At 39.2% G+C, this 259,569-nt stretch overlaps 2 protein-coding genes across 9 annotated transcripts; one reads left to right on the top strand and one right to left on the bottom strand.

Annotated features, from left to right (window-relative positions):
* Positions 1-20,016: 20,016 nt before the first annotated feature.
* TUBGCP3 (tubulin gamma complex component 3) lies at positions 20,017-77,794 on the bottom strand. Its single transcript, XM_060769614.2, has 22 exons — positions 77,505-77,794; positions 61,082-61,189; positions 58,284-58,351; positions 56,339-56,416; positions 55,151-55,368; positions 52,912-53,084; positions 50,006-50,124; positions 48,618-48,743; positions 45,035-45,103; positions 43,811-43,943; positions 42,287-42,453; positions 40,396-40,506; positions 39,659-39,767; positions 38,731-38,920; positions 36,973-37,108; positions 35,060-35,128; positions 30,505-30,640; positions 26,292-26,380; positions 26,027-26,158; positions 23,734-23,874; positions 22,936-23,052; positions 20,017-21,066 (listed from the first exon to the last, which is right to left on the bottom strand). Exons 1-22 carry the CDS (start codon positions 77,578-77,580, stop codon positions 20,908-20,910), a joined length of 2,724 nt encoding a protein of 907 aa, XP_060625597.2. The 5' UTR covers positions 77,581-77,794; the 3' UTR covers positions 20,017-20,907.
* Positions 77,795-116,400: 38,606 nt separating this feature from the next.
* On the top strand, positions 116,401-253,511 carry ATP11A (ATPase phospholipid transporting 11A). Of its 8 annotated transcripts, XM_060769618.2 has the most exons (32): positions 116,401-116,657; positions 188,864-188,986; positions 195,512-195,601; positions 196,836-196,916; positions 199,149-199,256; positions 203,942-204,070; positions 205,539-205,642; positions 209,274-209,324; positions 213,787-213,851; positions 214,838-214,919; positions 215,633-215,783; positions 216,444-216,641; positions 217,489-217,662; positions 217,925-218,088; positions 219,291-219,362; positions 219,958-220,031; positions 220,307-220,410; positions 221,252-221,433; positions 224,948-225,199; positions 226,495-226,669; positions 228,013-228,115; positions 229,832-229,977; positions 231,274-231,333; positions 232,978-233,105; positions 234,492-234,627; positions 235,776-235,799; positions 239,318-239,383; positions 240,438-240,541; positions 241,843-242,008; positions 247,840-247,946; positions 248,561-248,625; positions 250,666-253,511. In XM_060769618.2, exons 1-31 carry the CDS (start codon positions 116,481-116,483, stop codon positions 248,610-248,612), a joined length of 3,648 nt encoding a protein of 1,215 aa, XP_060625601.2. In that variant the 5' UTR covers positions 116,401-116,480; the 3' UTR covers positions 248,613-248,625; positions 250,666-253,511. The 8 variants fall into 8 exon arrangements, with proteins under 8 accessions (XP_060625601.2, XP_060625602.2, XP_060625603.2 ...); XM_060769619.2 differs by lacking the exons at positions 248,561-248,625; positions 250,666-253,511 and adding an exon at positions 246,745-246,849 and having other exon boundaries at positions 247,840-247,929; XM_060769620.2 differs by lacking the exons at positions 248,561-248,625; positions 250,666-253,511 and adding an exon at positions 244,617-244,705 and having other exon boundaries at positions 247,840-247,925.
* Positions 253,512-259,569: the final 6,058 nt, after the last annotated feature.

Raw genomic sequence — 259,569 nt, 5'->3', positions numbered from 1 at the left:
GGTGATTAGATGTCCCTGCCTGTTTTTCTCTCTGCTGTTTTAATTTTAGAATTTTTTAATACTGGTAGCCAGATTTTGTTCATTTTCATGGTTTCTTCCTTTCTGTTGAAATTGTCCACATGTTTGTGGATTTCAATGGCTTCTCTGTGTAGTCTGACATGGTGGTTGTGAGAGTGGTCCAGCATTTTTGTGTTCTCAAATAAAATGCTGTGTCCAGGTTGGTTCATCAGGTGCTCTGCTATGGCTGATTTCTCTGGTTGGAGTAGTCTGCAGTGCCTTTCATGTTCCTGGATTCTTGTTTGGGCGCTGCGTTTGGTGGTCCCTATGTAGACTTGTCCACAGCTGCATGGTACCGTATACCATATAGCCCGAAAAAACCCACAAGAACTGAGAAATACAGGGTTATTGCAAAATAATGTCCCGATCTCAAAAATTCATGGTAAATATTTTAGTGAATGTACACATATAAAACCTACATCATTGTGAAGGGGAAGTCTTCAAGTTTTTTTCCACACTCATAAGTCCCGCCTGGATGGGATAATTGCATGAGCAGCCACAAGGCAGCATTTGCACGTCCGACGGTGCAAAATGGTTGCAACCCAGCAGGAGAAGGCAGTCTGTGTCTTACAGTTTCAAAGCACAAAGTCCATAATTACTGTGCAACGGGCATTTAGAACGTGCTATTGGAAAGTGGGTATAAAATAAAGTTGTTATTGTTGTTGTTGTTGTTAGTATATAATCAAACTCCTGGAAACTGGGATGTATGATGAATATGTCTTGGAGCTCATGGTTCAAGGCTCTATTTACCACATTCTGATTGGGATTCCTTTTGAGATGAAGCTATTCATATCCTACCTGACTCAGGCCCCTTCTGATTTTAAATGGATTATCTTAGTCTACACTGCCATGTAATCCAGTTCAAAGCAGATAATGTGAATTTTTTCAGCTGTGTAGAAAGGACCTCAGAGATTCCTTTATGGGCCACTTGTTTGACTCACCCATTCTGATTATTTTTTTCCAGGATTTGTTGATAATTTCATCATTTTTAACTTCACTTCAGTCTCTTGTAACTTTACTAGATAACCAATTCCATTCCATTAAGCTTTTCAGATCTTTCATTGTGAAATATTTAGGAAAGAAATATTTCAGAAACAGTGTTTGAAACACAAAAAAGGAGGAAGATAACTAGAGATGCATCTACACTGTAGAAGTAATATAGTTTAAGACCACTCTAACTGCCATGGCTCAATACTATGGAATCATGGAAGTTGTAGTTTTATAAATTCTTTAGCCTTCTGTGCCAAAAGGCCTCTTCACAAGGGCTTTTTTTTTTTTTGCAATGGTGGTTTTTTTCTACTTTTGACACAGACCCTGCCAGCTCCCATCATACACATTAAAAGTACTGCTGGGCAGCTCCATGGCAAAGTGGGGGGGGGAGGACCCTGTCGCCGCTGAAAAATTGCCGTGGGCACACAGTGTGAGGCTTCCCATCTTTCCATAAGAAAATATGAGTTTAGCCAGCTTAAAGAGGTTTCCCCTCATGTGATGAGTTAGTGGGGAAGTTGGGATGGCACAGGACATAGGGCAATAGGTCCCCATGCCCCCTGGATGGGCACTGCTGGAAACACCATGATTCATGGTGATACTCAGCAATTCCAGTGGCATGTATGAAGAGGTCCAAAGAGTGGTGGTTCCTCATCAAATTGCAAACTATCCATGATTCTTTAGTATTGAACCATGGTAGTTAAAATGGTCTTGAACTGCATTAATTCTAAAGTATAGAGTTGGCGGCCCCTCTTCCGTTTCCCTTCCATTTTCCCCAGCATAATTGTCTTCTCTAACCTTTCCTTTCTTCTCAACTAATATTAAGCCCAAAGAAAATGTCACAAAATAATATGCTAGGCTTTGGGTTACACAACATTTATCATCAGGCTGAAGATGAAGCATCTACTGAGGTACTCAAAAGACATGGAGGTCAGGTGAAGATATAGTGATCTTTTGTACTTTGTGTTACGCTGTTATTTGCTTGACTTAGATCTTTTCTATCTGTTAGCAATTGATAATTTTGGATTATTTATTATCATAAACCTAGGGGTTACTCATGGAGAGAGGATTTAGTTGAGACCTATTCTTTTTCAATAGAAGTGCCTCCTCTGGTTCAGCATACACTCATCCTTCTTCTACAGTCAAGTATTTGATCTTCTGAATGCATTAGTTTACTGTTCAAATTGTGTCTTCAATAAAGATAAGGACTGATTTACATGAAAATGTGAACTAGATATGAATGTAGCTGCCTAGAAAGAAAAACAGGCCGACATATACTATAACAGACTAATTCAGAACAGAACCTATAAGAACCATAACCAGTCTTAAGATGGAGATTGAATGAGTTAGTCTCAACTCTATTTTCTGTCTTTTCTTCACCAAACCCCACTCCAAACATCACAAGGTAGAAGTGGTTAGTGTAAACTACTCATCTCAAGGCAAAAGTTGTTCCCAGATCAGTTCATTTTGACTAACATAAGACAATATCACAATATATCCCTGACAATATCACAATATATCCTTTCCCAGAACCTCAAAGGTCTTAAAGGCACAGACGGAATTTCTGGTTAATCCTAGTTGTTACTCTTGTCTCTTTAACACAGTTTTTTTTAAAAAAAAAAAAAACGCTTCAATTCCTATCAGTTCTACAGTTTTGTGGTATGGTGAGACATCAAAATTCTCCAAGGTAAATTTTTGAAAACTCCACAAGACTACAGATCTCAGCATGAAGACGGAGCCATCAAAGTGGTAACATTGTATTGTGCGAATGCCATTTAACAACAATGGTGCAATCCAGTTTATTTTATTTTAATGTCTTGAAGTAATTTCCAACATATGGTAAGCAGGGTCTTCAAAGCAAGATTGTTCAGAGTAGGTTTATCTTTGTCCTTTTCTTCTTTGAGGATCTGAGAGTATTTACTGATTAATAGTTCCCATTGTGATTGATGTGGCGTACTCCCTCAGATATGTACTTTCTAGGGTTAAATAAATATAGATCAGAACTGTAATCCTCAACACACACACTACAGAGTAATTCCTATTGAACATAATGGGCTTTATTCAGAGAGCAAGAGAGAGCAAGACCTTACTCAGAAATGAGCAAACATGCATAAGATTATGTTCTGTGTTACTTGCACTTAGTTTTTACTAAAATCAGTAGAAGCAACTGTAACATATGTCTAATTGATTTCAGTGGTACATATATGCAACTTATTAACACAAGGTGTGGTGATAGTTATTAGATTGAATCATTGCTGTTGTTTTCATTTTCATAAGGATTAGACTTCATAAGGATTAGACTTCACATTGTCCAAGCTGCTATCTTTCAAATATGTTAGACTACAGTTCCCATGGTCTCACAAACAGTTGTTAATTCAGGACATCTAGAGAGCATCATGCTAGGGAAGACTAGATAAGGTCATTTCAGTGAGAAAGATCAGTATAAGGTTATTATCAGTACAAGGAAAATAGAAAATCAGTCCATAGGCATATACATATGGATACAAATAAAAGGGATAAGCAAAGGTGTCAATAAACTTGGTATGTTAAAAAATATTACCCAGTAAATTGAAGCCTCTGGAAGTACTAATTTTATGGGACAAGAACAGGTACAGCATTATATTAAATTTCTTACAAAATGAACTGTATCTGTTGGTATAAAGCAGTGGTTCTTAACCAGTGGGCTGTGGCCCAGGGGTGGGCCATGAGAACAAAAATCTGGTCTGTAAACCTCCTTCCTCTTTATTTTATTTTATTTTATTTTATTTTATTTCTGCTCCTTTCTGAAGAGCTAACCAGCCCTGCCCCTTTTGGTACTAATATTGGAAAGTGGTCCCTGGATAAATGATCCCTGGTTAAGCAGGACCTGGTTTAAATGGGCCCTGGTCAAAAAAAGGTAGGGAACCACTGGTATAAAGAGAGAAAAACAAATTGTGCATAAAATGTTCGTATGTCCATATGCACTGATATTCATGGAAGAACACAGAAAAACATATTCAGGTACAATATAATTTTTAAAAAGAATGGAAACAAAGAGGTTCGGTCTGTTAATCCTATGTACCGCACAGATTGTTACATATAAAAAACAAGGAACATAAACTATTCTGGACAATATAATAAAGTTCAATATTTCATCTCTTTGTTTAAACTGGTCAGTGTAGAATAAACTCAGAGGTTGCTTTTTGATGGAATTATGATCGATTTCCCAGAGCTCTGCCTTCGTATCTATTAAAAATATCACGAGAGGGGGGAAATGGAAGAAATTACAGCATATTCTATGCTTACCTCTTGTTAACCTTATACCTTAAGCTCCTTTGACTCAAAATTACCTTTAACAGTATGATAATATTTAATGTGTTCCAATTAGTGTTAATTCTTTACATGCTGTTTATAGAGCTCTACTTTCATTAATGAAGCGTTGTCTCATTAGCTATGAACTCTGTTTTCTTCCTGTATGTTTTTAAAGTCCCTTTAAAAAAAAAGAAATAAGTCCTTAAAAGTTCTTAGCAGTCAGTCAGGAATATTCTTTTTCTAGCTATGAGATTCCACTTTTTAAAGAAGCCTGCGCTCTTTTTAGGGAGAAATATTTGCACTACTCATCATGTAGGGAAAAATTAAATAATAATAATATTATGAATATATGATGTTACGAAAGAAAGACGGCAGCAGAGAAGCATATACAAATGCATATACCTATGGTCAGATCCTGGGATATAGCACCTGTCTGGAAGAGCCCTTAGTCTATTTTCCCAGATATTTATTTACTATTTAATTACTATATTTCTATACTGCCATTCTCAGCCCGGGGGCAACTCATGGCGGTTTACAGAACGGCTACAAGAAGTCAGTTCTTTGCAGCTGTGATATTGGTGCTCTAATCTAATGTTGTGCAATGTGTACATATGTTTTTAATTTAAGAAAAGTAACTTAAATGATTCCATTTAAGTTATGCAACTTTGATGAAGTAGACTAAGGATGCATCTACACTGTAGAATTAATTCAGCTTGGCACCACTTAAACTGCCATGGCCCAGTGCTGTGGAATCCTTTGTAATTTGGTGCAGCATCCATGATTCCATCACATTGAGAGATGGCAGTTACAGTGGTGCCAAAATGTATTAATTTTACAATGTAGATGTACCTCAAAAGAGCATAATTGGCAAATTGCTGATTAGTGATAATCAACACTACTTTTTCGTAAAAAGAAATTATGATGGTCAGAACCACTACATGTATTACTGGAATAATCCTGACCCAACTTTATCTGGAGTTTTCAGCTCAATCATAACCCCACACAATTTATGGCTTGCCAGACTGAATGCAGCACACTGATGCCTATGGTATCAGACCTGCTGTTTTTGCTGCATGCAGTGAATGATACAAATGGGATGGGGAGTAGTCAAGCTCTTAGCAATCCAGGCTTGGGGAGATTGCCGTTTTGTAAAGAGATGTTATATTTAGAAGATACTACCTAAGGCACAGAACATTCACAGCCTTATTATCTTCTTGCATCACATGGAAGTTTCTCTGTGGTAGTTTGGTGATTGCATTATTAATGTAGTGAATCAGTTATGCTAGGGGAGTTCAATCAGTGCTTTCTTTCAACAAGTCACAAACCTCACACCATGTTAAAGCAGTAGTACTTAAATTATAGGGTTGAGGGAGGGTTGACTAGTTTTGGAGTAATGTAACATACTTGCAGTTTTCTATTGCAATGCGAGAAAAAAAGAGAAAATAATGCCTTAAAGAAATATCTTCTTCCAGACCAGACTGGAATTTTCTTTGTGGGTGGAAGGGAAATATAGCCTTGCTCATTTAGTTTGACTAGATCTACAGAACTGTTCAGTCTGGCATGGCCATCCATCATCAGGCCCATTCTGAATGCCACAACATATTCAAGAAATGTATGCATGAATCCAAACTTCCAACACTAAACCAATGACAAAGCTGATTTTCAGATGGTCTTAATGACAGACAATCTGCATACCAATTGACTCATTTGTGCACATGATAGCTTAGAACAATACAAGAAAAATATGTAAAAAGGTCTGTAATGGTGCTTGACAATTGCTTCCAAGTATGCTGACCTTTGGTAAATGAAACAAACAAAAAATACAGTATTTTTTGACAAAACATTAATGAGTCATTAAGAATGAGTACAGCTGCATCATATGAACACTCGGTTAAAAATATTCCTTTTGCATCCAGTGTCAGTCCCATAATTACGATGGAAAACATTGTGGAAGGAAGCAAGTAAGCCTGTGAAGTAAAATATTTATATATTTAACATGACTATATGGTTTTCAACGGCATTGTCAAATGCCAGCTCGTTTATTGCTTTTCCAACTGCTATTATTTATTTTCAGACCCTGTCATTATTATAAGCTGCTGTTTCAATAATATAGAAAGTTTTATTTAATGTACATATCTGCAGATTTTACATGTTTCCTATACATTCCAGAACACATTTCCAATTTATTTCTAGAATAGTTGCATAACAGTTTAAAACTAGTAATCTGCATTTTGAAAAACAAATTACTGTTTCCATTACTTTTTTAAAAAAAATCCACATGTTAAAAGCAGGGAAATAACATGTCTAAAGGCATGGAAGGGTCATATGTGTTTCCCGCACATCCTGTTGGGCTGCCACTCTTATCTGCTTAAGGTTTCACCTACACTGCACAATGAATGCAAATTGTTACCATGTAACTATAGTAACTCAATGCTATGGAATCATGGGGTTGTAGTTTCACAAGTTGCATTTTTTGCCAATGAGCGCTAGTTCTTCACCAAATTACCTTTAGCCAGTATTGCACCACCTATCTTTTGGGAAGTAGCAGCCTGTAAGGAAAGGACTGAAGCATTGACATCTCTGGCCCATCCTCTGTTCAGATATCAGCCAGAATGCCAATGCCTTAAATCAAGAAATAGCTTCCTAAGATCTACAGAAGCACTCGCAGGAGCACCTCAGCAAGTGAGAGTCCAAAAGTGGCAGGCTAAAACACGTAACTTCAATCAGTGGCTGATACCAGATGAGAAACTCCCTCCTGGGCACACAGAAGATTGGGCGGCTTGGAAGGCATTGAACAGGCTGCACTCTGGCACCACGAGATGCAGAGCCAACCTTAAGAAATGGGGCTACAAAATGGAGTCCATGACATGCAAGTGTGGAGAAGAGCAAACCACAGACTACCTACTACACTGCAACCTGACTCCTGCTACATGCACAATGGAGGACCTTCTCACAGCAATACCAGAGCCACTCCAAGTGGCCAGCTTCTGCTCAAAGGTCATTTAGCATAATGTCAAGTTTTCCGTTTCTTTGTTTTTTTAAATACATTAGAACTATACCCTCAATTCACTTCGATACGATAAATAAAATACCAAATCCTAGCAATCCATAATATCAAGCCTCTGCAGTTAAAATGGTGTCAAACTGTATTAATTCTACAATGTAAATGCTCTCTTGGGTAGCATAGCCAGTGGTAAAGATGGCATGTGCTGTGATCCAAATCTGTTTCCAGGATTTCCTATGTAATTATCTGTATAACAAAACCACTTTCTTCAATACTGGTTTGAAATATTATTAAATGCTTCATACAGATGGGTTTCTTGTTGCTGGATTTTGTGTTTACTAATGTCCTAATGGAAATGTCTATCACATCCTTTCTAACATGGACACCTTATCAGTCATTTGAATCTAAAACACATTAACTTAATTAGGAAAATAAAATTATCATATTTACATTTATGGTTTGGAAAATAAAATTATTGCATTTACATCTAGGGGGAATTTGTGTCTATGTAAATTTCTTGCAATCACCATATGAAAAGGATTTTGAGCACTAATGGTAATCCCTCCTTATCCACAAGTTTCACATCCACCAATTCAGCCAACAATGGTTCAGGAATATTTGACAGGAAAAATAAAACAGAAACATCTTAGTTTTTTACTATATGCCAAGGCACTATGCTGATGTGTAGGGATCCCCAGCTATAGCTTCCCATCATTTCATAGACCCTCAAGCTCTTTCTGACACTCCTCTGAGGGTTTTTTTAATGTAAGGGATGGCATTTTACCATGCCATTATATACAGTGGGGCTTGAGCATCCATAAATGTTAGTAACCACAGGGGGTTCTGGAACCAAACCCCAGTGGATAAGAGCCCTATATAATACTATATGAATATTGTATATCATATGCATGGGAAGTTGATAGTACAGAAAATCTTGCAAGGATTTTAACATATACAACTTCTGTATTTCTTCTATTCTAAGATAGAAGTACTAAAGACAATGAGTTGGAATTTATAGTAAACAGTTCAGTGGATAAGAAATTGAAGCATATTCCTTTTAAAAACAGAGAAGAAAAGGGTCTAATTAAAAGGAATATTGGAATTACAGTGGTAAATACAGATTTAAAACTCAAGACAATTTGATGGATGCAGAATTTCACCTACAGTGGTACAAATATAGGCAACTGGGCAAAAAATATATATGTCAGAGAGTAAAGAAATGGGTGTGGAAAAAAAAAATCAGAATTTGAAAAGGAATGACCGTATATACTAATGAAGAACATCTTATTGGAAAGATATATAATATATTAATGAAGATGGAAATGGAACCAGAATTGACCTCAAACAAACATATTGCATGTTTGTTTATCCTAGGACATGAGGGTTAACTAAATAGCAAGACAGGAAACCTGAGCTTAACCCAAATAGCAAACAAATGTTTTTAAAACTGGAGGCCACATTTACATGTGGCACTGTGAAGGAACAGCTTCATTGTGAAGGGAAACATTTAAAATGTAAATACATTTGGATGTAGTACCAGCTGTTATTGAAAGGATTAACTAGGCAAAGGAAGAAAGTGTGACTTTTACTGGAGGCTTAAGGCAGAGGAGAGATCCATTGTTTCTCTGCTGACTTTCAGCTGTAACTAATTGCCAGTGAGAACAATATTTAAAAAAGACCAGCTTCTAGTGTCTATATTGGTGACATTTGATGGGTGGGTTTTCTAAAATCCTAGAAAGGTTTGCTAGTCTGCAATTTCTAGCAAGGGAGTGTGATAGTGTAGGCCATGCTGGATTGCATTGGTTAGTGGTTTATCTGAACGGATTTGTATGTTGTGTGCATCTATTCCTTTAAGTTGGCTGTTGACTTAGGGCAACAGCATGAATTTCATTAGGTTTTCTAAGGCGAGAAATAATCTTGCTTGAGACAGTGAGGAGGAAGATATGGATGAAGAGTGAGAGCTTTGGCAGCTATTAGCTATATGCATGATAGCTGTAGGACTGAAACTGAGGGTTAAAGATGGGAAATTAGGTATAGAAAAAATGAGAAGCCGTGAAGAAAAGAGTAGAGATAACTTTCCATGGTAATCTTTGCAGGAGCAAATGCTTGAGTGTTAGAGACCCCAATTCAGGGTCCCTGCATTGAGTCCCATTGCAGGAGGCAGAAAAACAAACACCCAGTCTCAGAAGAAGTACAAAAGCAAGGTTTATTTTAATCAATAATATGAAGAGACAGCCAGTCATACCAAACACGCAGGTCTTGGTACTATCAAGAGACTGAATAGGAAGTGGAGCTATATCCCATTAGCTATTTTAAAAACTAGTTGTATTTTTTTATTTATTTACAGTATTTATACCCTGCCCTTCTCACCCCGAAGGGGACTCAGAGCAGCTTACAAAACACACATATGGCAAACATTCAATGCCAATTATACAATTAACAAGGATAGACAACACAAACAGAGGTAAAGGTACCACTACATAAGAATTACAATAGTAAAATCACAGTTAAATACAAATAGCAAACTTTAAAACAGTAAATACAGCATTAGTTAAAGCCATAAAACAATATCACATATCATCAGCCGTACCGTTAATCCAGTCCATATCCAGCTACCATGCTCCTTTTGTCTGTTGTCCAAAAACCTGGTCCCAAAACCACAATTTTAATTTCTTCCTGAAGGCCAGGAGAGATGGGGTTGACGTTTATCTCATTTGGGAGTGCATTCCATAGGCGGGGGGCCACAGCCGAGAAGGCCCTGTCCCTCGTCCCCACCAGACACATTTGCAATGTTGACGGAAGTGAGAGCAGGGCTCCCTAGATAATCTTAGATTACGAGGTGTGACGTAGTGGCAGATGCGTTCAGACAAGTAAGCTGGGCCAGAACCGTATTGATCTTTATAGGTCAAAACCAGCACTTTGAATTGAGCTCGGAGATGGACTGGCAGCCAGTGGAGCTCACATAACAGGGGGTGGTATGTTCCTTGTGTGTCCCTCCAGTTAGTAATCTGGCTGCCGCCTGTTGGACTAATTGGATTTTCCGAACCATCTTCAAAGGCAGCCCCATGTAGAGCGTGTTGCAGTAATCTATTCTGGATGTAACCAGAGTGTGGACAACCGTAGCCAGATCAGACTTCCCAAGGTATGGGCGCAGCTGGCACACAAGTCTTAACTGTGCAAAGGCTCCACTGGCCACTGCCGAAACCTGGGACTCAGCGATAAATCCAGGATCACTCCCAAGCTGCGAACCTGCATCTTCAGGGGGAGTGTAACACCATCCAACACAGGCTGTAACCCTTTGCCCTGTTCGGCCTTTCGACTGACCAGGAGGACCACTGTTTTGTTTGGATTCAGTTTCAATTTGTTAGCCCTCATCCAGTCTGACACAGCAGCCAAGCACCGGTTCAAGGTCTGAACAGCCTCCTTAGTAATAGGTGGGAAGGAGTGACAGATTTGGACATCATCTGCATACAGATAACACCTTACTCCGAAACTCCGGATGATCTCCCCCAGCAGCTTCATGTAGATGTTAAATAACATCAGGGACAGTATAGAACCCTGAGGGACTCCACAAGACAATGGTTGTTGAGTCGAACAGGAGTCACCAAGTAACACCCTCTGAGACCGACCCTCCAGGAAGGACTGAAGCCACTGCAGAGCAGTACCTCCAAGTCCCATTTCTGCGAGGCGTCCCAGAAGGATACCGTGGTCAACGGTATTGAAGGCCACTGAGAGGTCCAGCAGAACCAACAGAGACACAATCCCCCTGTCTAGCTCCCAGCGCAGATCATCTACTGAAGTGACCAAGCCTGTTTCTGTTCCATGTCTCAGCCTAAAGCCAGACTGCGCCAGATTTAGATAATCAGTGTCAACCAAGAACCCCTGGAGTTGTGAGGCCACCACACGTTCCATGACTTTGCCCAAGTAGGGGAGATTGGAAACTGGCCGATAGTTGACTAATTGAGTGGGGTCCAGTGATGGTTTTTTTCAACAGCAGTTTTATTACAGTCTGTTTTAGGCTGGCTGGAACATTGCCTTCCTGAAGGGAGGCATTAACCACCACCTTAACCTACTCTGCCAAACCTCCTCTGGCTTCTTTTACAAGCCAGGATGAACAGGGGTCTAGGATGCAAACTTTGTGTTTTGTCTGTTTGTTTGTTTCTTTGTTAAAATGTAATACAAATGTCTGGTTGCTCCTGACACAATAAATAAAAATAAATCTTATTTTGAACTATTGCTTTTCATTCAAATTTGGCAATGACTGAAAAAATAAAAAGCTTTCTTTTTTAAAGTAATGTATTAAATAGTTGTATCAGAATGAGCGAAAATCTTTGGGTGTATATATGTATAATATACAGTTCTTTGAAATAGTTTTCATGCTATTGCCTAAAAAGTCCCATTAAGTTAAGATTTTTAGGTGAGGTAGTTTTCCATAAAGTAAGCAGCCTGTTTTTCCCTGCTCGTCTTCCTATAATGTGGCATAGTTCAGTGAAAGCAGGCATTACCTAATACACCAGGGGTATAATTTCAGCTCTCTCGTCCTGTATTTATTGACTTAGCAAACTACTGCTATCCTCATTCTATTTTTAAACACTTGATTTGTGCCTTTCAGTTGGGTTTATTCTTCTAAACCACATTTTTTGTGTATTCAGCTGAAAGAGTGCAAACATATTTTTCTATGCCTATGGCAATTTGTTTGCCTAGACCTCAATTACAAAATTAACAGGGCAAATTTCTGTTGCCGTTGTCATTGGGTTCTTTAAACCACAATTTAAACCTCTCCTAGAGTCAAACATGTAAATCAAAGCTCTAGGTACTGGTTTATTTCATTTAATTTTGCAAACCAACTATAGGTTCAAAATGTATCACTAAAGGCAGAAGTGGATTGAAACTATTCAGTTTATGTCACTTTTATCTTTCAGCAGAATTTGATGCAAAAGATAAAGAAACAGTTAATAGACTCTTACCATACATCAGGGGAACCACTAATCACATAGGGAAGCTGATGAAGAAACACAACCTACAAACTATCTACAGACCCACTGAGAAAATCCAACAAATACTACATTCAGCAAAGGACAAGAGGGATCCTCTCACTCTGCAGGAGTCTACTGTATACCAGGCAGCTGTGGACAAGTCTTCATAGGGACCACCAAATGCAGCATCGCCCAAACACGAATTGAGGAACATGAAAGGCACTGCAGACTACTTCAACCAGAAAAGTCAACTATAGCAGAGCACTTGATGAACCAACCTAGACACAGCAGAACACAGAAATGCTGGATCACTCTAACAACTACCATGTCAGGCTACACAGAGAAGCTACTGAAATCCACAAGCATGTGGACAATTTCAACAGAAAGGAAGAAACCATGAAAATTAACAAAATCTGACTACCAGTATTTAAAAAAACTCTAAAATCATAACAGTAAATAAAGAACAACACTCAAAAACAAGGGAATTCCAGATAAGAAACAATCAGAGCCAGGTAATCACCTCCGAACAAAGTATTCCGCCAGGCAGCAAGAAGCCAGACCTTGAAACTGCCAGGCCATTAAATGCTAATCAAGGTGGCCAATTAAAACATTCACACCTACCTCGAACAGACAAGAATTCTTTCTCCCACCCCGGATATTCCACAGATATATAAATCCAGTTTTCCTAGTTTCCAACAGACCTCACAACCTCTGAGGATGCCTGCCATAGATGCAGGCAAAACATTAGGAGAGAATGCTTCTGGAATATGGCCATACAGCCCGGAAAACTCACAACAACCCAGTATAGCTAGCTGTACTAGATAATGAATATTAAAACAAGCAGCCCTGTCCACACTCGAGTTAAATGCTAAATATGTAGATTAAGATGACTTTGTCCCAGCAGAAACATTCGATCTTTGTAGTCAGCCTCTAGTGAAAATAGAGATTTTTAATAGCATTAGTGTGGGTTTTTTTAAAAAAAAATCATGAGGTAAAAGCTACAAACCCCAGTGTAAATGCTGTTTTTTGGATGCCAGAGCAATGCGGCTGTACCATTCAAAGGCTTAAGGGCTGGCTGGCTTGGGGACATTGGTTTTGCATGCCAAATTCAGTAGAATATATGCCCAGCTTTTGTGTGTGCTGATTTCTCCGGGCTTCTGTAGCTTGGGTCTGAAGCCAAGCACTGGCAGAATATCCAAATTCAAGATCAAGCTTGAGTCCCATGGCTCTGCGGCAGTCAGGCCTGGAAGGATGGTGGAGTCGGCACACAAAGCCCTTCGGGAACTGCGACGTATCTCCTAACTGCCTCCATCCTAAATACTAAGTTGGATCCCAATTGGTTTCTGGAAGAGAAAATGCCACTTTACTCAAGATAGATGGGATAAAAATGAACACAGAAAATTGGATTTGGGAAAACATTCCTTGTCCTCCTCCTTTTTGCCTCCAAACAGGAGGAAAGTGAAGAGGAAAACTGATGGATGGAAGCCTGGATTTGGATTTGGGAGACTGAAAACAAAACCCTTAAGAGATCATAAATTACACTTGTATCATCTCGTGACATTGCTGAAATAAAGCCCTTGCAGCAGAAGAACTCTTTGTGGAAGGAGCAAAAAGGTGACAAAGTACGACCCCCAACACATGATCGAAGTGATTTTAATAACTTTATCCATTAAGCGCTGGGATAAGCTTCTGCCATCATGGATGGGTGGGGAAGGATGTCATCCAGACAACTTACCTTGCTTGGTTTGCCACAGACTGTACCTGGTATAGCATTTGACTTAAGACTTTACTATCAGATAGCTCTTAACTCACTCCTTACAAACTTGAAAAAGTTCCTCAAGGGCAGCTCTTCAAAGCAGTCCCAAAACCTTTCACAGATTGATCGTGTCAGATGCCAATTAAGAATACAGTTCTAACGTACAAAAAACCACAAACTTAAAACTTCCAAGTTGCCCAGCCTTCTATGTGCCCAGGAGGGAGTATTTCATCTGGTCTCAGCCACTGATTGAGGTTCCGGGTTTGAGCCTGCCACTTTTGGACTCTCACTTGCTGAGGTATTCCTGTGAGTATCTCTGTAGATCTTAAGAAGCTGTTTCTTCATTTAAACTGTTGGCATCCTGGCTGATATTCGAACAGAGGATGGGCCAGAGACGTTACTGCCTTGGTTCTTTCATTGCTGCTGCTATATCCCAGCAGATATCAGGTGATGCAATACCGGCTAAACAGTATAATTTCTCCAACAGTGTTGGGAGAAAACATCCTGTGATAATGTGCCATGTCTCACTGTTTTAATGTGGTGAGATATATTCCACACTGGGCACGTGTACTCAGCGGCAGAGCAGCAAAGCACAAGGGCAGATGTCTTCACTGTGTCTGATTGTGATCTCCAGGTTGTGCCAGTCAGGTTTTGTATGCAATTTCTAGCACCCACTTTTTGCTTGATAGTCAAGCAGTTTTTCTTGTAAGCCAGGGTAACTCCCAGATATTTGGGTGTGCTGCAATGCTTCAGTGGGATGCCTTCCCAGGTAATCCTCAGAGCTCAAGATGCTTGTCTGTTCTTAAAAAGAAAAGCACACATTTGAGTTTTAGATGGATTAGGAATCAGCTGGTTTTTCCTGTAATAGGCAGTAAGAGCACCTAAAGCTTCAGAGAAAAAGTTTCACAAATGAAGGGTTTTAAAAAATAATAGTAATTTTATAAAGTAAAGAGAAAAAAATAAGAGGAGAGGAGAGGAGAAAAAGAGAAAGAAAAAAGATATAGAGAGATAAAAAGAAGAAAAAATGTTAATAATAATAATAATAATAATAATAATAATAATAATAATAAAGAACTTTTTGACTTCCATCTACTTCATGGTGTTGTGTAAATCTTCCATAGTTCTTACCAATTTAAAAATGTTGTCTATGCCACAGACTAAGGTTTATGTTGCTTTAGAGAGGAGGGGTATGTTCTCTAACACAAATTACTTTAGCAACAAACCAAACTGTGCACTGATTTTAAAGTGAATACTATTTTGAGCCAATCCACTGGGAGTTTAGGGGAGTTTGCCCAATTTAGTACTGATTTTAAGATCCCATTCTTTCTGATGAAGTTACTGGTAATTTGTGCAGAATCTCTGTATGTATGATTACATCTGCTGAACCAAAAAGAGATCTGGCTATGACAAAAGTTTGATGAACTTTACAAACTTTAAGGCCGTGCATTAACAGTAATGTGAAAAGCTATAGCTGTTTCATTACAAATGCCTTATAGTACACTGGTTTACACAATACGTGTGCCACTGGACTATGATATTAAAAGCTTAGTCAGAGCAACAAGATTTCCACAACAGTATTGCCATGAACTGCAGGAGCATTTAGTATGAGACTTCATTATGTTGTGAATAATATGACAGAGGTCTGTGTCACATCCATTTAGGAATTCAGGACAAGAAAAGAACAAAGGCTGCAGACCTGAAGGAAACACCAAAAACCACCATTATTTTCTATGCAACTGCCTTTAATGCTTCCTGGGCTGTAATAGTGCTTGTGCTGAAAAGCATTTAGTGTTTGGTAAGTCACTGTTTCTTTCTCTCTTCTCCTATCAATTTAGTATTGAAATTGCTTCCAAATAACTTTTAACCCATGGCATCTGGTATGAATACCACGGGCTAAGAGAAACAGCCGTAGCTAAAGCCAATCAAATGCAGTTTTTGTTAGCATAGCTGTGAAGGAAACCGGATATTTAAATTGAATAGCTGTCTTTAAATCTCAAATATACGTCATTAATTTGTAATAGCAAAAGCAATCAAAATCAGCAGCTCAATTCTAAAAAGACATTTCTTACTGTGTCTTCTACAACATCAATTAGAACATGTTACAGTTGTAGTAGTTTGTGATAAAGTAGCACCAGGTCTGCTGTGTTCTTCTGCATGTCCAGCTTTGCCAAATCTTTGAAACTGGGTCCATTTCCCATTGCCCTAGACTAGTGTTTCTCAAGCTGTGCTCCTCCAGGTGTTTTGCACTTCAGCTCCCAGAAATCCCAACCAGCTTACCAGCTATTAGAAATTGTGGGAGTTGAAATCGAAAACATCTTGAAGGAGCACAGTTTGAGAAACTCTGCTCTAGACTCAAAAAAATGAAAGGCAGAAATAATACTTGCCAAGATCAGGCAGTACATTCTGTTGATGAGGCAGCGTAACTGCATTCTCCAGAAATCCAGCAAGCACAAATGTTATATAGTGGGTTTGAATCTGCAAAGGGAGCAGCTCAAAATTGTACTTGGGACCATTTTCTCTTCTTCAGAGATTTTTAGGCTAACATTTTGCTCTAAAGTCCTCAAAGAGGAGAAAATATGTCTATGCAGTCTTGATCCATTTTAAGACTTTATTTGAATGCTTTTCTATAAAATATATGTTAGCCGTATACATATGATATAACCTTGGACATTTAGTTCATTTATCAAATACACTTTTTGAAAAAGCAAGGGAGACAAAGTTTTCTGTTAATTAAGATATGCCTTTAAGGTGCAACCAAAATACATAAAATTAATTCCTTGCTACTTTAGAGACCTGAGCCCTTCTACACTGCCATATAATCCAGATTATCAAAGCAGATAATCCACATTATCTGAACTGGATCATATGAGTCTACACTGCCATATAATCCAGTTCAAAGCAGATAATCTGGATTTTATTTGGCACTGTAGAAGGGGCCCCAGATGTAACAAGAAGAATGAAATCATGGGCGTTTCGAAAAAAGGGAATCAACTGCCAAAAGATGACACTGCAGATGTTGAAAATCAGAACAAATAACAACACCTTAAATTTGCCAGCCATTCTGGAAGAAACATGTTCATGTTGAAATCATGCTAATGAATCATGAATAGTAATTTTGGTATTAAGTTACATGAACTGTTTCCAGGATTTACCTAATGAACATATTTTTAAGTATAATGTGTGTTTACCAGGAAAAAACAAACACCCAGGCATTTAATTTTGAAGATTAACTAAAATAGGACGGTGCCCTGCAAGACATTCACTAAAATCCTGTGAAAATTTTCAACTGACAGAACTTCTTTTGCTAGAGTAGAGAAGGGAACAATTCCCTCTCCCCTATCTACCCACAAAATCTGCTTTAGACAATCGGAACTCTATTTTTCGAAGGTGTAGGTGGGATGAGTTTTAAAGAACATATGAAGTTTATTTATTATATTTTAATCTGTTTTTCCCCATACTGTTAGTATATAATTGGTTTTTAACTTTTGTGTTGCACTTTTAAAACTTGACTAAGTGTGGGATTGTTAGCCACCTTAAGTCCCCACTGGGAAAAAGATGAGGTATAAATATACTACTATTAATAATAGGACAGAGAAAAGGATAAAATCATTTTGCATGAACACACTTACCTTCAATGCTGTATGTTTATAGTGGGCCCTGTAAATCCAAGACTTAGCAATTGAGAGGTTGATACCATGAGGCTAAAGAACAATCCTCTACACATGAGTTAATAACCCCTCGTGCCAACCAGTTCAATGCAGGAGCCTCTGAATTCTGAAATTTTACTTCTGTTGCTCTGATCCCACTCTCCTAATTTTTGCTATATAACCTTGCTTACCGCTCTTACCATTCAGAAAGAGAGTTTATTTATTTTTCTGTTTATTCCCTGGATAGGAGTGGATTGCTCCTTCAGCTTCACTAGAATGATCCTTCATGCTATCAACCTTTCATTCTCAATGAGGCTCAAGGAGAAATCCACTACACATGGGATGTATCCAAGCCACCATCTCCAGGGCAGGCCTGACTACTGTGCTCATTAACTACCACCTGACTGACCTGTCGTTGTGAGTTTTCCGGGCTGTATGGCCATGTTCCAGAAGTATTCTCTCCTGATGTTTCATCTGGATCTATGGCAGGTATGCTCAGAGATTGTGAGGTCTGTTTGAAACTAGGAAAGTGGGGTTTAACCCTTTCCTTCTTGGCTGCAAAGTCTGGATCTTTTCTCTCCCTTAAGAGCTGTGACTCAATGCTATGGGATTCTGGGAATTTTGGACACCAGCACTCTTTGGCAGCAAAGGCTCTGGACATTGGGAAAGCACAGCTTCTAGGATTCCATAGCATTGAGCCATGGCAAGTAAAAGTGCATCAAAAAGTAAACCCCATTGAAATCTGAATGAAGTTTTTATTTCAGGGGAATTACTTCTGAGTTAAGTCTGCCTCCAGCTCCCAGTGCATCTACAGTTTGGAATACGTGCAGTTTGAAACCCCATATGTGTCATGGTTCAATACTGTGGAATACTGGGAATTGTCTTTGGTGAGACATCAGGATTCTAGGGGAGAGAAGGATAAAGGCCGTGGGAAACTATAATTGCCAGGATTCCTTAGCGTTGAGCCATGGTAGTTCAAGTGATGTCAAACTGCATGAGTACCAAAATGTAGCTGCATCAGGAACTGGAGGCAGACGTACTCAAGAGTAAATCGCATTGAGATCAAAATATCATTCAGATTTCCCATTTTGATGGCTCTTTAATTGCCATTCTATGCTTTAATTAATAATATCAATAAAATCAAGAATTTGAAATAGATTGAAAGGGAGAGAGAAAAATGCTCAGCTGCTTGGCAAAACAATAATTTAAAAATTGGGGAGGGAGGAAGCAGGAAGCAGTAGACATCTTTAATACCTGTGCAGCTTGTTTCTAAGGGCCCCCTGGTGCCGCAGCAGGTTAAATTGCTGAGCTGCAGAACTTGCTGACTCAAAGGTTGGCAGTTCGAATCCAGGGAGCAACATGAGCTCTCACTGTTAGGCCCAGCTTCTGCCAACCTAGCAATTTGAAAACATGCAAATGCGAGTAGATCAAGAGATATGCAAGAAGGTAACAGTGCTCCATGCAGTCATGCTGGCCACATGACCTTGGAGGTATTTATGGACAACGCCGGCTCTTCAGCTTAGAAATGGAGATGAGCACCACCCCCCAGAGTCGGTCACGACTAGACTTAATGTCAGGGAAAACCTTTACCTTACTATCTTGTTTATAAAGTTATTGTTCTTTTAACTCTATTGTATGCCTGTGAAATAATGACCATCTACAAACACCACTCAAGTTTTGGAAAGATTCCATTAGCATCGCCTTTGAAAAATCCTACAAATCTCTTGGGAAGACAGGAGGACAAGTGTCAGCGTTTTGAAAGAAGCAAAGACCACCAGCACTGAAGTGATGATTTTCCACCATCAACTTCACTGAACTAGCCATGTTATCTGAATGACCGACCATCATCTCTCAAAGCAGTTACTTTACTCTCAGCTCAAGGACCCCAAATGTATTGTTGGTTGGCAATAAAGATTTAAAGATGGGCTTAAAGCTAACCTTAAAAACGTGGTTGAAGCACAGAGAACTGGGAAGCCCTGGCACTTGAGAGTTGTAACTGGCAGTCAGCTGTTGCCAACAGTGCTATGGATTACACAAATTCAGGGTGAATGGAGGAAATGTGCCAAGAGGAAGACACATCAAGCAAACCCTTGTTGTGACCACATTCCCTATGGAAATCTATGTCCTCATTGTGAATAACCATGCAGATCCAGAATAAGTCCCTACTTATAGACCCATTGCCAAGATTCTACCCTTGGAAGACAATCACACTTGGCCACGAGGGATCGCCTGTGATAGTGGATTGTTTCTTAAGCCTCACTTATCAAGGACAGACTGTTAAGAAGAAACAGAGACATATTTTTGAAAGATAGTTGTGTTTATTTTCTAAGCCTTTACCTGTGAATATAACAAATGAATAATTGAATGACTTGATATATAGTGACTTCTTTACAAAAATGTTTTCCCCTAACATCTGGACAGCAATATATAAATATTTACAATGAAAAAATAGGCAAGGAAAGAGAAATAAGTAGTTTTCATTATCCAAATTAATTTCTAATACATAAGATTTGAACACAAAATACTTCATTCACATCTATTCAGTATTTACACGTTTCTTTACTTGATAGCACTGAGGTTTTAATTTTATTTTTAGAATCTGTTGTATGTTACTTCTGCTATGTTTTAATATGTGTTTCTGTATAGTAATTAAAAAATTTCTGAAAAAATAAATCATTGTTTTGAAAATGCTGAAAACACTTATGTGTGTATACTCTTAAGTGATTTTTCTCCCCGGCACAGTCAGATACATCACAACACTGGAAAAAAAAACTCATTTTTCAGGCCAAACATTAAACAAAAGTGGTTTCCAAGCTGAAAAAAAAATTACAGCCCTGCTTAGTATTAAAGAAAAGGTTACAGTCTGGAAGTGGATGAAATCTCTTAGGACAAATATAAAATTACTGTGAAATGTGCTTTAGGAGCCTCAAATAAAATACTGTGATTCGCTAATGAATTAACCAAACAAACTGGAAACAAAACCATTTAGCAATACCGATAGTTAAATACAGAAACTAAGTCTTGTTGCTTTCTGCACTAGTGTTGCACAAACACATGACTGGAAACAGGTCGCTTGCAATAATGACAAACATCCATTGCATGCCATTTGGTTTTAGTATGCCAACCTTGACGGCCACATCCAACAATGGTTAACTTCAGTGATCCTGATTACATTCTTTGCAGACAGGTTTATATACGTGAATTATGTCGCCCTCTAGTGCCCAAAGACATCCGGAGCCTGGGTTCCCGAGCTTTATAGTGTTCATTGAAATCCAATCTAAAGCTAAGAAATCGGAGGCTTTCATCAGAACTGGTGGTCAGTAACACTAAGAACTGCTGAACGATGCCCTGGGGGGGAAAGAGGAGAAATGCATAAATTCACAGGAATTCACATACTAACTAGTGAATGCAAAAGAAGAAATAGACAAATTGTATGTATTCCACAGCAGCCCTTGAAAATTCTCATAAAAGTAAAAAAAGCCAACAGACCAAAACTTCTTTTTATTCATACAGGTTTTTAGAAGTAAAAAGAGGCTGTAAGTGTTCTATTGCCACAATTGTATTGTTTACTGTTTTCAAAATCTTGGATAGAGTATATGCTTTTAATATGGTTTTAATTTAATTCAGTTTTAATACGATTCTGGATTTTGTGATTTTAATGCTATATTAAGATGTTTTTAATTCTATATTTTAATTTTAAATGTCTGTTTGCGTTCTATGTTTAATATGATTTTAAGGTTTAATTTATAGTTACATGTTACTGTTTTAGTTATTAACTCTTTGGTTTGTATATATATTGGCATTGAATTTTCCATTTCTTGTACAACCCTTTGAGCCCCCCTAGGGGTGAGAAAAGTGGTATATAAGTCGTAAATAAATAAAATAAATGCTAGATAAATAATACGGATTTTTATATGCTTTTAACTGTAATTGTTTCAATATGCAAGTTGCTTTGAGTGCCACTCTTTGGGAGAAAAACAGGATATAAAATAAAGATTATGATAACGACAATGACAGAAAATTGATCCATTGCAAAGCATGGCCAGCTCTTAAAATGCTCAACTACCTTATTCATTTAAAAGTAATACAAAATGGGAATGACTTGAAAGCAGAGTATAGCGTGAAGCCTTAAATAAATACAAGCAGTTAATAATCTAATGAAAATCGTAAGAAAACAGGAGCTGCCTAGTTTAGGCTTGCGTTTCCACAATGGCCAGTCAGAAAACTTCTTCAAATCACTGCTAAAGTATTACTGAATTTCACATTATGTTCATTCTCTGCCTACCAAAGAACCTATGTGGTCAACAAAAGATGAAGATATTCATGTCATTACATCAGTGGTTCCTAACCTTTTTTGACCAGGGACCACTTGATCAGTGACCATTCCCTAACATAGTACCAAAAGGGTTACGAATCTGTTTTTGGTCAATTTTAGATTCAGTTTGTTTATTTGGGGTGCTGATTCGAAAATTGTATTGGATAGACCACATCAGCTCTACTTTTTGATACAGAACATATGCCATCCAATAGTCACCATCTGTTCACCCACAGAAAATCATATTTAATAATCTAGAGCTGATGTGGTAGTAGTGGGTAGTCAGCCTCTCCCCTCCCAACATCCCCATTGATTTGGCACTATAAGAGGGTTTCGCAAGACCAGTCGCTCTCATTGCCGCATGGTTTCAAGGCAACGGTGTAGTAATGGTGCGGCTGCGGACCATATTTTTATTCTTGTGGACCTCTAGTGGTCCATGGACCACAGGTTGAGAACCACTGCATTACATTCACTAGCTACTGGATTCCGTTTTCAAAAACTGAAGGAAGAGAAAGACTAGTATGTGTTCTGTTACTAGCCGTAGTTATAGCCTGAAACCTTCATGAGACTTTCCAGAAGCTGAATCATTTAATATCACATCTCTTCCTCTATCCCAAGACTGTGATTAGGAAGATTTCATGACTTTAAATTAGCTTTTTCCCACTCCACACCCATCCTCACTCCTTTTTAACTTGGTGAAGAGATGGGAGTTGAAAACCTCCTCCAAAAGCTGTTTTGTTCCAGTTGGGCCTATTAAAGGTACAGGTTCAGTATACCTTATCCAGAAATCTGAAATGTTCCAGAATTTTCCACATGGGTAGCTGACATAGTGACACCTTTGCTTTCTGATAGTTTCTTGAGTAACATTATTGAAAATATTAGATAATGTGTGTAAATCATACCTGGTAGAAATGAGTAAGTAGCCGCAGCTGCGAACACATTTTTGGTATTGAGTCTTGAAATTCTTTAATCCTTTTCATCTCTTCCTCCTGTTCTAAGGCTGTCACTCCCCATTCACCCTGAAGTATACAGATTTTTAAATATGTCATGAGCTATGATCAAGTACATACTGTGATATCTTGAGTTAAGAGTTTAATTCATTCCATGACTGAGCTCTTAATTCAAATCATTCTTATGTCAAAATAAATTTCCCCACTGAAATGCTATTAATCCATTCCAGCCCCCCAACCCGGTCCCATTTTTGTTACACGTAAAACATGTAAGACAAGGTGATTTCTTAACCAGCCAGGCTAAAAAGTTAATCCTGGGAAATTATTTAATAAACAGTGTTGCAATAACAAAGTCAAAATTCAGTTTGCAAAATGTTTTCTTCATGTGAAAGCACCAAGAGGCCTCTAAATGGTTTTCACTCATTCTACATTAAACTTCCAGTAAACTGCTAACAGAGGTTTATTTCAGAAGAGCATGTGACTCCAAATATGATGGCATACTTTCCTAGGATTAAGCCACACTGGGGCCTACATTTCTAAACACATTTGCTTACGACAGCTCCCTATGTTTCTACTTTACACAGTTTTCAATGAGTAATGAAAAAAAACTATCTTCATTTCCTCCCAAATGACTCCAATCATTTGAAAGGAAAAAAATATTGTATTTTTTTCTCCTCACTGAAAATAGAAGCATCTTAATGCATTCCAACAACTATTTCTCTTTAAAGTGTTACTGAAAGCTTCTAGTACCTCATGTTCTCGTTCTTTTTTCCTTTCTTCAAACTGCAGTCGTAACTGTAATTCCTCCAAGGCAGCTCGGTACATTGAATCTTGGGTATTCTGAAACTCAAGAATCTGATCAAAGACAGCTCGAAGCTGGTTGAGAAGTGTCTACAAAAAGTTGGAAGACAAAAAGACAAAGTAAACCCTACAATTGAAGTACCGTATATACTTGAGTACAAGCCAACCTGAATATAAGACAAGGCACCTAATTTTACCACAAAAAAACTGGGAAAACTTATTGACTCAAGCGTAAGCCTAGGGTGGGAAATGCAGCCATTACTGGTAAATTTCTAAAATACGGGGGGGGGGGGGGAGATAGAGGAATGAGGAGAAGGAGAGGAAGAAAAAGGAAGAGGGAGAAAGAATAGGAGGAAAAGAAGGAAGAAAAAGGAGGAGCAGAGGAAGAAAGCAAAAGGAAGGAAAAGAAACAGGAGGAGTCCTCATGGACAATAAGTTAAACATGAGCCAAAAATGTCATGTGGCAGCTAAAGAACGCCAATGGGATTTTGGCCTGCATAAACAGGAGTCTAGTGTCTAGATCCATGTTACCCCTCTATTCTGCCTTGGTCAGACCACACCTGGAATACTGTGTCCAATTGTGGGCACTGCAATTTAAGGGAGATGTTGACTATAAGCTGGAATGTGTCCAGAGGAGGGCGACTCAAAGGATCAAGGGTCTAGAGAACAAGCGCTATGAGAAGCAGCTTTAAGAGCTGGGCATGTTTAGCCTTCAGAAGAGAAGGCTGACAGAAGACATGATGAGGTTCATGTATTAATGTGTGAGGGGAAGTTATAGGGAGGAGGGAGCAGGCTTGTTTTCTGCTGCCCTGGCGACTAGGACACGGAACAATGGCTTCAAACTGCAGGAAAAGAGATTCCACCTGAACATTAGGAAGAAGGGGGAAAAGAAGGAAGAAAAAGAAGCAGGAGGAGGAAGAATAGAAGAAAGATGAGAAGAAGAAAAAAGAGGAATAGATGAGGAAGAAGGAGAAGAGCAAAAAGGTGGCCCCGGGCTGGCTCTGGGTTGGAAGCGGAGAGGCATTCATCCCTCGAGGCATGGCTTAGGAGAAGTTGAGGCAGCAACCCCACAGAGGCCTGCCTGAAGCGGGAGCCCAAAGCAAGCCCCAAAGTTACTCCCCAAATGAATGTGTGGGCTGGGCAGTAGAGTGGGTTCAAAGGCCTCCACTTTTCCCCATGGAAACTCTTTTTTTTACTTTCCTTCCTTCCTTCCCTCTCTGATCATCGTGTTCCCTCCTCTTCCTCTTCCTCTTCCTCCTCCTCCTCCCCCCCTTTGACTGGGCCAGGGTCACAGCGGCGGTGAGGGCCAGGAGATTCCTTAATGCAACAAGGCCACACTTGAGGGAGAGCAAGGAAGAGGAGCTTATGCCTCACTGAGGGCAAAGCTGAGGGCAAAGTGCCCAACTCCCCCTCCTCACCAAACTCCTCCTCTTCATTTTTCTTCCTCTCCTCCTTTTTAGTTCCTTCTTTTCCCCCTCCTCTTTCTCCTTCCTCTATTCCTCCTCCTCCTGCTTCTTATTGTTCCTTCCTCTCTTTCTTGTTTTCTTTTTTCTTCCTCTCCTCCTTTTTCTTACTTCTTTTCCCCCTCCCAGCTCAGAGAGGGTCCTGGCCCTTGCTGCCACATTACGGCAGTGGCAAGGGCCTCCTAGGGGCAACATCTCCTTCTTCCAGCTCAGGGAAGCTCCTGGAACTCACTGCGGCCTACAAGGAGCAGTGCTTCTTTCCCCCGGCTAAATTGTGCTGCCAGATGGCAAGGAGGAAGCTAGCGAGTGGGGGGAACTGGACACATCTCCCTTAGTACATCTGCTGGTGGTGAAGCATCCTCAAATGCAACCTTGTTGCCTTGGGGAGATGCCCGCTTTCATTCAGCCACAACGATGAGGACTGCAAACAGCGATGGCGTTTGCAGCAACACCCACCTCCTTTTCTCCCTCCCTCACCCGTATATAAGCCGAGAGGGGCTTTTTCAGCCCCAGGAACGGGCTTATAAACTCAGCTTACACTCAAGTATATATGGTAAGATTTTCACAGTCAAGAAGGACACTCAGATATGCCAATTCAGAGCATGTATTCAAATCACCATCATCAGAGTTCAATTACTAAGACACTAATTCTATCATTCTGAGAACTGAGTAAGTTTTCCAAGTATTACACTACACATCAGGATGGGTATTACGATGCTAAGATAAATATAAATAAGTTGCTGCAAAGGTAATATTTCTTTGAAAAGGGAAATTCTTACCCTTGAGTCAGTGTCTAGCAAACAGCGGGATATAATTGTGTCTAAGAAAACTTCATGAGCAGCAATGATGTGATCCAAGTCCTGAGCTTGCTGAACTTTATTCCACAGTTCATCCCACGAACATTCAAGCACCTATGAAAAATGAAGATCGAGTTGTATGTGGCTTTAGGCAGCTCTTGCATGTCTATGACATAATTAATCACAGGTCATTCGAAAACAACCTTCCTTTTTAAACAAACAAATAAAACAGATGGTTAAAGAGTACCTCAAATGTAATGTAATACTGCATTTGATGAATGAAATGGACCATTTCTGATGCCAGAACGTGACACTGATGCAGTACCCCAGAAAGCTCTGTAAGAAAGCCAAAGAATATGTAGATTAAAAATTAGAAAGAAAATGACTGACCACTCAGAATTTTTTAAAATAACAACTACAGTATAACTGCTATCTTTCTCCCTTCTTTGAAAGGAGTTGGACATAATGAAAACAGATTAATGGAGTTATGAAGAAAGGAGAAAAGAAATACCGTATAACCTCGAGTATAAGCCAACCCAAATATAAGCCGAGTATATACAGTATAGTATTTGGGCAATTATCTTGTCAGTCCCTGACCACCTTCACAAATGTTTATGTATAGCTGGACAGGCCTAAACTCAATATATTCCTCTCATATAAATTCTATCTAATATAAACTAGGATGAAACAAAAACAAAATAATAATCCAAGGTTAGTAGTATGGGTTACTAGAAAGGCAGAAGCATTAGACCCAATAGGTAACAAATGGATCCTCAGGACACTTAAGTTTTCTATATAAAACACCATTGCTTGACATTATAGTAAAGGATCTCTTGTTTCTTCAGAAGCATTTGCAAAGCCCTGTGGAAAAATGGATTTCTCCCAGCTTTTGGGATAAGGCACACTGGCACTGCCTAATTTTTATTGGATTATAGGGGCAGATAGATTCAGAATAAATGAAGCCAAAAAAATGAACAAACTGAAAGAAATATCTGTATGAAACCAAATTACATAAAACCCGAATATCTAAGGAAGCTATGAAAAATGTTTCATTCCAATTGCTCACAAGAAACATTCAGAAAAAGTTATCAATGATTCCAATTTTCCAAGAGAAAGTTCTACAAAGTGAAGTTCATTAAATGAGTGGAATAAAACCAATTTCAGAGCATTTATCCTAGTTATTTCCTAATTATTAAAGATTATGTAGAACAAACCTAAATAAAATCTCTAGTCCTATACAATATGTTTTCAAATTAGGTTTAATTTGTTATAAAGTGCATTAAATACTGATTAAAACTTCTGGTTTCGGTTTAATGCAACTCTGGATAAAAGCTAGGCTTCAAATACTAACTATAAAAATTATGCAACCACTGGTACAATAGGCCTAGCACTGGACTGGGATCATATGGCCCTCCAAATGCTGCTGAACTGTAACTCTCAGCCTGTCTCCCTACTGGCTCCACCAGTTAGGGCTGATGTGATATTCAGTCCAATGAATCTGGAGAGCCACATAAATCCCACCCCTGTGTTAATGGGGATAGATCCCTAGCTCTGCATTTAGCACAGTGGGTTAAACTGCTAAGCTGCAGAAAATCCTGCCAATTGAAAGGTTGGCAGTTCAACCCAGGTCAGGGTGACGCCTGCCATCAGCCCCAGCTTCTGCCCACCTAGCAGATTGAAAACAGAAATGTGAGTAGATAAATAGGTACTGCTTTAAAAGCGGGGAAGTAGTAAAAGGTGCCCATAAGGACATGTTGGTGATTTGATTGGGAGGGCGACTATGGATGACAAAAGCTCCTCTGCATGGAAGATGGAGCGACAGCACACTCCTGATGCCGGAAATGGGAAAAGATGGGGAAGTCTTTATCTATGTTTATGTATTTTCTGTCCTTGTTAACTATGTAACGGCATTGAATGTTTGTTCTGTAATCCGCCCCGAGTCTCCTCGGGGAGATAAAGCAGAATATAAATAATAATAATTATTATTATTATATTTCAAAACTTGCTCCTTTAACCTGTCTTCTTGTCAAAAGGTTTGTATAACATATCTATCGTTTATTATCTTTTCAATCTTTCTCAACAAATCTAATACTTAAGCCCATGTTCAAGCAGGAATATTCATGGACATCTGAGACCACCATCCAAGCTCTGGAATACGTGACTACCATAACGGTGGTATCCCATCCAGTGGCGACTTATGTTCAGCACTACAAGGCAGAGCCTGACTTTCCAGTGCATGATCTGCAGATATTACAATGCTCTTTTGGGAGCGCTCCAGGAAAATGCTTAGGCCAAACTTAGTGGGAAAAGGAGATAAGGCACTGTTAGTCAAGGGTACTCAAGTGCGGAACAAGCTTCAGGAGGAGATAAGCCCATGCCAAGGCTCCTGTTTGTGCAGAATGCTACTAAACTCACCTGTTTATCACAACCTACCTGTGACAAACACAGGCCAAACATTTATTAATGGGTTGATAGGCCTGTAGTTTCATATTAACATATATAAAATCTGTCAGAAAGTCTTCCTAAATCTAGTATAAGTGGCATCATATAGGGCATAAAATACACTGAAAAGAATGCAGAGCAGTGTAGAAGCAGAACAAAGTAGTGAATCTGAATGCACTCAGCTCCAAATCCATTTCCTATTTTTCAATACTGAAGTTCCAGGTTAAAAGGCACTAGTCAAGGTTGAGAACTGAAATAAATTCCACTGACATGGCCAAAGATCACTGAAGTAAAAATTGCTTCAGAGCCATATTTGTATTTTTTAAAATGTTAAAGCTTGTGAAATCTTAGAGGGAAATTCTTAGTCACAACCCAAAATTTATCTTATTTTTTCATCATTTGCTAGTAAAGGGAGGAGCAGAGCAGGCCAGGTTAGAGGTAGCTACTTACAGATCAGGGAAGGCTGTGAAAGGAAGGCCAACAATGGAAAATATTTGATATATGGAAAAGATATAGGAGGTTCAACCAGAGGGGATGAACTGAGTAGGGTTTTGGGGGAGCTATGCATGATTAAATAGTTCAATGGTTAATGGGTGAACTAATTGTACATTACTATACTTTTACTTGTGTTATATTGTGTTATTGTGTTATAAAACTGTGTCTGGATGTTGCAGTTAAGTTTTCATCCAGAGTCTGGTCACACCAAGCACTGTGAATCTAGTGGACAACACAGCCATGGTCCCACAGAAGTGTCATCTTAAGGCCCAAGTACTCACACCAGGGAGAGATTTTGAGGGGAAAGGAGGCAAGTGACAATAGGCCAAGGATTGGAATTACAGGGCCATTGGTATGATGAAACCTAGAGAGGTTTCATCATACCAATAACATAAGGTTTACTAAGCGTCCTGCTAATACTATTGATTTCTGCAATTGAACATGCATATTGAAATGAGTGCCATCCAAAGGCACCCTGGACAATAATATTCCATATTAAAATTATAGGCTGTGGAAAGCAACCTTATTACAATGCACAAGATGATATTTTTCAAATATTGGAAGTACTTTCTATTTGAAAGAAAGTCTTACCACAGACCAGTCTCACCTCCATAACTGACAAAATTGGGCGACACTCCCACAGAGATTGCAGAGGCTTGTCTAATCCAGGGAGGTGGTATCTGTGTTCCAAGACTGTGCTTCAAATACTGCTTGACGCACTATAATTTGCCAAACTGGCTAAGAAAACTAGCTTTAGGCATCCCAGCTATACACATGAGATTCAGCACTTAGAAAATGTACTGGTCAATAACAAATGTAATGCTCTATTGCCCCCTCAAGGCGGTTTCAAAATGTTCTCTGATCCTAACTATGTACATTTTATATAACTCCTCTTACACTGAAAGAAGTATCCTCATCAAAACCTTTTATTAAATTTCAGGGGGGGGAGAGATAATCAATGCATAAATCCAGTTCTCAAATTCTTGTCTTGCCAGTGAGCTGAAATTCACCTATTGGTGATTTTCAGACATCTAAAAAATTCTACCAGCAAAGATGGAAGGATGAGCATCACAGAGAACAGCAACAGAATTACCAGAATTGTTGCTACCATCGCCATATTTATGATTCTCTAGCATGCTTTAAGTGTCCAATGTATTTCCAAATCATACAAAAGGTATTGCCATTCCCAATTATTCCCAATTTAAAAGGGGAGGAAAAGGTTCTGACATACAAGGCTTTCTCAAGTCCACTTAAGCTTTTCATTGTCAAGGGGCAAGTCTAACTGGGAACTTTTCAGCCTGAGCTATAATTCCAAACTACACCATTAGCAAAGAATAAGCATCATTCAATGTCATAGGATTTATGGCTGAATCAACATGAAAAAGAATTGTGATTTACTCAAGAACCACAACACACTAGCTCTAACAATGGCAAAAGGTTTCTCCAGCATAGAAAATCAACTATACAGATATGGGCTCGGAAACCACAGTGAATGTAAATACGTCTTGGGGGTACTCCCTTACCTGGCATATTTTTGAGAAGCTTTGCATTGCACATATGTCCTTTCCAAATATCTGTCAGTATATATTCCATTCGTTTTGCCCTCCACAGAAAGTTGAACACTCTCAGGTAATGGCTCATGCATTCTCTTGTAAAAACCTATACATAAGATCAACATACATATTTAACATACCAACATTTCCTTTAGGTATTGCTACTCTCATGGCTTTAAGTGCCTGTATTACTTACCATTCGGCTAGTAAAGGAAATGAAACGATTGGACTTAAGGAGTTTTCAGTTAAGAGATTTTTCAGAACAGGAGTTGAACTATTTGTTTGTTTACTGTATTTATACACCACTTTTCTCACCCCTGGGGGGACTCAAAGCGGTTTACAACATACTAACAGCAAAATTCAGTGCCAGATATACACGTAAAATTCATAATATCTAAACAATAACATATAACTATGAGTTAAAATCAACTAAGAACATTAAACATAAGACATAAGCAACATTAAAATATAGAATTAAAACATCCTAGTATAAACAGTAAAATCACATGATCCAAAATTGTAAACCGTAGCCATTCCAAACTGTCGATTGCACATATTCCCTAATTATACTGCATTACTTTACTGGCCAAAGGTTTGGTCCCACAACCATGTCTTTGTTTTCTTTCTGAAGGCCAAGAGGGAGGGGGCTGATCTAATCTCAGTGGGGAGAGAGTTCCAAGGAGCCACCACTGAGAAGTCCCTATCTTTCATCTGCACCAATCACACTTGCAAAGGAGGTGGGACCAAGAGCAGGGCCTCCCCAGAAGATCTTAACCTCAGTGATGGTTCATAGAGGGAGATATCTTCAGACAGGTGAGCTGGGCTGGAACCGTTTAGGTCTATAGAGGCTAAATCCAACACTTTGAATTTTGCTCGTTAGCAGACTGGCAGCCACAACTAGCTCTACATGAACATCAAACTTAACAGAATGTTTGCTGCAAGTGTCTATTTCATCTAGGAAAAAGAAGAGACACCAGGCAGAACAGAAACACTTGGCAAACCTGAGAAAGAGGATATCACTTACCCAGCAGATCCTATTCATTCTCCTTTTCCTGTGTGCCACATGTTCCTGTTTCTCAACTACCTCCCTTCTTTTGACCATGAGAAACAGACATTCACAGAACACAAGAAGAGAAAGATAAGCTAGAACTGAAGGGTAAGTAAAGTGGCATGTGGGGCCGGGCCCTTCCCTTCCTACAAGCCACAAGTTTCTATTTCACCTGGGCAAAAGAAGGGAGGTGCCAGGCAAAACAAACCTACAGCATTCCTGCCTCTTGAAAAGCCTCCTCGCTCACTTCTTGGGGATGGGGCCACCATTTGAATATTTAGACAGCAGTCCAAATTTTTGGAGACCAGGGTGGCATTTCTAACTTATGAATAATAAAAACAACGAGTATGAAACCCACAAAAGTAAAAGAATGACTGAAGGGCCTAAACCACGGATAGAAACTGTAGAGTGTGCAATTTTCATTTCCAACTGATTTACTGTTGTTTTTGTGGGGGGAGGTGATCTTTGTTTTTTTTGTCATGGAGCGACCTGATGAGAGTCTGCAAAAATGAGGACTCCTGTTTTCCTACCTCTGTTGTAAAATTTGTTTGCATGAAATCAGCAAAGCTGCAACTACACATTTAAGGATCTATATGTACAGAATTTTACTACAGATGTTTACTCTATGGAGAGGATAAATTCTGCTACTGCTGCAAATCATGATTACATTCACTTCTAAACAGTGATACTAATGTGAGAGTTGTGGGGAGGAGTAGAGAAGAGAAGATTAAAACATATGTTGTTTTAAAAATATTAAATCCGCCCTCCTGATGCTATCTTACTAGAAGAAACAATCACAGGTTTCAAAGCCTAACCCCAACTAGAGTTTACTCATTAGAAAAGCTATTATAATATGGGTGAGATGCAGCTGTCAGGGTAAAGCTCAAATGTAATGCTTTAAAACATCTTAAACTGAACTCCCTCCTCCTGCTATCCCATTAATGTCGCAGCCTCATCAATAAAGCGAACAAAAGCTACATTTTACTAAAAACTCATTAAGTTAAAGAGAAAAGTATATACTAAAAATAAGCACACATTCAGGATTTGTTTAACTTGGTTACCATGCTAAGAAAGGAAAATGTGCTGATTTCCTATATTTATGATTTAAAGTACTTTGTTATTGTCTTTTAGAGTTCTCACAGCCACCCACAGCAGATGAAAATATTCCAAAAAGTAGAGTAAAAAAATTAAAAAGCAAATCCTTATTTGATTAATACAAAAAAAACCAACAACCCTACAACTAAGGAACAAAGCTTGATGTGGAGTAATGCAGACTTAGCCATCTGTCAAAATTCTTCTAGAGATAGAGAAGTGTGATTTCCATTTGGGGCGGGGGGGGGGGGGAGTTCCAAAATCAAAGTGCTACTGCCCTTCTCCCATGTGCTCATCAACTCAGCCACTTTTTTCTTTCCATTTGCCGCACTGTTTAAGGCCAAGAACTACACAGCACCAAGGAACAGGGACACCTCCTATGACTTGCTCTTTATTAGTACTAGCTTTTATGCACTCCAATCACTCCAATCAAATGTTCTGCATTTTATTGATATCTTTAAAATACAATTCATTTAGATTAAGGGTCCTCAAATGTTTTAAACAGAGGGCCAGTTAATGGTTCCTCAGACTGCTGTGTGGCCTGATGACAGTTTGTTGTTGTTATCTGCCTTCAGACTTAGGATGACCCTAAGACAACCTTCTCACAGAGTTTTCTTGTCAAGATTTATTCAGAAGGGATTTGCCTTGTCTTTGTCTGAGGCTGAGGTAATGTGATTTGCCTAAAGTCATCCAATAGGTTCAGAGTCACAGCCCGAGATTCAAATAACTATAACACATTTTCTGAATTCTTTCCTTCTCGGTTTCCTAGCTTTCTTTCTTTCTTCCTTCCTTTTCTCCCTCCTTCCTTCCATTTGAGGTGCACCATCAAATGTAATGCGCACCTCAATTTTGAAAATGTCCATTGCAAAAAAAGAATCTGTTGTCTAATGTAATGTGAGGCAGGGGTAACCATGAAAAGGCTAGTGGGAAATCACATCCGTCCATCAAGCCTTCACACTAGCCTTTCGGAAGCCGCTGCTGCCTCTCCCTCCTCCATTCCAATCCAACAGCTCAGATGAGTTAATGTGCATGCTTCCAATGTACCATCAAATATAATATTCACCTCAATCGTAGCAATGTAATTTAGTAAAAAAAAAAAAAGATGCACATTAAATTTTGGTACCCTGCTGTCTAACATACTTCCTGGCCAAACTCATTGAACTGGTCTCAGAAGTGTTGTGGAATCACCCAGACTTTTGCTTCTGGGTGACTTCAACATACTACTGGAGGAAAGTTTGCAAAGTGCAACTGTGGAGTTCATGGTTTCCGTGACACACATGAGCCTATCCTAATTGGTTTCTGGACCTACGCACTCAACAGGTCATATCTTTGATGCAGTTTTCAGCTAGAAACACAATGGATCTGTTTTAACCATGTTGTACCCTACCTTGAGCCATAAGAAAAAGTAGTCAACAAATTATTATTATTATTATTATTATTGTTATTATTATTATTATTATTATTATTATTATTATGCTACACAGAGAACTGAGGCCAAGGAGTCAACTCAGTAAGTCAGTGAGAAAGATTATATTGAATGTGGGCATTGCTTGTCCATAATTCAACCACTAGGGCAACTTCAGTTCATATTTCCCAGCTTTTACCTCACATTTATATTCTACTGTGTACACTCTGTCGATTAATGTTTATTAAAGGAAATTGTACTACACACAACACATGTCAGCAACCCTTTATTTTAACAAAAGCCAGCATGAAATGGTCAAGAATACTCATCAGAGATTAAAGAAATCTGCTATACAGCTCTAAACCTACTTACAACTTACTAGAAGTGGTTGGAAACATGGGAAGTAGATTGACAAATTAAAAGACAATGATTTCATCTTCCTTTCACTCAACCATACTTAGCAATGCCCTGAGTCAAATTTCTCACTTCTTACATCTTGTTCAAAAAGCATTGCTATTCTTTATATAGCAAAAGTATTTTGAACAATGATGCCACTATTTTCTCATTCTTTAATGAATACTACACATCAGATTTTATTGAAGGAGAACAAATAGGTTCTTCAAAAATACATCTTACAGCTCTTGCAAATTATCCCAAATTAGTTGCTACAGTTTCAGAATAATAGATAAAAATGAAAATCCATTTATTAAGTACTTTCTAAAATCTTCGACAGTACAAATGAATTATTTATCTCAAATAATGAAAATCTTAAAACGTAGCATTTTAATACTCATTAATAATTTAGGAAAATTGAAATTCTTGCTGTACTCTTTATACAATGCGTACATCCACGATACGAAGCAGTCTCTATAACAGTGCACTTACAAAAGCACAAAGGCTATTTTAATAGCAAAGTATTTAGCAGACTAAGTGGTTAGCAGAAGGGGTGGCAATTGACAAACTGAAATAAATATCCTTACCGTTGCAATTGGCCCGTCAACATGATAGTCTAAGCTGAAAACGTCCCAACCCGTATCACCAGGAGACACCTTTAAATATACATAAAACCATTAGAACAAAACTAATTGGTATATATTGTTATTTCTCAATAGGTAGCTGTAATATATGAGCAACTAACTCATAGGAATTAACAATGATCTTGTTAAAATGTTGTTTAACCAACCCATAGATGACAACCTTACTCACCCTGCTTTCTTATTTGTCATAGAACGCAACTCTTAAACTAAGTAGAGCACAACACTTATTGACACAGTGTATAGGAGATATTGTGGAAACACTATTTCTGGCCAGGGGCAGTCAATATCTATGTTGTGAAACACAGGGAAGGGGTTACATGAACTAAGGCCCGTCGCAAACTAGGTTCCTGCTGGAGAAAACCTTGCTAGCAAGTCCCTGACGTCATGAGCCTGCGCCTCTCTCCCCGCCCCTTTCTCCGCCCCTTTCTCTTTGCGAGCGTGGTTTTTCCTTTGCTAGGGCAGCATTGCCCGCATTTTCTCTCAGTTGAATTCTGCCAACTGAGAGAAAATGCGGGCAATGCTGCCCTAGCAAAGGAAAAACCACGCTCGCATGGAGAAAGGGGCAGAGAAAGGGGCGGGGAGAGAGGCGGAGTCTCGTGACATCAGGGACATGCTAGCAAGGTTTTCTCTCGCAGGAACAGAGTTTGCGACGGGTCTAAGAAAGCTGAAACTTCTTAAATATTTTAAATATTTAATTAAATATTTTAATATTAAAATATTAAAATATTAAATATTAAAAATAAATTATAATATTTAAATATTATATTCTTAAATATTTTAAATATTTAATTAAATATTTTAAATATTTAATTAAATATTTTAATATTTAAATATTAAAATATTAAATATTAAAAATAAATTATAATATTTAAATATTATATTCTTAAATATTTTAAATATTTAAAACTTCTTAAATATTGTATAACATGTTGCCAGCCCCCCCCCCCGCCCCCCTTCAAATAAATCTAATGTATGGGGTTGACTAATATGGAAGCTGTGGAAGTCATCTTTCCCTACCCCTGGACACTATCAAAACTTGAACTAATATTAGTGTTTTCAAAACCTTTAAAGAAGATGCAGGGCCTCCTGTAACTTATTTTAGAGGACAATCACATCTCTAGAAGCAAACATTGTAGGGAGGCACAATTCTCTGGGAAGAAGGGGGCACTGTGGGCTGTATGACTCTCAACACTACCTTTGGTCCACTGGCAATCAGGAGGACTAACTATATGTAAACCTTTTCAGATTTTCAGTTTTTATTTTTTATCATCACACAAATACAGTAACCTATGCAGCTGTCTACTGGTAATTCAAAATCCAAAATCCACAAAAGAAGAGAGATGATGATTTCTTGAGAAATTTAATATTCTTTTCTTAATGGTCCTGTGGTTGTACAAATGGGTCCCAAGAGAATTTATTGTAATGCTGCCCACAGAGTTAATTTTTACTGGCCTTTGTCTTAGTCCCCACATGGATAAGGAGAGCAAACTCTACCTGCATTGCGATCCTTCCAAAACAACTGAATTAGAACCTAAACATCATCTGATGTAAAACATCGTCTAAGCCTGTACCACTAACATCATCACTCTACTTCTATATTTTTAAAGGTATTTTTGCTGATGAAGAAGCCAGTGACACTTTGAAAGCCTGCACGAAGTATTTTGTGTCCAATAAAGGTATTTGCTCTTTTGTGGGTTTTGTATCTTGTTATATTTTAATGACAGGGAAGACAATCCACAACTCAATATGAAATCTGATACTGTTTCTGGATGCTGACCTTGAAGCCAATATTAGCTACTTTTTAAAAATTAATACACACATTCCCATAAAGCACACCAAAAAAAGCTCAGAACTACCTCCAAAAGTCTGACGTCCAAGCGTTTGAGGATCTCAGGATTATCAAATTGTGCATTTGTTGCCCTGACAGCTAGTTCAAGGATTCCTGTCAAATTATGTTGATATAAAGTGGTTGCTGGCTTCGCAAGCTCTGGCCTGAAATGACAAATATAAAATAAATAATTGTATTCATATCAATTAGTGATTTACAATATTTACATGTTGTTTCCCATCTTCAAATCCTGAACTGGTTTGCAATAACTGCACACAATTGTCTAGTGTTTGTTCAGCTGCAAGAACAATAAATCAAAATAATATATTTTCAACCATATATTAATTATTTCTGAATCACAAACTATCAATATATTGTATATTATGTTCCGAAGTTGTCATGTGAAGGGAACTTCTTTAGTATTTTAAAATATCCATATTTACATATACATATATACTGAGGTATCTTGGAGACATAGCCAAGTGCAAACAGAAAATTCATTTATGTTTCATACACATCTTATACACATAGCCTGAAAGTAATTTTGTACACAATATTTTGAACAAAATGTGTGTACATCCAATTTACAGAAAGCAAAATTGTCACTGTGAACAATTCAGGAGATTCTGAAGTTCTAGATAAGAGATGTTTGTGTCTCCATGTCCAAGAAATGACTTTAATCAATAGAATACAGCAAATTTGAGGCAATAGTGGTGGTTAGTCCAGATTGAAGGAGTTTTGGGAAATCCAAGTTGAGTATACAAAAACAGTACCAAAAAGAACATAATTTTCTAACTCCTTGGACAGACAGAGTAATTTGCTAAAGGCTGGTTCATGATAGGAACTATTCAACATAGTCAGATTCTTAAATCTTTGGTAACATCGATGTTAAATCAGACTTTAAAATAAACTTTGTTGAAACATGATGAAAACAACAGCTTTTACTACATACGCAGTTCTATCTCCACAATTTTATCGGCTCTTTGCTTAGATTAGTAGAACCCATGGCCTGTTTTTATTCCACATCTATACCTAGTTAATGGATGGAAAAAAGGAAGCAGGAAAAAGTGCCTATATTTTTCAGGTGAAAGCAGAATTGGAATAAGGGGTAATTGGTAACAGGGGCTGAATCTTCACTAGTTCTCAACAAGATGCCTTTTCATAATCTACAATCATAACAATGATTCCACTTTCAAAATCACAGCCACATCCTAAGAAATTCTAAAGTATCTGCAGTAGTTTGATGAGGCATTTACAGTAAGTCCTCTGTTTGAGAAATCCTAATCCTTTCCCTTAACTGCAAAAACAAGGATCCCACACATTCATTGCCACAGCGGTTAAAATAGAATCAGAGCATTATAATGGCATAATGTCAAGTGGTGGTGAAATTAGCAGTACTATCCCCAACACCACAAATCTACATTAATAAACATGGCTGATTTACGGCAACACAGAGAAAGCACTTCCACACTGCCACCAATTATTGTTTTGGAGAAAGGGTATAACAATGATAAGAGACTACCCGTGCAATTGAAAGACACTGTTTAAACCAGGGGTGGAGCCTATAAAGCCCAAGACACCCCCCCCCCTTTACACTAATTAACCAGAGTAGTTAATCTGGTCTGAAATCAGTGACAGGATAACATAATAACAAATGTGCCAACACTACAGTTAAATCTGTATTATAATACAGCACGTCACAGTTGGATGAAAAGCTAAACACAATTCTGCTATGGATCTCGAGCTTCAGCTCCAGTAATAAATAAGACTAAATCAGGATACTTACTTAAGCAAGTCCATTAAATGCCTAATAAAATCTCCTTGACCGAGAAGTAAGTAGCGCCTCATGGCTTGCATGTGCTCTAGTAAATTGTATTTTTTATTGAGAACATCAAGCAAGTATTTGCTGGTCTCAAAATATGCCGCATCTATTTTTTCCTGAAATGCATTTTCCAAATCTGTGAACATTTCAACAGCTGTTATAAATAAAACAAAAAAACAAAAAATATCAACACCGGAAATGTGTGTTCCTCAATATTGTTCTGAAATGCAAAACACGAAAATTATCAAGATTCAACACTCAATCTGAGCTCTATAAAATCAACTCAGCACTTTCAAGTAATGTAATCATTGCTTGGTAAGGCAGTGAAGAGGATACCAATGTGACTTACATGCAGATTTTCTAATCTAAATATCATCCCCTTAAATGAATAAAATATTTGGCAACATATAGGCTTCAGTAACAATTTCATATTCTTGAACCATCTCCATAAATATTGCAATGACAAATTTCCTCTGTATAACTGGTGACAAGAAATCCCTAAGATAGGATCGCCTTTAGTTGGAATCAACTATAAAACACATCTAGACAATCTCTCTTGAAGATTTGGGATAGATTTGTGAACAACTATGGCCCTGGATGTGGCTGCACTCACTCTGAAAGACATTCTGTGTTCAGTGTAAACACCCGAGACCATATCCTGCAAAACCCAGATGCTTGGATTTTGTATTCCATGTAATGATTACAAACTACTACAATTTACAATTTACAAGATCATCAATTTAAGAAACAAAGCTGCAATGGGACTTTTATGTAGAGAGCTGAGCATCATGATTATTACCTTGATGGTCAGCTCTATATAACAAAAATATTGCATTGCATGAAACTTTTTTGTTCCGCACATTACTACATTAATCTTATTCTAACTTCATACCATCCTTTGGAGAGTCTGTTGATTTGGCCACAGCTATCATCTTTGATGATGGACTTTGGTCATGACAAACCTGATGCAAGAAGTTTATGGATTTCCCTATTAGCAGAACCTAAACATAAATTTAAGGCATTGTCAGAAGTTATTACAGAAAATAATTTAGAAGTAGAAAAAAAAATAAGCAAGTAGATATCAGTTACTACTGACAAAGCCTAAAATCAAATGAAGAAAAGAAAAAGAAAAAAAAAAAACACTTGCTGATGACTAATACTGCTTCCTGTAGCACACCCCAGGCAGACATTAAACTAACTTCATATCGAGATGAACTGCCATATACTTCTTCCATACTAAACCATACATTTGAAATATTCTGCACCACAAATGATGAAATAAGACTGACTGATAGGCTAGAAACTCATATAATTTAACACAGCTACGATGGGTGTCCATAGTAAACACAACACATGGAATATCAAACTCCAATTAATAGTGAGTTTCAGTCCTCATAAATTGCAAGTATCACCTAGTCATTTATTACAAGGAAAGGGATATTTGTGTGTGGTTTTTAAAAAACATCCCTGTGCTTTGTCTTTACAACATTACAGTACAAGCCAAAAGCCAAGTTTGTGTTGAATTTAACTGGCATAATTGAGAATACTCTGTAAACCTGTATGTTAATTATATAAATCACTATAAAACTCAAATTTACAATAATATGAAAAGGCAATTTTCCTCCGTACCTTTCTTGAGTGATCCATTGTAATAAAAGAAGGAATCATTGATTTTCGCAATGTGTATTTGTCATGCCATAACCGATCTGTTTTCACTGTGGGGTCAGAAGCTACAAAAAACTGAGGAAAATGTAAAATACTTACTTAAAAAAAGAAGGATATACATCATGCACATTTATACATACATTCTTACATAAAACAATATGCTATACCTGACAAACCTCCTCTGAATAAATGTTGCTTAGAAACCCCCTGACAAAACCTTAGGTTCACCGTAAGATGGAAACCACTTGAAGGCACATAAGACTTTAATATAAAATACACAATTTGTGTTCGTTTCCAAATTTCACATCTGACTTACTCTTTATGTTGATGTTTAGGCCCCACCCCCCATTTGGAAAAGCCAGCCAATATTTTTTATGGTTTTGGACTACCAGAGGTCTTAACCCTACTAAGAAAGCAATGGGTCTCCCCCGGTCATCCTAGTGGCATATTACAAAATGATTTGACAGAAGATTCTCACTAGGAATGTGTGAATTCTTTGAATATATCTCAGACTATGACAACTATAAACACTACATTTCTGCTATGGTAAGACAATTACATTTACCATAAATTCCATAAGCTCAGGTTTAAAAGTTTAAAAGTTACTAGTTCTAAGAGGATGGACAATAACATTTTTGAGACTATCTCAAATAATCAATAATGTTCATTTTAAAAAGACTATTGAAAACAGAGTAAAGAAGCAGACCTCTTCAAACAATATTCCCACTTTAAGCATCTATACACAGCGGGTTGAAACCGATTTGGTTATATTAGACTCGCTGAAATGCAATGAATTCTACACACCTTCTACACTGCCATATAATCCAGATTATCAAAGCAGATAATCTACGTTCTCATCTTTGAACTGGATTATATGAGTCTATACTGTCATATAATCCAATTCACACCAGATAATTTGGATTTTATATGGCAGTGTAGAAGGGGATTAAGTATACATTTTAAAAACATGGCAATCACACAGGAGTACAACATTATCTCTTTTCTTTCAAGTGTTATCCAGTCTTAATGTGTAGATATAATATACACATTTAAGCATCAGTCTCTAAAATTTATTAAAGAAAATCCCCTTAGTAACTGGCATACAGCCATTATTAGAGCACAGTATTAATATGAAAATATAATTTTAAAATCCATCAGACAATCCATTCATCTTTAGGAGTTATAAAAAGCCCTCATTTGGTAAAGAGGGCAAAGCAACATGCAATTAATGTGTTTAGAAAACATCTACTAGAAAACACAAAGAATGAGAAGAGCATTTTATAATTAATGCTATGAAAAAGAGATCCTGGGAAGGGTGAACGAAATCAAGGTCAAAACATAATTGCAATATAATTATTTTATTGATTCGCTTTACCTATTCAAGGTTCTTTGAGAGGTTTTTTAAAAAGATAGCCAATGCAGAAACAACCTCAAGAGAAATGGGAAATGATGGTACAATTTAACTGATGAATAAATGCCAAGGCCTTCCTTCCAAACAACAAATAAAAAGGTTGATTTTCTTAGGAAAAAATTAAGAACCTGTTTACAAAAATAATCAGTATCCCAGAAGAGAGCTTTTGCAGTTTGATTGGGAATAACACATTTTCATTTGCCCTAATGCAATTAACCCCTCTTTCCCCACAAAATCACAATACGGTAAGTCTAATGTAAGTATCGTATTTGCTGGAATAATTTCACTACCACACAGGGTTCTTGGGATGCTCACCTTATGGAATTTGGACACCTGATGGAAGTTTATTTTACTAATAAATGTTCCAAAGATGATTGGGAAAGAGATGCTCTCTTGGATGAAGCAGTAAAAATAAAGTGGAAAATAGCAGTTTATATAACTCACTTCATGGTATGTGTCCTCCAGTTCACCATCATAAATCCAACGATAAAGAAAATTCAAGATCGGATGTGATACTAGACCAAGAATATGCTGCACCAGGGATCGCCCATAGGGGTCACCTGCTTTACTGTAGGCATGAACAGCGGATGCGAGTTCACCACCTTTTCTTCCTGGAGATACAGCATACAAAGAAGAATTTCATCATACATTCACCCTCCCCTAGTTAAAAAACCAATACTTCATTTGTGAATTTGTCACAAGCCACAGTTCATCCTAAAGTAGCTGTTACTTGAAAAATGACATACATTTAGCATGCAGGGATGTTTTTTTCCTGTGTCAGGAGCAACTTGAGAAACTGTAACTGTAAGAGAACTGGGCATCTGCAAGGGTGTTGCCCAGGGGACATTCAAGTGTTTTACCATCCTGTGGGAAGCTTCTCTCATGTCCCCGCATGAGAAGTTGGAGCTGACAAATGGGCACTCAACCCACTCCCCAGATTCAAACTGCCAGCTGTTCAGTCAGCAGTCCTGCCGGCACAAGGATTTAACCCACTGCACCATCAGGGCCTCATTAGGAATTCCTAAGACTTTAATTATGACCACAAGACTCTAGTGATGTCTCTACGAGCAGAACTAGTTTTAGCCAAAGCAGCATTGTACTTACTGGACAAATGCTATCATTACAGATCTCAAAACCTAAGCACACTAATTTCCAGAAAGTCATATAAAGACCAGGATTAATTAACATTCCAGCCCCTTTTGACATTGATTCTATGTTGTGGAAGCAAGCCATTCCAGGTTTCAAAACAAACCAATGTCTCACTTCTCTCATCAGCAGTCATAATATATAGACATGTTACTGTGATTAAGACCAACAGGTGAAGGGCAGTAAACAGTCAGACCCACAACCTACTATCAATCTATTAAACCATATTAAGGAATCAAGAGCACTGTAATATTCATTCCTCAAGCATCCATCTTTACCATTTTAACCAAAAACTAAAATACCCGTCAATCAGTAATACAGACAAACACGTACAGTTTAACAAGGTAATCTCAGATTAAACACAGGTTCTCTTTAACATCAAAAAGGACTTGAACACACACAACAGCATTTCCAGCTACAAAGACAAATAGGATGTCCAAAAGGTACATCAGATTTCTTGAAAGCCACTGGAATCTGTACCCTCAATTTCATTTCTCCACAAAATATGTCGCCTCTAAGCATTTTGCAGGCCCTGAAGAATGACTCTGTGGTATTCTTGGGCTGAAGGTTCTTCATCTCAATAAAGTTCGATATTATCCACAATGTCACAAAACTACATGAAATCCAGAAACATATTCCCTGTAGATATCCGAGTCATACTGTATATCTGAGGGCAAATTTCATCCAGTTCAGATGTCCCCGCTCCCACACACTATTGCTTAGTGTTTGTCTAATGACGTAGTAAGCAATTCCTATAGTATCAGTACTATCTTAGCAAACATTTTCATCCCAGTTGTAGCTGTAAATATTCTGCTGTCAAACCTTGACAATGATCAACAAGTGCTGCAAGCATCTTCAATCTTATCTTAGGGTCATACGTCCAAACTAAGAGCCGGCGAAGTGTTAAACTGCTCTCAATCCCCAAATTTACACCTTGATCATCTTCTACTTGCAACTAAGAAGAAGAAAGAAGCAAAACAAAATTCAGGACAATCATATACAAGCCCATGAAGATATTCCACTGAACTATAGAAACATCTAGGAAAGCAGACTCTCAATTTTTTCCTCTAATATGAGCATTATAAATATATAAATGTCTAGTAAGTTTTAAGTTTTAGAGCAGTATTACCGATGAAATTCTGGAAAGCGTACAAATAAAAAAGAGTAATTTGAAGTACTTTATTTTTAAAAGAAATACATGAAATTGTATGCAAGAGAAATACTGTGTTATGAATTTTATGACAAAATGGCTTTAACAGTGTTTCTGTAAAATCGATTTCAAATTGTTCCCACATGCATCTCCTGTATGTTAGATTACATAGGAGGCTTGCACATGAATTGTATTAACTCACAGACATGCCTATCCAAATATGAATAATTTATCGTGCATACTTAGATGTTGGCATGGAAAACTGTGGAAAACTAAGGGTTGTGCTAGCAATGTAGGATAACTTGTGGAGGCTACACTTCCCAATGTGTCCATTCCATAAAAACTTCTCTAAATGATGCTTTGAGACTTTTCACACTTGTTTTACTTGCCTGGACCAATTAGGGATAGGAGAGACTTTTTAACAACAGGAAGTTAGCAGTATTCACTTCTTGTTCACTTCCTGTTTCAGAAAAGCTTGTTCCTAGGACTAAATTGTTCCAAGTAAGCAAAAACTGTGGCCAAAAAGCCTTCCACACCACTTTGGGGACATTTGTGGACATTTTGTGGACATAATCTTTTAAAATTGTTATTATGCATTGTCTTTATGTTCAAATGCACTTTAATGTTTTGCTTTATTAATGTATGTATTTTTATGGCATCGAATTGTGCCGACTGTGTATACCACCCCGAGTCGCCTCCGGGCTGATATGGGTGGGATAGAAATAAAATAAATAAATAAATTTTGGAATATTGTTTTAAAAAACCATGAGAGGCCCTATAGCCTGAAAGGGTAGGTGGGCAACAAATCCTGATACCACAAATGGGAGGCTATGAGGTTTGATGGCATATTTTATTAACTTAGCGGCATCATGCAAGAAAAAGAAATATGTGTTTACCTGTGAATGTAAAACAGATAATAACCTGTAGTATTCTTTGAGTTCCTGATTTAAGGCAGCACAAAAACTCTGTAAAACAAAAACAACAGGAATCAATGTAGTTCATATACACCAGCAACATTCCAGGAGACTTGGCTTGTAGACAAGCAACTGATTTCAAGTCTTTGAGCAACGTCACAGTAGGTAAGGTTTTGACATTCGGCAAGCTGACAAAAACACTCTGATCTGCAGGTTAGGCATCAGTTCAAAAGTGCAAACACTCATTGAACACAACTTGGATTGTCTCTAGTAAATAAAAGAATTGAAGATTTAGGATAACATTTGTCAGTTTTGTGAGTGATACCCAGACTTATGCATTAAAGACATGCAAGTCATGATAAACTCATATTTAGTTCACAAACAAAATTAAATGGCACAAAGTCATCAAGAACAAAATACTAGCAATTAGCAATAGTTTTATGTTGATTAAAATTGACTCATACTTTAAAAAATACTACAGTTTGACAGCTGCATCACAAAATCATAATATCAAATAATTAGAAAACGTAACAATTGAAATTTTCTAATTAAACCCACTGCCAAAGTACAATGTTTAGAAGATTTGGGGAGAGTCTGGGGTTGGATAAGGAGAAGAGGTATTAGAAAGATTTGGAAACAAAGACCCAAAATAGCTCTCCTTGACATTTCTCCTTCTCTCTGATGTATTGCTGCAAGATCAGCCATGAGTCTCACTTCACACGTTACCATAGAAGCAAAGGAACACCAAGGTACAAGCCACTTATTATTTCTCCTTTCTGCACTCCTCTGCAGCACATGAACTAGTCTCAGCACACTGCATTTAAAACTGTCCAGAGCATCTGCCGCCCACAACCAATATAAAGAAAATGAGATTCAAAGAGAACCCCTCACTGGGTAATAGTAAAGAATTTTAAAACTCTAGGTTGCAAACCCACACTGTTAAGTGGACAGGTCACTTTTCCAATTAGCATTACGTAAGTACACAGAATAGTTTGACAAAACTGATTTTTATGGTAGTTAGTTTTAGTTATTAAACCATTTATGCAACAACAAACTTTATTTATATCCCGCCTCATCTCCCCATGGAGACTCAGGGCAGCTATCATTATGCAGATAATGGCATTCCCATTTTGGGGGATGCAATAAAGGAGTTCAAGGAATGAGTGCCTCATCATACACAGGCTATTTTCTGTTTTTAAATCCAGTTTTTCCAGCCTGTCTATGATGAAATCTGGATGTCTGAAGAAGTCTAAATTTCCCCTGCAGGTATCAGAGGGGTAGAATGGATCTAAAGTTACATGGAAGTGACCTTCTTCTTTGTGGTCTCTGGGAATCATACAAATGGGAGACTAGCAAGCTACCATCCATAGGAGGTGGGTGTTGTGTCACACATGAAAAAAAATAGCCCTCCCAAACGTAGAGACCCTCTGAGACCAGTTTGTAATGTGATACAAAAATCAGTGATCTGGATCATGTAGTCTCCTTGCATACATCATGGACACCTTTGACAGGAGAAGAACTGGGGTAGAACTGGCAGTTTCAAGATGGTCAACAGAGCAACCATTTATCAGCTCCCTGGTCAACGATGGTCAAGAAACACTCAAGGCATGCTCACAGAGGAATATTTTGAGGCAAAACTTCCTGTTCTTCCAGGTGTGAGAAGTGAAGGAATGACAATGGTGACTCATGTGCTTTCTCCAGGCAGAAAAGACATTTGGCACAACCATCTTTCTCAGGGATCTTTCCCTATGCTCTTCAAACATTTCTTGAAGAAAAGTGGTGGAGACCATAACATCAATAAAAGCCATAACCAAAGAGTAAGCAAAGGTTGGGGATTCTAACACTGTCACTCCTTTCCACCTGCTACTAAGGAGGCTGTCGAGGTCCTGAACCGGTGCTTGGCCGCTGTGACGGTCTGGATGAGGGCGAACAAATTGAAATTGAATCCAGACAAGACAGAGGTACTCCTGGACAGTCGGAAGGCCGAACAGGGCATAGGGTTACAGCCTATGTTGGATGGGGCCACACTCCCCCTGAAGACACAGGTTCGCAGCTTGGGTGTGACCCTGGACTCATCGCTGAGCCTGGAACCCCAGGTTTCGGCGGTGACCAGGGGAGCATTTGCACAGCTAAAGCTTGTGCGCCAGCTGCGCCCGTACCTTGGGAAGTCTGACTTGGCCACGGTAGTCCACGCTCTGGTTACATCACGTTTAGACTACTGCAACGCTCTCTACGTGGGGTTGCCTTTGAAGACAGCTCGGAAGCTCCAACTAGTCCAACGCTCGGCAGCCATGATTTTAACAGGAGCGGAGCGCAGGGAGCATACGACCCCCCTGTTGCGCCAACTCCACTGGCTACTGATTTGCTACCGGGCTGAATTCAAAGTGCTGGCGTTGGCCTTTAAAGCCCTAAACGGTTCCGGCCCAAGCTACCTATCTGACCGCATCTCTGCCTATGAACCCACTAGGACTTTGAGATCTTCCAGGGAGACCCTGCTCTCGATCCCGCCTGCTTCTCAAGCTCGGCTGGCGGGGACGAGATATAGGGCCTTCTCGGTGGTGGCTCCTCGACTGTGGAACGCCCTTCCTACGGACATTAGACTAGCACCATCTCTAACGGTATTCCGCAAAAAGGTGAAGACCTGGATGTTTGTGCAGGCGTTTGAGTAATTTAGTGCAATCTGGTAATGGAACATAGGAATGGAACAATGGACAACGAACCTGGACTACGCTTGGATGATGAGAAGATTGGGTACGGTTGTTTTTTGTAATAATTGTGCATTGTAATTGCTTATTGGTAATTTATGGATAATGTGTTAAGTCAATTGTTATAAGTTGTATGGAACCACTGCTGTTTCTACTGTTTTTACTGTTTGTGAACCGCTGTGAGTTGCCTTCGGGCTTGAGATACAGCGGTATATAAGCAAAGTAAATAAATAAATAAATAATAACAAGAGACTAATCAAACAGATCGCCCCTGAAGGTAACAGAAGAATGGAGAAAGGTCAACGAACTGTGTCCAAAGATCATAAACAGAAATAAGAATGCAATGAAAAGAAGTTTTTAGGTGCTGCTTTTACAGCAGATGAAAAGAAACTGGGAATTTGGTGGCACACTCATATATTGACATCAAAAGTGAATGAGGTTATCGTCAAAATGCTTCATTTTTGAAATGCTTCAAAAGAGCTCTAGAAGGTTCCAAGTGGTCCTCTGCACATGCACAGGATAACCCATTTGTGTAATTCACAGAGACCATGAAGCTGCTCTAAATCACACAACATTATAAAATAACTATAAAGTTGAAACTTTACCAGACATAGTAACACATATGTCTTCCTATTCATACTATAATGTTATTAATGGAAATTTCTCTATATTTTAAAAAAGTATTGTTTCCAATTACAATGAAGGAAAAGAGACATAATTTAGCAAATTTAATCAGTGAGTATGCTGACCTCTCCTGTAGTTAAAACAACAGATTTCTTATCTTGTATTAAGGAAAATAGCCTACCAGTAACAGAATCAAGCAAAACAACCTGAAAGACATCTGGAATTTGCTCACATACCTGACCCACCAGCCCAAATGCACGATCCATGCTCCTCTGGTCTGTGTACTTTCTTATTTTATTATGCAGCCATCCTAATTCGGCAAGTCGGCTTGTAGTATCTCTCAGAGACTTGGATGGGCTCACCTGAAGTATAACAAGAAAAATGCTGAATAATATGTAACACTTGGACTAAAATGTACAGGCAGTCGTCAAGTTATGAACAAGATAAATTCTGCGTGTTTGTTCTCAAGTTGAATTTGTTTGTTAGTCAGAACAGGTACTTTTTAAGGTGTAATTCTAGCCATATATGTGTGTGTGTGTGTGTGTGTGTGTGTGTGTGTGGTATTTGTTTTGCTATCTATGCCCCTGTTCAGAAGATTTCACCTCACTTCTGTGAAAATTGGATTTTGGAAAAAAAAATGGCTTACTGTAGAAGCAAAGAATGGCATAAAAGCTTCAGTTGAGACACCTTTGCCCCATGATAACTCTTTCAGGAGTGAATTTCCCTTCCTGGGGATAGAGTTCTCTCACTTCCCGTTGTCTCAATCCTGTTCTTAACTATGAGTTGTTTGTAAATCGGTTGTTTGTAACTCAGTGACTTCCAGTATAGCGTATAAATAATCCTCAATAAGTAAGCTGATAATCCAATTTTCTCATGTGACCTGAAAAAGTGTTGGTTATTCAAGTTATTCAGTGTAATTCCAACAAAATTTATCTTATTTAGCAAGATCCTCTAAGTCTCTGTGTAGCAGTTCAAGTGGAAATGAAGAGCGCGGGGAAATCTGCTCCCCCAGATCAGTTGCGTATGCCTGAAGGTTAGTAAACTAGAACATTGGTGCACAACCTCATTTGACAGTGGAGGAGACTTATACCAACAATAGCAGAGGACACTGGGTCAGTACATCATCATTTCCACCTTTTCCCCAGAACACTGAAGGCGGTTTATTAATTAAAATCCCTGAATCTCACTTGATTTATGTGATGGGAAAACAGGAAGGGACGTGTCTTTACCTGCATGAATCTCAGAAACACTATGGACAGACAGAAGAAAGATGGATATAGGAAATCAAGCATTGAAGCCACGGAGGCTCAAAAAGAAGGGATGAAATGAGACATCATTCCTGTGCCTGCCTTTTATTCAACCAGGTGGAATTCCTTCTTACCTAGGGTGACTGTATAAATAATGAAATGAAATAGGATTTGTGAGTCTGTGTGTATGCTGACCTTTTTCTTTCTGATGTTATTCTCAGGAAGCATTTCCAAAAGGAACGTAACTCAGACTATAAAATTATAGCCTATAGTATAGACTACAAATGTATTCTTCACTAAATCCAGAATCAGAAAGATTATGGATTGTAGCTGCATGTTTCCAGCTATATAACCTAAAAAAAAACACTGCATAGTACCTTCCCATCCACTTTGTAACAATTTTCTGAATTGGACATTTTAATGGTTTTTCCATCTATTCCCTGGAAGACGTATAAAATGTCCCTCACAAGGTATGCTTCAGTTACTTCAACAGAGCCTGCAAAGAAAAAAAAGAATTAAGTTGCTTGCTGGATATTTAAGAGCCACATTTTTCACTTTAACAACATGAACCGTGAAAGCTTTCAACAATACATGAACCTAATCATTAGACATTTGCCATGCTGGGTTTAATGATGCTCACTCCATGACAGATATGCACAAGACTTCCGTTAGAAAGTCAGTTAGCAAAGCAGCATGACTCACATGAGAATAATTTACTATGTAAGTCTGAAACCAAATCAATCAGTTATATATAGTAGTATCTAAAGTTCTCAGATAATTCATATTGCTTGTAAGAAAATACACCACATGCTTATCTATACATACCAACTCTGTTTATTAATCACATGTAGTGTGCAAGTACTTGTGGTCCTCAAACTGGGATGCTTCCAAATACATATTGCTCAACTGGGACAACTCTCAACCCACCACAGCCAACATCCTCAAGAAAGAAAGTTCTTAGAGTGGTCTTCTCCTGAAGGTTTTTATGCCACTCATGGGGGATTTTACTGCATTTTCTAGGGCAGACTCCTTTTTTTCAGACAGATTCAGGGCAGTCTTCTCATTATTTTTCCCAACAAAAATTTGGGAAATTTTTTTGCCAAATTATTCTATACTGATTCTGACACGTTGATCAAAAATTTGCCAAATTATTCTATACTGACCCTGACATGTTGATCAAAGACAGTCCTTAATTTTTCTGTTTGTTGTTTGCTTTCTTTTCTTTTTAGGGCATAGCTAACATTGTTTAAACTTTACAAGTGATAGCTTGGATACTATGATAAACTAAGTTAAGGAATGTTTCTCATCTCCTCATCCCACAGTCCTGAAAAACTTCATTAGGATACTTTCTCAACTAGTATAAAAAAAATGAAATTGTTCAGCACCAAACTGAATCCAGCTCAATCTGAGGTTCCCTGCAGCTCCATAAAATAATGTACCATAAGACCATGGAAAACAAGGTTGCACACAACTCAGATTTCACTTGTTTTCATATTGTACCAATACTACAGCCATGAAGCAGGAGAGACACTTCATTACGGAACCACAATTCCAAATAACATAATCTCTATTGCAAAATAGCATTCCATTCTACAAAGCACTCTTCATTACATCATGAGCTCCAAATGCCTAAAACAAATTCTGTAATATCAAAGGAATTTGCATGGTTTAAATCCCAGCTCTTGATAGTGTGGATTTAAGAATCAAAATAACATCAGCTATTTGTTTCTATTTCCCTGAAGTCCCTGAAACAATCAATATTTATTAAATGCAAAAAGCCCATCTGTTTTCTTTATAAACAGTCTTTAATTTGCAATATGAATTTATTTAATAGAAGCTACATAATATGATGTCAAGATACATCTGCTCCTTCTCTTACATCTGCCAGCCAGAATGAGTAAGTGTTTTTTACTGGCACAACATAGAAACAATCAATTAAGAAACGGAGACGGGTTTTTTCTATAGGCAATTTCTGCTCAAGGTTTTCTCCACTTCAAAATATATCCGTAGCACCTTACCATCATCTGGGTTTTAATGATGATGATGATGCCTAAAAATAAAGGAATCTCATTACACTGTCAAACTATGGAAAGGCATCAAAATGTTTTATATATGACAGTTTCTCTTGAAGGTTATTGAGAAAACAGTATTTTATAGGGTTATTCACAAGAAGTTTTATGAGATAAACTTTGCTTCTAAATGAACAATGCATCAACAATACTATTTATGCAAGAATGGGCTATGACGGGAGTCTCCGTGGAGCAACACAGACATATGATCTATTCTGTCTGTCCACTTTTACTGCAGTTATTTTACACTAGGCACCTTCAACAGTTGCTCTTAAATCTCCTGAACCGTTTAACTGGCACAAATTCAAAGAAGTAGAATTCAAAGAAAACTCAGTGGAATTATGATTTCCTTTTAAGCTCATAATCACATGATTTATCAGAGTCAGTTTTTGAAAGGCCTCTCAACATTAACACCAAAAACTATTTCAGACTACGGAATGACCTGACGGAAGAGATCCGACAGCTAAATGAGCAGTCGGAATTTCTTCTGGCAGGCCTGCCCAGTCAGTTTCAACTATGACTTTTTAATCACATCATTGTATGTTAACATTTGTCTCAGATATTTCTATATCTTTATGTTTCAATATATGCTTTTATGGTTGCATTTTACCTATGTTTTAATATGTGATTTTATAGATGTATTTAACTGTGGGTGAAATGGGTTGTATGTATCTTTGAATTCACATTCACTGGTCTGCAAATGAATAACAGAAGCAAATTATGATCTGAGAAATTAAAACTATATTACACTTCAGACCTAAACTAGAGCTGACACCCTGTTATATGTACCTTCCAACTACTCCTACTCTTTTGGTAGGAAATGCTTCCATTGAGCTGGTTGTTACATTCACAAGGAAAAGGGATTCTTTGAAAGTGTCTCTCCTCCACTCAAGCCAGCACTTTAGGGCTCCAATTCTTAAACAGATTAATTGGGACTAAGCCTCATAAGACACAAGGAGACTTGCTTCCAAATCAATAGATATAACGTTGCACTCTTTTTCGAACAGGCAACACTGAAGTTAATAATCTGAATTGTCCATAGTTTGCCTATGTTACTCTCTCTGGTTATTATATCAGCTAATATCAAAATGAAAACTGAAAGTTCTGATTTCATGGTTTATTCCTATGAAAAGTAGACAGTCTTAATTTAAACTGTAATTCAGCAGGAAGCACTGTGATGAAAGATTGCAGGGTGCACTCAATGAAAAGCTCACCACTTATATCCCCTTCTCGCCTTGACCTTGGCAGATTACGTGAAACAGTGGTTGAAAGGCCTTTTGAGGTAGCATTCTGTAGCGTGGGCTGGCCTGCTGTTAAAGTCCAAGCAAGCCGTGCCCCCAACTGTTGTCGAAGACAATCTCCCACTCCTGGACGCTGATAGGATTGTCTTAAGAAAAGAAAAGCTACTATTAATATGATCAGGTGCTAAATTATCTCAGTTACGACAGATCAGTTTGATTACTGGAAAATGACCAAATTGCAGGGGACAAATAAGTGCCAGCTCTACAAATCAGTAGATGCAGAAAGTGTGGCTATAAATTTGAACGTGGAACATTACTTTTTTGGACTGCCTCTTCTGAAATTTTGAGCTATAGCTCCCATAACACCCCTATTTAGTCAAACCCATCCAGGTTGGAGGCATGCTGGGAGTTGTTGGTCTGAAAAACTAACTAATCCAAGGTCTTCACCTATTTTTAAAGAAATTGTTTAGAAGTCAAGTGTTTCTTAAACTCTCCATGGTTATAAACAAAAACCTAATAAAATTGTAACAAAGTATATGAAAGCACATTCCAATTTCCTGCCAGAATCCATCAACTCTAATTACTCTGTTCCTCATTCCTAGCACTAAATCTGGCTTGCAAACACAAGTCATTTATTAAGGGATAGTTGATATATAAGTATTTCATGAGCAAAAACTAACAAATTGTGTCAAAAATTTTTAAGCATTTCTCTTTGCAGAAGGGAGGCCATGACCACTAAATTCTAGGTGCAAGCCCTGAGAAAAAGCTGAGCAGACATTTCCTACAGTGTATTAAATGCAGTTACAACAGATTCTTCTCACTTCTTATATTCTTCAGCATCCTATTTTTATAAAACAAAAATTAAATGACATCACCGTCCTTTAATGACTGAGATTTCAGATGTCTTTTGAGAGACACCACACTTAATATTTTCACAAGCACACAGCACTAATAGATCTTCATTGAAATACAATTCCAGAAATGTCATTACAAAACAAGCAGTCCTGCTCGCACAAGCAGGGTTTTTACCCTTCCTGTAAATTCTCATAGGTTAGAACAGGGCTTCTTAACTTTTTCCAGTTCTGACCCCTTTCAGCCTGAGAAATTTTATATAAAATAGGCATAAAAATCAAACATTTACAGTTAACAAACAGCATTTGGAATGCTTGCTAAACAGGCTGATTTTCCCTTTTATGAAGTACAGATGAAACATATTCTGCAAAATCCACTGTAAACACTTATTGTTTTATTATGGTTTTATCTTTTTATGAGTTCCTGATTGAAAGATTTTATTGACTGGTATACTGTTACTGTAAGCCACCTTGGGTCCGTGCCGCGGAGAAATGCAGGGTAGAAATATCCCAAATAAATGAATAAATAACATGTTTAACTTCACTTATCCTCGGTAAAAAGTACTGAAACACACATTATTTAAAGAACACTATCAACTTCTAGTTCAGGAAGGCTGTAAGAAACTGTTATCTCATGTTCTCTTGAAAACAATTCTATTGTGGTTCAGCAAATAAAGAGGCTGGGTCCAGACTGTACGAGAGAAGAAAGGCACTTATGAGAATAATGGATAGAAGCACAAGGAAGGTCCTCTACCATAGTTCATTCCTTTTGGCGTATAGATATAGAGAGAAGGGAGAGAGTTTTTTAAGCAATGGTGCCATCTATGGCATGCTTTTCCTAGGCAGGTTAATCTGGCGCTTCATTTAATGTTTCCTCAGCTCTGAGCACAGATTGGGTTTCTTATGTTTTTTACTTAATTTTTAAATAATTCTAGCTCCTTCCTTCAAAGCTTTTAAACAGAGGCTGGATGGCCATCTGTTAGGGACACTTTTATTGTGCTATTCCTGCATAGCAGGGGGTTGGACTAGATGGCCCATGTGGTCTCTTCCAACTCTATTATTCTATGATTTTGTGAATTGTTTGAAAAGTTTTTACTGTCTTGCTGCTCTCACTTTTTACTTGTGTAACTGGTTTTATTTTAACTGACATCTCTGTAAAAGTTGAAACATGGGAGGGCAGAATATAAGTAATTGGAAACGATTACATCAAAGTGGCCAGTGGGTCCATGCTGTGATGACAGCTACATTCTATAATAGATTGGATTCTTTGGATAGCAACTCTTCACAGTTACTACAGTTGTTATTTGCTGAAGCAAATCTCTTTGAACAGTTATCGATCAAGATGAGCAAGTTTCACTTACCCTGGAAGAAATGACTGTGGCGTTGGTGTTGGCCCATTTGGGACATACATGCCTAGGCTGCTGATCCCACTGCTGCCCATACTGCCGCAATTTGGGCCTGGCTGGGCATTCCGGTCCTGGTAATTCAAAGGAAGGCTCTGAGGCCTGGCATAGTAATAAGGAGTTGAGTGAGCATCCCGAGGCAGTGCTTGAGCAAACAGGGTAGCAAAATTAGATACCTTGACAGGGAACGGGAAAAACAATAGTTAAAAAAAAATGTCCATCTCCATCAATTAACTCTAATTTATTCCTCTTCTGGCATTTGTTGCATTGTACTTACCCTGTATCTGTAATTATTTACAATTAGCAAAATATAGAATTCACATTAATTTTTTCAGGCCTGGCAAGCATATTGCCAAAGCCTGGAAGGGCTACTTTCTGCACTACAAATCCCAGAATCCCCCAGTTACAGGCCATAATTCTTCCAAACTCTGGGTATTTCAAACCCAGAGTTTGGAAGAATTTGGTACATAGTTCAATTTCCAATCTTCCAACTTCGTAGCAGAAAAAGACTGAAATATAATTCTTATTTTCATTTTGAATAGATGTACTGAATCAGTTTCTGAAGTCAGAAACTGTAAATCCCCCAATCTCTGCAATATATGTGGGAAAATGAGAAAGAACTGTCTTTCCTATAGCAATCTGCCTGCTAGCATAGATCATTACATTTTTCCTCTAGAATGCTCTCCTTAGAGGTACCAAGTGCTGAATTTACTGCCTTATTTATTTACCTTGTCGTTTAAAAAACATTTTCTCTAACTTAAGTATTTTAAATTTCCAACTTTTAATTTCAGTTTTGTCTCCTTGTTGCTGTGTGTTTAATTTTGTTTTAAGATTTAAGAGTGGCCCTAAAATCACTGATTATACTGATATTTCAAATGAATAGTAGCCAAAACCAAACATGCTTTCAGTGCTGCATAAAAACCATCCAAGCACCATTACACCGGATAACATAGTTGTGCAACTTAACTGGACAATAGATGTCAAGGCTATCGAACTGTTCTCTATCTAATACATCTGAAGTGAGAAAGGAGGCGGTATGTCTGGCTGCACTGCACTTACACTACTATCAAAAAGTGCTTCCACACATGAAATGATTTTTATGCCACCACACTGGCCCAAGGGGATTCCAGCCACAATATTACTTACCTTGTTTGACTGCTTACGTGGATCTTCACTGAGGCTGAGAAGGAGGTAGAGGATTGACCATCTGTTTTTCAAAACACCCTGATCAAAAAGAGATGAATATTAGAAATATCACCCAGGCTTGCAAATGAACTTTAGTCTTATTGATCTATGAACAAGCACCATTGATCTTACAACAGGGTAAACAGGAGACATACAAGGAAGAATAACCCAGCCCTGTGCTAATCAAAGTGTACTGGCTCAGGTCCATAAATCATTAGCTCATGGAGATTTTCCAAGAAAAGCATAAATGACTGTAGTAAATGGGCACAAGTATGGTATCCTGATACTTTTGGGAGGGTGCCTGTTGCAAAGCTGGGCAAGCCTAGCTAAAGGCAGCCAATCACAGTTCTAGGAATGATGGGAGGGGGTGTCACTCAGAGGCCAAATGGAGAAACACTGGCTTGGAGATTTATTTTTTTTTTCGTGTCAGGAGCAACTTGAGAAACTGCAAAAGGGAGGACCAGATTCTGATTTTGGAAGCTGTAAATGAATACAATGTTCAAGGGCTAAAGTGCAGTCTTAATAAACTTCCACTTTTTGGTTGTTTGGACTCTCGCTGTGTATATCAAACCTGCTAAAGTCAGGTAATGCTCACCAAAACAAATCTACCAAACCAACACCTCCAGTGATCCACACAGGGGTCACTCAGAAGCCCACATACTTAGCCCGGAAAGTGATAAAGTGGGGGGAAAGGTGACTGAAGAGAGAAGAGTGATTGGAACTGTATGGTCAGCAGGGAAAAAGAATATCATGCTGTCAGTTCCCACATCCGATAGCTTAAGAAGCACTGATTCAACCAACCGCAGGGGCCAGATGATGTTCAGCCTGCATCATTCTTGCAATAAAGGAAGCAATTCCTCAGCCAGCTGCATGATGCATAGCAGAGAGCTGTGGGCCCACATGAGTAACAACAGCATATACAGAATATTACCAGGTCAATTACTGTTTACCTCTCTTTTGTGCATAGGGCTCCCTTTATATTCTTGTGGAGTTTTTATATTCTTTTCCTTAAGGGAAGTACCCAGCCTGCCTCTTAAATTCTTTGAATCCCCTCAATAACCTGGTTGCCCCTGTTCTACTTGAGTGGAATTCAAGTGTACGGGTGGACTCCATTCATTGTGCTCTTTCAATAAAGAGCCCATCATAACCACATAAGTCAGCACTGCTACAAAGGAAAGAATGATTCCTACTCACTTAATGTATTCTTAAGAATATAGTTCTAGATTCCTTAAAGTCTCAAATACACTATTTCATCTACTAAGATCTGCAGATATGAGGCAAAACTGATTTGGAGCTTAACAAAAAGACTGATAATTTACCATATTATGGCACACTACTTGATTCTGAGCTGTGGTATTTAAGGAGCTATTCTAGTACTATTAAAGTTGGAAAGTTATTGACCTTACTTCTCTAGTGAAGGAGGGAGCAACACTACAATGGCAAAGATTAATTTGTTTTCTTGCAATACATGAAAGCATGAACTCTGAGAAACTTCACCCTCAAAAATCACTCATAATCTTTCGATTAACAAGTGTCTTGCCACAACCTTCAAGTACAAAAGAGAGACGAACAAGATCACTCAAGAGGCCCAAAGAGTGCTTCATCAATAAATCAATACACATTATCTTAAAAATAGATAGTGGTGAGGTAAGTTAAACATAAAAAATAAAGCACTTTTGTGCTGATCTGTGTCCTTCCTATAAAAAGTCATTTAAAAACAAAAATACTGTGTGTGTGTGTCACTGTGTGGCTGATACTATTCTGCAGGTCAGGAGACTGGCACTGTAGTAAACAAATCCTATTTCCAGAAACCAAGGATAACTAAACTACACAAAGGATAGTCACTAAACATTAACCAACACTGTACTACTTACTCATTGAGCTTATACAAAATTAATTTCTGTACCTGTGAATGCAGTTTTCTGTAGAGTTCTGAAAATACAGCAGCACTTTCTTCCCTTCCTTGCCGCACAACTAAAGAAAGAGACTTTATTAGGCCTATTATGTACAATAATAACATTTCAGTCAAGCTTTATTAAACTCAGTACAAATGTTTGATTCTATGAGTTTGTTGAAGGCAAGTGATATCAGTGCTTGTTCCATCACTACAAAAATTAATTTTAACATTCCCAGCTTCTTCCTTGCTTTAAAGCAGAGCTTTCCAAACTGTAGGCATCACATGAACATAACATGAAACCTCTGAGTTTATGTAAAAGAAGCAATACATTATATTTTTCTTAAAATATAAATGAAAGGTCTTCATGAAATATGTTGATTCTCCATACATTTTCTTATTACAATATACATATGTGTTCACATCTGTTATAAGGGGTTGGTTTAACTTCAACTTTGCTATGAACAATGAATTACTGTGTCACAAAAGGATGCATGTCTAAAAAGTGTCTTGCCAACATGAAATGTCTGAAAATGTTGGAAAGCTCTGATTTAAAGAAAGAACAATAGTATGTAACATTTGCAGGGGTAAGGAAAAGGCTTTACATGCCCCTTCATCATTTCTGCGCTCTCCCACATAATCCCCCAATTTTGTTTTTCCCAAAATGGCCCCAATGAAGTCTTCTGCCCAATTTTTGACATCTCCACACCTTCACACTTTAAATTTTCACACTGTAAAATTTAAATTAATTTTTAAAATAAAATAGTCAAATGGGTCTGAAACAGGCCAGATAGAAGAAATGGCATAAAATAGCAAATCATTTCACTTGAAGATTGGCACCTGGAACCCAAAAAAGCGGGAGTCAGGCGGCCACAGTTTGGTCCCTGAGAAGTACATAGTGTCCAAAATTTGCCCAGCTGAGCAGTATGAACCAATGTATTAAACATACATATTTAGCTGTTTCCACTGCAAGTACCAGCATGTTGCTCCTATCGTATAAACCCAAATACTTATGGATACTCTGATTTGTTTTGCTAAGACCATTAACTTTCTTTCAGCTTCCTGTGTCAAACAAATTTCCTGGAAACTTCAATTTTATGCAGAAAAAGTGTGGCATGGCAAACTTGCCTACAACTCTTATCACAAATACACACAAGAAGGAGATTTCGTCTACAGAACTAAGGTGTGCATTTGCAAAACAATAAGCAAGGATTGCTGAGAACCCGGCCTAGCAGCAATAAGAAAGTGTGCTCAGGCACACTGCATGATTCCACTCACTTGTCCCCTCTTAAAAGAAACAACAGTTAGAGCAGCCAATAGAAAATTTGGTGTTGTTTACAGACTCCTGACTAACTGCTCCTGTAACAAGTCAGAGTCTGAAGCCAGAATTTATAGGACCATACTAACATGTCAGGGTTGAAGGAAATACTGAGTTTCCAGTTACTGTTAAATTCCTGATTACTTTTGGGTGATCTTGCAGCAGATCTGGAAAACATCATTTTGTTTTAAAGTTCTCAACTATAAATATTCCCAGAGTAGTCCTAGATGCAGAAATACCGTTTTCTAATACACAGCTCATTTTTTACTACATTACATTTAAATTACATTTGAATAAATATGGTACTTGTCCATGTGCAATTCTAAGCACATAATAACAAATATTTGGGAAAATGTACTTGTTTTTGGATTATAGTAGCAAAACTCCTAACCTAAGAAATCCTGGGAGCCATTGTTCAGTGGTAACCTATGCAAACTATGCAGCATATCCATCCATGGGTTCTTTACTGGGCTTAACATCCTAATCCTATATATGTTTACAGGAAAGTAAACCCAGAATGACTTTTTAAAAGTAAATATGCACAACTTCAAAGTGTTAAGAGGTAAAACCAGAAAGTATATCAGCAACTACTGATTTTTGTATGTTTTCAACATACTCTTCAAAATCATATGACTTGATGTTTCCATGACTATCACCAGTATTTCCTTGTCTCCAGTGAATAAATAAATTCCCAAAATATGTGATGGCCCAAAGCCAACTGTTAGTCCTCACTAAAGTAGGACCATTGAATCAAGCATCAAATGGTAACTCAACAATTGCATCAATCACATTAGTTGGGACTCACGAAACAGATCTAATCCTGTGCCCAGAAGAATTTAACTACTTTTCCTTTCACAGTATTAAATGTCAGAGGAAAAATAAATTTCATATGTGTTAATATTTTTCACAGGAAGAGGTATCAAGAGCATGAACTGAAAACATTGCAAAAACCGATGCCTACCAAAACCTGTAATTTGCAGAAGCCAGTTCTAATGACAACTAAATGTCCACTTTCTGAAATTAAACTTCCATTACTCTGCACATATATTTTGCCAGTTTCCACAATGGATTCCATTTTGCTACCTGCCAAATCAGGTTCACAATGAAATGAAGTCAACCCTGTTGTACAAAAGGTTGTTGGGAAAAGATATTTTTAAAATGTTTGTGTATTATACATGTGTTGCACACACCTCTTCAATACAATTGACAACAACTCCTGTTCTTCCCATAGAGAAATACCAGATGAGGAGAAAGAGAAGAAATTCCAGTTCAGACCACATTGGATATGAAAATACATCCTTGCATCTTGTCTCTTATCACAAAACATATAACATTTCACATGGCGTACTGTAAAGGCAGATATTTTGAACTAATGAATACTAAAGCAGGTCTGCTGTGCCATAATGAGCACATTATTGCAAATATCAGCTATCATATAACCAGCATTTTAAAAAAGATTAGATGGAAATGTTGTTAAAAATAAGACACTTACGTTCTTTTTTTATTTTTTCAGCTACAAGAAATTCATCTCTTTCCACAGTAGGAGCAAAATTGCTTCCAATGACTCGCACTGCATACTGAAACTGCTGAGCAACATCAGCTGAAATAAAAATTAACATAAATTAACATTATTTGTAAGTCATTGCTAACATTACAGGATGACCCCCATATGTTCCAAAAAGCCCTCTGATACCTGAAACCATAGATAATATTGAATATATGTGTAAGTAAAAGGAACAAAGACATATGTACACCTCGAAAATCTGGTTAAATCCAAGCATGCAAAAATCTTTGATAGATTTTAGAAGTGTGTAAAATCTATCAAAGATTCATTGTTCCGAGGCCCTGCTCCAGCTCCAGGCCTTAACTTAGGAAGGGGAAACAAGTAACAGACTGGCAGCACAGGAGAAAGTAGGGACACAGTGTTGACTTCACTGAGACTTCTAAAATTTGAATAAAAGACAAAAATTCCCAGGTGCAAATGGCAGCGAACAGTGTAACCTCAAATTTAAGTTGGAGCTAGTTAAAAGGGGGATAAATCTACTTCATACTGCAGTTGCTCTAACTTTAGTGGAAGTGCTCACATTTTCAGGCCTCCCTCATTCAAATCATCACCTCATTTCTGGCACTATTCCTTGGGATGTCAAAATGTGCTGACAAGATGAAGCTGGATTAAACAAAACAAAAAACCAGTCCTTTTTATCTGCCAGCTAGAAAAACTCCAATTCATGTCTTGAGATAATCTCCTATAGAGATTCACAACATTTCACCAAGACACAAATATTACTGAGCTTTCCTAATCCCTGCCTCCTACCCTGATAAGAGTCCAAAGGTCTGTGAAGACATGCAGTCATCAACTACAGAATATTACCCCAAATTAATCAGTTTTCACATAGATTTGTTATTTTGCCAAGTATGTGCTTAGAAGCTAAGCAGGATCAGCCCTGGTTATACCTGGGTGGGAGGCTGCCAATGAATACCAGATTCTGTAGACTATATTTCAGAGGATGGAACTGGCAAAACCACCTCTGATGTTCTTTGTCTAAGTAAACCATCTGAAATTAATGATTTTTTATTTATTGTGTCAGAAGCAAATTGAGGGTACAGTTGTAATGAATTTAGAAACACAAATAAAGTTAAAAACTTGGCATATGAGAGACATGAGAGAAGCCTCCTTGCAGGATTGTTAACACATCCAGGCATCTCTTGGGCAACGTCTTTGTAGACAGCTGATTCTCTCACACCAGAAGCAACTTGAAGCATGCAACCAATTCACATAACCCAAGATAGCTAAAAGGTGCACATACATACACTCAAAGATGAACGATATGAGGTCCAGAAAACATATTCACTATTACGTTTGACCTCCATAATCACAACTTCCATCCCCTTTAACTTTTTCAAATTCATTTATTCAAAACCTCCTCCCACACCCTCTGAGGAAAACGTGTTCCACCGGTGTAGGTTTAGACCAAAGAGAAGTCCTTTTAAACCAGGAGGTCATCTCAAAGGGATCAGAGCAGTATTTTGAGTTTAAGAAATATCTGAACAGTGGGAGTCCCAAAAAATAGCCTTGCTCAAAAGCTCACATGCCTTTGAAGAGTGGTTTTAGGTTCGTATCTCCTCAAAATATCAGTACAAATATTTTAACTATAGGGTTCTTGATTTAAACTACATTTGTAATCTCTCACCATTGCAATGTTTCTATTCTAATATTTGGAGATATAAATGCACCATTACAAATGCTGCTGGGAAATACCTCTTTGACACCTTGGCCACTATCCTGTGGTGTCCCTCAAGACTCAGTTCTGTTAAATATTTACATGCAAATTCTGGGAGACATCATCCAGAATTTGAATTTCAATACAGATACAATTCTATCTCTCCTTTCTATCCAATTCCAAGGCAGCGGCTGCTGAATAAAACTAGTGTATGCTGTCAAAGACTACATGGGATTGAACAAATTGAGGCTTAATCTAAGCAAGACAGAGGTGCTGCTGGTCATCAAAAGTCAGACCATGGAACAGAAATTCAGCCTGTGTTGGATGGTATAATATTTCCCCTAAACTGTCAAATTTACAGCTTGGTTGTGTTCCTGGGCTCGGATCTGAGTTTGGATGCTCAGGTTTCAGCTATAGCCAGGAATGCACTTGCAAAGCTAAAACTAATGAAGCAGCTGGATGTGTTCCTTGAGAAGTCAGACGTGGTTTGGGTGACAAATCTCATTTGGACTACTGTAATGTGCTCTATACGTTCTCGATATACGTGTTCTATAGTTCTACATTTTTAACTAGATATCTTAACTATTTTTATCCTACCATGAGCTTTGAGGAGAGGCAGGTAAGAAATAAAATGGATGATGATGATATGGAGCTGTATTTGGAAATTGTTTGAAAATTTCAGTGGATCCAAAATGTTATGGCCAGATAGAAGGATCATGTGACTTCCCTGCTGAAAAAGCTCCACTGACCAACAGACTGACAAACTGCAAGGTAAATTCAGAGTATCTGAAACACCACATTTGCTAATGTAAGCCAGTGTGAGCTTTAAGATCTGCAAGGGAGGGCTTTATTTTCATTCCACCATCTTCACAGGTGCTACTGAAGAGGATTCAGAAGAAAGCCTTCTCATGGTTGCTCTCAGGAACTCTTTTCCATGGGAGATTCTTTTGGTCCTCTCCCTGCGTTCTTTCCACCAGCAGGTTAAGATGTTTTCATTCAGACAAGCTTTTGAATGTTAATTATGGAGGAGCAGTGTGCATGCAAAGAGCTGTGCTCTACATTTAGTTTGGTTTTTTTAAAAAAATGAAGCCATGATTTAAATATGTTTAAAAGATAAAGTATAAATTCAAAAGCTAACTAAATAAAATGAGATCAGCAAGAAAGAGTTGCAGCGCTGAGTTGGTTCTCTCCTGTATAGGATCCCAGCGGCTCCATTCCACCTCTCTGCCCTTGCTACTGAAATCACTCAGTATGATGTACTGCACTCAGTGAGCACATTCGCTCCCCCAGGGGCTGTTTGTTGGATTCCCCCACCCTCACCTTTTTTTAAAGTATCCTTCTATTACCTCCCTCTTCTGCATGTAAAGTACTACTTTGGTTATATAAACAACAGTATGCAGAAAAGTGAGAAAGCTTTTTAAATATATGATGTTCTGTTCTGGTAACTCTCTCAAGCATCTTCTGTACCCTCTCCTTGAGATAGAGTGAAGGGGACATAGCTCAACAAATGATATTCCTAAAGTATGGGTTTAAAAGGAAGAAAGAAGTAAATATTATTTGAGCCACTGCATCATTTTATCTTATATAAACACTGAGATGAGAACTTTTTCTCTTCACTCAACCACATCTGCTCTCTGTTTCTCCTCTAAACCTCATTCTACATTTAGCAGAACGAGGTCAGAAAAACAGAAGACTGCTGGGCAACTGTTTTTCCACCGAGATGAATGCCAAAATACTGTATTCATAGCTTTACCATTTCAGTCCCCCTGTGTGTGTGCGTCCTCCAAATAAATAAGACCAATCTCTTGTGTATTTAAACATGCACTTGTTATAACTACTGCAGTGGTGCATCAGATACAACTTCTGCTACATCAGTTATATTTTACAAAACAAGGATATTTTCCTAGAAAAACATGGACATGGGGGCATCGCTATGCAATTTGACTGCTTTTTGTTGGTTCATTCCAATAGCGCACAGAGGTAAAGAACATTTGGATATTTTCCTTGTTTCAGACAAGAAAGGGTTTCTTGACACATAGAGATGCCTTGTCAAGGACCAAGTCAACAGGAGTCTGGTTCATTCTGCTAAATCTATCACGTGATAAAGGCATATTCCTGGGAGGATGCACAGTTCTAAGTGGACTCTAATTTTGCAAAAAGCATAAAAGCTACAACAGTAAAAAAGGGAACTTGCTATCATAGCTGCAAAGTGTTACTCAAAAGCAGAAATATGTCAAAGCAATCAAAATAATATTTCAGTGCTTGTGTTTTCAAAGTTCAGCACGATGAAGGCTGTTTGCTTGAAATATGAGACATAGCATAGTGCTTCAAATGTTAGAACATAATTTTGAAGAACAGGATGCATATCTTCACTTGGGTTTCAAAACTCACTGTGCGGCCTTGGGCAAGTTACATTTTCTCAGAGGAAGGAAAGGACAAACACCGTCTGAACAAATATTTCCAAGAAAACCCCATGACAGGTTTTCCTATAGGGTCATCACTCCCATGGAAAGACTTTAAGACAAACCGCAATGGCAACATTCCTGCTTCTTGGCAGGGGGTTGGACTGGATGGCCCATGAAGTCTCTTCCAACTGTTTGATTCTATGATTCTATGATACTATGGTTAATGGCACACCATTTTTATTTTTATATTCCACGTCACTGTAGATACAGGCAAGAAATATAGTAGTTTTACAATTCCCATTATGAACAGAGCCGTTTCCAAAGACGAAGGAATATGTTAAGTTAGAATGCAATTCCATATACATTTGCATGAGTCTGAGTGTGCACATGTGAACCTTCAAGTCTCTTGTTGATTTAAGACAATCCAATTAATTTCACAAGGTTTTCTTAGGCAAGAGGGTGATTTTGTCGGTTCCTCCTAGGAATAATTCTCATACTATTCCATGAGTCTGATTTCTAAGTTGACATCCACAGGATGAACTACACAAGATAATAGTATATCATAGAAGATCAGAGGGCCTCTTCACTGCAAAAATATTCCATCCAAGAGGCAGGTCAGGATACCCGTTCCCTCAAAGCAGGAACAGACAAGAGGCAGCCCTCCAGTCGGAATTTCCAACATTTCTCACTGCTGGCAAGTGCTGACTGCTCCAACAACAGCTGAAGGACCACATTTCTATGCTTTTAAAGTAGTAATGACAACAATCAACCTATCATCCAAATTGCCAATGCTATCCACTATGCTCACCATACCACAGTAATATAAATTAACTTTTATGCCTTTTTATATTAAAATGTTTTCGAATACAAATGTGATATAGAGTAGATTGTTATAATCAGCAGACAACACAGTAGACCAGTGGACCATTTACAAACCGTAGGAAACCATATCATATTTATAAGAAGAAAAGATATGCATTGTAGCACTGTAAATACAAATCTCCTACAAGAGCAGTGATCAGTTTAAAATTCTCCAGCAGTTTAAGCATACCATGCAAGCAACATCTACTTTTATCAATCTCCCACCACATCCTGTTATTATTTTTAGGTGTTTACTTTACAGTATGGTGCCCCCCGTGGCACAGTGGGTTAAACCGAAAGGTTGCAGGTTCAAATTCGGGGGGCGCCATGACCTCCCGCCGTTAGCCACACCTTCTGCCAACCTAGCAGTTCAAAAACATGCAAATGTGAGTAGATCAATAAATGGCTTTGAAGCTGCAAAGCCATTAAATGCTAATCAAGGTGGCCAATTGCAACAGTCACACTTGCCTCAAGCAGACAAGAGTTGTTTCTTCCACCCTACACATTCCACAGATATATAAACTTTACTTGCCTAGTTTCCAACAGAACTCTCAACCTCTGAGGATGCCTGCCACAGATGTTGGTGAAACGTCGAGAGAAAATGCTTCTGGAACAAGGCTATATAGCCCAGAAAACACACAGCAACCCAGTATGGCTTTTATTCAGAGATAACATTTCCATAAAATGGTGAGGTAAAACAATGAGATGAAATAGCCCATAAAGTATTACAGCAAAGGAAGTATTTTATCTTCCTTCACCAATATGATATCACACAGAAACAAATAGGCAGCCCAACCTGGTCCACAATGTGTCAAACAAATGCTATGAAGCAATATCAAACAAATGATTTGTCATGTATTAGATGAAAGTGTATACCCTTGAAATCACAGCTTTATAATTTAAGGATACTTCTGATCTGGTCTTAAACTTGGATGCATAGCTAACTGACATAAGAAAATGTGTCCTAATCCCATTCAAACTGATATGCCAGAAGATAATTACACTCTAACTGCCATGGTTGCATCTTGTAAAGTCCTAGGGTTTGCTGTTTGGGAGGCACCTCAGTTCTCTGGGAACTACTCTTCCCTAAAGTGAAAATCCCAGTGTAAATTTGCCATAAGACAGAACCATGAGAACTGAAATGGATCAAGGTGCTATAATTGTGTAGTGTAAAAGATCTCACACCTAACTCTGCAGCACATGCTTTAGCTACTACTGGACTACTATAACATGTTATATGGATCTCCAATCTTCACTACTCCCCAATAAAACAGACAAGTTATTTAGTAGAATAGTAAATTAGAAACATGCAACCGTATTGTTGACATACCTGCACTTTCTACTCTGTTTCATGACTTATTCAATGTGCTGGTGATAACCCTAGAAGCCCTTCACAATTCAAGGAACTCCTCTTCCCAAACAAGCCAAACTAAAGTTACCACCAGCACACTGAAAAATGACATCTTCTTAATAGCCTTGTTGGCTTCATGAACGGTTGGGCCTAGGATGAGGGCTTTCTCAGAAACATATAGGTTTTAGAATTCTCTCTCAAGAGAAGTCCACCTTCACCTGAGTTTAATGCAAACATGGTACCTACAATTTCTACCTTCTACAGATCATTGCTGAATTGTGTGTCCTGACATTGGTAGGAATGGTAGTCAACTCTTTTTTGTGTGTACATGCTTTCAAGTCACCTGTTAACTTACGACAACCCCAAAAATTCTGCAGGCTAAGAATTTTCTGAGGCAAGGAATACTATGAGGTCTGTTTGTCAGTTCCTTCCTCTGAAATTTAGCACTGGGTATGTGTTGGCAGAAGTTTATGTTAAGCAGCTAGGAATCCAGACATGTCTCAAGTACAATAGATTTCCAGGCCTAGAAGTAAAAAATTGCTCTAAGACCTAAATACAATGATGCCTTGACTTAAGAGTTCAATTCAGTCCATGGCTGAGCACTTAACCCAAAACACTCTTATGTCAAAGTGAATTTTTCCTCTGAAATGCAATTAATCTGTTCTGGAACCCCGAATCCCCCCCCCTTTTTTGTTACATGTTTTAAATAAGAAAATGTACTTGATAAATAACAAATAATGTTTATATGCACATTTACATGGAACAAAATAAAGAAAGGTCAACTTTAAAAACAATAAAAAAGAAAAATCAACTTTAAAATGATAAAAGCATAAAGTTGTGGCAAGGAAGCACATTTGAGGCAACAAAATGTATGTTCACCAGCTTAAAAGCAAGGCAAATCCTGCACATTCACATGGAACAATAAAAAAGATCAACTTTAAATGGTAGAAGCACAAAGTTGAGGCAAGGAAGCACAAAATGAAGAGGGAGAAGCACCATTTTCTTCATACTGTGCTCACTCCCACCTCCCTCCCTCTCTTGCTATCTCTCCCTCTCTGTCTTCATGAAGCCAAACATACCAGGAATACAAACCACACAAAATCAACTAACCCAAAGTTCCTCAAGGCTGACAAGAGCAAAGCGGACAGCAATTTCCCAAAGCAGAGAAGAACATGAGGCATGTACTCTCACGCTAAAGCACCCTCTGGTGGTAGCTCTTAACTCAAAATGCTTGTCTTGTGTCAAAGCGAAACCTATTCCGAGGGACTGCTCTTAACTCAAAACACTATTAAGTTGGGATGCTCTTAAGTAGACGTTCTGGTGTACTTTTAAAGACACAGTATCCTGCCTGATCTTGGAAGCTAAATAGGTTCAGTCTTGGTTAGTACTTGGATGGGAGATCACCAATGTATAACAGCTGCTATAGGGTATATTTCAGAGGAAGGAACTGGCAAAAACACCTCTGAGTACTACTTGTTTATGAAACCCCTATGAAATTTATGGGGTTGCTATAAGTCCCCTGGTGACTTGAAGACACAAATATTTCAGAGGAAGGAACTGGCAAAACCACCTTTGAGTACTACTTGTTTAAGAAACCCCTATGAAATTTATGGTATTGCTATGAGTCCCCTGGTGACTTGAAGACACAAATATAAAAATAATGCACTGTGTTACAAGGAATATCTATATCTATCTATATAATAAAGGTGAAAGTTTGTATGCGGCGGACAAAAGTGTGGCGGTGCGACGGGAGGAGTATGTGCCAGCGTTTTGATTGGCCAGCATGAAAGTTCCAAGATTCCGATTGGCTGGGCAGCGGTGCTATTTGCATATGGTCTCTGATTGGCCAGCTTCAATAAGAGCCCCTGGTGGAGAAAAGAGTTCATGGCAGAAACGGGGACATGAGAAGGAAATTTGCATATGGTCTCTGATTGGCCAGCCTCAATTCCAAGATTCCGAGATGACAAAGAGAGGAAAGGAAAAGGTCAGAGGGGGCTGAGTCATACAATTACCAATACAGACCATACTTGGCACACAGAGCCCCCATGACCCACTCAACATCCTACTGCAGTTTGGAGGAGGATGAACCATGGATGATGGGACTTGCAGTACCATCACTCACATTCTGAGACCGCTGTTAACCTCATCCAATGACTGATCAGGACCAAACTTGGCACATAGACCTCTCATGACCCACTTTACGTCCTGGTGTGGTTTGGCCGGGGATGGACCATGGATTATGGGACTTGCAGTACCTTTGCTCAATTCTTGAGACCACTGCAACCCTCATCCAATTACTGATAAAGACCAAACTTGGCACACAGAGCCCCCATGACCTACTCTACATATTGCTGCAGTTTTGGAGGAGGGTTGACCATGGATGATGGGACTTTCAGTACCTTCACTCACATTCTGAGACCTCTGCGAACCTCATCCAATGACTGATCAAGACCAAACTTGGCACATAGACCTCTCATGACCCACTTTATGTCCTGGTGTCGTTTGGAAAAATTTGGAGATGGATGATGGGACTTGCAGTACCTTCACTCACTTACTGAAACCACTGCGACCCTCATCCAATGACTGATAAAGACCAAATTAGGCACACAGAGCCCCCATGACCCACTCTATATCCTGCTACCGTTTGGAGGAGGGTGGACCATGGATGATGGGACTTCAAGTTCCCTCACTCACTTCCTGAAAACAATGCAGCCGTTATCCAATGACCAAATTTGGCATACAGAACCGCCATTACCCACTTTCTCTAATAACCCGGGCAGCGCCGGGTACCTAAGCTAGTATATAATAAAAGTGAATGTTTGTATGTATGTATGTATGTATGCGGAGGGCAGAAGTGTATGTGGCAGCTTTCTGACTGGCTCTCACTTTCACAGGCCAGAGACTTGCACGAGCGACAGACCTGGACCAAACTTAGCACACATAACCCCCATGATGCATTTTACGTCCTGGCGCGGTTTGGGAGTGGACAGCCAACGGATGATGGGATTTGTAGTACTTTCAAACCCTTTGGTTCCCACAGGCCACTGTGGTCCCCAACAAAGACCGATAAAGACCAAACTTGGCACACAGAGCCCCCATGACCCACTCTACGTCCTGCTGGAGGGTAGACCATGGATGATGGGACTTGAAGTACCTCCACTCGTTTGTCGAGACTGCTGCGATCCTCATCCAATGACTGATCAAGACCAAACTTGGCAAACATAACCCCCATGACCCCCTTTCTTTGCCCCCAAGGTTTGTGGGAGGCTGGACAATGGATGGGATTTGTAGTACTTTCCAACCCTTTGATTCCCACAGACTACTGTGGCCCCCACCAAAGACCAATAAAGACCAAACTTGGCACACAGAGCACCCATGACCCATTCTACATCCTACTGCAGTTTGGTGGAGGATGGACCGTGAAAGATGGGACTTGGAGTACCTCCACTCATTTCCCGAGACCACTACGACCCTCATCCAATGACTGATCAAGACCAAACTTGGCACACATAGCCCCATGACCCACTCTACATCCTGGTGCAGTTTGGAGGAGGATGGAACATGGACGATGGGACTCGCAGTAGCTTCACTAACTCCCTGAGAGCACTGCGAGCCACCTAAATAACTGATAAAGACCAACCTTGGCACACAATACTTTTCTCAAATAACCCGGGCAGCGCCGGGTCCCCAAGCTAGTATAGAATAAACACTAGTTACCCTTGACAGTATCTACTATATTTTTTATCTTTTTCTTTCCCAATGTTTTTCACCTATCACTGTTTTTATCTTTTTTTTCCCCCTCACTACTGAGTGTACAATACTACAGTTTTTCTACAATTCAACTCTTAAGTGCCTTAGGAAGTAGGCTAATGAATTGAGTGACAAAAACATTTGCACTGGACAGAGATAATAATGGTGCCATTTTTGCATGATTCTGTTGGAAGACTCTGCATAATATTTTCTGCTTATTCTTTACCATATTTGGGCTATGTTTTATAGAGTTCTGACTCAAGAAACAAAAGCTCCTTTCAATACTTTTCTGTTTCAGATGTTTCTCAGTACTAATTAGCAGCAAGGTCAGTGCTGTACATTTTCTTCCTTTGCTTAAAAACATAAGTCCACAAAGAGCTGTTCATTGGCCTCACGATAACCACCAGATAGTTCTGAAGGTATACTTCACACAAATTTGGTGTCCAGTCATCAGGATTAAAACTGCCTTACATTCCTCTCATATTGCATTCTGCTCTTATCACCCTTGCATCTTATCCTTTCTTTGAGACACCCTATAAAATAAGCTAAGTTGAAACACAATGTGACAGCTTGCTTCAAATAATGACTGTTGAGCCTGGGGAAAACTTTTGTCTTTAAACTTACAAGAAAAGCCCTTACAATCTCCTCTTTCTTCAACACACAAAATAGAAGGTATCTCAAAAATGTACACAGTGAACCTTTGGGGTTTCATTCCAGGCACCGCAATGGATATAAAAATCTCAAATCCCCTTCTATACAAAATAAAATTATGTCCCTTATTGTCAAAGGCTTTCATGGTCAGAATCACTGGGTTGTTGTAGGTTTTTCAAGCTGTATGGCCATGTTCTAGAAGCATTCTCTTCTGAAGTTTTTCCTAATTCTGTGGCAAGCATCCTCAGAGGTTGTGAGATCTGAGGACATTTGCACAGATGCAGGCGAAACGTCAAGAGAGAATGCTTCTAGAACACGGCAATACAGCCCGAAAAACCTACAACAACCCTGTGACGTCCCTTACATAAAGCTACAAAAGTCAAGGTTTGACTTTTGGCTTTAACTTTTTAAAAATATATATTGTCAAACCACTGGTGGTTAATTCTATGGGCACAAAATCCATAGATATGGAGGGGTGATTGTGCACCTTTTAACAGTTAAAAATAGCTAGAAGGATTGTTGGAAGGCTAAATATATGGATTCATATTGAAGAATAAATGTTACTATAATGATTCAACCTAAAAATATAATTTTATGTAGGGTGTTCAAATTGTTTTCCCCATGTAGCAATAAACTCCTTCCATGGTCAAACAATGAGCACAAAGTTCACTTAAAGTTTCTCTTGAAATTTTGCAACACTTCTCTATTATTGGAATCCCATTAAAGGTATATACATGGAGGAGAGGATATTGCAAATGGATATATATTCAGCATTATATGCTGTTAAAGGGGCACCTTATATTTCTACAGGCATCACTGTTGACAGAATAGAAAGCTGGGATGAAGTGCTGTACATTGGGGGGGGGGGGGCACCCTCTTTTCCTAGGGATATCACTCTTGACAGGATGGAGAGATAGGAAGGAGAGCTGGGACTGGAAGCTGTACAGGGCATTTCAAAATAATGGACCGAATTTCAAGGCAGTATATTTCATGATGGAAATATTTTACAATAACACAAAAAGTTACAAAAAGTTTAATGAATTATCAAGTTTTACTAACCATTTTGAATAAGAACCCAATAAAAAACAACTCTGCAAATAGAGAATACCTCATTAGACCTTTCGTTTCTGGGTACCCATTTTGAAAATGACTGAGGCTAGGGGCTGTTTGTGCGCATCTAGTAGTAATCCTTGGGAACTCTAAGCCTTGCCCTTTCAAGAGGAAACATTTTCATTCATGGGTGGTTTATAGTTGCAGAGTTATAATAATTTCAAATTGGGCTCATCTTTTTGAAACACTCTGTACTTTCTTGGGAGACACCCTGTTTTCCTGCAGCATCACTTGTGATGGGATGGAGAACTGCACAATTTATTTATTGGGGGGATACCTTATATTCTGAAGGGTATCAAACTTGAAAGCTGGGACAGTGATTGTACTTTTTTAGTGGACACCCTATATTCCTGCAGGAATTACTTTTGATAGGACAGAGAGTTGTTCCTTTTGGAGGAACAACATGCATTCCTAGGGATAGCGCTCTTTGCAGAAAAGAGCTGGGAGAGAGTTGTCTACTGGGGCAGCTGTATACCTGCAGCCATTACTCTTGACAGAATGGAGAGTGTACATTTGGGGGGGGGGGCATTCTGTATTATTGCAGAAATTACTTTTAGATGGGATGGAGAGCTGTGTATTTGCGGGGGGGGGGGGCTCTATATTCCTATAGGAATAACTGGGCAGGATGAAGAGATATGTATTGGGGTAGACTGTAATCCCGGGGATATCATTCTTGACATGGCGATGAGCTGGGGTGGAGAGCTGCACCTTTTTGGGGAATACGCTGTATTCCTGCAGGACATGCTTCTGATGGGATGGAGAAATGTATATTTGAGGGGTGGGGCACACTTTGTGTCCCTTGGGATATCACATTTGACAGGATAGATAGCTGGGATGGAGAACTGTCCATTTGGGGGAGGGGGGCTATACATCTCACCACACTAAAACAGTGGATGTGACTCTAAATGAGACATGCCGCATTAACACAGAGTGTCTGCGCTCTACACCACTGGAGAAATTACACTGCTTAGCCGGTATTGCACCACCTGACATCCACCGGGAAGTTGCAGCCAATAGTGAAAGGCCCAAGGCAGAGACATCTCCAGCTCATCCATTGTTTGGGTATCAGCCAGCACGTCAACGACTTAAATCAAGAAATCGTTTTCTTAGATCGACAGAGACACTCGCTGGAACACCTCAGCAAGCGAGAGTTCAAAAGTGGCAGGCTCAAACCCAGCACCTCAATCCATGGGTGATACCAGATGAGAGACTCTCCCCTGGGCACACAGAAGACTGGGTGACTTGGAAGGCACTGAACAGACTGCGCTCTGGCACCATGAGATGCAGAGCCAATCTTAAGAAATGGGGCTTAAAATACTTAAAAGCATATGATATAAGAGAAAATTGGTGGAAAATCTTTTTTAGATGGTATCTGACACCTTGTAAATTAAACAAATATTACAAAAACCTAAATTCAAGATGTTGGAAATGCGGAACAGTAGAAGGGACGCTGTACCATATGTGGTGGCAGTGTAAGAAAACAAAAAACTACTGGAAAGAAATACAAATTATATTACAGAAAATTTTGAAAATTAAGATACCCCTGAAACCGGAAATATTCTTATTAGGCATTACAAAAATTAAGATAGATAAAAATACAGATAAACTGCTATTTCTTGTGACAACAGCGGCCAGGATCTGTCTGGCAAAAGTCTGGAGGAAAAAAGGAAATACCTAAGATCGAGGATTGGAAAAGGAAAATGATGGATGTCAGAAATATGGACAGTCTAAGTTACATAATTCAAAGGAGTAAAGGAGTTGAAGAGACAAGAACAGATTGGACAAAATTTAAAGAATACCTGAAACTATGCAATTAATAGCAAATATAGAAAGACAGGCAGAAAGGCCTGGATACAGAAGAGTAATTACATAATAAGATTCCCAGTCAATTAGAATTGGAAAAACGAGACGAAGAAAGGAAAATGAAAGAAAGAAGAGGAGGAGGCCTCCCCCCTCACGAATCCTGGAAGTCGTATCGAAGGAAGAAAGAACTTTTTTCTTGAATCTTTTCTTTTAACTTTTCACTTTTTCTGTTTCTCACTTAAACTATTTTCTTTCCTCCCCTCCTATCCCTACCACGACACTTAGATACCCAGGATATCCCCTCCCTCCCCCTACGCTCCCTGGAAGGTTATCTTCCTTCCAACCGTTACCTATCCCTTTTCTATTCCTTTTCTACTTCCTCCTATATTTTCATACATCTTTATCTGATTAACTATGCTATCTATACTACTCTATTTTAATGTTTGTATTTCTAGAAAACTTCAATAAAGATTATATTTTTTTAAAAAAGAAATGGGGCTACAAAATGGAATCCTCGACATGCGAGTGTGGAGAAGAGCAAACCACTGACCACCTGCTGCAATGCAACCTGAGCCCTGCCACATGCACGATGGAGGACCTTCTTGCGGCAACACCAGAGGCACTCTAAGTGGTCAGATACTGGTCAAAGGACATTTAATCAGCTACCAAGTTTGCAAAATGTGTGGGTTTTTATCTGTTTGTTTGTTTTGTTCTGTTAGAAATGTAATACAATGTTCTGGTTGCGGATGACACGACAAATAAATAAATAAATAAATGGGATTAACTCTTGCTAGAATGAAGGGAGGGGAGCTGTACTACCAGGGATATCATTCTTGGTATGGTGAAGAGCTGGGGTGGAGAGCTGTACTTTTTTGGGGAAATACCCTGTAGACCTGCAGGACATGCTCCTGATGGGAGAGATGTACATTTGGAAGGGAAAGTCCTTGTATTCCTTGGGATATCACTCTTGACAGGATAGAGAGCTGGGATGGAGAATCGGCGTTCCTTTTTGATGGGATGGAAGGAGTTATGTAGAGAGGGCACTCTATATCCCTATTATATAGAGGGACAGGGCCTTCTCGGTGGTGGCCCCTCGGCTGTGGAATGCCCTACCTGTAGACATCAGACAGGCCCCTTTGCTGTTGGCGTTCCGGAGGAAGGTTAAGACTTGGCTTTGCGAACAAGCGTTTGGCTAAACAGTGCAACTGAATACAGGAAGATGGTACAATCGAACATAGGAAAATGGTACAAAGGATTATGAGAACGGATTCTGATTTGCTATTGAGGCGTTATGATAATGATTGTTTTTTGATTTTGTCTGTTATGTATAATGTGTTTTATTGCCCATGATACTGTTGTGATAACCTTTATTATGTAAACCGCTCTGAGTCGCCTAACGGGCTGAGAAAAGCGGTATAGAAATAAAGCAAATAAATAAATAAATAAATATTATGGGTGCTGTATTCCTGAAGCCACTGCTCTTGACAGAATGAAAAGTTTTCCATTTGGGTGGGGGGAGCTTCCTGAATTCCTGCAGGACATGCTCCTGATGAGATGGAGAGATGTACATTTGGGAGGACAAGTCCTAGTATTCCTAGGGATATCACTCTTGACAGGATAGGGAGCCGGGATGTAGAATGGTCTATTTGGGGGAAAGGAGGGGGCTGCATTCCTGCAGGCATTCCTTTTTGATGGGATGGAGAGCTGTGTAGAGAGGGCACTCTATATCCCTATTAAAGGTGCTCTATTCCTGCAACCATCACTCTTGATGAAATGGAGAGTTGTCCATTGGGGGAGAGGCATCCTTAATTCCTGCAGGATATGCTCCTGATGGGGTGGAGAGATGTACATTTGGGAGGACAAGTCCTAGTATTCCTAGGAATATCACTCTTGACAGGATAGGGAGCTGGGATGGAGGATGGTCCATTTGGGGGAAAGGAGGGGGCTCTATTCCTGCAAGCATTCCTTTCTGATGGGATGGAGAGCTATGTATAGAGGGCACTCTATTTCCCTATTAAGGGTGCTGTATTCCTGCAGCCATCACTCTTGACGAAATGGAGAGTAGTCCATTGGGGGGGGGGGGGGATCTTCCTGAATTCATGCAGGACATGCTCCTGATGGGATGGAGAGATTTACATTTAGGAGGACAAGTCCTAGCATTCCTAGGGATATCACTCTTGACAGGATAGGGAGCTGGGATGGAGAATGGTCCATTTGGGGGAGAGGAGGGGGCTCTATTCCTGCAGGCATTCCTTTTTGATGGGATGGAGAGCTGTGTAGAGAGGGCACTCTACTTCCCTATTAAGGGTGCTGTATTCCTGCAGCCATCACTCTTGGCGGAATGGAGAGTTGTCAATTTGGGGGGATTGGAGGACTTCCTGACTTCCTGCAGGCCATGCTCCTGATGGGATGGAGAGATGCACCTTGGGGTTGGGGTCAGCTTGTATTCCTGGGCCTGTCACTCACTCTTGAGAGCTGAGGTGGGAAGTCGCCCATGTGGAAGGCGGGGGAGACACCCTGTGTTGGGACGGAAAGCGGTGTATTTTGTGGGGACTGCCTAGCTAGAGGATGGAGAGCTGCCCACTTTGGGCGAGACTTCTGACGGGATGGAGAGATGTGCATGTGAGCAGGGGGGCGAGCACACACCCCATGCCTCCCCTCTTTCTGCGCGGGAAGAGGCGGGAAGGCCGGCCAGACCTCGGGCCTGGGAAGAGGAGGAGGAGGAGAAGGGGAGGGAGAGGCGGGGAGGCCGAGCGCGGTTACCTTCGCCTTTGCCGAGGATGCGGCAGCACAGGTTCTGGAGGAGGACGTTGGGCGACTTCTGGTCGGGGCTGGCCATCCCGGCCTCGGCGCCCCCGCTCACGGGCCCTCCCCGCTCCCGAGGCCCTCTCCCCGCCACGCTCAGCCCCTCACTTAGGGCGCCATTTTAGTGGAATCCGCCGAAAGATAGCGGGGTGAGGGGGGGGGGGAGACACAGGGGGAACGGCAACGGTTTTCAAACGCGGGCCCCCAGAATGCCCCGCAGCCCGGACGGTGTCACACCGAACACCGTCCGTGGCGCAACACTGGAGCTGCGGCGGAGAGGTTCCGGGGTACACACACACACTCATAGGCACAGCGGGAAGCGGCGTTTCCCTCTCTCTCTCCCGCGTCTCTCTCAACAAGAGGACATCCACCGAGCCAGAGGTCTTCCACGGAAAAAAGCCAAGGAGGATTCCTTCTCGGTCATCGCGTAGCCGCTCCGTTGCGCCACTAGACCAGGCGTGACGCCATCGCGGTTTAAATTCCAGGCGCGGGAACCGTGAGGTGAAGGCGGGAACCTTGGGGCCCTTCCACACAGGCCTCAATCCCAGAATATCAAGGCAAAAAATCCCACTTTTTCTGCTTTGAACTGGGATATAGGGCAGTGTGGACTCAGCTAAACCAGTTCAAAGCAGGTATTGTGGGATTTTCTGCCTTGATGTAGACCTGTGTGGAAGGGCCCTTCTACACTGCCCTTATATCCCAGGATGTGATCCCAGGGTATCTGCTTTGGACTTGATTATATGAGGTCTTTTCAACACAGCTGTATAACATCCACATTGAACTAGATTATCTGGCAGTGTGGACTCAGATAACCCAGTTCAAATCAGATATGGTGGATTTTTTGCCTTGATATTGGCAGTGTGGAAGGGCCCTAAGGCCCCTTCCACATAGCTGAATAAAATTCCACATTATCTGCTTTGAACTGGTATATGTGGCAGTGTGGACTCAGATAACCCGGTTCAAAGCTAATATTGTGAGATTTTCTGCCTTGATCTTCTGGGTTATATGGCTGTGTGGAAGGACCCTGAGTCTCCACTGCCATTTAATCTGCAATAAACAGATAATCTGTTGGCCCTTTCACACAGCTACAGGGTGAGGCAGCATAACTTCCTTTTTTCAAAACTTAATAAAACCCATTGTATGAATCAGAATTTTTTTATATATATATATTGTAGGCGCATACCTAAAGTTTTGTTTTACGTAGTTTTGAAGATCAAATTAGGTAGGTGACGTCCCCCATTCTCCATACACTGAGTAAATCGATTTCTGGCATTTGTCATGACTCTTGCCAGCATAGCAGGCGTTATGTTGGCAATTTCTTCCTGGATGTTGGTCTTCAAATCTTGTAGGGTCCTTGGACGGTTCACATAAACACGGGATTTCAAAAAAAAAAACCCATAGAAAAAAATCACAAGGGGCCAAATCTGGAGAGCGGGCCGGCCACTCCAAATCCACTCGAAAAGTAGGCCTCAACGGCAAAAGCACACTCCTCACTGTTCCAATGCATGATGGCTGCTGAACTGTGTCAGGACAAAACTTTATACTCCCGCCTCTCGAACGAGACCACTAGCGCTCCGCTACATCTTCAACCAACTAAATGGCGCGCATTTTAAAAAAGGAAATTATGTGCCTCACCCTGTATATAAAATCCCACATTATTTGCTTTGAACTGGAATATATGGCCGTGCGGATTCAGATAACCCAGTTCAAAGCAGATACTGTGGATGATCTGCCTTGATATTCTAGGTTATATGGCTGATTGTTGTGGTTTTAAGCCATGGGAAAGTTTTCATGCAGTTTTACACAACTTGAACTGCTATAGCTCAAGCTAAGAAGTCATAGGAGTTGTCGTTTCACAGTGTGCCTCACCAGACCCAAGACCGAGCCCTTGCATAGAGCCCTGGCAGTTCAAATGCTGTCAAATTGCATTGATTCTACAGTGTCAGAAACCCAACTGGAATTTCTTGTGGATTGTACTCAACTAGGCTGGATCTACACTGCCCTATATCTCAGGATCTGATCCCAGATTATCTGCTTTGGACTGGATTATATGAGTCTACACTTCCAAATAATCTGAGATCTGATCCTGGAATATAGGGAAGTGTAGATCTAGCCACAGATGAATCTTACAGCCTGTGCAGTCAATATCAGTTCTTCCAGCCATTGATTAGCATTATTGCACTTAATTCTTTATTGGGAGCCTTTCCTCTGTTAGGCATAGTTTGTTTCTTTAATGATTAACAGTATTCTAGAGTCTTTTACCAATATCTAGAGTCTTTTACCAATATGACCAAATAAAATTCAACTACATATTGGATGAAGTAGAAATCAGTGGGCCCTTGTTATCCATTGAGGTCTGGCTCCAGGATTCTCCAAGATTTCTGAAAAATGATGTCAAGTGTTTCTATGACCATAAGACCCCTCCTACACTGTCATATAAAATCCAGATTATCAGCTTTGAACTGGATTATATGGCAGTATAGACTTAGATAATCCAGTTCAAAGCAGACAATGTGGGTTATCAGCTTTGATAATCTGGATTATATGACAGTGTAGAAGGGGCCTATCAAGCAGGGGATAGAAAGAGAGAGGTGGGCAGGCAGAGAAGCCAATGGGGGAAGGGCTTTTCCCTGCCAGGCAACTCATCTGAATGTTATCCAAGTCCTTAATGAGGACTGCAAACTTGTGGTTCAGTTCCAAAATCTACCTAGTGTTTCCTTAACCTTGGTGAAAACTAGCATTCCTGGATTCCAAGACTTCTGTGAAAACCCATATTCAAGGTTTCACTTACCCACATGCAGGGAATGTGCTTGGTCCTCCAGATGATCCTATGGCATCCTTTTCCCAGATATTACTACAGAGTCACTCAGGTGGACCTAGAAAATTCCTAAAATGTGCCTTTGTAGGAATATCTAGGGGGTCTTCCACACTGCCCTATATCCCAGAATATCAAGGCAGAAAATCCCACATTATCTGGGTGTGGACTCAGATAACCCAGTTCAATGCATACATTGTGGGATTTTTCCTTTATATTCTGGGATATAGGGCTGTATGGAAGAGCCCTAGTCTAAAACTGGAAGTCAGGTAATGTAATAGTGTTGAGTCATGCCTGTGGTTTTTGGTAACTGTGGTCTGGCCAGAAATGTATGCCACATGGATAAAGTTAGACCTACTGTTCTCTTCTTATATAGGCCTTTTATCAGCATCTGTTGCTCAAATCAATAATTAAAGACAACATTTGGATAGTGTTTCTGTTTAAACACTGCCAAATATATCTTTAAGCATTCAAAAGTGTGGGTGCTAGCAAAGAAGAACTGAAAATGGGATTTTTCTAATATTGGACCTTCATGGGAAATAGTTCTAATAAACTAACATAGTGCCTTGAAAATATAAGGTGTTTGAAGGATTTTGAGAAAACATGTTGCACCTTAAAACAGAGATGGAAACATTGTCCTGGAAAGAGATGAATCAGTTGCCCTTGTCAGCACTGCCAGGTTTGAAAGAGTCCAGGAAACAAGTGGGTCTTTTCTATTGCCCCCAGACTAATTGTATTATGAATATGTTATTATAAAATTTTATAAAATTATAAAAAATATAAAATTAATGCATCAATATTTTAATTGGATTGACTACAAATGCTTTTGTTATCACATAGTGTTTTAACTATTTTTTACTTATATTATAAGCCACTCTGAGCTCCATTTTGGATTCTAAGTGAAATATAAATAAAATAAAATTGAGCCCCCAAATCCAGCACTAATGTAATCACTGCCAAAACATATAAATGAGTTATTGACGATGCATCACGTGGCCTTCATTTGTGGAGCATTTGGGAAACTTGTAATGAGAAAAAAGCTAATGAGTATAGAAATTATAGCAATTTCTTTAGAATTCTCATAGCAATCTTCGTGGAGCTGCAATTCAATTAAAGAAATGGAAGAACAAAGAAGAGTGGATATGTGAATGCTTGCAAAGAACACTGACTGTACATGATGAGTGAAAGCACTGCTAAGTGTTTATGGGAAGAGTCTTCGGATTAGCTATATAAAGAGTAGAAACAGAGGTCAATAGCCATAGAGTATCAGAGGCCAGCATGTGCCATAGAATGAATGGAATGAATTATTCTGTATCTAGAGTAGAATTTCTTATATTTTTATGAATGAGATTCAAGGAAGAAAGGGTATACCTGTTACTGTCCCAGTTGCCAAATCTGCTCCCTGACATATTATTTTCTCCCCAGTATTTTTATCTACTCTCCAGGGGGTCTGATGCTTTCAAGCAATATATAAGAAATCTCAGTGTACAAGAAGGAGATGCATTGGTAGCGTCAATACATTCTTAAATAAAAGTGAGAAAAGCAGTCGAGATAAAAGATTCACTAGGAGGAAGGTGAGATGCTGTTACCTTGCTAGGTAAACTTCCTTAGGCCCCTTCTACACTGCCATATATAATACAGATTATCTGCTTTAAACTGGATTATATGGCAGTGTAGACTCATATAATCCTGTTCAAAGCAGATGGTGTGGAATAACTGATTTCATAATCTGGATTATATGGCAGTGTAGAAGGAGCCTTAATGGAAGTAACTCAGCTCATGAATAACTAGTCCATGACTACCCTAAAAGCTTGTATAGTGTAATGTATATGTTGGACAATATATGAAGCCACTTTTCCACAGCATTCATTCAATCAAGGATAGTGGCTACTTACTGGGATGATCCCTCCTGCTATCATAACTCTCCATCATGCAACTCCAACAATTCAGCAATCTGTGGTCCCATGGCCATACTTCCAGTTAATAGTATAACTCCACTTTTTTTGCAGTTCCACTGCTCCATAATTAAAAATAATATTTTTGCAAAAACAACTTCACAATTCCTGTGTAAGTTTGTAAAAATAAGTTACATTTTAAACTATGAATTACTGCAAGGTGGAGTGAGGAGAGTGGGAGAGCAGAGCCTCAAGCGAATTGGATTTATTGCATGTGATAAATGATGGGACCATGATATGATCAGTGGTTGTTGACGGGATAGGTTAGTCACCAAAAAACCGACCCTTTAAGAAGGGTCAGTTTTTGTAATCCTTTTAATCTCAGTATATGTTTTAACTGTCACATACCTCCTTGTCCATCAGTGATGTCCTTTTGAATTTTATTAATATGTTTATGTGGTTTTATGATTTAATTATTGTGTGATTTAAGTTTGATTTGGTTGTATGTTTATTATTACTATAGTGTGTTTTTTTCTGTTGTAAACCATCCTGAGTCCTTTTGGGGAGTGGGGGTGGGATATAAATAAAGTTTATTGTTTTTGTTGTTGTTTTTGTTGTTATTGTTGTTACTGTTATCACAGAGAGGTGAGAGGTGACAGTCCAGTAATGGCTGTGTGCAGAGTTGTACAATAGATCACTAGAGATGACAGTCATGCCTCAATGTCAGTTTGCCAGTTTCACACAATAAAGTCCTCTGAAACTGGGAGACAAGGCTTTGAATACCCACTCAACCATGGAGGGATTTCTCAATCAAAGAGGCAATTGCAAGTCTGAATAAACTTTGCAAAGAAAATCCTGTGATAGGGTCTCCGTAAGTCAGATTCCACTTGAAGACACAAAACACCAAACAATAAAGATAGACTCCAGACTAAGTATTGATTTATATGCTTTATACAAGGATTGTAATTGTAGCTCTCCAGATGATTCTGACCTATGACTCCTGTGTGTCTAGCAGTATAGCTAATGGGGGAGAATCATAAAAGTTATAGTACAAAACATCTTGGCACAGTAGTGGGCTAAACCTTTTTGGAGGTAGGAACTATGTTCTCTGTTATGACAAAACAAAGGAGACTGAAAATGGAATATCTAAATAATTTCACTGTGATACCTCACTGCTGTAATCATTGTGATATTAAGCTCAATAGAGACCGCACATGAGAGCTAGGCCCCTTCTACACTGCCATATATAATCCAGATTATCTGCTTTGAACTGGATAATATTGCAGTATACACTCATATAAACCAAAGCAGATAATGTAGATTATATGGCAATGTAGAAGGAGCGGTAGTCTTTCTTTCAAATACTGCTGGATTACAATTCCCAGCAAACCAAGACAGCATAATCAATGTAACGAATGTGGAGAACTACAATCAAATGACATCTGCAAGACTTGCCTTATTCTCAGCCCTGTACTAAAATGTGGTGAATATTGTGGAGCCAGGGTTCATAAAGCTGAAGACCCAGAATGCTTTGAATAGCAAGGTTGACATAATCTGTTGACATTGCCCATTGGCTCCAATTCACTCTGAGTTTAGCTGCTATCCCATAGTAGTTGGAGCAAAAATACCATATTTTAGCAATTCAAAGACACAATTGATTCTAAGGGTGCTTCCAGGTGGTGTCAAAATGCGGGACAAATAAGGGGCAAAAATTGTAGGACCTGAGAGCAAGTCCAAACAGACCTGTCAGAAATGGTTTCCTGCCATCCTGACACCTTCCTTTGTAGCGGATTTTATAAATTCGCAAGATGGACAGGACATCCAGCGGAAGATTTCTTTCTTTTTAATTGACTCTCTGCGATGCACTGGACCTCATATGTGCTCATGTGGATATCTAAATGTACACACAAGCAGATTTCTTATTATCTCTCCTCACCTTACTGTAAATTCAAGCTCTGTTTAATTTCATAAAGATCAGAACAAATGAATATTTGCAGAGAGTTCTTGTGGGAATTGGTTTCCATTTGAGCTTCATTTTAGCCACCTATGTGCTTGGGGCTCCTTTGTTTACAGTCCAGATCAACTGTTTCAGGATTTTAAAATGTGCACATGTGCTGAAGCAGTCCACACCAGGGTATAGAAACGAAATCACGTATTTTCCTTGAGTACAGGAGTGTTCAGTCTTACGAATATACACATTTTTCATTGAAATCAGGTTTAAAGTGAACCTTTAAAACATTTTTTCAACTTGTTATCCGGATCTGCACCCATTTTCGGGAAATGTCATTTAGCAGCCACCCCTCTTTTATCCTGGTTTCTTCATGTTTTAGGATATGTGTAGAAGGGCCCTAAAATGCACACTAATTTCAGCACCACCAACCGAAAAAAAAAAATCTAAGACATCCAATTTATCCAAATGTTTATATGGGAAAAATGCATCTTAGAATCAATGAACTATAATACTTATCAATCTATTCTAATCCAAAATATTTGGGCAACAGTTTGTTATTTGAGTAGACAAAATCCATTAAATTTACCCCCCCCCCCCAAAAAAAAAAGGCAGCTGGTAGGCATGCACATATTCTTACTATGGGAGCTGTAATAATAAGTACCTAAACCTCAACATTTACTCTTATGTCCTAGGGAGAGATTTTAGGTAGCAAAGAGTTTTCTTCCTTCTGGGCTATCGGTCAATGCAAAGTAGTTCTTCAATACAGAAATGTATGTAGCTGCTTCAGAGTTCACTTCAACAAGCAAGAGACCAGAGCCGTATTCATCCCACATTACCATAATTTGAGGGCCCTTCCATACAGCCCTATATCCCAGAATATCAAGACGGAAAATCCCAGAATATTTGCTTTGAACTGGGTTATCTAAGTCCACACTCAGATAATGTGGGATTTTCTGCCTTGATATTCTGGGATATAGAGTTGTGTGGAAGGGCCCTAAGAGAAAGAAAAAAGACTTGTCATTTGGCCCCACCATATCCTTATGACTTGCAGCTCTAAGAACATAGGGGCTGCATGTCTATGACAATACAGTTGTGCTCATATAGGAGAGGTTCTGCTCATCTGCACAGTTTTGACTCAGAATATCAAGACTAACTCATTTGGGAAGCCAATAGAATTGACTCCCCAATGCATTGAGGGTTGTGGGGGTAGGCAATAAAACTGCAGATCATATAGGGGCACTATCTGACTCTCCCTCTGTGAGATCCTAGGCTATGATGTTGAGCTATAGGTATTTCGTTTGAGAATCATGTCACATGAGTCATAAGTCATTTACAGTCACTCTCTTTCTCTGCTCTCTGTATAAGTATAGTGGTGATGAAATTGCAGGGCATTTAAGAGCAAGCTAATCTATGATAGCTCATTGTGGAAAGCAGAAGTACCTATAGGGAAGAAAGGGGATGCATGTGGCAGTGTGTATTCTATGAGGCATTTGCCACCAAAATAAGGAGTGTATGCTTGAGTCATAAATAATTACAGCTTTCCATTGGCATGGAGGCAGAGTAAGGCAGATCTCACTGTTCATCCTGGCAAAGTATTCCAGGAGATGAGAATGGGCTAAACATTTGCTTTCCTGTAAGAATATGTCCACCCAAATGGAAGAAGTGAGTATGAGTATTTTCACATCAATTTTCATTTCTGCATTTTCCAGGCTTCTAAAAAGTAGTTGGTTTGTATCTAGAAGAGCTGTATCTTCTCTATTCTCATGAACTGTTCAGTAAAAGCTTTTGCCTTTTCTCACCTTTTGGATCCAGCAGACATGCATAGACACTTTTAGTCTTGGGAACTTTATCTGAAATCTTGTGGGCATTGTTTATGCTAGTTTATTTGTGCTACAAAAACCTGTAGCTTCAATTAGCCATCAATGAAATCCTTTTTTACATATCAGTGGCTCGCACCAGACTTCGTATCAAATAAATCTCCTTGAGGGGCCTAAATTGTGTTTAGACCCAAGGGAAAACACTGCCAGGCCATACTCAAGATCAGATTGATCATCTGTCTTCCAAGATGATTATTCAAGTCACTTTTCTATCTATATGAATAGCATGTAGGGGATATCTTCCACTTTGGATCCCTTCTTTCAAGCCACCATCTTTACACTGCAAACATGAAGCAAGACCTTTCATAGAACCCCACAATGCCTTGTGAACAGAAAATGCAGTCCATATCATAAGTCTTGGGGTGGAATGTCAAAGAGTTTATACACTTAGTATAAGATTGATCACTGTATTACTACTCCTCTGGAGCTAATACATAATGAGTTACTCCAGCTGTAGGACACATTGGAAATAGTTTGTTGTGAAAGTCAGGGTATAAATCAATGCTTCAAGATTTAGTTGATCTTCCCCTTTTTACAAGATGAGCCCTGAATGAGCTGCCTCTTATCAATGCCACTTGGCTGTACCTTGAACATAGGATGTTGAGTGCATAGCTATGAAGACAGAGAGTATAAAAGAACCTTATTCTCTGTGCTGTAGCAAACAATAATGGTAATTTATTCTTTGTGAACTGTTATTAATTATTATTGGCCAACCCATACTTGAATATTGCTATATTTTCAGCAATTTCTTTTTCTGTAAGTGAAATTAAAAGAATACATTTGCAGGAGAAAGATGACTGTAAATGAGAGCAAACGGGGTCAGCATTTTACAGCTTGGTCAAAATGATAGCAGTCCTCCTGATTCATTGACAAGGGTAGCAGACTGAATTAAGTGGCACAGTGCAAGTGACATCTCGACTTTAAAAAGAGCATTGGATGGAAGTTTCATGAGAAACAACTGGAAGACTGTCACAGAGGTACCTTGTCTAGCTTCTGTTGTCTTAGGCATTTGCCTCACTGATCTTGTTGTTAACCTCAGCCCTAAGATTGAAGGCCCATCTTTTCATCCAACTCTTGAGAAAGAAGCATTATAATGGTCTGTGCTAGGGCTTTGAGAATCAGCAATGATGAAACTCTTCTCTTTTGGTGCATGGTATGTGCTTTAAATTGTGCAAAAGATATAAGTTTGTGAAATTATGTAACACAGTTTATGATAATCAGTACACTATTCTCAACAAAAAATCTTGAGAAACCTTTAAGATGAAGAGATTTATTTAGCATGAGTTTTGTCATTTATAACCCACCTCCTCAATGCAGCATGCTATATTGTGTTTCCATAACGTTACACCAGGTGGCAGTGTAGAAGTTGTATGGTAAGAAAAACAGCATTTCAAAGTCTCTTTTAAAAACCCTATGAAATTCATGGGGTTGTCATAAGTTGACAGGTGACTTGAAGGCATGTACACTTGCACAAATGGTGGCCTTACAAAGGTGTCCCTGACTTAAGCATAGTTCTATGGTAAAGTTCAATTCAGGAATTGTAGGATCTGAAGTCAGACTGGTGGAAATTGAGATGTGGCAATATGAAAACAACCAAATTAACTAAATGTATATATTACACATACACATATTAAAAAAAAACAGGACTGCCACATTCACATTAAGTAGAAACAACTGGTCTTATCTTGAAATATAAAACACATTCTTCGTGTGAATAAATGTCCTGTTCTTTATTCCATATGAGTAGACTCCAGTAGTCACATGAATTGACTCCAACCTACGACCGGTTTCAACTCGCAAGAGCCTTCGTCAGGTGGTTGGGTCTACAAACAACGCATATCATGAATACACACATACAATTGAACAATTTGTTATATCAAGTTTGTAAGAATATATACAGACACTCTACTTACTCAAATTATCACAAAAAGCTCAACCTTTGAGGTGAGCAATTCACCTAGTGTCTTCTGGAGGGGTGGATCCTAAGGGGACATAGATAGTGGCTAAAGGTAATATTACATTGCAACATGAATTATAAACTATAGAGAAATACAATATCTATGAAACAAAAATAATATAATACTTACAGCTAGTCTTTGTTAAGCAATATACCCTACAAGAAGTTTTATTCTGTGGCGAGTATAGGATCAAAATAACTCAACCCATTACTGATATAGCAAGTACATTGGTCAGGTGATAGTGACATCATTTGTAATTAAGAATACATTGGGGTAAAACGTACTCTGTTATAAAAAAAACAGTCATATAAATTGGTGTTGTTTAGCCCTTTTGGATGTTCTGTTTGCAGGGTAAAGATCCAGAAGGATTCACGTTGTAAAAGTTTAGTTTGGAAGTCAGTGTCTCTGGGTGGAGATGTACCGGGCTGTGTAAGAGTAACCACCTCTAAAATCTGTACTTGGAATGATTCAGGGCTGTGGTTCAGGTCCACAAAATGTTTATACAGAATAGAATCAGTAGAATGTTTCCTGATTTTACTTTTGTGCTCAATGATCCTGAGCCTGACTTCTCTGCTTGTTTGACCAATGTAAATAAGTGAGCAGGGACAGGTGATGGCATATACTACACCTTCAGTGGAGCAGGTAGCAAAGTGATTGATTCTATACTGAGTTTTGGTGTGCTGGTTCTGAAAGAACTTAGTTTGGACAAACTATGAACATACAGAACAATGATGACAAGCATAGTTCCACACTAGAATAGATTTAGAGGCCACTGACTTAGGGTCTGTATCTGAGTGAATCAAAATATCCTTGATGTTTTGTGTTCTCCTATGAGCAATGAGGGGAGGTCTCTCACAGCCCGGTACATCTCTCACCAAGTTCCAGTACTTTTTCACTGTTTTTATAGTGTGTTTAGATAGGTTGGTCAACGTGAGAGGTCATACTACTCTGTTATCCCTGGGTTTGATCTTATCCACTAGTATAGCAGATCTTGGAACACTGGAAGCTTTAGTACTAGCCTTATGAATAACATATGCAGGATAGCCTTTGTCTCTAAACTGATTTTGCAGTATTTCCATGTTATGCACAGATGCTAAGAATCAAACGTAACTGCACCTTACCACAGGACTTCAAACATAACATGGAAATGTGGCAGTCCTGTTTTTTTGATATGCGTATGTGTAATATATACATTTAGTTAATTTGGTTGTTTTCATATTGCCACAATCAGTGGATTTTGGTCTCCACAGTGTCAGGGGAACCCATTTTTCTTTACTGGAAATTGAGATGTGCCACAGCTGAAATACCAAGATAAGTAATACTCTGACAATCAAGCTATCCTGCCAGGAAAAAGGAGTGTTCTACAGAGAAGATATACTGACAGAAGAGCCAAAACAAGAAGTAATGAGTGGAATAAGGCCACACGGTTGAAGGACCTGCTTACTCATCTTATGCTGCTCTAGACCACGGCCATCTCCCTACCAATACCACATAGTTATGTTAGAACAGAATGAGAGGATTTAAAATAGCTTCCTCCATTTCAAACTCTTAAAATAGCATTTTCAAATGGAGGATTTAAAATAGCTACCTCCATATCAATAACTCTGCACTGAGTGACACAGCAAAGTCAACTCTATCATTAAGCAGGGTTAGATGGTTGCCTCTGAAGATGGATGTTCTTGGAAGAGAAACAGTTCTCTCTTCTTCTCCCTGTCTTTTTCTTTCATTCTCTCTGCCTCTGTCTCTCTTTTGTGTGACATACCTGCTATTTATCAATGAAGTGCCACTTTCAAATGTAATAGAGGATACTGGCCTATTCCCAGAGCTAAAGTAAGAACTGATACAAGCCATAAGGAAGGTGTTAAAATAAGCATGGGGTTGCACCTGCTGAAAGAGTTAAGATGCTTCTTTATACTAAATCAGACCATTGTTGAATATTGACCCATGTCAGTCAACCAAGTATTGCCATCTCTGACAGTGGTTTCAGGCAGGATTCTTTCCTCACTTCCTTGAAGACACTGGGGGCCCTTCCACACAACTCTATATCCCAGAATATCACGGCAAAAAATCCCACATCATCTTACTGTGAACTCAGATAACCCAGTTCAAAGCAGATATTGTGTGGAAGGGCCTTGGGGGTCATTTTGCAGTCTCCTATCCAGGTGTTAACCAGACCATACCCTGTTTAGCTTCCCAAAGCAGATGAAATCATGTGTATTCAGAGTGATATGGTAGCTGATGTAAATATTAGTTCCAACACCTTATCTCAAATGCATAACATCCATCCATTCATCTATCACTATATTTATACCCTGTCTTCCCTCCAGACCAAAAGTCATGGTGAGTTACAAGATATAACATTAACCAAAAAGATTACCATATACTTAAAACATACAGAAGTTGGGGTTAAACCAGTATTAAGCAACATAATTAAACAACGTGTGATCCTACTGTAAAACAAAGATTACAAGAAGTACAGTACCATAAAAATGCTTTCTCTTACTAATGATTTATTCCCAGAGCTTGCTGGAATAGAAATTTCATCGCCTGCCACAGAAAAGCTAGCAAAAAGGGAGCCATCCTAAACTCCCTACACAGGGAGTTCCAAAGTTTAAGCAAACCCTCTCCTGCGTTCCCACCATATATGATGTGAAGGTGGTGGGACAGAAAGACATGCCTCCCCTGAAGATCTTATTGCTCAGCCAGATTTGTTGGGAAGATACGGTCTGATTTTTTCCTCCCTAAGTTTTCCATGAGTCATATTTTTTTTCATTTCCAACATCACATCTGTTAGGTTTCCAACTGCACATTTCCCTCTGGCTAGATGTTTTGTATCCACTACATGCTAGAACGAATAATCCTAATGGCCCTGTAGATTTCCCTCCTCCTGCTGGCTCATTCTCTCACACTTTTTACACACGCACAAACAGAGAGAGAGACAGAAACCCACAGGGTAACTGCCAGGAACTTGAGCACATTGCTAACACTTCCCTGCCTAGGATTCTGACAGATATTTTGCCTTGGGACTTGAAGCAGACATAAACAATATTAGACTATACTCTAAAAACTGGGGAATCCCCAGACAAAAGAAGTGGGAAAAGATCGCATATTATGAAAGTATAAGTGCTCTAAAAACCATGTATCTCTCCCCAGCTCCCTTTGCTGCACATGAGATATTGAGCTGCTGAACTGTACTATAACACTATTTCCCCATTCTTCCCACGTGGGAAAGGCACTCTTTTGGTAATGGCAATGAACTCTATGCCAACCACTACAAGTAATGGCCAATGTTAGTTAAAACTTAACTAGCTTGAATTAACAAATATTTAATTGTCCTGTTGATTGTAGCCTGGGGTCCCATCTACACTGCCATATAATGCAATTTAACTGCATTATATAACTATACACTGCCATATAATGGAGTTCAATATAGTTAAACTGCATTATGAAACTGCATTGTAGATGGGGCCTGGGATGCATGGAAGAGAATAGGATTGATCGTCCTACTCATACTTCATTTTCTTTTACTTGATTTACTATGCAGCACCCTTATATTGCATTATGCAATGTACTGTTGCATTACACAGCTATAATACAACAATACAATAAGCTGATTTGGCTCCAAGTAGCTCCTTCTGCATATTATAAGTCTGAATATTTTACGATCCTTCCAGGTTCCATTTTAAGTCTAATGCTAAATGATCTTGGCCTAGCAACTACTCAAAGGGAGATAAGCTTACATTTACTAGAAGGCTTTGTTTCTGCCTCTCCATGAAAATGGTCAAGTAGTAAAACAATGCTTATTTCACACAAAAAAATCAGATACTTTATATAGGACTAGTTGTACCCGCCACACGTTGCTGTGGCTAACCTTCCCTCCTTCTTATTTATTTATTTACTTACTTACTTCCTTTATTTGTATACCGCAGTTTCTCAGCCCGTAGGCGACTCAACGCGGTTAACAACAAGAGCAAGAATTCAATACTAACAACATACACTATTTAAAAACAATTAACACCGTAATATATCTTTCTCTCCTTTCTTTCTCTCCTTCCTTCCCTTTTTTCTTTCTTTCTCTCCTTCCTTCCTTCTTTTCCTCTACCCTTCCTCCCCCCTTTTTCCCCTTCCTCTTTCTCCCTTTCTTCCTTCTCTACCTATTCTTGGACTACAATTCCCAGCAGTCCTTCTGATCAATCAATCAATCAATCTACCTACCTACCTATCTATCTCTATCTAATCTATCTAACTTATCTATCTGGAGGATTGCTGGGAGTTACAGTCCAGGAATAGGAAATTGGAAATATGCAGGGATCGGGATGCTCTCAAAGAAATCCAAGGAGAAGAAGGCTTGCAGCTTGGAAGCAATGCATTTAGATCATCCTCTCCTAAAGGGCCTGGTCTAGGAGATACTGGGAGCTGTAGTTCAGAAGAGAATGTGTGTTTTGTTTGCCAGGGAGCAGGCATGTAGCGGGGGGGGGGGACTTGAGGGGCTTCAGCCCCCCCCCCCCCCCCGAAATTCTCATGGTGGTTCACGAAAAGGCCTTACTGGTGCATTATTTAAACTGTTATGTTTATTCATATCATGATCTGATCATCATGCTCAATATATCCCATATGCTTGGAGGTATTGGGGTAACGATACAAAAGGTTTGCTAGGGTAGACTCTTTTTCATTCAGATTCAGCCCCCCCTCCCCCCGAAACAAACTCAGCCCCCCCCCCCCCCCCGAATCGAAATCTTGGCTACGGGCCTGCCAGGGAGAGTCATTTTGCGCATGCGCTGTAATGTCTTTTTGCTTTTTTGGCTTTTTTAAAGTCCTTTCCACTGTGTTTTTCAGAATGATGGTCATTCCTTGGCCTAATAGGTGTATTGTGTCCAAATTTTGTGTCAATTTGTCCAGTGGTTTTTGAGTTATGGTAATCCCACAAACAAACATTACATTGTATTGTCGAAGGCTTTCATGGCTGGAATCAATAAGTTCTTGTGGGTTTTTTCGGGCTATATGGCCATGTGGCCTCTAGAACATGGCCATATAGCCCGAAAAAACCCACAAGAACTTAAACATTACATTTTTATTTATATACAGTAGATTGTTTCCATTGATCTTTTAACTCTGTGAAATAGTGAAGCAGAGGAGACTGGCAGTATCCGTTCAACAATGCCATGTGTCATTTTATGAATTTGAATGAATAAAAACCTCTGTGCAAAGCTTCAGATAGGTGTGTGTGTTTTCTAATAAGTGTTCCTGATTCCAGTAAGTGTTGGCTAAAAAAAAGGCCAACAGGAGTGCTTTTTTTGGAAGTGGTAGAGATGGGGGTATATTTGATGAGGACACACAGAGTTCTGTTTTGGTGTCCACTTAAGACTAATGAATATGGATGGTGAGGAAGCAACCGCAGTCACCTTAAATAGCTGTGGCATATTTGTATTCTTGCCAGAGTATGTAGGTAGCTACCTACACCCACATCAAGTGCAAGTTGATAGCCTTGTTGGAAGAGAAAGTCCAGCAATTTGAAGCCCATTGATATACTTCACTTCAGCATATTAGGAAGCATGAGATTTTCTTGGACAGGGTGGAGCAAAGTGTTCTGGATGAGGAACATCATCATCATCATATTTAATTACTTATTAATCGCCCTCCATCTGAGAATGCTCTAGGCAACTTACAGCTAAATTGTAAAAGATAAATACATACATACAAAATTTTAAACTTAACAGAGATCGAATGCTCTAGTAAAAAGCCAGGTCTTAAGTGCTAGAGTAAAAGGCCCATGTAGGGGTTGTCTCTGAGGAGGATGCCATTTTTAAAAACTCTATGAATATTATATTAGTAAACAATTTAGAACTGAAAACAGAACTGCACGAATGGGGGGAATTAATATCAGAAAAAAGATAAACATAATGTATCATATTCTCTTTGATACATTGCCTAATATATACACAATGGGCAAAAGAGTTGATGTACATAACTCCTTACATAGCTATTTCTTAAGGAAAATAAGAGAGGGCAAGAACAAGAATCAATAAAAGAATAAAATACCAAGTTTGTCAGTATTCAAACAGCTATAATTTAACGTTGCTGCTGGTTGGTGTCCAAGGTACATAATCGACCATTGTATTGATGTAAGTAAGCATACATTCTAACAAAACTAAGGGTGCATCTAAATTGTAGAATGAATGCAGTTTGACACCACTTTTAACTGCTATGGCTCCATCCTCTAGAATCACAAGATTTGCAGCTTGGTGAGGCACCACCACTATTTGACAAAAAAAGCTAAAGACGTTATAAAACCACACCAGGATGCATCTACGCCGTAGAATTAATGTACTTCGACACCATTTTAATTGACAAGTCTCAGTACTATGGAATCATGGGAACTGTAGTTTTAGTTTTCTCTGCCCAGAAGTGCCAAACTACAACTCCCAACATTTCATAGCATTAAGGTATGGCAGTTGAAGTGGTGTCAAAGTGCATTATTTCTACAGTGTAGATGCACCCAACAAATGCATTATCATATTTTCAAATACAAAACCAAAATTCAATTAAATTTTGGTATGTGTCACTACTGCTCTTAGCCAAATGTTGTCTGTGATAAACTCATAACAACAAAAAAGAAAATCCAACATTCATATCATCTTCTCTGAGCTGTGAGGCAATAAGCAAGTGCTTTGAAGAAATATGATAGGTAAAGAGACTAATACATAAGAGATGGACAGTAGAAAGACGGTTATAGTAGGCATGATTTCTCCTGCCCCTGTATCTTTAAGAAGGATTGAAAGTTCTTTGCTTTATGCTTGTAATATTCCATTTGTCCTGAGATCATTAAAGTTCATCATTTTGGTCACCTGACCTCCCAGGGTGGTAAACAGTTTTGACTAATATGCATCTTAGCACAAGAAAATCTTAAGCCTTGGCATTTCTATTGCAGGAGAATAAACATGGAGTTTTAGATTTTTTTAAAAAAAAAATTACATTGGAGTACATTTTATTTTATTTAAATCAGAAAAAATACAAAAATACATGTAACATCATAACGTAGAAGAAGTAAATCAAAAACAACTTTAAGAAGATGGGTATATGACATTAAAATTCAGCACACATTTATCTTCCAACCATCAAGAAAAATCAAACTGTATGTGAGGGGGGGGGGGGGAGAAAAAGGGAGGGGAGAGAGAGAGGCAGGGGGATGAACTGTGGTTCCAGGAATCAAATCATGTTGACATACAGTGGGCCCTTGGTTTCTGTTACATTTTGATCCCAGGATCCCCCCCCCCCCCCCAGGACATTGAAACTGTGGATGCTAAAGTTCCCTTTTATACAGTGACACAGAAAAATTGTGTTCCTCATATAAATTAATAATTACAACTTAATTTTTGTATCTTGCCACCATCTCCCCAAAGGGACTCAGGGTGGCTTACATGGGGACCAAGGCCAGTCAGACAGAAATTAAAATATAGCACAGTAAAATTCAAATACAAGACATCATAAAAACATAACCATCAACAATCAAACCATCAAAACAACCAATAGCCTAACCTAGAGGCCATATACAGAGCTGCCATATATGGTTGAATCTATACAGAATCTGTGGATAAGGAGAGCTGACTGTGTATCTGTTTAAATTAACATGTGCCTACCAGGCTAGGAAGAGAGTCACCAAACACTGGTGTTTTTTTTCCCCACCAAGGAATGTTTGGCATCAGTGAAAAATGCTTTATATTGCATGATTTTTTAAAACAACTGTGCAACATGGGTGCAATTCCTTTTACTATCTCTGACCATCACATCTTGCTGCAAAGGAACAATCTCTTCTGTGAAATTTTTTGTCAGGAGATGACAGATGACAAACATGGCTGTTTCTGTGATGGGAGCCCTTTTTAAAAGGCAACAATGCCTGTCATTTTGAATCTGTCAAGGCTGCAAGAAGCCGCTTTACAGATTTGTGCTATCACTATTATAATGATGAGTTTACAATCTGCGGCATGTGGGTGACAGCTTTCACTAGGAAGGAAAGAAGTGGGGAGGAAAATTAGAAGAGGCAGTGACAATCATTTGAGATGCCTGATGGACAATTTGTCATATATCCACTCTTCAAAACATGCAAGTTCAAAATTATTTGGGGAATGATTGGAAAGTTTGTTTTATGATGAATGGTCATAAAGACGCGCTGAATTGTCCATAATTAGACATTGATAGAATGATGCTCTGGATCCCAGAGTGTCATCTTATCATTGCCTAAATATGAATGACTTCAGCATTATATTCATTTCAGAGAACCTTTCTATGCTTTACAAGGTGGAAACTTCCAACATAAGAATATCTATTAGCCAGTATTACTTCTTTCAAGTCAACTTTTATTTTGCTTTCATGAATTAAATGTTTGTCGTAGTTTGCTAATGCATATGGTTATGCAATCTGATTTTGTTTTCTTCCAAACTTTGCAAATAAAACAGAGATTGAACATTGCGCTATCAAGGTGTTTACAACTACACCAGCTACTATGGTCTTGTTATTGTTAATAGCATTATGTTTAATCTGAATGTCCCTATATACCCCCTAAGATTTAGCTAATGTATGGTAATTCTGCTTGTACAGTAAGTGTTTAAGCTCTGACAAGGAAAAAAGGAGTTATTTGGTGTTAAGAGATAAACACTGTATTGTAGCTTCTGTGAAATGTGGGACAAATATACTGGTTTTTATGGATAACAGCTTCTCCTGCTAAATTTTCGGAATGACTTTGGCCCCTGAATCTGAAAAATCTGCTTCATGTTCTCAATTTTAGTTCCTAGATTCCCTCAGACAGCTACCCATTCAGAATTATGGGAGTTGAGTTCACAATGTTAAGTTAGTCAGTGGTCTCCATCACAAGCAGTATGGCAGTTATCTATTTGTGGTCAACTAGCATGTTTCTGGAAAAGATGGCAGGGGACATGTGCACTTAAAGACTTCATTGCATGTATCACAACACACATTGAAATTGTCTGCGCTTCGTTTAGAGGTGCTAAAGCCCTGCCCTTGCTTTTATAATAATAATAATAATAATAATAATAATATATTATTATTATTATTATTATTATTATTATTATTATTATTAGGAGCAAAAATCTAAGTTTGATAGGAGCTGGACACTACTATTATAATTATTTGTTGTTATTAGCCACCAACTTATTATGAACATGTGAATGAAAAATTTCCAAGTGTGCCAATTATGCACAACCCTACCCAGGCTCTGCAAATTCAGGGCATAGTTCCCTTCATTGAATCATTCCATTTACTAGATATAAGAATCATTGCAAATTAAGCCAATGTGGAAGAATATGATGCAGGGTGAGAAACTAAGACTTGGGAGGCTCAAATTATCATCTTTATTCAGCTGTATAGTTCATAGGCAACACTGGAAAACTCATGATTTTTCATACTCGCAGGGTTACTTCAAAAGAAAATAAAGATGGGATAACAATCTAGCTAATAAAAGTTGTGATCTAGTACTGACTTAACTTGGAGTTAGGTTTATATAATTCAGAATGGTGTATTTTTATTAAATATGCATAAATCTCCTTTGGCAGAATAAAAACAGAGTATAAATACATGCCAGCAAGGTAATCCTCAAGATCCTGCAAGGTAGACTCCAGCAGTACATGGAGCAAGAGTTGCCAGATGTACAAGCTGGGTTTAGAAAAGGCAGGGAAACTAGAGACCAAATTGCCAATATCTGCTGGATAATGGAGAAAAGCAGGGAGTTTCAGATATACATCTATTTCTGTTTTGTAGACTATTCTAAAGCCTTTGACTATAAATTATGACAAGTTCTTGGCAGTATGGGAATACCAAGTCACCTTGTCTGTCTCCTGAGGAATCTGTATAACGACTAAGTAGCAACAGTAAGAACAGACCACAGAACAACAGACTGGTTCAAGATTGGGAAAGGAGTATGGCAGGGCTGTATACTCTCACCCAACCTATTCAACTTGTATGCAGACCACATCATGCAATGTGTGGGGCATGATGAATCCGAGGTGGAGATGAAAAGCCTTATAACCAAGGTGAAAAAAGGAAGTGCAAAAGCTGTGTTGCAGTTAAACATTTATAAAGCCAAGATTATGGCAACCAAACTGATTGATAACTGGCAAACAGAGAGAGAAAACATGGATGTAGTGACACACTTTGTATTTCTAGCCACGAAGATTACTGCAGATGCAGACTGCAGCCAGACCGGTTTCCAACCATAATATCACATACAATCAATAAAACATCATAATACATATTACAGTAAAACATTAAAACAGCAATTACAATCAATAACTATAATGGTCAGCTGTCACACTAAAATCGTTGCTCATCATCCTCCATCAATATCTCAGGGTGTTGGCTCACTCGTCAAATGCCTGTCTTCATAACCAAGTCTTCACCTGTTTCCTAAATGTCAGGATAGAAGGGTATCTTGGAGAAGACAATGATGCTGAGGAAAAATTGAAGGAAAGGGAAGAGGGGCCAACCAAGGGCAAGATGGATGAATGTTATCCTTGAAGTGACTGATTCGACCTTGAAGGAGCTGGGGGTGGCAAAGGCCAACAGGAAGCCCTGGCGTGGGCTGGTTCATGAAGTCACGAAGAGTTGGAAGCGACTGCGTAGGCTAAAAATGTGCAATAATAAAATAGGGTGCATCTACTGTAGAATTAATGTTCTTTAACACCATTTAAACTGCCATTGCTCAATGCTGTGGAAATAGTGTAAGAAGGGGACAATCGTTGTGATAGAAAGGTATGAAGTTTGGACAGACTGTGCGGGAAAAACAGATAGGAAGGAGAGGAAGAAATGGGGAACAGGGTAGTAGTGGTAAAGGGAGGTAGGGGGAGGGTGAAGGGTAGACATGTGTGTGTCTACCCCTTCTTTCACTGTAAAGGAAAATCTTATAAAAATGAATTTAAAAAATGCTGTGAAAATAGGTGTAGTTTGGTGAGGCACCCTCACTCTTTGACAGAGACCTTGTAAAACTACTACTCCCATGATTCTATAGCATAGAGCCATGGCAATGAAAGTCATGTCAAACAGTATTGATTCTACAGTGTAGATACAGCCTCGATGGTCTTTTGCAATAGGTCAAGTCAAGAGCTGTTAATGTTCCAGTTGAATCAAAGGGTCAGATGAGGGAGGTGGGAGGTGGGAACAAAGAAAGAAAGTGACAGCAGTCTTTTCTAGAATATATTCTAAAAATGCTGGAAGGGATCCAGCTTCATTCACTGAATGACATTTTACAGCACTATGGCAGAGATAGCTAACCTTTGGCCTTCCAGATATTTTGGATTATAGACCCCACAGTCACTTACTATGATATGGTTCTTTTGGAATTTGAAATCCAAAGCATCAAGAATGGCAAAACTCACTCATTTCTACACTATGGTTATCCATCAGGAATCTGGTGGGCAACAGAAATCTGTTGGAGTTTGAATTTCTGAAGCCCACCTTTTTGCTCCAAATATGTTATCAAACTTTATGTCGTACGGATATACCTGAAGCCTCCATCCATGGAAACTGAAGCCTGGGTAAGTTCTGGAATCCCTGAAACCTGGAAGTTGGGGGGGGGGGGGGGTAATAGGTTTGGGGAGAGTGGGGTATTGCCCCTTATAGTTTGTTTGGTAGTTCTACTTTTATCACAAAAAGACATTCACAAAAACTGGAATGGGGCCCCTGAGAAGCTGGGAAGGAGCTTACTGTTGACACTTTAAGAATTATTGGAGTTAATGTTTTCTATACAAAGTGTCAGTATCAGGGTGGTGATCAAGAGACTCTTCAGATGTGGTTAGACTGCAATATCCAGCAGCACTGATTAGCATAACTAATGGAAAGGAATGCTGGGGAGTACAATCCAAACTGCTACAGTTTTAAAAAATCAAACACACTAGAATTTGCCCCCTTAAATAGAAGAATTAACTTTTGCTGATTATGACTTGAAAAAATGAATGCAGCAAAGTGTAAAATTGGACTTCAAATCGAATGTTACCAAAGCAATTTAAGGGGTATTGAAAGCCTTTGCTCGTTCTTTGCTTTCCATCAACATATAAAATCTTAAGATGTTTGGTTTGTTTGTTTGATTTGAGGCTTCAGGGAGGACCAAACTGGTTATATAAAGATATTTTGACCAGTAGACCACAGTCATGCAGTACCAGAAGGATTGATTGGTTTTCAACTGTTTGGGGTTTTTTTCTTTACATCCCCAAGAAGATGATTTTAATTTCTGTTGACTTCTGGGAGAAATGGATAAAAAGCACTGCTGACAGCCTGGCTTTACTGTGAAAATACTTTAATCTCTGCCTGTCATCTTGGGGCACAATCCACAGAAGTATTTCAGCTTTTATACAGTTTCCATTAATTGAATGGGACTCACACAGAAGAAGCCTCTGGTGGGTTGTGCCCTTGGTAAGTGATTTACAGGGTTTGACCTGTTTCTAGTGAGGTGCTCAACTATGGTAGAGAGATGTGGAAACAGGGCAGGGCCTTGATGACTTTCATTGTATGGAGAAAGGGCATTTCAGCAGCTGATGGCCTAAATATCCTAAAGACAACAGATCCTGTTTGATCAGGGAAACTAAGAAGGGCCAGCCCTAGTTAGTGCTTGGTTAAGAAGTTGCTTGTAAAAACTAGGTGCTGCAGGCTATATTTTAGAGGAAAGAAGATAAACCACATGTGAATATTTCTTGCCTTAGAAAATCACATAAAATATATGAGGCCACTATTGTTTGAGCAAGAAATCAGTTAGTGTGTGTGTGTGTCAACTTAAAATAAGATGCACAAAGCTGATTGGTTGAGTTTTGTGTGGGGAGCAAGCTGAGCCTGGGACTTTTGAATACTGTTACATTTTTGTTCAGGCTTAAGGTAGTCCAACGCTCGGCAGCCAGGCTGCTCACCGGAGCTGGGTACAAGGACCGTACAACACCACTGCTACACCAGATCCCCTGACTGCCTATTAGCTTTGAGCATGATTCAAAGTGCTGGCTTTGGCCTATAAAGCCCTGAACGGTTCTGGCCCAGTTTACTTGTCTGAAAGTATCTCCTGCTATGATCCAACTGAGGAGTCCCTGCTCATTGACCCCCATTATCGCAACCATGGTTGGTAGGGACAAAGGACAGGGCCTTTTCTGTGGTGGCCCCTCGACTGTGGAATGCCCTCCCAAGTGAAATTAGATCTGCTTCATCCCTCCTGACCTTTCGGAAACAAGTTAAGTCCTGGCTATGGGATCAGGCCTTTGCAGATTAGGCTGACCTGCTGGCTCAACAGCTTTTACAGAACTGACTGACTGCCCCTAGGACAAGGATGACTTAAACCGGCGACTGTTGATTATTGAATGTTTACACTCTTTTTACACGGTTTTGTATTTTTCTATTGTTCTATTGTTATTTAAATTGCATAATTTATGTTTTTGGTTGTGGGCACCATGGGCTGACATTTTCTTAGCCACCCTGAGACCCTCTGCGGAGGTTGAGATAGGATGGGATACAAATGTCCGAAATAAATAAATATGCAGGTGCTTGAAGAGCTGAAAGAAGCAAAGAGAGAATCAGAGAGAGAGTTTGGAGTGTGCTCTCGCTTCATGAGCTGCTGAAGAAGTTTATCCACATGGACAAAGACAGACCATTTTAAATCTCTCATAAAAGGACATTATGTGAATCGGTGCAACTGATCACATGATTGCAAATAGAACTTTTGTTCTAGAACTTTTAAAATATGAAAAGTACTGATACATTTGCAATCAGAAATTGTATTAATTTATTTACTTTTAATTTAATATTGTGTTACTTTGCACATTTACATGGAAGTACATTCTTTTGAGTTCAGCTTCACTTTCTTCCAAATAAACATCTGATCAGGGATCATGCTTCACTGCAGATTCATACTTTTGTTGTTCATTCATTCAGTCGTCTCCGACTCTTCGTGACCTCATGGACCAGCGCACGCCAGAGCTCCCTGTCGGCCGTCACCACCCCCAGCTCCTTCAAGGTCAGTCCAGTCACTTCAAGGATGCCATCCATCCATCTTGCCCTTGGTCGGCCCCTCTTCCTTTTACCTTCCACTTTCCCCAGCATAATTGTTTTCTCTAGGCTTTGCTGTCTCCTCATGCTGTGGCCAAAGTACTTCAACTTTGTCTCTAGTATCTTTCCCTCCAATGAGCAGTCGGGCTTTATTTCCTGGAGGATGGACTGGTTGGATCTTCTCGCAGTCCAAGGCACTCTCAGAACTTTCCTCCAACATCACAGTTCAAAAGCATCGATCTTCCTTCGCTCAGCCTTCCCTAAGGTCCAGCTCTCACCTTCCGTAGGTGACTACAGGGAATACCATGGCTTTGACTAGGCGGATCTTTGTTGCCAGTCTGATGTCTCTACTCTTTACTATTTTATCGAGACTGGACATTGCTCTCCTCCCAAGAAGTAATCGCCTTCTGATTTCCTGGCTACAGTCTGCATCTGCAGTGATCTTTGCGCCTAGAAATACAAAGTCTGTCACGGCCTCCACGGTTTCTCCCTCTATTTCCCAGTTGTCAGTCATTCTTGTTGCCATAATCTTGGTTTTTTTTTATGTTTAGCTGCAACCCGACTTTTGCGCTTTCTTCTTTCACCTTGATTAGAAGGCTCCTCAGCTCCTCCTCGCTTTCGGCCATCAGAGTGGTGTCATCTGCATATCTCAGGTTGTTAATGTTTCTTCCAGCAATTTTTACCCCAGCTTTGCATTCATCAAGCCCCGCACATCGCATGATGTATTCTGCATACAAGTTAAAAAGGTTGGGTGAGAGTATGCAGCCTTGCCGTATGCCTTTCCCAATCTTGAACCAGTCTGTTGTTCCGTGGTCAGTTCTGACTGTTGCTACTTGGTCCCTGTACAGATTCCTCAGGAGAGAGACAAGGTGGCTTGGGATGCCCATCCCACCAAGAACTTGCCACAATTTATTATGATCCACACAGTCAAAGGCTTTAGAGTAGTCAATGAAGCAGAAATATATGTTTTTCTGAAACTCCCTGCCTTTATACTTTTCATACTTTTCATTCATACTTTATGGCCCACAAATTATCAGTTTTTCAAACCAGGCTTTCTGATAATCTATCAAAAACTACCAAAGAAAATTATAGAGGAAACAATGTTGTTCTCCATGATAAGAGATTGTATCAATGAATCTGATTTGTGTGAAAGGTATCAGCTGAGATTACAGTAGCACAGCAGAGAAGGATTGTGATCCTCTTGGTGAGAGAGACATTAACCCACACATTTTGATAATGGTTTCTGGACAAAGATATACCCAATTTCTGTTGCTTTATTTTTCAGCACTTTTCACTGGAAAATGAAAATTTGTGTTCATGTAGATGTGATTACCAGTTGTGTTTTGTTTTGTTTTTTTACTTAAAAAAACATGTTGACAAGGAAGAGGAAAAAATTTGCCTACAACTTCCAAAAAGTAAATCTGGACTTTTCAGTTCTATATGCAGTTCTGTTGTCCCTTCTGATGCTGATGTAATGAAGAGAGCAACCATCTAATGGGTGTTCTTCTATTCTCTTGAAATCTCCATGAAACATTATCAGAAGGGAAGGGAAGGTATCTGCAAGCATGTAATAATTTCTTCCAAGACAACCCATGGACAAAGTTGGATGAGGAGTGGAGAAAGAAGGAGAGGTTGTCTCACTACCAGGTAGTGAATTGTGACATTTCTCTCTGGTTAGATTATAACAAAGTTGTCAAAGTGCACCTATGGGACTGCACTTCCAAAGGATATTTTGTAGGCCCTTTTTTGTGTCAGGAGCGACTTGAGAAACTGCAAGACACTACTGGTGTGTGAAAGAATTGGCCGTTTGCAAGCATGTTGCCCAGGGGGCACCCAGATCTTTTACCACCCTATGGAAGGCTTCTCTCATGTCCCTGCATGAGAAGTTGGAGCTGATAGCTGGGAGCTCACCTGCTCCCTGGATTCAATCAGCAGTCCTGCCGGCACTGGGGGCTCCTGTAGGCCCTTAAACTCCTGAACTCTCAGACCAGACTTTTCCTGGCTAATAATAAAGAGAACCTCTGCTCGTGGAGGCTTTTAAAATATATTTCAAGGTGCCCATAGGTTATTTAACATTTACAGACATTTTGAACCCCAGAAGTGAACTTCTAGTCACTTTGGGTTTTCTTATTTTATTCTTGCTGATCTATGCAGCCCTCAGAGGATTCCATGGCATACAAGTAGCTTTCAGACCTGCTACAGTTCTACCCCACAGACTACAAGTCCCAGTGAATTTATGATTAGGTGTACAGGAATAGTTCCCAATGAGACTACAAGAATTGCACCATTAGTGACTGGTGGCTTTCATGTCGATGGGGCAGCAAATCTACTCCCAAGTTTTTTATTCAAAACTTTCAAGGTGCTAACCAAGTTGTTGAATCCAGTTCATAACATAGGTTCAGTACCCTGGACAGTTCCATCAAAGGCCACCGTTCTTTAGGTTTCTTTGGATGGCAGTCACCATCGCAAATATTAGTTGTTTGTATTTTGAGCTACTGCTAAATAAGCAAATTGCACTGATTTGGTTTATATCTGTTGAACTGCACTGAGTTTCTTATACGGGAGATACTGTGTTAGGTAAAAGTAAAGGTTTCCCCCTGACATTAAGTCCAGTCGTGTCCAACTCTGGGGGTTGGTGCTCATCTCCATTTCTAAGCCGAAGAGCTGACATTGTCCATAGACCCCTCCAAGGTCATGCACCCGGCAGGACTGCATGGAGTGCCGTTACTGTGTTCAAAGGTACTAAATCTCTTTGAACACAGTAGGACTTACTTCTGGGTAAGGACACGATAGTAGTATACTTCATACCTGCAAAATAGTTTTTAAAATACTGTCTGTAAACTAAAATCTGAATATCACCATAATTGTATCATCTTTCATCTGGAGTAAAAGCAATCAAACATTTGATGTATATTTGCATGGTAGTAGATCCCACCGATTCACAATGTTTTGCTCTTGAGTCAATATGTCAGAACCATGCTGTAAGCATTGGGATGAAAGTCTGTTTTAAATACTTTGGCTTTCTGTTTTCAACTAAGTGAACTTTGTGGCTGTGCTAATTAATTAGCTGCTAAATTATTGGTCACTGTACCAATTAATTGTTTTTGCCTTATAGAAAGGAAGCTCCTTTTATTTCAATATATGTGTATGTCTTCTCTTTTTAGGTGATCCACTGGGATGGAGAAATACAGAGGCCAGGCTGAACTTTATTGGGCTGGTAGGTTCTTTCCTTCTCAACTAGTAAAGCAAATGTAAGAAATTAGTTTTCCCCAGAACCAAGCACTTCAAGTCAAGTCAAGTCAAGTGCCTTTTTGATCTTGTTTGTATCTTCTACTGCCTGAAGGACAGCATTATTGGATGCTCTTGCATATGTCATTTTTCTCCTAGCTTAAGGTATTAGTCAAGATCAAACTACTTTGCGTGTGCTTGTTCTGGGGAGGGCAAGGGGATTCTTAGCTTATCGGTTGTGGTACATGAACAGTGAGATTAATTTAAGTATGTTACTGTAAGGGAAGAAATAAATTAAGCATGCTCATGACAGCAAACTGGGCTGACTGTTCTTTTCTTCTTTCATATACTTTCCTCCAATATAGAAATACAATTTAGGGCTGTCACCCAATGTAATGAGGCCTTGGCGGATTGATAAATTAGGCCTAAAGGGAACAAATCTGCAGGAATTAACATGGAACTGAAACAATTGATCTGTATGTGGCTGGAGAATAAATACTTTTTTCTGGTTTTAGCTAAGCCTCTTTTACGATTGTAGGAGCAATCTTAGAAGAGGTAGTCTGTGATTGTGATATGACAAAGAAGGATCTCCCTCCAGATTAGTGGTTCTCAACCTGTGGCCCCCCAGATGTTTTGGCCTTCAACTCCCAGAAACCTTAACAGCTAGTAAACTGGCTGGGATTTCTGGGAGTTGTAGGCCAAAACTCCTGAGGACCCACAGGCTGAGAACTACTGCTCTAGATGCAACTATCTGTATTAATTAAAAATAATTAGAAAACAAATATCTGCTTAATTGGTGATAATTTTGGTAAGTTTAAGACACAGTTGACCTTTCCATTTAATTGATTTCAAGCAGAAATGGGGAATTCATATCCCTCCAGATGTTGGACTATACCAATCACAGTCTCTAGACAGAATAGTCAATGGCGATGGATCATGGAGACTGTGGTTCAATAATACATGCTCCTTAGCTTAAAGGCTTCAAGAAGCCTTTGTAAAGTATTATCTCAGGCTTGTAGTTGTAGGGATTCAAACGATTGTTTCTTAACCTGGGAATGCTTAGTACTGTTTCAAACTTTGAAAATCTCAGCCGTGTAACCTGAATAAAGCCATTTTAGAGTCTGAGATAAATGTGTCATTTCATTTCATAAACTGCTTTGAGTCCCCTCAGGGGTGAGAAAGGTGGTATATAAATACTGTAAATAAAATAAAATAAAATAAATAAATAAATTTCACAAAATTGTCCAAGGAAGGGGATAGGGGGAGAAATATTGATTGTTTTTGAGAAAATATTCATAGTTATATTTGAAGTCCTTCCTAATGCTAGAACAGGTATTTACTAAAAAAAAAAAAAAGATAAGCAAATATCAGTATATCATGAATTACATGAGGGGCCAGGGAATGTGACTGTCCTTCCTTATGAATTCCTCTATCAAAACAATCTGTGACCTCTATAATTCCCTCCAGTGTCACGGGGACAAGTAGATGGTCATCTGTCAGGAATGCTTGAACTTTGCATACCTGCATGGCAGGGAATTGGACTGGATGACCCTTGAGGTCTCTTCCAACTCTATGATTCTAAGTTCAGCATTCAAACATAATGAAAATAATGTTCAACATCTTTAAGAATAAGCGTGTTGCACTCCTAGTTCTTCATATAAAATATTAAACATTTTCAAATAAAATAGTAGGAGGAAGCTGTTCTGAAAGCAGACTTGCTTCCAGTTGAATACATGAGAGGCAAGAGAGGCTCTCTCATCTCTTCAGTTTCAAGTTGTCATATTTGGGAATCTGTTGTTACTGACTGGCAAGCTGAAGGCATATGAGCTTGGGAGATGCATTTCTGAAAAGCATTGCATTACTCTGAATCAAGTCACTGTTTGACAAAAGAGGAATAATTGTTTTGAGAAGAATGAAGATGTCTTTCTCTTGCCCATAATTCAGTATAAGATTCTGGTTGAATTAAAATGATAAACCTCATAATATGTTAAAAAAGACCAAACTTTGTAAACAGATAAATAAATATTATCTTTTTGTTTGGCATGAAACATGTATAAAGAGCAGCCAATAGCAAGTCATACCATTTGCCCAACAAACTAGGTTTCACTACTAATCCAGAAGGATGCTAATCTCTTTAAGAGATGTACAAATTGCTTTTCACACCTAATAAAGCTAAAGGCAACACACCCAAATGAGAAATGAACTTGAATCTTCAGTGCAAAGCTTCGTATCTAACTGGGAATTATAAATATTGTTATGGTGAGACTAACTTGGCATCAGCATGACAATCTCCTTCTGGTTATGAGTTGCATAGGGAAGATTCCACTGAAGCATAAGAATGACATAACCTATCACTTCCAATATTTATTAAGATGGCAACAGTGATTAATTATTTCAAAAAGAGGAAGATAGTGCCTGTAATATTAATCTGGACAGGGTACCTTAGTTTCATTGTGAATCTTCCAGAAACTGGGTCCAGTCTATGCTATTCTTTTAAATATAACTATTGAAATTGCAATGTTAAATATCATTTGTATCTGAAGAGTTTGTACTATATCAACTTGTGGATTGCTTTTTTCTATGTATGTCCAACAAGGCCATTGACGCCATATTTCAGCTAAAAAATTGTTTGCTTCAGCCTAAGTACCGTATTAGGCTGCCATAATTCTCTTTTACTGCATGTGTTTTTTCTAACTCGTCACCCTTTGAAGGTGACTGCTAGAGTGTTACTTTTATCCATGTCACATTCTCCTGGACTTGCTGATCTTCGGTTTGTCCTCCACATAGTTGTGTATTCCACCGGGCACTTTTTTTCCCATTGGCAACTATGATTTCAGGGGCACTTCATAGCTTTCCACCTGCTAGCAGCTGACAGCTGCAGTCCTTTTGCTACAGCCTCCAGTCCCAATGGGGTTCTCATCACAAGAAAACTGCATTTATCTGGGAAAAAAGACCTTGAGAAATACTATCAACTCATATAATACTAACTGCAGGCTTGCATGCAGCGTTAGCTGGGACAGCTGTATTATATTCACAGAAATCAACTTATTTTGGACTGTAAGCTAAGCTTAACTGGAACAGTAAGTATAGGACTAGTTTTACATGCTGGCACAAATAGAAAAATAGGTATAATAGGTACACCACTTTAAATCCCAACTATGGGAAAAAGCGGCATAAAAATATAATAATAATAATAATAATAATAATAATAACTGGCAAAAGAAGGCTCTTCATGGACATTTCCTGGGAAAAATTGAGAGCCAAATTGACAAAGAAAATACATGGCTGTGGCTCACAAATGGAACTTTAAAAAAGGAGACGGAGGTCCTGATTCTGGCAGCCCAAGAACAAGCCATTAGAACAAATGCCATCAAAGCCAGAATTGAAAAGTTGACAACAGATCCCAAGTGTAAAGTCTGCAAGGAAGCAGATAAAACAATAGATCACATCTTCAGCTGCTGCAAGAAGATTGCGCAGACAGACTACAAGCAGAGGCATAACACCGTTTCTCAGATGATTCATTGGAACTTGTGCCACAAATACCATCTGCCTGTGACAAAGAACTGGTGGGATCACAAGCCTGAAAAAGTTACAGAGGATGAACACACCAAACTACCCTGGGACTTCCAAATTCAGACTTACAAAGTTTTGGAGCACAATACTCCTGACCTCACAATCATGTTAAAAAACAAAGTATGGATAGTCAATATTGCAATCCCAGGAAACAGCAGGATTGAAGAGAAACAACTGGAAAAGCTGACACAATATGAGGATTTAAAGATCGAACCTCAAAGACTCTGGCACAAGCCAGTAAAGGTAATCCCAGTAATGATCGGCACACTGGGTGCAATGCCTAAAGACCTTGGCCTGCACTTAAACACAATTGGCGCTAATAAAATTCCATCTGTTAGCTGCAAAAGGCCACCTTACAGGGATCTGCACACATTATTTGCTGATACATCACACAGTCCTAGACACTTGGGAAGGGCCTGACGTGTGATTCAATACAATAACCAGCAAAATGATCTTGTTGTGTTTCAAATAATAATGTATAAACAAAAGTAAGGTGGCAATGCACAAAAGCACTCCCTCTCAAAGCAATAATTCCAGTACCAATACATCTGATAGTCCAAATAAGACCTACAACGCCAGAAAAATTACCTTCCAGGCAGATTTGAATTCTGCTACAATGCAGTTTAGAATATACAGTATATTCTGGCGTATAAGACTACTTTTTAACCCAAGAAAATCTTCTCAAAAGTCAGGGGTTGTCTTATATGCGGGTGTAGTCTTATGCATGGGAGTCATCTTAACTCTATATTTTAACTGGAAAAGTTAGGGGTCGTCTTATACGCCCAGTCGTCTTATATGCCGGAATATACGGTAAGTTACAAATTGTGTTAACTGAATGTTTTCAACTCCAACAGACACAAACTTTTCCTGAAAATGCTGGAGGGGTGTTTCTAAATGGATAGCTCCTAACACTATCGACCAAGAGGCATTGCACAGCTTTCCCACTGTTCCCTTCCTTGGATGATTTGAATAATACAAAGGAAAAAGAAAGAAACAATAAGAGTGTATCTGGGAGCCCTGCTCCCAATCCTCTTCCATGTTTGTAGCAGAGTGGTTGCGTAATAAATCCTTGATTTGGAAGCACCCCAACATAAACAATCCCATTATAACTAGATGGATTGTGATGAGCACTTGGCTAGGAAACTGAAGAACAGTTCTCTCACTTTGTTTTGTGGTTTGATCTCATGGGGAATTGATAATATTTGTGCATAAACTTTTATTAGCTCTGTCAAGCGATTGAAGGTTTTCAAATAAATTAACTGCCTTGCATTTAACAAATTCATCCAATAAATGGTGGCTTCCTTAGAAGAAGGCATATTTTTAGAACCATTCAGATAGCTTCAAAGAAGTAAATAACAAAAGGAGGGAGAACGACTTTGGGGAAATATTGTTTTTGAGTTGTGAATAACACTTTCAGAGGAATAATTTTGATCTAAAATGCTAGGAACAAGTGAAAACTCAGAGCGCAAATCAGTCATTGCATCCAGGCATTTAATCATATGAGGGTCTCAGACTCTCACCATTTCATTCTGGCATGGCCAAGTCTTGAAACACCCCCACCACAAATGTTATTTATATTGGACTTGAAACTGCAGCTATGAAGAGGATAATGTCACCTGAAATGGCACGCACATGTAAAAGCAGTTGGGGAAGTGAAAGTAGGTCAGTAGCAGAGTACATGCTAGGATGTTTCATATCTGATTTTTCTTGTCAAAAAGAAGTTGAGATTCTCTTTCAAATCTAATAATAGAATTGCTACAATTAGAGCCGAAGTGTCTTCAAAGAGATTTAAAAAAAATGTTTGATGTCAGTGTTGTATAGTTTTAAGGATCTTGGGCTGGGAACTAGGAGATCTAGGTTCTAGTCCCCACTGAGCAATGAAAATTCACTGGGTGGCCTTTGGCCTGTCATATTCTCTTTCAGATAGAGCAGGACCAAAGAGGGGGGGAAAAAAGGAGAGGAGGAGAACTATGTATCTTGCCTTGAAATTACCAGCAGAAAAATGTGATAGAAATATATCACACACATAATAAAGAACGTGTCCCAGCTTCCATCAGTCTTCTCTCTTCACCTGCTGTGTTGAACTTTGATCTAACAGGTAAAGGAATAAACATAAAATATGTTGATCAGAGCCCCTGTGGAAGCCTGAGGTGCAAGGTGCTAAATCTCTTCAACTGCAAAGATGTTTGCACATGACTGAAGGTGAGGCAGCTCCAGACAAAACTGGTTTTCATCAGTGCTTTCCGTCATAAATCATACATTTTAAACTTGTGTCCTTTGTTTACTCTCTGTTATGTGTATTTAATATGTATCATATAGAAATACATTTTAAAGTATATCTTTTATAGAAATACATTTTAATATATGTATTTGTGATGTTTTTACAATGTTTATGTGTTTTTATTATTATGTAACCTGCCTCGAACCACGAGGAGAGGTATGTTGAAGATCAGCCAGAGGATGATGGTTTAACTGATGATTTAGAGAGGATTCTGAGCTTTCCTGTGGCACAAAGTGATGGGCCCTCAAGTCTGGGAAATTCAGGTTTGGGAATGATTGTTCTCTCTGTGAGAAAACTAGCTCGGAAAGTGCAGTCCCTCAAGGCCATTCAAGTGAGTCAGAAGTAGCAACAGCAGATAAGGAATAAGAAGGAGCTGAGTGATAAGGAGGGTTCACAGGAGAAACCACCTGTAGCTATGGAGCTCAACAAAACTCTTTGTTTACAAATCAGAGCTGAAAATAGATTCCGTTGTTCAGAGAGATTAAGTTGGAAAGTTGTGGAGAAAATTCACGGGATTGTAATGCTTTCATGGGTGTCTATTAAACAACAAGTTGTTTACCTTAAGTTCAGGCAATGCAGTGTTAGCGTGAGAAGCTAAGCCTGAGTTCTCTTGTTCCTGGTTCAGGTCAAGCCTTGGTTTTGGATTTAATATATCCTGGAAGTTTTCTATGTTCCTGTTAATGTACTCCTGTTCAAGTTTTTACTAGTTATACCTTTTTGCTTGTGAATGTATGCTGTATCTGTGATTTCTGGCTGTTCTTGGACTTTGCCACCTCTGGAACTTTATTATACATTTTGATTATTATTTGGTTACCACCTGTTGCTAAACCTTTCTTCCTTTTCTTATTCCTGCTTTTTAATATGCTTTTTATGTGTTTTACAATAAACTGTTGTCTTAAATTTCCAGAATATTGTGTGGTGCCGTGGTCATAGGTGTTTCCAGGCCTGGGGTGCAACAAGATAGGTAAGAAATATAATAGTAATAATAGTAATAATAATAATAATAATATAAATCTGGTGATCCCATTCCAATTTTAATTCCTTAAAACCTGGCATTCCTATTAAAAGATATCCAGTACAAGGTCTGATTAAGAACTCCACCTGAAGAAACTACAAAAATTATCTTCTTTTTCACTTTTTTTTAACTATGGAAGAAAATTGTTATAATATTATACTTGAAGTTTGATTGTGTGTGTTGATCCCTCCAGGCTGAAGCCCTTGTGGGCTGAAAAAAAATCAGTATTTCTATCTTCCAGTAAAGGCTGACCAGTTAAAAAATCTTTACTCCAACATGCTGAGTTCATGACAGAGGTTGCATGGTGTAATTCAAAACAATGTGTATGAAGCATGAAACATATACAGGCAGTCACTGAGTTACAAACATCTGACTTACAAGCAACTCCTAGTTAAGAATGGGGGTGAGACAACAGGAAGTGAGAGAAATCTACCACTAGGAATGGAAGCTCACTCCTAGAAGAGTTATTATGGGGAAATGGTCTCTCCACTGAAGCTGTAGCACCAATCTTCATTTTCGCAACAAGCCAAATTGGTCAAAATCCAATTATCACAAGGACAGAAAGTGAGGTGAAATCTTCACAGTGAGCAAAACAAATACCACAGGATGTTAACCCTTCCCTATGATACCCAAAGCTATATACTGGAGTTACACTGAAAAAAGGTACCTGTTCCAATTTACAAGCAAATTCAATTTAAGAACAAACCTACAGAAATTGTCTTGTTTGCAACTTGGGGACTACCTGTACTGTGATCGTGAATGTATTTTCTGTCTGATATTTTCAAGCAGTATATATTTGCAATTAGTAAATAACTTATTTTCATCTGAGAATTATACCCAGTTTGGGATTGTGGCAGTTCGTTTTGTATTCTGCAGCTATTGTTGCATTTTATTGGCGTTCATTGGGGCGGGGGGGGGGTGATGTTTATGTTGGTTGTTGCTGCTTTGTTTTGCTACCTTTGAACTTTTTGTATATTGCGTGTTTGCACCTTTGAGTTCTTTGTGAGCCACCCCGAGTCATTCCGGGAGATGGTGGCGGGGTATAAATAACGTTGTTATCATCATCATCATCATCATCATTACATGGCCGGAATCACTGTGTTGTTGTGAGTTTTCCAGGCTTTATGGCCATGTTCCAAAAGCATTCTCTCCTGACGTTTCGCCCACATCTATGGCAAGCATCTTCCTAGGTTGTGAGGCCTGCTGGAAACTAGGCAAGTGAGGTTTATATATCATTTATTATATCTGTCAAGCAGAGTTCAACAGGCATGACTTCTTCCAGGAAAATAGGTAGTGAGGATAACAACCTTCAGGTCCATTGAATGAATGCAGTTTGACACCACTTTAACCGCCATGACTTATGGAGCCATGGGAGTTGTGGCTTGGTGAGGCACCGGTACTTGTGGGCAGAGAAGGTTAAAGACCTTGCAAAATGCAGCTCCCTTGGTGCCATAGTGGTTTGAGTTGTGTGAAACTGCATTAATTCTTCAGTCTACATCAAGTATGGACAAATCCAGGCCTGGAGTCCTTCCTTCCCTCTTTCCTTCCTTCCCTCTTTTCTTCCTCCCACCTTCCTTCCCTTCCACCCTTTTGTCCTTCCTTCCTTCCTTCCCTCTTTCCTCCCTCCCTCCTTCCTTCCCTCTCCTTCCTTCCCTTTTGTCCTTCCTTCTCTTTTTCCTCATTCTCTTCCCTCTTTCTTCCTCCCTCCATTCTCTTCCAGCCTTTTGTCCTTCCTTCCCTCTTTGCTCTTTCCTTCCTTCCATCCTTCTCTTCCTCCCTCCTTCCCTTCCACCCTCCTTTCTTTCCTTCCCTTTTGTCCTTCTGGATGGCCATCTGTTGGGGGTGTTTGAATGCAATTTTCCTGCTTCTTGGTAGCGGGTTGGACTGGATGATTCTATTATTCTTTCCTTCCTTCTTCCCTCTCCTGCTTTCTCTCCCTCTTTCTCCTTCCATCCTTCTCTTCCTCCATTCCTTCCTTTTTTCCTTCCATCCTTTCCTTCCACCCTTTCATCCTTCCTTCCCTTTTGTCCTTCTTTTGTCTCTCCCTCTTCCTCCTTCCATTCTTCCCTTCTTCCCTTTCCTCCTTCCTTCCATTTCTCTTTCCTTCTTCCCTTCCTTCCATCACTGCGCAGCCAGTCTTCTTAAGCAGGGAGTGCTAGCATGTGCCCCCCAAGTTAGAAGGTTTGCCCACGCCTGGTCTAGATGGACCCCTAGTCTCTCCCTCTGCGGAGCCTTGCCCGTGGCTCTGAGTCTGCGGAGGGGCCAAGGCACCTGCTGCCAGGGAAGGGCCCCGGGCGAGGGGGGCTTTGCTCTGCCTCTGCCCGCCCCTCTGCCGCCTTCTTTGGCCCCGAGCGGCACACCTGCCCTTCCCCTGAAGCCTCGCCTTCCGGAGTTCTGCCTCCTCGAAGCTCTGCGGGCAAAACAGCGGCAAGGCTTTAGGCAGGCGATTTTTCCAGACCCGTCTTGCTCACGCGACTCTCCACTAGCGCTATCGTAACACTCCAGCTGCCATGGCAACATCGAACGGCATGCAGGGGTTGAGAGAGAGAGAGAGAGAGAGAGAGAGAGAGAGAGAGAGAGAGAGCGCAACACACAAAAGGCTCTTCTTGTCAGGTCTCCCTTCCAGGGCGCGCTTCCCGCCAAAGCGCCCTTCCCCTTCTGCTCGGCCCGACTTCGCCCCCAAGGCCTTGCCCGGGAGGGGCTCATGAGGGGGAGGGGGAGGGGGAGGAGGAGGAAGTGGGGTGGAGGAAGGAAGGAAGGAAAAGGAGGGAGGGAAGGAAGGAGGGAAGACGGAAAGGAGGGAGGAAACAGGAAAGGGGGAGAAGGAAAGGAAGGAAGAAAGGAAGGAGGGGAAGAAGGAAAGGAAGAAATATAGGAAGGAAGGAAGGAAAATGAGGGAGAGAGGAAGCAGGAAAGGAAGGAAGGAAGAAGAGAAGGAAAGGAAGAAATGAATATAGGAAGAAAGGAAAAGATGGGAGGAAGGAAACAGGAAAGGAAGGAAGGAGGGAGAGAAGGAAAGGAAGAAATGAATATAGGAATGAAGGAAAGGGAGGGAGGAAACGGGAAAGGAAGGAAGAAGGAAAATGAGGGACTGAGGAAGAAGGGAAGGAAGAAAGAAAGAAAAGAGGCAAGGAAGGGAGGGGGAAACAGGAAAAGCGGAGAAGGAAAGGAAAGAAGAAATTAAGGAAAGGAAGGAAGAAGGGGAAGAAAGAAATGATGGAATATAGGAAAGAAGTGTGAGTAGAAGCAGGAAAGGAAGGAAGGAGGAACCAGGAAAGGGGGGAAATGGAAGAAAAGAGGGAATGAAGGAAAGGAATTAAGGAATATAAAAAGGTCAGAAAGGAAGGGAGGGAGCAATCAGGAAAGAAAGGAGGGAGGGAGGGAGGAAAGAAAGAAAGAAAGGAAAGAAGAAATGAGGGGAAGGAAAGGAATGAAGGCATAGAGGAAAGAAGGAAAGAAAGGGGAAGGAAGGAAGGAGGGGAAAAGGAAAGGAAGGAATATATAGGAAAGAAGGCATATAGGAAGGAGGGAGGAAACAGGAAAGAAGGAAGGCATATAGGAAGGAAGGAGGGAGGAAACAGGAAAGAAGGAAGGAAAGGGGGAAAAGGGAAGAAAGGGAAAAGGAAAGGAAGGAATATAGGAAGAAAAGAAAAGGAGGTAGGAAACAGGAAAGGAAGGAAGGAGGGAAGGAGGAAAGAGGGGAAGAAGGAAAGTAAGGAAGGGATATAGGAAGGGAGGAAAAGGAGGGAGGAAGCAGGAAGGGGGGGGGGGAGAAGGTAAGGAAAGGAATGAAAGAAGGAAGAGAGCAAAGGGGGTGTGTTGTGGTGACTGGGGGAAGCGGAGTGCGCATGCTCGCCGGAGCGGCGTGACGTGAGCGGGGTGGCTGAGCAGGGGAGGATCAAAGGGAGACGAACCCGAGGGACAGGCGAGGCGAGGCGGCCGAGCGGGAGGAGGAGGAGGAGGAGGAGGAGAGTAGCAGCAGGAGCAGGAGCCGTGCGGAGCGCCTCTTCCCGGGCGGCGGCGGCGGGCGAAGTTTCCCGGAGGAGAGCGGCTCCCCTTCCCCGCCCGTGGTCCCTCCCTGCTCCTCCGCTTCCTTGCTACTCTTGGGGGCGCACATGGGGAGGCGAGCGGGGCGCCCGCTGGACTGAGTGGCGGGGCGCGAAGCGAGGCGAGGCGGCGGACTCCTCGGAGGCAGCTCGGGGTGCAGGCGAGAGCGAGCGAGGGAGGGAGGGAGGGAGGGCGATGCTGCTGCTGCTGCTGCTGCTGCTCTCGCCTCCTCCTCGGCCGGCTCCTCCGCTCCTCCGGGGGCTGCCATGAGGCAGGAGGAGCCCTGCGTGGAAGCCAGCCCGGGAGACCCCGAGCGGAGCCAGTGGCGGCGGCGAGGAGGAGAAGGAGACGGAGACCGGGGAGACGGAGAAGGAGCTGCCCGCCGCCGCCGCCGCCCCGCCGCCATGGACTGCAGCCGCCTCAGGGCACTCATCCACAGATACGTAAGCCGCCCCTTTCTTTCCGCTTTCCTTTCACCCCAACGCGGCTTCGTCCCGCCACATCCCGGCCGGGTGGAAGGGGAGGAGGGAGGGAGGGAGGGAGGGCAGGCCCAGAGGCTGCGCCTGATCCACAGTTGACATCCCCGAGGAGCGGAGCGCAGCCTGCCCTCCCGCTCTCGCCTTCCTTGGGCGCCCCAGGAACAGTCCCGTGGGAGAGGGAGAGAGAGAGAGAGAGAGAGAGAGATCCCGTGGGACTGCAGGCGGGGATGCCTTGGGATGCTTTCCTCTGAGGCTGAGAGAGAGTGCCTCGCGCATGGCTCCACCAGGATGCCAACCCTAAAATCCTAGAGTTGGGAGAGACCTCGTGGGGCCATCCAGTCCAACTCCATCCTGCCAAGAAACGGGAGCGCACAACCTCTGAGGATGCCTGCCATAGATGCAGGCGAAACGTCAGGAGAGAATGTTTCTAGAACATAGCCATACAGCCACAAAACCTACAACAACCCAGCAAGAAAACCCCATTTAAACCACCCCCAACTCTCCCTTTTTGTGTCTTCCTCCAACACTCAGAGCCCTACACGACCCGAACTTAGTAAAGGTAAAGGTTTCCCTTGATATTAAGTTTAGTCGTGTTGGATTCTGGGGGATGGTGCTCATCTCCATTTCTAAGCCAAAGATCCGGCGTTTTCTGTAGACGCCTCCAAGGTCATGCAGCCGGCATGACTGCATGGAGCGCCGAAGTGGTCTCCATGCATGTTTTCAAAATTATTTATTTATTTTGTATCAAAAGCATCCCATAAGTTAGTATAAAACCGATAAAAATAGAAGGAGCACAGGTGGCTAAATATCTTTTGACCAAAAACGGGCAACAGCAGTGGCATTGTCTGTAGCCTCCAAGAATTCTTCCTCTGTACATGAGGCAGGGCATAGTGGACAAGCATACAGATGTGGAGTTGTCTGGTCTGCTCCGCAGTTGCATAAGGTGTGAGATTCTTTTAGGTCTTGCCATTTTGCCAGGTTGTCTTTTGATCTGCCCACTCCACTTCTGAGTCTGTTCAGGGACTTCCAAATTGCCCATTCTTGGTTTGCCCCTGGAGGAAGACTCTCGTGGGGGGCCATCCAGTTGGAATTTCCTGGTTCAGCTGTCCAGAGGGATACTCTTGCTGTTGCTGGGTTTCCAAACTGATAGGTTGGCAGAAGCTGGTGCTAACAGCGGGATCTCACCCCACTCCCTGGATTTGAACTGCCAACCTTTCACTCAGCAAGTTCGACAGCTCAGAGGTTTAACCCGCTGTGCCATTGGGGGCTCCTACCCGAACATATGCCCATATCATTACCTCGAAGGCTCCAGATCCTTTCTGATCTTGGGAGTTAAGCAGGGTCAGCCTGGGTTGGTGCTGGGATGCGAGGCACTATTTCAGAGGAAAGAACAGCCAAAGTCACCGCTGTTTTCCTTCCTTAAGGCATATAACTAAGTGTTAACAGTGGGTTGCTGTGAAGTTTCCAGGCTGTATGGCCATGTTCCAGAAGCATTTCCTTCGGACGTTTCGTCTGCATCTATGGCAGGCATCCTCAGAGGTTGTGAGGTATATTTTAACAGTATTCGTTTAGGACTTTAGGCATATGAGCGACAAGGTCCTTCATTACTCCAGGCCGGTCATCAATGCTTAAGGCAATCCTCTGGAATGTATAGGATTGCCATAAGTCCACAGGCAATTCGAAGGCACAATGCCTTTGTAGGTTTACTTTCACCTAGATAGTTTCATGTCAGATTTTATTTTCAGTCCTTCCTTTTTAAAAAAAACCATCTCTTGCTCCTGTCAGCAGCGCTTCCTCTTGCGGTCCCTTCTGTACTTTTTGCAGAAGGATGAAAAACATTTGAAGCAAATTGCACAGGCATGGCTGAGGGTGTGAAATAAACAGTTCATCTCAGAATATGACTGAACTTGCTGGAGTTTGTGGATGGAAAAATAATAGGCTAGCCAGGCATGGGCAAATTTTGGGCCCTCCAAGTGTTTTGGACCTCAACTCCCACCATTCCTAACAGCTTCAGGCCCTTTCTTTTTCCCCCTCAGCCACTTAAGCAGCTGAGGGGGAAAAGGAAGAGGCCCGAGGCTGTTAGGAATGGTGAGAGTTGAGGTCCAAAACACCCGGAGGGCCCAAATTTGCCCATGCTTGCCTAGCAGCACTCGGAATTACACTTCATGTGTTGTTGCTGATGGTTTCTCCTGGTTGTTATTGTGTGCCTTCAAGTCATTTCTGGCTTAACATGATCCTTCTCAGGGTGTTTTGGGGGAACTAAAGAGTGTGACCCGCCCCGTGGTTTTCCATGGGCAAGCAGGGAATCAAGCCAGAGTCAAAGTAAACCACTACATCGTCCTGATTCAGTGGTTTCTTCAATCCCTGTAAATTGTGAATTAAGGAAACCATCTCAGTAGTTGTGGAAAATGTGCAGCAATACTAGGTGCACATCCTAGATTCAGGCTAGGTGGATAGCTTTCAAAGGCCATCGTTTTATCCTAAAAGCAGGTGCATGTCCCAGTGAAGCATAATTCTGAGAGAAAATATTTTTGAGTGACTACTTAAGGTAATGGATGCAGTTGTTGTTGTTTGCCTTAGATGAACCTGCCATGGAGTTTTCTTGGCAAGATCTATTCCGAGTGGGTTTGCCATTGCCTTCATAATGGAAGCTAGTCCAATTTAAAGATATTACGATGTGGGTTTAAGCCTCCCTCCCTAGACACACATAGCGGCAAATTAGTTTTATGGAAATCTGCTTGTAAGTCTTTTTGAACAGGGCTTTTAAAGCTTTTCCTACCCCCTTCTACCTGAGAAAGGTTTATGCGACTCCAGGTATATAGATATATAAAATGGGTATATAGATATATCTATGGGTATATAGATATATCTATCTCGGCTTTTGAACTCCCTCCCCAGGGAGATTTGACAGGCCCCACAAGTCCCTTTTGTAGGGACTTGAACACATGCCTCTTCAATCAAGCCTTTGAGAATATTTAGCCCCTAGTTGTCCTACGTAGTAGTTGCACATCCTGTATTTTACCCCATTACAGCAGCTGGCACTTATTTTATTCCAATGTTTACAGCCCAGCCATGGTGCCAGTAATTTACCGCCATGGTTAGAGGATCACAGGTTGATTGAGTCTGAATTGATGTTTTTATATGTGCATGTATTTTATATTGTGTCCACTTTTATGTTTGTTTTTAGGCACTTCGTGCCATCTGTAAGCTGCTCTGAGTCCCTTTGGGGAGATGTTGGTGGGATATAAGATTATTATTATTATTATTATTATTATTATTATTATTATTATGGCACTCCATTTGGGGTCGGGACCCATAGTTTAAGAAGCTGTGCTCTAGGAATGGAGTGCCAGTTTGCATTTTGTTTCTCACTTTATTAGAAACATTGAGAGAGAAATTTTGATATAGTAAGATTTAGAACAACCACATACTGTAAACAGATTGACAGATACACACATTTTATAATGCTTGTGCATGTAATAAGACTTTAGAGTCTGCCTGTTGAGATATACTTTACCAGCTCCCCTTCGTTCTTTAGCTTTCCAGTAAGTGATCAGTCATGAGTTTTATAGTCTCATGATTTGCGCCGAGGTCAGAACAAAAAACCCTTGAGGGATATTATACATTATTGTCTCCAGCAGACAGCCATTGCTTACTTGTCTACGTTGTCTGAGAAGCCTGGCAATATGTGCTTTCTTAACTAAAAAGTGATGGGGGGAGATATCCGTGCAATATATATATATATTCGATTACAGTGATTTGTAAAAGCTGAGCACTAATAAGAGATAATTCAATGTCAGATTATGTTTAGCATTATGGAAAGAATTCTGCACATTTTTTCTTTCCTTGAAGCTGTGTAGCCATTGCTACAATCTTTTCTGCCTATTTTACTGATAGAAAAGAAGAAGAAAACATAATGTAAGTATGAACAAGTGAGTGTGTACATTCTTTTAAAATAAAAGGAGCCCCCGGTTGTACAGTGGGTTAAACCACTGAGCTGCTGAACTTACTGACCGCAAGGTCACAGGTTCGAATCCAGGGAGCAGTGTGAGCTCCCATTGTTAGCCCCAGCTTCTGCCAACCTAGCAGTTCGAAGACATGCAAATGTGAGTAGAACAATAGGTATTGCTCTGGCTGGAAGGTAAGGGCACCATGCAGTCATGCTGGCCACATGACCTTGGAGGTGTCTATGGACAATGCCAGCTCTTCAGCTTAGAAATGGAGATGAGCACCATCCCCTTTGTTATGAACCCAAAGAGGTTCCTGTTCTTTTATGCAGAGTGTATAAGGAATGGTAAGGTAGCTTAGATCAATGAGACACTTTGGAGACCAAATTTGGTTTTGCCACTATTCATGTAACATTTATTGAAATACCAGCATTACAAAATCATATCGGAATCACATCAAGGAGAGCTCTCTTGCACACACACACTCGTTCATATTCACACACACAGGCCTCTTCTGGTGAAGGTGATCAGTCTCCTGATCCGCGGCACCGGGAGCGTCCGTCCCTCTTCGGAAAGACTGATCACCTTCACCAGAAGAGGCCTGTGTGTGTGAATATGAACGAGTGTGTGTGTGCAAGAGAGCTCTCCTTGATGTGATTCCGATATGATTTTGTAATGCTGGTATTTCAATAAATGTTACATGAATAGTGGCAAAACCAAATTTGGTCTCCAAAGTGTCTCATTGATCTAAGCTACCTTACCATTCCTTATACACTCTGCATAAAAGAACAGGAACCTCTTTGGGTTCATAACACCTAGAGTCGGACACGACTGGACTTAATGTCAGGGGAAAACCTTTACCTTTACCTTTAAAAGATCCTGAGGTGAGAAAAAGCTTCACTGTGTGACCTGTGTAGGCCATGGAAATGATGCACATTTGGTACATTTTTCTAATTTTGTCTACTTTTTTGCTACATTATTAATGTTGGTACTTTGAATAAGTTTATTTGTGTTTTAGTATGTCCAGGAGAGATATGGACTATATGGAATACATGCATATTAGCCTTGACCTCTGTGAGAACCTTAATCAAACACCCTTGTGACTACTAAACAGATGTTCACAGCACTGTTGCCACAATTTAATTTTGTAGACAATTGAGGCAGAGAGTACTAGCATTCAAGGGAAGCTGTGTTTTGCTTTCACTATCACACTCCACTTCTGTAGAATTAGATACAGAGAATGTCAAATACAGATTACGCTGTAGCACAGCGTATAGTATAGTAAGATTGTATAGTAAGATTGAAACCAAGTACACATCCTGCTTCTAAAAGTTTTCATATGCTCGACTGAAATGGCTTTCAGCATGATTCTCTACAGAAGGCTGCCCATTGAATTCACTAGGATTCATGCCCCAGTGCATGAACAAGTACAGTTGTCACATTTTGGGGTCTTGCACTGAGCCAGCAATTGGGACTCCTGAAGTAGGAATTTAGTGATGCAGAAGTCTAGGTTTGAGTTTCCCCAAAGCCAAGAAATAGAAACAGACCTAACACTAAGGCTGTGCATGCTGATCGGTTATATATATTTGGGAATAATCTGGAAAATGGAGTTAGCAAAACCAGAGTATCCTGGCTGCTACCTACCTCCTATGATGCCACTATACTATACTTTTCTTGGAGCTCATTTGCAAAAGTACCTTTGCCATATTTTTTCCACTTCTACCATTTGAAGATGGTGGCTTCATCTGTTACAACTAAATGAAATATTTACTGAGAAGCACTGCCGATGTAAATAACATGCACTGATGCCAAAACAATGAAGTGTTTTACTCCCCTTGTAAACTATCTCATCACACTAGGGAATGAATCCACTTTAAATCTGGTTGCTGCCTCCTGAAGAATTCTGGGATTTGTAGTTTAATAGCCTCACTAAACTACAACCCCCAGAATTCTGCAGGTGGCAGACCCTGGATTTAAAGTGGATTCATTCTCTAGTGTGATGAAGTTTAATTGGGGAATGTGACTAACAATTGTGTATAACAGGGTAGCAAAGGAGGTGGAGGTTTGCTGTTGGCCAAAGTAAAGGTTCCAGGCTGCTAAGGAATCTCCACCAAGAATATCAACCCCCACCCATTTTAATTAATCCACAAAATCCTTTGAACTGCCGCCCCTTCACACATGTTCTGTTTCTACAGCCAGCCTGCCATGTATTTCCCTGGCTTCAGTTTATAAGGGCAGCTTCAGAATAAAGCTGATGTGGAATTTAAAATGGGCAGCTGCTACCCTGTCAGGTGCCAGTTAGTTCAACCAGCCTCCACTGCACTATATGCTCAACTCCTTCGTAAAAGATGGGGTGTAGATGCCACCTTCCACTCTGCCTACCACCATAAAAGCAAGGAGAAATGAAAGGCAACAAGACCTCTCTTCTTTTTAACAATCATGTGTTATTATTTTTAAAAATCAAAAATATTTCATCCTCAAGAGAGGATGAAAAAGAAAGAAAGAAAAGTCACCCACTCCCATTAACATGGTACTTGAACTGGCTACATTACTGCCTGCCGGGCCCTTCCAGGACTATCCAAAGGCCCAGGGCTGAATGTTCAACTTATGTCCCTCAGCTGAAAGAAAAAAACCTATAAATATGCATAGGTTCAGTGTCAGAAGCAGTATGTTACAACTGAGTGTATTTAAACTGAAATAACCCAAAGACATATGTTTCCAGTGTACAACTTTCCTTCATGTGAATTTTCATTTTTTATCCAGTGGTAAAGTAAATGAAAATAAAGTTGAACACATAACGAAAAGCCATCTCCATTTTGCACTGTTAATCGTTTTCAGTTTATTTGTTTTTAATAAGCATAGTATTTACTTCTACCTAAGAATATTACCCACCCACCCCCCCGGTAGCGTAGCGGGTTAAACCACTGAGCTGCTGAATTTGCTGACAGAAAGGTTGGTGATTCAAATCCGAGGAGCGGGGTGAGCTCCCACTGTTAAGCCCAGCTTCTGCCAATGTAGCAGTTTGAAAACATGCAAATGTGAGTAGATCAATAGGTACTACTTCTGTGGAAAGGCACTCTATGCAGTCATGCTGTCCACATGACCCTGGAGGCGTCAGCGGACAACGCAGGCTCTACGGCTTAGAAATGGAAATGAGCACCACTCCCCAGAGTCAGTCATGACTAGACTTAATGTCAGGGGAAACTTTTAGGTTTACCTTAAGAATAATAAAGAATATTGATCATTTAGTTGTAACAATTTTGGAAATCCCCATTTCTATTACTAATTTAAATGGGTTTTGTAAAGGCAAAATTAAAAAAAAATCCTGTGATAGCTACTGCCTGTTGAGGTAGAAGATGTTTTATAAGGGATTGTGTAAAGTTTGGATTGTTTTGTATTGCTACTGCTTAAGGTCTCTTTGTCTTTCACTGTGGTATCTGCCATTGACCATTTGAGAAATGTAGTATCTACCAAATATGGTGGAATCAATGGAAAAAATTAAATCTACTATAATATCAAGCCTATTCAGGAGGTCAGTCTACTCCAGTCCAGTCACTCGGTTACTCTTCTGTTGTATCCCAGTCTAGATGTAGACTGATGGGAATAAGCTTGTAATCGATTGCTTGTCATCAGCTCCCGTAAAGCCAAATGAGTATGCAGAGGCAGCTGCGTCTCTCTAAGAAGAGCCAATGTGGGTTCAGAATTAGTCACAACAATTGATGCCAAATGCCAGATCTAGAATTATCTCTATTGGGCTTGTCCCCATAGAACCGCCCCAAGTCCCTTCAGGTAGATGGAGGCAGGATACAAAAATAAAGTTGTTGTTATTATTCTACTGACACAAAAACATAGTATGACACTGCAAACAAGAGATATATGCTGGATTTCATATCACAAAATCACAAGTCAAATACTTCTCAAGCATTTAGGAATGTTATTATTATTATTATTATTATTATTATTACTACTACCGTTGCTGCTGCTGCTGCTATTATTATGCTTCACTCCTTTTAGTAAAGGTGGAAAGGGGATAGCAAGAAAGAGTACAAATTGGTTTTGTACTCATGTGTCTGTGTGAGTTATAAGAATGCCATATATCCGCATGTATAAGTTGATATCATATATAAGGTCAAGAGCAGCTTTTGAGGTCAAAATTATGGATTTTGATATGACCTGCAGAGATGTCTGTGGCTACTAAAGTGGTGTCACAGCAAAGAGACACAGCCAAGAGGGCCGTGGCTATTTTTTAGTTTATCCTGAGTGGATTAAATCCTTGCCTTTCACCACTCCATGCAGAAAAGGGAATGGTCCTTTTTTGTGATAAAGGTTTTGGTACAGTACTCACATTGACCCATGGATTTGTCAACACAATTTATGGGGGTTGATTCTTTGAGTATTTTTTTTTTTACTAGGCATATTCGTGAGTACATAGGGTATATCTAAGTAACGTAGCACCAACCATTGATTTCTATTTGCATCTCCAAGTTCTGTTTATTTAGTTAATTCATGGCAAAAGGTCACTACTGCCCTCATTGTTTTTGTCATTTTTCCTGCTAACTTCTGTTAAGTTTTAAGTTTTCAATTGGTCTGTTTCCAGGGAAGGGGCAGTATTTGTAAATATGTGACAATGTCTATCCCTAAGACCGATCTGTTCTCCTCCATCTGTGAGCTCCAGAGTGTGATCTAATCAGATAGACTAAATACCTAAGCGGTTTAATTTCCAGGAGGACTTGTACACTGTTCAGCAACAACATACATTTGAATGAACTGAAATGGATTTATAAAATTGTACAAGCTGTTTAGAAAATTTGACAGATAACTACTTCTTTTTAAAAAAGAAATAAAGGACATGTTTCAGTCTGGCATTTGACATAATAGACACTTAGAAAGCACTCCAAGCAGAAACTGGAATAAGATAAATTGCATATTTTACTGTGCTGATCCATTATTAATGCAGTGTCTTCAGTGTACATGGCACCTTATAGAGTTACATAGGGTAAAGCAGAAATGTCCTTGTCCCCAAATATCTTGTTGTCTAAAATAGATATTGTGGAAGAAAATAGAGGAAGGGAAAAAAGATGAGAGGAGTGAGGGATCAATGTGGACCAATGTAACCTGTCACATTTGCATCCTGATATAGCTGCTTAGGGCAGAGTCATATGTTTATTCCCATTTTATTATAGAAAATAATTTTGGGAAGTAATTTTTGTGATTGGATAAAAGTTATCTGCATTTCTCGCCTTGGTGCGGGAGAAAAGCGGGGTAAATATTAACTCAAATAAATAAACCAATAAATTTCACTGCTGAAGAGACAGTGAAGGGAATCACAAACAGTAATTCCCAGGGTCACGAAAGTGAGCTTGGAGACCTGTTTCGGGGAGCGTCGGAGAAAGAAGACGAACAAACGGGGAAGGAGGAAAGGAGAAGACAACTGGGCCACCGCCATTGTTGGCCCCAAGCTCCCTACCTCCCAGCTACTGGACCCCTTCTGGACCCCCTTACACCCTCCAGTCTCCAGCTTCGATAATCTTAGCTTGGACGTTGTACCTGGACGGAGAAGTGGAGGCTTTGTTCGGCTGCTTGGCTGCCCAGCGGGTTGGCAGACTGACCTCCGAGAGGGCTGTTTTCACCCACGCTGCCCCCTCCTGCTCGGCCCAGCCGGTTTGCGTTCCAGCTGCAGCCTCGGACATCTGGCTGCTTCAGCCGTGCGAGTCGGCTCCCCAGAAGAGAAGAGTGGAGGTGGAGCGAGGCCCACCTCTAGTTGGGTCCGAGCACGCTCCCTCCCAAACCACAGATTAGTCGACCGGAGCTTTTGGGGCCGGGATAACTCGCAGTTTGCTGGCCTTGTCGGCGTGCGGCGCTAGGACCCCGGGGTGGCTTGAGTTGCCGCCCCAGGTCTTGACGCGGCCGCCATCTTGGTTCGTGGTGCGGTTATCGCACCCCTCCAGAGCATCACTGGGGCCAACCTGTGTATGCCATCGACGCTACCAACTTTAGGCCAACGCTGTGCTGACCGACTTTGGTTGTCCGACGTGTGCTGACTAACTATCTATTGTGCCGACTACCTGTGCTGTTCAACCTATTGTGCCGACCGCTGTGCTGTTCAATTTACTGTGCTGTCCACCTGCGTGTCCATCCTTTACCATCGGGCCGATTTCGGCCGTTGATCATCCTTGCGGACACTAGCTTTATCTCCGGAAGGACCAATATCAATCCACCTTTTGATCCATTTTCAGTCGTTCATTGCCTTGATTTTGTGTGTCTTAACATCTCTACCAACAGATTAGGTGGTGCTGTTATTTTGTACAATTCTAGCACTTTATATTATCAGCACCTTAATCCTTTAGCACTTTAAATTGTTATCCTGTACTGTATTGGTTACTATCCAGGTGCTAGTCCCTAGCTTCTGAAATTGGGGTTCCTCCATGACGCACCTTATTTTAGCACTTTAGAACAATCTCAATAACCTTTTGCACTTTAAGACCTGGGAGGTTGCTACAACCACTGGCTGCACTTTAAGAACTTTGGTAGCTTTAGTGTGAGCGTTACTATCCTCCTTTGCACTTTAAGAACTGTAAGATTTATACAACCACAAGCTGCACTTTACGAACTTTGGTAGCTTTATTGAGACTGCTAACATCTACCACCCATGCTAGTTCCGATCTCCTGGTATCTTGTAACACTGCTGTTAGCTGCCTGCGGGAGAGGTAAGGAGGGGAGTGAATTGGAGATCCCAGTGCGAGTTAAACCGGTGATAAATCATATAACCAGCAGTGAAGCATGGGGTGAAAATAGGAAGGTAGACTGCGTCATGGAGGAGGGAGGGTGTTCCATTGGTCGGGGAGCCCCCATAGAAGTCGTGGTGGGGATGGGGAGATACGGGAAAAGGAGACCTCGAATTCGGCCTAGGGATCGTACAACAACATTAGTAACTCCAACTCGGTCTCCTGATATGGTGAATTGGTGTAACCAGGTCGGCGGTCCCCCCGGATTGAAGGTGGTGCTGTTGAACGCCAGATCTGTCAATGGCAAAACAGCTTTCATCCAGGATTTAATCCTGGATGAACGGGCAGATCTGGCGTGCATCACGGAGACCTGGCTGGACGAAGCTGGAGGTGTGAATTTGACCCAGCTTTGCCCGCCAGGTTTCTCCGTGCAGCACCAACCAAGATCCGGGGGGCGGGGAGGCGGGGTTGCAGTGATCTATAGAGACTCCATTCTTCTGACCAGGGCCCCCATCCCGCAGTCAACAAATTTTGAATGCGTCCACCTGAGGGTGGGTGACCGGGACAGATTAGGGATTCTGTTAGTGTACCGTCCACCTCGCTGCACTACAGACTCCCTGACTGAGCTAGCGGGGGTGATCTCGGACCTGGCATTGGAGTCCCAGCGGCTGCTTGTGCTGGGGGACTTCAATGTCCACGCCGAGACCACCCTATCGGGAGCGGCTCAGGACTTCATGTCTACCATGGCAACCATGGGGCTGTCCCAACAGGTATCTGGCCCCACCCACAGTGCTGGACATACATTGGACTTGGTTTTCTGCCAGGGATGGGAGGAAGGTGGCGGTGTTGAGGAGTTATCCATCTCTCCGTTGCCATGGACCGACCACCACCTGGTCAGCTTTAGATTAACTGCACCCCCTAACCTCTGCAGAGGTGGAGGACCCATTAAGTTGGTCCGCCCCAGGAGGCTTATGGATCCGGATGGATTCCTGACGGCTCTTGGGGAATTTCCCGCCGCCTCGGTTGGTGATCCTGTTGATGCCCTGGTCGCTCTCTGGAATGGGGAGATGACTAGGGCAATAAACACGATCGCTCCAGAACGTCCCCTCTCAAGTAGCCGAGCTAAACCAGCTCCTTGGTTCACTGAGGAGCTGGCAGCGTTGAAGCGAAAGAAGAGGGAACTAGAGAGCGTGTGGCGTTTGAATCCGAGCGAGCCAAATCGAACACGGTTTATGTCCTTCTTAAGGGCATATGCCGCGGCAATAAAAGCCGCAAAGAAGACCTTCTTTGCGGCCACTATTGCGTCTGCAAAGAACCGTCCGGCCGAACTGTTCCGAGTTGTCAGAGGCCTGTTAAAACCCACCATTCAGGATGGGTGCCCTGATGACTCGGCAGCTCGCTGTGAAGTTCTTTGCAGACAAAGTCGCTTTGATCCGCTCTGGTCTGGACACCATATTAACGGCAGTCTCTGAGGATGTAACACGAGCATCTGCTTGTCCGGTTTTGATGGATTCATTTCAATTGGTTCAATCCGAGGATGTGGACAAGGTGCTTGGAGGAATGAGAGCTACCACATGCATCCTAGACCCCTGCCCATCCTGGCTTCTGAAGGAGGCCAGAGGGGGATTGGCCGAGTGGGTGAAGGTGGTGGTTAATGCCTCCCTCCGGGAAGGCATCTTTCCAGCCAGCTTAAAGCAAGCTGTAATAAAACCGCTGTTGAAGAAACCATCACTGGACCCCACTCAATTCGTCAACTTCCGGCCTGTTTCCAATCTCCCCTTTTTGGGCAAAGTCCTGGAACGTGTGGTGGCCTCACAACTCCAGGCATTCTTGGTAGACACGGATTATCTGGATCCGGCACAGTCTGGCTTCAGGCCGGGGCATGGTACTGAGACAGCCTTGGTCGCCTTAGTGGATGATCTGCGCCGGGAGCTTGACAGGGGGAGTGTGTCCCTGTTGGTGCTTCTGGACCTCTCAGCGGCCTTCGATACTGTCGACCACGGTATCCTTCTGAGACGCCTCGCGGGAATGGGTCTTGGAGGAACTGCTTTACAGTGGCTCCGCTCATTCCTCGAGGGTCGGTCTCAGAAGGTGTTACTGGGAGACTCCTGTTCAACCCCACAACCTTTGTCTTGTGGGGTTCCTCAGGGCTCAATATTGTCTCCCATGTTGTTTAACATCTACATGAAGCCGCTGGGTGAGATCATCCGGAGTTTCGGAGTGCGATGTCATCTGTACGCGGATGATGTCCAACTCTGTCACTCCTTTCCACCTGCTACTAAGGAGGCTGTCGAGGTCCTAAACCGGTGCTTGGCCGCTGTGACGGTCTGGATGGGGGCGAACAAATTGAAATTGAATCCAGACAAGACAGAGGTACTCCTGGTCAGTCGCAAGGCCGAACAGGGTATAGGGTTACAGCCTGTGTTGGATGGGGTCGCACTCCCCCTGAAGACGCAGGTTCGCAGTTTGGGTGTGATCCTGGACTCATCGCTGAGCCTGGAGCCCCAGGTTTCGGCGGTGACCAGGGGAGCATTTGCACAGTTAAAACTCGTGCGCCAACTGCGCCCGTACCTTGGGAAGTCTGACTTGGCCACGGTAGTCCACGCTCTGGTTACATCCCGTTTGGACTACTGCAACGCTCTCTACGTGGGGTTGCCTTTGAAGACGGCCCGGAAGCTCCAACTAGTCCAACGTTCGGCAGCAATGATACTAACGGGAGCGGAGCTCAGGGAGCATACAACTCCTCTGCTGCACCAGCTCCACTGGCTGCCGATCTGCTACCGGGCTCAATTCAAAGTGCTGGCGTTGGCCTTTAAAGCCCTAAACGGTTCTGGCCCAACTTACCTATCCGAACGTATCTCGGCCTATCAGCCCGCCAGGACCCTAAGATCTTCTGGGGAGGCCCTGCTCTCTATCCCGCCTGCTTCACAGGTGCGGCTGGCGGGTACGAGAGACAGGGCCTTTTCTGTGGTGGCCCCGCGGCTATGGAACGCCCTGCCCTTGGAGGTAAGATCAGCCCCTTCATTGATGATATTCCGAAGAAGATTGAAGACCTGGATGTTTAAGCAGGCATTTGGTTAACCCAATGCAACGAATGGTAACTGACTAAAGGACTGGCAACATGGATGACGAACTGGATCACGTTTTTAGTTAAGAGTCGAACTGGATTGGTATTGATGTATGAATTGTGTTTTTATGTTTTTTATGTTTTTTATGCTTTTAACTGTATACTGTTGATTGTTATATTATGTTGTAAACCGCGTTGAGTCGCCGGCTAGGCTGAGAAACGGCGGTATATAAATATAGCAAATAAATAAATAAATAAAATTTGAATCCAGCTTTCCCCAACTGCAGGTCAAGGAAAGATAACCTGATGTTTTGGACTTTAATTCCCAAGTCAACCCAAGTGGGCATAGCAGGGAGAATGGTAGCACCAGGTGAGAATATTGAGAGGGTGACTGTCCTTTATCATTGATATGTTTGCATGGAGTTGCAAACAACATTCAATATGTGACAATAACAAAATAATGGTGTTTGCGGTTTGCTTTTCCATTGGCTAGTGAAAATGAGCATGCTTATATATTCTAATAATAAATATAGTACTGAAATACATATAACCTCTGACATGCATGACTTCCACAATGGATCCAATAACAAAAATCAGACTTTTGGGTTTTTGTAATAAACAAGTCAATGTTACAAAAAAAAGTGACTGAGAGAAAGAAATTGTGAAAATGGAAAGTATAGTTCTTTAACAGATTTTGTGCATTAAAAAATATCCATGAGGTGTGCAAAAATGGTTGTGTAGTTTCAGAAATTGTACATATTTGAGGCTAATGCACACTTCCTCTTTCCTCGACAGAAGTGTTTCATGAGCACATAATTCACCACATGGTGTGGGACCTGGCGTGAACTGCGTTTGTACATGCAATAAGCTTGAAGCCTTTAATATGGTTGAACCATGCACAAGGAGGAATTCAATATTGTAATCTTAAAATGCCACATGCAGGACACTTTGTTTCTAAAATGATGTTTGCATAGTGCAGATTGCATTATAACTATAACTGGGCCAGAGCGAAGAGAGGGGAGGCCAGGGGACAGCACCATCTTGTCTCCTGCATTTGCCATCCGTTGGGGACCCCTCCCCCCAGCACCAACTGCCGCTCTGGGCCAGAGCGAAGAAAGAGGGGCCAGGGGACAGTTCCACCTTGTCTCCTGTGCTATTCTAATAATATGTTATAATATAATATATTGTATATACATATAATATTTAAAATATTGTAATGTAATGCAATATAATACTAGTAATTGTTTTTAAATGCGTAATGATTTTGTATTCTGTATATCTGAACTGTTGTAAACCGCTCTGAGTCGCCTAAGGGCTGAGAAGAGCGGTATACAAATAAAGTAAATAAATAATAAATAAATAAAGTCTGAAAATATACTGTAACTGTAAGGACCAACTTTCACACAACTCTTTTGATTTTGAGTACAGGTTGGGAAACTGGTGCCTGGCGTGCATACCTTAGTACAAGTGGAAAATGTTGCTCAACATTTACAGTGGGTGGTGTTTTGAATAAACTTGAAATGCAAGGTCAGATGTTTGAAATGGTTCATGGTTTCCCAAGAAGGAGAGCTTCGGCAATTATCATACCTGCTGGGTGTTGTTGAATGTTTGACTTCCCTTTCCCTTGCTCACATGGTCTGATTACAGATTAGGCAAGAACAACATTGCATAGTACTGTGTATAGGTTTGTGGCTGTGTGTTAACTGGTGGGCATGATATCTTAAAGTATATGCAAAGTGGTTTCCTGTATCCTTCCATTAGACATTATAAAAGTAGATAGTGGAGAATGCACATGTAATTGAGGTTTCTTTGACTATATTATAATTATGAAGAAATTAGTTCCTTTTTGTAGAAACACTCACCCAGAGATCAATAGAACATATATTCGAAAGATTGTTTGGGAAGAGTAACAAGGAAAGTGATTAGCAGATGCAGGCTATCTATCTATCTATCTATCTATCTATCTATCTATCTATCCACATAATAAAAGTGAAAATATGTATGTGTGTATGTGGCTAGGGTGCTCACTTGCACAGACAGACTCCCACTTCCACAAACAGCTATAGTTCTCACCGCTCAGGATATACCAAAGGCCCCTTCCCTCCAATGATATTGCAGATTGCTGGGCCTAGAGAGCATAGGTAGGTCTTCAGCCACAAGGTTTTTAGCTTCCCACAAAAGGAATATTCATTTAGAGCACTACCTAACTATTCCACTTCCTCTACCCTTAAGAAGAATATATACTAGGGCTAGGTTTGAACAACTCGGTACTATGGTGCAAACCGGGCGTTACTGTAACATCCCAAGAAGTGAGAGATTCTGCGTCTGGGGAGAACAAACAGTGGAAGACATTGAACATTTCTTAATTGACTGTCCAGCATACACCGAACTGCGAGACAGATATTTACATCCAATATTATCCAACTGCAGGTCCCCCAACAGAAATGATATTCTGACATCCCTCTTGCAAGGGCAGGAAAGATCCAACATAATCAGAGTAAGCCTTTTTATTCTGAAAGCTATTAAGAAAAGAGCAGATTTCCTGAAAGAAGAACCAGGAAAATAAGATTCTGACTTATCACCTTGTTGCCTTGTTTTTTACTCGTGTTTTATTTTGAAATGGTCATATGACTGATCAAATAAATAAATATTATTATTATTATGATATTGCAGATTATAGTGAGCACTGTGAACATGTACAAGAGCCATGTCAATGTTCTCCATAAACACCATATTGTCTACCACCAAGTGAAGGCTTTCATCCTAGATTTTCTGTTTTTCCTCCACCACAGATATCCCGGTGTTTCTTACTCTCTCCATTGGTGTGGAATTTGTGTGACTCCACCCACTGCCTCTCCTTTAACCCTTTCCTACTCTTCTCTATGGCACACAGCAAACAGAAAAAAATTGATCATCAGCTGAACATACTGGAAGGGTTGGGGGACTGATTCAACGTGATGGAAGTTGTAGTTCCTGTACAGACAATGGACCAGGGCCACATTTGGCACACAGAACCCCCATGACCAACAAAAAATACTGGAAAGGCTTGGTGGGGGTGTGTGGAATTGACCTTTATGTATAGAAATTGTAGGTACTGGGATGTGTAGTTCACCTGCAATCTAAAAGTATTCTGCACTCCAACAATGATGGATGTGGAACTAACTTGGCACACATAACCCTATGACCAACAAAAAATAATGGAGGGCTTTGGAAGGATATATAGGAGTTGTAGTTCACCTACATCCAGAGAGCACTGTGTACTGAATCTGGACCAAACTTGGCACACAGACCCAACGTGGCTAAGTTTGAATTTTTGGGAATTGCAGTTCACCCACACCCTTATGCATTTTCTGATGGGAGCATTCATAAAAAACAAAAGGAAAGACTGGCTTCTTCCCTAATAAATAGCATTACAAATTACCAAACTGATATTGCCTAACATACAAAAAAAACCCCAATGCCTTTTTCAAATAACCTGGGCATCACTGGCTCCCCAAGGCTAGTCTTTAATATTGAAAACCTAGTGAAAAAATATTGACTATGTTTGGTTGCAATGCAGCTGTCTTGTTTTTTTCTTGTTTGAAAAATGTTAATCTGTTATAGAAGGGAAAGGAATGCAAGAGAGAGCTAATGGGTCATGGAAGGGAGAGGAGTGTTGTCTCTCCTATAAAAAGTAGAAAGTATTCAATTAAATATTTAATCTAGTCAATTAGAGCGTTTCAGCCACTGGCCACAACAATATAGTCATAGAAAGATAACATAGAAAAGATCAGTAATTGCTCAAGTGTGTGACCAGCCAAGTTCAGTTCCAATTAAGCAGTTTCATTCTGTGTGTAACAGTAAGAACGAACTTTAAGAACAAAGGCTACTTTAAAAATTAAATAACAAGCAATAATTAATAACAGTTGAATATATAATTGGGGTTGCAGCTTTTCCTGGTGTTGGCAGAGAATTCAGTGTGAACTTAGTGTGTTGGCTTATTTACTCAGCTAGATGTTACAACTTCTGAAAGATCTGTTTGTTTTACAAAAAGCAACAGGGAGAATTACGTGAAGCAGGGTGTGGACAGGAGATACTGCAGTCTTCTCTTGTCTTTTGTTTTTCTGGTCTCAGTAACCACCTCAACTTGCTTCTCCCATACATTGTTCGCTTCTCAGTGTTTTTGGTTGTTAGTAATTTACCATATTTGCTTACCTAACCTATGCAGATGTCAATTTCAATCTAGAGCTGCCATGGGGGAAGGTAAACCCACTAGCAAAAATATTATCTCAGTAGGGAACAGATGGCAAATTTCTATGGAACTACAATTTAGTGAAGCCTTCCTATTACTGTTCATGCAAGTTTGAGATTTTGTAGAGTAGATATTAGAATAGGCTTTATATCTCTTATGTTAAAGCCTTGGTGCCAGAAGTGTTTTGGGTTTCAGGTTTTTTTCTTCAGATTTTTGGATACTTGCATTTCCATATACATACATAATGAGATACATTGAAGCTGGGACCCAAGTCTAAACACAAAAGACTAATACTTCCCAACAAAGGATTCCCCCAGGCAAGACCATTCAGTGCTAATAAAGATGACCATTTGCAATATTCACATTTGCCTCAAACAGACAAGAGTTCTTTCTCCCACCCTGGACATTCCACAGATATATAAACCTCACTTGCCTAGTTTCCAACAGTCCTTACAACCTCTGAGGATGCCTGCCTTCGACAACACACAAAACACAACATTCCAATTTTTGATGCAATCCAATGCACTGCTTGTAAAGTGGCTGGTGGTGTTATGTCCTGGTCCTCCAAGATGGTGCTGAAAAGTCAGGATTTCTTGTAAAACAAGGTAGTTATGCTATTTTTCCTAAGAGTATGATTTTAAATCTACATGCCATTCCTCTCATACCAACTGAGGAAGGATGTGTCACTCTAATACAGTCACTTCCACTTCCCCTCACTTCCTCTTGCAAGTTTTAAAACTTTTTTTGCTGGATGAAGAAATGTTGGGTTTGAAAGCCTACCCATTTTTTTGTCCCTCTTGTTTAATCGAAAAAATAGATCACTACAACATGGACTTTGGAATTAGTTGTGTTGTGGATGGCAAGAAATAAATGCCATTTCTTGACATTCTGTTGCACAATTGTGAAAGCGCTTTAAGGAAGTTCAATTTCATTGAACTTGCAAGAGTATAAATAATACATATCAGTTGGATTGATTTTCTTGAAGATGTATGGCCTGAGGTTTATCTAGAACTAGCTTGGGTACCTGGTGTTGCCTGGGTAATTAGAATTAAAATGCATAAAGTCGTGGGTGTACTATAATTCACATAATGCCAGGTTAACCCCCTGAAACTACATCAATACTTACATTTTGTCATGTTGGGCATGTTTGCTCTAAATGCATCATCAGTGGGGTTCAGTGTGGCTGCAGAATGAATTACAACTCTCACCATTGTGGATCAGTCCCGTCAAATCCCCCCCAGTACGTTCAGTTGGTCATGGGGGTTTTGTGTGCCAAGTTAGGTCCACGTCCATCATCAGTAGGGTGCAGAGTGCTCTATAAATCCCAGTACCTACAACTAACAAATGTCAAGACCGATTCCATCCAAAACCCACCAGTATTCAAATTTTGGCATATTGGTTATGCATGCCAAATTTGGTGCAGATTCATCGTTTGTGTTCACAGTATTCTCTGTATGTAGGTGAACTATAATTCCTATAAATCAAGGTGAATTTTCCCCAATGCCCTGTATTTTTTGTTGGTCATGGGGGTTCTGTGTGCCAAGTGCGGTCCAGAGCCATCATTAGTGGGGTCCATAGTGCTCTTTGATTCCAGGTGAACTAAAAATCCCAGTACTTACAAAGGCTATAAATCAAGGTGACCCCCCCCCCAAAAAAAAACCTCTCCAGTATTTTTCTTTGGTCATGGGGGTTCTGTGTGCCAAATGTGGTTCAGGTTCATTGTCATTGGGGGTCACAGTGCTCTGACTTGATACTGGGTGAACTACATCTTCCATCAGGTGGAGTCAATCCCCCAAACTCCTCCAATATATTTAATTGCTGATTAGTTCTGCTCTGTTTGTTGTGCAGACAGAGTTGAAAAGAGTAGGAAACGGTTAAGGGTGAGGCAGTGGGCAGGATCATGCAAATTCTACACCAATTGAGAGAGTAAGAAACACTGGGGTACCCGTGATGGAAGAAACATGTAAAATCTAGGATGAAATTGTCCCCAAATGAAAGCATCCCTTTGGTGGTGGGCAGTATGATGTTTGGGGACACTAGCAGGGGTTGGGCTAAACCTGGAATGTCACTGGAGGGAGAGCTTTTGGTGGCTCCTCAGCACTGTGGGTTTAAACTGTTTGTGGAAGCATGCCTGTCTGTTGAAGTGGGCACCCCAGCCACACAAATTCTTACACATCTTCACTTTTATTATAGATATAAATTTGGTTAGAAGTGTTGCATTTAACTATAAAAATAATTGTACATTGTAATTTTAATGCAGTGAACCTCTAAAACTATTCTGCTTTATTATGTTAACAAGGTGCTGCTTTAAAAATCCATGGCCTGAAGCAATATCTCTGCAATCTTTCTAAATTCACCAACTTTGTGTTTTTCCTACAGAAGCATTGTTTGCATTGTGGGAAACTTATGCTAACATTCTGTTCTTGAGAAGCAAGCTGAAATTCTTTGCAATTCTGGCTTATCTTTAAGTGCAAGTGTGGCCTTTTACTTCTCTGGTTGAAAGTGTAGATTATCACAAAACTAAATGGACAAACTGAACTTTCTGGCTTTAAGTTTGGCAATTTTTAGAGATATGGCATACATAAAAGTCAGCAAGTTTATTGTCCTGACTAAATATCCTAGACACCAGATGCTGACTAATCTGGGAAGCTATGAAGGGTCAGCTGAAGTTCATACTTGGGGGACCACCAATGGATGCCAGGTGATGTACGTAAGCTCTTTATGATTTGTGATTCTAGCACAAATGGCTTCGGAAAAAATGGGGGGGGGGGAGGGAGAAGAAATGTTCCCTCAAAGTTTGTTTTTCTGGGCCTTTACATCTTTGCTTGTGGATTTCCCATAAGCTATTGCCTGGCTACTATGTGTAACAAAATGCTGGACTAGATAAGCTTTTAAGCTGATCTGGCAGACCTCTTACATTCAATTGGCAACTGCATATTTTTGCAAGTTTGGTCCTGTAGAGAGAGGAAGTGATGTTCACTCATTTAACATCCAGTCCCAAGAACTGATTTGCTTATTGAGCCATAGATGAGCAGCACATTTTACATGTACTAGTCTGAGCACATGCCCTGCAGCTTCAGTGGAGCAGTTCATGGCTGACTATGGGAGAAGGGCTGGCACACCTGTGCCATTCTTTCATCTGGAGAGGGATAATTCTTTTCTTCGTGGATGTTGTAAGCATTGTATTCTGTTAATCCATGAGGAAATTATCAAAATGTGGATAACTGCACTATTGTTTTAAGGAAAAAATTATAATTGTAGTTTTACTGTATAATATTTGTATGCTAAATATAAAACAGATCAAGCCTCCATTGTAAAATAGGCTGAAAAGGGTATCTGGATTTTTTGGGTGTAGTAGAAAGATTTATTAAAGGGCATTTATATGTATTTATTTAAATACAGTATGACTCCAATGCCTATGAGACTGGTTCCCATGTTATCTGACAAAATATTATCTCTCTTGGAATTTTCTAGATATTCCAGGTGTTTCTATGTTATGCTTCCACTGAATCATAGACTTCTAGAGTTGAAAGAGGCCCCAAGTCCAACCCCCTGCCACACAGTCAAGGCACTCCCAACCAGCCTCTGCTTAAATTATGTTGGAGGACCTAGCAAATTAGGTTGGAAAACCTGTAGGAATTTTCTAGGTCCTCCAGGTGAACTTCCAACTCTGGTGGAAGTTGTTAATTTCTTGTTCCCACAGTAAGTTCAGGAACATATCCTCCACAAATACTGGGGTTGCACTGTGCATATGGAAGTGGTTTTTTTAATGAAGAACACTGTGAAGTGTTTTATTACTCTTGCTCAACTTTGTGGGATGTGAAAAGCAAGATTATTTACCTTTTTATTTTATTCTATGTATTTTGTATCATTTCCCAGCCCACAAGGGCTCCCAAGGTAATGAACAAATAAAACCAATTAAAACAATACCAAACATTTAAAAAATCAATTAAAATATTACTGTACTATTTCAAAACTCCTAAAATGGTCAGATAATAATTTTTAAAATCCAGTTTATAAAAGAGGTAAATGAACAATTTCAAATACTGAATGCCATGTGGAATAGCCCTGTTTTGGTTGTATCCCTGAAGTTTTACAAAGGATGAGATGGGCCTATCTTTTCCTTGGGTGGTGAGTTCCAGAGTCAAAGTGCTGCAAAAGAGAAAGCCTCGTTACATGTACCACAAGCCTAATTCACAGGTGTTGGGATACACAACAGGGCCTACTTTGAAGATCTCAAATTGCTGGCAGGTTAATATGAAAATTATTGTATTTCACATAACTTGGCATAACTAAGTCATTTAAGGTTTTCTATAAGTCAGAACCAGCACCTTGAAATTAAGCTTGGAAGCAAATTGGAAGCCAGTGCAATTCTTGCAGGATCTCTGTAATATGCTCTCTAAAATTCACACCTAACACGGTCTTGGCTGTTGCATATTGTACTAGTTACAGCTTCCAAACATTTTTTAAGGGCAGCCCCAAGTACAGTACATTACAGTAATCTAATGAAGAGGTAACTGAGGCATGAACCACAGTGACCAGATCTGCCTTCCCTAAAATGGGCACAGCTGAAACTGGGCAAAGGTACTTGTGGCCATGACAACAACCAGGCTTTCCAGGAATAGCTCAAGCTACAAACCTGATCGTTCAGAGGGAGAGCAACTCCATCCAGAACAGGCTGTTACCATAATGCCAGGTTGGTTTTCCTATCGAACAGCAGCATTTCCATCTTGTCTGGATTAAATCTCAGTCAATTCAGTTCATTACTCATCCCAACAATGATTCAGTACTTCCAGAGCCTCCATGGCACTGGTTGTAAAGGAGAGATTGGATATCATCAGCATACTGAGGGCAGCCAACCCCCAAATTCCTTTCCCAGCAGCTTCCTGTAGATGTTGAAAAGCATAGGTGACAATGTTGACCCAGAGACCAATGTATGCAAAGTGATGTCTAAAAATGAATTACTTTCACTAGGATCCTAGGACCCCAATGTTTCTCGGAATTGCAGAACTCTTCTGAATTTTTGTTACTCACTGTTTGTTTATCATTTTCCTTTTAGAAATTATTGCACAACTATGAAGTATGTACTTGTACTTCTGAAATGTGCCTCCACTTTAATTTGTGAACAGTGATCCATTGTTCAGCTTGAGAAACTCTACATTGGCTTCTGTTTGTTTTTCTAAAATTTAAGGGAAAGGCACACACCTTTCCTGTTTGTTGTGTTCTTTCATCAACAAATTTGAGAGCTTTTGAGACAAGAAAGGCACTTCAAAACACTCTAATACTTATATAAAGAATATTTAAATAATCTTTCCTATAAGAACAGCAAAGAAAACTATATGAGTCCACTGTGTTCCAGGAAATCATTAGGTGGTAAGAAAATAGATGGCCAGAATGCCTGTTCACATTACATAATTATTGTGCTATCACTACACTTTACCATAGTTGCATCTAATGGAATCCTGGGAATTGTAATTTGGTCAGGCCCCAGAGCTCTTGCGAATTGTCAGAGTTTCTCCCTGAACAGCCAATCTGTAAGACAGAAGTATAGCATTTAAGGTGGAATAATAATGCCACAATTCTGTAGTGTGAATGGGCTCAAAGACTGAGAAGGAGAGAAGAGGGAGAGCCAACATACTTATATTTGGCAATGGCTTTATCCGCTTTTGGCATGCATGTGCACATATTCACATGTGTACACATAATCAAACAAAATTATCTTGAAGGAATGCAGCCCTTGATTAAAAAAAAACAAAAACCTAATATTGACCCTAACACATCACAGATCAGCTTGAAATATGTAACCAGGAAGTTATTCGCCTGTGGTATTTAATAGCTTCTTTTCCTCAGATGACTGAATGGCTGGCATTTGGAAAAGGTACAAAATTGAATGTACCTTTGAAGGCAAGTAATGCTATTAGTCTGAATTTGAGGATATTGAATACAACTAATGGAGCTACTAATTGGTCTTCTCAGGAACAATTTTTGATTTTTAAAGCTTTTATTTTTATTTTGCTGCATGGGTTACTGTACAATATTCTGGAGTCTGCTCTGAATCTGTTTTGTATACACTTCTCTGGGAGTGTTTTAATTCCATTACGGTAGGGCAATATTGCATTGTGATTCTATGCCATGGATGTTAACCTTCAGATGAGTTTAAAACCGCACTTTCATTTTATTTTATGAAAGTTAAATTGATCCTTTTTGCCATAGTTGAATTTGAGCTTACTATATTTAGCATAATCTGCCAGTAAATACTGGATGTAGGGCAGCATAAATGTGAAATTGCTTGTTTCAAGCGACCTGGAGAATGTGTCCCTTGGAGCACCCAGTGCTAAATAGTCATTAAATGCTGTTGCAGCCAATGGCAATTGCCTGATCTGTCTGTTTTGGGCAGCTGGCTGTCTTCTGTTTGTAATTCAGTGCAGTAGAAAGCACAAGACCCCAGACTTGTTCATAGCTCTTGAAGGGCTTTGTTTCTTTTGGTTATGCATTTTTTTTAAAAAAACAATATCTTATTTTTACAAATTAAATAAAAATAAAATCTATAATAAACAATAATTACTTTATACTAAAACAGTTAGAATCATAGAATAATAAGTTTGGAAGAGACCCCATGGGCCCTGCAGTCCAACCCCCTGCCATGCAGGAAAAACACAATCAAAGCACCCTCCAACATCTGTTTAAAAGCCTCCAAAGAAGGAGCCGTCACTACACTCTGAGTCAGAGAGTTCCACTGTTGAATCTCCCTTCCTTTAATTTGAGCCCATTGCTCCGAGTCCTAATATCCAGGGTAGCAGCAAACAAGTCTGCTCCCTCTTCCTTATGACATTCTTTCAAATATTTAAACATGGCTATCATGTCTCATCTCTGCCTTCTCTTCTGCAGGCTAAACATACTGTGGAGTCTCATTTTGGGACACAAGTGGGGTGTAAATCAAATAAATAAATGCAGTAAACAAAAGCTTAGTAAGCAACTTGTTACAAATGTCTTTACTATAGAGTCCAATTCAGTCAAAGAAGATGACATTGTAACCTCTAGGGGCAAAGAATTCCACTATAGATAACAGAAAGTACTTTCTCTTGTTCTTATCAGTTATTCCTCTACTGTTGCTATGACACAGAAGAGAGTGCCTGTCAGATCTTAACGTCCAGTCACACAGATATTAAAGCAGTAGGAACTACATTAGCCTGCATCTCCCCAATGTATGACTTTAAAGATCAAAGCCAATACTTTGTATTATGCCCCAAAACAAGCCACCATTGATGAGATGCTGTTAAGATGGAGCTTTGAGGAGGAACTCTCTTGGCTGCTGTTATGAAGCTTGGGAAGGGTTCATTTCATGCGTAGATGCGGGATACCTTATCTGCAATATCCCTGAAAGAACATAAACTAGCAAAAGAAGGGTTAAGTTATCATACGTCTCTTATGGGATCCTGGCCACAGTTTTCAACAGTGTATTTAGGAATCTCTGCTACTTTGTGTTTGTTCTTCCCATTATTAAGAAAACAGGAATTTGATCTCTCTGACTTGTTTTTCTTAAGAATACTTGTAACACATTGACACTGCTAACTTGCTTGACAATCCTTTAAAAAAACAAAAAAAACCCCTACTTGCTTGAAAGTGGCTCTTTGGTTCCTTACTTTGAGATTAGCTACTCTTGCATGACAACCCATGGGTACTTAGGACATAACTACATTTTACTTTGGCCTGAAACATTAAACTGTACGTTCTTCTTTTCCTAGGATACTTCAGAACTCAGAGAGGGCTAATACTTTATGAAGGCATTTCAATTGTGCACTTTCAGCCCACTCAAGTCGAAGTGATTTAACAGAGCTATAAGTGGGAAAGAAGATAGAGATTGGTATAATGATTCAAAGTGGAAATATAAGCAAGGCTGCAAAGTGTATAAATTTGAAAATAATTGTTTTATGAATTAATTAAAGTAAATCAGAAACATGCAGAACTCAGCATTCTATGCGCTTTTAGTATTTAAGGAGGAATTTGGTATCTGGCATAGAATTGATATAGGTCTTCTCAGGATAATTGGGCAGAAAGGTTGCCAACTATGGAATTTCATATTACTTTGCTGTTCCTCAAATTAAAAATTAATCCTTGGCTAAAATAATTTCGAATTAAAGATAATCCCTGACTAACATTAATATTCTTATTGTTTTCAGCTTTATTATATTGCCTGACCAAGTTTTGTTGGCTGAAAGATTTTACTTCTTCTGATGTATATGTTCTTAGAAACTACAAGAACTTTGTAAAAGAAAGAATATTGTGGTGTGCATGTGTGAAATACATGTTCTGAGTTTTTGCCCAGTGATGAAAAGAAATAAATTGAAAAACTGTGTTTCTGCTTTACTGTACAACCTGCTTGAAACAGATGAGATTTGAACTCCTATCATATGTTATTCTGTCTGAAACCAATTGATATTTCTCAGTGTTGTGTTTTATCTGTTGCTCTAAATCATAACTTCAACTCTATCATCATGTTTCACAAATATGACATACTCACAGATATATATTTTTGCTTCAAGCATCTTATTTGACAAAAAAGAAAGGAAAGGAAATAAAAAATTGTTTCCTTTTTCTTATATGGAGTGATTTTCCATGCTCCATGCATCCTTCAATGGCCAAGAGTCTGGAGAAGATAGGGTAGCACAATAACATTTTCTTCTGTGAGTTTCCTTTTGTTAATGGATTTCAGGATCCAAGCTGTAAGAGGACTCCCTGGCCAAAAGGAAAAAAATGATCCAAAAAATATTTAGTGTAACAAATCCGAGATTCATGTTAGATCAGCAACTTTATTAGGGGCAAAGGGAATGTCACAAACTGGTGTGCAAAATTTCAAGTTCCCAACAACCTTTCATCAAGTGAAATGGTAAACAAATCAGGATAAACCAATTAATGTAGGTAAGTCAAGTGTATGTACATTTTATGTATTGTTTACACTGTGTTAAAGCCTTCTCAGTGTCATATGTGTGCTAATTGTCTTATTATACTAGAATATTCTTCTCATCTCCTGGCTACTGTTTGTTCAGTGATCCCAACTGCTGACATAATCACCAGTTTTTATACCTTTTGCATTTCTGTTCTCTGCCCATAATTCTTCCACCCAAATATGTGCATGGATATCTGCCAAATGAAGTAGGTGGCAGCACCTCTAACTGATTTTTATTTTTGCGTTAACTTTTGTGGCTATAAACCCACTTGTTTGAAAACTACTTTGCACTTGGAAAAAAAGCAGATTAGAGTATCACAAACCACAGGACTCTCGGGGCTAAAGCATTGCTTGTTGAACTGTGGGTCCCAATCCCACATGGGTCCCCTTAGGTCAATGTTAGGGTCACAAAAATTGGCAACAGTGAATCGTTTCTGAGTACCACCCATTCACACAAATTCATTAGCAACAGCATGTAGTGTTTACAGTGGACTCTGCAGAAAATGCTTCAGCTGTACCCACAAAAAGGAAAACCAGCCTGTTCAGCAAGCCTTGCAAATGCTGATGTATTACCAATACATGTTTGCTTTTTATACTTGCTTTATATTAGGAAAGAAGCCTTGTTGTTTGCAGAGATGTCATGCCTGTTCATAGTGAATTTTGATTTTCAGAAGCCTTACACTTTTCATTCACTTTTTTCCTAGTTATTGCTTTAAAGTTATACAAAAAAGTACTATTAGTGTAATTATCAAGCGACAGCTCATCTGAGTCTCAGCTTGAACTACGGAGGAGAATGACACTAGAATACTTTATCTCTCCAGTTTTAATTGCCATGGCAACAGCTCCATGAAGATAAGACAAATGATGGATTTTGCTCTTATTTTAATCTGAGTAATTATCTATGATTTGATCTTGCATTATTTTCTTGCAAGATTATTGATTAGTTAATCTATCAAGTGTGTGCTGTATTAAAAAACAAAAGAAGCATTTCATAATGTTTAAATAAAAATATTAATAATACTGAATTGAGAGAAAATTATATCCATTGGAAATGGAGCAAAACCTGTTTAAGCTGTATTTTTCACTTTCTGTCACAACATTCAAATGAAGTTATCTCACCCTGTTTTTGAAATATCCGAACTGTCCTGCAATTTCTCTCACTGCAACAGATACTGATTTTAAAAAGCTGTTTGTCCTTTCACTGAAGTTTAAATTATGATATCTTCTGAGTTTTTCCTTTTTTTACATCATTCAGAATCTGCCATGGATTAATTTTGTATTTTTCACATCTTCAGGAGTTAAATTCCAAACTAAACTACAAAGTAGTAGCAATTCTGTTTCCTGATGGCACTGAGTAATCTCCCTGCTTCATTCAAAAGAGGATTTAATCTAACCTATTTTAAATAGAGGATTAAGGACAATTAGGTTCTTCCACTGCATCATTGCTAAGATATGAGGTTTCGAAATCCTCTGAAATGCGCATCTGTTAAAGCTCTAAAGATGTGTTAGTAAAATCAATTAGTAGCCTTTAAATTTTATTTGGATGCTTCATAGTAACAAAATATATTAGTAACCAGTTTGTGTTGTTTTCTGTGCTACTTTTCATGCTGTATTTTTTAAAAAATAATAAAATAAAATAGGTGTGTATGATAAAAATGGATAATTCTTTGATTACAAGTGGGGTAAGCAATAATCTAAGCAGTTGTCAGTGATGTTGAACCTGAACTTCAGTACAAATGAAATACAGCGAGAAACTTTTCATTCACACTTAACTAAAGTCAATGTGTAAAGAAACAGAAAAATATTATATCTTCCCTAAGGAAATATTTCAGTGCTGTTTGGACATTCTGTTTTGAGCTCATCCTGAAATCATTAAAATTAATTAATTATTTCAAATTTATTTAAATTTTCATCAACAATTTCATTTTTTTTTTCATTTTCATCATTAGTTATTGACAATATTTTTTTCTGAGGTGTAATTAATATTTCACACTGTTCTTGTTATTCCTTTTGGTGGAATAATCAAGGCACAGTTGCAAACCATTTCAATGAGGAAAAAAGTGGACGTGTCTAGGATCCAGGGCAGAGGTAGAAAGGATTACTGAGATTTAAAGGAGAGGTCTAAAAAATAGAGGAGAGGGAAATCACCAAAGAGGAATACAGATAATTTACAGAGGGAAAGTCAGGAAAGCAAAAACTCAAAATAAGATCAAGCTCACTAAAATAATAATATATTTTTTTAAAAAAAATTGAACTCTTTGGAGGAAAGGAAGACTAAGGACATGGTAAGGCCTTTGTTTACAGAAAATGATGAAATGCTAATAAGGGGCAGAGAGAAGACATACCTGTTAATACCTTCTTTGGCTCAGCCTTCTCCCAAAAGAAAAATAAGTGTTCTAATGGATAAAAATAAAATAAATCTTGCAATAAGACTATAATCCATAATAGATAAACAGGCAATGAAGGAATACTTAGCTGTTGTAAATGAATTCAAATCTCCATTATTGGATGAACTGTATCATAGGACCTCATCACATTGATGAGCCCCAGCATTTCTCATCACGGAGGTGGCGAATCGACGAAACAGCAGGGCATTTCTGGCATCCTGACTTGCCCACAGTGACGCTTCCCCATCACATGTGGAGAAGCGTGCCATCCCCCCCCCCCCACGCTGGTCCCATTGTGCTTTATGGAACATGGGAAGCTTCCCGTGTTCTGGGTGCAGCATCATAGGAAACTTGTGCTGCAGTTGTTCTACAAAGCTTTGCTGGAAGTGGCCATGCATTGTGTGATGGGTGGCGTGGGGCTCCATAGATCAGCTGTACTGCAAGCATCTTACCCATGTGATGAAGTCGCAAGAGTACTAAAGAAGTACTAAAGGAACTTACAGGTATAATCTCAGAATCACTGTCTTTAAAAATTCTTGTAGAACAGGAGAAGTCCAGAAGATTAGAGGGAAGCAAATGACATGTCTAACTAGCCTAGCAGTTATGTCTTCTCTCTTTTCATTCAAACCAGCCTCAAGGTAAACTCGTTGCTTTACAGAACCTGTCATGTAGCAGCAGTGGTGACTTCTCTTCCTGTACCTCTTTTTCTTTATAGTGTATATAATGTCCTTCTGCTGTAGAACATATTTTAATGGCCAGAAAACAAGTATACATATATTGTTTACCAGGCATTTACTGGCAATTATGCTGAGCTCTAAAGATGGCATTTTACATTTTAAGAAATTCCCTATTAAAAATTCATCATCATTAATTGATGAATTCACTCAGATATCCTTTTAAGGCATCTATTTTCTTTCTTTTTTTGTAAGAACATTTTAATGCAAGCGTTCATTGGAAGAAGAAAAAGCAATGTATAAAGATTCACCATATATATTTATATGTAAATTGCCCCCTTGTATAGGTCGAGGGCAGGTTTAGGGGCCAAAATTATGAATTTTGATATGGTCCATGGATAACTGAAGGGGAAAGCACCAATGCTAACTCAAGGGGCCAGCTGCCCCTGGCTACCATCATTTCCCTGCTCAGACATTCAAAAAGGTCAGAAATGGTACTATAGTTGCCTTTTGTCACCATATGGTTCTCTCATATATATATAATTAATGAGAGAATTATGGCACAGTATTTATATTAACCCATGAATAAGTCAACTCAGATTTCTGTTAACTCTCTCAGAATTGCCAATCCTGTTCAAAATCTATGCTTTTATTTTCTGCTTTCTACTTCTCAGACTTGGTTTTATTTTATTATTTATTGAATGCTTTTTAGTCATTAGAACTCCTTAATATTTCCGATACAGATCTTACTCCGTTTTATTCACCATATATTCATGCTTTTCTCCCACCTATCTCTTTTACATTGTTAATAAGGCATATTTGTCTTATCTTACTTAACCTCCTTATCTTCACTATTTAATGTCCTCAGCTCTCTTCTTTAACCTTTATCTATTTCTTCTGACCAGTTTTTCTTTTATTTTCATAATTTATGCTAAATAGTTCTCTCTACTTTTTATTGTGTAATATGATAACTATTGGAACTTCTTTAATCACACCAAATCCTCTTGCCTTTCCCCCGTCATTTTTAGAATTTTCATATTTTCTCTCCTTTCTTCGGTTAAGCTCACTACTTCTAACCTTGATTTAATTCACCCTTCTTATTTATTATTCCATTTGTTCATTCCATTTTGAACATAGTTTTAATATCTCACTCCCTCTGCTACTGTTCTTTTCCCCCCTTTACAATCATGGTTCTTTATTATTTATTTTTAAAAGAAAACTTGGGATCCTCCCCCCAGTTATTACTTCATTGCTTTCTAAGACTGGCAAACTATATGAGCAATTTTCCATATATTGGTTTATGTGCTGTAATTTTTCTTTTGATTATTTTACTTGTCTTTTTTTAATCTCACAATTTTGCTGAGAGTACTGTGTGTAAAACCAGCAAGTGATTTGCTATACGCAAGGTCACAAGTGCAGCTTCTGTGTTAATCTCTTTGGTCTTTTATTATGGTTTGAAGCAGCTGATCACTCTGGTTCTTGTTTATCTTCAGTCTTTGGAATTTGGTAGTATTGTTTTCTTAGTTTCATTCCAATCTCACAAATCATTCTCAGTTTTCTGTCAGTGACTGTCTTTCTACCCAGTTTGCCTTTTTTTGGCAAGATCTTTCAGGCTGTAGTTCTTTGGTTGCTTTTACTTCATTTCTCATATGTTTCATTTGCAATCAGAATTATTCTATTGTTTTGAAATATCACTATCACAGCGATCTGCCTTTTCTGTCTACTACTGAAATGCCCAGTTGTCTTACAGCTAACTCTATATGGTTGTTGGACCATTTCCCATAAACGTAATGTTCTTGCCCCATACATTAGTGTTTGCTTTAGCTTATTTTGTCATTTGAGAACTTCATACTCCAGTCTTCAAAGAAATTTGAGAGCTGGAATTATGTTTTTGATTTCCCCCTTTCATCTTACATTATTGTTCTATTATTATTATTATTATTATTATTATTATTGAATCATAGAATTGGAAGAGACCTCGTGGGCCATCCAGTCCAACCCCCTGTCAAGAAGCAGGAAAACTGCATTCAAAGCATTTATTTATACCCCGCTTTCCTTCTCCATATGGAGACTCAAATTGGCTCTAAGATTAATTGATTCTCTAATTCCAAAAAGTGGTTTCTTTTATTCAATACAGTACAAACCTCATACCCATGGACAAGTATCAGCTGTTTTGCCTACCTACATCTGACGAAATATGTCCTGCCTAAAATCCTCCTGTTGATTTGTTTGTATACTTCTGCTAGAAGTTATCATAGAGTTCTCCTCAATAGGGTTTGCTGTCATCCTAGGTCTCCTGTTTTCACAGTAAGTTTGGATACATATCCATATCCCACATGGATACAGGGGTTGAACTATACTGAAACTCATAAGAGGCCTTCCAGCGTTTTGTCTGTTCTTGATTAATGTAATGTTTTGATTCAGTTCTTTTGGTTTTTAAAATTTTGTTTCCTTGCAACTGTAAAACTTGAGATTCTGTAATGCTTAGAAGTCAGTTTTATTTCATTTTCAGCACAAGCAAAGTGAACCAAAAAGGCTGCCATTCCTCGTTAGATTAAGAATAGATAGGCTGCCTCTCACTATGAGGAGAGGAAAGTAGTAGGGTAGGGTGAACTGAGTGAGCTGAGAAAGAGACCGAGAGAGCACAGAATTCTGGGAAATGTAGTTTGGGAAAGTGAGCAGCCCTAAGGCAGAGAATTCAAAAGGCTCTGCCCTAAACTACATTTCCCAGAATTCTGCTCAGCATAAAAAAGCCCAAATTAGGATAGGGGTGATATTTGTTCCCCCATAGCAGCAGTCAGCTAGAGTTCCAATAAATGTTTGAATCTACAGTGAGGAGGAGTGATTGATACTTCAATACTAGTAAGTAAATCTGTGGTGAGCTGGGAAGAAATCTCTAAATTGAAGTTCTGTTGGTTAAAGACATTAAATGAGATAGCTGTTGTGCCTTTCTTTAAAGTTAAAATGTTTTGGTCAAAGATTTTTAGAAATCCCCAAAATCAGTAAATGTATAAATATTTCTGAAACTTGGAGGAATGATCCCCTGTTATTTTGTGCCATTGTATAGAAAATTCAAGGAGATAGCTCTTGCAGTTTTTTAAAATGTTGTTTGTAAAAACTTGGAATTTTTTCCAAAAAGTCATGGATGAGTGAAACGTTCTGAAACTTGATGGGCTAACAGTGGTAAATGTGTTCTATGATTGTAGCAAGTTGCATGCCAATAGCTCTAACAATGAGGGAGAAAGGAGCCCCTCAAGTTTCCCCACAGCACAATTACTTAACAAAATGTAACGAAAAAGTAGTTAACTCGCTATAGTTATGTTCAATATGGGAAACATTTTAGAAATTATTTTGCCCCACCCCCCAATTTTGTACTGAAACATTTTTTTCAATTGATTGTGCAGGCCTAGTAGACATGCATGAGATTATGCTATGCATTATATGCCTAGTGAAGTTTTTTTTTTCTGGGGGCTATTCCTAGCCTTTTGTGCAGTATTGTTGTTCAGGTACAGGCAGTTCCTAGGTTATGAACAAGATAGGTTCTGTAGGTTTGGTCTTAACTTGAATTTGTATGTAAGTCAGAACAGGTACATTTTTAAATCCAATATGTATGTATGTATGTATGTATGTATGTATTGCAATAGCATAGGGAAGGGTTAACAGCTCTCTAATGTGTGGTTTGCTTTCTGTACCCCTGTTCAAAAGATTTCACTTCACTTTCTGTCCCTGTGATATTTGGATTTTGAAAAATTTGGGTTGTCATAGAAACAAGGATTGTTGATAATGCTTCAGTGGAGGCACCTTTTTCCCATGGTAACTATTACAGGAGTGAATTTCCCTTCCAAGGGATAGATTTCCTCTTACTTCCTATTGTCTCACTCTTGTTTGTAACTACAAGTCGAATGTAAGTCGGCTGTTTGTAACTCAGGGACTGCCTATAACCTCATAATCTAGTTTCTCAACTGTTTTCTCTCTCCTCCTCCTTTCAGGCACCATCAAATAGTCTCTCAGGCAAATATAGTGTTTCTTATAACCTTTTAACAATCAACATTTAAATCGTGTATTTTCATTTTCCAATTCTGTTTTTCTCTCTCTGAATGAACACTTTGTGTTCTTGCCATAATTATTGCATTTATTGTAATAATTGTCTGTTCTGGAAGATGTTTCCTTCTTCTGTTCTCTCTCCCAGATAGTATGAGCTGATATCATCTTGCCTCCCCCTCAATTTCCCCTTGCCTTTTGTGTCATGCAGGAAGGGATTTTGAGTGTGTGTTCTATTTTTGGAAAACATCTACTACATAATATTTTCGTATGTGCCTACTAAAAGATGATCAAAGTCCTGTGGATTAAATGTGTTGAACACACATTCCCAAGGAAAGCAATTTTTTTGAACTGATCCTTGGCAAAACAAGTCGTGAAACATTGTATGAAACATCAATGTGCAGTTCTGATTATGACAGCTACCCATACTCATGGTTTACTTTGTGTTTGGTAAAGAAAACAGAATATTTGTGTTAGAAACATTTCAAATACATTACTGTCTTACAATGTAATGTAGTTGCTTTTTTCTACTTCTGTCATGCTAGCTGAAGTAATGCTCATAAATACATTTTGTAACAAGCTTAAATTAGTAATGTAGAAATGGCATAGTATAGCATTTCCTGCAACCTTCAGCACAGTGACAATGTTATTTTTTAACTCTCAAATGTAGAATACCAGCCTATCATATTCCTAATTCTATTGCCCTTTGTTCTTGTAGCTGCAAGAGCCATTACTCTGAGTGGCGCAGGCCATGAAAACTATCATATGTCAAATTGCCATTCATTATCATTGTGAAATCAGTCTCCCTAGAAAAACACAGTTATTGTGGAACATACAATACATTAATGGGAAGGAGAAACTGCATATTTTGTGACTGAAGACATTTAACTTAATAATTCTTGTACCTGTGACATTTTTATATTATTATATTGCAATCTGCAGTCTTTGAATAAATTTAGACCAGTAATTTTGCTTTTCAGAAGAGAACATAGAGAGTACGATCAACCTAATGAGATAAAGGGCAAGGTGCCAGATATAGCATTTATATTCTATTTAATCATTTTATATACTACTTTATTGTATATAAAACAGTCTGCTCACAACCATTAAAGTAAAATAATCTCCTTGATAATATTCCTTGATGTTTTCACAAATTTGTTTTGCTGTAGTTCTTGAAATGCAGGACTTGTTGAGCTGGTAATATTAACATTTTGAGTGCTGCTACCAGTTATACCAATACAACTCTATCATGGCTTGAAATTTGTTTTCAGAATTGCATGTATATCAGTTCTCTTCTTTAATTCAGGGATGACCAATCAGAAGTCATGGAATGAAATACTCATCATTCCTTCATATTTTATAGGCTGCCTAAACTTTATGGGAGTTGCAATCCAAATGTATCTAGATCATTCTGATCCCTGTTTTCCTCTGGAAATTTGAAGTATGGTTCTCTCCAGTTTGAATAAGTTGAAATGTCTCTCATCTAACAGTCATCTGATGTCTTGAAAAATTCAAGCATGTCAAAATGTTATGTGCAATTATCTTGTTTTCACGAAAATAAGACAGGGTCTTGTATCAAATTTTGCTCCAGAATATTTTCCTTTTTTATATGTATAACTGCATGGACACTATTTACATTTATTTTTAATGAACTGTAACTCAGGCTTATTTTTAAAGTAAGGCTTATATTTTGAGCATCCCCAAAAACCCTTAAAAACATGCTAGGGCTTATTTTTGGGATAGGTCTTATTTTCAGGGAAATGGGCATGTGTAATGTTTCAAAAGCTCACTCAAGATTTCCTATGAAACAGATGGGCACTGCTTGTAAGTTCCTGACAATTTTCAAATAAGCCATTACATCACTTACTTATTCTCTTATTTACTTGACTGAAAAAAACAGCAAAAACCACTTTCCACCCCTTCTTCACTTCCATATAGAATTTTTCTGATGTGTGTAAATGGTTTTGGAATCTGTGTAGAAAGAAGGCACCGAAGATGTATAATATTGAGAAGAAAAAACGGCAGCAGAAAAAACTGTACTCCTTTGATACAGGTTTTCATTGAAATGAACAGAACATCAGGAATGCCGTGGCTTCTTATCAAGGCAGGAAAAGATGGTGCTCTATAGTGTGTAGCACTAAAATCTACTTATTATTTATCATATCAGGAGCAAACCAAACAGTTTCATTGTATTAAAAAACACAAAAACTTGGCATTCTATTAAATGTCCTTTGACCGTTAGCTGGCCACTGGGAGTGCTTCTGGTGTTGCTATAAGAAGGTCCTCCATTTTGCATGTGGCAGGGCTCAGACTGCATTGTAATAGGTGGTCTGTGGTTTGCTCTTCTCCAGACTCGCATGTCATAGCCCCATTTCTTAAGGTGGGCTCTGCATTTCATGATGCCAGAGTGCAGTCTGTTCAGTGTCTTCCACGTCGCCCAGTTTTCTGTGTGCCCAGGAGGAAGTCTCTCATTTGGTATCAGCCATCGAATGAGGTTCTGGGTTTTAGCCTGCCACTTTTGGACTCTTTCTTGCTGAGGTGTTCCACCGAGTGTCTCTGTAGATCTTAGAAAACGATTTCTTGATTTAAGTCGTTGGCGTGCTGGCTAATACTCAAACAGGGGATGGGCCAAAGATGTCATTGCCTTGGTCCTTTCACTATTGGTTGCTACTTCCCGGCAGATGTCAGGTGGTGCAATACCGGCTAAACAGTGTAATTTCTCCAGTGGTGTAGGGTGCAGACACCTCTTGATAATGTGGCATGTCTTATTAAGAGCTACATCCACTGTTTTCACATGGTGAGATGTGTTCCACACTGAGCATCCATACGTAGCAGCAGAGTAGCAAAGCTACTGCTATTCTTTTTGGATCACTAGGATGAAATAACTAGGACCTCATTATATTGATGTCCTCAAGCCAGGGGACAGTGGGGGCATCCATGGGGCAGTGAGGCAAATACAGCAGACAGCAGGGGAAACCATCATCCCATGCCCTTCATCGCTACCTTTCCCATCACATGGGGAAACACCTCGCCACCTGGCTTCTCCCCACACTGTCCCCGACTTACCTAATGAGAATATGGATAGCCACTGCCAGTACAGAGCCTGGATGGAGCCCGACTGGAAGTAGCCCTCTGTCATGTGATGGGCTGCAGTGGGCTCCATCCTGGAAACAACTAAGAACAGGGCCCAATCCTCATGTGATAAGGCCCCTAGACATGATCCTCAACTACAAAGATATATCACTGAATTCATAAGTCAGGATTGACCATACTGTCATATTCCCACTTTCTATGTACCATTATGAAAACTGGATGGTGAAGAAAGTTAATAGTAAGAGAATCATCTCATTTGACATGTGCTGGAAGAGAGTTCTTTTCATGTAATGAGCTGCCAAAAAAAACAAATAAATTGATTGAACTGGAAATTGGCCCTGAACTCTCCCTAGAAGGCAAAACAACTACATTGGGATTATTGTACTTCTGATATTTCTTGAGAAGACATGAATCACTAGAAAAAACAATAATGTTTGGTAAAGTGGAAGGAATAGGAAAAGAGGAAGACTACATTATAGATAGATAGATTCATCTATGACTGAATCTACAATATCTCTTTTGCATTTTATGTTTAAATATTTGCATGCTGTATTTTACCCAAGGAAGTCAGAACAGTCATATTGTAAATATTTAATAACAGTGGTAAAAACTTCGTGTTCTCTTCAGGCAAAGGGCTATATCTAGGGAAGAGGAAATAGTTTTTAAATTATTTATAAGCTTCACATAAAAAGATTTCTGACTTTGTGACATTCAACTTCATAAGAGAGTTTAATAATCTAAGTGTTCATTTGTAAGGGAGGCTCTTAATGGGACCATTTGTGGATAAGTACTTTACATAACGTTTGCATACCAGATTGGTATTGAGGTTTTTGTATGTGTGTGCAACTTTTTAAAAATAGCATTTTTATATTGAGGCTACTAAGTGTCATTTTGCATAACCATACACTGAAATGTAGGCATTGAGCAAATTAGTAAACAAAAAAAAGTGAATTTGCAGAGAAATGTGGCTGTCTTTAAACATAGCACAACAGACATTATTTTCAAATGTTTCAAATCATATGGCTAACGTTTCTTGGACCAGCTCCTCATTCAGGAAATACTAAATATTGCTCAAGTTCTAAAGCTTAAAGTGTAACTGACATACCTTCCAGCTATCCCATTTTGAGAAGGAAAGTCTTGATTTACCCTATTTCATTCTACATTTTGAGCTGCGTTTCAAATGTCCCAGGTTCTTTCTTCTCCTTCCACCTTCTATCTTTATCCTCAGCTTACTTCATGTCCTACAAAGTGAGTACAAAGTGCCCTCACTTAACTCAGCAGGAAACTAATGAGGAGATAATAGATAGCCCTTCTCTTCCCAAAAAATAAATTGTTGTAGCCATTCTTAGTGTGTGTGTTCTTCCTTTTTAATGATTTTAACGATCTTAACATTATGATATTGTTCAGCTACACATACCTCCGTTTTCATCAGTGAAATGCTTGAGATTATTAACTTTATCAATAGAGTTTAGCGGTTTTTATAGCATAGATCTCAACTTAGACATAACAGAACTCAAAGGGATATATTTTTAGGAGGTGAACAGGAACAAGTTTGCCCTCAATTTTTGTGAATTTTTAAAAATAAATTCTGATCAAAACTGAACTGAGAACTCTCAGCCATCTCAGGGCCCTTCCACGCAGCCCTATATCCCAGAATATCTGCTTTGAACTGGGTTATCTGCGTCCAGACTCAGATAAGGTGGGATTTTATGCCTTGATATTTCTGGGATATAGAGCTGTATGGAACAGCCCTCAGTCATGATGCTAATGTATCTATTTTGATATAGGCACCACTTAGATTTTTTTTAAAGTATGACCCACGGGGATACATTTCCAGACGTTGCCCAAAACTGTAAATAATATCAAAATCTAGGACTTCTTGCCCAATAGCACTATAGAGTCATACAGAAAGGAGTTATTTCATTGTACGTGGAATACATGAAACTGAGCATTCTGGTACCACATACATGAGGGTCATACTGTATATTATAAAGGAAGAAATAATAAACTGAAGTGTTAATGCTGTCTGCCTGGTATAATGGCCATGCATTAAAATATCCCAGCTGCTAATATTAGCTCATCTATCTTGTTGCTATGTTCATGTTCTGCTTGTTGGGAAGAAGATGTTTTGAGACTTCCACTGTTTTGAGCACCTGAATTTTACCCCGTAGGTTCATGCTAGTCCTGCCACTGGTCATATTTTCAGAGTAGCTAACTGTGAAAATCTCTCTTTATCCAGGAAAAAGCAATGGGGTTTAGCAGCATATGAAGGCAGAAATTGTAACCTACTGGGTAGACTAACCCTATCTATGACTTAATAATAATAATAATCATTATCATCATCATCATCATCATCTTTATTTATATTCTGCCCTATCTCCATAGGGGGACTCAGGGTGAATTCCAACATACAACAGCAAACATTCAGTGCCTCCGTAGAACAAACAAATACTGAAATAATAATCCCAGAAAACCCCCAAATATAAAAACAGCGTTAGAACCTAACATCAAAAAGTTAAATCAAACATAAATTGTATACTGACATAAAATTTTGGTTTAAATTCCCAGGTCACAAGCATTGAAATCAATTAATTTGCTAACATGCTGATGGCACATTGTCTATGCATTATTTTATGGAATGTAAACAGACAGATAATAATTGCATTGGAATTGTGAGCCCGGAACGGGCTATAATATCAGACTGTTAATTTTAAAGATAAGGATTAAGAATAATTCTGCTGCAGTGGTTGTTGTTCCATATCATTGGTTGCCTGCTTTTATTCCCATGGAAGTATATTTACCGTATTTGTTTTTGAAGCTAAACTGAAACTAATTAAACAATTTACTATAGTTTCACACATCACGAGAGCTTGTAAAAGGGGTTCTGGAAGCTGTAGTCCAAAATACCCCCAACCTCAAAGCTTCAGCATTTTTCAAGATTATAAATGCACAGTACTAAACAGCAGTACTAAGCTCATTGGGATTTGGCACTTTTTGAACACTTGAGTTTGAAGTTAAGAATGAATGGATAGCTTTAAATGCCAGTAGTTGAACAATAACTTTGGGCCCTGCCAGAGTATCTGGCAGTGGGAAGTCATATAATCCAGGTTAAAGCAGAAAACCTGGCATCAGATCCTGGAATATAGGGCCTAACTGGAAGGGCCTTCCTTTCAGCCATAGTTTTTAAACCAGTGAACCGCATAAGAACTTTGAAAACAGATAAATGGATGAACTGATTTTGGAATGTAGTTCTAGGTGACTTGACTTGCAAGGAAAGTCATCACTGTGAATAGTGGTACTATTGCACATTTAAGAGAGTTTCCAGTTACTAGTATGAGTGTTTTCGCACATGAAGGCTTCCCTCTCCTTTTCTCTGGATTTGGTATCTTTCTCTTTTTATTTTTATTTTTACCCTTTATACTCAATGTAATTTAATGGGTTTGCAATGTAATGTAATACAGGAGATCATAATCCAATACCACAGATCAAATTGTCTGTGTTGTGTCAATATTGAATCATTTATGTTATGTCCAGTGAAATGCTTGCGTGCATTTTTGCCTTTCCATTGCTCTTGTAAGCCAACTAAAAATGTTTCTTTAAAAAATCTGTAACCATCTTCAAACTAAATTGTTTGGGTTTTTTCAATATTTTTCTAAGGATTAGTTGCTGTGGGAAGCTGTAACTTTAAGTGTATTATGGAGCACTGTGTCCATCTCTAGGATACTAAAGCCATAATCTTTTTGACAATCCTGCTTAATCTTCTTGCCATTTATCAGTGGTATGTTGAAATGGAATAGCAAGTGAGTAAAAAAGGTTGTAGGAGTCTTTGGATGTTCATACAGTCTCAAGGTTGATGATAGCCTGTTGATTCTCACAGGTTCATGCTAAGTAATGATCATGTGGTTCCAAACATTTGTACTTGGAAAGCAGTTTGCAAAGAGTGTTAAGCTGCTGCTTATTTCAAGTGGATTTGTAATATACATATCTGTGCAGGTCTCCATGGCAGATTGAGGGATAAGGATAGGAGAAAAAGAGCTCCTACCCTAGGAGCAAATTCCACAATCCCTTCTCATTGCGCTTGTAGCAATGACTTTGATGGATCTGGGCTCAATGGGGACTTCATCCTAATTAAGCCCAGATCCGATGAGGGCACTGCTATAAGAACAGCCACCCCAACCCTGTCCTGCTGTCATTGCCCCACTGCCACTGCTAATACCAGCTTTCTCGCTCTCTCTGCATCTTGTGCCTGATTCCCCCCTCCCACAAATCTTTCCTGGAGTGCCACCTGTCCTCATACCTTCATCCCTTTCCCCACCTGCTTGTGAGTGAATGAGTGAGGGAACGTTAAATGTGGCCTAAACCGAATGAGATGTTTGTATTTTCTGATTGTTGCACGTTAGCACTGGAACACCTTTTCACTCAGCACCACACCAGGGTCCAGTGATCCAATATGAGAATGTTTATTAAAGAAAGAATATAAAAAGAGAAAAGGGGACAAATCCACCAAAGTCATTACAGATATAAAATTCAGTTCTCAAAAGAAGCTAGTGTTCAGTAGCAGTAATAATTAAAGAAAAGCCAGGATAGAACACAAAGTCAAGGAATCCCACAAACACAGAATTAATCCAAAGGTATATCCAGGAACATGAAAGCAGGAAGTTCTCCAAGGTAAATTCTTCAAAGAAACATAGACATAAACCAGGAACACGAAACAGGAATCTTGGCAATACAGGAACCATGAACTTGGAATCATAAACAGAAAAAATGAAAAACGAATCCTCTATAGCAATGTTGTCTCCTCGGAAAGGCCTGAAACCAAACCACTTAATTTAAGCCCTCTAAGACACCCATGCCATCATTCTTGACACATCTGGACTTAATGGTCTTATCTTGGATCCTCTGAGAATATCCAGTTTGCCGGCTTTTCACTCCTTGCATTCTTAGGTCTAATCTATTCTCCCTGGAAAACTCCCCATCTTCCCAAGGCCTTTTCTAAAGGAAACTGGAACTTTCAATTGCCCCTGTTGCCTGGGAATGAGCTGAAGAATCCAAAACATCAGCCTCAATTGCCTGCAATTCTCTTTAATCACTTACAGACTCCTCACTTTGAAATCCATCATCCCCCTCATCCTCTAAACATTCAGAAAAATCTTCTGATGCTTGCCAGACTACAACACTGACAAACACATTTATACACACACAGGAACAGGTAGTCTGGCAAGAGAACTATATGCAAGCCATCTAGTGGGTGGTAAGTTAGACAAGAAAAAGGTGGTAAGTTAGAGAAGAAAAGCTGTTGGCTGATATTGTTAGGTGAATATATGTCTATTCTCATGCATGCCAGGAAGGAGAAAAAATGGAGCTGCTGGCAGTCATATGATCCAAAATAATATAATACAGTGAACATGTGGACATAATAAAAATGCTGTTTGTACAGAGGCAACTTGAGAGTGTGGGAACTGTGTGGCCTTGAGAAAGTCACACTTTCTCAGACTCAGAGGAAAGTGGTGGCAAATGCCTTCTGAACAAATCTTGCCAAGAAAATTCTGAGGGTTCATCTTAGGGTCACCATAAGTCAGAAACAACCTGAAGGCACATAGCAAGGAAGTAAAATTGTTCTTGCTATTTAGACCAATGCCTGGCTCCCCAGGGTTTCTGTGCCCTCATTGTGAATTGCACTCAGTAAATGACCATCTGCGTTCATTCTTTGTGATGCTCATGTTAATCTTTGTATCAAAATGGCACAGCCCCAGTGTTGTGTATGTCAAGAGTCCTTTTTTAAATCACTCTAATCTGTTTGCTTTGGGACTGAAAAGCTGCTTCTGGCTGAGCAGCTATCGTTTACTTCAGTGACATCTAAGGATACTATCAATGTACATTTTAATCTATTAAACATAATGCTTATTTCAAGAGCATGTGTTGCATATGCTGACTTTACTTAAGAAATTGTAGTTTACTCACTTATCAAGAATTCTTTGCCCACATTGTCTATCACTAAGCTATTTCAGATAAAATTTTATATATAGAGGGAGAGGGGAGGGGAGGGGGGGGATCTTGCTTTATATTTTATATCACAGGATCTTAGGGCAGCGTATAGATAAAATCAATTCAAACCAATAAGGACTAATTGAAGCAGTCTAAAAACATATTAGGTAATTTATGAATTAGAATATTTTAAACGTTTACCGAACAGACTAAAACAATTGTCCTTCTCAGCCACATTGCTCATAAGTGGAGTTTGTAAATTTATTTTTAAAGATTGAATGCAGGCCTTGTCCAATTTCCATTAGAAATTCAGTTAGCTAAGAGATAGAAAAGGACCATATGGGTTGAAACACTAACACTTGGTGAATTCCTGATCTTGAGAGATAAAGGCCCCATTTGAACTGAGCATTTAATACAGTTTCAGACCAGTATGGAAGAAAGTGGTTTTACTGTGCAAACTCTTGCATACGAAATTCTGGAACCGGTTTGAGGCCTGAATTGTGATGATACAAACCATAGAGTACTGAGGCACATTAAGGGCCTTTGTGGGAGTTTGTTGTCTGGCCACCATTTTTTGAAGCTAGCTTCAAATGACATTAAATGGTCAATGTAGATTAGGTCATAAATGACTCCTTTGTCTTGGCTTTGCAGCACAGTGCCAAACTTCCTATCCTACAAGTGTGAGTAATGTTTTCTCTGGAATTACCCATATTTACTCGAGTCTAATGAGCCATCAAATCTAGTGTGTACTTCAATATCCAATGAAACCAAAAAAAGTATTTGCTGGCGAATGTGATGTGCTGTGGCAAAAAATACACTTTTTGCCATTTGGCCAAAAAAGGTGTGCATTGCAGTCGCTACCTGCTTAGGATTCCTTCTTTAAAAACAAAAGTGTTGGAGCACCAAAGCTTCCAGCAATGGAAAGGAAAATCTTGGGATGCATCAGTGCTGTAAAATGAATGCACTTTAACTGCCTTGGTTATGCTATGGAATCCTGGGGGCAGCAGTTTGACAAGGTCTTGAGCCTTCTCTGCCAAAGCATGCTGATCCCTCACAGATCCCAAGATTGACAGCATTGAGCCATGGCAATTACATGAGAGAAGGCTTCCCTCAAAGAGGAGCTCCAGTTGCAGCTCCTTTGAAGCAGCTTCCCCCCTGGCGCCCCCCCCCCCCCAGCTCAGCACTAACATTTCTATATGATGTGAATCTAATGCACACCCTAGGTTTGGAGAGGTCATTTAGCCAAAAAATGTGAGTGTTATATTCAAATAAATACAGTAGTCTTCACCCTGTTTCATTTTATTGCTCTGCTTTATATTGTGTTTAAACATGTGAGCGTGAACTGTCTTTGGTCTAAAATGTGGAATAGTAACATTCTATAAATATATATGTTAACATACACCAAAAGGCAGAAGAGATGAGTCACAGCATTTTACTGCAGGATGAACCTGTATAATCATCTTGTCAGATATTTCTGCTTTTAAAGATGTATTCATTTCAGATATTGCCAACGACAATTCCTAAAGTAAGAAAGGAAGATTTCAGAGAATGGCTAGTCTTTGCTAAAAATGGCTCTGATGCATTTAAAGCCAGTTGCAACCATGGTGAAATGATCATCTTGTAGTTTGTAGTGACTCATGGGGAGGGGAGAGAGAGGATGTCCACTTTACCATATTAAATAATGATCATTAACTGTCTCAAGTGAAATGCTTGTAGCCATACTGTTTTCACAACATGAATGTAGATCGATGAGATAAATTGTGCTGTTTCAACTAAAAATGTAGGGCTAAACATAAAAATGTAAGTATAAAAAGAATAGGAAATCTTTTTAAAAATTATAGGAACTGATTCTTGAGTGTCAATATCTAACATAAATGAAGAATAATTTAAAATCAAGAGAAATTTGTAATATATCCAAAAAATAAAAATAGTATTACTGGAGCAAAATATCTGTCATACCAAAACTATCCCTAAATCAGTTTATTTTTATAGGAACAAAACTATACATCCTCATGCTCAACCATTCATTTTATGTAACCGCAAGTCACTTTTGGTGTGAGAGAATTAGCCATCTGCAGAGACATTGCTCAGGGTATGCATGGATGTGTTACCACCCTGTGGGAGGCTTCACTCATGTCCCCACCTGGGAAGCTGGGGCTGACAGATGGGAGCTCACCCCATCTTGTGGATTCAAACCACCGACCTTCAGGTCAGCAATTCAGTTAGCACAAGAGTTCAACCCATTTTTCCACCTGAAACAAAGGTTTAACTTATTGTGCCACTGCGGCTCCATTGCCCTGTTGCTGTCTTTCCATTAGATGATACAATTGAGCTTTGGAGTTGGGGGCAGGGGTGGCTTCTGCAATGGTAAAGAGCCTTTCTCTTTGTTTTGGGGGAAAAATGGGGGTGGGTAGGGAAGATTGGATAGCACTGCTCTTTCCAGGTTGCATTTCAGCTTCCGGAATCATTTATTGTGGCCAGAACAGCTGATGCTTCTGGGAGTTGAAATGCAAAACCCCTGGAGGACAGGAGTTGAGACTCACAGATCACGAACAGTAATCTAGACAAATGTTTTTGGGAGACACTAATAGGTAGTCTAATGGCCTCATCACACTTGAGCATTTTTCCACATCAATCCACTTTAAATTCTGTGACTGCCTCCTGTAGAATTCTGGGGCTTGTAGTTTAGAGAGGCCCAGGGCTTCTCTGGATGAACAGTTTAAAGGCCCCTCCCTAAACTACAAAATCCAGAATTCTGCAGGAGGCAGTCAAAGCATTTAAAGTGGATGGATGTGGAAAAATGCTCAAGTGTGATGAGACTCTAACAATGCTTTATGGAACTGTGGGAATGCAAACAATGGATAAAGATCAGTATCAAGGATAAGAACAACACTTGCAAATTTCATCATCCTTTATAAGGAAGGGTATATTGATACATCAAGGCATGATTTTTTTTAATCCTATGCAAAATGAGCTCTTTTTTCCTGCCACAAGTAGCAGTAGCAAAAAAATTCTATATTTTTTGTTTTTAAAAAACCATTCATGAAATCAGCAAACACTTCTTCCAAAGAATTCAGAAATATGAAAAATCATTGGAAAATGAGTGCACTTTTGTAATGTCACTGAGCAACCAGAAGACATGACATTTTTCATCTTTGCATTTCTGAATCTTCTATCAGCCACAGTTAGCATATCTGATGGTGAGTTATACAATCTAAAGCAATAGTACTCCAAGTGTGTCCCTGGACCAGTGCCAGCGCCATAATCATCAGATACTGATCCTTGGAGAGTTTCTAAGAAAGAAAGAAATACTTGTTGCCAATGAACACAAATATAATACTGATTCTTGGCACACTGGGAAACATAATTGCTGGTCCCTCATCCTCATCAAATAGCCAGAGAAGTACTGGTATATGGATGCATGGAATCACATGATTCCCCTCCCTGATGGCACACGGAGGTGGGCTAGAGATGGCATTTATTCACTCCTAGAAGAGACTCTGTAAGGGAGGTGAAACCTCTAGAATGGCCACTTGCGAGCCTCATTTTAATAACTCACCCTCCAAAGGCAAAAATAGACACCAGAACAGCATGTTACCAATTGCTCAGCTATGGATGTCTTAAACATGTCATTCTAAAGTCCAATGTAACAGTATCTTTTGGAAGTAGCTTCACCTGAGTCTGGGAAAAACTACTTGAAGATATGCATGATCACATGTTTGCATCAGACTGAACTGTTAAAAGAAATTTCAGAAGTTGAAGAAAAAGTTATCTCAGGTCAATAATGTATATGTTGCAAAGTGCTTTGTTGAACATCTGTATTTATGCTGCTGCAGTTTGTTCTTCACATGCTGGATATATGACATTTTTCATCATTCTGTCCTTGCTTCTTAGATGCTATAATTTCAGCCTTGTGGTATAGTCTATTAAGTTATCAGTTTGACAAATTGTTCTTCAAATAGGGGAAGTATTTAAGGATTTATCCTTTTTGGGGGGCATCTTGTTCAAGGCATTCCTGGGAAGTTAGTCCATGTGTAAATGGAAAATAGGAAGTAACCTTAGAACGCATCAGTGCTGCAAACCATAGTTAAAATAAAGTTTAACTTATGACATATTTTTAATACAAAATTCACAACATGCTATCTCAACAGACCTATTGGCTGCTGTTTTCTATTTAATCACTGGGATTTAGAAAGCCAGCCATTTCCTCTTTGGCTTATATAGCAACTCCAGAACTGTCATGATTAGGATTTCCAAATTACTGTTAGGTAAAACCTGAGCTTCTGAATACATTTGGAATATGATATGTGGGAGGAAAATGAACAAATGTAAGACACACAAGCCTTAGCTTCACATATTGAGTACAAGGAGAAGTGGATGAAACAGCTAGCTTGATTCTTGACATTAAACATGCTGGCATGCTGGTTAGGGTACAGTGCAAACATCACAGGGAGGAACATTGCCATAGTCAATGCACAGAGTCCCTCTGGGTATTCATGCTCTAGACATTTGACATGAAAGAGAAGGGCAGGCCGATGTCAAATGTCTAGAGGGGCATAGCTAGTGAGCACAATCCTGCTCCAGGGATTAGAAACATTACTTTTTAGGTGTTAGCTCTGAGTTTTATACAGCCATGTGCTTTTTGAAGCTCTGCCCATCTTGATTGAATATACTTTTAAGACCATACTGTAAGTAAACACTGATATTGTCCAAAATCTGTTAACAAGTCACATTGAAAGGAAAGATTCTCTTGAATCAATTATTTGTTATAAATTATTAAGATACTCAATTTAAGAAAATCTTTGCCTTTCAATGTGACTTGTTATAAATTATTAAGATACTCATGCAAATGTAGAATTAATGTGTTCTTTATTATATGCTAAGGAAGCACATAACATATTTCATCAGCTGTATCTAGTAAACTACTGTTGAACCTTTAACTGTGCCTCTGCCATTACTCATGGCATTTCACTGGTATCATATTCTTTTGAATTTTTCTCTAAACATTGAGCCTTTGGAGGAAGTAATTATTTGAATCCTTCTCAAGTGTAGCTGGTTGTGCTTCCTTGGCCTCAAAAGTATTCCCTTTCTTTGAAGCCCTCATTATGCTGAGAGTCGCAGACCCTTGCAGAAATAGATTATGACAGGAGTAAGATTGCAGAAAGCAAGAACTGGTTTGCCTTTAGACAATATGACTTGCTGGAACTGAAATAGCTACAATAAGGGCCAGAGGAACATCTCTGCAAGTGATCTAAATGCTCACTACTGCATGCACCAATGTAGTTATCACATTTTCCAATATAATTACCCATAGTGTTAGTGCAGTAGCCATACATTTGCCTGGAAGCCATAGACAAAAGGATCAACTGAGAAGAGAAACCAAGGGTTGTACCCAGAGACTGAGATCAGGGCAAAATCAGATTAAAGGGTGATCAGGGAACCAATAAAGATGGCTTATGAATAAAGAAGTACAGCAAGAGAAAGGAATAAAGGATAGCAAAAAAAAGAGAAAAGAACTTATTGCTTAGATGAAGGGTTCAGCTGGAACAGAATATCGCCTTCTACTCCTTCTGTCCAGCTGGGGACCATAGAGTGCTGTGAATGTGCAGACCCATTTGGAGCCATACTTTTAAAATTCCCAAGTAGAAACTGGAGGCTGATATTCATCTCCCATTGATTGCCCTTCACATATGACTAATGATGACTGAAATCATAAAGACAGATTGTACCCTGCTGTGTGGTTCAGGGACTTCTGATACCTTTATGAATGCTTGTAAATTAATGTACTATGAAGTTTGAGACAGGCAGCTAAGGTTTTAGAAGTCCCCTAGTTAAAACCAAAGGTGAACTGCTAACTTACAAAATCTCAGATCCAGTTCTTCAGCTGCTCATGTAGAGGTAATAATGCCAAAACCTGTCAGCTGGTACAAAGTAACTGTAAGTATTATTGGTATCATGGTTATAATGGGTTAAACCTGGTGCTATTGTGATGACAGAGCAGCTTCAACCCCTTATGTGTTGGAACAATGGGAATAATTGACACTCATAGTACAGGACTGGCAGCAGGAAGAAGGGATACTAAACTGGTTTTGCTAGTTTTGACCCATAAAGTCCTATATGACTCAGGTCCAGGTTATTTGAAGGCCCATATTCTCCCCTGTGAACCAATCTGAGCTCTTTCTCTCTGTCTCACCACCTTCATAAGGACAACTGGTGGGAACATGGGAGAGAGCCTTCTCAGTGTTAGCCCAAGAGAAATTCGACTTGCACCCTCCTTGTTTTCTTTTCACAGACTTCTGTTTTTGTAGGCATTTAATGGGTGGCTTTATAAGACCTGATTCATCTAAAGAATGTGCTATATCTTGCTATTTTTTGTGCTGGGGTGTGTCTTCATATGTAACGATATGTGTTTTAATGTGGTTCTATTTTTTATTATTTAATCAGGTTTTAAATCTTGTATCATGTGAATTTTAACAATGTGTTCCTTAACTTATAAGATGCTTTGACTCCTGAATTGGGCAAAGGGCAGTATAGAAATACATGATTATGATAGCCATAATAGCAACTCTCATTCACTCTGTCAGCTACTTTTTACTAAGCTAGGCTCTCTTCCACTATTGAAGGTCAGCAAGTATGGTAATTGCAAATTATTTAGGGAGGTACTGCTGAGAAAGATTGGCAGGTGTTGGAGGGAGTTGTGCTCTTGTCCACTGGACTCATCTTCTCAAGTGGTTGCCAGGACTTGGAGCATTTTGAGATATTTTATTTCTTTTTAAACTAGGGGTGGAAATTGTGTGGCCCTCCAGATGTTGTTGAACTGCAACAACCAGTAGTCCTAGTCAGCATAGTCAAATGGTGAGGAATGCTGGTGCTGTAGTTCAACAAACTCAACCAGCAAAAAAAACAAAAACAAAAAAGAGCCAAAGAGGTAGTATGCCTATGAGGAGAGGAACCTGGAAGCAGCCTGTGTCTGAACAGTAAGCAACACCCACTCTACAGATCTGCACGCATGGCCAGACGTTCCCCACCACTGCTGGGAAATTCATGCCAAAATTGCCATGGCTAGAAATAATCCAACTTGTAGGATAAATGCTTGAGAGGTAAAGGCATAGTGATTAGAACTGTTATCTACTAGGACAGGGAAGGAGACGGCGCAAAGAGGAAAAGATCTAGTTCAGAAATAGCAACCAGTCTACCACTTACTGCAGTGCTTCCAGTTCACCAGTCCACCTTCATCCCTGTGCCTACCTTGCAACTGCAACAAACCAGGCAAAAATGATCCATACTAATCACAACAAGGTATCCTGTGTAGTGATGCTGTACTCCTAGTGATCTGGCCTCAAAAAGAGCAGAAAGAGGGCCAGAGGAGGGCAGCCAGGCTTAGAAATCTCTGGCCTCTCCCACCCCAGTTTATCTGTGGTCTCTATCCAGGGAGGTGATCAAAGGTGCTCCCTCACCCACAGCAGCCATGGCTGTGTGGTCTTGTGTACAAATTATTTTGCTTTGATCGTTCTTCCAGTTCTGCATCTTGGGTTTGGAACATACACAATGTTCATATCATTTAGAATTGAATTGTTCCTTACAGCATGACTTCAAGGAAGAGTTGGGAGGTTTTTGCTTCTCTTTTAGTTTAATTATAGTTGTAACATCAAAACCTGGGGAAACCGGTTACTCTTAACTATGGTGTGTTGAAGCAAATAAATTCCAAGCCACGAATTGTGGAAATTATTTGTTTCCATAAACCACAGTTAAGGTTAACCATAGTTTATGATTGGATGGTATGTTAAAATTTGATTAATCTATTACAAAAGTTTCTCCTTACTGGACAGTGAAATGCATGAGTCTGAGGGACATATACATTTCTTCTGGTATCTCTAAAGTCAAAATTGGTGTTTCTCTTCAAATGTACCGACTGCTATGATATTGCACTAGTTTAGTGCAATATAGATTGGATTATATGCAATGACTATGGAATCAGGCTTGGACCACATTCTTCTGATGGCGTGACTTTAATACTGGATGTAATTTTTAAAATGCTTAACTTGTATTAGTTTTAACTCAACCAATTTTAAGTTTTTAATACCTGGATGTATTGCAAGGCATTGAATAGTTGCCATATGTAAGCCACCTTTAGTCCCCTTCGAGTTAGAGAAAAGTAAGGTATAAATAGGGTAAATAAGGGTTGTACTTTTTAGACTAGTATCTTACTTCCAGCATTGGCTCCTAGTGAGCTTTCTATATTAACACTGGTATATCAGTTAAATTGCATCATGTATTTTCAGGCTATTCTGTATCAAGTGACCTCTATGAAGATTATTGTTTTATAGAAGAATGTTAATGACCATCATGGTCTTCCTTCCTTCCCGCATCACATGACCTCTGACAGTAAATCAGAAACCTGTAGTACAGGCCACCTTGTCTGCTGTGCTTGTTGCTGATTGAAAAGAAGTGGTTTGAAAATGTTAGATAACCTTTTCATCTATCACTGAATAACTTCCAGACACCTGGAAGTTGTGATTATACTTATCTGCTCTGCCAGACCTAAGGCACACAATCTCTCCTTGACATTTGCTATCCAAACCAGTACAATTCAGAATACATTCATGTGTTATAAACTATCACCACTTGCTTATTAATGTGAAAGAAAAATAATTCCAACAAAGGTATCAATGCTTACCTAGATTTAGAATCATTACACTGGCCTTTAGCTATTGAATGTAATTGAAATGTAGATCTGAATTCTCTTTATCTATAGGTCAATAATTTATGACCTCATCTATCACAATTTAATTTTGCTTCTTGTTCATCTAGGATGTGTCACTTTATCATCCAGCATAATGAAGGATTGGAGTAGTAGTAGAGGGTTTTTTTTAAAAAAAAACACCTTCCATCTGCTATAGTTCAGTGGAAAATCCTTCCCATTTTTATTGGGACAGAGACAGTGGCAGGTAGTGGTGAATCCAAATTTTCATCAATCTCTAAAGGAGACACCCAACTCACTGCCTCTGTTTTGGGGTCAAAACTAAGAAGTCAATGGCCGCCACTGGAGACAAGTCTCTGTTTGTGGCAATAACTTTCCTCTTGACACAAATAGCAGGTATAGTGTGTGCGTGGTCAATATTCTTGGAAGACAGGAATGGTAAATGTATTTATGTATTAATATGTTCAAAATGCCCCTGAAGTAAGCCATTTTCTTGCTTTCTCTTTCTCACTCTGCCTGCTTGTCTCAGTCATTGACTAGTAAGTAAGAATAATGTAACTAGGTAGAGTATGGTGAATATGTCAAGCAGGACAATTGCTTGGTGAAGAATACTGAAGCTGTATATGACAGAGGGTTGCCCAACATTCCCTAAGTTGGCTTGCTGTCCTCGGGTGGAGTGGAAGATGATGTCTAATGAACAATGTAAAGATAAGATTTTGCTCTAAATAGGAGAGTGATATTATTACAGGTGACAATATTACTTACCAAAGAGTACTATGATGCCATGAGTAATATTATTTTGTCTTTCAAGGCTCTGGGCATCACCACCCTATAGCTGTGAGTAGTGGGGATTTTGATTAGCTGTATATAGTCTTTCTTTAGCAAACCCCTCAACCTCCCAATTATGTCTTTTTCTCTGGTAGGGCAACCTGGCTCAAGATACATCTGATGCCTCCTATACTTACCTTCTGGTATATAGTTAGGTTTGGAACTATCATTGAAATTTCCCAGAAGACACCAAGAATGTGTTCTGGGACACAATAGGGGTTACTAATGATTTATGACTGCTCATTAGAACGTGGTTGCTGCCCAGCTTTTCCAATGTCTGGTAAACTCATTTGGTGTCAGAAGGTAAGCATGAAATAATGCTGGAGTGCCACCAAAGGATTCAATTTCCAATAATCCCTTCAAAACTGGAGCCACCACCCCCCCAACCTGTTGCATTCACCTTTGTATTCCAAGAATGATGCCACAGAAAACATGTCTCTAAATCTGGGAATCACATGTTATCAATGCTCCAAAGTGAACAAGTGCCCCATCTAGAAATGTTCTGAATGCAAGAAACTGTTCTTAGCTTATTGCTTCCTTGTCCTTTTTTGCTTCATGAGCATTTGCTCATGAAGCAAATCAGAACTTAATGGGGTTCTTGTCTCTTTCTGATGAAAAGTGATGATTCACAAAATCATAAGGTATAATTGGGAGGTACTTTAAAAAATAAACCTGCCCAGCCACCAACAATTGGTTTGTCTTAACTTAGCCTAAAGCAGATCAACCAGCTACTTAAGTAGTATTTTCAGAAGGTTCAGTCTTTTCTTTGTGTAAATATGATAAAACGAAAGGCAGAATGTCCAAATAAAATCCACTTTTCTAAATGTTTTAGCAACATTTTTTAAAAAACTATTTTTGATTTTAGGATGATCCCAGATGAGATTTTTTACTGTGTAATCACGTTGCCTGATTTCTGGAAGTTTACAGGAGGTCTAGACATGATAGAATGATAGAGCTGGAAGAGACCACGCAGGCCATCCAGTCCAACCCACCGCCATGCAGGAAAAGCACATTCAAAGCATCCCCAACAGATGGCCATGTAGCCTCTGTTTAAAAGCCTCCAAAAAAGGAGCCTGCACTGCACTCCAAAGTGGTGAGTTCCACTGTTGAACAGTTCTTACAGTCAGGAAGTTCTTCCTAATGTTCAAATGGAATCGCCTTTCCTGTAATTTGAACCCATTGTGCTGAGTCCTAGTCTCCAGTGCAGCAGGAAAAAAAACCCTTCTCCCTCTTGCTTATGATGTTCCCAAAATCAGCTATCTGCCACAAGGGGACAGTATAGGTCCGTTGCCCAGCATACCATGGTACCTTGGAAGCCAGGGAAAAAAGGTAACTGAGTTTGAAGGCAGAAGTAGAAGTTTTGCTCATCTGGTCAGATGGATGTCACAACAGTGTAATCACAAAAAGAACTGACATAACATATAATGATCCATTGCAAAGCATTGCATCCCCTTTGGCAGGCATTCAGAAGACCCGCTCCCTCCCCTAATTGCCTCGGGAATGGTCAGGCTAGGAGCTGAGCTGTCATTGGCTGGGTACCCCCTGTGATGTCAGAGGTGGGTGGGGGACTCCCTTGTGACTTGAAAAATTGAGAGCTGCTTTTTGTACATTTGAAGCTGGAGCCATTTGGAAGATCCTCCCAGGAGAAAAAGGGAAAGACTTAGGAAATGGTCTGAAATAGTCCAAGATGGGATTATGGGGATTTGCAATAGGTGCCAGCCCTAGAGACAAAAAACAATACTTATGCATATATACTGACAACTGAATAGGAATCAGATATACTACAGCCAACACCCGCAAATTGTGGCCCTCCAGCTGTTTGGGCCTTCAACTCCCAGAATTCCTGACAATTGAGCAAGCTTGTTAGGGCTTCTGGAAGTTGGAGGCCCAAACAGCTGGAGGGCTACAGTTTGATGATAACTACACTAAAGATTTCAGTGAGGTGCATCTCCTATCTGATACTTCTGAAACACCTGGATGGCTTTCTCGGAACCTGACTTTAATTTCTAAAGAGACATTGCTTTCCAGAGGGGATTTCCTCTCAGGGGGATATCAGGCTAGCTTCCTAGATGTTCAACCCCCTCCCACAAACAATATTACAACTACGTATATTATATAGCTCATTTGTTTGGATTCCTGGGAATGTCTATGACTGCACCCCAGTTTGTGTGTGTGTGTGTGTGTGTGTGTGTGAGAGAGAGAGAGAGAGAGAGAGAGTCCTCTCCCCCCTTTGTTCATTAATAAAGCATCTATCTACATCTAGATCCTAGACACGGGAGATACTAAAGTATTTTGTCAAGGTAGACCTCTATAAGGGGTGTGGGCCCATTGTCCCTTTGGATGGGCATTGCTTCTGGCCTGAGGGGAGTAACCTGCCAAACCGGTTTTCTGGTTGGTTTCTTAAGCTTGGTAAATTCTTAGTTTAATCTTCCCAGCAATGTTTGGAGCTGGAATGGGGCTGTCCGTCTGAAACCCAGCCAAGCTTTGTTTATAGGAGTCAGTAAAAATATGTTATAGATTTATAGTTATTATTAAAGAAGCGGGGTCAATTTCTTGATAACAATGACATCCTTTGAAATATTTAACTATGGCAGTCATGTCTCCTCTCAACTTCCTCTTCTTTAGCTTGCAGCCAACCCATATTTTCTCATTGTTTGTTTCATCTATTTTCTTACCAGAGGGGAAAAAACTAAGGGGTAGCTGCTCAGTGTGTCCTTTAATTATGAACAATAAGAGGCTTATGTATAGAATGCCCTTAGATCTGTAGCACTGACACGTTGAATTGTCACGTTGAATATATTGGGTGCTATTTGCAAGGTAATTTTTGTTCTTTGAATTGCTTTATGAGGAGTCCACTGCAATCCTCAAAAAAACAAAAAGAAAAAAACAGTTATATATGTAACTGTGGAATAGTTCCATAATTAGTTTATAGAAATAAGAGTTCATATATATCTAAGACATCAAAGGAATATTTTGAAATTAGGACCACAAAATGTGTGCTCTTGCTTTACAGGTGTAGTAGGGATGATTTTCAATTTTAAAAAATGTTATTGGCTGGAGATTTAAATGAGGAAGGTAGTTACTTGCTTCCTATTTTCTACATGGTTATTTATTTATTTATTTATTTATTATCTCGCCTTTCTCAGCTCAAAGGTGACTCAAGGCGGCGTACAAATTGGCAACAATTTCATGCCATAACATACATATATACCAATTAAAAACATTTAATATAACATAATAAAAATCCACATAAAACCATTAAAACTATAATCATCAATGTCTTCCAGTTAAACTCACTATCCATTAGCATTGTTTAAGCCATATCGTGTTCGTTATTTCATCATACCATGTTTATCTGTTATGCTGCATTTCCAAAAGCTTGTTCGAAGAGCCAGATTTTTACTCTTTTCCAAAAAGTCAGGAGGAAGGGGTCCGATCTAATATCCCTAGGAAGAGAGTTCCACAGCCGAGGGACACCCCTGTCTCTCGTCTCCACCAAACATGCCTGCGAGGAAGGCGGGATCGAGAGCAGGGCCTCCCCAGACAATCTTAAGTTCCTAGATGGTTCATATGTTTGGACAGGTAAGCTGGGCTGGAACCATTTATATGTTGGTTTATAAGACTTGGGTTTTTTTCTATAGAATTGCAAAGTGAGATGCCAGGTTCAGACACAGCAATCAGCTAGGGCTTTATGGTTAGTTTTACCAAGTCACAAGAAGGGAGAAGTGAAGAGTGAACATGCTGAATATACCAGGATAAGTCAGGTCTATCATTAATAACAAGGCCCCAAAATTGTTGTCATTATAAATGCAATTTTAGAAAAGGGTCTCTTTACATTTGTGTTATGCAAAGGTAACTATAACGTTGCTTAGATACTTAAAAGTAACACCAGAATACTATAAAGCTGTTGCCTATAATGAGGCGACACACACTCTGTAACTATAAAAGTAACCAAAACACAGTTACAGTTATGTAGCAAAAGAAGTGGTTTACATTGGTAATATAAAGAAAGTAATGTGACTTACAATTATTTGATTAATATGAAAAAAGGAATTAATCACACATAATGTGTTTTTGTAACTAGGTATTTTCAAACTCTAGTCTTGTCATGAATTTGAGTCAAACAGGATTTGGATGTGATTTTAGCTCTTCTGCTAAATGTTGCAACTGCTAGTGTGTTGAAACTGATGTGTGTTATGATCATCACAGGTGCCATTTAGCTTGTACCTACAACATTTGAACACATCACTTACTCAAGAGATAAAGAGGAGAAAGGCTGACGAAGAATACATCCGTACCTACTTGCCCACATGAGCATTCATTTATCTCTTTTCAAATTGTGTGCAGCTACTCCTCACACCAGTGGTTTGCCCTTTACAAGAACAATTTTTCTGATAGTGTTGGCTAAAATGAATTTGATCAGTATCTTGTTAAGTCTGTCAAGTCAATTTTACCCCTTCACTGGCTTCTGTGGAACTGGCTGTAAGTTGGAATTATGGATGAAAAGTGCACTGCCATTTTTACCAACAGCCAGCTACCCTTAGCTCCAGTTAATGTGTACTGGCATGCGATTACAATGGCTATGATAAAGAGCAAAGGGGAAATGAAGTTGCTCTCACTGTAATACAAAAATGGTTTTGTGTATGCACCCTGGTGGGGGCATTGTGTCTAGAAAGAATGATTACAATGTGTTGTCGAATACTTTCATGGCTGGAATCACTGGTTTGTTGCATGTTTTTCAGGATATATGGCCATATTCCAGAAGCATTCTCACAACCCCTGAGGATACCTGCCATAGATGCAGGCGAAATGTCAGGAGAGAATGCTTCTGGAACATGGCCATACAGCCTGAAAAACCTACAACAACCCAATAATTACAACTCTGATCCTCATATAAAAAATTTCTGGAAGCAAAACAAAAAAAAAATAATCTGGAAGCTTGGGGTGCTAAATCTATACTTATTCTTTTTTTTCTTTTTTTTCTTTTCTCCTTCTCCTCTTTCTTCTTCTTCTCCTCTCTTCACCTTTCTTCTCTCTCACACATCACTGTCTTTTTTTTCTCTCTTCTTCTTCTTTCGGGATAATATCAGCTATCTACACTCTATATTTCTTAGTAGCCTTGGCTACACATCTTTATTTTAAATGTAAACTGGAAATGTAATAAAGATTATTAAGAAAAAAAAATTTCTGGAAGCAAAACGACAAAAATAAACCACCATAGCTGAACTTTATTGATTTTTAGAGAGTTATTTATCTATTTCCTCTGTGGCACAGAAAGCTGTAAAAAATGTCTCCCGAGTCTTTTCTAAATAATCAAACTGTTCAAACACACACACACACACCAGGCATTGGTATAATTAGCCTTGAGGTAGAAGCCATTTAACTTTGGAGAAACATGAAGACTCCACTGTCCAGGTTTCCATGGTTATATGCATTTATAGGCTAATCAGCGACCCAGTTAAACTAAAGTGCTTAGATTTAAGCTTGTTTAGTTCCATGCAAGTCAGCAAACCAAAATCAAAGTACTTTGGCTCTACTTAGCTGGGGAATGTGTTGCTATCAACGAATTCTATTTAAATTTATCCTCACAAAGGAGGTTTCAGAATTTCTAAGAATAAAATGCTAAAGGGGAGGGAGAGGAGTTGGAAACTGAGAAGGCAACAGACCTGAGCTGTATAGGGCTTGTTTGTATAAGTTCAGCAGCACCTTATCAGCCCTAAGAGTGGGCAAAGAAAATATATTTAGAAATCTGTAGTATTGCTCATCACTCTCACAGCAAACACACAATTTCACCAATGCAATTTTGTTGATGCCTGTGGCATCTTACCCCAGAAAGAACCACTTGCTATGTAGGTATGTAGCACAGTGCACGATTGGCAAATATTTCCATTTCCTCCACTCTCCTGAAATTGTGGCCAATGATGTTTGCAGCATCAGGAAATATAAATCTCCTTTCTGTGACTTCGGTCAGTCCAATAATTATTGTTATATTCCAGCAAATGTGACTATCCAACGTCTCCATTAATACTTATATTAGTGAAATGATGTTAAGTATTAAGTGATACAAAGAAAGTGATTAGGACCCATTGAGTTTTGTTGCTGAGTGCAGAGGTGGTCAAAGTATAGCCATGGGACCACATATATCTATATATGTAGAGATTTTGCTAAGACTGCAGATAGAGAGGTCCATGCCTGGTGAGCCTTCACAAGACCAGATGAGCCAGGACAGAGTACAAGTACTCGAGGTTAAAGGCAAAGCTACAGAGGCCACATAGTATGCAAGTGCAAGTGAAGTACTTCACAAGGTACAAGCAAAAATTCATAAAGTACATAACATTGTATGCAATTCTGACAGCTTCAGACTCCTGATTGGTTGGGAACAAGAGGCTGGGGGTTTCCCTGATGTCACAGCCTGCAGGAGGAGATACCTGAGGCAGGAAGAAAGACAGCAGGTGGACTGACAGTTCAAAGGCCTAATCTGTTGCAGAGACACCCCCTGGAAGGGCTCAAACATGAAGTACTGACTTGGGAAAGCAGTTGTCCCCTGATTAAGTGTCCAAACAAAGGGTGTAAGCCTCAAAAGACAAAGCTGATAGTTTCAGATAAATAGGGGCTTGGCTGATTATTCAGAAAACTAATGTATTCATGGATTGCTGTGAGTTTTTCGGGTGGTATGACTATGTTCCAGTAGTATTTTCTCCTGACATTTCATCTGCATCTGTGGCTGGCATCTTCAGATGTTCATGTATTCATGTTTGCTGACCCTATTCTTCTGTGAGAGCGGCATACTCTCAGCCTCAGTTGAATGGATAAACATCCTGAGCTCATCTTTTGACAAAGGGGATTACCTGTTTGTCACATATACACAAAGGCCCTGATATTATCTGCCTTGGGAAATAACTAGAGGGACCCTGGCCATGATCCCTATTATCAAGAGATTATGCAAACTAAGGGCACAGGCTGGTACCTGGTAGCTGTCTTCAGGATGCATTTTGTATTATATCTTTTGCTTGGAGTTTCTTTATGGTCTATAAATCTTTGGAGAGGGGGGTGCTGTGGATTAATGCACAGACTAATTTTTGTGACTCCCATGGCTCTGAAAATGTCAAAAATCCTTCTAGATTTTTCTGCCCACAATGCTCAAAGCATTCTTGGGAGCATGGGGCATTTTTGCCAAGTGTTTATTTCTTAGACCATTTTAGAGGCAGGATAGTTAACTCTCAAGGATGTTATGGCTGCTTCTTGCTTTATAGCACCTGCATGGAACAACAGGGTAGATAAGGTGATTTCCAGAGCCTGTTTGAATTTCAGAATTGTTTCAGAATTGGAAAAGCACACAGCCCAAAATACATAATATGAAAGGGTGGTGCACTAAAACATGGAGGTCATAGCAAAAAAAACACCTCTGGTTTCCTTAGCTGTATGTTACCCATTAGAATTATAGGCAGTGTGTTAATATTTGTTGTTGTTTTTTTTTAAAAAAAAAAAAGCATAAAGGTAAATCTGATTTTTTTAAAAAAATGCACCTTAAATGCACATTACTCTTTAGATATTTAGCTCATCATCTGAATTGTGAAGTGAATGAATTGGTGTACATATTTTTGGTATGACATCATATGAAATCTGTGAAAATATGTGAGTCTCTGGTTATTCTGAACCATCTCCTCACTGAGCAAAAAGCCCAAGAAATGCATTTTACATGCTCTACTTTCAAAATCTGTTACACTCTAGATGCAAAAGAACCATACAGATAAAGTTATAATTAATTTAGAACACAGAGCTACTGAGTATTATGTGTCTTGTGTATGCTTACAGCTTTGGCCTGCCTGCTTCGTTCCATTCTGCAACCCACTTGAATTCTCATGTATCTTTGCCAGGCTGCAAGATGACAAATGGTCTCTTGTGGCAGTAAGCCTTTCTCTATTGCCAAGGGAGATAAGCACCAGTGCTTTTGTTGATTTTTAGCAATAGTTGAAATATAAGACAGGCAGAAGCATGATGTGATCCAAGAGGAATATGCTTGTAAAGGTGATGACAGTGTTGAAATTATGCAAGGTTATATTGTCTGGCTCTGCAGCCCTGTCCTAAAAGTCCTGACAAACTAATGTGATCGGGAGTTGGGTTAAAAATGTGAGAACAGATTTGTGTGCTTTCTTATGAAGGTAAGGGTAGCCTCGGGAAATTTATCCTCAGTCAGCAATAATAAAACTTGTTTACTTGGTGATAAGTTCTGCTGATAGCAGTTGGAGTTAGCCATGACCACAAAATGTCATGATGATGACAGTAGTGTGGTGATTTGGCTGTTCTGTTTACTTATCATAGTACTAGAAAATGTATTTGGCTTCATGTTGGATGACTACTCTGTAATCTGATGCATCAATGGCTCCAAGCGATGTTACACAGATATCCATATTGGACAGATGATGGCTGCTCCATAAATGTAAGCTATCTGGTGGTACACCAAGACACATGCCCTGCCACAGTTCATACAGCAAAAATACAGACAACTCATACTCAGTACAGTGACATACACAACTCTCTCTTACACAAAAACATATGTATTTATATGCACAGCGTTGCACAGACAGAGCCACTTAAAAAATTAGCCTTTCATTGCTTTGATTTCCCAGAAAGCTTGTTTTGACCTTTTCCCCTCAAAGGGGAAAGATCTTCTCTCCCTCACCCTCTATCCAAAATGTTCTAATTTCTGTCTACATTCTTCATCAACAAGGCGAAAGGGCTCACCATTTCCACATGTGTATGCACGCGCCTTCAAGTTCTCTGTTGAACCCATGAACATCATAGTAGTCTTAGGACAGGTATATTCAGAGATGGTTCTGCCAGTTTCTTCCTATAAAACATAACTTATAGTGTCTGATTTTCATTGGTGCTCTGCCATCCTAATACTATCCAAAGCTGACCCTGTTTACCTTCCAAGGTGGAACAGATGGCTACTTCCATGGCTAGAAAGTCAAGTACTTACTTCCTTTTTACTCTCCCTCACTCTATTTTTTCTTTCATTTTATTTATTTGTATATATTGTTGTGCATATCTTTGAAATAAAGACTCAACATAAAACAAAATACAAAACCAAACCAGTGTTTTACATCCTTGTGTTCCATTTCCTTCCCTTCCTACCCCTTGCCCATTTCCTTCACTCCCTTCCCTTTGACTCTGCCTTTTATAGCCTGCTGCATTCTTCCTCCTATATATTCCCCCATGCACTGTGGATGTGAGTGCTGATAAAATTCCAGCTAAAAGGCTATGGTTGGGCTGTGACTTGGGGGTTGGGGATCAGCTAGAAGCCCATCTGGGTCTAGATTCCACCTGAGAGTGGATTCCAGCCAATCATTTGAAAAATACTGCATTCTTCCAGTCAGAAGAGCAGCACCTTAGTAAATAAATGAGGCATCCTTTCTCAAAACAGTCAAATCAAAATAAATCTGCTTTGATGCTGTTACTATGCTATTTCTGCTTGCAAATTAGTGTCATGAGAGCAGCACAGATCTTATTGAAGAAGGCATACTGTAATGTTTATAATGAGGACAATATTTTAGACTTAGGTTAAACCTGAAGTTCCATTTCTGTGTGAGTAATACAGATTTAGATGTTTATGGATTAGGTGCTACCAAGCTATTATTGGCAGACAGAACAACACAGTCTCTTATGTGTTCTGTAAAGCAGTGCTAATTGATATATCAAGGTCAAAATCTGTTCAGCATTTCTCAGAACTGTCATTCCCATAACATAGTTTTGCATCTGAGATCAAATAGTAAAACCTAGTGCAGGAAATATTTGGTAGTAAACCAAGATTCAGTGGTTTATAACATGATGAATGTGTATAAAATAATACAAGGTGTGAGAAGAAAGTTGGGGGAGAGGAAGAGACTGTTTTACTCTTTCTCATAATTGTGGAACCCAGATCTTCCAGAAAAGCAAAATTCGTGATGATTCAAAACAAATAAAAGGAAAGCACACTGCACAGGTGCAAAGTGTATTTTTCTCAGCCATTGGTCCTTTGGATGTTTTGGGTTTCATTTCCCACAAGATTTGTCAGCTTTGCCAGTACTCAGGGATTCATGGAACAACAAAACACCAGAAAGACCAAAGATTGTGTACTACTATTCTATCAAAAGAGGTTATAATGGATGACTTTAAAATAAACTGGATAATGTTTAGAGGATAAAGATATTATTAGCTAACAGTCATAATTGATATATATTCCTTCCAACACAAAGACCATATGCTGCAAATTGAGGAATTCTCCTTAAACATACTGCAGGCAGCCTAATGATGCTGAGGAACATATGTAGAAGGACTTCTAAGCTTCCCACAGGCAATGAGTTAGACTCTGGGAATGAGACAGGCACAATGGTGGACTTACTTATAGCAACACCAGAGGCACTCCAAGTGGCCAGCGACTATCAAAGGACATTTAGTATAATGCCAGTTTTTTTTACTTTATGTTTTTTAAATACATTACAACTGTACCTTCAGTTCACTTCTAACACGATAAATAAATCGCATTGTTTTGTGGGATACGCCATGAATTATTCAGCTTAAAAGTATCACAAGACTCTGGACTTTTTTCCCCAACAGACTGCCTCTTGAAGTACCATAGGCAAATTGAATATATTGTCTGCGTAATGTATTCTATTTCCTTCCTTTATGTTTCAAAAAATCTAAAATTTAACCAAGCTGATCATGCCTTGCTGTTACTTGTCAATATTTCACATATTGTCATGCCTCAAAAGTTTTCTGTTCATTACTCTTTCATGTCCTTAAACTAAGACACAAAGTCATATACAAATCACTGTTCACTTTTGGAGATAAGATTCTTGAAGATGTCCTTTTATATCCGCATTGAAGACAGCTTAATGGATCTTTCACCAGTTTGGAGGTTTTGTATTTGCTGAGAGTGCTGAAGTGAGAAAAGAGCATTAGTAATGCTTTCTCATTGATGTGCCAATGAAACTGGGGTTTCGGTACATTGAGCTTTAGGTTAATATTAGAAACTCATAATGCTTAGGTTTATTTATGGTTTCTTAGAGGTACCTTTAATGGGCTTAAGTAATAGCATATAAAGCAATGGATACACTTCACTGCACTGACCACTGCATTTCTTTATTTTTCTCAATCTTTTTAGGGGATGGGGAGCAAGGGTGTGGAAAGAAAATCAAGGATGGTACAGTTATTGGAAAGAAAGTAATCCATGTTATTTAATAGTATTCTACAATCACTACTTAATTATGTATGCATTACACAAGTAATGTTTTCTGGCCCAACCACCTAAACTGACATTACAAAGTAGCATCATTAAGTGACGGAGGTATGTTCAACTGCAAATCAGGAAATGAAAAGGATGATATTTCTAGTCCTATCCCTCCAGTGGCCAAGGCTGTGACAATCAGGATTCCTGTTGCATGACTTCTTTAAAGCCTTGCTTGCTGGTGAGAGGAACCTGAAAACATCCTCTTTGCTCCCAGTCGACACCTGAACAGGTCTCTTGTTGATGTTGGCTGTGAAGTGACCTTATTTACAATTGTGACAATAGTAATCATGACTAGATAGAGTAGTTTACATATCTGTAACTCTGGGTTATAAATCCATAACTGGAATACAGAATATCAACCTACGTTGGTCATTTTCAACATATGAATCTACCATGGGAGGTTTTGGGGCTGAGAATGTGTGATCCGCCCAAGATCACTCAAAGGGTTTCTATGTCCAAGTAGGGAATCAAATCTTGATCTTCAAAGTTGTGGCCCAATACTCAAACCACTACACTACAGTGGCTCTATGTTATAATAAAATCTGCTAATTAGGTAATTATAAAATCATTACTTTTTTTGAACAAGGCTGTAATGTAAAATGTGTACTGTGTCTAGTTCATTGAATGTGGCTGCACACATACATGTTGAATGTTTTATTGAATTCTTTATATTATTAAATGTGGAGAATGTGGGGTTATTATTATTATTATTAAACTTTATTTGTACTCCGCTAGCATCTCCTGAAGGATTCGATGCGGCTTACACAGGCCGAGGCCTCAACACACAATACAACAATACAATCTAAGCAAATCAAACAATTAAAAACAGAATAAAGCAAAGTAAACAACAGGCACAATACACTAAAACACAATAAAACTGGGCCAGGCCAAAAGGTGGGTACAAGGATTAAAAGTGCTGATGTGACAGGAGGTGTAAAAAGGGCTTCTAGGGCAAGTGCGATGTGCGATGTGCAGCAGTCATTGGTTCTGGTAAAGTGATTATGGGACTTGGTAGTGGAGATCTCCTAATCTGGAAAGGCACATCGGAAAAGCCAGGTTTTCAAGTTCTGGTTGTGGGTGAACGTTTTAGAATGGACATGTATAATCCTCTTTATTATTTTCTTTGTAGCCACGCATGAAGGTTGGCTTCAGTTCTCACCCCTAGGCTCTAATCAGAATTGGACCTTGTTAATCAATGACATTTCTCTAAACAAGTTCCTTAACCAGAAGCTTCATTGCTTCTGAGCCCAGTTTTATGCCTTGTTCATATTCTGGTCTGCCCCTTTGACATTATTGGGAATTTGACAGGATCTGACTCCTTCCAATTCTCCACACAGCTCAAACACAGAGCTTTCTTCTGGCAGCAGCAGGAACCTACAGAGTAAGGCAGGCTGGTAGTTACAGACCCATGGAAAGTTCCAAGTGAAGAGCCAAGTCCAAGAAAAGCAAGCTTCAGACTGGCCCATCCAGACAGGCCCATATTCTGAGACCTGTCTCGGTTTTACCGGATGTGTCCAAATGATGCATCCATCTGAATTAATTAGATACCCTACGGGGTATTGGGTTTGTGGGGAATCACTACTGGGTAGTCCTGGGACTACCCGGGGGGTGAGTCCCCATTGCCATCTTGTAGCTTTTGGGCTCCTGGAGCCCAAAGGTTTGGGACAGAGCCCACCCCCTCCCCCAAGCCTGAAAATGTTCCCTCCTTGCGCCAGGAGGGCATGAGGAATGATATGCCAGGAGACAGAGGGAGAATGGATTTTCCTCCTCATCCCCCATTCCTGGCACATCATTTCCTCATGCCAGGAGGGCATGAGGAGGGAACTTATGGCTAGGTAGTTTTTACTTTTAGTGGTAAATTGGGGCTTTGGGCTGGCTGATTGTGTACAGGTCCTGAAAAGGTAGTTATGGCTACCTTTTCAGTCATAACTACGCATTATCACCCTTTAATATTCAAATAATAGGGTTTGGGTCTGTGGTAAGGCTGTATGTGCCTTTCAAACTTTCTTCCCTCATCATAATAACACTACTTGGATTCCCTCTGTCTGGAATCCAGGTGTCACCCCAGTCTCTTAAAAGGTGCAGCTCTAGAGAGATGGCCAGAAAAGTAACCAGGCATTTCTTGTTCTCAGAAAGAAAACTTTCGCTTGAAAACTAAAATGAGATAGAAAAATGCAGAGAAGTGGAGCTCTAGTGGTGCCCCAAAAATGGAGGGACCTTGAGCAGTGGCAGTGCATTTGCTTTTATAGTTTCACATTTCCCTGCCACCCTTTTGGGGTATTGCCCATTCATTGTCAGGCTGAATTGGTTAAAAGACAATCAGGCAATTTCACATTATGGTCTGTATCCTCTGCCTTACACATTTCCTTTATTTAGTTCTTATCAGTAGGAGCTCTTTGTCTCATACCCACCATGTACAAGGCAAGTGCTGTTACAGTATATGATTTTGTAAGTCTTGATAAGAATCAAGACAAGTATATGTGTGTTGAGGAAGAACCACTCCCTGATTAGGATGTATATCAGGTGAAGTTTTCTTGATGCAGGTAGTAGGTGAAATGAAGTAATCAGAGATGGAACTACTCCTCAAAGCTTGCTGGAAAGAAGCAAATTAATACATTGTGTTGTAAGTTTTCTTTCTCCTGCAATGGACAATGAGTTTTTCAATGCTGCTGTATTTTTCTTTATAAAGCTGCTTGTGTTGACTACTCAAGAGGAATGATTTTTTTCCTTTATACTCTGTGTATTTTCAACTTGGGGCCTGGAGCTGGGAAGGCTGCTGGGTAGCTTCCATATAAACTAACAAACCGCAAGAGGTTATGGGCCCAGCTTGCCCAGTCTGCCCAGCTTGCCCAGTCTGACCAGATTGCCCAGTTGGATATTATTTTTCTCCAGTTCCAGTTTTGAAGACATTTTTGATTTTGCATTGTGTGTTTTATTGGCAAATCAAGAAGATGGATACTGGAATGAATTTTGCTTTCCCTATTGCCAGGTTAAATGGCAATAACTATTCCATTTGGAAAGTCAGAATGGAATGTTATTTGAGGAGAGAATCCTTGTGGGAATGCACAGAGAACCCAGTGCAGCAGCCAGCTACAGCAGAGCAGCTGAGAGCTCTGGAAAGAGCAAGGTCTACTCTGATGTTAGGAGTTGACGATGACCAATTGGTTCATATAAGCAGCCTGCCAACTCCCAATGCAATTTGGGTGAGACTCAGAGAAGTATATGCTTCTAGTTCGGCAGCAACAGTGGCTGTACTGGCAAGGCGACTTTACAGGAAGAGATTGGAGAAGAATGAAAGTCTGAAAGACCATTTGCAGATATTGCAGAGTTTGTTTTTGCAATTGGAGGAGAGAGACTTTCATCTCACAGAGCCAAACAAGTGTTTTATTGTCCTGTCATCCTTGGATGATTCGTTTGATGGGATAGTAAATTCCTTGGAATCACTGCCACAAGCACAATTAAACCTCCAATATATTTGTGCTAGACTTCTTGCTGATTGCGAAAGGCGAAGAGATCGTTGCCTGGAGACTGGAAACACAGCAGGGCATTCTCAAGGAAAGCAGTCAGCTGGAGTTGCACTCGAGGAGGAGACGGAGAAAGTTTGTGTGGTGAGAAGGTGCTTTAATTGTGGGTCTCCAAAACATTTAAAGAGGAATTGTCCAAAGCAGCAGCAGAAGAAGCAAGGATGGAAGAAGGTGAACCAGAGGAGGAGTTCCTCGCATGTCAGCATTGTGAAGTCCCAAGGGAGTTCAACAGATGAAGACATATTTTATGTGGACTCTGGATGTTCACAGCATATAGTGAACAACAAAAGTTTGATTTGTAATCCTGTAAATCCTAAATGTTCAAATGTTACCCTTGCAGATGGAAAACAGTACAAAGTACAGGGGCAAGGGGAAGTTTATGTTAAGCATTTGGGTAAAACATTAAGGAATGTATTTTTAGTTCCAGAGATTGATTACAATTTATTATCAGTTGGAAAACTGGATAAAGAAGGTTATGAAGTTAATTTTTCTGGAGGAAAAGTCAGAATTTTGAAAGGGAATAAGTTATGTGGAACTGGTGTATTACAAGGGGATTTGTATGTGTTGACTTCAGGAGGTAACACAAGTGATGTAAATGTAGTAAGTAAGAATGCTCCATTACACCAGGGATGCATTCATGATTTACATAGAACATTAGGTCACCCAAGTTTCAAAGTGTTGTATAAAATGCCAGAGTTTAGTGAAGGCATAAAATTTAAAAATTGCACGAAGTTTCTAGATTGTAATGTATGTAAGAAAACTAAAGCACAGTCAGCTCCAATTAGTAAGAAAAGTTTAAGAAATTCAGAGGAAAAGTTTCAGTTAGTACATGCTGATTTAATCGGACCGTTTCAACCGAGTAAGGGTGGAGCCTGTTATATACTGTGTATATTAGATGACTATTCTTGTTTTTCTTGGTGTTTTTTGTTGAAACAAAAGAGTGAAGTTTTTGAGATTATTAAGAATTGGGTGGCATATGTGAAGAGACAATTTGGAGTAGGAGTAAAGGCTCTCCAAACTGACAGAGGAGGAGAGTTTACCTCACATAGTTTAGAAATTTTTTTGAAAAAGAGGGGATAAAGCACAGACTCACATGTGCTTATCAAAGTGCAGAAAATGGAAAGATAGAAAGACTAGTAAGAAAAGTTCAAACAGTGAAAGATTCTTTGTTAGAAGATTCGGGATTATCCCAAAATCTATGGGGAGAAGCAGTAATGACTGCATGTTATTTAATTAATAGACTATGGTGTGAGCCTATTCAGAACACTCCTTATTTTATGTTATATGGCAAGAAGCCTCCATTAGGGCATTTAAGGAATTTTGGGACACAGGCATGGGTGTTCATACCCAAACCATTGAGAAGGAAAGGCCAAGATAAAGCCAGGAGATTAACAATGGTTGGCTATGCATAGGGAGCCAAAGCTTGGAGATTTTTAGATAATGAAGGAAACATTGTTATATCAAGATCTGCTAACTTTGCCTGTAGCCAGAATTGGGATAAGATTCATGCTAATCAGGAAGTTTTCTTTCCTATTTCAAAAGAGGAAACTCATGAGCAAGGTAGACAAAACACAAAGCAAGAAAGTGCTGCTACACCTCAACTCATAAGTAAGCCTATAATTAGAAAATTTAAGAGGCCTAGGCCCTCAGATGAGGATGATGAGGTGAATGAAGATCCTGAAGAGGGAACTAGTCAGGAAATTTTACTCAGAAGAAGTGAGAGAACCAGAAAGAAACCTGACAGGTTCACAATACAAAATGTAAGAGTATGTTTAGTTAATTATGAGCCTCAAAGTTTTGAGGAAATAGAAAGTTTGCCACAAGAAGAGAAAGAAAAATGGTTAGAGGCTATAGATGAAGAGCTGAAAAGCATGAAAAGGTTAAATGTGTATGAACCTGCAGATTTACCAAGAGGGAGTAATCCTATTGACACAAAATGGATTTTTAAGCAAAAGATTGATGCTAATGGTCAAGTAAGGTACAAAGCGCGTCTTGTTGCTAGAGGGTTTACACAGGTTAAGGACATAGATTACACAGAGGTGTATTCGCCCACTGTTAGTCCTAATTCTGTAAGATTGATTTTAACTCTTGCAGCATGTTTGAATTTAAAGGTATATCATTTTGACATAAGTACAGCATATCTGAATGCTACTCTAAAGGAGAATATATATATTGTACCTCCACCAGGTTCAAAGTACAGAAATACCAATACATATTTTAAACTGAATCGAGCCTTATACGGATTGAAACAGGCCGGACTTGTCTGGAATGATTGTTTAAATGATGTTTTGACCAAAATGGGTTTCCAGAGAAGCAGAGCAGATCCATGCGTGTATTTAAGAAATGTACAACATGATTATCAAGTATTGTTTGTGTATGTTTATGATGTATCATTTTTGGCTGAAACTCAAGCAGAAATTGACAAATTTGCAGAAGAGTTAGGAAAACATTTTAAGTTAAGAAACCTTGGTCCAATTCAATATTTTCTTGGTGTACAAATTATGAAAACTGAACAAGGTTTTGTGTTAAGCCAAAAAGGGAAGATAATGCAGATTTTGGAAAAATTAAACATGAAAGAGTGTAAAGGAGTTAAATCACCCATGATTTTAGGTTTTCAAAACGAAGTAGAAAATGCTGAAATATTTAAAGAGAAAGCCTTATACAAAAGCATTATTGGTCAGTTATTGTACATATGTAATTACACCAGAGCAGACATTGCATTTGCTGTGAATTTTCTAAGCAGATATGCAAGCAACCCAACCATTGCTGCATGGAATGGACTTAAGAGGGTGGCAAGATATTTAAAGCAAACACAAGATTTTTGTTTGGCATTAAGTCCAGATGATTCACTATCCTTGCAGGTATACACAGCCAGTGATTTCGGCAACTGTACTGATAGGAAATCGACAACAGGGGTTTTAGTTAAGTTTTCTAATGCTGTAATTGACTGGAAGTCGAAGAAACAGAGTTATGTAGCTTTAAGTTCCAGTGAGGCTGAGTTTGGTGCACTTAGCTTAGCATATACAGAAGTTTGTGTAATCAAACAACTGCTTAAAGACTTGCAAATACCTGTTGAAGATCCAACAACAATATATGAGGATAATCAGACATGCATCACAATGGCAACACAGGCCAGAGTAAAACAAAGAAGCAAGCATGTAGATATTAAGTACAGTTGTGTAAGGGATGCAGTGAAAAATGGTGAAATTGATATAGTATATTGTAATACAAATCTAAATCTAGCTGATGTACTAACTAAGCCACTGAGTGAACAGAAACATCAGAATGTTTTGAATGATTTGGGATTTTTTGAGTGTACCATGTAATTGTATTATGTATTGTGTTTTCCTCTACACACAAGGAGGAGTGTTACAGTATATGATTTTGTAAGTCTTGATAAGAATCAAGACAAGTATATGTGTGTTGAGGAAGAACCACTCCCTGATTAGGATGTATATCAGGTGAAGTTTTCTTGATGCAGGTAGTAGGTGAAATGAAGTAATCAGAGATGGAACTACTCCTCAAAGCTTGCTGGAAAGAAGCAAATTAATACATTGTGTTGTAAGTTTTCTTTCTCCTGCAATGGACAATGTGTTTTTCAATGCTGCTGTATTTTTCTTTATAAACTGCTTGTGTTGACTACTCAAGAGGAATGATTTTTTTCCTTTATACTCTGTGTATTTTCAACTTGGGGCCTGGAGCTGGGAAGGCTGCTGGGTAGCTTCCATATAAACTAACAAACCGCAACAAATGCTGATGCCAATAGGGCAGGAGGGGGAGTGTGTCCGGTGAGTCTCCAACTTATCAAGTCCATCTGTGTCTAGCAGAGTGAATTACGGGATCCTCACACAGGAAAGATTTTGATCTAACTTCATTTCACCCTGTTATCAGAATGTACATCTAGAGATTTCAGCTGAACTCTCCAGGCTTCTTATGAGACACGTAATTCCTACATATTCTATATTCTGCTACTCTTTTGTAGGGAATTGTGTGTATAATGCTGTCTTAATATTGTTGTCAGTTTTCTCAGCATGCTATCACTAGACATGCTAACTGACATGTTTGGCAATTTATGTTACATATATTTTCAAGGTATCTGAATTCACGAAAGATTATGCATATTGTTCTAATTATTGCTTGTAACTTGCCTTAAGAGGAAACTTATACGTATTTTGAACAAATAAATAGATATGTTCACTACCCCCAAATGACCAAGGATTCTTGGTCATTTTCTTTTTAATACAATAGTCTAGTTCCTTCACATACCTCCAAAACTTGGAGAAACTTCAGAAGTGGACCCCAATTCCTGGCTGTGAAGAAGAAGAGGGAAACTCACACATGCAATTTTGGCAGGTTTTTTTACAGGGCTGTTTGGATTACACTCAGTATTCCGAGAGATGGTCTATGCGTTTCTTTTTCTTCCCCTTTTCCTAAAGTAATGTGAGGACAAAATGTAAATCCCATCTTTAAGAAGAGGAGATCTGAATTGTGTGAGCTCGCCTTTATTGCTGTAGGGGAAGGACTTATTGAAGGCAATTAGAGGCAGGATTTTGACAACTCATTCATATGTGTCATCTCAGTGTTCCTCAGGAGTAGATAGGCAGGGACTTGGGGGACAGGATTTTGACAGCTGTATGAGAATGAAGGATCAAGTAATGCTGAGAGACAGGGCTACCCAATTCACTGCATGACTCATTTCTATGCAGAACTACTGGTTGAACTAAAATGACACATTCTTTCTTTCACAGTGTACTGGAGAAGAGAATTGGGTGGACAATCGAACTATTTATGTTGGCCATCGCGAACCTCCCCCAGGTGCTGAGGCATACATTCCACAGCGTTATCCAGATAACAGAATAGTTTCCTCAAAGGTATTGTATGTTTGCGCTCTTTCTCTAGCTTTGTAGCACAATTCACCTAATACTGTCAACATCACTCTCTACTTTTTGTTTTTAGCAGTGGTTCTATTTATCCCCACCACTTCCTGAGCTACCTTGTTTAACAGCAGATGTGATTATAAAGAAATTATGATTTTAAAAACATTGCTTTCTGTAATTGTCAAATTGCTTCTGGTCTGTACAAAGGTAAACTAAGGGCCGTTCCAGACAGGCCCTTTATCCCAAGATCTGATCCCAGGTTTTCTGGTTTAAACAGGATTATATGAGTCTGCACTGCCAGATAATCTGGGATAAACAGAAAACCTGGGATCAGATCCTGTGATATAGGGCCTGCCTGGAAGGGCCCTATCATGTTGTTGCTATATAGCATAATAGATTTTATAAAAACAGATATGAACAGAACATTGCACTGTTCCTATAATAATATCGAAGGGACCAAAATAACAATTTTGACTGTCTATGGTGATTGTCACTAAAGGACAAGATGGATTGCTTCAGGTTAACATTCTTCTCCCATTGCTAAGGCCCTGAATGTCACTTAGTCTGAAGGTTCAGATTAAACCAAAATAAGTGAATTAGGATGAGAAGATATAGGCGGGTAGTCAAATAGACATGCATAAATCAAGATCCAGAGAAAGAAAGAGAAATCAGTGGGACTAGAGGCAATTTTGTAACCAAAAATTATAGATTAAAAATTATACGCAAGGGATAGCATAGAAGCAAATATATTTGCTCTTTAAAATATTGGTGGAATGAGCATCTAATCCTAAAAGCCATTTATATACAGCTAATTAGGACCCCATAGACTCCTCTAGTCATGTGGCCTGGCTGGAATGTTCTACCATCCCTTTCCTTTTCTAGCAGGCAATGATCTGATTAGTGCTGCACCATGGCAAAGGCCAGGCCCATAGCTCCCTCTGCTTCAGACCCGTCCTGCTGTGAAAATCCAACCTGAAAATTATGTGAAATTAGTTTTTACCGCCATTTAATTAAAATGTTCAACCATGTTTTCAAAATATATTATTTTGAATGATGTTTAACAATTATTATTCTCTGTTTTTATGCTATTTTTGATTCCCAAACTTCCAGAAGCAAAGCTATTAGATAGAGTAAAGACAGAAATTTCCAAGCCAATATAGACCATTAAGAATCAATAATGGTTTTTTCTTTCTGCATGGCCAATCCCCCTTCAAAATACTATTGGCCCATGAGTGCTCATTGCAATAAACTCAGTAATCTTTATTGTTTATTCATTTATCATTCCCAAATATAATATAAATCTGAAAGCACTTTGGGGTTTTCGCTAAGAAATTGATATCAGCACTTTTCTTTGCTTGCATGTGTCAGAGCATTATGCCAGAAGAGCTGTCTGATTGTGTTACTTGTTTTACATTTAGTGAAAATGTCACTTGCAGGTCGGATTATATCTCTCTTGCTTAGAGGCATGCCAGTGATGCCAACTAGCTTTAGATGGAATATTAATAACAGTTTTGGGGGATTTTGTTGCATGTGTTCCCTGTGATATTGACAGATGTCACTGCATTATAAACTCTTGAACTGCTGGTGAAGCAGCTTTTGTTGCTCCTGAAAACTGAATGCAGAGCCAGGGAGAAGGAAAACGCAGTGATGGAGGGTGAATGAAATGCCACCTTGAGCAGCAGATCTTCTCTGGGTGCTGAATATATTTTGGGAACAAGGTCCATTACTTGAACCACTCTTGTAAAATTTGGGTTAAAGCCCAAAGAGGATTCACTGACCAACTGGTATAAGAACCACCATCTTTCATTGGTGATGGCACAATATTTATGAAGGAATGTAATATCCCAGGCCAGTAACCTATTCTTTTACAGTTAGGACTGTATGTTATTATCTTACAAATCAAAGATTCTCATGAGATATATTGTGTCCCCATGGATTTCATTATTACAATTGATGTATGTGTCTGTATGTCTTATAAAGGATTGGTTTAGCCTCTGGTTTGTGAACAAAACTGAATTACTGTGTTGCAAAATGATGCATTTCTAAAAAGTGAAAGTGTGCCAACATGAAGTGTTTGGAAAGTTCTGTCATAGAGATACATTTCCACAAAGGAAAAGGAAAATGTGTGATGGATCCCCTTTGAATTGCCAGCCCACTCCTCCTGTTGTCTCAACTGAGCCAGTCTGACCATTACTACAGAAAACCTCCCTCAGGCAGAAGCTTTTGGTTTTCTGAAAGTGCAACGAACAGTTGCCTCTTTAGTTATTTTTAGGTTTGGAGATGGGAGAGATGCTTAAGGGATTTTCTGCCACCATTGGCTAAATAACTCTGGACTGACTTTGGAAACAATGAATTGCTCCTCTGCCTCAGGCCAGCCTTGCCTCACCGATAAGATAGTAGGGATCTTTTCTCAATTATGTGAAAGTTACAACATTCTTTTCTCCAAACACATGTCCTCCATCCAATTGTCAATTTGTGTCATTATTTGCCTGTTCCCAAGGCCAATGTGGTTAATTTTAGGTCCACAACAGGCCTTCTGTCACTTGAATGAGCTGTTCAAATTTGGTGAAGTTTACCTTTCAACACTTCTCCACAAAATTCTTCCCAGTTCCTTATCCCAAGTTCCTAAAATGATTGGCACAGCCTAACTCAGGAAAGGGAACACAATTCCTTGCAAAAAGCTGGTATTTGATATGCAGAGTTGCTCAGTAATGCCAACTACTTGCCTCAATATGTTAAATTTATATGTATTCATAATGTTTTTAATATTTATTGTGTGTTCATAGCCATAAACATGTCTGTTCATAGCCAAAAATAAGACATGTGTAAATTTAATCATGGAGCCCTTTGCAAATTAAAATAAGAGGCAGAATAACTTTGTGGCGGAATCACTGGATTGCTGTGAGTTTTCCAGGTTGTATATTTATTTATTTATTTACTTCTATACCACTGTTCTCAGCCCGGGGGCGACTCACAGCGGATCACAACACACGGAAACGGCAAAATTCAATGCATCAATATAAAAAACCATTAACAGCCTAATCTAATACACAGTTAGTACACAATTACTATAATAACCATTCACTAGAGTCTCATCACTAAAAACATGATCCAGATTCGTCATCCATTGTTCCATTCCTATGTCATTACCAATCATTGCACTAAAATTATTCGAACGCCTGCACAAATAACCAGGTCTTTACTTTCTTGCGGAATACCATTAGAGATGGTGCTAATCTGATGTCTGTGGGAAGGGCGTTCCACAGGCGGGGAGCCACCACCGAGAAGGCCCTATCTCTCGTCCCCGGCAGCCGTGCTTGTGAAGCTGGCGGGATCGAGAGCAGGGCCTCCCCAGAAGATCTCAAAGTCCTGGTGGGCTCATAGGCCGAGATGCGGTCGGATAGGTAGCTTGGGCCGGAACCGTTTAGGGCTTTAAAGGTCAACGCCAGCACTTTGAATTGAGCCCGGTAGCAAATCGGTAGCCAGTGGAGTTGGCACAACAGGGGGGTTGTATGCTCCCTGCGTTCCGCTCCTGTTAGAATCATGGCTGCCGAGTGTTGGACTAGTTGAAGCTTCCGAGCTGTCTTCAAAGGCAACCCCACGTAGAGAGCGTTGCAGTAGTCTAGGCGGGATGTAACCAGAGCGTAGACTACCGTGGCCAAGTCAGACTTCCCAAGTTACGGGCGCAGCTGGCGCACAAGTTTTAACTGTGCAAATGCTCCCCTGGTCACCGCCGAAACCTGGGGTTCCAGGCTCAGCGATGAGTCCAGGATCACACCCAAGCTGCGAACCTGCGTCTTCAGGGGGAGTGTGACCCCATCCAACACAGGCTGTAACCCTATATCCTGCTCGGCCTTGCGACTGACCAGGAGTACCTCTTTGGATTCAATTTCAATTTGTTCACCCTCATCCAGACCGTTACAGCGGCCAGGCACCGGTTCAGGACCTCGACAGCACCCTTAGTAGCAGGTGGAAAGGAGTGACAGAGTTGGACATCATCTGCGTACAGATGGCACCGTACCCCGAAATTCCAGATGATCTCTCCCAGCGGCTTCATGTAGATGTTAAACAACATGGGAGACAGAATTGAACCCTGTGGAACCCCACAAGACAACGGTTGTGGGGTTGAACAGGTGTCACCCAGCAACACCTTCTGGGATCGGCCCGCTAGGAATGACCGGAGCCACTGTAAAACAGTGCCTCCAAGTCCCATCCCCACAAGGCATTCCAGAAGGATACCGTGGTCGATGGTATTGAAGGCCGCTGAGAGGTCCAGCAGCACCAACAGGGACACACTCCCCCTGTCGAGCTCCCGGCGCAGGTCATCCACTAAGGCAACCAAGGCTGTCTCGGTACCATGTCCCGGTCTGAAACCAGACTGTGCCAAATCCAGATAATCCATGTCTACCAAGAATACCTGGAGTTGAGAGGCCACCACGCGTTCCAGGACTTTGCCCATAAAGGGGAGATTGGGCACTGGCCGAAAGTTGTCAAATTTAGTGGGGTCCAGTGATGGTTTTTTCAACAGCGGTTTTATTATAGCTTGTTTTAAGCTTGCTGGAATCTTGCCTTCCCGAAGAGAGGCATTCACCACCACCTCCACCCACTCAGCCAATCCCCTTCTGGCCTCCTTTAGAAGCCAGGATGGGCAGGGGTCTACGATGGACGTGGTAGGCCTCATTCCTCCAAGTATCTTGTCCACATCCTCGGGTTTCACCAATTGAAAAGAATCCATCAAAATAGGACAAGCAGGTGCTCGTGTTACATCCTCAGAGACTGCTTTTAACGTGGTATCCAGACCAGGGTGGATCAAAGCTTCACAGCAAAGGCTTCACAGCAAGAGGCCGAATTGTCAGGGTTCCCACCTTGAGTGGTGGGATTTAAAAGGCCTCTAACAATTCGGAACAACTCAGCCGGACGGTTCTTTGCAGACGCAATAGTGGCCGCGAAGAAGTCTTTCTTCGCGGCCTTTATTGCCGCGGCATATGCCCTTAAAAAGGACACAAACCGTGTTCGATTTGGCTCGTTTGGATCCAAACGCCACACGCTCTCTAGTTCCCTCTTCCTTCGCTTCATCGCTGCCAGTTCCTCGGTGAACCAAGGAGCTGGTTTAGCTCGGCTACTCGAGAGGGGACGTTCCGGAGTGATCGTGTCAATTGCCCCATTCCAGAAAGCGACCAGAGCATCGACAGGATCACCTACTGAGGCGGCGGGAAACTCCCCAAGAGCCGTCAGGAATCCATCCGGATCCATAAGCCTCCTGGGGCAGACCAGCTTAATGGGTCCTCCACCTCTGCAGAGGTTAGGGGGTGCAGTGAGCCTAAATCTGACCAGGAAGTGGTCGGTCCATGGCAACGGAGAGATGGTTAGCTCCTCAACACCGCCACCTTCCTCCCATCCCTGGCAGAAAACCAAGTCCAATGTATGTCCCGCACTGTGATGCACGCAGCACCGTGATGCACGCCAGATCTGCCCGTTCATCCAGGATTAGGTCCTGGATGAAAGTTGTTTTTCCATTGACAGATCTGGTGTTCAACAGCACCACCTTCAATCCGGAGGGACCGCCATCCTGGTTACACCAATTTACCATGTTAGGAGACCGGTTTGGAATTACTAATGTTGCTACACGATCCCTAGGCCGAATTAATGGTCTCCTTTTCTTGCATCTCCCCTTCCCCACCACCACTTCTATGGGGGCCCCTCGGCTGGTGGAACACCCTCCCCCCTCCATGCCGCATTCCATATCCATAACCTCAGTTTGCATTTCATTGTTGGTTTTTTGATTTGTTGAGGTCTCAGTTCGCCATACATTTCGGTTCCCTTTATCTCTCCCCCCCCCCCCCCCGTCCTGTTGTTTCCCGCAAACTCCAGCCCGCTTTGTCCCCTGTCCCTTTCACAGTTAATTAACAGCAGGAATAGTAAATATAAGGGGATGGGGGAGCACATGGGTAATAGTTGTTAGGACGCTTCAGTAGAGCTTCACAATTTCGAAAAATGCCGTAAATAATCGTCCCCAGAGTTCCTAAAGTACAAAAGTGCTACTGATATTTAGCCAGTACTAGTTAAAGTGTGGCGTGGAGGTAAGTGCTAAGATGGATAGATTAGCAGCAGTATAGGTATAGGGATTAGCAGCAATATAGGTACAGTATGTTCACTAAAACTTCCCAATTTCGAAAAGTGCAGTAGAAATCGTCTCCAGAGTTCTTAAAGTGCAAAGGTATAGCTATGTCCCAGGAGCATCCTCTCCTTACATTTCACCCACATCTATGGCAGGCATCCTCAGAGGTTGTGAGACCTCCCAACCTGCCATAGATGTGGGCAAAACGTCAGGAAATAATGCTTCTGGAACATGGCCACAGAAGCTAGAAAACTCACAGCAACCCAGAATAACTTTCTTTTTGCTAGGATCTGTATATAACTTTTAAGTCATTTTCACCTTCAGTTCAAATGGTGAAAAAGTATATGTATATGTAGATATAACATACTTTAATATAAGCATACACCTTCTCTTTCTTTTAGTACACTTTTTGGAACTTTGTACCGAAGAATTTGTTTGAGCAGTTCCGAAGAATAGCAAACTTTTATTTTCTCATCATTTTTCTTGTACAGGTAAGGCATTCCTAGTTTTTTGGGGTTTTTTTGTTGTTCCAATTTTTAAAAAAAGATATACATGCCTGCAAAGCCCAATTAAAATTAAACATGCCAGTCTTTGTTTATGTTATATTTGGACAGTAGAAAAAAGCAACTAAAATTTGCCAGAAAAACTTCTCACAAGAAAAAGATGGAATTTTAGGAACCGCAATGGAAAATGACTTCTTATCCAGGGAGTCATGATTTCTTTCAGTTACTTATTGAATATTCACTCAATGGACAAACTGATTTGCTTTTGCGCAACATATGGCATAGGGATGGGGAATGTCTGACCCTCCATTTGTTGTTGGGCCCCAAGTTCTGTTGAGGACCCATACACCAATTTTTGACTTTCTAAAAACTTATAACATGTGCCTCCTCCCCACATTCCCTCCAGAGTATAAGCACAACTACTTATTTTAACCAAAGCCTACAATAAAGTCATGTATTCAATTGCTTCTTTTTCTGGTATGCTTTACAGTTCTAGTTTTGGTTCAACTTCAGAAAATGCATATATGTTTTAGAGCAAAAGCAATCAGCCACAGTTGGTTCACACTTATTTTACTCCTAAAATATGTCACTCTGGAAACTGAGAAACTAAAAAAAATTCCAAATGGCTACCTCACAAGTATCCCCCTGATATTTCTGATTATCTCCTTTGTGAAATGTTGCTTCTAAAAATACTTTTTTGGGGGAAAAAGTGAACTACCTCACATTATTAACTGAGATGATCAAGAAAATTGTGCAACCAATATGTAGTGAAATGTGCAAAGATCTATGGACTTTTTTTACACTTCAAATGACAGCAGCAGAAGTTAAAAGCAATTTCAGTAAGTAATTGGATTCTGCATGCTTTTAGTGTTGCAAAAGACATGCATGCAAAGGCTGAAAAGATAAATATTCAGCATTTATTGTTCAATTCTGAGAAGATCATACTGTCTGCTGTACTGCTCCTTCCAACCCCACCCATGTCCCCATCATAGAAAAAAAACTTGTTTATGACATGGAAAGTGGGGAAGGGGAATAACCAGTGAAAACAGGGGAAATAGTTTTCCTCCTTCAACCCACCCTCCACCCCCATAAAATGGACTATCCTTCTCTCTCTAGCGCCCCCTTGTGGCCTCCACCTGGATAATGAATCATTACCAATTTGTTTTAAAAGTTTTAAAAATAAAGTTTTAAAAAGTGATTTTGGTAATTCTCTGTTTTCTAGTTAATCATTGACACACCAACTAGTCCAGTGACCAGTGGGCTTCCACTTTTCTTTGTCATCACTGTAACAGCTATAAAACAGGTAAGAAACTTGCTTTTCAACTTTAAAAAAAGTATTATTTTTTCCCCTTGCTTATGTACTTCCTGGTATCCTTGACTCTTAGGCTGAGAAGTATTTGCTCCTTTGGCAATCTTTGAATCTGTCTTATTTTTGTTTAATGCATCTCCGGTTTAATTGAATGTAAAATATTTTAAATTAAAGTATATAAATAGTATAAGAGGGTTATATAATGGAATAGGAATTCGAATCGGGGGAAAGAGAACACATTCAGTTTTCAGAGCGGTTTCTCTTGGACTTGCTCAAAGTTGAAAGGAAGCAATACTACAGCTGAATTTGGAACAGACATCAGTAGATATCACATTCAACTTGAAGCAGTGGAAAAATTAATCTACCTTGTATAATCACTTTTGTATCCTATCTGGGACTCTGGATAGCTTGCAGAGTAAAGAGAAATTCAAATAAAAAACATGCATGGTCAAAATTGTATAAGAAGTTGTGATTGAAAGAGTATTAAACTATCAGTATGAAAACCATTTAAAACTTTATTTTTTTTTAGCAAAGAATAAAAGTAGTATAGTACTTTGAAATCCAAGCAATGAGGTGGATCATTCAGTTGCCCCTGTTTGAATATAAGTTTCCCCACTTACATTTATATATGTACCTAGATGATAGGCCAGCATGATGTATTGGTTTTAGTGTTGGAGACCAGGGTTCAAATCCCTGTTCATTCCCTGCTATTCTCTCAGCCTCAGAGAAAGGCAAATATTTGAACAAATCTTACTTGGATCAAGGCTTCCTAAACTTTTCCACTTGCAACCCCTTTCAGCCTGAGAAATCTTTATATAACCCCAGTAGAGAAGTATATAAAATAGGTATAAAAATAAAATATTTATTGATAACAAATCAACAGTTACAAAGCTTGCTTAACAGCTTTTCCCTGTTTATGAAGTACAGCTGAAGCGTCTTCTGCAGTTCACTGTAAACACTGCAGAACAGATTCATGTAAATGTCTAAACAGCTATTAAGTCAGTGTTTCTCAACCTGGGGGTTGAGAACCCTAGGGGGTCATGAGGCGGGGTTCAAAGGGGTCACCACAGACAATTAGAAAACTCATATTTCTGATGGTCTTAGGAACCCTTTTGGCAGAGAAGGCTGAAGACCTCTTTGCCTGTCCTTCTCTTCCTTTTTTGGTGTTGGTGAACTGCAACTCCCAGAATTCAAAAGCAGCCCCCCAACCCAAACACTATTCAGTGTTGGCCATGTAGATAATGTGTCAAGTTTGGTGGAGATCCATTGTGGGCTGGGTTCAGAGTGCTCTTTCATTATGGGTTAACTATAAATCTCAGCAACTACAACTCCCAATTGCCAATGTCTATTTCCTCAAAACTCCACCAGTGTTCACATATTTGAGTATTCATGCCAAGTTTGGTCCAGATCCATCATTGTTTTGAGTCCACTGTGCTCTCTGAATACAGGTGAACTACAATTCCAAAACTTAAGGCCAATGTCCACCCAACCCTTTTAGTATTTTGTTGGTCATGGGAGTTCTGTGTGCCAAGTTTGGTTCAATTCTGCCATTGGTGGAATTCAGAATGCTCTTTGATTGTAGGTGTATTATAAATCCCAGCAACTACAATTCCCAAATGACAAAATCAATCCCCTCTCCCCCAATCCCACCAGTATTCAAATTTGGGCGTATCGGGTGTTTATGCCAAATTTGGCCCAGTGAATGGAAATAGATCTTGCATATCAGATATTGACATATCAGAAGTTGTGGGGTCACCACAACATGAGGAACTGTATTAAGGGGCCACAGCATTAAGAAGGTTTAGAACCACTGCACTAAGTGATGTTCAGAAAGCTTTTACGGTTGCCAAATTTTTCAGAACCCCAACATAGCGTCAAGGGGCCCCCATTTGAGGTTGAGACTCATGGTTTAAGAAGCAGTGTCCTAGGCAATACCTTGATAAGGTTGTCCTAGGGTCATCAAAAAGTGAATCTCCACTCAGCCATAAAAGTCACTGTATAGAATAACTGTGACATCAAGCTTCAAATATGGGAACTGGTAAAAAAAAATTGCATTAAGACAGAAAGGGGCCTCTTACGTTCTCTGAAGTACTTTTCCTAGGTTTCCACAATATACACTGTCATACTACAATTTTTCTAATTACATTATGCAAGTGTAATAAGCCAAATGATAAAGGGATTGTTTTTCACTGGAATTCTTAATATTAATTTGCTTTTTCATTTAAGGGCTATGAAGACTGGCTTCGTCACAAAGCCGACAATGCAATGAACCAGTGTCCTGTTCACTTCATTCAACATGGCAAACTGGTTAGAAAACAGAGCCACAAACTAAGAGTAAGTATCACACATCTATACATTTCTTGATTTGACTTTCTGTGATATGACAAGGTAGGCAAAGACTGAATAAATGGATGCAGTATGGAATTCTTTAAATTATTGTATTGGCAAAAATAATAAGTTATTTGTGAATGTAATCAGTTGGTCGTGTGCTTATATTACAATATGCTCCCGGTCCCACCGGCCTCGCAAGTCCGTCTGGTGGGGACGAGGGACAGGGCCTTCTCGGTGGTGGCCCCTCGGCTCTGGAACTCTCTCCCACTGGGGATCAGAACCGCCCCTTCTATCCTGACAATTAGGAAACAGGTGAAGACTTGGCTATGGAGACAGGCATTCGACGAGTGAGTCAACACCCTGAGATATGGATGGAGAATGATGAGCAACGATTTTAGTCTGACGACTGACCATTGTAATTATTGATTGGAATTGCTGTTTTAATGTTTTACTGTAATATGAATTATGATGTTTTATTGATTGTATGTGATATTACGGTTAGAAACCAGTCTGAGTCCCTCGAGAGAGGTGAGAAGGCCGGTATATAAAACTTTTAAATAAATAAATAAATAAATAAAATATGAAATCTTACACTACTTCAATAGCAGGTATCTTTGAAAAGCTGTTTACTAAATTCATGATCTAGTGTAGAACTACTCTATAATCAAGAACTTGCTTGATTACCTGTTACCTGCAACAGCAAAATAAGGAATTAAGATAAGCTGGCCAGAAATGAGCTAATGATGAACCAGCTTCTGCCAACCTAGCAGTTTGAAAATATGCAAATGTGAGTAGATCAATAGGTACTGCTTCGGCAGGAAGGTAACAGCACTCCATGCAGTCATACTAGCCACATGATCTTGAAGGTGTCTACGGACAACACCGGCTCATCGGCTTAGAAATGGAAGTGAGCATCACCCCCCAGAGTCAGACATGACTAGACTTTATATCAAGGGAAACCTTTACCTTTTTAGGCAAGCCAACCCCCAGGGTAGCAGAACCTCATCTTGTACATGTAGGATGGTAAACTAACAAACCTTCAAGCATTTGCTTAAAAGTAGCGTGTAATCCATGTGATGGAAAATTCCATGAACAAATTAATGCCTTCAGTTGTATAATTTACTACATATGACATTCTAACTATACAGCAGTCCCCAAGTTACTAACAAGAAAGACAGATCATATTTACAAAAAAAAAATACAATATGTGTGTTGGGTGGGAAGAAAAATAGTCTGGACAGATGAGTGTCCAGTGAACCTGGATTTCTAACCGAGTGGGAAAACGTGCAAGTGAAAATTGGTAAAGAGAGCAAGAATAGAATTAAATCTGCTGGGAAAAAGAAAAGGCTAGCAAGATGGAACCTGAACAGGAACCTTGAAACATTTTATTTCATCACGGTTATGTTGTTTTTTGTTATCACGAGGAACTAGCTTACCTTTATGTGGGCTGCAAGGCTGTCTATCTTAAATCTTTTGTCTCTCCAGTCCCTACTTACATATTTTAAAAAATAACAATAGGCAGAAGCAGTATCCAGGTCCTGATGCATATTAAATGAAAGGTGTCTTCTGAGCTAGGTTTCCAACATGTTCATTCATTTGCTACTCAATCATGTTTGTTGCTGTTCCAGTTTTGATAAATCTCCATAAATATGTCAGCTGCTCTAATATGCACACTTAATAGGGAGAAAGTTCCTTTGAACACACTGGCAATTATTTCTGAATAAACCTGTGTGAGGCTGGCTTTAAGAAAAGTGGTTCAAAGTAAATCTCTTCCTAGAAGCTAAAAGCCTGTTTTGTTATATGTTACCGAATGTTCATCCCCTCTCATTCCTGCCGAGAGCAATTTAAAAAAAGAAAGCATACAAATTATGGTTATCACAGTAGCTCATTCAAGTTTATGCACACAGCGATTATTACACCATGATGAGTTTTCAATGCAAGTTCAATGCAAACAATAAGCAGTTTACTCCACAGCATCAAAATGAGGCAGGAGTGGGGAGGGAAGACATTGCCTGATCCACATGACTCACTTGCGTAGTGTCAATTACCATAGCGTCCTGCAGAACCTTAATGGTGAGCAAATTTGTTATTTGTGTAGCTTAGGTGATCACTATTAATAATATTTTAATAATGTATCCCTTTAATAATGAGTAATAAAAACAATAATAATCAATTATTTAATAATTAATCCCTTCGTTAATAAGCAATAATCTATTTATTGAATCATTATTACTCTATTACTAATATTGGAATCATAGACTCATAGACTGATAAGAGTTGGAAGAGACCACATGGGCTATCTAGTCCAACCCCCTGCCATGCAAGAAAAGCACAATCAAAAGTATTCCTGACAGATGACCACCCAGCCTCTGTTTAAAGGTTTCCAAGGAAGGAGCTTCCACCACACTCCAAGCAGAGAGTTCCACTGTTGAACAGTTTGCACGGTCAGGTATTTCTTCCTAATGTTCAGATGGAATCTCCTTTCCTGTAATTTGAACCCATTGTTCCTAGTTCCAGTTTCAAGGGCAGTAGAATACAAGTCTGCTCCCTCTTCCTTATGACACCCTTTCACGTATTTATACATGGCTGTCATATTTACCATTTTTGTTTTTGGAACCCACCCTGAGTACCTTTGGGGAGAGAGGGTGGGTTAAAAATAAAGTTTCATTATTTTTTATTTATTATGTCTTCTCTCAACCTTCCCTTCTGCTGACTAAACATACCCAGTTCTTTAATACACCCCTCATAGGACATGGTCTCCAGACATTTAATCATTTTAGTTGCCCTTCTCTGTACACCTTCCAGCTTGTCAATATCCCTCTTGAACTATGGTGTCGAAAACTGGAAACAGTATTTCAGATAAGGTCTAACCAAAGCAGAATACAATGGCACCATGACTTCTCTCGATCTAGACCAATGGTCCTCAACCTGTGGGTCCCCAGGTGTTTTGGCATACAACTCCCAGAAGTACCAGCCAATTTACCAGGTGTTAGGATTTCTGAAAGTTGAGGGCCAAAATAAAAATAATAAAATCACATCAAAATATTAAAACCATTTACTTAAAGAATAATTGAGGAAATGTGTCTTCATCGCTTTCTGAAAATTGGAGATAGATGTATTTTAGATGGGTGTAAATTCTCAGCGGACAACCAGTCCTTTGAGAGTTATATTTTCATATATTACATTTTCAGGTAGGTCTTCTACATAGTTCAAAGCTTTTAAAGATTAAGGCTATCACCTTGTACTGAGTCTGGAAAACAATGGCTGGGGCTAATTTTTAACCTATATGAATTGATGTCAGTAGGTTAAATCCCTGTGTTTTGCACCAATTTATTTTGAAAACACTTTAAAATGGTTTTAAACACAGAGCACATTGTAATAGACTAGCCAGATCAGCCTCATTCAGGACCAATAATAACTGGCACACTAAATGTAGCTGAGCAATAACACAGTGCTTTCACATCTGAAAAACCCAGAGTCAAGGTACAATCAATTAGCAATCCCAATCTGAGATTCAGAAGGTGTGCATCCCCTCTATGACAGGTTAAATACAGTTCCTGATCCAGGCTTTCTACTAATCATCTCCTCTTTCTTGCCTGTCCATAGTTTCAGTTTATTACCCTCATCCATGTGCCACTGAAATGTAGTCCAGAAAAGTATCCCTATCAGATTCTATAGGGAAAAGAATACTAAGAACGTGAGCATGTTCACTGCTAGATCACATTAATAGTGTCTCTTTTCTTGCATGGTCTTTCCAATAATAGATTGTCAGATACTTCACAAACAGATCCTGAAGGTCCAGATCTGCCCCCTGGGTTGTATTCACTGCTCCTGAACATGAGGTTCTTTTTTACTTGTATAGCAATGGTTTCCAACGAGTGGTCCACAAGAACTAAAATATGGTCCGCAGCCTCACCATTACAACAAGAGCAATTGGTCTAACAAGACCCTCTTATAGTGCCAAGGCTAATTAAATATGTTTTTTTGTGAACAAGCAGATAGTGGCTACTGGATGGCATATGCTCTGTATCAGAAATTAGAGCTGATGTGGTCTATCCAATGCAATTTTCTGAATCAGCACCCCAAATAACCAAACCGAATCTAAAGTTGACCAAAACCTGATTCGTAACCCTTTCGGTACTAATGTTGGAGAGTGGTCCTTGGTCAAAAAAAGGCTGGGAACCTCTGTTGTGTAGCTAGGAAGAAAATGATCAGTCTGAATGTAACTTGAGAGTATTAGCTTCTCCTTATGAATTATGCTGCTTTATATTTTCCTGAATGTTGTTCTGTTGGCTAAATGGGTCAATGAGAAGCTTCTGCTTGCCAGATGATCCTTTCTCATTCCTCCAGAGAGAGTAGTCTGCATGTTGCTTCACTTCACAAAAGCATGAAAAATGAGTAGGGTTATTTGGAGAAATGTGTTCACATTTTTCATCCTGTTTTAGTTTAAATAGAGCTTTTTTGAAAAATCAGAAACCTATTATCTAGATGTGACATTTTTAAAAGGATGCTATAGGATAATTTGCGGTATGTGCTTGTTGTGGATGTTCTGAACATTGTTTTCTATTTAAATACTTGCAATCTGAAAAATAAAATTGTTGACAGAATACTAAAGATATCACTATAGATTAAGAGGGTAAACTGTTTATACTTCTTTTGTTTGTGTTCTTGCCTCATGTCTCTTCTAGGTTGGAGATATTGTGATGGTAAAAGAAGATGAAACATTCCCTTGTGACTTAATATTATTGTCCAGTAGTCGGGCAGATGGAACATGTTTTGTTACAACAGCAAGTTTGGATGGCGAGTCCAGTCATAAGGTAATAAGCTCAGATAAAATGTCAGTATAAGGCCAAAGACTGGAATTCAGTATTTCTGTAACATTGTGCATCTTGTGAATGAAGGTACCTATTTCTTACTGTTAAGAGTAAGTGGCTTATGTTTCTAGAACCTACAACGGATTCGATATTCTAGGATTATTTTGGAGGTTGACAGTATCATGCAAGTAAAGAAGTATGATATTTCTATTAAGGACTAATGAAAGAAGTCCTGTTTGGGTATAAAATATCAAATATTGAATGCTCTTGGCAAATAAGATTGGCACATCTTATTTTTTTTGTCCTTATGCAAGGGTTTAATATTTGTGGAAATACAGGTACAATACAGTTTGCAAAGCAGATATATTCTTTGTTATTACATCTGTAACAGAAATCTTGGTACAAGAAGCATAAATAACAGAGAAGGAATAGCGATAGGTTCCTACAATAACAAAAAGAGCAGGTCTACATGTTTGAGCAATCATTTCATTTGAAACTAACACTATGCACATGTGAAATGAAAAATAAAAACAAGTGAGGTAAACCATGCATAGGTTAACAAAAGCATTTTGAAACCTTCTTGAAGGCTTCTTCCAAAATGCATCCAGGAATGACTTTTGTTTTCAACAGTTTCCACCATTTTTATACAGCCTTAAAGGTAACAACCAACACTTTTTGCCTTTTCCAAAAACTGATGGTCAGCCCATGCAGTTATTTCCATATAGGTGTAATGCGGTTATTCCTAGACGCACCGGTAACCAATCTGTCCCCCATGTTTTACACAGTTGAAGTTTCTGAACTTGATACAGAGGTAGCCCAATCTGTAGTACATTGCTGAAGTCCAGCTTTGAAGTCTGTGCACTCCTGCCTTTAGGTTCACCAGGTCTAGGAAGGGGCACAGATGACGTATCAGCTGAAGCTAACAGCAAACCTTCCTAACTGTCATTTGTCTGAGCTATTATTTGAAGTGATGAATCCGGAGGTACCCTCTAGCAGCAAACGAGGGAAGTGTACCCCATTCAGGATTGGTTGACACCTCCAACACCAGGTTAGGACCCTGAGTAGAAACTGTCTTGGTTCCGTTTGGATTCAGTTTTAGCTTGTTTTTTTCCCCTCTTCTCCCATTACGTCCTTCACAAATTCTCAAAGGTGACACACTATCCTTAGCTTATTTTTGAATATAAGGAGAAATGTATTTGTATGTGATGGTATGTTGTCTCCAAGGAATCTCTCCCAGCAGTTTCATGCAGATGTTGAACAGTATTGGGGATAGAATAGCACTTATTAGAAATTTCATTTGCTAATAAAGCATTCCAGCTTTTATATAGAACTGTAGAGGTTTACCAGGTAAAACTTTACTACATTACTATTATTTTTTCTCTTTTTTCATTTTGAAACCTCTAACTTCATTTTTATAGGTACCTTAATAAACACATGTGATATTTAGTAATGTCTTTGTTGTTCGTTCTAGACATATTATGCTGTCCAAGACACGAAGGCCTTTCAAACTGAACAGGATATTGACACCCTGCATGCTACTATTGAATGTGAACAACCCCAGCCTGATCTTTATAAGTAAGGATATATCCAGTAAATTTCCTTCGTTATTCTGGTTATATTAAAATAACTTTAACCATACTACATGTTTTCTGCACATATTGAAAAGGCAATATGTAAGTCTGTGGTTCAGCCTCTTTCCTTTTCCTTTAAGAACATCATTCATCATTACCAGCATGGGTGGGTGACAGGCATAAATAAAGATCTTGTAATAATAATCATAATTCTATGCAGCTTTATAGGACCAATATTAAGTGTGAAAGCCTGTTATGAGAGAATGACCTCTGGATCAGATAGATGAATAGAGGATGGAATATCTCTACAGAGGACTTGTTGTATGACATTTTTTCAGTGAGTAAAATGGCAGACCAGGGAAGAATATGCAAGAAGAGGCTCAAAGAAGTGGAACTCATCCAGAATTTGAGCCCACTCTTACTTGTTGTGTTTTGCAGCTGTGTTTACAAAGAAGCATGTTGAGTGGAGAAAATGAGGCCCTCCAGATATTGTTAACTACAACTCTCATTTTATCTTTCCATGTTGCAATCCAACTTCATCATCAGGGTCACACATTGTTCACCCTATGCTTTGAACTTGTCTGCTCTTTGCAACTGTGTAGCATACTACTTGGCATCATTTCAGAGAAGCTTGTCTAAGGCCCCCATTTACACTGATCATGTAATGCAGTTTCAAACTGCATTATATGGCAGTGTAAATGGTGCCAATGTCAACTCACACTATTGTATTCAAGTTAGCTGCCTTGCTTTAAATTCATCAGTTTCTTAGTTGTGCCCTCTATGAACTCATCTTTAACATTTAAATAAACATTTACATAAAATGGTTTTGTATGCATTCAAAATGGTTTATGCCAACTTTCGTTTTGGACTGGTTGTTGAGAATTTATGCCTAGCCACCTCCCTGTTCCCCATCTTGCAAAAACAGCCACATAGTATTGGATCTGCCTCAATCATTATGGTATCACTATTTTCTGAACAAGTTTTTTATGCCAAGTTTGTGGTCTGGGGATAGAGCCAAGCAGCTTCAGTTTCTGCCAGCATTTTCATTCTCACTGTCAGGTCATCCGTAGGATACTGTCTGGAGTATCTGCCAAGAGAGAGCTAAGTAACAGTTGAGTGCTAGCTCTGGGTTAGCATCAATTCATGAATTTGATATCCACTCACAATTTCAAGCTCACTGTTGCTGGGAGATGTATTGGAAGTTCTGGTTTTCAAAAGTAGCTATTCCAAATTACAGAATTTAGATCTGATATTGCATGCATTTATAGGAATTAAACAACACCGTTATTATTATGTTCCTATGTACCTTGAGGATACTTCCAACTTATGACAACCTTAAAGCAAACGTAACATTTCTTAACAAGTTTTGTTCAGAGAGGATTTGCCCTTGCCTTTCTGTGAAGCTGAGAAATTGTGATTTGCCAGGCAAAGGCCTTGAGACCTGATTATCTGGAGCCCTAATCTAATAAACCACTGAACCACTCTGTCTCTCTAAAAAGCCATACATTACATAATGTTTAGTCATGATGAATGTTACTATAAGCAAACAAAAGGATGTAGCACTAATTCTATGTAAATAGTGTTTGGTTGTGATCTTTGAGCATTACAGTGTTGAAACTAAGACCAATTAAACTTGCTTCTGAGAAACGCACTCTCAATAGAGCCATCAGACACAGGAGCTTCCAATGAAATTCATGTATTTATAGGCTCAGTGGAATTGTTTGTACTCTGTGGACCTCATAGGAACTAAATCAGCTGAACTACAGGCTTTGACTGATTTATCATGAATACTAAATCTAAGTAGAAAACAGATGTCAGATAAACATTGTTTTATACTGTGGATTCAGCATCTGCCAAGGATGGAAAATACTCTACAGAGACGTTGTCTTGATCTAGTTACATAGGTCCTTAATCAGAGTTCGCCACATTTAATTGGGCCTCTGTCTAAAGCCTTTTACATAGTATACTTTCCAAGATTCTTTTTCATGACTCAAGACCTTGCATGAAACATATTGTTACAAAAATACTTTTGCTTGATCCCTGTTAATTTTTCATAGTCACAACATGGGCAATTTTGGCATGAGACCAGAAACACTAGACAACATATACCCATCATTTCAATTTCAAATGCCCACATTAGAACAGTTAGGATGAAGGCTCTCATAGAATTCAGAAATTTACCTAATTGAACTTAAGACAAGTCATCATTATTTGTGGTCAAGCTGTATTATGGTGAGCCTATGAATGAGAAACCTCCAAAATCCCTGATCATCAACTGCCCTGATCAAATCTTTCAAACTCAGGGTCGTGGCTTTCTTAACTGAATCAACTCACAAGTAGTGCAGGCTTCCTACTACCTTCTACTTTGCTGAGCATGATTATCTTTTCCAGTGAGTCCCATCATCTCATGATATGTCCAAAGTGTAACAGTCTCAATTTAGGTATTTTCATTTCTAGTGACAGGTCAGGCTTGATTTGCTCTAAAGCTATTCAAGATGACATGTCATGCTCTTTAGATATAGTCAGAGCAAAATATGGGGAGACAAAAGGATTGATTTGAAATGGAAGGAGTGCTAGGGCTTAGATATTTTGCCTGGATGCAAAAGGAGAAGGAAAGGGAGGCAGTTACAGTTTAGCCGTGTGACCAAAACTTAGGGCCTAGCGATAGGCATGTTGAAATCCAGAGTCGTTAGTGCACTTCCATTGATCATTCTGAATATGTAATCACTCAGTCACATAATGTGAGATTACCATAGTATGAGTAAATAACATGTAAACTGATGTATGGTTTTATTTTTGGCATTTTTTCATGTCAGGAGCAACTTGAGAAACTGCAGGTTGCTTCTGGAGTGAGAGAATTGGCTGTCTGCAACGACATTGCCCAGGGGTCACCCGGATGTTTTTGATGTTTTACCATCCTTGTGGGGGGCTTTTCTCATGTGCCCGCATGGTGAGCTGGGGCTGACAGAGGGAGCTTATCTTCCCTCTCCCCGGATTCTAACTTCTGACCTGCTGGTCTTCAGTCCTGCTAGCACAAGGGTTGAACCCATTGCACCGCCGGGGGCCCCATTTTTATTTTTTTTTGCATTGAATGTTTGCCATGTTTGTTGGAAACTGCCCTGCATCCCTTTGGAGAGATTATATTGTTGTTGTTGTTATTACCCCTTTTCTTCTAGGGCTGTATATGTTGTCTATAGCAGTGTTTCTCAAACTGTGCTCCTCCAAGTATTTTGGACTTCAACTCCCAGAAATCCCAGCCAGCTGAGCTTACCAGTTGTTAGGGATTGTGGGTGCTGAAGTCCAAAACATCTGGAGGAGCGCAGTTTGAGAAACTCTGGTTTATAGAAAATAACTGAATTAAAATTTTAGGAAGGGCATTCATTGCTGTGACTAGACTGCAGTAAGAAATTCAGGAGAAAAACAGAAGGGACACCTAAGGATACAGACTTTATGAGGAGGAGGAAACGGTGGTGATGCCATGTGTTCTTAGAGGTGTAGCGGTGATTCATCTTCTCTGAGGCAAAAAGCTGGAGCTATTAGCATTCAAGTCCGTACAATTACTGAGATTCTCTGTTCTGCATTCCTAGAGGCACACTGATACTGAGGCATTACCTAATGTGTTTTTCCTTTTACAGATTTGTTGGCCGAATAAATGTTTATCATGACAGAAATGAGCCTGTTGCAAGGTAAGAATGAAAACAGATGGATAAGCCCACATCCTTGGGCAAAGAAATAGGTTCTTTGTGCCTCAACCTAAACAGAATATATTGAAAAATGTTAGAGTGCTATCCCATACCTGTCTGTTCAGGCATAATGATAAAAAAAGATTAAAAGAAAAATGTAAATTCTCTTTGGGATTTGATTAAGCAAGAATTGTAGTCAGCACTAGAACATATGACATGGCAGAAAACACAGTTCAATATTTTGTCTTTCATGTTAGCATATTCACAGGTTGTGTGGGGAAGGAGCATCATGTGAGAAATATATATGTTAGTCCATGACCAACATATCTGAAAATATTAGTAAGTCTGTGCATTGCCTCCAGTTTTGCAGTTCTTATTCCACCTTAAAAGACATAGAAATAATCCATGGTTTGGAGGTGCAACAGTCCAGGTGCAAACACAATCCATAGTTTGTTCTAGGATTTATTCTCTGCCTTATTGGAAAATAGAAGAGACAGATTTCCTGGTTTGGACATGGGGAAAGATTAACCATGGATAAAAACCTGGCAATTAATTCAGTTTATCTTGCTTTGTGCAGAAGTGTTTAAGCAGATACACTGTTACAATTGCCATAACATACCTTGTCTGCAACAAACCAAAATTCTCCAGAATTATAGGTTGTCAGTGAGTGCAGATGTGCCTTATGAAGACTGAAAGGGAAGTAATGGTGGTAGCCTTGGGAATGGGTTTCATACATCTAAAAGGGCTAGAGTAGTAGCCTTTTGGTTGTCAGAGTCGGTCAGGAATAATTAAAAAGAGACCTGTAACTAACCAGGACAGAAAAGGGAAATTATTTATATGACCTGGGAAGAAAACTCTAGGTGAATTTCACTGGAGTTTCCAGCAGAGAGGAAAGCGCTGAAATTTGGCAGCTAGGTACAAAGCTAGGGTGTATATTTAATTAATGAAGATCTGTGTGTCTTGCTTTTAACAGAATGACTTTAAGGTTAATTGTCTTCTAGCTTTGTTGTCCTGCAAGCTGTGAAAATCAGATAGATGTATGTCGCTTGCATTTGCTTTTTATAATTTAATGTGCCCTTCTTATACTATGAGAATGCTTTAGCTTTAAAGCATGGGTGCTTTGGGATTTTTTTTATATGTTAATGCTTATATTTGTGCTGAGATGCTGAAGTAAAATTGATATTTATTCGTATTCAATTCAAATAGACTTTCCTTCTGATAACCAATAACTTTATGTGCTGGTTGTGTTCTTTACATTACTAACTTGTGGTTTGTATTGTTTTGGGATGATTTTATTCTTTTAATTCTCTATTTTAGTTCATGGGCAACATATAATTGCAATTTAAAATACAGCAAATAAGTTGTGTAAATGTTTGTTTGTTTTTGTTAAAAACCCAAAGCTGTGAATATGTTTTGTCTTTTCTTTAACTGGGAAGGTCTTTTAAAATAGATTTCAAGTTTATAATAACTGCAGAAATGTGCCTGCAGCAATGCAAAACAGTAGTAACGTAATTGGTATTTTAGAACAAGAGTAAGTCAGTGGGAGGCCATTCATTTAATGCTGTAGGAATACAAATATGTTGAAAAAAACAGGTTAGTTGGGTTGCTGTGAGTTTTTTTGGGTTGTATGGCCATGTTGCAGTAGCATACTCTCCAGATGTTTTGCCTACATCTTCAGAGGTTCTGTTGGCATTGAAGCAAGTGGAGTGTATATATATCTGTGGAATGTCCAGGGTGGGAGGAAGAACCCTTGTCTGTTTGAAGCAAGTGTGAATGTTGCAGTTAGCAAGCTTGCATAACATTGAGTAGCCATGAAGCTTCAAAGCCAATCAACAAGGGTACTGGTTTAGGAAGAGGTAACTGCCACTGATTGTTTGCTGTCTGGAGTTTCCCTGTTTCTGAGTGGTGTTCTTTATTTACTGACTTGATTCTGGTGTTTTTAATACCATATATACTCAAGTATAAGCTTTTTAGGCTGAAAAGGGCCCTCTCAGCTTATACTTGGATAAAAGTCCTGGCAGGAAGGTGTGGGGTGAAAGAAGGGCTTCTTTCAGCCCAATGCCTTCCTGCCAGGACCCTCACCTCTCCGCACAGCAACCCAGCTCTTCTTTCTCTCCTCCTTCCTTGCTGTACCTTCTTTCCTCCTCCCTCACCATGTGCTCCTTCCCCTCCATATCCCTAGCCCCGCACATGCCTTTCCCTCCATCTCCCTCACCCCCACATGCCTTTCCCTCCTTCTCCCTTGCCCCGCATATGCCTTCTCCCTCTTTCTTTCTTGCCCTTTGTGCATCTTTCTCTCCTTCTCCCTCGCTCTGCACACACCTTTCCCTCCTCCTCTCTCCCCCACTGAGCGCCTTCCTCTCCTCCTCTCGCAGCAGAGCGACCCAGCTAGGTTGCTCTGCCGAGAGCGGAGAACAGGCCTTCATCTCCTCAGTGCTTCCCACTTTCTCCTTTCCCACCTGTTTTTTCCCATTTTTCGAACACATCTTTCCCATCCTAGTCTTCCCTTTTTCTCGTTTCCCCCCTTCCTACCCCAATCTTTAGCATCCCCAGCCCCTCACACCCACTTTCCCAGCTCCCTTTCCATCCCAGCCTTCCCCAGGCTCCATCCTCTCTTTCCCATTTCGGATTTGCCCTCTTTAACACCACAGTTTCCCACTTTCCCAGCCCCTCTTTCTCATCCAGTCTTTTCCATTTTCCCAGTCTCCTTTCCCACCTCAATCTTTCCCACTTCTCTTTGGTGGTTCCTATGTAGACTTCTCCACAGCAGCACAGTATATGCTAGGCTTCTGCAGTGGCAGCTTCTAACCACTGCAGGAGTCTACCGTATACCATGCAGCTGTGGATAAGTCTACATAGGGACCAACCTGGACACAGAATATTATTTAGACACAAGTTGGGTGTAGAACTCATCTGTCACACCTTCTCAGAGCTTTAGGGCCCGAAGAGGGAAGCAATACCAGAAAGTGTTCCCAATCCAGGACTCTTTCACATTGTACATGTATAGTTCTGTGATCTCGCTCTAACTTACATGGCTGTTGCCTATATAATCCTGGAGAATGTAGTTTAATGAGGCAGATTCCACTTCATCCAAATCTGGGAAGGACTCAGGGTGGCTTACAAAAACAACAAAAATGGCAAACATTCAATGCCCAAGAACAAATAATAAAGAAACAATAGTAAAAGCAAAGAGAACATGGAGTAAACAGAATTCAATATAACCTATAAACAAGCAAGACTGAGTGCTAGAATAAATAAATATAACAAGTGCAAGGAACCAAAGCAATTAAAACACATTAATTTTAAAAGCATATTATAACATAAAGCAGAAACATAGTGCTATAAATATTGGGTATGAATGGTCTTGAACTTTGATGGGGGATCAGAAGAGTAACAGACATATAAACCCCATTCCTTTTTATTTATTTATTTATTTATTTATTTATGACATTTATATGCCGCCCTTCTCACCCCAAAGGGGACTCAGAGGGGCTTACAAGATATATATACATACAATATATTATATTATTACTGAGGTACAATATCAGTATTATATATTACTATATTGTACTATACCATTATATTGTAATATTATTAGTAATATTACATTTAATATAAAATATATAATTATAATATCATATTATTAGTAGTATTTTATTTTATTACATTATAATATTATAAATATTATATTTATATATATTATATTACATTACATTATATTATATTATATTATATTATTAGCATAGCACAGTAGACAAGGTGGAACCGTCTTCTGACCCCCTCTCTCTTCACTCAGAGTCGAGGTGGAATGACGCAATTGAATGTTCCCTCTATGCACACATACCTTCTATAGGTTTTCTTTAATGACTCTGGCCCTAGTCTATACCAACTGTTACTTGTGTGTTATTATATCCTCTACCTGCAGGGAACAGCCATCCCCACCTACTTTCCAAGCAGTGCATTGTTCTTTTAGCTATTTATAGTTATTTAAAGAGATATTTTGAACAAGGGACTCAGAAGCATCTGACAGTAATTTGGAGGTGTGAGGCTAAAGGAGAAATAGAGCAAAAAATGAGAGTTAGAACAAGGCTGAGGGAACTTTATGTAGGATTTGGGAATAAACTGATCTGAACACTGTGGCACTTTGTTTCAAGTAGAACTGGATTCTGTTTATATCTATCTAACTGCAGATATCATATAAGGTTTTCTGAGTAGAACTTTACAGCTGTATTCCGCTTTGTATTTGGGGAATATGTTCAAATCATTTTTTAAATATGAGCTACAGTTTCTTTGTATACCTAGGGAACTTATTTAGTTTTTTTTTATAAACATGTGTTTCTTTTAAAAAAATAACCAAAGCTGTTTGAACCTCCTCTTGTTCACTCTATCTTTCACATGAACTGGAAAATTCAGTTACTCTCTTGGGACAATCATCTAATGACTGGAAATGTTTACTTTTCTGTAGGCCATTAGGATCTGAAAATGTGCTTCTTAGAGGAGCGACACTGAAGAACACAGAGAAGATATTTGGTATGTGTGCTAATAATGTAGTAATAATCTTAGGTCAAATATATGTATGAAAAATGTACACACTTAGCATGTAGACATTTGGTCAATGAGACTGACATGAGCACTCATAGGCCCGTCGCAAACTAGGTTCCTGCTGGAGAAAACCTTGCTAGCAAGTCCCTGACGTCATGAGCCTGCGCCTCTCTCCCCGCCCCTTTCTCCGCCCCTTTCTCTTTGCCAGCGTGGTTTTTCCTTTGCTAGGGCAGCATTGCCCGCATTTTCTCTCAGTTGAATTCTGCCAACTGAGAGAAAATGCGGGCAATGCTGCCCTAGCACAGGAAAAACCACGCTCGCAAAGAGAAAGGGGCGGAGAAAGGGGCGGGGCGAGAGGCGGAGTCTTGTGACGTCAGGGACATGCTAGCAATTTTCCTCCACCAGGAACCTAGTTTGCGACGGGCCATATTCTTCTCTCCAGTTTTAGCCTTATATGATTTCATGTGAATGCCTAGAGAAAGCTTGGATAGACAATCAGATTTAGTTGCATGATGACACCACTGGTAGAAAAAAAGCAGCTGAGAATAAGCAGAATATATCCTGCAACACCATTGCTCTCAAACTGATCGAACAAATTCATTTTTATTCATTTGTGCCAGTGTCCCAAAATGTGCAAAAAACAGAATGCTTTCAATATTGTCAAAAAGAGGGCACTTGCTCTTTCGGTTTAGCCTTACAAAGGATATAGAGTTCATTCTTCCCTTTGCAGGATCACAGGATTAGGGCCTATCACTTATCTGGAATCTTTCTTGGGTCCAACTGGAAAAAAGGCAATATACAAATGCAGCTAAATGAATACATAAACAACTGCATCTGGTGCACAGTCCTATGCTTTTTTACTGATTTTTGTGCAAATTATGTTAGTTAATTTGTGTATATGTGTGTGTGTGTGTGTGTGTACGTATCATGAACATTACACAGTTTAGATTTAATGGTATTTTTGTTTGTTTCAGGTGTTGCTATATACACTGGCATGGAAACGAAAATGGCATTGAATTATCAGTCAAAATCTCAGAAACGATCTGCTGTAGAAAAGTAAAGCTATGTCAACTTTTTCCCAATATATAATGTATCTGTGGGATAGTTAGAAAGGGGGGAAAGAAGGCATTTTGTGAAGGTTGTGAACCAGAAGAAAAACTCAGACCATGTTTTTATTGAGGGCTTTTGTCTCTCCCTCAGTATGGCGATGTTATTGTTATTTTTGTTATGAGAAGTTTCAGTGAATCATTAAGTCATTGTTCACTATTGCTAAGGGTTTGGTGGCATCATTAGCTCTTGGGGTGATGACCTGTGGCACTGTCCCTAGAAAAACAATGCAGGGCTAAAGAGGAAACCTGCAGCTTCTCTTTCATTTGTGATCAGGATTCAAACAAATACATGAATGCTGAGAACCTTGTAGCACAGTGACTGACCTGTTAGATCTGGCCTGTGTTAGAGAGATGCAGTTTTAAAGCATATTGGGAGTCCTGTTATTTACTTTCAGTGTAATCTCCCTTGTAGATTTGTTGTGATAACAAACTTTGGTGGTCTTATGTATACGCTCCCTCCTCCCAACAGTTTGGAGAAGGATTCTCAACATTTTTTCTTGTAGATGTGAAAATAAATGTATATGTCTCGGAAATAGCTTTGTGTGCTTATGCCAGTACTGTGCAAACTTAGGAGGTTCTCCTTCAAACCCTATAAAACATATAATTGTTCATTGAAAAAACTAGAAACGTTCATAATTTGTGTTCTCTCATTTGTTTCAGATCAATGAATGTATTTCTTATTGTTTACCTCTGTATACTAATCAGTAAAGCACTCATAAATACTGCCCTGAAATATGTTTGGCAAAGTGAGCAATCCCGTGATGAACCTTGGTATAATCAGAAAACAGAACTGGAAAGGAAACGAAATGTGGTATGTGAATAATGTTTTTGAATATGTTTTTAATGAATTTTAAGCATTTAAACTGTTCATTTTTAATTAACTCCATTCATGTTTAATTCTATTTTAATGTTTGCATATATTTGGATTTTAAATTGTATTACAATACTTTTTATGTAAGTTGTTTTGAGTCTACTCTGTGGAGTGATGATGATGATGATGTCAGTTTTTAACAAGGAACGTGAAGCATCAAGAAGTTTATTACTTTTCCGCACACCAATGTTAGCATTTTAAAGCAGTTAATCCACTAATATGAACATTTTAAAGTATTTTGTTAATTGTCAAAGTCAGCCATATTGATTCATTTAATATTCTTGCATGATATTCCTACAACTCCAGATCTACTTCTCAATGAGATAAGGAATGATAGGAAATTTTTAACATATATGTGTATGCTTGAATAGTGGACATCCATTCATAACAAATTTGGATGAAATGGAATCTTATAGTTGAATGCAAGAGATTTACAATAATTTTCAGTTGTATTTTAGAAATATATTAGAATATAATGTACAGGTTTACATGGAAGAAGAATGCAATTGCGTGCAGCAAAACCTATTCTCAAATATGTGAGCATAATATGTAGTTTATACTGATATATCAATTCATTTGTTTTCTCTTTTCACTTTACAGTTTATTACAGCATTTACAGATTTTCTTGCCTTCATGGTTCTTTTCAACTACATTATCCCTGTATCCATGTATGTCACAGTAGAAATGCAAAAGTTTCTTGGTTCTTATTTTCTCACTTGGGATGAAGAAATGTTTGACGAAGAAATAGGTGAAGGACCGCTGGTGAACACCTCTGACCTCAATGAGGAGTTAGGACAGGTATCATGTCTTACTCTGGTGATTGGGTTTCTGTAGAGATAGCTCTGAACATTTTTTCGGCATTATTTTTAAGAGTATGATATTCCATATCTATGACATACAATATAACACCAATTTGACTTAGAGAACATCCGGATCATTTTGCTGATCAAAATGTTGAATAAGTGAGAGTACTGCATATGTTTAATGTCCTGCATTTTGGCATATTGGAGAACTGCAATTAAAAACTATGAGCGTGACCTTTGAGCTTCCTACTATTAGATACAAAGATGAGAAGAAGAGAGAAGGAGGAGGCACATGAGTTTGAGGTTTATATCTTCTCATCTCATAACACTTAACTGTATATTTAATGTTGCATTTCAATTGATTGCAGCAAAGCCTGCTGAGAAATATTGACTGTTGTAATTTCAGAAAAAAAAATTTAACAGTAATAAAAGTTACCATAATCTACTGTCATTTTAAGCCAAACATAAATATTACCGTAAGATGATTGCGTGGATTTACAGGATAATTACTTACTTATACTAATACCGTACAGCCCATATAGAGTTGGGCTTCCTGTGCTGAGAGGCTGGTTTCTGAGTCAGAATTTACATGAGTAAGTCCTGTCTGCATCCCAAAACATCATAATGTACTATTTATGAAAATAAAAGAAATTTTCTTCTGCTATGTGTTAACATAGCAAAATATAATCACAGAAAGGACAAGTGCTGTATGCTCTCTGAAGGCCAAGGGCCAAAATCTTGAGTCACATACAATAACTTCAGCTATCAAAAGAGCTGACTTTCCTCCCTCAAGCTCTATTCTCGTTATTTCGTCCTTAATTGCTCTGTGTGTCTCTTTTCAGGTTGAATATGTCTTCACAGATAAAACAGGGACATTAACAGAGAACAATATGGAGTTCATAGAATGCTGCATTGAAGGGCATGTTTATGTGCCTCATGTCATCTGTAATGGGCAAATCCTTCACGACTGTGCTGGAATTGATATGATTGATTCATCCCCAGGAGGAAGTAGCAAAGTATGAAGCCTTTAAAATTATAATAGTAATAGTATTGGTACTAGTAGAGAAATTAAATGTTATTGTAATATAAACTCCCTTATGGTGATTTTTTTTCTCTAAGAAGGAAAGGCAAGTGTGCACACACTTGATTGTGCACACATTTGATTGTGCACATCATTCCCATAAATACAGAGTTTGTTATACCGCAATATTGTTAAGTATTGATGATATTTGTCTAGGAATAAAAAGCTATGCATCTCTGTTTCTCTTTCATTATTAGGACAGAGAAGAGCTCTTTTTCCGGGCTCTGTGCCTCTGTCACACTGTCCAGGTGAAGGAAGATGACAATGTGGATGGATTAAAAAAGGCCCAGCTTTCAGGAAGGTCCTCTGTGTATATTTCATCATCCCCTGATGAAGTTGCTTTAGTTGAAGGGATTCAGAGGTATGTTGTAAACAGTAGTTGGTTGGTAACATCAACATCCTTGCAGAGCTGAGTTGACATAACACATGTGCTGTGATAAAATTATTTGTTCAAGCCACAACATATATAAAGGTGAATATCTTAACTGTATCTTATCAGTGGGGGATTGTAATCATTGGGATCAGAGAGATGTGCAAAACGTTTTGTTAGTTCTAATTATCACAGCAGTGGATTCGCCCTTGAATTTCTTCATTATGAAATAGACATCTGTTTTGCTTTGCATTTAAGGGTTTCAAAAATTATCCTTTGGGGAAGTACAGTAAAGCATGGGAAGATGGACAGACATGAACCAGGAAGGGAAGACTTTCAATGCATGTTCTTTACTAACACAAATGCCAGGAACATTTCTGTTAGTCTTGCCTGTACACTATTAGTACAGGTGGTCAAAGTTAGGTGATCAAGGTTAGAGATGCAAGAAACAATATTCAAAAAATAGTAAAATGTCAACCTTGTGAGAAGAATTCTACATTGATTACACCGTTGCTAGTTCAAAAGTATTTTACAAAAAAATCACATTTGGTGTATTTGCTCAGAAAACAGCATTTTCTTTACATAAAATAATATTTCTGTGAAGAAATACTTGTGCAGAAAACATAATCACATACAAACATATTATAAGTGCAAAAATTGCTGTTTTTGCACAACCCCCCACCCCACATGAGACTCTTTTGCAGAAATGCCCCCAAACTGCAGGTCATCTTGAGAAATAGTACAGTTTTCAGAGAGTTTCTTATGTTGTTTCTGTCAAGGATAAAATTAGCACAGAATTACTTCCCTAGGCAAGGTACAATCTGCCTTAAGAAGCTTCAGAACAAAGGCATTTTGTGACATAAAAGCTCTTTGTTCCTTTCAGATAGGATAAAAAGTACAGTTCACTTCAGTTAAAAATCTGCTTATTAAGTGTGCATGTAATTTATACAGCCGCATGTACCCCATGCAGTAGTCAAGAATTCATTGTGTCATGAAACAAAGGACATAAATTCGAATCCAACGAGATGAAAACAAATTAGATGGGATGGGTGTTCTCAACATTTTGAGACAAAGCACAAGGTAAATAGAAATCCTGAGGCATACACAAACAATTATACAGTTCATTGTATTGCAAACATGAGAGGGTAAATGAAGCTATTTTAACTATGATGACTCTCTGATTGAATTTTCAGGCTTGGTTTCACATATTTAAGGCTGAAAGACAATTACATGGAACTCCTAAATCGAGAAAACGATATTGAAAAGTAAGTTTTGAGTTTACTATAGGACTGTGCCAGAGTTGAGTAACTTGCTAGCGTAGGGAGAGTTGCAATTAATAACCAGAACCCCACAATTTACTTGGGGCCACCCATGTTTTGACCATTTCAGTTGCTGTCAAAATTTGATGGCAACTCTGTAGTTAAGTCCTGTGGGAGTAAGAAACATTTCATAGGATCCTAGCAACAGTGTGTGCCATGATTTCAGTGGCAATTGAGGGTGGAGGCACACAATAAAACTAGCCCTTCTACAAAATTCATTATGGTCCAGAAGTCTATCTACAGCCTTTGGGCTATGGTTTGTTCAAACAAGTCTACACAAATGCCAATCACATAACTGCTTTCAATCTTGCATGTCTTTTAAAAGTGTACTTTGAACAATATTGGGGTCAGTTGTTCGCATTTTATTAGAGGGTATAATGTATATATCTGTTATTATTACCTCAAGAGCTGTCTGAAGATAGTTTCATATGTACTTTTGAATCTGAATTTGTGCATTCATGCATGCAGGCACTCATATATGTGTTAATATGTGGATAAAATTAATTAAAATATTACAGAATGACACTCTTTTCCACTTCAGGTTTGAACTCCTGGAAGTCCTTAGTTTTGATTCAGTAAGGAGACGAATGAGTGTGATTGTTAGATCATTAAAAGGTAAATGCAAAAACCCAAACCAGTCATAAATATGTAACAAAGTTCTTAAGCTATTGCTTTTAAGACTGAAATTTGACTTATGTCCTTTAGCAAGCTAACTCTTGTTCCATCTTATTTTAAAATACTATGCACGAAGTCTTCATTTGATTTTTATTAATGTACATGCTTTCAAGCATATTTTATAAGAATCCTTTATTACATTTATTGTTTGTTTAGAAGACATGTCACATCCACATATAAGCCAATTTTAAAATGTGTTTTGTTTACATTTTCAGGGGAAATATTTCTGTTTTGCAAAGGAGCAGATTCTTCTATATTCCCTCGAGTTACAGAAGGCAAAATAGAGCAGATTAGAGCAAGAGTTGAGCGCAATGCAGTGGTAAGGCCCAGTAACTGGCAAATATAAATTACCTTCTGTGTGTTGGATCAGAAATTGGCAAAACCTCCCTAAAATTTGGGACAGGGACAAAGAAAAAATAAACCATTGTCTTCCTCCCTCCTCTCCTTCAATCTACATGTTGTTCAAAGTCCAGATAGACATTAAGCATTCGAGAGGCCAGTGAATATTGTAGTAATTGGATGTGAGTTTGAAAGATGGATCTTACTGAGTCCCACATTCTTCTTCTGCTTGAATTAAATTTCAGCTGGTTGCATATTCTGTCCTGTCAGGCTTTCAGCCCAGAACTGCAGCCCATTAATTCTTCAGGACTAGTAGCCCTTTCTCAAGAGTTACCAAAGCCTCTCATTTATCTGACCCACGGCTGTATGAAATACTAGCCATCAGAGAAAGGCTTCAGTGGATATCCTTTTTTTCATTGTCTCTGTGGTTATTCAATAGTCCCATTGTATTTGCTCCTTCCATCCATATAAATAGGATTTTAAAAAAAATTGGATAAGGGTGGAGACAAATCCATTAAAAAAAACTTGTTCATTTGTTTTTCCTGGATCATTCCTACAAGAGATTTGGGATTTTGTTTTGGTTTTTAGAACAGTGACAAGGGCTGCAATAGGGAATTTAATTCCCCGGACTTTTAACTTTCTCGCAGACTTCTTCAGAAGCATTACTTCTCCCAGGGTTGCTGACAAACTTGCAATATGCTAGAAAACGAAAAATAAGTATGAATTGTAAGCTATGTGAATTAGTTTAACTAGCGAATTAGTTTAACTAGCAAATTAAAAACTTTCAATTATTTCTGTGCTTTTAAAACAATTTTCTTTAGGAGGGCCTGCGGACATTATGTGTGGCATATAAAAAATTCACCTGTGAGGAATATGAAACTGTACAGAAGCAGCTACAGGAGGCAAAGTTGGCTCTGCAGGATCGGGAAAAGAAGCTGGCCGAAGCATATGAACTGATCGAAACAGAGCTTATCCTACTTGGTGCTACAGCAGTTGAAGACCGGTTAGTATGTTCCTCTAGTCTAGACTCAAGGATGAGATAGGCTTATCACATCTTCTGAAATTATAAACCTGGTTCACCTATCAATATTACCGGTGTGATGGAAAAGTCTTCAATGCTGCCCAAGGTAGCAGATGTAGGGTCTTGTATAAACAGTCACATCTTGGTTCAGTGAGCTCATATATGCACCAGCCTTGTGCAGGCATTCTTTTCTATCCTACCTTAATTTCTCTGAATTTTTTTTAAATAATGGTAAGAGTTAATTCTATTTTAATATTTATGTTTTTTAGGTTTTGAAATTGTGTCATTTTAACGCTATGAGCTACTTTTGGTCTTGGTCCTGAAAGAAAAGCAGACTGATGATCATGAGATTTACCTTCAAATTGACATATAGGAGCCCCATGATTTTCATAGGATTTTCTTAGGCAAAGAATATCAGAGGTGGTATTGCTAGTTCCTTCTTCTGAAATATAGCTGATGACATGTTGGCGGTCTCTCATCCCAGTAACAAACATAGCTGCTTAGCTTCCTTCATGTTGTGTTTCAGTGAGCCAAGAAATCTCTAATCAGACTTTCCTATTTAATTTGAAAATCATATTACCAGCTTCAGATCCTGGTTTTATCTGGACTGGGCCAGAGATTTCTTCATGCAGATAAAAGTAAAAAATGGTGGTTTATTACACGGTTTGGAATGGTATTTTGGAAAATGGTAGGTGTTGAATTACTTGTTCTGCCCACTTAGCCAGCTTTTAATATAATCATTGTTGACTGCATAGGAACAATGCATTTACAGCATTTTGTGTGAATGTGTCCCATGCATTCACTGCTTACAAAGCCCCTCCCCCTCTGCCCCAGTTCTTGCCTTGTGATCCCCAGGGGGGCTTCAACTCCATCTCCAAATGACCTTGCTGTCTTTTTTTAAAAATGTCATCATTGTCACCCAAGGGAATTGTTTCATATTTGCTTCCTGAAAGCTTCCCAAAGTACTTGTAGCTACTGCACTTGGAACAGCAGCATATGTCCTAGTACAACTTGTATTTGGGTTTTTTTTTTTTAAGAAAATAAAAATAGAAAAGACATTTTGAAAAGAGTGACAGGGAAAGGAGTAACACATAAATTACCCTTACTATTTTTTCCCAAAGGAAGAACTATCAAAAGGAATGTTACTTGGGTGTAATAGCATTTTGTGTGTGTGTCTGCACATTTGTGTGCCTTCAAATCTCCTGTGAATTTATGGTGACCCCCATGAACCCTACAGGGTTTTCTTAGGCAATTATTACTTAGAGGTGTACTTTAATTATATATCATTTTAAAAAGTTAATAAGAACTTGGACTCAAAAACATTAAAATTGTTGTCCAATTATTGTTCCTTTAATGGCTATTATTCTGCTGTTAAAGGAATGTCAGAGCCATTAACTCCTGCTTGGCATATCTGACCAATAGCAGTTCTAGGGCAGCATTTAGATGCAAGATAATAATGATTAGCAGTTTACAATTAGGTTTGCAAAAATTAGTAGCTCAGCAAATTGATTGCACAGTGGAACTAATTGTTCTATTCAGTGCCAAAAAAAAAAAAAAAAACAATCCAGGTCTAAAATAATCTGGAAAATTCTGGTACCAAACCAATCTACTGACCCAAGTTACTAAGTATAACAAAATGCTCAGTGAAAAGGAAGGCGCAGAAAGAAAATAATGTCCCTCTCAATGAGGAAGACTTTCCACTAAGAAAGTAGATAAAGGCGCACTGGCTTTTACTATGTAGATCAAATTAGAAAAATCACAGGACTTTGGTATCTTCGGTTTCTGTAAAAGAAACAAACAGCTACATGGAATACTGGATATTTCGGTTCATGCAAGATTTACTTGCACCTCCAGTAATGGACAACCCAACCAGTTAATCTTTCTGGTATCTACACATGTAGCTGGGATGATATTTAAAAGTCCTCACACTTCAGTAGAGTATTTGGATTCTAAAATATGTGTAACTGGTGAGCTGTGTTGTTGTGAGTTTTCCGGGCTGTATGGCCATGTTCCAGAAGCATTTTCTCCCGATATTTCGCCTGCATCTATGGCAGGCATCCCCAGAGGTTGTGAGGTCTGGTGAGCTGTTTCTGAGTCAAGATATTTTACTCCCTTAAGCAGAAATACAAAAAGGATTTCCTTTCTAGAGATCCTTTTCTTGTCACCAGTTCTGAAGGAAATCCCACTACTACAACCAAAGATGGGTTTTCTACCTGTATAAAGTGATTACTTCCATGGTACTCACTGCAAGCACCAAGAGTGATTGCTTTTCTTGATCCCCTGCACAAGGAATATCATTTTTTAATTACTTGAGCCTGGTTATTACTAATCCTTCTACTGAAAAAAAATCTGCAGAATTTCATTTTTACTGTTCTTGCCAGATATCCCATGCCACTTGGATCATGGTAAAGCCAGTGAAACAGAACTTTCTATTTCAACAAAATTGTAATCTTCAGATTGCACAAAACTCTAAGGAGTTGTAAGCAGTTTGAAACCTCCTTACATCTTGCCAATTTAACTTATAGGGGTTAAAATGTAAGGGATGGGAAATATGTGGCCCTCCAAGTGGTGTTCAACTGCATCTTCTATCATCACTCACTGTTGACCATGCTGGCTAGGGCTCATAGGAGTTGCAGTCTGTTGACATCTGGAGAGCCTATGTTCTCTGCCTCTGCTTCAAAAACTAGAAACACCTGTTATATGTTTACTAGGAACATCTCTTTTAAACAACAAAGGCAAAAGCTATTGCATCAATAGAAGCATAGTGTCTAGATCCAAGGAAGTAATGCTACCCCTCTATTCTGCTTTGGTTAGACCACATCTGGAATATTGTGTCCAATTCTGGGCACCACAATTCAAGAGAGATGTTGACAAGCTGGAAAGTGTCCAGAGGAGGGCGACTAAAATGATCAAGGGTCTGGAGAACAAGCCCTATGAGGAGCGGCTTAGGGAACTGGGCATGTTTAGCCTGAAGAAGAGAAGGCTGAGAGGAGATATGATAGCCATGTATAAATATGTGAGAGGAAGCCACAGGGAGGAGGGAGCAAGCTTGTTTTCTGTTTCCTTGGAGACTAGGACGCGGAACAATGGCTTCAAACTACAAGAGAGGAGATTCCATCTGAACATTAGGAAGAACTTCCTGACTGTGAGAGCCGTTCAGCAGTGGAACTCTCTGCCCCGGAGTGTGGTGGAGGCTCCTTCTTTGGAAGCTTTTAAGCAGAGGCTGGATGGCCATTTGTCAGGGGTGATTTGAATGCAATATTCCTGCTTCTTGGCAGGGGGTTGGACTGGATGGCCCATGAGGTCTCTTCCAACTCTATGATTCTATGATTCTATGATTCTATGAGTGATCTGAGAATAGCAAAGTGAGAAGCAAAGACTCCTTAAATATAAAGTATGTTTACCAGTGATTTTTCCAGTATGTCAGAAATATATTAACAAGTTTTATACATTTTTAATTTCAAGTTTTGCCATTAATTGTTTGTTATCTCCAAAGTCTGCAGGAAAAAGCTGCTGACACAATTGAAGCATTGCAAAAAGCTGGTATTAAGGTATGGGTTCTGACGGGAGACAAAATGGAAACTGCTGCCGCTGCTTGCTATGCCTGTAAACTCTTCAGAAGAAATACTCAAATACTTGAGTTAACTACAAAGAAAATAGAAGAGCAGAGTTTGCATGATGTGCTGTTTGAACTAAGCAAAACTGTCCTAAGGCACAATGGCAGCTTAACACGGGACAGCTTCTCAGGGTATGTTGAAAATATGGATTCCATTCTGAAAATAAACTTTCTCTGCTTCAGGGATGAAAAATAAAACCTGTAGGGATGTGTTAAAGTTACACCAAAATTATATGACCACAAGATAAAAATATGTGAGCTTTCATGAGCATTGAGTATATTTTTTCACCTGCACCTTTGCAAAGCAGAAATATCAGCCTGTGTTGGTGGTATTTCTCTCTGTTTATATGTGTGTTTCCTCTTCTGTTTCCCAAACTTCTGCTCCTTCAAATTAAACTTCAGCCATTTCTCTATCTTTAAATTATTATTGATTTATTGAATATAAATTTCACTATTATCTATGGTTTCAGGTATCTATGAGGAAGTCTTGGAACATATCCTATGTAGATACAGAGGTTGTACTGTGTTGCATAGTGTCCTTGTTCACCTCATAACCTAATCCAAAAGTTTATTGGACTGCACTGCTAACTATGTCGCACAGACCCATAGCAATAGTTATGCTAATCAGCTGCTGTCACCTGGGAACACCACAGACCTGACATATTTGAAATAAATCTTGCACCCCCATTGTCCATCCAGACAAAACTAACCATAGCTGTTCCCTTTGAGCCCACTAGATATCTTGCCTTGGTCTCTACTTCCTCCTTGGGTCTTAACTCCAGTAGATACACAGTTTTAGCAGGTGGGAATGAAGAGATTGTACTTTCTCTGCTGGTACTTAATGAACAGACACTTAATGAACAGAGTTGACAGGGTATCCTCCAAATAGTAAAATAACTTGCTGTTCTACTGCTTGATACAAGGCAAAATGGGAGAAAGAAATTCCTTCAGAGGGCAACTGAGAGTGGGAACTAAGTGCAGATCTGGGAATGCATGTTGTTTAGAAGCTTCTTTTATGGCTTCTTTCCTACCAAATAAGATTAAAATGCCTTTCCTAGAAGCCTTCCGGGGGGAAAAAACAACAATTCAGCATTTAAATAGGTTGCAACGCCTACCCCATTCACTATTTAACATAAAATACATGGGTTTTTAAATATCTTCTTGCTACTTCCTTTTGGGATTTTTGACACACTATATGTCCCCCAGAGACACCTGGGGCAGAAATCTGCATCAGTCTCTCACCAAGGGCTTCTAGCAGGTAAATTTCTGGTCTCCATTTGTGAAAACTGAAAAAAATGCTCACTTCACTTTAAAGGAGAATATTTGCAAAATGCTCTATTTTGGTATATCTTTTGAAGTGCTCTATAAAACATGATTGCTTAAACTGTAACATCAGCATTACTTTCTGTGTTTTTGTTGCTCAACAGGCTTTCAGCTGAAATGCAAGATTATGGTTTAATTATTGATGGAGCAGCACTATCATTAATAATGAAACCTCGGGAAGATGGGAGCTCTGGTAACTACAGAGAGATCTTCCTTGAAATTTGTAGGAACTGCAGTGCAGTTTTATGCTGTCGCATGGCTCCTTTGCAAAAAGCACAGGTTTGTGTTTCTCTTTGTCTAATGACATGATAAATGCTTATGGATGGATGTAAATATTGAAAGTCATCAAGTAATATGTTGCAGCAGTTTTAAAATGCTAAACACCCACCCCTGCCACGACTGATAATGGAATCAAAAAATGGAAAACAAGAAGAAATGCATGAAAGGAGAATTTCTGTAAGGAAGAAATTAATTAATGGTACATTAAAATAGCATCCTGCTGTGCCACTGATTTCAGGATTTGACATACCACCCAAAATTAGCTTATTTAATAAAAGAAAAGTGCTGCATTTTCCACTGGTACCTCATATAGGGGCTTGTATGTTGTGTAAAAATAACCAGACAAGAATGAGTGCACTCTTTTGAAATCTTGGTGGGCACTGCATGGCTTGTGTTGGTCACTCATCAAATGGAGTAATTGTTGACTGGGGTATCAGAGTGATGCAGGATGGGGGAGGAAATCATCCTTTTTCACCCCCTCTTCCTTCTCTGATTGTCTCGTCACTATGGTGAATGTCACTCCAGGCAAAGAGCGACTGACATAAGCCATGCTGTGCCTGCTGGCTGCTGCAACAATGAGAAAGGTAGGTGGAAGAGGGTATTGAGTGCTATCCCCATGTCTTTGGGCTACCTGAGCCTGGGGAATTCCATCTTGGTACAAGCCCAGCTGTTTGCATGGGCCCAAAGTCACAGTTTGCACTGTATTCTCAGGGAGAATTTGGAGCGACCCATGACTTTGGTTAATGTGGTTCAAGCAGAGTTCAAGTAGTCTTGACCCATGTTAGCCCGAATCAGCTCTGTGCATCTTTTAACTGCTACTGAGCTGATTTGCTTGCACTTTGGGATAAATGGTTAGTGTATATGCATCCAGAGATTAACACTCACATCCAGTCTCCATGCTGCTATTCATTGCTGCTTTTTCTTCTCCATTTGCGCAAAGAAGTTCTGAAATACCTTCTTGCACAAGTATCAAGAATGTGCCACACAAGCAATTTGACTTCCCTGTAAAAACACATAATTTTTCTATCAAGTAGTCATAGAGGTGGTCTGTTCAATTAAATATAATGCAACTGGAAATTCTTTCTATCCATTAAAAGGAATGAGAACAGACTGAGTTTCTGTGAGAGTGAACAGAATCATTTTTTTTTTGTTGACCTATATCTTTCACCCCTCTCTAGAACATTTTATGGTATTTGAAGTGAAAGACTCTACATCACAGAAAACTTACCTGTGCCCACCTTCCCAAAGTAATAATAGTAATGTGCAACAAGTGAGAAATTGAACCAAATCGCCCAATTTAGAAAGAACTAGTGCTTTGAAACATTTGCACTTTTTTCTTCCAGATTGTAAAATTAATTAAATGGTCAAAGGAGCACCCCATCACATTAGCAATTGGAGATGGAGCAAATGATGTCAGCATGATCCTAGAAGCACATGTTGGGATTGGTAAGTGAATAGGTTGACTCCTGTTTAATTAAATAAAACTAATGATATTGAATTACTCGTCAACATTGTCCTGGCATCTTAAAGGCAATGCCCTTTTCTGTTGACAGGGATCTATGTGTATTGGCTAGTCCTAACTAATGTAGACCTATTGCAACAATGAGTTTACATAGCATTTAGCATTCAGCAGTTGATTTGGTGCTACTGTTCCAGTGGGGACTAGCGGTAGTATGTATCCCATAATATAACATCCATCTATTGTGGAAGAATGTCAGTTGGCAACAATTTGATGCCATTCAAATTTAGGACAATGCAAACTCAAATTATATGTAACGGAAATAACACAAAAAAATTCTAACAACTCATATAAAACAACAGTACATAACAACGAAGTAATAAAACCAGCTACATTAAAAACCAGTTTTATTTTTTAAAGGTTCTGATGTTAGAACTTTCTAGAATCATGTGTCTAGTAAAGTAAAGGTTTCCCCCTGACATTAAGTCTAGTACTGGGAAAAAGAATTTGTTGCCTATATAATCATATCTCAGCTTACGAAACAAAGATATATTTTGGGCTTTTTTTCCTGCATATGCCATCATCACACTGGCCCTTTCTTCTCAGTGTGCTTCAGTATGCTAAATAGTATTTAAAGAAGCATGGGTGAAATTTATTTAAGGTCATATAGCATGTTCTGAACTATGTTAATCCCATTTTGGAAAAAGTGATGAAATGTGATTAACTGAAGACTTGTTGGACATAATTGCAATGTGTCCAGGAGGGAAAAGGAAAAGGGATATATACATGAATACAAGGCTCATTTGTTAATTAGTTCACTAAACAAAGACACAAACATATGAACACTGTATATTTATTTATTTATTTCGGGTATTTCTACCCCGCCCTTCTCAACCCCGAAGGGGGACTCAGGGTGGCTTCCAACCGGCATACGTTGATGCCTACAATTCACATAGTAAAATACATAGTAACAATAAATTGTAACAGTTAAAACATTACATTAATACAATAAAAATACAATAAAATGCCAGCCTGGTGGCCACCATTTTGCCAAATCCGTAATTAATAAATTCATTCCGCTTATCATAGTCTGTTTCCAAAGCTTTAGTCATCATTGTCCATTGTCAGTCTGAAAGAGAGGAGGGATGATGATTATCTAATTTCCCCGGGGAGTGAATTCCACAGGCGGGGGGCCACCACCGGAAAGGCCCTGTCCCTTGTCCCCGCCAATCTCGTTTGTGACAAGGGCGGGGCCGAGACCAGGGCCCCTCCAGAAGATCTTAAATTCCTAGGCACGACATAGAAGGAGATACGTTTGGACAGGTACGCTGGGCCGGAGCCATATAGGGTTTTATAGGTCAAAACCAGCACTTTGAATTGTGCTCGGAACTGAATCGGCAGCCAGTATACATGTGTTTGTCCATCTCTATTTTCTTTGGAGGGCAGGAAAAGATATATCAGAATGGCAGGTTCCCAGCAATGATGTAAACATACAATTAAACCTTGGAGCATAAAGGCTGAACATTGCTGATTTAATTTAAAAGAAATTCAGATCTTGCTGTCAGTGGGATGTTTTCTCACCACACATAGCGTGTAATCCTATTTAAACCACAATGAAATCTAATTATTAATCTCACCAACTCAATTTCTCTGCATTATTTCACATTGCCTCACCAGCTTCTACAACTTTCTACCCCTTCTAGGTATTATTGGAAAAGAAGGTCGTCAAGCAGCAAGAAACAGTGACTATGCAATACCCAAATTTAAACATTTGAAAAAAATGCTGCTTGTTCATGGGCATTTTTATTATGTCAGGATATCTGAACTTGTGCAATACTTCTTTTATAAGGTAAGGTTCCCCCCTTTCTTTTTAATCTTGTACTAGAGTAGCCGTCCCCTGCCACACGTTGCTGTGGCCCAGTCTGGTGATCTGGAAAATAAAGTAATGAGAAAGTGTTGGTTTCTAATATATGCAGTTTTTTTATGCTTGTGGGTAAACAATATTTCTTGTTGTTTCTTTGTCAGTGCTGATGTAGAGATTGTCTGGTTTGCCTACTCTGGAATATGCAACATATAATTGTCCTTCTTTAAGGGTCTCTTTCAAATCTATGATAATATATATGTCGTGTGTGTGTGTGTGTGTGTGTGTGTGTGAATCATATCCATCCATCCATCCATCCATCTATCCATCCATCCATCCATCCATCCATCTATCTATCCATCTATATCTATAGCTGGATGGTTCTTTGTCAGGAGGGCTTTGATTGTGTTTTCTTGCCCTGGTGAAGGGAGTTGGACTGGATGGCCTTAAGGCAGCATTTCTCAACCTGGGGGGCATGAGGGAGTGTCAGAAGGGTCACGAAAGACCACCAGAAAACACAGTATTTTCTGTTGGTCATGGGGGTTCTGTGTGGGAAGTTTGGCCCAATTCTATTGGAGGGGTTAAGAATCCCAGCAACTACAACCCCCAAATGTCAAGGTTTGTTTTCCCCAAACTCTATCTGTGTTCATATTTGGGCATGTGGAGTATTTGTGCCATGTTTGGTCTAGATCCTTCATTGTTTAAGTCCACAGTGCTCTCTGGATGTAAGTGAACTACAACTCCAAAACTCAAGGTCAATGCCCACCAAACCTTTCTAGTGTTTTCTGTTGGTCATGGGAGTCTTGTGTGCCAAGTTTGATTCAATTTCATCATTGGTGGAGTTCAGAATGCTCTTTGATTGTAGGTTAACTATAAATTCCAGCAACTACAACTCCCAAATGACAAAATCAATTTTGAGTGATGGTCACTCCTTGGGTTAGTAGATGTCTTGTGGCCAAATTTGGTGTCAATTAGTACAGCAGTTTTTGAGCTATGATGTCACTCAAAACAAAGGAAAAGCATCTAGTGACATAGCACCTTCTCCATTTTTAATGGGAAATAAAAATAAATGTATTTTTGTTTGTTTTCATTGACCACTCCTTGTCTTAATAAGATTATCATAATAATTAACCAGTACTGAAAAGCTTTTTTTCTGTGTTCTGTGAGTATTTATTGAAGGCTAGAACTTGTACTGATTTGATCCCAATTTATATCAGTTTGTTTCCATGCTTCATTTGTAGAGGACGATAACAATGTGGTGTATCTATGGCTTTTGTCTTCCAGAATGTGTGCTTCATTTTCCCTCAGTTTTTATACCAGTTCTTCTGTGGGTTTTCACAGCAGGTATGTGATGATATCTTTTTTTTTACTGAGTTATGAGACTTTTGAGTAATCCAATCAGTTTGATTTCCTTAGTAGTCAGATGAAACAATCCACTATTTATCAGCTGGGATTCCAGAAAAACTTTTGGATCATCTACATCAAAGATAATTCAAAGTCACAATGGTTGACTGTCTCTGAAAACAATGAGGGTTCTGATTGTCAAATAAACATGGTACAGTGTGCTGATTTGTTGTTTTTTTCTGCACTAAGAATGAGGAGGAGCACACATAAACATCAGGATTTTATCAGGTTGAGATTTCTCCCTGGATATAATAAATGAACAGATCTTCAGGTTCACCATTTAAGCTGTTTTCACTTAATGTATATAAGGAATATTGGGTGTGCTACCTAAAGTGTGCAAACTTCAATTTATAGTTCACAGTTGCAGTGAATTTACAGTTTAATGAGGAAAAAGACAAAACTGTGGTTGAGAAAGGAGGGTGACCTTAAAATTCATAAATTTCTTACTCTTATGAATAAGGAATAGTTGGTAGTGTTAGCCAAGAGCTTTTCAGAAGAAAGTTTTATTCTGATCCTCTTAGATTATTAGAGATCATTGTCTGTTTCTTAGGATTATATCACATGAGGCAGGCAAATCACAATTACAGCAGGACAACAGCATGTTTGGCTGGGACTTAAAATATAACGTTGTTCCTTACTTGCAATTCTCCTGATGGGATATTCCCTGGAAATTGTTTCTTTTATGAACACATAATAACCTTTGTGTAAAAGAAACGTCTTTCAATTGTCTTCTACCAGGAGAGCCACAGAATAGCAGCAATGTTATGTGATAAGTTGCAGCCATATTCTTGGTCTGCTGTAATAACGATTTGCCTTCTTCATGTGATACATTCTTTAGTTTTTCCTGAAACAAAAGGAAGTGCTTCAGAATAACATAAAATAGCTGTTGTTGTAATCTCATACTTTGAGGTTATCAGATATAAATGTAAACTTTGCATAGGGAATTGTGATCCTATTCGGAATACTTACTGCTAATACTTATTGGACCTGAAGCTAAGCATGCGATGAAAGAGTGATACCTCTTTCTCAATATTTACCACTGAATGTTTGTCTTGGATTGGATCATGTACATTTTGATTGTACTGTATACTAATTATTACATATCCTAATGTCGGAGCTACTGGTGGCGCAATGGGTTAAACCCTTTTTCCGGCAGGACTGAAGACTGACAGGTTAGAGGTTCGAACCAAGGGAGAGCGCAGATGAGCTCTCTCTGTCAGCCCCAGCTCCCCATGAGAGAAGCCTCCCACAAGGATGGTAAAACATGAAAACATCCAGGTGTCCCCTGGGCAACGTCCTTGCAGACAGCCAATTCTCTCACACCAGAAGTTTCTCAAGTCGCTCCTGACATGAAAAAAAAAATCCTAATGTCCATAACATGCCTGCTAATCAGACATTGTACTAATTAAAGCTACAAGGGAAAAGTGAACTAAAATAATTAGAAGATCAAAGTTGGATAATGTACTTTGTACTATCGAAGCGGGAAATTTCCGGCATTACTTCCACATTTTATTTTTAAGTCTTTATTATTACAATAATTTATATCATTCAGCTAATTGCTATCTGCTTTCCCTCCTTTTACAGCCTTTATATGATACTGCGTATCTTACCCTGTACAATATCAGCTTTACTTCCCTTCCTATTCTGTTGTATAGTCTAATGGAACAGCATGTCAGTGCAGATACCCTCAAGAGAGACCCTTCACTGTACAGGTAACATTAATTATGAAGTTATATGGCTAAATATTTTGTGGCACCTTGTTCAACTTCCCTCTGTGGAGCAGATAAATTGGAATAGGTTTTTGTGTAATGATAGACCAGAGACTCTGGTATGTTTTATAGAAAGAGGGAAAATGTTTGTCCATCCATATGTTTTGGACTGTAAGTTCTCCTACAATCTCTTAACATCAGCCAGGAGTGCTAAGATTTTTTGGAGTTTTAGTCCAAAATATCTGATGGACACAAGCTTGTTTTATGGTCTCTAGCTTTATTTTAAGATTTGCTCATATATTATTTTTAAAGGTTCTGTTGGGCAAAGTGTCATAGTATTCCAGTGAAAATTAGTCATGATTCAAATTACTGTGTTGGATAGTAAGCAGGCACAGAGAGAAATAAAGGTACATTTTGGAATAAAATAGTACATATATAAATATGAGAATACAGCATCTTCAAAATTTGTAATACACCATAGTCATAATGGTTGGATGATGATGATGATGATGATGATGATGATGATGATGATGATGATATCAACATCATCACCACTATATGCTAACAAAACCACTACAAGGAAGAAAGAGTTTCTCCCACTAAACAAGAAGACAGCAAGATTTGAGTGCCTCCATCTGTTCAGTGTTGAGGACTAGTGGTAGCACTAGCACTGAGATTGTTTCCCTTTGTTTCCTCATTTAAAATGTGCTTTGTCGGAATCATTTTTAAATGATATCTGGGAAAGTATTACAACTTTATGTTACAGCTATAGCTTCAAATATATGGAGTGATAAATCTGCTTTGGGGTTTAACCAGGAATTATCCAAGGTTTCCAAAATAGGTTCAGTACTTTCAGTAGTTAATATGTCTGTCCACCCATTTATCACACTATTTATATCCTGTCTTTTCCCCAGCTTACAAAATTGAGAAAATTACAAATAAAAACAACCAAAAATGTGATTTTTTTTTTTTAGCCACAAGGTAGAAACCTGTGGGATCTATGTTGAGTAAATGACCTCACTAATGTAGTTGGTATATGTAAATTCTGAATTAGAACTCGAATAATTAAGGTTCTGTATTCAACTTTAAATACAGCATTAGCTGTTTCACTTTACAAAGAATTCCCTTTTGAGATTAAAACAAATGTTTTGGAGACCTCTAGTGTTGCTTTTTATTATTTAAGATGTTTACTACTACTTGACCAGATATATTCTCGTATTCTAAAATGGAAAACTGTATCATTTTCTCCAAACAGAGTGTAAGCAAGTAGTGTAGGATACATTCTGGGAAGAATATATACAAACATATCATTTCTGTCACCCAGGAAACATATTAAAATGGCTATTCGTTTACTTTAGGATTTAAACATCACTATCTGTCATTATTCAGGGATGTTGCCAAGAATGCCCATCTACGCTGGCGTGTATTCATTTACTGGACATTCTTGGGAGTATTTGATGCGGTGGTCTTTTTCTTTGGTGCCTATTTCTTGTTTGAAAACTCATCTGTGACCAGCAATGGACAGGTTGGTATCTGGCTTGATTAAAGCTATCCTGGAAAGATAAGAATCTAGTAGTTATTGAAAAGAACTGTTGCTTAGGCCTTTCTTTTGTTGTATAATTTAGTATTTCATAAGTTAACTCTAGTTAATGTGATTATTTGTAAACAGAAAACCTTTTAGTATTTTCTTTAAATAATAATTCAAGAAGAAATAGTCTGAATTCTATAGCAAGTATTCAAGTTCAAACTTTATGGCTACTAGTGTAGCCTTATATGCTGGCTGTAGAAAACCCTTCTGATAGAAGCTTGCCTGATATAATCCTTACATTATTTTGTCAATAGAAGAGTCCCCCTCTTGTTATTTTAGGGCTTTCTTTTAGACTACTAGCAGTTTTTATGCATAAAGAGAACTAGGATTATTATCTTACCTTGGATGAATTTTGTACTAGTGTCTGCAGCCAATTCATGCAAGGGAGTAAAGTTTACTGGTATGAAGACCCTGGTTTGTTGTTCTTCTTAAAGCCAGGATTTGTAAGAAAACAATTAACCCTTTGTTATCTTACAAATACTAGCTATATGAGGAACCAGATAAAATAAGTAAAGTTAAGACAAGAATCCTGGATTATCATGTATAAATGCAGCCATAGTTGTAGTATTTGAGGAGTGCTCTATAATTGTTCTGTTGCTGGATATGACAGGATATGATTTATTATCTTATGTCTTTTGATATTTTAATACTTTAAAATCTGCGTAAACCACCTCAGAAACTTGGTTATTCTATATAGGTATCATAAAATAAATATTGGAATAAATTTTAGTTAAGCAGCAATGATGTCCAATTAGGGAAAACAAGTTTCTTCTGTGAGCCATATCTTTTAATGTGGTTCATTTTGCCATTAGCACATACTTAGTATTTTTAACTGTTTCATTTATTCATATCTTCCATAAAAAATAAATTGACATTGAGATGTTATAGTAAAAAGCTTCACTGTTAATTTGAAAAGAACAACATGCACCCATTCAAAGCATTTCTATATGCACTTGTTAAATTGCACTAAATATAATTTTAAGGTCCTTTGGCTTTTTATTTGCATGTTAACATTTATGTGGTCTATTTTATTTGTGTCTTGCTTTTTTCCTTTTTTTGCTACTTGCTTCTCTTCCTATCCTCAGCTAATGACAGCCAACACTCACATGGTAAGACTGCTGTGGTTTTGTCATGATGTGTGTTTTCCTCTTTCTCTATCCAACTTCAAAACAGATGAAATCTTTCCCATAAAAATACTATATTTCTGTTTCTTTCCCTATCCCCCTATATTAAAATAATTGAAAAAGCTGATCAAATGTGATCTTGCTCCTCATGTGCCTAGTTTTGGCTTATTTTTGGAACTAAGTCAATGTAGGAGTTTTGACTTGGATAATACTAAGCAACATAGATTTTGTTCCTGGGTTGTAAACATCATTTCTTAATTGGTTCTTTCATTTAAAAAAAACATGGAAAGGTTAACTAAACTGCAAAAACTTTGGTGGGACATCCTGCAACACATTTTGCTATAGTTTTCCAGCGAATATCTCATAGCATCTCAACCAATTCAACATAATTTGTGGCAGCCACAAAAATGACGTTTCTGGAGTATAACAACTACTTTCAAAGTAATTACCACACAATTAAACAGGAATACTTTCAAACCAGAAACAGACTTTTTAAATTTTGTTATATAGCGTAATTACTTTTTCCAAGTGAATAAATTGGGTTATTGCCCAAACTAGATCTTCATCCTGATGTCAGTATGGTGGTAAATCTACTCTTGTTTTTAATCTGAGCTTTAATGGAGATATCCAAGGTACTGTAGCTATTTTGAGGATAGGACAGGTCATTTAAAGTTTGTGTTATAACCTAACCCACTGGCATCTGAGCCACCGAGCCTCCATTGCTGACTAGACTATTGTAATCCCACAGAACCTAGATATTTCGGTAATAGCCAGTAACTTCCTCTTCTCTAGGGATATAATTTGTCACTAACTTTCTTCTTGAATGCATAATTTTCTGCCCACTACAAGAAAGTCTTTTAAAAGCATGCATCTTTTTAAAGACTATTCACAATTCAAGACTTATTATGCACAAAATTCACATTTTAATGCATGAAAAATAATATTCCAACATTAATTGCTGTGATGAAAAGGCTGTATTTTGTTATTGTTCTGCACTAAATTCACACATCATTGTTTTGTGCAGAAATCAGTACTTTCTGCATGAAAAATAATATTTCAGTAGAGATTCTGATACTAAAAATGGTGATGTCCAGAAATTAGTTGCAGAGCATTTCAACCCTCCTAGACCCTGTGGAGAGAGAAATTTGATGCTTCTTTTAGGTTCTTCTGGGATGACCTACTCTCTCACATTTAAGTTTGGCAGAAACTCTCAATGCAGTTTCTAGTTGGCCGAAAGCACAAACAACTTCCATTCTCTGTCTTTTTGTCATCCTAGTTTCCTTGTGAAGTGCAACTCCCTTGTACACTTGAGAAAATTCTTTCGTTAGCTAAGTGTAAAAATAGAAGTAGCTGATAAAGAGGTCTCCCATCTTGTAGCCCTGTTTTAACACATGGAGTATGTTTACTATTATTCTTGTGGGCATGGAGATACCTCCCAGCTCTCAAGAGGGAAAATTGAGGTGGATGAAACAGTAAACAAATAAGAGCTCCCTTTGACTGTAGTAATACATGAGATTCAGCCAAGACATTGGTTAGCACAGTTTCTTCTAACATTTTTCTTGTTTCAAAATTGATTATTCAAAACGGGAAAACCTTTTTTTTCCTGTCAAAGAGACTGTATGCAGCAGTGAATGAGATAAAAGTCAATCGTAGATGGACCCACCTTTTAATCTCTCCATCTGCTACCTCTTAGCCACATCTGATCTGGCTGCTTCTTGGCCTATCTTTTGAAATGAGGTGGTGGTACCAGCTGCAAGAAATGATACATTGCCTTGGTCTAACGTTTCCCCACTCAGTTAATATGACCGCATAGCAGGTGCTTGGACTGGATGGTTCTTGTGGTTTCTTCCAACTCTATGATTCTCTGGGTTACTAGCAGAATTATTTCTCTTACCAGACATGATACTGACCATAAATACTCCTATTTTTGTAACCCATCAGAGCCAAATAAAATCAGTAAATTATATTTAGCAAAAAAAAAAAAAAAGGATTCTTCAGGACTCTTGCAGATCCAAGTACACAGAAGGTTTTCAATCGATAAGTTTTCAAATTATGGGTGCTTGTGACTCTTAATTCATAGATTCATAGAATCAAAGAGTTGGAAAGACCTCATGGGCCATCCAGACTAACCCCCTGACAAGAAGCAGGAATATTGCATTCAAAGCACACCTGACAGATGGCCATCCAGCCTCTGATTAAACGCTTCCAAAGAAGGAGCCTCCACCACACTCCAGGGCAGAGAGTTCCACTGCTGAACAGCTCTCACAGTCAGGAAGTTCTTCCTAATGTTCAGATGGAGTCTCCTTTCTTGTAGTTTGAAGCCATTGTTCCGTGTCCTAGTGTCCAGGGCAGTAGAAAGGAATTCACAAATTATTTTATATATTATATTATAGACAAATTCTGAATAAATCTAAAATAGCCAGCCTGAATAACATGGTTGTTCATGTACCTATACAGTTGCATATGGAATGTATATGAGAAATCCCTATCAGATTGGGCTTATTTTTATTTTCTCCCACATACCTCATATTTTATGATCTTGTCCTGAAGACAAAAAATTAAAACATGTCATCCAAATTTTACTAGGAAAAATTCCTGAAATAGGCAAGGCTGTGGGAGATCATAGAAGCACAGTTTGTTTGCCGAAATCCATTCACATAGACACTTTTATTATATGATGTATACAGACATTTAGTATTGAACACAATTAAAACATAATTATCCGATACAAATCATTGCTTTGCTTTTATTTATTTTGCATTCAGTACCCACAGTATGAGCCTATATATGGCTACATAAAAGTAGCTTTCATTGCAGTCTGTGGGGTATACTTCCAACTATGTATGTATAGAATTTAGCCTGTATGTTTATGCCATGACTGTATATGTGCATTCCAATTTTAAAATGCTGTTTGTCCTCTTGCTTGATATTTGTTCTGTTTGTTAAATTGATCTGTTCCCTCCTTCCCACCCCCTCCCCATGTATGTTGCTTTAAGATAGAGAAAAGCATTCATGTTTAAAAATACTCTGATTGTGATAATGGTGCAAAGGAACACTGTGCTTAAGTTTAGAAAAGAAGTGTACGTAGAATAAAATATTGTAGCATGAAGTATTTTTTCAGACAAGACAAAAGGAGAGGAAATCCCTTATAAAAATATATCTGAGGACACACCAGCACCACTTACAAATACAGAGTTTTCAAAATCAGGATAATTCCAGCAACTACTGATTTTGTTTCCTTGGGGGTTATTTGGAGGAGGCATTTTGGTAGTCCAGGTAATCCTTCTATAAGAGTCCTGTGAGTAGAAAAGTTTACTCCAATTGCAAAAGAGACTGTGCACATAAGACAGCTTGCAAACTTAATGTCAGGCCTACTCATATGGAAAAGTTACATGCAGTCAACATCTTGATATACCATATAACACTACACTCTTGGGAATGCCACTTGTTACACTAGAGTGTGTATAACATGTAATTTAATCAATAATTTTCTTTTCCCATAGATGTTTGGAAACTGGACTTTTGGGACACTGGTGTTTACTGTTCTAGTATTTACCGTTACCCTGAAGGTATGATCTACTTCACACATACAGAATTTTTGAGCAGAGTTTCCTAGTCAAAGGGACAGGTGTGACTTTCAGGAAGACCTGAAATTTTGTACCTCTTTTGGTTAGGACTAGAGTGGGCAGCAGATAGCATGTGGCCCCAAGTCTGATTCTCCTTACCCCAAACACCGGCCCTTGAAAGTTCAGCAGCAGACTAGGAAAAGACATGGAAGCAACCATAGTATGGTTTTCTGAATGGCATTTGCAAGTTTATCAGAGAAATTCAGCAGCATCATTTGATGTCAGCTTTGAGCAGAGGGAGGCACTACCTGTACCTGAGGATTATTCACACTAGACAAATTTAATGTTATGATTCCCCTTTAACTGTGCTTTTCTCATCCTGTGGAAATCTGGAATCATCAGTTGAGGGAAGGACTTTTGGAATTCAAGAACTCTGATGTCTCATCAAACACCGGAACTCCGTGGGATGAAGCCATGACATTTAAACTAGAATATAGCACTATAATTCTGTAGTACCTGTGATCTCAAGGAGGGAATAGTAGGCACTGGATCTATCAGAATTACTCATTTCTGGTTTAGAAGAAGTTGATTAATGTCTGTCTCCATGCCTGACTATGGATCAGAAGCTAATTTTGCAGAAGTGACTTTAGAGAAGGCAGCTAAAAGATTGCAGACAGCTGAGAAATGTGTAACTTTAACAACATGGAAATCAACACAACATCTACAAAGTCAAATCTTTTTAAAAAATATTTATTAATTTACTCAAATTTGTAAGAGAAAAAAGGAGGATATCTAGTCCTGATACTGTCTAGATATAATATCTTCTGTAATTTGTATTCAGTTCTCGTGTTTTGTGATGAGTAATTTTCAACAATGCTAGAAATTGGAGCAGATGTGTAATAGAATTCAAGGTCTTATAACCTCATAGTTGCTGAGCTTTCCTTGTTTAAAAAAACTGTGGGATACAGCAAGCTTTAAGTGCAAAGCAATTACATATTTTCTTCCTTTTTTTAACACCATCCATCCTAAGATGTTATCTAAATTTCTTTTTATACAGCTTGCACTAGATACACACTACTGGACATGGATCAACCACTTTGTGATCTGGGGGTCGTTACTTTTCTACATTGTCTTTTCTCTTCTCTGGGGAGGGATCATCTGGTAAGCAACATGTGCAAACCGTAATGTATATGTGATTGTAGAATCACAACATCGGTTATGTATTAATGAAATCTCTACCTTCAGTCTGATTGTGCTGACCATGTTACACACACACACACACATATATATATATATTTACAGACAATATAGCTATTACCCCACCCATTAATCTAAACATAGACAACATGCTACCAGTAGAGGAAATACCACATAGTTTCACTTTTTAAAAAGCCATATTTTCCCCAACTTCATGGAAGCTACAGTCCTTCTTTATTACAGAACAAAAGCAGCAGCAACATGTATAATCCGTGTACACCTTAAAGTAAATGAGGGAGGTGGTTGCAAAGAACTGTATGTTCCTCTCCCGCCACCTAAATGATACAAACACAGCTGAGTCCTAGTACTGTTTTTGTTGACAGTGAAAATCATAGTCAAACTATACTTAGGAATGGAAAGTTATTTCTTTCCTGATTGAAACATACTTTGCCTGACAGTTGACAAATCTGTTGTAGAGGATCATTTCTGCTGTGTATTAGTTTATTCTTTTGTACAAACAACGTGTTTTCTGCACACACAAAAAAGTCTCATGACGGAATCACATTTTCTGTGCAGAAAACATGCCTTTTGCACAAAACCACATGTTTATTTATTTAAATGAAGTGAAGATGAAGTGAAATGAAGTTTAAGTGAAGACCTGGCTGTTCGAACAAGCATTTGATAAACAATGTAATTGAACATAGGAGTACGGAATAATGGATGATGAGACTGGATTCTGATTTTACTGTTGAGGCGCTAATGATTTGTTATACGGATGTTTAATTATTTATGTTACAATTGTTTTTAATTGCCCTATACTTATCTCGTGATGTTTTGTATTGATGTTGTTCACCACTTTGAGTTGCCTGAGGGCTGAGAAAAGCAGTATATAAATAAAGTAAATAAATAAATGTTCTCCAAGTCATTTGGGGATATTCATATATGGGACAAATATGGAAGATAATATTCACTTTTTCCTACACCAAGGGAAAATCTCACATCCACGAGTTAATTGAATGCAATTGACCTTCACATTTGAAACTCAATTTTGCAGCATTTTAATCCAAAAGAGGAGTAGTGGGAGGTGGCAAAGAAATAAATTGGGGGCTTTTAAATTTGAAAACTCAGTTAGTGAAAAAGTGGGATGATTGAGGATTAATTGTGACTATCTCTTCCACATTAAAAGGTATGAAATATCTGTAATTGGCAAATCACTAGTATTCTTGTGTTTCCCATCTATATTCTGTTTTTCTTCTTATCTGTAGGCCTTTTCTCAATTACCAGAGGATGTACTATGTGTTCCTGCAAATGCTGTCTAGTGGTCCTGCATGGCTGGGTATTATTATGCTCATAATTGTGAGCCTTCTGCCAGATGTACTGAAGAAAGTTTTATGCAGGCAGCTGTGGCCAACAGCAACAGAAAGAACCCAGGTAAAAACAGAGTATCTTATTTTTGCTTTCTATGTCTATGGTAACATATGATCCCTAATCGTAATTGCTGCCTAGTGTAAGCACAGTTCTCTGGAGAGCAAATGAGCCTCCCATAAGATGCTGGGGACTGGATTTTGAAGTTGTTAAGTGTACTATGAACCTCTTCTATTGTATTAAGACTAAGCTGATGTGAACATTAATATATGATAGATTTGGCCAGTCATGTCAAAGGGAAGGGACACAGTTTTGCTCACAGCAGTTTCCACAAGCAATGTTCATCTGCAAAACAAGGCATGTATTTATTTTTAAAAAGTCCCGATTCCTAGCAGAGGGGTGCTAGGTATATGAAATAATAGTAGAGTTTTAATGGTAAAATAGGTTAGACATATAATTAGGACTTTTGTTTGCATATTTTGAGACCCGTTTTCTAGAAAGGTAGGTTCCTAGTTCAATAATACTTTCAGTATAACAGAAATCACTGCTATAACTGCATTATAATTCTGCCAGCTCTTTCTTTCTCTAATTCCTTAATATCTTAAAAGTTCTCTCTGAAACAACAAATCTTTGCTGTGCTGTTAATAATATTCCAAATACAGTTTGCAATGTCAAATTAGTTTCAGCTGTCTGCTTTTCCTAATCTTTTAGGATATCAGAGCACTGTACTTCATCTTTGGTCCATACAATATTTTTCCCTAACTTCTCTGAATATATTATAAGTGGAAAAACATTACTCCCTTAGGTTCCACTTGCAATATCTTGACGCACTTACATTTGAATATAATTTTTTGAATAGGTTTTGTGCATATGAAATCCAATTTATATCCTCCAATATCAGAGTGTTGATTTATGGGTTTCTGAAGGAGAAATTCTCTATAGAGTTCCATTTAATAGACATTGGGTTTTGCATGTGCGCAATCTGTTACTTAAGTATTGCTCACGCATATGGACATCTGATGTTACTAGAGGCAAGGCAAGTATGCCTTATTGCTTGGACTCAAAGATCATCCCATATTGTATTTACAGAGCAGTCAACAAGGGTTGTTAGTTGAATTAGGTCTACATAATCCTCTCTATGAATATATAAATAAAAAGAAACTGGTTCTAAGAGCATTAAAGCAAATATTAGGATCAAGACTTTTTTTCATGAACTGAGCACAGTGAATTCCAAAGCAATTATTTAAGATCAAATTTCTCAGGCAAATAGAAATGCCAGTATTGGTCAAGGATAAGTCAGGAAAAAGAGCATGGAGTGAATGGTTTTATAGATTAACCACGAAAGAATCTTACCTGAATATCATACATTTTGATAGATTACAATTTTATTCAACAGTTTGTCAAAGTTGAACTACGACTGATCAGTATGAACTAAATAACTAATCTGATCGTTCATATCAATCAATCATGGTTCAACACCATCTAAATAATGATTGAGCCCCCTAGTTGTGCAATGGGTTAAAGTCTTGTGCCAGCAGGACTGCTGACTGAAAGGTTGGTGATTCAAATTTGGGAGCGGGGTGAGCTTCCATCTGCCAGCTCCAGCTTCTCATGTGGGGACATGAGAGAAGACTCCCATAGGATGGTAAAACATCTGGGCAACCCCTGGGCAATGTTCCTGGAGACGGCCAATTTTCTCACATCAGAAGCGACTTGCAATTTCTCAAGTCGCTTCTGACACAAAAAAAGGTCTAAATAATATGTAACCAGTTCATCAATACTAATTTCTCAAAATTATAATATGGCCTACATATCCTCAGGGCATACATTTCTGAATTTACTATAGGAGCAGGAACTCATGGATAATAGCAAATCATATTGAAATGAATAACTTCCATTAGAAGTTACCATAAAGTTGCCCTGGAGCATTTCGACAATTCTTAGAGAGGTATAACAAAATGATTAGAAATCTGATCACAGTTTGAAAGCCACCTGTTAGAAAGTTTGCTTAACACAGATGGGAAGAGCGGGATATAAGTATAGTAAATAAATAGATAAAAAGCATCTAAAATCTATGTGTTCGGTACAGACCTCAACTGACCTAAACAAGAGATCTAATATAAATGCTGCACTAAATGTCTGTCTCATCTATTACTACATTGTCATGGGGGCCAATCATATAATTCTAGGAAGCCCACAATCAGGAAATGAATGCAGTAAAATCCAGGGCATGTTTGTCTGATGCAAGATGTGTGTAATTATTATAATATTGTTACAATATTATCTAATATCATGTAAGTAGGCATGCATAACTTTAACAAGGGTAGGCTGCAAGTCCAATTAAACTTCCGGGGATTTACTTCTGAATAAACACCCTTAGCACTGACAGTAAGCAAATTGGGTTGTTATTCTAAGGCATTCTGAGTGGGCATATTTGCAGTGACTAGCCTCCATGGTTGCAATCTGAATCTTCTTTTATGCCATTCCAAGGCATCACATTGTTAATGTGTCTCTTGTAATATACTCTAGCATTTAATCACATTTACTACTGTGTTTCTTTCTTCCCTTTCTCCCAATCTACTCCTGTCTTCTTTCCTTCTTTTCCTAAATTGCTGCTTCCTTGCTTTAAACTAAAAATACACGGGTTCTTCCGTCAATCTTCTGGGGAAATCAGACTAAACATCAGTGCCTTTCTGTTGAGCAGTCTACCATCTTTATGCTTTCTCAGACTTCAAGCAGTCTAAGTTTCTAATGGAGCAAAAGGTGATTTTTACCCCCTGCCTTTTCTGCATGCTTGGCCATTTAATTCACAGGAAATTAAAAATGTTTTCACATTCACAAGATGTTAGCCATATTTCGTATCACATATCATACTTTAAATCTCTATACTTAAAAAAGTATTTCTGTAGACATTCTGTCTTTCCTTTTTCACATGTATTTGCATATCATAAGTGCAGTTTTCTGTCAGTCTTTATACGTGAATAACCTGACTGCAATGGTCTGTTATTTTTAAGTGCTGGTGGTTTTCTTTATAGGAGGAAACACATAGTGTTTGCGTTACAATCACTTCAGTGAGCTGTTTGGCAAACACAGATGTGATACAAACTCCTGGATGCAACAAGGTGGTTCAGATGTGATGCTAACATATGATTTGGCATCAAATGTGCAAATCTGAGTAGAGCTTGCATTCTTGATCCTTCCTTTGTTGTAAGCATGTCTGTCTCTTGTCAGTTTGTACTAAACATCAAACTACGGCTGTGTGCTTGTCCTGCAAGCTGGGTTCAGAAACCAGAGTTAATTGTGCATGATCTGGTTTGAACCAGATGATTCTTAAGATTTTCTCTTTCTAGTCTGGACAACACAAGCATGCCTTTTTTCTAAATCCATTACATTTCTCACCTTTATGCTGTTTAGTTGGTCACTTCTGTTTGGGTTAAAAAAGAATATGGTTAATAATGACTCTGCGGGAATTTTAAATGTTTAAATCTGTGTCTTTTGCTGTTTCTATTTGTGGAAGCTTGCATTTATCACATATGCAAATTGCTTTGGGCTGTTATAATCAGTGAGTTTGCAAAAGCTTTGGAGGAAACTATTTCTTTTGATGAAAAAGCTAAACTCACTTTCTCTGCTGATTCCAAACTGGTCCTTGGTGCCAGCCAGTGTATTTGTCTAAGGTGATTCTCTGAGAATTATGCATGTGTTATTTCATTCTCATTTATGCCTACCCTATATAATCATTTTGTTTTTTCTACAAGTATGTAACGTGTGTTCATTTCTCTTTAACGTTATTCCTATTTTCAACTCCTAAGCCATTTAGTTAAGTTTTGACTTTAAAACTTCAAAAACGCTGAAAATCTTCAGATGTATGGAATTGTTAACTCTGACTCAAAAGGTGTTCTTGGAGGACTGAAGTAAATAAAAAGCAAAGCGGTACATTTGGGGGATAATGGGACATTTAGAATCCCCTGACAAGGGTCGTGAAAAGTGTTTCTCCATGTGTTAATTCACATGTAGTTATGGGTATTCTCCATCTTACTCTTTGCATGGTTTATACTTCTGTAAAGTGTGTGAAAAATCACAGGTCTTTTCCAGAAGGAGAAAGAAGAGCTGCATTAGCAAAGGAGCAAATGTATGAGGAGCATGCCGCTTCAATAGCTCTCTCAAAACAGTTTTATCACATAGTATAATGGAAGGCAATGAAGCCGTCTGTGATTCTTTCACATACCAGTGAGCACCAGTTTTACTTTCCCAATCCATTCCCACTGAAAATCAATGTCTGAATAAAATTCTAAGTACTCAGCTATAGCGTTATAATCATTTCTTAATAACGTATCTTTTCAACTTATAATGAGCCCTCCACATTCACTGGCGTTAAGGGCACAAGTCGTCCATGAAAAGTGAAAAACCTCAAATCCTATTTTTTTTAACCTAAGAGACTACATTTCTAGGAATTTCTATGTCTTCCAGAATGACTCTATGGTCAACTTCTTCTGGAAGCTGATCATAGAATCACAGTGGAGTGCTTACAGATTCCTAGAGAGTGGTTATATCTAGAAATCTCTCGGTCCTCCAGTATGACTAGAGGAAGTTGACCATAGGGTACCCTGGAGGACTTAAGAGATTTTCAATCAAATCAATGAATAACCAAATCTGCAAAAGTCAAAGCTGCAAATAAATACACTTGCTTTTTTCATTTTCAGTACTATTTGGCATATGTTATCCATCCTAATGCTACTTTAACACTTTCTGTTTGAGATGTTCAGATTGAGCTGTAGTTTCAGTGTTTTTCCTCATCCTTGCAGAAGAGTATGAAACATAAAACAACTGTAAAAGCACTGGTGAACAGCGATGGGCCACTCCTTGAAGGAACCCTTTCTGCTTCCGAGGCATAATTAGATCATTGATAGGTAACAGTGTTACCATTTGGTAATTTCATTTGATGTGCTGTGATGTTTTCAAAGGGAAAGCTTGTTTCCTCCAGAGTTTTTGCTGATCTATCCCATATTAAACATGATTTCTGTGAGTATGAATAATACAGTTTGTTTTCAATGCATTTCCGAATCCAGGTAAGTGTTTGTAATAGTATGTTGCTTGTTGGTATTTTTAAAAGCCACCAGTTTTTGTTTTTAATTTTGTGTGCATTTTGATAGGAATTGTTGCAGCATGTCAATCACTGTTGAGTTAATATACTTGCATTTCAAATATTGTAACTGACAGGTATAAACTATCCCTGTTTAGTCGTTTAACATTTTCTAAGTTCAGATTAATAGCAGGGTAGAACAAAACATTGTTGAAGGCAAATCTGAAAGTTTCCTCTGTGCAAGTCACAAAAGATAACCTGAAGCAAAAGCATAAATTTATTCATTCATTTTTCTGCATGAATTGGAACTTACAAAGCATTTCGTAATAATGATACAAAATGATACTAATGCAGAAATGTCCAGAATTGCAGAACCATTTTCATCCATCATCATGAAGGTTGAGAGAATACGTTCATTTTGCTTGAAATAATATGGGAACTATAAATTAAATCTCAGGATTAAAGTCTTCCACATAATTATACCCTTTACAAATATTAAATTAAAAATACCAAGGATATCAATCATTTCTATATCAAAAGGTTATATCATGCGAAATGAAACATAAGGAATAGCTCAAAGCCAAGCATCTTATTATCCCTGTTGAGCACAGTGTTAAACTAAAGGAGGAAATTATTGCATGCAAGACAAAACTGCTCTTCCATTGAGTTTAAACAAGTACGCCTGTTGTCCTTTGTTGGAAATACATTTTGATAAATTAATGGAACTATATTGCTCCATAGAAATGATAGACACCAATAAAATTATTTTCATTTGTTGTTGTGTTATTTCACAATCTGTCATTTCTTTTCTTGGCAGACTGTATCAAGCCATGGCCAGGACCACATTTCAGAATTCACCCCTCTTGCCCCTCTGACGAGACCAAGATATAGGAGCAATGACTGCAAGAATTCCCCGCCAAGAAGGTCTAGTTCTTATTCTAAAAAAACAATGTTTACACATTGGCGAAACTATCATTATTCAGTGCTCCCGGCTATCTTTGGCAATTCCAATACACGTTTTGATTCTGGTGCAGGATACTACCACAGGGGTTCAGGTTTGGAAACATGTCTGTGACACATCACCAATTCAAGCCTTTAAGAACTGCCGCTGCTGACCCCTCAAAAAACAGTGTGCAAACAATTATGGAATTTTTCAATAAGCTTTTACTATCTGCTGTAATATTCTGACAAACTGGATCAAGAGCGCTGAAAACAAGCCTTTCCAGGAGTATTGGCCTTCCTTTTTATGTTTTAAACTGTTGAAACAATGGATTATCTACACAGTCTGGCACTGTGAGAATGGACAGCCCTATAATTTCACTCCATTCTTTCAAAACCCTTGTATGATTATTGCTTCTGTCATTTCTCTTCCTTTATTACTTGAACACAGTCCTCCTTCAGTCCATGATTCTCTTCTGAGTTGTGTGGTTAAAAATGGTCAGTTAGAAGCAATTGTCTTAGATCCCTAGTGAAAGTCGCTGAACGCTTTTTCACAGGTGCTGTTTCTGACTTGTTTTTGTCCTTTGCTCTTTCTGTAGAACAAACTGGTGTTTCCTCTGTGCAAATCTTCTTTCAAGAAACACTCTCTAATGTCCATTTTATTGTAAGTCGCCAAGTAGGACTGTCTGTGATTTTAGGATTGTTTTACCACTGTAGACCAATACATTTTCACTTAGGCTCTCTATAAACCTCAAGAAGTCAAGCTGGCTAGCAGATGGGTGAAGTGGCCACTACAAGCGCTGAATTGCAAATTAAGACTGAATTCAAGAATTTAGCCTTAAGAAATTGTCAACAGCAAGCCACTGCTCTTCCATTTTGTTGTCTTTAAAATTAATTGGGTACAGAGATGTTAGGAATTATATATCTGATCTGAATTCCTTCTGTCAAAGCGAGGAGGAATTAATATTTATGCAACTAGGAAAATAGAAACCTGCCTTATAACAAGTGAGATCATTGGCCCATTCAGCAAATACTGTTTAGACAGAAGCTTCTCTGGTTCCATCTCTTATGCTAGGGATTGAAAATCTGTGAGTGTCTGATGCAAAACATGTATTCTGTTACTAAACCACAGCCCTATGTAGTTTTTATTTTAATTTAATTTAAAAGAGAAAGAAAAAATTAAGGGTTTTTTCACATTACATACCTGCAGCAATATTATTTCATTTTAACAGTATGGCTGCATCTTATAGAATCCTGGGTTTTGACGTTTGGTGATGCACTAGAGCAGTGGTTCTCAACCTGTGGGTCCCCAGATGTTTTGGGCTTCAACTCCCAGAAATCCTAACAGTTGGTAAACTTGGTGGGATTTTTGGAAGTTGTAGGCCTGGGGACTCACAGGTTGAGAACAACTGCACTGCAGGTCCTTGGGTGAGATTTCTAAGTATCCCACCCTAAACTGAAAATCCCAGGATTCAGAAGGATAATGGCATGGCATTGAAGGTAGACCCAGAGCGCTATCATTATTTAGTGTGAAAGAGCCTTACAAAACCTTCTGTAATATGAAGGTAGAGCTTTCTGATACTTTGTTTTAGTAAATAACCACTAGTGGGTTTTTCCTCTTTTTTGAATGTGGACTTGGCCATGCTTGAGAAAAAAATAATGCAAAAACTATAATCAGTCATTTTGAAAACTGACAGCCAGCTTGTACTTCAACTCCATTTGTGGCTATAGCTTTGTACTGGTTTTGGTAATAGCTGATGCATACCATTTTTGTTTCTTTTATCCCAGTGTTTTATTTAGGGTATCAAAATTGCTGAAAATTGCTTCATGGGAACGAAAGTTTCTATGTGGAGAAAAATCATGTGTAGCTTTCCTTTCACCTTCCCTGGGCAGAGATGGGGCAAAGGGAAACATAACGTTTCAAAAGGCAAATTGTTAAAAACTTGATTATACCAAAGATGATGGAGAATGTGAATCTGATATTTGTTCCTGCAAGTTTCCCATCCTCATCCATCTATTAACGCACAGCATCACAGCATCTCTGTCATCTAAGATAAAGCACTTTCCAATCCCAGTGTTGTTCCCATGGTGATAGTAATATCTAATATTTATTTGACATCTCATACTTGAATGACGGGTAGAAATGTCCCCTACATAAAACACTGGTTACAAATATATATAAATATATATATTTTTAAGAAATCAACTTGATGTGGGTATTGATTTTATATCTGTAGTCGTGATAAGCCTCCTGTTTGAGTGTAGTTAACGAAATTATTTTTAATGTATTTTTAGAAATCTTAAAATGGCCTTTGCACTGAAATATTTTTCAATACTATAGCTATTTATATATCTGTTTTACGCATACATTTGTTAACACACCGTTTCTATTTTTTTTAAGTGTATGTATGTTTTAGACTTTTTTTTATACTTATCAGTTTTGGAGCTCCAGAATTTAGCTTATAGTGGAGTTGTGACTGAATGTTGAAATTCCAATGAATGTTAAAATTTGAAATAGATTTGCTCCTTAATCATCCAAAGCTAATGATTTTTGTTTTATTTACTTTCACTTCTAAAGAGTAGCTTTTAATGTGGCAGCACGTACTGCTTACAACTAACTGCTGCTGCTACAGTTCTTAGGCTTTTGTTCCATAAAGCTTTGTACCAGTTGCTTGCTTTTGTGTTTCTCATTTCCATCCCTCAGCCTTAAATAAGAAGACTCTTGCTTGATGGTTTGAAAATGCTGCATTCCTGTCTGCCTATCAACAAAAGGGTTTACTGCAACCTTATGACATCTCAACTGTTCCCTAAATTGAATAAGATGTAGCAGGCAGAAACATATAACTGTAGCTATGTGGGGAGGTTTTGCGTGGTGGTGATGGGTTAAAACCTGATTAATTGGATCAGATTTAAGCTAAGACATACTTAGAGCAAACACACTGAATTCATTGGATCCAATATTTATATACAGATTTTAACCCTGAATGATAATGGAAAAAATATTATAGTTTGTTCACTTCTGACTGTGTCTGAATTCATCCTACAAACTGTGGTTTCATAACTGCAAATCAGAGTTAGAAGTCATAGTTTGTTATAGGAATCCAAATTCCAGTCTGTTTGGGCCATGATTGATTGTTTTGTTCAAATCTAGAAACATTGCTTGCCCCATGGTTACTTCTTCAGCTGCGAATCCTAAAATATTAGCTCAGAAAGTTGTTGGGATATTAAAAAATAAAAACAGACCAGTAAATGGGACAAACCAGCTATGGCTTATTTAATTGTCTATGGGATAATTAATGACCAAAGCAACACATTGTGGTCAGTATAAACTATGACAGGAAAATATGTTTTAGGAGAAAAATAGTTTAAATAATTTAAAGGAACCACTAAATAACCCATGTATATTGGGTTTTTTTTAAGAAAAAGAAAAACTGAATGTATTTAAGTATAAATATTTGTTTCACTCTCTATAACAGACATGCAAATGTAGCACAGCAGGGGGAAACTTTGGGTCAGCAATGAGTCTTCATCCAACTCAAGAAGTGTCCAGATACCCTGCCATTCTATTTCCCAACAAAGCTTCCCATTTGAGATACCCATCATATTCACCCTCCAGACTGAGAACATGAGCAGAGAAGGGAAATGGCAGCAGGAGTACCCTTTCCATGCTCCTGGCCTCCCATTTGGGCAGACTAGGAAATCTTTGTACCTATCTCTGGTCAGACATAAGAGGAGGGAGTTTGGGTCCTGCCACATCCTTCTGAATGAGAGAAAGCATGGAGCACATTTTCTTATATCAAAGCAGCAGTTGCAGGAATACTCCTGCAGCCAGTACCAGAGTCTTAGAAATCATTTCACAGGAGGCAGATTATCTCTGACAAAGAAAAACTTGGAATACAATAACGCCTCGGGAACAGGGGACGTCATTGTCTTGACCATCCAATTTGATAACAATGCTGATAGAAGGTAGGAAAGAGAGGGAAAATTTCCTCTTGTTAAATTTGTTTGCACTGTGCTGTAGCAGAATCTACATTGGTCAATCCTAGTGGAGGGGTTTCTCAAGCATCCCTGCTGCTACGTACAAACATCTGTCCTCCCCTACCCCTCCAAAGAAAACCAAAATGACTGATGCAGTGAGTAGTGGTTGCCATCTCTCTTTACTTCCCCTGTCCCAAATAGAAACCCACAGAGAGCCCAAACTGTGACAACAGATCCGTTATTTAGTTAGGTGCCTCTAGTTCTGCTTGGATGCAAAGTAATTGTTTCTCTAGCTTTAGACTGGGGCACTGAATGAGAGAATTCCAGAATGGAGGCCAATGGACCAATATTTCCATGCAACTTGATATGGCAGAATTTAGTCAGAAAATGAATACATAGTTATAACATTTAAGAGAAAAGTTCTGTATAATTAAATAGCTTTGCCTGACTTGGTGAACTCTTTAACAAGAAAATGTCTGAAATGCTTTACAAGTGAGGTGGAACATGTTAACTGCTGCCTAGTCAATTTCAACTTATGGATACCCTATGAATGAGAGGCCTCCAAGCCCCTCTATTACCAATAGCCCTGCTTCCTTGATTGTTTCTATCCATCTGGAATGTGGTTTTCCTGCTGCCTTCTACCTTACACACCAGAATTGTCTTTTCTAGCGAGTCAAGTCTTCTCAGGATATGCCCAAAGTATGACAACCTCAGGCAGCAATCAAATTTCCACAAAGGCTGAAAGTGTATTTCCATTGAGGATTGTGTCCTTGGGAATGGCTAGTAACAAAATTAAGCTCTCTTAAATTTTTTGAGTATTTGTTGTTTTGTTCAGCCCTTTAATAGAAAAGCCTACCATGTTTTCTCTCTCTTCTGTCAACCTATTTATCCCACTTATAATGCAGATATCAAAGGAAGAAAACTGCACTAGTCTGTGACATCTGTGAGATCTTCTTGGAAAGCTTTAATGGGATTTTGTCATATTATTAAGAAAGAAATATGTACATGATTGTATGTTGCACAATTGCACACATCAGTTTATACAGCTTTATCTTGTCCAAATTATACAGAATTTTAAATGTGTGTTGTCTGAAAAACCCTGTCGTGTGTGCAGTATCATGCTAAATAACTCTTTCTTTCTGTATTGTAAAGTAGGCTGGCAAAATGCTCTTGGGAATGGTGGGACATAGTTAACAGTGCATTAACCATTAAAAAATATCTGTAGCCATCAGCACTAAACACTGAAATGTGGTTTTAAATGGTACAATGATAGGTGCACCTATCTGATGATAATTCAGCCTTCAAAACTACTATTTAGACTATGCTATAACACTTCATTAACTGGATCAAAGCAGTCTCAAATATTAGGAGCATAGGAATTATATACAGATAGATATACATAATATACATACCTCTGCATTCATGTAAAGTTTATTTTCAGTGCTATTTTTCAACTTTCATTTCTGTAGATACATGGATTCTTTATATTCATATTTTGGAACTTTCTGTAGATTGTATAATGCAGTAGATGTTTATATCTGCTTGCAATAAAATAAAATTTACATATTTGTTTTTGTTTGTGTGCGTGCAGTGTTTTTAAGTGGTAAAAGTGGAAATGAGAAAACAATAAAGGGTTTTTAATTCAAATAGAAAATGTTTAATTCAGTAGGTATTTTGGTCTCCAATACGAAGCATATTTGAATATTTATACACTGCCGAAATATACTAATTGATCTCTGGCTATTAATCCAAGCATTTTGAAGTTTGTACTCTGCCTGCCTATAATACAAGATGGACAGTTCAGAACATTTCTGAACAGTATCTTTAAAGATTGATATGTTTTTACCCTTAAAATAATAATTCTCATTCCTTCCTAATTATCACATTCTATTGAAGAATTTTAATGACTCTAAATAACATTTGATAAAACTACAACCAATTTAATTTTCATATATCAAAACGCTTATGAACTGTTGCAGTTGACAGTGACTTTCAGCTTACTAACTTTGCATAAGCCACTGTCACAAAGTCTCTCCCTCTATATAATAATAGAAGGAATGACATCCACAAGGTTTCCTGTCAACTGGAAATAACAAGTCACTTATTACTACAAGGCAAAAATGAGTGCATGGAGCATCTTAAGTAAAAGGTGAAAAAACAGCATCAAAGGGTGTGCCTACTCTTTTGACACCATGTTGTCTACAATGGCTCAATCCTATGGCATCATGGGGAAAAGTGTATACTATACATTTAAAAGTTGTATATTATTTCATGTCATGGTTTATAGTGATACAATAAACAATTTATTCAGACCACTATGGCATTGTGGAAGTTGTAGTCTGTTGAATCAGAAGCATTCTTTAACAGATAAAACTAAAGACAAAAAACTACAACTCACAGAATTCCATAGCGTTGGGTCATGACAGTTATTTCTACATTGTTGATGCATTCAGAATGAAGTCTGGATGTAATCACTCTCCATTGACGACTTCTGCTCCATTTACTATCAGAAGACTTCAAAAAAAATGCCCAAATCCTGTGTTCTGGTCGCACAATCACTCTGCACAACCACCCAAGATATTTCCTAGAATCAAGACTAATACTGGATATTTAACCCAGTTCTATGCAGTTACATATTATTATAGAAAGATGCACATTTGTTTGGGAAAACTCTCAAAACTGTTTACAATTAAATGCAAAATTAGTTTCACCTAATCACTTGATGGATTCCAGGGGGTTTCAAATATACCTTACACAGGATTTGTTATGATGTCCCCCACAGCTTCCAGAAGTGGTGTAGCAGTGACTTCAGTTGCTGGTATCCATCTCCCAGTGAAGTTTGCTGGCTCACAGACTTTAGGAGGTTGTTGCCAAGCCCTTCGCTGCTTCCACATTCTCCCCAAAGCCGTGGGAAAGCAGGAAAGGGCTTGCCAAATCTACCAACAATCAAACCTGCAAATGCAGAAGGCCAACTGTATAGTGAAATGCAGACCTTGGGTTTAAAGCAGTGTTTCTCAACCTTCCTAATGCTGCAACCCCTTAATACAGTTCCTCATGTTGTGCTGACCCCCAACCATAAAATTATTTTAGTTGCTACTTCATAACTCTAATTTTGCTACTGTTATGAATCCTAATGTAAATATCCAACATGCAAGATGTATTTTCATTCATTGGACCAAATTTGGCATAAATACCCGATATGCCCAAATTTGAATACCGAGGGTTGGGGAGCAGTTCATTTTGTCATTTGGGAGTTGTAGTTGCTGGGATTTATAATTAACCTAGAATCAAAGAGCATTCTAAACTCCACCAACTATGAAATTGAACCAAACGTGGCACACAGAACTCCCATGACCAAGAGAAAATAACTGGAAGGGTTTGGTGGGCATTCACCTTGAGTTTTGGAGTTAATAGTTCACCTACGTCCAGAGAGCATTGTGGACTCAAACAATGACAGATCTGGACCAAACATGGTAGGAATACTCAATATGCCCAAATGTGAACACTGGTGGAATTTGGGGAAAAATAGAGCTTGACATTTGGGAGTTGTAGTTGCTGGCATTTATAGTTCACCTATAAGCAAAGAGCATTCTGAATCCCACCTATGGGATAATTAATGACCAAAGCAACACATTTTGTTAAATATAAACTATGGCAGGAAAATATGTTTTAGGAAATGAATAGTTTAAATAGTTTAAAGGAACCACTAATAACTGGATTAAAGAAAATAACCCATGTATATTGTTTTGTTTTTTTAAAAGAAAAACTATATTAATAGAATTGGGCCAAACTTCCCACATAGAACCCCTATGCTGGCACAAACCTCCCTCCAGCCTTGTGCGTTCTCCCTCATCCGCACATGCAGCGCAACATGCTGCCATGCGCCAAGCATGCCTGCTCTCCCCTCCCCGCTTGGAGTCTTAGAAATAGCCCTCCCCTTGGCTGAGAGGCCAACCAATCACAGTAGGAGGAGGGCTTTTGGTGGGAGGATTCCTCGTCTGTTTCCAAAAAGAAAGAGAAGGATAGGTGGAGAGATTTTCAGCCTTCTCTGCCAAAGGCGTTCCTAAGACCATCAAAAATATATGTTTTCTGGTGGTCTTTGGTGACACCTCTGAAACCCCCTCGTGACCGTCCCCCAGCGGTCCTGACCCCCAGGTTGATAAACACTTATTTAAAGAAAGACGATGTTAAGAAGATCAGGGAAATACTGGGCATAATGTCATGGCTAGAGATTATAAAGGAGAAAAACATGCAGCAAGAGTGGGAATGAATAACAATTGCAAATTGGAAGGAGAAAATTGTAACATTTGAAATAGAGAATGTGGCTGCACAGAAATCTCAAGGAGGAAGCGAACAGAAACAGAAGTATGTACTATATAAAAATAAAACGAAGAACAAATAAAGGAAGAGTCAGGTGTGCAGCTTTGACTTTCAGAAGTAGCATGAAGAAAGCTGAAGCTCAGAATTTGGTGAGACTGGTGGGCAAGCAGAGAAGAACAAAAAGGGGTTTTCAGATACATCTGAAGTGAAAAAATGACCAAGGAAATGGGGCGACTGCTCAGTAGGGATGACAAACCCTTAAGAGATCACAACACAAAGGTAGACCTGCTCAACACCTATTTGGCTTCAGTGTAATTCTAAAAAGATAAGTATGTACTCTGATGCATCAGCAGAAACCTTAACAAGGCATCTGGATTACAAAACAAAATTGACAAAGAGTCGGAAATCACTTAACAAACCTAAATGAGTTCAGATCTGCAAAGCTACATGAACTGCATTCCAGAGTATTGGAGGAACTTGCAAATGTACTCTCTGAACTACTTGCAATAATTTTTTAGCAATATTGGAGTACAGGTGAGTGCCAGAGAACTGGAGGAGGGCAAACATCGTTCCTCTCTTCAAAAAAGACCATAAGAGAATTGCAAACCAGTCAGCCTGACGTCAATACCTGGAAAAATATTAGAACACTTATATATCTAGATGACAATGTAATATTTACATTGGGTTTGTCATGAACAAATCCTGCCAAAATAATCGTACCTTATTTTGATTGGATCACTAGTGTGGTAGATGGTGGGAAGATCACAGATGTCATTTCATCTGGATTTTAACAGAATATTTGATAAAGTCCCCATGATATTTTAGTTAGTAAACCAATTAAATGTAAACTACAATGTGATAAGGCGGCTAATATGTATTTATATAATCTAGAAATTAGCCCTTATTGCCCTTCTCAAGAATACCTTCCAACCTCAATTTTCTGTTAGCAAACCCTACTTTAACATCTTTTCTAAATTGACCATGCAGTTGATGGTAACAGAACCAGTCACTAATCCCTATCGCATCACTCCATTTTAATTTCCACTGGTGGTGTTGACCTAATAACACAAGCAAAAGACTTTGAAACAGTTGAAAACCAACTTACTAATTGCCTGAAAGATCTCTGCAGCTACTATAAAGATAATCACCTGAAGCCTAACCCTGCCAAGACACAACTGTGTACTTTCCATCTACGTCAGTGGTGCCCAACCTAGATGTTTTGGCCTTCAACTCCCAGAAATCCTAACAGCTGATAAACTGGCTGGGATTTCTGGGAGTTGTAGGCCAAAACACCTAGGGAGTCACAGATTGAGAACCACTGATCTAAGTAATCGTGAAGCCAACAGGAAACTGAAGATTACCTGGGAAAGCCAAGAGCTTGAACACTGTTCCCACCCTAAATATCTCAGTGTCACCTGACCAAACACTAACATTTAGGAAACACTGTCGGAACACCAAGCACAAAGTAGCTGCACGCAATAACATCCTGCGGAAACCTACTAATGGTGCATGGGGTGCAGACCCAAAATTAATAAGAACATCGGCCCTGGCCTTGTCTTACTCAGCTGCTGCATATGCCTGCCCCATCTGGCATAAATCTGCCAATACGAAGTAGGAGAATATAGCACTGAATGAGAAATGTAGAATAATCACAGGATGTCTTAAACCTACACCTGCTGATAGACTCTATAAGCAAGATAGCACCCCACCCCCCCGATATATGAGGGGAAGTTGGTGCCAATTGTAAGAGAAATAAGACTGAACATTGTGAAAGCCACCAACTTTATGGCTAACAGCCTCCTCCCAGTAGACTTAAATCAAGGAAAAGTTTCATGAGAACCACCACTTCTCTAAAATGTCACTCCAGCAACAGCAAGAATATCCTTGTGGGCAGCAAAATCAGGCAATTGCGACTGGATGGCCCCCTATGAGGGGGCCCTAACAAATTTGTGAACATCCTGTGGCTCCTCCATGATGACATGATGGCAACTGTCTTGGACAGCAATGGCTCCCAAAGTGGCCCATTTAAGGTGGAATCAGGAGTCAAACGGGGATGTCTTATTGCCCCAACCTTATTTTCCATCTTCTTCCCTATGATACTCCATCTTGTTGATGGGAAGCTTCCCACCAGAGTGGAAATAATCTATCGGTCAGATAGTAAGCTATTTCACCTCAGCAGTCTGAAAGCCAAAACAAAATCTGTTGTAACCTAGAATTCCAATATGCTGATGACAATGTGGTTTGTGTGCATTCAGAAGAAGACCTATAAGCCACTCTAAACACCTTTGCAGAAGCATACAAGAAGCTCGGACTGTCATTGAACATCGAGAAAACCAAAGTGCTCTTCCAGCAGTCACCAGCCAACCCCTCTCCAATGTCAGAAATACAGCTTAATGGTGTAACGTTAGAAAATATTGACCATTGGCAGCTACCTCTCAACAAAAGCCAACATTGACACTGAAATACAACACTGCCTGAGCTCTGCGAGTGCAGCATTTTTCCGAATGAAGCAGAGAGTGTTTGAGGACTGGGACATACATAGGGATACCAAGGTGCTTGTTTATAAAGCTATTGTCCTCCCAACCCTGCTATACGCCTGCAAGACATGGACAGTCTACAGATGTTACATGCCACTCCCAGAATGATTCCATCAGTGCTGTCTCTGAAAAATCCTGCAAATCTCTTGGGAAGACAAGCGGACAAACAGCATGCTGGAAGAAGTAAAGACCACCAGCATTGAAGCGATGGTCCCCCACCATCAACTCTGCTGGACCAGCCACGTTGCCCGGATGCCTGACCACCATCTCCCAAAGCAGTTGCTCTACTCTGAACTCAAGAACGGAAAACGGAATGTTGATGGACAGGAAAAGAGATTTAAAGATGGTCTCAAAGCCAGCCTTAAAATCTCTGGCATAGACACTGAGAACTGGGAAGCCCTGGCCCTTGAGCACTCCAGCTGGAGGTCAGCTGTGACCAGCAGTGCTGTAGAATTTGAAGGGGCATGAATGGAGGGTGAAAGAGAGAAACGTGCCAAGAGGAAGGTGCGTCAAGCCAACCCCGACCGGGACCGCCGTCTACCTGGAAACCAATGCCCTCACTGTGGGAGAAGATGCAGGTCAAGAATAGGTGCTCCACAGTCAACTACGGATCCACACTGATCTTGGAAGACAACGAGAGATCGCTTAAGTAAGGCACTAGGAAGGTTGAGAAACACTAGCCTAAGTAGTGCTTCCATTGGAGTTGTAGTCCCAACCACCTGGAGGCCCGAAGTTTGCCTGGTGGAAGCCACCGCTTCCTTTCCTGGGAAGGC

The sequence above is a fragment of the Anolis sagrei genome, chromosome 3 (assembly GCF_037176765.1).
Source record: "Anolis sagrei isolate rAnoSag1 chromosome 3, rAnoSag1.mat, whole genome shotgun sequence".
Classification (NCBI taxonomy): domain Eukaryota; kingdom Metazoa; phylum Chordata; class Lepidosauria; order Squamata; family Dactyloidae; genus Anolis; species Anolis sagrei.
The sequence above is the reverse complement of the archived record's forward strand: the minus strand, read 5'-3'. Positions and strand labels throughout refer to the sequence as shown.

Bases quoted from the DNA above. Each gene is read 5' to 3' on its own strand.
- TUBGCP3 (XM_060769614.2), bottom strand. From the start codon at position 77,580: ATGGCCAGCCCCGACCAGAAGTCGCCCAACGTCCTCCTCCAGAACCTG. The intron at 45,104-48,617 runs GTATGTGAGCAA...TTTGTTTTACAG, and splicing joins CATTTGGGCTGGTGGGTCAG to AGTTTTTGTGCTGCCTTAAA. The intron at 23,875-26,026 runs GTAAGAATTTCC...AACTTTTTGTAG, and splicing joins TGCTAGACACTGACTCAAGG to ACACTTCTCAACCAGCTTCG.
- ATP11A (XM_060769615.2), top strand. From the start codon at position 116,481: ATGAGGCAGGAGGAGCCCTGCGTGGAAGCCAGCCCGGGAGACCCCGAG. The intron at 116,658-188,863 runs GTAAGCCGCCCC...TTTCTTTCACAG, and splicing joins GGGCACTCATCCACAGATAC to TGTACTGGAGAAGAGAATTG. The intron at 220,411-221,251 runs GTAAGGCCCAGT...AATTTTCTTTAG, and splicing joins GAGTTGAGCGCAATGCAGTG to GAGGGCCTGCGGACATTATG.